The 274,793-nt window shown below is 54.4% G+C and overlaps 12 protein-coding genes and 1 non-coding gene across 70 annotated transcripts; 4 read left to right on the top strand and 9 right to left on the bottom strand.

Moving 5' to 3' along the window:
- Positions 1 to 5,198: 5,198 nt before the first annotated feature.
- On the bottom strand, positions 5,199 to 19,554 carry SLC4A3 (solute carrier family 4 member 3). 7 transcript variants are annotated; one of them, XM_009444391.5, is made up of 23 exons: positions 19,439 to 19,554; positions 19,141 to 19,284; positions 18,614 to 18,779; positions 17,769 to 18,046; positions 17,495 to 17,610; positions 16,841 to 17,121; positions 15,074 to 15,222; positions 14,748 to 14,928; positions 14,182 to 14,317; positions 13,734 to 13,917; positions 13,212 to 13,311; positions 12,588 to 12,772; positions 11,696 to 11,921; positions 11,301 to 11,519; positions 10,742 to 10,890; positions 10,290 to 10,484; positions 9,346 to 9,576; positions 8,904 to 8,993; positions 8,288 to 8,454; positions 7,428 to 7,681; positions 6,565 to 6,734; positions 6,206 to 6,379; positions 5,199 to 5,520 (listed from the first exon to the last, which is right to left on the bottom strand). In XM_009444391.5, the coding sequence occupies exons 2-23, from the start codon at positions 19,189 to 19,191 to the stop codon at positions 5,443 to 5,445; spliced, it is 3,780 nt and encodes a 1,259-aa protein (XP_009442666.2). In that variant the 5' UTR covers positions 19,192 to 19,284; positions 19,439 to 19,554; the 3' UTR covers positions 5,199 to 5,442. The 7 variants fall into 7 exon arrangements, with proteins under 7 accessions (XP_009442666.2, XP_516113.4, XP_003309521.2 ...); XM_516113.8 differs by having other exon boundaries at positions 16,841 to 17,040; XM_003309473.6 differs by having other exon boundaries at positions 19,141 to 19,224.
- Positions 19,555 to 30,764: 11,210 nt separating this feature from the next.
- Positions 30,765 to 49,286, bottom strand: STK11IP (serine/threonine kinase 11 interacting protein). 17 transcript variants are annotated; one of them, XR_678683.5, is made up of 25 exons: positions 49,171 to 49,254; positions 48,915 to 49,001; positions 45,645 to 45,850; positions 45,368 to 45,442; positions 45,000 to 45,095; positions 44,508 to 44,615; positions 44,307 to 44,378; positions 41,340 to 41,466; positions 41,015 to 41,118; positions 40,784 to 40,879; positions 40,557 to 40,598; positions 40,216 to 40,362; positions 39,937 to 40,021; positions 38,646 to 39,029; positions 38,288 to 38,493; positions 37,863 to 37,979; positions 37,536 to 37,713; positions 35,233 to 35,463; positions 35,009 to 35,112; positions 33,842 to 33,939; positions 33,290 to 33,468; positions 32,978 to 33,059; positions 32,349 to 32,744; positions 31,879 to 32,197; positions 30,765 to 31,170 (listed from the first exon to the last, which is right to left on the bottom strand). XR_678683.5 is itself a non-coding variant. In XM_009444388.5 (25 exons), the coding sequence occupies exons 2-25, from the start codon at positions 48,973 to 48,975 to the stop codon at positions 31,021 to 31,023; spliced, it is 3,267 nt and encodes a 1,088-aa protein (XP_009442663.1). In that variant the 5' UTR covers positions 48,976 to 49,001; positions 49,197 to 49,286; the 3' UTR covers positions 30,765 to 31,020. The 17 variants fall into 17 exon arrangements, 10 of the variants coding, with proteins under 10 accessions (XP_009442663.1, XP_016806069.1, XP_516112.4 ...); XR_010149895.1 differs by having other exon boundaries at positions 30,765 to 31,507; positions 31,879 to 32,126; XR_678684.5 differs by having other exon boundaries at positions 31,879 to 32,126.
- A 22,044-nt stretch (positions 49,287 to 71,330) lies between these two features.
- On the bottom strand, positions 71,331 to 74,830 carry INHA (inhibin subunit alpha). The gene is made up of 2 exons (XM_001148064.6): positions 74,403 to 74,830; positions 71,331 to 72,349 (listed from the first exon to the last, which is right to left on the bottom strand). The coding sequence occupies exons 1-2, from the start codon at positions 74,668 to 74,670 to the stop codon at positions 71,517 to 71,519; spliced, it is 1,101 nt and encodes a 366-aa protein (XP_001148064.1). The 5' UTR covers positions 74,671 to 74,830; the 3' UTR covers positions 71,331 to 71,516.
- Positions 74,831 to 75,477: 647 nt separating this feature from the next.
- On the top strand, positions 75,478 to 98,615 carry OBSL1 (obscurin like cytoskeletal adaptor 1). 5 transcript variants are annotated; one of them, XM_003309468.6, is made up of 21 exons: positions 75,478 to 76,792; positions 78,689 to 78,958; positions 79,044 to 79,295; positions 79,438 to 79,740; positions 79,887 to 80,183; positions 81,504 to 81,776; positions 83,393 to 83,665; positions 84,346 to 84,618; positions 87,523 to 87,795; positions 88,553 to 88,828; positions 88,902 to 89,189; positions 89,376 to 89,651; positions 90,271 to 90,540; positions 90,702 to 90,974; positions 92,253 to 92,519; positions 93,307 to 93,419; positions 93,969 to 94,125; positions 94,296 to 94,457; positions 94,777 to 94,881; positions 95,197 to 95,466; positions 96,153 to 96,267. In XM_003309468.6, exons 1-21 carry the CDS (start codon positions 75,784 to 75,786, stop codon positions 96,158 to 96,160), a joined length of 5,688 nt encoding a protein of 1,895 aa, XP_003309516.3. In that variant the 5' UTR covers positions 75,478 to 75,783; the 3' UTR covers positions 96,161 to 96,267. The 5 variants fall into 5 exon arrangements, with proteins under 5 accessions (XP_003309516.3, XP_516111.3, XP_016806059.3 ...); XM_016950570.4 differs by lacking the exon at positions 96,153 to 96,267 and adding an exon at positions 98,027 to 98,615 and having other exon boundaries at positions 75,626 to 76,792; XM_054679404.2 differs by lacking the exon at positions 96,153 to 96,267 and adding an exon at positions 97,474 to 98,615 and having other exon boundaries at positions 75,726 to 76,792.
- Positions 96,400 to 103,100, bottom strand: TMEM198 (transmembrane protein 198). 3 transcript variants are annotated; one of them, XM_009444387.4, is made up of 5 exons: positions 102,619 to 103,100; positions 102,102 to 102,271; positions 98,898 to 99,473; positions 97,625 to 97,827; positions 96,400 to 97,278 (listed from the first exon to the last, which is right to left on the bottom strand). In XM_009444387.4, exons 2-5 carry the CDS (start codon positions 102,265 to 102,267, stop codon positions 97,141 to 97,143), a joined length of 1,083 nt encoding a protein of 360 aa, XP_009442662.1. In that variant the 5' UTR covers positions 102,268 to 102,271; positions 102,619 to 103,100; the 3' UTR covers positions 96,400 to 97,140. The 3 variants fall into 3 exon arrangements, with proteins under 3 accessions (XP_009442662.1, XP_001164023.1, XP_016806068.1); XM_001164023.8 differs by having other exon boundaries at positions 102,102 to 102,306; positions 102,619 to 103,018; XM_016950579.4 differs by lacking the exon at positions 102,619 to 103,100 and having other exon boundaries at positions 102,102 to 102,366.
- MIR3132 (microRNA mir-3132) lies at positions 97,819 to 97,929 on the top strand. The gene has a single exon (NR_106643.1). It is a non-coding gene; the product is annotated as a microRNA mir-3132 (primary transcript).
- CHPF (chondroitin polymerizing factor) lies at positions 103,020 to 108,052 on the top strand. The gene is made up of 4 exons (XM_003309469.6): positions 103,020 to 103,769; positions 104,803 to 105,376; positions 105,867 to 106,046; positions 106,357 to 108,052. Exons 1-4 carry the CDS (start codon positions 103,456 to 103,458, stop codon positions 107,614 to 107,616), a joined length of 2,328 nt encoding a protein of 775 aa, XP_003309517.1. The 5' UTR covers positions 103,020 to 103,455; the 3' UTR covers positions 107,617 to 108,052.
- Positions 108,053 to 108,226: 174 nt separating this feature from the next.
- On the bottom strand, positions 108,227 to 134,718 carry ASIC4 (acid sensing ion channel subunit family member 4). Of its 5 annotated transcripts, none has more exons than XR_010149894.1 (11): positions 131,643 to 132,693; positions 115,089 to 115,233; positions 114,863 to 114,990; positions 114,513 to 114,675; positions 114,051 to 114,107; positions 113,584 to 113,729; positions 111,682 to 112,600; positions 109,836 to 109,927; positions 109,672 to 109,751; positions 109,257 to 109,361; positions 108,227 to 109,066 (listed from the first exon to the last, which is right to left on the bottom strand). XR_010149894.1 is itself a non-coding variant. In XM_001163732.7 (10 exons), the coding sequence occupies exons 1-10, from the start codon at positions 132,603 to 132,605 to the stop codon at positions 108,953 to 108,955; spliced, it is 2,001 nt and encodes a 666-aa protein (XP_001163732.2). In that variant the 5' UTR covers positions 132,606 to 132,686; the 3' UTR covers positions 108,227 to 108,952. The 5 variants fall into 5 exon arrangements, 3 of the variants coding, with proteins under 3 accessions (XP_001163732.2, XP_016806064.1, XP_016806065.1); XR_010149893.1 differs by having other exon boundaries at positions 111,682 to 111,835; positions 131,643 to 132,692; XM_001163732.7 differs by lacking the exon at positions 113,584 to 113,729 and having other exon boundaries at positions 111,682 to 111,835; positions 131,643 to 132,686.
- Positions 134,719 to 139,972: 5,254 nt separating this feature from the next.
- Positions 139,973 to 148,152, bottom strand: GMPPA (GDP-mannose pyrophosphorylase A). 4 transcript variants are annotated; one of them, XM_009444384.5, is made up of 13 exons: positions 148,025 to 148,152; positions 146,949 to 147,003; positions 146,746 to 146,843; positions 145,385 to 145,488; positions 144,927 to 145,113; positions 144,523 to 144,582; positions 142,750 to 142,880; positions 141,601 to 141,735; positions 141,408 to 141,505; positions 141,202 to 141,248; positions 140,890 to 140,982; positions 140,540 to 140,708; positions 139,973 to 140,264 (listed from the first exon to the last, which is right to left on the bottom strand). In XM_009444384.5, exons 2-13 carry the CDS (start codon positions 146,986 to 146,988, stop codon positions 140,164 to 140,166), a joined length of 1,263 nt encoding a protein of 420 aa, XP_009442659.1. In that variant the 5' UTR covers positions 146,989 to 147,003; positions 148,025 to 148,152; the 3' UTR covers positions 139,973 to 140,163. The 4 variants fall into 4 exon arrangements, with proteins under 4 accessions (XP_009442659.1, XP_516110.3, XP_003309519.1 ...); XM_516110.8 differs by having other exon boundaries at positions 146,949 to 147,008; positions 148,025 to 148,130; XM_003309471.4 differs by having other exon boundaries at positions 147,710 to 148,081.
- A 422-nt stretch (positions 148,153 to 148,574) lies between these two features.
- Positions 148,575 to 153,244, bottom strand: SPEGNB (SPEG neighbor). Its single transcript, XM_003949975.6, has 4 exons — positions 150,481 to 153,244; positions 149,847 to 150,154; positions 149,102 to 149,243; positions 148,575 to 148,912 (listed from the first exon to the last, which is right to left on the bottom strand). Exons 1-4 carry the CDS (start codon positions 150,606 to 150,608, stop codon positions 148,774 to 148,776), a joined length of 717 nt encoding a protein of 238 aa, XP_003950024.2. The 5' UTR covers positions 150,609 to 153,244; the 3' UTR covers positions 148,575 to 148,773.
- Positions 153,245 to 153,335: 91 nt separating this feature from the next.
- Positions 153,336 to 212,107, bottom strand: SPEG (striated muscle enriched protein kinase). 16 transcript variants are annotated; one of them, XM_009444273.5, is made up of 43 exons: positions 205,343 to 206,626; positions 203,809 to 203,851; positions 202,900 to 202,934; positions 202,217 to 202,306; positions 201,798 to 202,134; positions 197,691 to 198,988; positions 195,683 to 195,826; positions 195,155 to 195,337; positions 184,898 to 185,073; positions 184,569 to 184,657; positions 182,367 to 182,542; positions 179,545 to 179,805; positions 178,242 to 178,400; positions 177,931 to 178,120; positions 177,600 to 177,823; positions 174,992 to 175,111; positions 174,648 to 174,752; positions 173,883 to 174,089; positions 173,354 to 173,477; positions 173,078 to 173,253; positions 170,009 to 170,121; positions 169,526 to 169,694; positions 169,186 to 169,282; positions 168,866 to 169,066; positions 167,769 to 167,826; positions 167,110 to 167,187; positions 166,830 to 167,008; positions 166,273 to 166,299; positions 165,515 to 165,667; positions 165,287 to 165,329; positions 164,115 to 164,183; positions 161,895 to 163,869; positions 161,490 to 161,621; positions 158,658 to 158,774; positions 158,303 to 158,470; positions 158,068 to 158,190; positions 157,747 to 157,914; positions 157,029 to 157,632; positions 156,320 to 156,559; positions 156,012 to 156,235; positions 155,099 to 155,174; positions 154,708 to 154,857; positions 153,336 to 154,374 (listed from the first exon to the last, which is right to left on the bottom strand). In XM_009444273.5, exons 1-43 carry the CDS (start codon positions 205,377 to 205,379, stop codon positions 154,182 to 154,184), a joined length of 9,531 nt encoding a protein of 3,176 aa, XP_009442548.2. In that variant the 5' UTR covers positions 205,380 to 206,626; the 3' UTR covers positions 153,336 to 154,181. The 16 variants fall into 16 exon arrangements, 15 of the variants coding, with proteins under 15 accessions (XP_009442548.2, XP_009442549.2, XP_009442550.2 ...); XM_009444274.5 differs by lacking the exon at positions 205,343 to 206,626 and adding an exon at positions 204,857 to 204,950 and having other exon boundaries at positions 202,900 to 202,929; XM_009444275.5 differs by lacking the exon at positions 205,343 to 206,626 and adding an exon at positions 204,857 to 204,913 and having other exon boundaries at positions 203,519 to 203,851.
- Positions 212,108 to 220,189: 8,082 nt separating this feature from the next.
- On the bottom strand, positions 220,190 to 232,148 carry DES (desmin). Its single transcript, XM_526039.7, has 9 exons — positions 227,904 to 232,148; positions 226,789 to 226,849; positions 226,598 to 226,693; positions 226,288 to 226,449; positions 225,991 to 226,116; positions 225,384 to 225,604; positions 223,101 to 223,144; positions 221,179 to 221,261; positions 220,190 to 220,975 (listed from the first exon to the last, which is right to left on the bottom strand). The coding sequence occupies exons 1-9, from the start codon at positions 228,791 to 228,793 to the stop codon at positions 220,934 to 220,936; spliced, it is 1,725 nt and encodes a 574-aa protein (XP_526039.3). The 5' UTR covers positions 228,794 to 232,148; the 3' UTR covers positions 220,190 to 220,933.
- A 15,102-nt stretch (positions 232,149 to 247,250) lies between these two features.
- DNPEP (aspartyl aminopeptidase) lies at positions 247,251 to 273,258 on the top strand. 8 transcript variants are annotated; one of them, XM_063790795.1, is made up of 17 exons: positions 247,302 to 247,455; positions 253,575 to 253,712; positions 258,736 to 258,782; positions 260,318 to 260,411; positions 260,501 to 260,589; positions 260,703 to 260,816; positions 261,070 to 261,195; positions 261,383 to 261,513; positions 261,773 to 261,848; positions 261,948 to 262,055; positions 263,036 to 263,113; positions 264,285 to 264,368; positions 265,357 to 265,517; positions 265,900 to 265,939; positions 266,048 to 266,149; positions 272,430 to 272,597; positions 273,110 to 273,258. In XM_063790795.1, the coding sequence occupies exons 4-17, from the start codon at positions 260,324 to 260,326 to the stop codon at positions 273,158 to 273,160; spliced, it is 1,416 nt and encodes a 471-aa protein (XP_063646865.1). In that variant the 5' UTR covers positions 247,302 to 247,455; positions 253,575 to 253,712; positions 258,736 to 258,782; positions 260,318 to 260,323; the 3' UTR covers positions 273,161 to 273,258. The 8 variants fall into 8 exon arrangements, with proteins under 8 accessions (XP_016806054.2, XP_016806058.2, XP_063646865.1 ...); XM_063790796.1 differs by lacking the exon at positions 247,302 to 247,455 and adding an exon at positions 251,999 to 252,047 and having other exon boundaries at positions 253,559 to 253,712; XM_054679401.1 differs by lacking the exon at positions 253,575 to 253,712 and having other exon boundaries at positions 247,307 to 247,381.
- Positions 273,259 to 274,793: the final 1,535 nt, after the last annotated feature.

Raw genomic sequence — 274,793 nt, 5'->3', positions numbered from 1 at the left:
AAGCACCAAGGGGGAATCTGTCCTCATCATCCAATCACCTCTCACTAGGCCCCACCTCCAACACTGGGGATTGCAATTCAACATGAGATTTGGGCAGGAACACAGATCCAAACCATATCATATGCCTACTAACTGTACAGTCATAAAGTTAGTACTTTTCCTTTAAATCAATTCACTAGTTTTAACATACGTATTTAGACTTATCCTACACAATACTGTCTGCAAAATTATGGGGCTCAAGTACTCATTGTATTTTTTTCTAAAACACATGAAAATATATAACTGTGACAGCTAAACTATCAAAACCACACCTAAAATCATCTCACACACCACTATTGGTATCCTTCCCCACTTGGGGAAATATTGCCTAAGGACTCCTCTGATCTCAGAGAAATGTTCCCCACTTCTGGGCTCTTTTCAGTAGTTTTGAGGACTTGCTGCTTTGTATTTGTTGACACAACTTGGTTATTTTAAAATGTTGTTTGCTGATTGGGTACAGTGTATACGGCTCGGGTGATGGGTGCACCAAAAGCTCAGGAATCACCACTCAAGAAGTTATCCATGTAACCAAACACCACCTGTTCCCCAAAACCTATTGAAGTAAAAATAATTTTAAAAATTAAATTTAAAATATTGTTTGCTGTGTGGGCCACATTCGTAGAACAAATCCACCTATCTCAAGAGCCTGATATCCTGACCAACTGCTCTGGACCTTATAGTCTAGGCTGGATGTCCCTGGAAGAGACACCACTTCCTGAGAGTGTGTCCTTCCTAAGCTCCCCCAACCCACCTTCTCTCTCCCAAGCCTGGAAAAGCTGCATGAGCTCCCTGGTGGCCCTAGAGCGCAAGGACCGCTATGGTCTCTCTTATGATAACCAGTTATCACAGACAAGGACGCACTGCTCACTGGATCTAAATGTGGTGGAGACTGTGACCTCTTGGTCCTTCTTTCTCTGCCAACTGCTCACCCCCTTACCCTCCATGCACCCCTGTGGCCAGGCACTGTGGGAGGCATTAAGAGTACAAAGGTGACTCAGGCCAGGTCTCTGCCCATCTCACAGCCTATAGGGAGACAGACAAGAACACGCAATGGGCGTGCAGTGAGAGAGGAGGCGTGGCAGGGGATGCTCAGGGACTCACAAATGAAAGTCTGGTTTTGCACCCTCCTCCACGCTCCCCTCACCCCCACCTTCCCACCAGCTCTGAGCCCTTGCTCCCAGCCCCTTCCTCATCTCCAGCTGTGCCCCACCCCCTCTTTGTCCCTCCTCTCCCATGGTCCTAAGCCTTGTCCCTGGAATTGCTGGCATTAAAGAGCTCCCTGCTCCTCCCCTCATCTCCCAAACCCAACTGTGACTCATCCACCATCCAGAGAACAACCCAGTGGCTGTCCGCTTAGTCAGCACTTAATAAAGCATTGTTCAGTAAAAAGAAACAGTTCCAACAAAATTAAAAATAATCTCAGCAGTAGGCTCAAATATTAAATCTTCCTTCCAGAACATAAATCCTACAAACACTGGAGTCTGCTTTTTGCACAAGTGGTGAATCACAATTATATAATTTATTTATCTGGAAACTACATTCCTCACTTTGCATTTCCTTTTTTGCCACACTGGATTCAATCCACCATTCCCTACTTGCCCAAAATCTGTTTTATTGTTGTTTTCGGCAATGGCTTAATCGCCAGCTGCATAGGCAGCGCTCAGCGCAAGTGCCCTTGAGTTCTGTGTCACCTTTCCTTTGCTGCTCAGAATTCCCTTTGAGAGCTCCAAGTGTCAACAGGCATGATCATTATTTGAGTCACCTGATAAGATACAAGAAGAAATGTCACACAGGCTGCCAAATGGGACACATTATTGCCACGTTCTGTGCCCTAAAGGAGGGGCCTAGGGCAGTCCCAGCAGATGGTCTATGAGCTCTGACAGCCAGACGCTGTCACAAGGGCATCAGATATCTTGAGTGAGCCGAATCCTCAGCATGAACAAGAAAGTGACAGCCGCCCTCTTTGCCCAAAGTAAAAGAATGAGCTAGCACTCCTCAGGGCCTGAAGTGGGCCTGCACTTGTCCGGGGATAATGAAAGCTTTGGGCAGCTACCCAAGATGTGGCCATAACCCCACTCAGAAAGCAGTAAGGGGCGGGGGAAATAGCGACAGGCCGGATGTCCTTACTGAAGGGCTGGTGCACGTGCACGTTCCCAAAGCCGCTTCCAGTCCAGAGCAGATGGCAGAGAGGCCGGATGTTCAAAAATACAATGGCCTTTGTCCCCTTTTTAGTAACTGTCCTGTCCTACCCCCCAGAGCTGGGCCATCAGGGCCGGCTGGGGCTCCCCTCCACTAACTCTCCTCTGCACCTTGAAGAGGGCCTGAGTTGAGGGCCCCAGCACTCCGAGAGGAGAAGTTCAGAGGCCCAGTAAAGAGAAAGTCAGAGGAAACACCGGGGCTACAAAGGGCTTCAGGACAAACTCTGAATGTCCCCAAATGACATGCTCTCTGACCAGCCAGGCCCCAGGCCAGTCCCGGTTGCCTTTCTATGAGTTTGCCATGTATCTTGTCCCCCAGGTTATTTCTGGCAAAACTGAGGCTGTTGCACAAGGAGTGGCCTCGGGAATCCCAGAACTGCCTCTCTAAGCCAGCAGAATCTAAAATGGCCCAGGGTCCCCAAATCTGGCATCACCCTGGCGTCTAAGGGATTGGGCTGCTATCTCTGCTCCTCGGAAGGCCAGAGATCAAGAAAAGAAGAGAGACATTTTCCATTCCCTCTGTGGCCCCACAGCCTCTGATTTCTCCAGTAGCTACAATGGAGCTCATCCCCTGTGTCACACACCCAAGCTGGGTCTCTGTTTCCTCTCCTATCCCTCTGGGTCTCCATCCCTGGCAGCCATTTTGGTTGCTGCAGCGTCCTGGGTCTTCTCAACCCTCCATGGTCCCCCTGAGTGTGCTGGGTGTGTTGGGTGAGCTCAGAATGTTAGCTAACCCTCGCCTCCTGCCCTTCCTAAACTACGGCTGCCCTCCCTTGCCATAGATGGGTCGTCTTTAAATGAGTAAGGCTGCCAGGGTGACAAGCGGTTATCACTGGCTGTCACTGAAGCTTTTTCGCCTACTGCTCTGAGGCCTCAAGGCCTAGCTTTGCTGGAGTCCACCCTGACCCACCAACCGGGACCAGGACTCATTCCCCTTGTCAGAAGGCCCCGCCCCTCTTTTCATTTTGCAGTGGAGGAACACCCACAGTTCGCGGCTATTTGCCAAGCAGAGATGACTGACACCAACTGTGCCCAGTGAGGAATCCACCTTCTGGGCCCACACAGACATTTCCTTGCAGGGGCTGGAAAAAGTGCAGTTCCTTCCTGTGGGGTCTAGGCATCCCCGAGACCAAACAGGAGAGCCTTTCCCGCATCCGGGCCCGCAAGGAGAATCAGGACTCTAGGAAGGAACCAGGGTTCTCATATGCAAAGCCTCTCAACCAAACTTGTCTGAGAGGCCCCTGACATCTGTGTTTGGAATCTTCTCTGCACATGTCCCTTCTAGGTTTTGCGTTTGACCTTGACTTTGTTCCTTGGCAAAGTTCTTTTGAAATTCCACCCAGCCTTGGCCAATCTAAAGGAAAAGGAATCTTGTCCTCACATACACATACAAAGGAGAGGCTAAATGTAGTTAGAGGCCACATGGCACCAGAGACCCAGGGAGCCGAGGTGGACTGGAATAAAATACTTACACCCGGACAATAATCCAGGGCAGCTGGAGGGCTCTTCTCTTCCTTAGGAACACAACAAACAGCCTCACGGTGTCCTGTCCCTTCTCTCCTGACCAGTTTCGGGGCACCAGCTGTTGGCCTGAACACCTAGGAGTGTATGGTAACCGCACCTGACCGCAGGAACTTAAGCACAGCCTGAGAATGGCCCTGTGTGGCAGGCACACCTGAATGTATCTTCCAAGCTAGGGAATCCAGGAGTCGCCAACCTGGAGAGTCCTTCCTTGTCTATGAGAAACATCTGAGCCCCCAGGCTGTGGAACACGGGCCATAAAGGGAAAGGTCCAGGCCCAAGTCTGGGTTGAATGAAGATCCCCAGGTGGAGGTTGTTAGGGGGAAGGTGCTAAGTGGAAATGCTATAGAAACTGCTTTTTGCAACCGGTTGTGGTTTCTCCTGCCCCCGCTCACCACCAGCGGACTCTCTCCCCTGTATGTAAGCCCCAGTAAAACCCCATGTCTCGTTTGCTAGTCTGGGTCTCTTCTTCCACCTCTTGAGCCTGGTGCCTTCCCCACTGGTGTTGATAGAGTTCAGCACATTGGGGAGCAAAACTGGAAAAAGAGAAGAAAGCAGCAGCACCAGCTCCGGAGGAAACCGCTAACGTGGAGCTGAGGGATCCCCAGCCTCGGAAGCTCTGAGCTGCCCAGAGCTGCAGAACACGGAACTTGCCTGACCGGGCTTGGTCTCCGCGGGAGGAACTGGATGCGCTTGAATGGGCTCTCTGAGCGCCGCGGGTCCACCAGGTGGCAGTGCTGCTATTCCTCAGTCGGGACAGAGCCTGCAGCATGCGAGAGCGGCCACCGGAGGGCAACGGGGGACGATGCGCTCCTTCAGGCTGGGGGTTGCCTAGCAACTATGACGCAATGGGCTCCCGCTCCCCTCAAGTCCCCCAGGTTATTTCTGGCAAAACTGAGACTGTTGCACAAGGAGTGGCCTCAGGAATCCCAGAACTGCCTCTCTAAGCCAGCAGAATCTAAAATGGTCCAGGGTCCCCAAATCCGGCATCACCCTGGCGTCTAAGGGATTGGGCTGCTATCTCTGCTCCTCCGAAGGCCAGAGATCAAGAAAAGAAGAGAGACATTTTCCATTCCCTCTGTGGCCCCACAGCCTCTGATTTCTCCAGTAGCTACAATGGAGCAACTTTCTCCCTCTCCCCTCCCCAGTTCTCCGTCTTGCTAAGCAGGAGTTGGATTCATGGGCATGTGATCTTGAGCAGACCTTGAGTGCTCCCACCCCTACCGCCCGCTCCTCGGCTGCACTTGAGGGGGCCTGGGGGATGATGATAAGGCCCAGCTCTGGCCTTCTGTAGTCTCGATTCTCTCTTTTTCTCCCAAGGACTCTCCTTGACTCAAACCTCTCCCTGGTTTTGATAACCCTGAAAATAGAATTCTTCCAATTCCAAATGGATAAGTATGACCTGAGAAACCAAAGATGAAACCAAGAAAGTGAGGCAGACACGAGACAAGGAGTGTGGTTATAATGAGCTCAAAGCCTGTGCCGGTCTGGTCTGTGAAAGGTGAGGCGAGGTCAACACCCCGGGCAGAAGTCAGGGGGGCCACTCTAGCCATGGCATCAGGAGTGGTTCCAGGCACATCTCTGGGTCCTGAGGAGCTCCCCCAGCCCAGGGCTGGGCTCTGCCTGAGGCCCAGGTGTCAATCCCTAAGGTCTTGGGGTCTCTGAGGGGCACTGTCTTCAAGGGTCACACTGGCATGTGCAGCTCATTGTACTCATCCTGGCCATCCTCATCGAAGTTTGGTTCAGCATCTTCCGAGTCCAGCTGCAGAGGGAACAGAAGGTTGGGGAAGGCAGGGAAGCATGCTTGTCCCCTCCCATTCTCCAACTCCTCCTCCAACCTGCAGCCCTCCCTGCTCCCTGACCTTTCCTGGGCCTCTCTGCAAGTACCATGACCCTGGGTGGCAGCACTGCCCTTGACCAAAGCCTTCAGGTCACCTCCCAGACCAGATACCTGGCCCCTCCTGGTGATAATAATGATTATTATTATGAAGCTCTTTCCTGAGGCCACTTCTAGTTGCTATGGTACCTTTGTACACCATGTTTGAGTATGGATAAATTGCAAAAAGATGTCTTTTCCTCTAGTTGACAAAAACAGGGCTCAGGGTGGACACCAGTGCCACATCAACCCTGTAGCCTCTCAGCTGGGTGTTTTTGGTCAGGCACTACCTGCACAGCTGTGTGCAGCAGCCCCGTGCCAACTCCCTTACAAAACCACCATCCTAAGGCCTTTACCTGGACTAGCACTTGACCCTCCCAACAGTCCTATAAGGTAGGGTCTATGATTACCCCTATTATACAGGTGAAAATAAGATTTCGGAAGGTGAGATAACTTGCAACACAAGTTACACAAGTTTCACAATTAACACAACTAGTGGGTGGCCAAACAGAGATTGGAACCCAGTGCCCATTTGCCCTAACACTGTTTCCCCAGACCACCACCCCCTTACCGCCTGCAGCTCCCTGTCCTGGAAGAGCCGGGGCAGAAGGCAATGCCTCAGAGGCACCGTGAGCAGCAGCAGGAAGGGAAAGGCGAGTGAGGCCGCCGTGGACTTGACCACCCAGAGCAGTGCGATGCAGCCCAGCTGGATGCAAGTGAACAGATGCATCCGCCACGTCTTCACCTAGGGGAGCAGCCAGTGGGCCCCAGTGCACAGCGTCCCGGCCTGCTCCCACCCACATCGTGGGGAATTTGGCTCCCAGGTCACAACTTCTCCTTCATATTCATCCCGTCCATCGATGCTCCCAGATCCCTCTGGATCCCCTTCCCGTCACCCCACTGCCCTACCCCCATGCTTCCTGGCCCTACCTTGGTCACATAGGGCTGCTCAGGATGGTGTTTTGCCGGCATGAGGATGAGCAACAAACGCTGGGACAGCTGGATACCAGACAGGGACGTGACCCCCATGTACAGGAAGATCCCAAAGAGCACAGCCAATGGGATCCGACGCAGCACAGCCCCCATGACGATGGACAGGCCTGGAGGAGGTGACACAGACCCGCCTGACCCTCAGACAGCCCCCGTGAGGATGGACAGGCCTGGAAGAGGTGACACAGATCTGCCTGACCCTCAGACAGCCCCCGTGAGGATGGAGAGGCCTGGGGGGAGGCGACATGGACCCACTGGACCAATCAACTTGGCCTTATCACCCTGAACAAGAGAAGGAGGGGCGGGGGGGGCAGACGCATTGGCTCACGCCTGTAATCCCAGCACTTTGGGAGGCCGAGGTGGGTGGATCACGAGGTCAGGAGATCAAGACCATCATGGCTAAGACGGTGAAACCCCTGTCTCTACTAAAAATACAAAAAATTAGCTGGGCGTGGTGGCGGGCGCCTGTAGTCCCAGCTACTCGGGAGGCGGAGGCAGGAGAATGGGTGAACCTGGGAGGCGGAGCTTGCAGTGAGCCGAGATCGCGCCACTGCACTCCAGCCTGGGTGACAGAGCGAGACTCCGTCTCAAAAAAAAAAAGAGAGAGAAGAGGGGGCAGGACAGAGAGCCAGAAAAGGACTCCAGGAGTAAAGGGCTAGGGGAGTGCTGGGAAGCAGGTTTGGGGGTCAGATTGAGGGCAACACACAGCACATTGGGAGATTCAGGGTCAAGCCTGGGATAGTGAAGATGTAAGGCCGTGGGGCCCAAGGAAGGGGGTGTGCAGGGTGGAGGCGGGCTCTCACCCACGAGGCTGGCGATGAGCACACCAGTGACCCGCTGCTCCCGCACCTCCTGGATCTGGGGCTTGTCACCAGGCGCGATGGCAGTACGCATCACTGTCAACGCATTGACATGGGTGACGGAGCGGACCGTGGCAGCCGTGAGCCAGGGCAACCCAAACAGCCCACAGAGCCCCCCCAGGGAGCCAATGAGGAGCAGGTCCAGGTGGAAACCGGAGCCCTTGAGCAGCCTCCGCGCCTTCTGGCTGACGATAAGCCTGCAGGGAGAAGGTGGGGAGCGGGGTGTGGCTGGCCTGGCAGGGGACAAAGACAGGCACGCACACAGAGACGAGATGGTGGGGGGAGGACGTGCAGACAACAGTTCTCCCTAGGACTGCCAGCTTCTTCTTTCAAGTTCCCAAATTGAAGTTCTCACATTGAAGCAAATGTGAGACAAATTCTCATACTGTGAATATTTAAAACACCACAAAAGCCAGATGCCAGATCTTACCACGTTATTGTGGTTTAACCAAAATTAGATACATGTGAGCATCCCTGGGTGCAAGCTTAGACTGCTAGAGTGTTCTGAGCGCTGTCAAGTGCCACCCTGCAAAGAGTGGTGGCAACAGATAGATGTCATGTCAAATCATCACGGGGAAACCATGCCCCTGCCCCGGATGCCACTGCTCTCTGCTCCTCCCCCACCTCCTCCTCACCCCTGCCAGCTCCTCCACACACACTCTCTTCCTCAAGGATTGCCACCAGATCCCACCACCCAGCACCCTGATACTGATAATGATGTCCCTGCTATAACCCTGAAACCAAGCCAAGGAGCCAAGGAGCTTGGCCTCGTCCCTCCCACCTCCTCCTCCCATCTCTCTCACGCCGTGATCTGTGTCTCCATGAAGATCAGGATGAGGACGAGGAGGGCGGGAACAGCGGCTGCCACCATCATCCACGGCGGGAAAGGACGGGCACTGCCCAGGGGTGGGATGAACCACGAGCGCTTATCGGGAGAGGTCACTGAGAGCCCTGTAGGCACTGTCAGCTTCTGCATGGCAGGAAAACAGGGTTCAGGGACACAGCCTCCCCATGCTAGAAAGCCCACCAAGCAGCCCACTAAGCTGCGTCCCCAGTCCAGGACTTCAGGGAGCTGGGGTGTGAACAGGTTAGGGGAAAATTAGTTTTGCATCCTCCAGAAGTCACTGTCCTTTCAAGGATCCAATAGAGGGCAGGGAAATGAAGCGCCTCCTCCCTGAGCCCCAGAGCTTCAGGGGACCTGCGTGGGATACTGTCATTCTGCTCCCAGCCCCACACCTGCTTCTCCCGGATTCATCACTCAGGCTCCCTGGGGAAGGCCCTCAGCCCCCAGGGCGCCCACTCCACTGGGAAAGTTGAGTTCAGGCCTGATCCCAATCCCAGGGCCCATGGAAGTGTGTTGTGGGCTCCCTCTCCTGGCCTGGGGGTGACAGCAGCTGCCACAGGCTGGGGCTCCCTCACCTGCGTGTAGGTGTCTGTGATGGAGTAATCCACCAGGACCATCACCAGGATGGAGATGGGGATGCCAAAGTCCCCGATGATGCGACGAGCCTTGAGAGGGGCCAGTTGGGGAAGGGAGCAAAAGGTGGAGGCAAGGTCAGCAGACTAACACGGGGCTTGCCATCTCTGGCCCTGCCTGGGTCCAAGCTGGAGCCAGAAGGCCCCCCACCTGCCTCTCAACCCTACAGGTGCCAGCGCAGCCTGGGAGGCTGTTGTCTTGATTAGACTTCTCTGAGCAAAGGGCAAGAAGACACCCAGGGAAGAGGCTTCCGAAGGGGTGAGGGGCTGCCCGAGCTGGGTTTTGGTCCATGGGCTGACCGGCGAAGGGGTGCAGCCTCTCTGGGGAGCTCCTACAGCAGGAATTGTGGGACTCTTGGGGGCTCCACACCCAGCAGCCACGCACCTTGCCCCCCAGGAAGCGGCTGTTCCTGAACTTGCGCAGGAAGAAGGCTATGAAGAAGGTCCCGAGCATGAGGATGAGTGAGAGCAGTGCCGTATTGGGCTGGTTCCTCGGGCTGGGGGGGCCCTCGGTGGGGGGCAGGGCACTGCCATTTGGCTCCAGACCAGCATCCAGGGACCCCTCGAGGGCCCCCTCAGGGGGGTAGAATGGCAGCAGTGGGTGCTCTGTGAACACCTGTGTGTGGATAACAAGGATGCCTTGTCACTCACCTGGCAGGTGACCTGACTTCATCGTCATCAGTACACCTGTGAGAGAGAGGGTGGCCCCTCAATACCTGGTCAGACAACAGTAATGCACGGACATCCAGCTGCACCATACACACAACACACAGAACACACAGAACACACACATACAACACACACAACACGTAACAACACACACATAACACATACAACACAAAAAAAAACAACATACCACATACACACCACACACACAACATACATACACACAACACACACAACATGCACACACAGGCACACACATGCACACACACACAACACACACATCACACACACACACAACACACCATACTCACATCACACCCACACACACACACACACACACACACTCCTCTACAAAAGGTGACCCAAGGACACCCAGCCCCTTAGCACTGACAGCTCCCTCCCCATCACATACCTGTGCAAGTGAGTCCTTATTACTAAGCCTCCAACCAGGTGCTTGGAGTCGTGACCTGGCACCCACCCCCTGGGTCTGACTCCCTCCCCTTCAGCTCAGACCTAGCCTAGGGTGTCCCTAGAACCCCTCACTCCCAACACAGTCCCTCTCCTTGTCCCCTAGTTCTCCATACCTCCCCCTCCCATGCTGTCCTCCCCAGGGCAATGTCCACCTCCATCTCTGCCACCCCCAAGACCTCGCTGGACCTCCACCTTGTAGAGCTTGTAGAAGGTCTCGTAGATGAAAATGAGTGAGATGAGAAAGGCAAAGATCTCCTGGGTGAAAGGCGAGATGTAGCGGACCAGGAAGCTGCCTTCGGCGGCCACCAGGGCAAGGACGAAGACCACCAGCCAGAGACCAACCCACACCCGGCCAGTGAGGTACTCCAGGTCCTGGGCTCGGCAGAACTAGGTGGGGGTAGGAGAGGTCGTTACCCACAGGTGGACTGCCCTGGGTGTCAATGCCCCCTGGAATAGGCAGCGGATGAACTCTGAGGAAGAGGGAGAATGCAGGGACCCATCCCCTAGGTAAGGAAGAGTGTGGGGCAGGATGTAGGTAAGGAAGAGTGTGGGGCAGGATGTAGGTAAGGAAGAGTGTGGGGCAGGATGTGCGTAAGGAAGAGTGTGGGGCAGGATGGATGGAGCAGGGCAAGGCTTCGCCTCACCTTGAAGAAGGCTTCCTCAAACACGAGCAGCGGCCCAGAGAAGCCAACCACGAGCAGCGGCTGAGCTCCCAGCAGAGAGAAGAGGACGCCGAGCACAGCAGTGGACACGATCAGCTCGGACACACCCATCAGCCCCTCGGTCTTCTCTCCTGCGGTAGCACGGGTAGGATGGCCCTAGCCTGGCTCTGTCTATCTGCCCCCTTCTTCATCTAGCTTGTCCTAAACTGGGGCCCCCAACAAAAGCAGAGCAGCCCCTTAGAGCGACACACAGGGCCTCTTCCATACCCCATTGCTCCCAAACCCTCCCCACTAGCCCCCAATGGTGATCACAGGATCCCTCATCCCTTACACCTCTCCCACACCCTCACTTTATAGCTCCCCAAAGGTGATTGCTGGGATTCCCTGATCCAGCATCTCTGTAAGGTGCTTACACCTTTGCTAGCATGTCTAACCATTGGCCCCCTAATGTGATCACACCCAGACCCAGAATCCTGCAAGTGACACTGGGACCAGAAGTGACTAGAGGAGCCCCTCAACTCCCCAAGCCCCAGTCCCTTACCCAGCAGCCCCCCGAAGGTGATGGCAGGGCTGAGGGCTGCGAAGTAGATGAAGAGCACAGCGGCCACACACTGGGAGTGCAGCGCATCTCGCAGGTCACTGGGGTAGTGCGGGTACCGGCGCCTCACATCCCGCACAAGCCCCCCAAATACTGAGCCCGTCCGCAGCAAGGGGTCATCTTCAGGGGTCGCCTCAGAGCCCCCCAACTCCAAAGACAGTTCTGGGGGAACAAGGGGCTGCTGGGGCACAGACCACTCCCTCTGGCTCAGAGGCCCCGGGCTATTGGGATCAGGGATGCAAAGGGCTCCAGGAGTCAGGACGGGGCTGGGGTCACAGCCTTAGGGCCCTGGGATGGGGGAGTGTGTATTGGGGGCACTCAGCCTCCAAGGGTCTGACCTTTCCCAGGGGCCGTGTAGCCACCCCGTGTGGTCATCTCGACTTTGGTCTGTTCACGCTCTCGCCGCTTCCTAAGCAGCTCTCGCTGGAAAGCAGCCACGGAGCGCAGCAGGTCACGGCCCTCCACCTCGGACGGGGGGATCACAATGCTGCCATCCAGGAACTCGCTGATGGCGCTTAGGAGGTCTTGCCGGTCATCTGCCTGGTAGGCAGCCTCATGAAACAGCTGGGGGCAATGAGAGGGCCAGGACCCTCAGGGACAGCCAAGGGAGCCTCCAGGAGGGAGACTTGAGGCGGGTGTTGGGTCACTGAGCTACAGGCAGGGTGGACATTCAGTCGTAGATACTGGGCCAGTCCAACAGTGTTGGCTGTTGGAACACCGACACCCATCCCTGCAGGCCAGCAAGCCACTGCCCCAAAGCCCCAGGTGCCCCCCATTCCCCCAGGAGATGCCAGACTTCCACATGCAGCAACTAAAGGGATAACACCTGGCAGAGCAGGGGCTTCCAGAGCCATTCCAATTGGATCAGCTACACCTTACAGGCTGATAAATATTGTGAACGTTGCCCCTGGCTAAAGGACCCTCCTATCTAATCCCAGGAGAAGCCACAGCAAAGACCAGCGCATCCAGCCCTCCTGATCAAGTCTCACATCACATCCAAAGCTCTGGGGTCTGGGCTTTTCCCCGTATGTCACCAGACCCTCCCACAGCCACAGCCCAAGGCTCTCTCTTCTCCCCTGGGCCAACAGCTACCCCCACCACCCTCCAGGGCATGGCCTCCACCCAGGGGCCTCTAGCACCCTTGCCTCTATGGGCACCACTGTGGACAATGAGGGACAGGGGTAAGCAGGGCCTAGGAGAAGAGGCCTTGAGAGCCAGCACGCGCCCAACCTTGTCAGACATAAGGGTGGCAATGGAGCGCCCAAGCTCGTGATAGTCAGTGCTGGTGTGGCTGGGCCCCAGCATCACGAAGAGGAAGCGGACAGGGACAGGGACCTCAAGCACAGACTCCAGGAGTACAGCCTCATTCAGACGCACGAAAGCTGCTGCAGGCTGCTCCAAGAAAGGCACACAACCTAGGGGAAGAGGAAAGCACAGGGCACTGGGCAAAGAGAAGCAGTCAAGGCAGGCTCTGGGGCAGCTATCTAGGGCTATCATGGACAGTTGAGCAGGTTGTAAACTGCGCAAAGAAACCCAGTCTAAAAGGGCACTATTCGCTTATGTGTCTACACATTGATTACAATTCGCCAACAGATGGAAACTCAGAGTATTAAAGAAGTGTTGCTTTTTTTTCTAATTCCAACTCCAAGATAGCAGAAAACTGGACAGGAAGCAGGCAGGGGACTACGAAAGAAAGGGCTGGGCTAAGACAGGTTGTGAGGAAGAGCAGGGACCAGGTGGGAGCCTGGAGGGAGATGGAAAAGGCGGCCTCGAGGCCAGAGCTCAGACAAGCAGGCCCCCAGGACAGGCACACACACACTGCAGACCCTGCCCCCGGCGCCCGGCCCTCCTCACCCACAAGCACAACAGTGGCCTCAGCATCTTCAGGGATCTTCTCCAGCAGCTTCAGGCTTTTCCCCCGGTGACCATCTCCCCCAGGCATGTGGAGGGGCTTCTGAGGACGCAGAACTGGAATAGGGCTGGGACCCAGACCGGAGGCCGTGGCAGGCCCTCCCAGCCCTGGCTCCAGACCTGGCTCTGAGACCTGCTTCTCCCTCCCAGAGTAGGCAGGTACTGCACTGTGGCCCCACACTGGGAGCCACCAGCTGGGATGTGGACCCTGCCTCGATGTCCCCAACTACCGCCTCAGCCTTATCTTGTTTAAACAGCTCCTGTGGGTCTGCCACATCATCACATTCAAACCTCCTGCGTCTCAGGGCAGGGACCCCTCATGCGGGTCTCCTCTAGGTCCCCCAATGCCCAGCATGATGCCAGCAATCCAACCTTCCCAACCCACTCAGTGAAGTCGTTGATGACCTCGACTGAAACTGGACACCCTCTCAGTCCCCTGGCCCAAGCCAAAGCAAGGGCACTGACCTCCTTGGCATCAGGGTCATGTGGCCAGAGTGGGGCTGGCTCCCCCAGGTCATCAGCCATGGTAGGCACCGCCCCATCAGGGCCATGGCTGGGAGTTGGGTGATGATTCCCCAGAACCGAGTTCATGCTGGAGCTCGATGGGTTTCGGGGAAAGAAGCCACTGTCCTTGTCATCGTTGGGATGGCTGGAAGGGGCAGGGTGAAGCAGGTGAGGAGGAGAGGCTCATGGTAGACTGAGGTCATGAGGTGAGTAGTGGAGGGTCAGGACCTCCATCCCTCTGCCTCAGTGTAAAAAGAAACTTTATAATGATTGAAAGTGTCAAAAGATAGAAATGAGCTCTCTGTCACTTGTGGCATTCAAGCAGAGGCTGGGAGCCACTGGGAAGAGGATGTGCTCCTGGAAGGGCGGCTGAGCCGGACAGGCCCCTCCCAGGGACCCACCCCGGCACCTGTGCTTCAGTAGCAGGGTACGTAGGACGCTGGCCCTGTCCTCCGGCCGGATCTGGTCAGACACAATCATGGTCTCCACCACGAGGTGTGCAATGCCTGGCAGGGTGGTTTGCTCCAGGTCCAGGAGGGCAGCTCCTAGGGGGACAGTCAGGCACAGAGAGGGCACAGTCCCATCAGACAGGAGAAATCTCCTCCCACTCTGCCTTGCCCCCAAAAGCATGCGAATGTGCTGGAAGGGCAAAGCGCCCAATGTACCCAGGTGGATACACAGCTCCATATTGCCACAGGCCAGTCAGAGAGGGGCCATGAAAATGAAGCATGGAAACGAGGGCACGGCCCCTCCCCACCAAGGAAGGGGAAGCCATTTGTTGACTGACTGCATGCACCAGATACAGCCCTGCCCCTCGGGGCTCACGGGCTGCCCAGGCAAATGGACCCCCACAGTCCCAGGTGGCAGTTGGATCTTGCCTGTGCCCAGGACTCTAGAGAGTGTTCCTGGGAACTGAGCAGCCTGGCACAGACTGAAGAGGGCATGCAGCCTCGGGCCAGGCCTGGGGGTCCCTACCATGGGCGATGGTCCTCCTGAGCTCCAGAAGGCTACGGAAGGAGAGCGAGGCAACATGGGGCTTCCCCCAGCGCTCCGTCTCCTCCTCCACGTCCTCCTCAAACTTGATCCAGCGGGCCGTCTCCCGCCAGTGGGGCTCCTGGCTGCGGTCCAGCATCAGCTCATTCAGCTCCACGAACACCTGGGGGGCATGCCAAAGGTGAGGGCCCGGGGGCCAACAGGTGTGGGGAACACCGTGATGGGGCAAGGCAGGGGGGCAAAGAGAGGAGGGCTCCGGGGCCGAGGGGCATGAGGAAGCCACAGGCCCACCCAGTCAGCATTCTGACCTCATGAGGCCTCCGGTCCAGCTTTTTCTTCTTCTTCTTCCTGCGAAGGATGGGGGCCAGGCCGCTGGGACTGCCCCTCCCGCCCTGCGTCCGGGACGGCTTTTTCACTAAGTGTCGCCGCACACCAGGGTTGTCTTCCAGTCGGTGACCTGCAGAGAAGATGGGCTTGGGGGTCCCACAGGTCCAGCTGGGGCCCTCGGGGTCACGGCCCAGCTCCTTCTGCCCAACCCATCTACTTGGTGAGCTCTACAGTCACCAACAGGCCATGCCGACGGGAACCACATAATCCCATGTGGCCATTTCATTGATAAGAAGACTGAAGCTCAGAAAGAGGGAAGGACCTCCCCATGGTCACCTGGGACCACCGGCCAAGATGCAATCCAAAGGTAGACCCAGCTCAGTCCACAGCCCCAGCCAGACCCTCCAGCCCCTGCCATGGCCACTGCCTCTCCTTCTCCATCTGGGTCCCATGACAGGCACTGAGTCAGAGTCCCCAGGCACTGAGCCCCCAACACTTTCCGTGCACCCTATCTCAACACCCACGTCCCCTCCCCGAAGTTACACAGCCCAGCAGACTCAGGCAGGGCTTCGCTCCTTTCCTCCTGTCTGCCCCACCCAGGCCAGCAGCAGTCGGGGAAAGGCCAGCAGCCCCGTTACTCACAAGTTGGTGGCCCTGCCATGGGGCCCAGCTGGCCCCTGATGGACTCCCACAGGTCACCATCCTCAAAGTCCAGCACAAACATCTCTAAGTCTTCCGGGGCCAGTGAGTCTCGAGGACTGGGGGCTGGATCCCTCCCAAAGCCCCAGCTATTGGTATCCCCAGGCCCAGGGCTCAGTGCCCCATTGGGCTCAGGGTCCTTCTCCAGTGGGCTCGTCATTCTCCCGGTGGCCGAGACCTCGGCCTCCGCTCCCTACCAGACCCCTCGGCTCTCCTACAAGGTGGGAGCCTGGACGGGGTGGCTTCTGTCCAACCAGAGCTGAAGGTGGCACAGCCTCCCGACCCCAACTCCCCAAGTCCACAAGCCTGCTCCCTGCGGCATCCAGCCCCCACCCTGGGTCTGTAAACACGCCCTCCCCCACCCCCCATCCTGCTGCTACTGCTGCCATCGGATTGTTCCTGTCCCTGTCCTCAGGCCCTGGCAACTTTCCATGACGTATTGAGCTCAAAGCCCTACCCTTCCCCCCACCCCACCCACACACTGTGGCTCAGAGGAGGGGGAGGGATCAGTGATACCCCTGGCCTGGGCACAGAGCCCCACGGGTGATGACAGGTGGCACAGAAACCAGGGCACTGATAAGATGGAAGGAATGTGCCGAGATCACAGCCAGGCCCCCCCCCCCAAGGGTAGTGGGATGGGAGTGAAGGGTCCTGACACAGGGAGAGGCAGGGGTCCAGAGCAATGGCTCAGACTCAGGGCCTGGTTTGGAGGGGATCAAAGAGGAGACAAAGAGTTTACCCTGAGAAGAGGGGCCTTGGGGAGGGATACAGTAATGTGAAAAAGAGAGCTGCCTTTTTCTAGGGGTGACTCAGAGGACAGAATCAGGACTGAGGCGTGAGGTGTCAGGAAAGGAAATCTCAGCTCTGGCCATCAGAGAGGGTGGCTGGGTGAGGTAGTGAGGTCCCCATCACTGGCCATATCCCAGCAGACAGGGATTCAGAAAGGACTCAGCCCTGAGCAGGGGACAGCTCAGAGCCTCTCCAAGGTCACTCGCAGGCTGGGAGTCCGTCGCAGTGGACCATGGGGGCTGCTACAAGGTCTCACTCACTCTTCATGTCATCCAGGTCTGCAGAACCCAGCATCTGGGCCTCCGCCTCATCTGTGGGCACCTGCTGCTCTGGACCACCTGGGTTGCCCACGGCACTGCCTGGGCACAGTCGCTCCCGCAGGTCATAACTGGCCGATGGGCTCCAGGGCCGGCTTTTCTCCCCAGCGAGTCGGGAGGCCCGGGCCCGGGGGCTGGGGGAGCTGGGGAGGCAACACAGCAGCCTTGGACTTGACAGGGCCAGGTCGGTGGTTCCATCACCGTCCCTCAGCTCAGAGCATGGCCTGGAGTAGACCCTGAGCATGAGACCCAGGCCCCTCCTGGGCAGAAAAGGATGCTGACCCAGGCCCCCCTCCCCATCCCGTGGCTCCCCCTTTCCTCCACCTTTCTCCTCACCCTCTCTACTCTGTCACTCTCTCCTGGGGAACTCCTAACCTCTTCACTCTGCTCTTCTCTGTTTTTCTCCCCCCTTGTTCTCTCCTCCTTGTAAATCACAAGGACAGAGAAGGATCCCCACCCCCCTCCCACACCCTGCTCCTCTTTTCTCAGGGTCAGAGCTGGGGACACTCCCCAGGGTCAGGAAGGAGGTGACTGCCAGGAGCTCTGGACCCTGTGGCTCTGGGCTGGGCCCTGCTGAGTAGAGGCTGCAGCCAGTACCTGCTGGAGTGCTGGGGGCTCCTGTCAGTGTGTGGGCCCACCGAGGGCAGGGGCTTGGTGACAGCAGCCCTCCCGGGGAGGCCTGGACTGTCATCCTCGTCACTTCCAATGGAGAACTGCAGACATAGAATGTGCCCTGGGGCCTTGCCCCGACCTACCATACAGCCCCCAACCCCACCCAGCCTCACACAGGCCCCCAACAAGCACTCCTCTCCTCCTCTCTGTACCCCTCCCTGACCCCTGACCTGCCACCCATCCAAAGGGAAGCCCCTACCTTTGCCTTCTGTGGGGTCCCTGAGGGGGGGGGCTCCACAGGTTCTGCCTCAGATTCTCCTTCCTCTTCCTCCTCTTCCTCCTCTTCCTCATCCACTCCAGCTCCCCCCTCCTCCTGGATGGGAGGGGTCCCCTCGGAGGGGGGAGCAGAGGTTTTCTCCTTCTTCCTCTTTCTCCTGGTGTGCCGGGCAGAGGTGGGGGGCAGCCGCCGCAGCTTGTGGGGTGGAGGCAGGCGCGCTGAGAGCGGGTGGTGGGTGTGGTGGGATGTGTGCCGGTGAACTGGGGGTGCAGGAGATCCGGTTGAGGCCCCCACAGCAGAAACAGGGGCCCTCCCCACCCGAGGGCACACACCTTCCAGCTCAAGGCCGCAAACAAGGGCACCCTAGTCCTTCCTCCAGGGCCATGACCCCCCAACACCTGTGTCCACGTGCCTGTCATTGATGAGGTCTGGTGGAGTGGGAGGAGAGGGCGGATGGACAGGGAAGGTCATGAAGGGGGCTGGGAGGGGAGACGTGATACAGCAAGGAGGGGAAAGGCAGAGTTGGACTAGCCGAGGTGGGACAAGGAGGGAGTGAGTGGGGACGAAGGGGAAGGTCACCGTGGAAGGGCCCAGGCCCAGCTCCCTAGATCTCCCCTGGTCTGGGGCCCACCTCCCCTGGCAGGCGGACAGGCGATGGGTGGGGGAGGCAGGATGACTGAACACGGCATGTGGCCCAGCACAGAGTCCAGCACAGTGTCCGGCACAGGATGGCACTGGGTGACCAAGCCGGAGGTGAGCGCGGTGATGGTGGCGATGAAGGTGATGGTGGCGAGGGCGGCCGCACTAGGGGTCCCCAGGCTACCCACACTCAAAGTCCCGCTCGCTGTAGCTGCGGCTGGGCTTCTCGGGGTCCCAGGCCGGGGGCTTGCTGATGAGGTCCCCAAACCTGCTCACAGCCAAGGTCTTGCCCAAGTCATCGTCCTCCTCCTCCACGTCTGGACTTAGAGGGGGCTCCTCCAAGGGCACCCGGACCTGCAGGCCCAGACGGCCTCTGCTAAGGACCCCTGACCCATGAAGGCCCCACACCCACCCCAACTCCAAGCCCTAGTTGGGGGAGCTCAGCAGGCTCTCGCACCATCGGGCCCCCTCCCCTTGCTCCCAGGCCTGTGTCAGCATCCCAGAAACCACCCTCTCTGGGCTCCCAGAGCTTGTAAAGAGGGAGGGCTACGGATCTGGAAAATACCAAAAACCCCCCTCTTTCTCCGTAACCCCCAGCCCAGCTCATCCCTGGATCTGGGGGGTCCCGGGGTCGGCCAGAGGACTCCTCTACCCACCCTAAGATCCCTCCCCTCTCCTCCCCCATCTCTCCCCCGCCCCCGCGCGCGCCGATCACCTGGGGTAGGGGGGAGGCGCCCCCGGGCGGCGGGATCACTCCGTTGGCCATGGCCAGGTAGGCGGCTGGGGACGCTCTCGCTCACTAAGGGACCCGAGACCCGGGTGAGAAGGAGGGGCCACTGAGGGGGGCTAGCGGGGAGCCCTGGGGGAGGAGGGCGGGGTCAGGTTCCTTGCGCTGGCGCCCCCCACCCGGGAGCCGGATGCACGCTCCCGGCCCAAGCGCCCCTCCGAGGCCCAGCCACGCCCGGGACAGCCCGGGTCCCCCGCCCTGCCCGGCGTGCCCCGCCCCGCGGTACCTCGGGGCTCCGGAGCCTGCGAGGCCCAGGCGGGCCGCCGCGCCCCATGTCCCCCGCGCTCTCTCCGGAGCGCAGCCGCGACTGCCGTCCGGCCTCTCGCAGCGCAGAGCCGGGCTGGCCGGGCGGACGCAGGCGCCGGAGCCCGCAGCCCGCGGCTCCACCTCCTCGCGCTCCGCTCCGCACCTCCGCCGCCGCCGCCGGGCCGCACAATGGGAGCGGGCGGGCCGTGACTCACCCCGCCCCGGCCGGCGCGGCCCCCACGCGCGGGCACCGCAGCACCCCACCTGCCCGTGCGCCCCTTCTCCAGGCGCCCCACGCATCGCTGGGGGCTGGGGCGCGGCCCGATATTCCCACAATCCCCCAGATTCGCTCCCCAACCCTGCTTTTAGCCTCCCCTCCCCTCCAGAGCCCAGGAAGCCACCCCCTCCGCAGACACAGGCCCCTCCAGTCTTGGGAACGGAGCTCACAGACCCCTGGAAGCACCCACCACCTCCCCTTTCATTTCCACCACAGCCTTGCCCCTCAAAGGCCTGGCTTCTGTCGCCTGGCACCACCCAACGTTTGACCTTGACACAGTACCTCCCCTCCTCCCGCCTCAGCTTCCCCAGCTGTAGCGAGAGGGGCCTGCAATAGGGGTGTTCCAAAGTTCTATCCAACTCTAAGACTGTGTGGCTCCGTTTCCACATTTCCTCTCCCTTCTCCCCCTATCCCTGAGGTCACATCTCATTTTCCAAGGGCAAAAGGTCTTTCGAAGGAGCCACTGGACCCCAATCGGCCCCTATCCCGAGATCAATGAAACTGGACTTCTACACAGTGCGATGCCATAACAGCCCTGTGACCTTGGTACTTCACCCCGTCTGACCCCTGGCCTCATCTAGATCTCAGCTCAACCCAAGGAAAGATTTTCTGTGTGCATAGCCTTCCAAGGGGAAGGGAGCTAGGATCTATTGGACGCCCACATTGTCTTGTGTGTGCTCACAGTCCTGTGCTAGGTAGGCCCTCTCCAGACTGGCTGCCTCGTCTCAGGCATAATAATAAGAGGAGCTGTTATGATTCCCATTTGGTCGGCAGAGGACAGTGGAGACTCAGGGAGGCTCGTTACCTGCCATGGTCACAGCTGGAAAGCAGGCTGCCGACAGGTTTGGGCATCATTATCCATGTATTGAAGTGACTCTCCAAGCCACAAACAAAATTTTTAACTGAAAGAGATGAACTATCCTCCTAAGTCTCACAGGGTGAGTCCCAAGGTGGGAATTCCTAGGGTGGGAATCAGCTGTGCCTAGGCAGAGCACAGCTGTGCCCCAAAACTCAGAATGGGAGACCAGCTGTTGGGAGTTGAGTAGTGTCCCCCAAAATTTATACGTTGAAGTCCTAACCCCTGGTACATCAGAGCGTGCCCTTATTTGGCAATAACGTTCTTGCAGATGTTAAGATAAGGGCGGACTCATCCATTATGACTGGTGTTCCAGTGAAAAGGGGAAATTGGCCAGGTGCGGTGGCTCACACCTGTAATCCCAGCACTTTGGGAGGCCAAGGCGGGTGGATCACCTGAGATCAGGAGTTCGAGACCAGCCTGGCCAACATGGTGAAACCCTATCTCTACTAAGAATTAGCTGGGCGTGGTGGCACACGCCTGTAATCCCAGCTACTCAGGAGGCTGAGGCAGGAGAATTGCTTGAACCCAGGAGGCAGAGGTTGCAGTGAGCAGGGATCGTGCCAGTGCACTCCAGCCTGGGTGACAGAGCAAGACTCCATCTCAAAAAAAAAAAAAAAATATATATATATATATATATATATATATATATATATATATATATATATATGGGGGAAATTTGGACAAAGAGACGTGCATTCAGAGAACGCTTTCTGAAGACTGGAATTATGCTGCCACAAGCCAAGGAACTACCAAAGCTAGGAGAGAGGCCTGGAACAGATCCTTCCCTAGTCCCTTCAGAGAGAGCCTAGCCCTGCAGACACCTCGATGTCTGGCTTCTAGCCTCCAGATCTGTATGACAGTAGATTTCCATTGTTTAAGCCACTGGGTTTATGATACTGTGTTACAGTAGCCCTAGCAAACCAGAGCTATCCCAATTCTTTATTCCTCTGAGCCAGGCAACGTGGTTCCAAGTCCCTACCTTGAATTTTGTTTTGGTAGGGCCTTCACGTCCTTAGAGACACTCAAGAGCCTTGGAACCTTTCCTGGTCGGCATTGCACAGGGGCTCTGGTCTTCAATCCACCTCGACATTGTGTTCCCAGCCCCGCTCCTCTAGCCTGTAAAGTCAGACAGCAGTTACTTTAATACTGAGACAGCCTGAGAAGGGTCTTGCCAACCAGGGACCCCTGGTGTACCAGGCCATGTACATCCTGCACACCAAGATGCCATAAGGGTGTCACAGGACTTGTCCCTCTGAGGTTCCATCCACCCCAGAGAGGATGCTGAGCACAGGCCCTCAACTTTTGGGAGCCCCAGACCCCCATTCTTTCAGTTGGAGACCCGCACCCCACCCAGAGTCTGAGGCTTCGTTCTCTACCCTTACAGACCTTCCTCTCTCCTCCACCCCTCTGAGATGATGGAGTAAAATCTCCCCTTGAAGAGCCTTTAGACACCCACGTTTATCTCTTTCTTTCCAGGCTGGGGGGAGTAAGATGATGCTGACACCCACCAACTCATTTGATGAGTTGGTATTTCGTACCAACTCATCCTATTAGACATAAACGCATGCTTTCATTAGGCCCGCTCTCGTCTTTGACATCCTGCCTGCGGTGCACCTGTAATTGTCAGTCCCCTACAGTGTGTTCCCGATGGGGTCTTCATTTCTGTGACAAAAGAGCACTCCTTGCATGCACAAAGGATGGCCACTCTGGGTATGTGTCAGCTTCTAGCTTACAGCCTGTAGACACTGAAATGGTGACAGGAAAGGTGACAGCAAAGGCTGAAGCCAGTGACAGGCCAGCTTAGAGCAGTAGCCAACTGTCACACCCTTCCCCACAGTCCAGTCTCATAGGAATGTCCCCACCCTGCATGCTGGCAGCATAGGACACTTGTCTGCACATGCAGCAGCACCACAGCCTGTCCCTTAAGTCCGAGGGAGCAGGAGCCATCCCGCCACACCACCCAGATTTGGAGGCAAAGCACGCCGTTCTCTGGGCTCCCCATGAATGGGCCAGAAGCCCTCGGGTGGATTCCTCTGATTCTGTTCCCTGAAATCACTCTGTGGGTCCAGCGTGCTGGGAACTAGACCAGTATGGCAGATATTTGTCATCTGTGGCCACCCAGATCTTTGAAAACCCACTTTTACATTTTGGTCATTTCTCATAAGTCTTCTCTTGCCAAGATAGAAGCCAGAAAACCATTGCAGCCAGGGCACAGATACTGACCTCGGTTCCACCAGTCAGACTCACCTGTGCAAGACCTGAATTTAGAAGTGAGCATTGTGCACAGGAGACTCAGACTTCTGCAGGCATGGAAGGCAGAGAAGTTCTCATGTTATAGCTGGTCATTAAGTCCTTGCTCTCTATTCCTCCCGAGAATACACTCTAATCCTCATTATTTTTTAGTAAATTCCCTTCCAGCTTAAAGTGGCTGTTATTTGCAACTAGGCATCCTGACTGCTAGAATCAGGGGAATGGGCCCTAAGTCTAGGTCATGGGATGAGCAGGCACCAGACATTAGTGATGCCAACATCAAGGAGCTGGCAGAGAGGATGTGAGGGAATGGACCTCCTGTTAACAGGCCTGGGTAGCCCCTGCCTGTCTTATGATTACTGTGTCATTCGCCATCATCTCCATCCAGTGCTCTTAAGGATAACAACAATGATAACTTCATTATTTTAAATGCAGGTAGTGCTTTCCGGCTTACAAGCCACTTTAATATTCATATTCTCATTGGTTCCTCACAACAACCCTCTGTGGTAGAGCATCTTAACCCCATTTGACAAATGAGAAAAATGAGGCTTGGTAAGTTTAATTGGCTTGCCCAAGGTCTAAGGCTCATAGGCAACATGGCCAGAAGCAGATGCAAGGGCTTCTGGCTTTATGTCCTATATTTATCCTCATATATCACATACCACAGTACCTCCCCACACCATGTCTTTTTTTTTTTTTTTTTTTTTGAGACAGAGTCTCGCTCTGTCACCCAGGCTGGAGTGCAATGGCACAATCTCGGCTCACTGCAACCTCTGCCTCCTGGGCTCAAGCGATTCTCCTGCTTCAGCCTCCCAAGTATCTGGGACTACAGTCGGGCACCACACCCAGATAATTTTTGCAATTTTAGTAGAGATGGGGTTTCACCATGTTGGCCAGGCTGGTCTCGAGCTCCTGACCTCAAGTGATCCACCCATTTCGACCTCTCAGAGTGCTGTGATTACAGGCATGAGCCACCACGCCCAGCCTCCCCCACCATGTCTTGATGCCCTCCCACAACTGTTAGACCTTCCATGCCATGGGCACAAACTGAAATAGACCACTAACTTCCCAGATCGACTTTTCAAGGAGACCACATCTTTGTGACTAGCGTCTGTATAGGGGAATAGTTAAATGTGAAACCTCTAGAGCCAAGCCGCCTGAGTTCATAGCACAGTTCTGCCACTTGACAGTTGTGTGACTTTGATCAAGTTATTTGCCCTCTCTGGGTCTCAGATTGCCTATCTGTAAAATGGCAATAATAACAGGGTTGTTGAGAGGATGAAATGAGTTCATTTGTATAAAAGGGTGACTGGCCTATAGTAAGTGCTCAACACTGTTAGCTAGTTTCAATACTACTACAAATCTAAGAGACAAAAATACCAAAAAGTCCTCAAATAACTTGCACTGTGAAAAATGGTGAAATGTACACACGTAAAATAAGCAAAAGCTTGTCCTTACCAGAGCAATAATTCTAAGAGCCATATTAAATATGACAATTGCAAACTCTAAGAAGGTGGGGACATCCAGAATGACTTTTATCCCCACCAGGGTAGATTGTGACACTCTTTGGTCATGGACCAATCTTTGCCTTGGAAAACCTAACTTGGCAGGCTGGAGAGTTTCTGGAATAGAGCAGGGTATGGGTTGAGCTAGCCCCAGTTTCACTTAGACTCTTGCCAAAAGTATCTCCCCACTCCCCACAGCAGAGCACCCAGTGCCATTTGCTGCTGACTGGCCTGGTGGTGAGTAAGATCTTATTTTTACACAAGAGATAACATGGCATTGAGAAAGAGCTCAGACTCTGGAGTTAGAGATGCTATATGTAAAATGCCAGTTGAATGCTTGGCACAAAATAGGTGCTCAATAAATGACATTCTTATTATTTACTATTGTTGTTACTCTGCGGTGGTTTATCCCATCATAATTCATGGGTTGCTTGGTAAATTTGGACTCAACTTTGAAATAAATCCAATCTCAGGACAGCACCAATGTCCCTGAAGTTTCTCCCACCCCTGCAGAAACCACCTTCCAGCTCCCGTCTTTACTGATGTATTTGGCTAACAGAGAATTTTGAGATACAGATCTATGTCCTTGCATGCTCCTCTTCTGCCCCTACCCAAGCAGGTAACCTGCTTCGAGTTTTGTTATTTGGGGCGAATGGGTAGGACAGAAAGCAGAAATCGCCTACGAGCCCTTCTGCCTTTTGTTCCTCCAGAGACAATGCTTTAGGGAACCAAGGGAGGTTTGTGAAGGAAGAAAGAGGAAGAGGGTTAGCAAGAGAGACAGTGTCTTGGCTGGAAGATGGGGAAGGAGTGGAGGAGCAGACCCTTTGACCTCCCCCATCAGCAAAGCAGGAGGGTCCCCAAGATGCAGAGAGGGGAGGAAGTGAAGTCGGTGAGTCCTGCTAACCCTGTGGGATGGGGGCTTGAAATAAAATCAGGCTGTTCTGCAAATGTTATAAAGTAACATTTCACGCACCCAGTGTGTAAACTGAAGCTCACACACTCACTCAGAACTCCATGCCAGGTTGCGTATATATTGGTGAAAAAATCCTGGTCCCTGTTCTTGGGTACCTTAGAGACAACAAACAAGCAAACACAATTTATAATTAAGAAACATGGCAAAGGCCATGAAGGGAAAGGACAGTTACGGTGAACATTCAGGAAGTAGGATTAGGGACATCCTCTGTAAGAAGGTGACAAGGAGGAAAAACCTGAAGGGAATGAAAGAACTGGCCATGCCATGAAGGGTGAGTTGGAGAAGTGGGGAGGGAAGAACATTCTAGGCAGAAGGAAGAGCCTGGAAAGGCCCTATGGCAGGAAAGAACAGTCTGCCTGGATATTTAGATGATCTGGTTTGTGTTTTTCTGGAAGAATGTGGTTTCCCTGGAAGTTGGTGCCACAAGGAGATGAATAGAAAAGAACTGAAGGTCAGGCATGGTGGTTCACGCCTATAATTCCACCACTTTGGGAGGCCAAGGCAGGTGGATCACCTGAGGTCAGGAGTTCAAGACCAGCCTGACCAACATGGCAAAACCCAATCTCTACTAAAAATACAAAAATTAGCTGGGCCTGGTGGCACACGCCTGTAATTCCAGCTACTCGGGAGGCTGAGGCAGGAGAATCGCTTGAACCCTGGAAGCGGAGGTTGCAGTGAGCCAAGGTTGTGCCACTGCACTCCAGCCTGGGCAACAGAATGAGATTCCAGTCAAAAAAAAGGAAAGGGACTGAAGGGGGAAGTAGGGTGGGCACTCTGGAAGGCCTGAGAGGCAACACAGTTGAGAGGAAAGAGCACAGATTCCAGACAGATGGCCCAAGTTTGACATCTAGTATCCCCTTGGTGAGATTCCCTGTATTTAACCTGAGCCTCAGCTTCCTCACCTGTGAAATAGAGATCACACTTTTCATTCAGGGTGGTCGTACTGAGTGAAATAACGTGAACAAAATTATTAGAGCAGGTGATCAGAAACAGTCACTATCGCAGTATTCTCCTACTGTAACCTTACCCAGCCTTCGCGACCACCTCCAGGGCACCTTTCCCCGTTTCCTCCCTGGACCATAAGCTCCTTGGAGGCAGGAGCACGTCTGATTCATCCTTGGATCCCTGCCCCCATCTTCTCACATACAGCCTGGCATGTTTTAAGAGCTCAATAAATGTCTGTGGAATTGAAAGCAAGTGCACAAGTAATTATAGTAACTAATAAACTGAAAAATGTTTTTGTGGAGAATGGAGAAGTCACTGAGTCCAAAACAATCAAATGACAAAGATGGGCCAAAAGAACAACAACTATGCTATGGTTCACTCCTGTCCCCAGAAGCGTCTGAAGACATATCCCCTTAGAAACACATGGGCAATAAAATGCAGGCTTTTTTTTTTTTGAGATGGAGTCTTGCTCTGTTGCCCAGGCTGGAGTGCAATGGCATGATCTCAGCTCACTGCAACCCACTTCCCGGGTTCAAGCAATTCTCCTGCCTCAGCCTCTTGAGTAGCTGGGATTTCAGGTACCCGCCACCAGGCCCAGCTAATTTTTGTATTTTTAGAGATGGGGTTTCACCATCTTGGTCAGGCTGGTCTCAAACTCCTGACCTCAGGTGATTCACCCGCCTCAGCCTCCCAAAGTGCTGGGATTACAGGCGTGAGCCACCATGCCTGGCCCTTCCCTCTTTTGATTACAAATAGTATTTCCAGGCAACAAAGCAGCTTGTGATAAGTAATAGGCAGGTTTTTGTTTGTTTCTTTGTTTTTTGAGACGGAGTCTCGCTCTGTTGTCCATGCTGGAGTGCAATGGCACGATCTCAGCTCACTGCAACCTCTGTCTCCCGGGTTCAAGCAATTCTCCCTGCCTCAGCCTCCCAAGTAGCTGGGATTACAGGCACCCGTCACCACGCCCAGCTAATTTTTTGTATTTTTGGTAGAGACAGGGTTTCACCATGTTGGCCAGGCTGGTCTTGAACTCCTGACCTCAGGCAATCCACCCGCCTCAGCCTCCCAAAGTGCTGGGATTACAGGCGTGAGCCACTGCACCCGGCCTAGGCAGGTTTTTAACCAGCACTTATTTCATGTTTTATGGACCACATAGTACTTCCATATACAGGATTACACACAAAAATTTTGTGAACTAGGTAAGTTACTGATCAGTCTCATCCCCAGGCAGTAGATGAGGGAACAAGGGTGAGCACTTTTGTGATTAAATATGGAGCCACAAAACTAAGGCATAACCCTGGATGTTTTAGAGCTAAATCCACCATCTCTTTTCCTATACCACCACCACCACACCACACCACCCCTTGAGTAGATGAATAGATAGATGTGAAATAATGCATATACTCAGTGATGGGCAAAACATAACACACAGAACCATAGCTGAATTTTCAACCACAGCCAAGCAATCTGGGTAGGGTCTCTTCAGAAGCTACCGCAGCATCTTGACAAGGGTGGAGGATGTCGCCTCCACGTGGCAAAGATGGACCCTCTCCTACAGAGAAAAAGAGACAGGTCTGTCGAGCTGGCCTGCTCCCTGCTTCTGAAATCTTAGTCATTGATTTTTCTATCACTTAGTTAAGTCACTAACCCCCATAGGGCCTTATATAAATTTTTAAATATAATTTTTGAATTTATAATACAGAGGGTTTTTAATTTTTCTAAGTACAAAAAAAAAAAACCCTCACCTCTGTGCCCCTTCCTCCTCATCCTCATCTTCATTCCCCACTACCGATTTCCTGCTTCTCCCTTGGATTTAGTTTCAGGTGAGAGGATCCCTTCTCTCCACTGCTTTCCAGGAGCCAGAGGTCTGCGTCCTTCATGCCAGCAAGCCCAAGGCCAAACAGAGGCCAGGCGATCAATAAGCACTTGCTGGAGGGAAAAGGCCAGACTGAATGGAGGAATCCATCTCTGGGAGTTGTCCAGGGTCAAGGGCCTCCTACTGACACCTGTGCTGAGCGCCAGTGGGAAAGCAGTCACCTTTGCTCAGAGGGCGGAAGGGTCAGAGGGGCAGGTGCACCTGGGTCACCTGCTCCTAGTGAGGTGCAGAACTAAAGGGACAGACACCTCCAGGAGTGGTGATGACCTCACACTTGACCTCTGTCTTCTGCGTCACCAAAAAAAGAGCACTTTTGCATAAACACTGCAGAAGACTTCACTGCACTGTTCTAGAAAACAAGGTGTTCACAGAGATGGTAAGCACAAAGAAATGGAAGGAACTCCTCTTCCAACTCCCTGCCTCGCACTTCTCTACCAATCACCTTGAATGACTGGAGATTATTCTGCCCCATCTGCACCATGGCCTGATTTGACCCGGCTTCTGGGGAAGTGCCTGCAAACAGGCCTGGTGTGAAGGGCAGCCTCTGGCCAGGGAAAGGCCTTCCTCAGGACCAGTACCAGCTCCTGTTTGCAGATGGTCCAAAATCACTGACTGAGAAGGGGGTGTGTACCTTGCCAAGAAAGTGGACTAATATTTTTGGGAAGTTTTAATTTGCTTCAATTAAAAACTGAGGGCAGTTCTGAGCAAAACAGAAGTAGGTGAATTTATTTTCTGGGCCTCTGCACAGATCTTTCTGGGCCCTCAGCCTCTGCAGCTGTTTCCAAGGGGCCTCTACCCCAGCCAGCATTTCCCAACTAGCCGGTTCCATGACTCCTACCATTCCCCCCCTACTCTCCCGCCAAAGCAGGCCAGACCTGCCAGGGAGAAACTAATCTTAGAAATCTTTTTTTTTTTCTTTGAGACGGAGTCTTGCTCTGTCGCCCAGGCTGGAGTGCAGTGGCACGATCTCGGCTCACTGCAAGCTCCGCCTCCCGGGTTCACATCATTCTCCTGCCTTAGCCTCCAGAGTAGCTGGGACTACAGGCACCCGCCTCCACCACTAATTTTTTGTATTTTTAGTAAAGACAGGGTTTCACTGTGTTAGCCAGGAAGGTCTCGATCTCCTGACCTCGTGATCCACCCGCCTCAGCCTCCCAAAGTGCTGGGATTACAGGCGTGAGCCAGTGCACCCGGCCAATCTTTTTTCTAAATGGAAGTGAATGGCTTAATTACCCTTTTCTGGGGAAAATTGTGTACATGCACTGAGATTTTAAGCAGATACACAAAAATTGGGTAAGAATGCTTGAATCTAGAGTTAGGGGATCAGGCATATGAGAGCAACTCACTCTACATTCTTAAGTACAGTATACATTTTTTTCCTGTATACATTCTTTTAAATACATTTTAAATAATTTTAAATAAATGTAAAAGTACAGGATTTTCAATGACCCTTTTTCATTTTTAAAAAGTTCGCCCCATGGATTTAGAGATGTAGTGGGCTGGTTAGGCCAGGCAACCCTTCCCACACCCTTTCCAGGTGGAAGGCCCCAGTGACACAGCCCCAGTCCTGCTGTTCCCACCAAGCAGTCGGGTCACAAAGTGGTCAAGGCCATAGACCTGACACAAAAAGTGAGCTGGATTAATCATTCTGCCTCACTTCAGAATCGGAACCAAGAACCAGAGCCTCTCTGCACAACTGTGTGGCTGTAATGATCTCCATTGTGTTCATTCTTGGGTACAAGAAACAGATCTCAGCCCAGCTCAAGTTGGAGTCGGGGTTTGTTTAGTTGGGACTCTTGGTGGCTCATACTTGCTTCGAATTAGCTTAAGCCATAGAAACGGGGAGGGGAGGGCTTCTTTTTTAGATCATGTTACCTAAAGTCACAGGGGTTTGTGTCTTTGGGCACAATTAGACCCAGGGGCTCCAAAGATATCCCCAGGGTCTGGCCCTGCTCTCTCCATCCGGGCCATCTTCCTCTCTCTCATGGTTCCACTTTAGGAAAGCGCCTCCCCACTGCCAGCAGCTCCAGGCTTATCCTCACAGCAGCCCTGAGAGGAAACTTGCCTCCTTCTTGGTTGCTCTAGTCAAATGCCTGCACTGGGGCTTCATAAGCCAAACGAATTCACATGAGGATTCCTGAACCAATCACTGGGGCCAGACTTGGAGACAAGAGGTGAGAGAGTGGGGCTGACCATCCAGGCCTCCAGGCTGAGTGAGGCGGTGCTGAGAAGGCAATGGCAGGAAGCACCAGAGGTCACCACTCAACTCCACACACCCTCTCCCCAGACACCCTCTGCGATGGCCTGAAGTCCTCACTACTTCCCATGTAAAGTTCAAGAGAGCAGGACCGTATCTGGCCCGGCTACTTGTTTGGCAGCAATTCCATGCCAGGCCACATGACAAGTCACTGCCAGCTTGGGGCTGTGTGCCTGTGGGTCAGGAGCTCTACTTGATCTCCCATGCTGGGACCACAGTTGGGTTGGAGATGGGGTCTCATGGCACAAACAAGGCTGCTTGGAGCTGCCCATTCAGGAAAGGTGATGGGTGGGATAGCTTCTGTCAGAAGAGGTTAGGGGAACTGCAGGCCTTATGAGTGACTCTAAGTACCACACATGACCTATGAGTTGGAAACAACTTTATTGATACCTGAGAAAAAGTGCAGGAAAAATATTCCTCCTGACCAGGTGGCCTGTCCCCTGAGGCCAGATCATTCTCTCACCTCTCCCTTAAGCCCTGGGTCATTTGGGGCCTCACTGGCCAGCACCCAGAGGCTGAAGACGTCCACAGCCAGAGCCTGGAAGCCAGACCCAGAGACCAGGAGAGGGAATGTCTACAGCGTGGCTCCTGAGGTCAGGGCCAAGGTCAGCGTGGGACCCTCATCGGTCAAGGGCCAGCGCCTCTTGGATCACTGTCCGGAGTCCGATGGAAAACAGCTCCTCCCATGGTTCCCGGATCCAGGCAAGCAGGGCTGTCAGCTGCTCCTGACACACCACACGGAGTGCCCAAAAGCTCTCCAGCCGGGACACCTGGCAGACCGAGCAGTTAGCAAGGCGAGGCTCATGGGGACCACACCAGGGTGGGTACAAGGGAGGTCTCTGGGAAGGCCTCACTGTCTCCACCTTGGCTCAGTGCCTCTCCCCTTCCCCAGGCCCGTGTCACTCCCCATAAAAGATCCTGACTCTGAGCTTCGTAAACAGAATCCAGCCGACGTTTACTGAAAGCCTCCAGAGGACCTGTCTTTTTCATCTTCCCTGTTGTACAGAAGATGCGGACTCAATTTCAGGGAACTGTGGATTCAATTCCCAGCTCCACCACTTTGGCCTGGGCAAACTGGTTAACATCCCCAAGCCTCAGCTTCCTCATCTGTAAATAGGACCAGTAACCGTATCTCCTCAGGTGGTGGTCACAAAGGCCAAACGGCTGGCATACAACCGGCCCAATCCTGCCAACTCAAAGCTGCCGGAAACCTCACTGAAAGCCTTGTGGCCCAGATAAATGGCTGGGCTCCCAGTCCAGGTGTCTCCCCTGCCTACAGCTGCCTCCCTCTCTGACTTGATATTCATCCAAGCCTAGAGTCCCCCAGTTCCTCCAACCCTAGTTCTCTCATCTGTAAGTGCCATCCTGCCACCAACGCCCAGGGTTCCTAGACCCATTTCCCACCCTGCCCTCATGGCCCCAACCTGTGCTCACCATCTCCCCTCCCTCCCTCTCACTGGAGATACACACACACACACCTCATCATAGAAGAGCAGCCGCAAGTCCTCAGGGGCTGAGCGGTAGAGCAGCACGGAGCTCAGGCTGCTGAGTGGCTGCTGCTCCCTGACACGCACAGCAGGACCCGGCCCCGAGGGAGGCACCTTCTCAGAGGCTTCGCCAGATGCTGCTGGAGGAGAGGGCTCTGCCGGGGATCCTGCAGCATCCTCGTCTAACAGGAACAGGGTGGACGGAGTCAGCAACAGGGATACGAGGCAGGTGGAAGGGCCTGTAGGGAAAGAGGCATCCAGTGTGGAAGGTCGTGGAGGGGCCCAGATCCCTGGGGCCAGCGTCCCAGTGCTGCAGGGGAGAAGAGGTGTGAACCACACTCTGAGGTGGGTCACAAAGCAGCCTGTGCCCCTGGGGCCAAGACCCTCCCTTTCCCAAGCTCCATGAATCTCTACTCTGGAATACCTCTGAGGCCTACCACCCCCCACTGCCCCACACCCACCCTACTCAGAAACAAGGCTCCACCCTCTCCTTCTGTGACTGATGAGGCAGGGCCAACTCAGCCACGCTGCTCCACTTCATAGAAAGCCTGGGCCCGAGAGCAAAGGCTCTGGGTAACTGAGGATCCTGGGTGCCTCCTGACCCCACCCAGAGGGTCAGGGCACACTGAGGCTGTTACTCAGCTATGCCCTCGAGTGAGAAGTTCTCCAGGTTCCAGGAACTGACAGTTGCTGCAAGGGCACTGTACAGGTGCTGCGCGTGGGCCAGTGCCTGTGACAAGGTGGGGTACAGAGACCAGGGAAGCATCAGCTGCACAGAGGCTTCACCTTCAACCAGGAACGCCCGAAGGTAGAAGAACTGGCGAGCCTCCAAGGATGAGTCTTTTTCCAGCAATGGCCTAGAGGGAACATGGCAGTCACAGGAAGATCAGCTAGGGGTTGGGAAGGACTTGGAGAGAGAGGAGTGGGAAGAAAGCCCTGCAGGGGGTTGGGAGGAGACACTAGGGGCCCATAAGGGGCATGGCATGAGGTCAGGTGGCTGCCCAGGACCTACTCAGCACAGGGCCATGTCTGGGGCTCTGTGGAAAGAGGATTGGGCAGCAACCCCAGCCTCTGCCTCCTATCGACTCACCAGAGCCGGTGCTGGGGGGTGACCTCCTCCTCTGTGGCACTGACACAGTTCCTCCAGGCAGGGGGCAGAGACTGCAAGACATCTAGACAGAGCCAGGCCAGGGAACTTTAGAAGGCTCTGCTCTCCTCCAGCCTAAACTCACCACCTCTCAATCCCTTCCTATTCTCCACATTTCTGGATTTCAGAAACTTCTACAAGGGACAAGTCCTGTTACCTCTCTGTCTCCGCTACTCGGTACCAGGTGGGGAGCTTGGCCCCAAGGCCCTGCCCACCCTCGTGCCCACCCTCCTGCCTTCCCCTCCCCTCTCTCACCAAGGAGCTCCTCTAGGAAGGCCCGGCAACACCTGGCATCTCGGGGCAGCAGCACACAGCAGCCCACCCCAGCTGCCCACTCTAGCCGCAGGCTCTGGCCTGCCAGGCCCAGCTCTATGCCACTCAGATCCTGCAGGGGAACAGCCAGGGTCAGCTGCAGCCAGCTAGCTGGAGGCTCACTGTGGAGAGAGGGGACAGAGCGATGGAGAAGCGTGAGGGTGGAGTGAGAGTCCCAGAGAGGCCCTGCCCCAGCTGCACCTGCCTCACTCACTGCATCACCCCCGTGCGCTCACCACACCCCATCTTCCCCCTCATTCCATCTCCTCCCTCACCCCATTTCCCCCTCACTCACCCCATCTCCCCCCTCATTCCATCTCCCCCCTCACTCACCCCACCTCCCCCCTCACCCAATCTCCCCCTTCTCTCACCCCATCTCCCCCCTCACTCACCCCATCTCCCCCCTCACTCACCCCATCTTCCCCCTCACTCCCCCATCTCCCCCCAACTCACCCCATCTCCCCCCTTACTCACTGCATCTCCCCTCTCACTCACCGCATCTCCCCAGTCACCTTCAACAGGTACAGCCTGCGGTTAGACACAACCACAAGGCACATGAACTCCCCAGTGTGGCCTGCCAATGCCACTGGCACCTGGGGGAAGAGGAAGTTGGTGAGAAACCTGATAAGAGGCCTGGGGAGGTGGGGCCAGACTGAAAGCCGAGTTCCTGGGGACAGCACCCTCGGCCTGACCCTCCCACTGCCCACCCACCAGTCTATGGAGCTTCCCTCACACTCGACAGCCTCTTCATCCACCACCGCTCTCTGCCTTGCAGCCCCTGCCCGCTCAGAGCCTTGGCAGCTGGCTTCCCTGCCTGTCTCCTCACCCCCTCCACGCTCCGCCAGACTAACTGTTCTAAGGCACAAAACTGACCATCACTGCCCCATTTCAAATCCTTCAGTGGCTCCCGGTGGCCCTCAGAAACAAGTCCAAACTCCTTGGCAGACACAGGAGGCAGCTCCTGACCTGGCCCCTGCCGGCCCCCCAGAGTCCTCTCAGGACCCCTGCCACTCGCCCTGCATGTCCAGGTGCCCTCATCCTGGGCAGTTCTCCCCACCAGCGACACTCTCGGGCCTCCATGCATTTGCTGCTTCCTTTACCTAAGACATTCTTTTCCTCCATACTCCTTAACTTACCCTTCAAGACTGAGCTTAGACATCACCTCCCAGGAAGCTTCCTTGACCCACTCAAGCTGGACTAGACAACCCTTCAAGGGCCTTAGCCCGATTACAGCATTTGCATATTGCACAATCATTGTCAGTTTCTCACACCAGACTGTAAGATCAAGGGCAAGATTGATCTGTAGATCCTCAGTGTCTAGCACAACAGGTGCTCAGCAAAGGCCTAACGACATCATGTGTTTATAATAATGCTAGGAGGCCCCATTGATGAGTGCCAGGTGCTGGGCTGGGCAGCTTCAACATGAGCCCTGACGCACGCCACTGTGTAAGGGAGGCATCGTTATCTCCATTGCAGACAGGCAACAACTGGGACTCAAATACCAGGGAATGTGTCCACGGCCACACAGCAAGAAGCTGCTGGGGTTGAAACCAGAAGCCAGATCAGGTCTCTAGAGTGCTTGATCTGACTCAGTTGGCTGTGATGGAAACGAGTGGGCACCCTGGCCAGCTGGGGGCATGGGCAGTGTCAGGGAGCACAGACCTTGAGGCAGCACTGGAACTCCTCCTGGGCATCGCTGAACACCTCAACATCCAGGAAGAGCCGGAGTCGGTGGTCCACAGAGCGGAGGCCACAGCGCTCAGGGGCTGAGGGCAATGAGGGGGCATCAGCCTGCCCGTGGCAGCCCCTGGGCTCCATCTCCACCTCCCCATCAGTGCCCCTTCCCTTCCCCAAACTCGTCTATGTCTTGTTTTGCCTATACTCACGGGGACTGAGGCTCCAACTACCGTGGTCACGGGTGCTCGGTGCCTGAGGTGGGCTGTTCTTGGCCCTGTCAAGGTGGTCACCATGGCCAGGAGGGTCGCAGACAGGGCTGGCAGGCGGAGAGGGAGCCAGAGACTGCTCTCCCTGTTTCCGCTCCCTGTTGGGGGTTCCCCGAGACACAGCGAGGAGAACCACGTGGTCACTACCACAGTTAGGACACACAGCAGGAGATTCTGGAGGGAGGATGGACACAGTCCCCATGAGCCTCCCCCACACAGTGCCACAACTCCCACCATGCTCACGATGCTCCTTCCCCACGCTCAGGTCTCCCCTGAGCCCAAGCCTCCAGCTTCATACACAACCACCACGCCCCAGGCCACCAGCTCCCTCTCCCGGCACAGCTGCCAACTGATCACTCCCCATCCCAGGGAGGGATGAGCTAACGCTGGCCCGCAAACTCCTCAAAGTGCACTCTACCTTCTAACTCTAGGCCCTCTCAGACTGGGCCAAACACAACCAGGACCTGCTCTTATGCCCTCTTACAGACTTGGGCTGATCAAGTACTTCAGGGCTCTCCTAGCAACGTCTGAAAGACCAAAATCAACAGGTCTGGAAAGGCAGAGAGAACTCTGTTGCCAAATTTCGGTCCAATTCCAGGCTCCATCAATTAATGGCTCTGTAATCATGGGCAAGTCATCTAAGCTCTGTGAGCCTGGCTCCTCGTCTATAAAACAGGGATGACAATAGCATCTATCTTATACTCATTCTTAGTGTCAGGAAGCTGGGAAGGAATCAGGACATGGATCAGCAATGAGAGAGGCAGCACTCTGAGCAGCTACACTGTGCTGGGCATGTGCTACCTCCTATGCCAGTATGATCGCATTTCATCACCAGAGAAACTCTCCCTATCTCATTTTGCAAAGAGGAAAGAAAATATTAAATCATTTACACACGCTGCCCAGGACCATACAGCTGGGGGCAACGGCAGCAGCTACCATTTACAGGAGACATTTGTGTTGTGCCAGGCCCTCTGCTTGGTGCCTTACTGTCATATTTAAATAGCGTAACAGCACCATGGGGTGAGTTCATTCCCTTCTTTGTTCAGAGGAGGTAACTGAGGTGCAAGTGAAAGGAGAACGGTTGGCCGGGTGTGGTGGCTCACGCCTGTAATCCCAGCACTTTGGGAGGCCAAGGTGGGCAGATCACGAGGTCAGGAGACTGAGACCATCCTGGCTAACACGGTGAAACCCCGTCTCTACTAAAAATACAAAAAATTAGGTGGGTGTGGTGGCCGGCGCCTGTAGTCCCAGCTACTTGCGAGGCTGAGGCAGAAGAATGGCATGAACCCGGAAGGCAGAGCTTGCAGTGAGCCAAGGTTGTGCCACTGCACTCTAGCCTGGGCGACAGAGCGAGACTCCGTCTCAAAAAAAAAGAAAAAAAAAATTAAAGGAGAACAGAGCCCACAGTAATGTTCATTAATAACGCCACCATGGAAGAGGCTCCAGAGACCCCAGCACCTCATGGTGTACAGCCAGGGTCCGGGAGGGGCTGGGGGCTGTTTCTGTTTGCGCTGTGTCGCTAAGGCTGCATGCCCAGGCCAGTCCACAGTGGGGAATGGAGCAGGGCTCCATTTTCTGAATAAAATCTAAACCCCTGCTCCAGCTGCCGCCAAGAAGAGAAAACCGTCTAATAAAATTCTGGCATTTCCACAGAGCTGTTATCAAGAATATTTATTTCTTCTTCAATGTCTTCTTCAAAGATAGTGCTGACTGGTCTACAATGGAAACAATTCTTGTTTTAAGGACTAGCGCATGAAGAAATGCCACAGGACATTATGTACCTTCCAAGGTCAGCCGGGAAGGATAAACCAAGCCAACTCCCCGAGCATTTCACTCAACAGCTACACTTGCTGGCAGAGGCAGCACCACAATCCGATACTGCAGTGAGGGCTCATTAGGTTTTATGTAGTGTCTGAAATATCAGCCAAAAAAACCCCAACACAACAAGCCTTCAAGTTATGAAAAAATAATGAGTATGTTTAAGCACAGTTACAGAGATTGCATTTCCTGACTTTCAGAGTTAAAAAAAAAAACAAAAAAAACAGGATATAGTTTCTTCTTTTTTTCTGTTTTCCTTTTTGTAAATGCAGCAGGCAGACGGTTTTCTTTTTCCTCCAGGCAGAACAACTGCTCTCCACTCTAGCCCCTTCTCCCTAAGGCTCCCCGTTCACACTCCCCTACACAGAGCCACTTTCCCTGGAACAGGGGAGGCGTGTGGGCAGAGAGGTCAAGGGCAGGACTTGTACCTGTCTTTTGGAACAGAGGCCTCCAGCCTTCCTCACTGTCTAATCCCAGCCTGGGCTCCTCTGGCTTGAACTCATGGCCACAGCGTAGACACTGGAATCTACCCAGCAGGAGGTCCCTGGCCTCCCCAAGCTGTTCCCGAGCCACATTGGTGACTGGGGTCAACACGGCAAGCAGCTCCTGACAGAGGGTGGATCAGAGGCAGCTGTGAGCAGGCGGACCCCAGACGGACACCTCCCACAGGCCCCTGGCCCTCAGGCCTGCTGCCACTCCCCTCTGGCTCTCTTAATCCCCACAGCCTCCTGGGCCCCCACTCTGGGCGCCATCACCTGGACAGCTGCGTGGGCATCAGGCTCCAGCACCAAATAGCGACGCAACTGCCGGTCAGGGCAGATGTAGGAGAAGCGCAGACTGAGGATGGGGGCTCCAGGGAGCAGATCTGAGCCCTGCGCAGCAAGAGGGGGACCGGGTGAAAAACAGCAGGGGCGGTGATCAGAGGGATGAGGGGATGCTGAGAGCACGGAGGATGGCAGGACCTCTGAAGCCTGTCAAAGGCCTGTGCTGACGTCCAAGCTCCAGCACAGAATCCCTGCTCCTCAGCCCAGCTTCCCGAGTGCTTGCAACCTCTGAGGCTCCCCTCCTCGGCTCCTAGTGCCAAGGAGAGACTGTAGGAAATGCCCAGCCCAGTGCAGGGCACACAACAGCCATGTTCCCATAACTGGCTCCTCCAGAGACCCTGCCACACCCCACTCACCGTGGGCCTGGGCGACCTCTGGGCCTGGGCCTCCGGCTCTATCTCAGCTGCCTCCAGACTCTGGAGCTCCAGTCGCTCCAGGGTGCGAGCTGCTTGGAGTTCCACCTCAAACAGGTGGGCAGAAGTGACCCTGAGAAAGCATTCCCTGCCCCGTACGCCCTCAGGCCCCTCCAGGGGACACACCAACATGGGGCGACAGAGTTCCGCTGTGGAGAGACAAAGAGAGAAGGCCTGCAGGGAGGGAAAGTACCCACACTCCGCCCTCCCCCGAACTGGCCCTCCACCCGCCAGACCCCACCACTCACAAACATCCCAAGGGCCCCTGGCCTCAGCTCGCCCCAGCCCACAAAGGGCTCACCTTCCACTTCCTTCTGGTCCTGCTCCTCTTCTTCCTCCTCTCCTGCCTCCTCTTCTCCCTGTTCCACCATCTGCCCCTCCTCCTTCTCCTCCTTCCCCTCCTTCTCCTCTTCCTCCTCCTGTGGCTCCGCCCTGACCTCCTCTGACATTTTCTGTGGTGACTCCTGGGGGCCTCTGGCTTCCTCCTGCGGGGGTGAAGGTCTGGGTGCAGTGTCGGGGCCCTGGGAGCTGGCTGGAGGTGCACTGGGGGCAGAAGTAGTGGGGGTGGCCGGCAGAGGGTTTCCGGAGGGCTCCAGGTGACTCCTGTACTGCAGCCAGTTGCGGCCGAACCGTTCCCGGAAGCTGCTCATGAGCTCCAGCTCCCGGTGCTGCTGCACGAACCATCCTAGGCAGGAGGGGAACCCAGAACTGAGCAAGCCTGCCCCACACAGATGGCCCCAAATCCTTCAATGGTGCTCCTCAGCGATGAGGGGGCGATGGGCTGTGTATGGGGACACGGGCAAGGGAGGCTACAGGCGCCCCCTCCGTGGCATGTACTAAAGCGTGTCCTATGGAACACTGTGGTCACATGCAATCCAAGCTGCGCATCCTATGCTACTTCCGGAGACTCAGCATACATGACAGCATCCTGAAGGGCCCGAGACGGCCGGCAGCTGACACACCTATTTCTCTTCAACCTCACATTTCTCAAACTTCTCTGGCCACGATCCTATTATTTTATATATATACATATACACTTTCTTTTGTTTTGGGGTTTTTTACTTTTTTTTTTAAGAGATAAGGTCTTACTCTGTCACCAGGTTAGAGTGCAGTGGCATGATCACAGCTCACTGCAACCTTGAACTATCAGGCTCTGGCGATCCTCCTGCCTCAGCCTCCCAAGTAGCTAGGACTACAGGCGCACACCACCACGTCAGGCTAATTTAAAAGTTTTTTTGTAGAAATGGACATCTCTCTATGTTGCCCAGGCTGGTCTCAAACTCCTGGGCTCAGGCAATCCTCCCACCTCGGCCTCCCAAAGTGCTGGGATTACAGATGTAAGCCACTGCACCTGGCCTACATGATCTCTTGACACCCCACAAAATTAATGTTCCTCGAAGTTTTCAAAATGCTCCCAGAAGCAGTCTTCTCCTTTCCCTAAACTAAAAGAAAAGAAAAAAGACTAAGAAGCCCTCTATAATACTCTACCCCAACAAAAAATAACATTTCTTCCAGCAGATCTTCACTCTAACTTAAAAATTAGAGTGAGCTCGATGGGGACGAGAGAGGTTAGTGGGATGAAGCTGACTTACCAGCCGGAGAGGGGTTCAGAGTTCGGGGCTCCGGGTCTGTATCACTGGGTTCAGAGATGCTTGCCCGTCTCACACGGACTCGGCTCTGAGGTTGGTGGAGGGAAGAAGTTCTGTGAAAGCCAAGCCTCCAGCCCTGCCATCCATGGCTGGCCATCCAACCTATCAAAGAAACCCCGACCACGTGCAAGCACAGTTCCTACCATTCCCTGCCCACTGTAGCCCAGAGTCCCCGGAGAGACACCCAACCGCAGGCACAAGGCAGCGGAGGACGCTGCTTACCTTAACCTTATGAAGCAGGGGCTGGGTCACAACACCCCCTGAGGAGAGGCTGTCACTCAGGTCAGGGCCACCTGAGGTTTCAGGAGTACTCCCCACTGGCCAGGGCAAAGGTGGGCCCATGGGGCTGAGCCCCAAGGATGTGTGAGTCTGGCACGTGACGACAGGAAGGAGAGAGAGGTTGGAGCCTGGGAGCACCTCTGCCTTGCCCAAGCCAGCCAAAAGGCAGGACCCTACTTTCCACTGACCAGGAAGACCCTGTCACCAGCCAGCCCTCTGTTCTCTCCCCAGCGCCCTCCCTTCATGTCTTCCCCCAACAGTCCTCGCCCCCCAACCACACCGACCTGAAAATCTGTCAGCGACAAGACCTTGCCATCGAGAAGGAACTGAGCAAAGACAAAAAGGGGGAGGGAGTATGTGGTAGGCCCATCCTGCTGAGTTCCAGGTATTAAGAACACAGTAAGCAGGGTCCAGGTCCTTGGCCCCTCACCCAGGGATGGCAAGAGGGTGCAAGGTCGGGGAGGACTGGGCAGGAAAGGGGAAGCAGAGTGGACACAGGACGATCACTCACGCCAGTATCAGCATCCCTGGCCCGGGGTGACAAGTACTGGGCAGTGGCTGCTCGGTGCTCAGGGTGGAACCAAAGAGGGTTCCCCTCCAGGTAGAGCTGAGGGGCAGGAAGGGGAGAATGAGGAGGGCCTGGGGCCCTGGCCCTCCCTGTGTGAAGAAGGCACTGACCAAACCAGCATGCGGGGGTAGGTGCAAGGGTGGTTTCCAGGCCCCTGATGCATTCCCATCTCACCTTGCGGAGCTCAGCCAGCAGCCACAGTGGTGACAGCTCCCGGTGTCCTTCCAGCAGGTTGTATGCCAAATCCAGGTGCCGCAGATTCCTCAGCTGCTCTAGGCCTGGGGTGGACGCAAGAAGGAAGGAAGAGCATGTGGATGAGTACACGCAAGTGAGTGTGGTGCATGCACTGGGGGAGGGTGCAGCAGAAAGATCGGCCGGAGCACCCCTGCACTCCCCATAAGCCCTCTCAAGGCTCTAGAAGCACATGGTCCCCAGGCCAGCCCCAGCCTCACTCTCCCCCTTCCCCTCCATGCTTGCCCCATCACACACCCCTACTCACCATGCAGGCTCCGAAGCTCATTGCCTCGCAGTATCAGGACCCCCAGAGCAGCCCCTGAGGGTCCCATTCTTGGCACCAAATGCAGGCGATTATAGGAGATGTCCAGATGGTGGAGCTCACACAAATCCTGGCAGGGGTACGGGGGAGAAAAAGATTCTCTCGTTGAGCAAACTCTAGCCAGGGTCCTCTGAGACCTCTTCTGGACTAGGCCTCAACCTTGGCCTATATAAAAGTGCACACACTCAGCACAAATGATTTCATCCACCCCTCCTCCCACATTAAAAGACTTGAACAACACCAGCACTGTTCCTAACAGTTCAAGGCCACAGCCTGAGCATGGCAACTCCAACCCCCTTAAATTCCTGCCTGGGAAAAGTCAAAGCTGCCAAAAGAATTTCCCATTTGTTTCAGCCAACTCCTGAAGATAGGGCCCCGTCTCCCAGTCTCTGTGAAAGGGTAAGGGCCTTATTTTGGTAAGTGCCAGTTAGTTAGCAAACTCAGATGGGTTTCATGTGGACCAACCTGATTTCCACTCCCCCAGCTCTGCTCAAGGCCCTACCATTCCCCTGCCCACTCCCCCACCGGCCCCCTTTTAAAATGCCCAGCCGGCCAGGTGCAGTGGCTCACGCCTGTAATCCCAGCACTCTGGGAGGCCAAAGAGGGGGGATCACTTGAGGCCAGGAGTTCGAGACTCGCCTGGCCAACATGGTGAAACCCCGTCTCTACTAAAAATACAAAAATTAGCTGGGCGTGGTGGCACACACTTGTAATCCCAGCTACTTGGGAGGCTGAGGCAGGAGAATCGCTTGAACCCGGGAGGCAGAGGTTACGGTGAGCCGAGATCGTGCCATTGCACTCCAGCCTGGGTAACAAGAGCGAAACTCTGTCTCATTAAAAAAAAAAAAAAAATGGAAAAAAAGTCCACTGACACTTCTGTATCTTCCAGGCTCTGTTCAGGGAAATAACCATGACTGCAACACTGTCTATGCCGTCACCACAAACATTCAAACTACAGACGAAGAAATCCATCGGTTGCCACTGCTATCCTCATTCCACCATCTAAAGAAACATAGAGCTCAACGCCTAGAAATCTCAACTGGCTGCCCTCTGGACTCAGAAAATGGATTTATAGTCTGCTCCAACCATTCATCTTTGTTTCCTTTTTTGTTTCCGTAGAAATGTCCCCCATTAAATGCCTGGTCACTCTCACCATCCAGCAAAACTCATCCACTACCAAGTCCCAATAAATGGCTCAGTTGGTTTTTAGTGAACAAAAGGTGATCAAGGAAGAAAAGGATTTATATTGTTCAGGGGAAAGAGGAGTGTCTCTTCTTTCCCTGAATTAGAGGAGGTTCTCACCTTGATCAAACCCTACTCAGGCTCCTCTGGGCCTTCTTTTTGACTAGGCCTCAACTTTGGCCTGTTAAGAACTGCAGACTTGTTCAGCACAAGTTCAACAAAATTCAACACAAATTATTTTTGTTGACTCCTCCAACCCCCACAGTAAAAAACCTGAACAAAAACAGCAAAGTTCTAACATCTCAAGGATGCATCCCTAGAATGGTGACTCTAGCCCCCTTAAGCTCCTGCCTGGGAAAAGTAAAGGCTGCCAAAAGAATTTCCCATTTGTTCTAGCCAACACCTGATGACAGGGCTCCCGTCTCCCAGTCTCTGTGGGAAGGTAGGAGCCTAACTTTTAGCAAACCCAGAAGGGCTTCATGTGAACCAACCTCCACTTCTGCTTTTCGTACATTTCCACTTCCCTTACTCTGCTCAAGCCCTCACAGTTCCCCTTCCTATTCCCTCGATCTCCTTTTAAAATGCCCAGTCACCTCTGCACAAATTGAAGTGGCGTTCAGTTCAGGTTGCACCCTCTTCCCCGCTGCAATAGTTTATCACTGATAAAAAATCTGTCCTTACTTGGTCGGGCACAGTGGCTCACACCTGTAATCCCAGCACTTTGGGAGGCTGAGGCGGGCAGATCATGAGGTCAGGAGTTCAAGACCAGCCTGGCTAAGATGGTGAAACCCCATCTCTACTAAAAAATACAAAAATTAGCTGGGCATGATGGCGGGCACCTGTAATCCCAGCTACTCGGGAGACTGAGGCAGGAGAATTGCTTGAACCCAGGAGGTGGAGTTTGCAGTGAGCCAAGATCACACCACTGCACTCTAGCCTGGGTGACAGAGCAAGACTCTGCCTCAAAAAAAAAAAGAAAAAAAAAATCTGTCCTTACCACTTTAACTAGTTCGGCTTTATCTCTGACAGGTGGATGGGAGGACCCAGAAGAAAGGTTCTTCATCATAATCACAAAAGCTACCAGTTTCTGAGCTAGGCACTAGACTAAGCAACATTGGGTACTTCTTCACAATCATTTTAATACTATAAAAGCAGGTATTCAGCCGGGCATGGTGGCTCATGCCTGTAATCCCAGCATTTTGGGAGGCCAAGACAGGTGAATTGCTTGAGGTCAGCAGTTCAAGACCAGCCTGACCAACATGGTGAAACCCCATCTCTACTAAAAATACAAAAATTAGCCAGGTGTGTTGACACGTGCCTGTAATCCCAGCTACTTGGGAGGCTGAAGCAGGAGAATTGCTTGAACCTGGGAGGCAGAGGTTGCAGTGAGCTGAGATTGCGCCACTGCACTCCAGCCTGGGTGACAGAGCGAGACTCTGTCTCAAAAAAAAAAAAAAAAAAAAAACAACCAGGTACTCTTGTGATTTCTACTTTACAGGTAAAAAAACCAAGAGGTAACTAACTTGCTCAAAGTTGCACAGGTATTAGAAGTTGAGATATGAACTCTGGTTTGTCTGATGCTAGTGTCTAAGCAGTGCTATCTCCCAGAATGCAGCTCCACCCTCATGGCAAGAGCAAGGTGGGAGTAAAAGCTGGTCAAGGAGAGAGAGTGAGAGCAGAGCAATCAAAGACCCATGGTGTGCCAGCTGCCAAACTGCCCATACTCACCATCAGGAATCCCTGACAGTCCTGGACTTGATTGTGGCTTAGGTTCAAGAAACGCAGAGCTGACAAGAGGCGCTGAGAGAGACGGGGAGGAGGCAGAGAATCGATGTTCACTACAATACTATCTGGTCAACCAGCTGGCCCTCCTCCCCAAAGGCCTGGCCTTGCCCTTCCTCGAAACCCTCTTCCCTCTGAGGCACTCACCAGGGAGCTGTCTAAGGCGGTCAGTGCATTGCAGCTGAAGTTGGCAGAAAGCAGAGCCAGCCAAGGGAGGGCAGAGCAGAAGTCGCCACCGCAGGCTGAGAGGAGCTCCTGAGCAGACAGATGGGTGCTTCATTACCCCACGCTCCCCTTCCTCCCTATGCCAAGGCCAAGCTCTACCACCCAGTCACTCATTCATTTTTTATACACTGAACTCCATCTGAAGATACAGGCTTAAAGCCCAGGTCCCTGACCCAAGAACTCACTGTAGGGACAGTGGGAAGGTAGACACTAGAATATGTAATATAATATGGTAGGTACGACTATAAATATACAGGCAGTTACAGAGTGCTGCGGGAACACAGACAGGGAGTGAGGACACTGTCTAGAGGGAAGCAGGAGGCAGGGAGAGCTGCAGAGAGGGGAGAACATCAGAGCTTGGTTTTCTACATCTCTCAAGTTGAGGTGTCTGAGCTCACCCCTCACTCTCCTTACCTCTAATGCCTGGAGGCTCCTGCTGCAAATCAGGGTCTCCAGCTGGGAGTAGATGCCTCGGAGGCCATGTAGACAGTGGAGGGGAACACCTCGGAGCTGGGACAAGGAAAGGGGAGGGAGGAAGGCAGAACCCCACAGAAGACAAAGACCTCATCCCCATCCCCTAGTTAGGAGGAGGGAGAAGACCACAAAGCCCAGCTATGGTTTAGGGAAGCAGTAAATGGAAAGACAGTGGATATCACATGACTGCAGAGCAATGGGTATACTCAGGCCTGGCCTCCTCACCAAAGAGGCTCTTCTCTTTCCCATCCCCAAGGGGCTGCCTCAAGTTGGGTGCTGTGCACCAACATCCCCCCGTGTCCCCATACCTCCAGGTGCCGAAGGGATTTGAAGGGGAAAATCTTGATGGGCCCTGGGGGGCCAGGACCAGCAACATGGACCAGCTGAAAAAAAAAAAAAAAAACTCAATTTACTGAGGCACGGCAGATCTCCCTGCCCTCAACATTCCTTCCTTAGCACAACCACTGGTACATCTGACACCCTCTGGATCCTGGCACTGCAGACTTCTGCACCCCTACCCTACCCCCAACTTCCATCATTCTCTTGGGCTCCTTGCACATCCTGCCTCTTCCCCACACCCAGAACCTTGAGTGAAAGCGTTTTCTGCAGCACGTCGAAGAGAAACTGAAGCTGAAGAATGACAGGGGAGTCGGCAGGATGGGAGGGCAGAGCCACAAAGCCTGTCTGGCCAGGGCCCCATGGCCCCAGGTGCAGCTCAAATACGTGGTTCAGCTGTTGCAGTGTGGGAGTCAGCAGGCTCAGGGTGCTACAGCCAGACAGGACCACATCCCCTGCAGAAAAAGGGGCAGACAGGAGGGAAGACACAGTGAAAAGATTTTTCTCTTTATTCTAAGGCTCTATGATGCCAAAATATACCCACTCCAATCCATATTGTAGATCTTCTATTGCAGGATCAAATTTTCTATCTCCTTCTCAGCTCAAAAGCATTCAATGGCTCCCCTCATCTTCAAAAAAAGTCCTACCATTTCATTCAGCCTGATGAGACTGCTTGGCTACACAACTCCAACCAACTCTTCCAAATTTTCTTTCACCTTCTGCTCAAAAGAGCCTCATCTACTGACAGTGCTGGAAATACAGCCAGCTTGGTTCACAGTTCTCTCTTGTTATGAGACACCCCCTTCCACCGCCTAGCTTGAGACCAGCCTCCTCCAGGAAGCCGCCTCAAGAAGTAATACTGCTGAATTTTCATATTGCAGTCACTCATTATTACATAAAAGTTAATTGGAAGTTTTATCTTTCTTTCTTTTTCTGATTGCAAAGCACATCTGTAGAAACTTTCAAACAATACTAAAAAGTATGTCATAGAATAACTATTCATTATAGCACTAAGGCATTGTTACTGCTGTCTGTTAAAACTGCTCTCTCTAATGAGACTTTCATCCTTGAGGGCATCTTTTGATCACTCTGGTATTCATCACTGCACCTAAAAAAGTACAGCTACAAGCTAGGCATGAAGGAATGCTTTTTTGGCTTAAAAAATATAATAAGTATGGAGTCAAAGAATGTTGCAGAAATAGTACAGAAAGGTCCCTTGTATCCTTTACCCAGTTTTCCCTAATGGTTACATTTTATATAGCTATAGTACAATATCAAAGTCAGGACACTGAGCTGGGCGCCGTGGCTCAGGCCTGTAATCCCAGCACTTTGGGAGGCCAAGGCAGGTTAATCACTTGAGGTCAGGAGTTCAGGACCAACCTGGCCAACATGGTGAAACCCTGTCTCCACTAAAAACACAAAAAATTATTCTACGACTCTAACCTCGTCTCTACCAAAAATACAAATATTCTCAGCTGGGCATGGCGACATGCGCCTGTAATCCCAGCTACTCGAGGGGCTGAGGCCAGAGAACAGCTGGAAGCCAGGAGGCAGAGGTTGCAGTGAGCCGAGATTGAGCCATTGCACTCCAGCCTGGGCGACAGAGGTAGACTCCATCTCAAAAAAAAAAAAAAAAAAAACAAACAAACAAAAAAAAAAACAAAGGGCAGGCGCGGTGGCTCGCGCCTGTAATCCCAGCACTTTGGGAGGCCAAGGCGGGTGGATCACGAGGTCCGGAGTTAAAGACCAGCCTGGCCAATATGGTGAAACCCCGTCTCTACTAAAAATACAAAAATTAGTAGGGCATGGTGGTGCATGCCTGTAGTCCCAGCTACTCGGGAGGCTGAGGCAGAAGAATCACTTGAACCTGGGAGGGAGGCAGGGGTTGCAGTGAGCCGAGATCATACCACTGCACTCCAGCCTGGGTGACAGAGCGAGACTCCGTCTCAAAAAAAAAAAAAAAAATTCAGGACACTGATGTTGGTACAATATGTATATATAGCTATATGCTGTTTATATAAATTCCTGCAGCCACGCAATCAAGATACAAAACTATTCTGCTGCCACAAAGCTCTTCTCCTGCTACCTCCTTGTAGTCACACATTCACACACCCACTATTCATCACTGAATAAATTAACAAGTCCTACAACCTGACATGAAGGATTCTGTATGTACTAGACACTGAGGATAGATACAGACATGGTTCAAGGACTCTTCCCACGTTCAAAGGGCCTCCTAGTTGTCTCCTCCCAGAGAAGGATATAAGACATTTGCAAAGTTATCAATACAAGCCAGGAAATAAAACTGCTACTGGCCAGGTGCTGTGGCTCACGACTTTAATCCTAGCACTTTGGGAGGCCAAGGCAGGTTAATCACTTGAGGTCAGGAGTTCAAGACCAACCTGGCCAACATGGTGAAACCCTGTCTCTACTAAAAATACAAAAATTAGCCGGTCATGGTGGTGCACACCTGTAGTCCCAGCTACTCAGGAGGCTGAGGCAGGAGAATCACTTCGTCCCAGGAGGTGGAGGTTGCAGTGAGCTGAGATTGCGCCACTGCACTCCAGCCTGGGTGACACAGCAAGACTCTGTCTCAAAAAAAAGAAAAGAAAGAAAAGAAAACTGCTATAAAGAGAGCTTCCACAGATATCGTCAATAGGAGCATGGAGTGATGGAGGACAGCTAACATTAACTGTAGTATGTACCAGATGACTTTGGTATCTCATTCAAACCTTCTCAGAATCTCTCAAAGAGAAGCACTATTAACCCCATCTTACAGATATGAAAATTGAGGTTCAAAAAAGTGAAAAATCTTGATGGAGATCATATAATTGGTAGGAAGTTACTTCTCCTATCTGATCTCAAAGCCAAGGCTTTTTCTACCACAACTAATGCCAACCAAGTATTCAACAACTACTGTGGCTCCACTATGCCCAGGCACAGTGCCAAGCATCAGGGAAATCATTACAATAACAATAGCTCCCAACTGTAAGCAGTTACTATACTTGCAGGCATTGTACTAAATACATGAATTAAAACGAATCCCCACAAATGTTAAGTACAATCACTATGCCAATCTGTGAGGAAAACTGAGCCTCAGGAAACAGTATGGCAAGTTTGAAAGAGGGTTGATATTCCAACCCAAGTGGGTCCGACTCCAAATCTCGTGCTTCTATCTACTGTACTTAGTACCTTGCTACACAATAATGATTATGATCGAGATCAGTCCCTGGTCCTGAGGGGCTTTTAGTCAGGTAATGATCACTTCCTTCTGACAGTGTCAGAAGGCACGGAGGGAGGGATACCGCCCTTTGGCCTCAAAAGACGGCTAGAGTTTAGGCTATCACAGGCAAAGGACACTGTACGGGCGAACAAACCTGGGAAAAGTAAAGAAATTGAACTCTGACACCTGGTGACCCTACCAGTCGTAACTCCATGACTCTCAGGGCGTGTCTCCAGAAAGCACCACCCCTACCTCGTCCGAGGTCCGAGGCCCAGCCCAACCGGAAGTCCACTCACCGGACTCCCGCAGCAACCCCGCGAGCTTCCACACCAGGGAGTCCCTCTGAGCGGTCGTCATGGCCACGGGACGCTGGGGGGCGGAGCCTGGGGGGGAAAGAGGAAGCGGAAGAGCCTCAGGTGGGCGGTAGTGCCAAAAGCCCACGGCGTCCGCGCAAACCGAGGCGTCATGCGGAGAAAAAGGCGAGCAAGGAAAGAGAGGAAGAGCATCCTCCTGGCCGCCCTTTCGAGGAACATAAGTCCTGGTCAGACATACCGAACCTCCCCGTCTGGTCCTCCTACCAGCTCAGCTGCCCGGCGCCTATCAATGATGGAAAGGAAGTCCCGCCCCGGAAGAAAAGCGAGCCAAGGGACGACCGGAAAACATGCCTCTGCCGCCGGAAACCGCGCCGTAGGTTATGCAAACGAATCGAAAAGGGGCGGTGCGGGGGCTGTCTCCTGACCGCGGTGGTGGCTGCAGTGGTTCCCTGGGCTTCCTGGCCCGGAGCTGGGCTCCCATTATTCCCCCGCCCTGCGCAGCCTGGGGCTCCCGCTTGGCTTTCGGCGAGCCTACCGCGCCGGTGAGGAAACCCTGACTCGTTTGCAAACTGGGCGGGGAAGCAAAGTTTAGAGAAATGGAGCTTTGTTAGATAAAAATTTTTTCAAAGCAAACAGTCATTTTCCAGTGAAAGGAGAGCGTATTCGCCGTAGGATGGACTTAGATCGTGTAAAAGCTGAGGCTACCGAGGATATAACCTCCGGGGTCCTTTGCCTCCTTTTCCTTAGACTCCCTCCAAACTCGTGTATCTTTCCTTCAGCAGTACTGGGCTCCACGCGAACCTAGTCCTTTGTCTTTACCCTATTACCTTTCATAACATCCTAGTTGAAAAGTAGTTATTCAACCGCGTTTGAAAATGAGAACAGGTTCACAGAGGCTAGGTTACTTGCGAAGTTCGTTCAATTAGTAACCAGTAGCGCCAGGACTGCCAGTTTCTTGCTTCCGAATTCTCATGATAGCTTTCACCAGGCTCCCCGTCAAATGCTAACGTCAACTACTGAACTAGATTAGCAAAAAGGTCTTTTAACAGAATTCCTGGTTTTCAGGGAGAGTTTCTTTCATGAAGCGCCCCATTTCTACAGAGGAAAATCAAAATGAATCCTAAGCCAGTTGAAAGGAGGAATAGGGTCATAGTCATCTTTATCCCCAGTTGCCAGATTTGAAAGATTTTATTTTCTAAAGACAAAATATTTGAAATGGCAAATATTTCAAATATTTTGAATATTTGAACCACACAATTTCGCATTCATGGCATACTACTTGTGCTCTGAGCTGAAAGCCTTTTAGGTTAAATAAAGTAAGTGGAGATACATCCGAAGCAGTGTTGAGCTCAGAAAAACAATACCCCAAAATACGGCGCTTTGGTGTGCTGACTATTTTGAACTAAAAGAGACTGGAAGGCCTCAGGCACAGTCTCTCCGACCTTTTCCTGCCCTCCTGTCTCCCAGCCTTCTTTCTTCCCCAAGGCAAGCCATAGAAACCGGAATTCCTCTTCCCCAAGATGAGTCACAGAAACTAGAAGCCCTCTCCCCCAAAGCCAGCCATAAAACCTAAACTTCCCCCACCTTTCTACGTAAGAGCTGGCCGTGGCCTGGCGCGGTGGCTCACGCCTGTAATCCCAGCACTTTGGGAGGCCGAGGCCAGCGGATCACCAGAGGTCGGGAGTTCGAGACCAGCCCAACCAACATGGAGAAACCCTGTGTCTTCTAAAAATACAAAATTAGCCGGGCGTGGTAGTGCATGCCTGTAATCCCAGCTATTCGGGAGGCTGAGGCAGGAGAATCGCTTGAACCCGGGAGACAGAGGTTGCTGTGAACCGAAATCACGCCATTGCACTCCAGACTGGGCAACAGGAGGGAAACTCAGTCCAAAAAACAAGCTGGCCGTAAAGAACTTCTCTGGCCTACCTTGTCTGATAGTAGGCCGTAAGACCCTCATTCTGGAAGAGATCCTGCCTCATACCTGGGAGGAAGGAATGCTACACAGAAAGACCTTGTTGGGTTTCCAGCTGCTGTCTGTTACTATTAAGTGGCACACTTTTTGCCCAACCACATTACTGCAGGCTGTCCATTTTTCATAGAATCTAAGCATTAAAAGCAAGTTTTCCCTGGCTCTTTGGGTAGCCATTTCTGAAGGCTCCCATGTCATGTAAAACTTTGATTAAATAAACTTCTTAGTTTATTTTAGATTTTTCTCTTAACCTATCTTTTGTTATACGAGCTCTGACCCTTATGATGTGGAAGAAAGGCATCACAACTTTTCAGCCCCCACAACAGCTAACTAGTATGCAAATATAAAGTCAGAGTAAAAGCTCAGTATATTTTGTTGAATTATTAATCCCATAACCTGACAATTGTCAGTCCCTGTTTATTAATCACCTGGAACTTAGAAGGGCAGATTCTCCCAAACAGTAACTGCCAACTCTACCCCTCTTAGGCAAGAAACAGATTCTTTTCAAGTCACTGACATTGCAGTGTCTTGAAATCTGTTTCAGCCATGCCTTTTCAACCCATAGTTATTTTCTGAGAATTGCTCCACCCACATGGGTAGCCCCTGTAGCCAGGTTTGCTCTATATCCCTTTGCTTCTCAGAAACGTGGAAGTGGACAAAGGGAGAAGCAAAGAAAGCTGAACTACAGAGGGAGAGAAAAATAGATCTACTAAGGGAAAGCAACAGGAGACTCCGTAGTTCTTGTTTCCCTCCCCCTTGTGAGGCCCACTCTCCTTTCTACCCTTGGCCTGTAGGGGAGGCCTTGGCTGCCTTCCAGAGAATTCTCCCCCGCTTTTTTTTTGGCCTAAGTTAATCTGAATGTATTTCTGTAAATTGCTACCATAAGAACTTCAACTAAGACAAAACCTTTACAAAATGAAGTCTAGATTAGCAAATCTAAAAGGGAAAAAAATTCCCATTCATCATAGCAGCCAAAAAATCAATAAATTATAGATATAAATACAAATACACACATGCTTATAATATTTTGAGAAATATGCCAGATCTATGTGAAGAGAACAAGAGAACTTTAGGACATTAAAAATGACCCAGCCAGGCACAGTGGCTCACACCCAAAATCCCAGCACTTTGGGAGGCCAAGGCAAGTGAATCACTTGAGGTTAGGAGTTCGAGATCAGCCTGGCCAACATGGTGAAACCCTGTCTCTACTAAAAGTACAAAAATTAGCCAGGCGTGGTCGCAGGCACCTGTAATCCCAGCTACTCTGGAGGCTGAAGCAGGAGAATCACTTGAACCCGGGAGGCGGAGGTTGCAGTGAGCTGAGATGGCGCCATTGCACTCCAGCCTGGGCAGCAAAAGCAAAACTCCTTCTCAAAAAAAAAAAAAATTCTCTTTATTAAAATGGTGTGCAGCCTGGTACGGTGGCTCACGCCTGTAATCCCAGCACTTTGGAAGGCCGAGGCGGGCAGATCACGAGGTAAGGAGATCAAGACAATCCTGGCTAACACGGTGAAACCCCGTCTCTACTAAAAATACAAAAATTTAGCCGGGCGTGGTGGTGGGTGCCTGTAGTCCCAGCTACTCGGGAGGCTGAGACAGGAGAATGGCGTGAACCCAGGAGGCGGAGCTTGCAGTGAGCCGAGATCGCACCACTGCACTCCAGCCTGGGTGACAGAGCAAGACTCCGTCTCAAAAAAAAAAAAAGTATGCAATGCCATTTCAAAAATTCATGTTGCTGTAAAGTAGCATAACATGTATGGGCTGCTATTACATAATTTCATACTATCATCAATGAGTCTGTGTTTCTCAAAGACATGCTATGATATCACTCTGTTAACTTGCAAACACTCTTCTAAGTTTTAGTCTCCAGGACTGGTACTCCACCTAAAATCAGAAATGTCCAGTTGGTTCTTCTAAGCACCAACACCAGCTGCACATGACAAAGAATTCCTAGCACTCTGGTACTAGGGAGGCACTACTCATCTGCCTGGGGCTCCACCCCCATGTTATTGTGTGGAGAGAGAGATGCTGCTGGTAGCTTCCCTACCACCCCTGAGTTTCCTGGAGTAGGCTGTGCAAAGTGCTGATGATAAAAGAGGGTAAGGAAAGGTGTGCTGGTTACTAGCTTAGGTTTCAGGGATGAAAAGAAGGGAGAAGGCCGGGCGTGATGGCTCATGACTCTAATCCCAGCACTTTGAGAGGCCAAGGCAGGTGGATCACTTGAGGTCAGGAGCTCAAGACCAGCCTGGCCAACATGGCAAAATCCTGTCTCTACAAAAATTAGCCAGGCGTGGTAGTGTGCATCTGTAGTCCCAGCTATTCAGGAGGCTGAGGCAGGAGAATCGCTTGAACCCAGGAGGCGGAGGTTGCGGTGAGCTGAGATCACACCACTGCACTCCAGCCTGGGAGACTGAGACTCCATCTCAAAAAAAAAAGAAAGAAAAGGAAAAAAGAAGGGAGAAGAGAGTATCTTCATACAAGAATGAAGAATGACTGCCAGCCGCATAATACAGATCTCAGATCCTGCTTATTTCTGATACCTTGAACCATGCGAGACCCAGGATCCTTGCCTACAGGGGAACAGAAGTCATATTTCACCTTTAGGATACAAGCCATTGTCCTGGGTCTAGACCTCCCTGTTCTGATGCTGCAGCCCCCAACAGAAGATCAGATAACTGAGACCTACGGATTCCACCAAAATGAAAATGTTACACTTGGGTTGGGGGTGAAGGGGGGTGAAATTGGATGATCTATTTGTTTTATCATCTTGCTATCTTTAGCTGGGCATGGTGGTGGGTGTATGTAGTCCCAGCTATTCAGGAGGCTGAGGCGAGAGGATTGCTTGAGCCCAGGAGTTCAAGGTTGCAGTGAGTTGTGATCACACCACTGCACTCCAGCCCGGGCAACAAGGTGAAAAAACTTGCTATCTTTGTGGAGTAGGAAAGGGGGAAGGATGGAAGACAATGAAAAGGTATGAATATTACCTCCAAATATAGTTTTGGTAAAAAGAGTTTGTACCAGAGAGGAATCCGTATGCCTAGTAGCCACAGCCCCAGGATGAGTGGCCGGAGGTAGTTCTTTCTATAAGTAACCTTGGCTCTGCTACTAGACTTGGCCACAAAAGACTGGCCCAGGAATTAACTCAGTTACCAAAGTCAAAAACATACAGGACACATCAGCCACACTGGAGGAGGTCTGGCATGAGAACTCCGAGTTAGACCATGACCAGGCACGCTCATCAGAGCCTGCTTCCGGAAGAGATTTAATTTGAGGCACACAGAGGGAAAGCTGGGGAGGCAGAAACTAAGCTCACCGAGAAATCAGAGAAGCTGGGGCCTGAGAATGACTGACTGAAAAGAAAGCAACAGAATAACAATATTCCAGTGACCCAGCAGCCGCTCCACTCTCCCCTTATGAGAGGACTTGACCATTCTGCGTAAAATAAACTGAGTGCTTCCATGAGGAGCTCTGCAGTAAACCCGACGTTATATGAGAGTGCCTTTAATTATTTTCATTGTCTATCCCGGAAAGCCATGGAACCATTTGAGAAGGGGGTTAAGAAGGGCTATAAGAAAGACCAGAACTATGTGCTTCATTCAGGACACAGGAAATGGAGAGATGAAGACCCGAAGAATATTGTAAATAAGTAGAAAAAAAAAAAAAAAGAAAAGAATTGGTCTTCAAAGGACAGAAACCTAATAGAAAATATGGATAGAGGTGGCTATGGAGAAGAGAGGAAAGCGGACAGAATCCGAGACAGGAAGGAAAACACAACCTGCTGTTTCAGGCATAACCCGCAGAAGGCTGGTTGGCAAAATCACCTATAGTATGTGACAAGTGTCTTCCATCTCAGTGCTCCCTACACACATGGCCAGAGAGAGGAGGGGAATGATCCACAGCAAGGGAGGAAACTGCACATAGAATAGCAGTCAGCCGAGCGCAGTGGCTCACACCTATAATCCCAACACTTTGGGAGGCCGAGGCAGGCAGATCACGAGGTCAAGAGATTGAGACCATCCTGGCCAACATGGTGAAACCCCATCTCTACTAAAAATACAAAAATTAGCTGGGCATGGTGGTGCACGCCTGTAGTCCCAGCTACTTGGGAGGCTGAGGTGGGAGAATCACTTGAACCTGGGAGGCGGATGTTGCAGTGAGCTGAGATCATGCCACTGCACTCCAGCCTGGTGACAGAGGGAGACTCTGTCTCAAAACAAACAAACAAACAAACAAAAGAATAGCAGCCAGCCTTGCAGTGTTAAGCATGGGCCAATGGGGGAAAGGAAACGAGAAAACTGAGATCACATGGCTTAGGGTCTCCAGGACTAGGGTAAGCGTAGAGGCTGCTTTGGACGCTCAAAACCTCTGGAGAACCACAAAGCTGCAGCTGTATTTCGTTCTTTTGTTCATTCAACAGGTATTTACTGAGCCCTGACTGTGTGCCAGATCCTGTGTTAGATTCTGGGTGAATAGGCCAGGTGTGGTTGCTCATGCCTGTAATCCCAGCACTTTGGGAGGCCAAGGAGGGCAGATCACCTGAGGTCAGGAGTTCGAGCCCCGCCTGGCCAACATGATGAAAGCCCATCTCTACTAAAAATACAAAATTAGCCAGACATGGTGGTGCATGCCTGTAATCCCAGCTACTCAGGAGGCTGAGGCAGGAGAATCACTTCATCCCAGGAGGTGGAGGTTGCAGTGAGCTGAGATCATGCCATTACACTGCAGCCTGGGTGACAAGAGCGAAACTCTGTCTCAAAAAAAAAAAAAAAAGGATTCTAGGTAAATACAGGAGACAAAGGTGTTCTTGTTCTCAAGAAGCTAGCCAAGTGGTGGAAGAGCAGATACCACCAGTCATGTTACATTTTATCAGCTTCCTTCTGCTGCTGCAACAGGTTACCCCAAATTTGGTTGCTTAAAATGACAAAATTTATTATCTTTACATTTCTGAAGGTCAGAAGTCCAAAATGGGTCACACTGGGTTAAAATTAAGGTGTCAGCAGGGTTGTGTTCCTTCTTTCTCGCCAGGGGAGAACCTGTATTCTTTTTTTTTTTTTTTTTAAGACAGGGTCTCGCTTTGTTGGCTAGGCTGGAGTGCAGTAGTGTGATCATGGCCCACTGCAGCCCCAATCTCCCAGTCTCAACAGATCCTCCTGCCTCAGCCTCCCAAGCAGCTAGGACTGGATGTAAGGGTAATATGACTGCAACTTCTGTCACCCCATTGATCACCAAGGTTGATTCGGCTAATCTGGCTGGCTAGGCGGGTGTGTCCTTCCTCCCTCACCTCTCCATATGCGTCCCTCCTGAAGCTGTGCGCTCAGTTGAAGAAGATGACCGTCCCCGATAGAGGAGGACTGGTCTTTGGTCAAGGGTATATGAGTACTGTGCACCCCTGCTAGAATCTCCAAACAAGCTCCCAAGTAGCTAGGACCACAGGTGTGCACCACCATGCCCAGCTAATTTTTTATCCTTTGATCTTTTGTAGAGATGGCTTCTTGCTATGCTGCCTATGCTGGTGTTAAACTCCTGGCCTGAAGTGATCCTACTGTCTCAGGCTTTCAAAGTGCTGAGATTACAGGTGTGAGCCACCATGCCTGGTCAGAGAATCTGTATTCTTGTCTTTTCCAGCTTCAAGAGGCTGCCGTCTTCCCTTGCCTGTGACCCCCTTCCATCTCCAAAGCCAGCAATGGCTGCCTGAGTCTTTCTCACATCACATCACTCTGACACTAACTCTCTTGCCCCTCTCAACATTTAAGGACCCTTGTGATTACACTGGGCCCACCTGGATAATCCAGGATAATGTCCCTACTTTACGGTCAGGCCAGGTGCAGTGGCTCAGATCTGTAATCTCAGCACTTTGGGAGGCCAAGGCAGGTGGATCACTTGAGCCCAGGAGTTTGAGACCGGCCTGGGTAACATGGGGAAACCCCATCTCTATGAAAACTACAAAAATTAGCCAAGCATGGTGGTATGCACCTACAGTCCCAGCTACTTGGGAGGCTGAGGTGGAAGGATTGCTTGAGCCTGGGAGGTCAAGGCTAAAGTGAGCCATGACTGCACCATTGCATCCAACCTGGGCGACAGAGTAAGACCTTGTCTGAAAAAAGAAAGAAAGAAAATGATTTTAAGGTCAGCTGATTAGCAGCCTTAATTCCATCTGTAATTCTCCATTGCCACGTAACGTAACATATTCACAGGCTCTGGAGATTCGGATATAGGCATCTTTGGGAGGGGAGCCATTTTCCTGCCTATCACAAACATGGGGCAAGTTATGGTAGAGATAGCACTGTAGGAGATGGTTCCAGTCCAAGACTGCAAGCTGAATACCTGTCAGAGCCTCTCCCTCCCATCCCAAATGCTTAGAAATAGTAGTCCCACCTTATCCTCAGAGGGTTACTTTCTAAGACCTCCTCCACCACCAGTTGGTGCCTGAAACCACAGATAGTACCAAACTCTCTATATACCATGTTTTCCCTACACCAAGGTGTCCAATCTTTTGGCTTCCCTGGGTCACATTGGAAGAAGAAGAATTGTCTTGGGCCACACATAAAATACACTAACAATAATTGATGAACTTTAAAAAAAATTTTTTTTTTTTTTGGACACAGAGTCTCACTCTGTTGCCCAGGCTGGAGTGCAATGGCATGATCACTGCTCACTGCAACCTCTGCCTCCCGGGTTCAAGCAATTCTCCTGCCTCAGCCTCCTGAGTATCTGGGATTACAGGCGTGCACCACCACACCCGGCTAATTTTGGATTTTTAGTAGAGATGGGGTTTCACCATGTTAGCCAGGCTGGTCTTGAACTCCTGACCTCAAGTGATCTGCCCGCCTTGGCCTCCCAAAGTGCTGGGATTACAGGTGTGAGCCACCGCGCCCGTCCCTCCTAATGTATTAAGAAAGTTTATGAATTTGTGTTAGGTTGCATTCAAAGTCATCCTGGGCCACATATGGCCCATGGGCCGTGGGTCGGACAAGCTTGCCCTACACTTAGAGACTACGATAAAGCTTACTTTATAGATTAGGCACAGTAGGCCGGGCGCGGTGGCTCACTCCCGTAATCCCAGCACTTTGGGAGGCCTAGGCGGGCGGATCACCTGAGGTTGGGAGTTCGAGACCAGCCTGACCAACGTGGAGAAACCCGTCTCTATTAAAAATACAAAATTAGCCAGCTGTGGTGGCAGGCACCGGTAATCCCAGCTACTCAGGAGGCTGAGGCAGGAGAATCGCTTGAACCTGGGAGGCAGAGGTTGCAGTGAGCCAAGATCACGCCACTGCACTCCAGCCAGGTGACAGGGTGAGACACTGTCTCAAAAATAAATAAATACATAAAAATATAAATATAAATGGACACAGTAAAAGATTAACAACAATAACTAATAGTAAAATAGAACAATTATAACCATATGCTGTAATAAAAGTTATGTGGATGTGGTCTCTCTCTCAGAATACCTAATTGTACTATGCTCACCTATTTTCAGACCACAGTTGACCATGAGTAACTGAAACTGTCATGGTGTTCGAACCTGAGCGACTCCATCTTTGGTGAGGGTGAAGAAAATGAAGCTGGGACTTGCTGGGCTGCATTTCCAGAAACTTAGGTACTCCTAGCCTCTAGATGTTTACTAAACAGACCCAGATGTGGGAGTGTCCTAATATCCTGAATTTTTTTTTTTTTTTTTTTTTTTTTTTTTTTTGAGACGGAGTCTCACTCTGTCGCCCAGGCTGGAGTGCAGTGGCGGGATCTTGGCTCACTGCAAGCTCCGCCTCCCGGGTTCATGCCATTCTTCTGCCTCAGCCTCCCAAGTAGCTGGGGCTACTGGCGCCCACCACCATGCCCAGCTAATTTTTGTATTTTTAGTAGAGACGGGGTTTCAGCATGTTAACCAGGATGGTCCCGATCTCCTGACCTTGTGATCTGCCCGCCTCAGCCTCCCAAAGTGCTGGGATTACAGGCGTGAGCCACCACGCCTGGCCTTATCCTGATGTTTTGAGAACAGAAGCATTTCTAATTTTGCTTTAAAAATAATAACATTGATTCTTGCAAAATATGTTGATTAAGAAAATTAATCCTTTATCAAAAACCCTTGTAGCAGAGCACATCTCTCCATGATCTTTTTTATCCTGTATATAAACAACTAATGTACCTAGGGTGGACACATTCCTCCTCTTACTTTTGGGAATGCCCGACTCTGTCTATGAAGGATCCGTACTCTCTTGCTCTTTTTATTGAGACAGGGTCGCCCAGGCTGGAGTGCAGTGGCACGATCTCGACTCACTGCAACCTCCACCTCCTAGGTTCAAGTGATTCTCCTGCCTCAGCCTCCCGAGTAGCTAAGATTGCAGGTGCACACCCAGCTAATTTTTGTATTTTTAGTAGAGATGGGGTTTCACCATGTTGGCCAGTCTGGTCTCGAACTCCCGGCCTCAACTGATCCACTCCCTTCAGCATCGCAAAGTGTTAGGATTACAGGTGTGAGCCACTGTGCCCAGCCACCACTTTACTTTCTTAATAAACTTATTTTGGTTTGCACTATGGCCTTGCCCTGAATTCTTTTCTGCATGAGATCCAAGAACCCTCTCTTAAAGGTCTGGATCAGGGCCCCTTTCCTGTGACATCTTTCTGGCAAACCATGGAAGGGGCAATACTGAAGAGATACCTGGCCCAAAGGAAAATCATCTGTGCACCAATTGACTGACTTTAGGTAAGTGGAGTTCATATACCTGGGTAAAGGATGGGATTGGGTTAGAGGCCCAACTTAGGGGAATTAGAATCTCTCCTAAGACAGAATGGGCTAGAAGGCCCTCTTAATAAAAGGGAAGGACACTTGACCAACTTTGGGTTAGAGGCCCAACTTAGGAAGGTTAAAGTCGCTTCTAAAATTGAAGGGGTTAGAGGTCCCTCTCAGTAACGTCCCTCTTGGCGAAGAATGGGTTTGGCACCACAGGATGTTAACTGCCATGCTCTTTGTATTAATCTGCCTTGTCCTATCCACTGCATGAATCAATTTATTGGTGCTGTCTCTGTTTCACTGTCATTTTCAGGAGACTTTATTTAACTGGTCTTAGGGATTTTAACATACTCTTCCCCTCCGTGCCTCCCAATATCCGTTCATTTGCTTGTGAAACATTGGGAACAAGAAAGCATTGAAGCCTCCATCTCTAAAATTCCTGATTGAGACTGGGTATTTAATAGCTATGAGCAGTAAGATTAGACAGATGTGGTTATGTTTTAATGCCGCTATGCCTACTAGGTGTGATCTAGAAGCACTAGGATGGAAATCGGGACTTTTCTCCTTGCTGTTTTGTTTCATTTTGCACACTAAAAAAACACTTCTTTCCTTTCTTGGATTTGGCCAAACCAGCTTTGCTTGTCCAATCCACACTGCCACTATTGCCCAGAACCTGCTTGCTCTGGTCATTCCCATCGAAATCCTCTTTATTTCCTTTGCCTTGTTCAACATTTCTTTCGTCAGAGTCCACGTTGTGGTTTATCTAAGATTCATGGCTCAGCTCACTTATATTATCTGGATAGTTAAATAAGAGAATTCAATTTTTGGCAGGGATCCCCTCATTAATGGGGCTGGCTTTAAAAACCTCTCTTATCCTTTTTAGTGGAACTTAGCCAGTGGCAATACAATCCTGCAGGTTTGGAACTTTTCTTTCAACATCACCTGCCTCTTACATGGGCACCACGGCATCCATCCCAAAGGACTCCCCACTAGGATGTATTCTTGAACATCAGGACCAGTTTAAACTAAATGGGCTTAAGAAGAGAAAACTGGTGTTTCTATGTAATACTGTTTGACCTTGGTGTTATTTGGAAAAACAAGAGAAATGGTACTATGGCCTTTAAAACTATACTTCAACTCGATTTGTTTTGTAAGCGGGAGGGAAAATGGGATGAAATACCATATGTTCAAGCATTTTTGCTGCTCAATCAGGATGAAACCCTGCAGCAGGTGCATGCGTGTTCGATGAGAGGAAAGGAAGAAAAAGAACTAGACATATTTGATGATCCTTTGACATAAGCCCTATCCCCAGTTCAGCGGGCATTTTTGGGTGGAGCAGAATCTCCTTCTATCAGCTCTGAAGGTTCAGGTTTTGTCCGTCCTTTCTCCCTCTAGTCCACTTGAAAGTTCTATTCAGAACCCTTGGTCCCCTCCTGACCTGCCTAGTCCCACTCTATACCCACCACTCCCTGAGGAATTTGGCCCCTCGAGTACTACTCGTAGTGGAGCCTCTTATCAACCTCTGAAGGGAAACCTTTTCCCCTTAGAGAGGTGGCAAATGGGGAAGAAGGCACTGTGTGAGAGGAAATGTCTCCTTTTCTATGTCTGAATTGGCTCTATGTAAAGAGAAGTTTGGTCATTTCTCTGAAGATTCAAGAAAATTCCTAGATGAGTTTGAGAAACTAACTTTGACCTATGGTGTAACTTAGCAGAAGCATGTTTCGTTGTCTCTGTGTTGCACAGTGGAAGAAAATCCATTTTGGGGACAGCTAGGACTCATGTGGACGAGGTATTGGCTCCAAACCCAAACCATAATGTATATCAGGCAGGAGGTATAGCAGTTCCAGATCAAGATCCAGAATGCGGCTGGGCACGGTGGCTCACGCCTGTAATCCCAGCACTTTGGGAGGCCGAGGTGGGCGGATCACCTGAGGTCAGGAGTTCAAGACCAGCCTGGCCAACATGGCAAAACCCCGTCTCTACTAAAAATACAAAAAAATTAGCTGGGCGTGGTGTGGGCACCTGTAATCCCAGCTACTTGGGAGGCTGAGGCAGGAGAATTGCTTGAACCCAGGAGATGGAGGTTGCAGTGGGCTGAGATCATGCCATTGCACTCCAGCCTGGGTGACAGAGTGAGATTCTGTCTCAAAAAAAAAAAAAAAAAAAAAGATCCAGAATGGAACTATCAAAGGAGCAGTGAGGACTTGGGGAGGAGAGATCATATGGTTACTTGTTTGTTGGAAGGGATGAAGAAATGTATAAAAAAGCCTGTTAACTATGAAAAGGACACCAGGGCCTGTCAGGGGTGGCGTGGGGAGGGAGAGCATTAGGACAAATACCTAATGCATGTGGGGCTTAAAACCTGGATGACAGGTTGATAGGTGCAGCAAACCACCATGGCACGTGTATACCTGTGTAACAAACCTGCACATTCTGCACATGTATCCCAGAACTTAAAGTAAAATTAAAAATAAATAAATAATAAATAAGTAAAATAAAATAAAAAATAAAAGGTTAAGGAAGTTTGTCAGGGTAAAGATGAGAATCCAGCTTTGTTTCAAGGGTGTTTCATTGAGGCAATTAGAAAATATACTAACACTGATCCTGCCTCAAAGGAAGGATAAACCCTTTTGGGAGTACATTTTATAGGCCAGTCTGCCCCTGATATCCGTAGGAAACTACAAAAAACAGCTATGGGTCCCCAGACTCCTATGGAACAGCTTTTGGATGTGGCATTTTTTAGTTTTTAATAACAGGGACAAAGCAGAGGAAGCAGAAAGAGCAGGAAGTACCTCCCACAAGGTGCAGTTCCTGGCTGTAGCCCTAAGCTCACCTTCCACATGGGGTTGCCCTCCTGGCTCTTGGCCTGAACAAGGGAAGCTGAAAGGTGGGAAGCCCAAAGCTGGGTGTCCGAGTCACCGTGCCTTGGGTGTAAATCAGTGTGCACACTGTAAGAAAACTGGCCATTGGAAGAAGGACTGCCAAGCGCTTCGACGGGAGCCGTCGGCACCTGAAACAATGATGGCTGGAACAGCCAGACCAGCTCAAGAGTGACGGGACCGGGGACCTTCTGCCACAGCCCCTGTCGGACAACTACATATATCTCCAGAGGAGCCTTGGGTAACCCTTGACGTGGCAGGTAAGAATATTAACTTCCTTTTGGATATGGGGGCTGCTTACTCTGTTTTGACCCATTGTAACGGGCCTCTGTCACCCCAAAACTGTATGGTCATGGGGATAGATGGACAAGCTTATAGACACCATTTTACCTATCCTTTAAGCTGCTCTTCAGGGACTTTGGTTTTCTCATATACTTTTCTTTTCATGCCCCACCCCCTTGTTGGGAAGGGATTTGTTTACTCAGCAGCAGTGGTATCTTTTGGTTTTTTTGTTTGTTTGTTTGAGACAGAGCCTTACTCTCTTGCCCAGGCTGGAGTGCAGTGGCGCCATCTCAGCTCACTGCAACCTCCACCTCCCAGGTTCAAGCGATTCTCCTGCCTCAGCCTCCCAAGTAGCTGGGACTACAGGTGAGCACCACCATGCCTGGCTAATTTTTATACTTTTAGTAGAGACAGGGTTTCACCATGTTGGCCAAGCTGGTCTCAAACTCCTCACCTCAGGTGATCCACCTGCCTTGGCCTCCCAAAGTGCTGGGATTACAGGTATGAGCCACCATGCCCGGCCACAGTGGTATCTTTTGGAAACCACCAGGCAGACAAGGGATTGCTCTTTCTCCTTTCCTGTGATAAAGGAGGAAAAGCAATAGGGGACTTATCTACTTTACCTATTGAAGTAACCCCCCAAGTAAATCCTATACTATGAGACACTAAGATTCCAGGCAAAACGTTAAATGTTCCCCCAGTTTACATCCAACTTAGGCCTGGTGTCCCATACCCCTGGAAAAGACTTACTTAAAACAGTAAAGCAGGTAACTGAGGCCTGTGAACTATGTGCCTGGAATAACCCAAATAACCAATCTTTATCTCCTTCTTTAGTAAGGCCTGTTCAGCATAAGGGAATGTACCCTGGTGAAGATTGGCAAAGAGATTATACTAAGATGCCCCCATGTAAAAGGTTTAAATATTTATTAGTATTCATTGACACCTTTACTGGTTGGATCGAGGCTTTTCCTATGAGGTCCGAAAAGGCAATTGAGGTTTCTAAATTCCTATTAAAGGAAATAATTCCTAGATTTGGGCTGCCTAAGAGCTTGCAGAGGGATAATGACCCATCTTTCACAGCAATGATTACCCAAACATATCTTCAGCCCTAGTAATTCAGTACCGCCTTCACTTGGCATGGAGGCCACAATCTTCAGGGACAGTAGAAAGAGCCAATCAAACTCTAAAAAGGACTCTTCCTAAACTATGCCAAGAAACATCATAAACCTGGTTATCTTTATTTCCCATAGCCTTGTTACTGATTCCAGCAGCCCCCAAGGGAAAGTTGCAGCTCAGCCATGTTGAAATAACATATAGAAGGCCTTTCTTAACTACAGACCTCCTAATAGACATAGATACTTTCAAGCTACAAAATTATGTAATCAACTTAGGACAAGTGCAAAATGCACTCCTTCAATATGGAAATCAAAGACTCCCTTCCCCCACTAAGGAAGAGACTCTGGTTACAACCCAGCCAGGAGATTGGGTTCTATAAACACTTGGAAGGAAGGATCCCCAGCAGATCAACTTTTCCCAAAATGGAAGGGACCCTATCAAGTTCTCCTTAGCACCCCAACTGCAGTTAAATGGGAATAAACAGCTGGGGCCATTTATCTCAAATTAAACCTGTCTCTTATAAAGTCCCACAGGCTGACAGAACACAAGAGACTGGTCCCACTTATTCCTGTGAGCCAACCAGTGACCTCTGGCTCCTGTTCAGAAGAAAAGAAAGGGCTGGGTAACGTAAGGATATGGATTGGCATTCTGCTTTTGAGTACAAGTTGGAATCATGCAGAGTAACTTATTTATCGAGTGGGCACAGGCTTTAGCCTCTACATAATCAGACCAACTGTTGGGTACGTGGAGAATTACCACTTCCCTCCGCTTCCAGATTGCCCTGGCATATTCAACCGACCAACCAAATTTATGGAGATTTTATTATGATTGGGAAACTGAATATTATAAATGTAGTCCCTCTTTTCCCATGTATCATAGCCACATAGGCCGTAGCCCCTTCCCCTCCTGTGGAGAGACAAGAAGGCACCTTTTTAATCTAATTAGGAAACAGCTAAACTCCATCCCAACTTTAGGTTATGCTATACTTGATGAACTTGGGCAAATGACAGCTGTTCAAGTGCAGGTATTGAGCAAAATGCCTCTGTGTTTTTTGTTTGTTTGTTTGTTTGTTTGTTTGTTTGTTTGTTTTTGAGACGGAGTCTCACTCTGTCGCCCAGGCTAGAGTGCAGTGGCACGATCTTGGCTCACTGCAACCTCTGCCTCCTGGGTTCAAGCCATTCTCCTGCCTCAGCCTCCCAAGTAGCTGGGACTACAGGTGCGTGCCACCACACCCGGCTAATTTTTTGTATTTTTAGTAGAGACAGGGTTTCACCGTGTTAGCCAGGATGGTCTCGATCTCCTGACCTCATGATCCACCTGCCTCGGCCTCCCAAAGTGCTAGGATTACAGGCATGAGCCACGGCACCCAGCCACACCTCTATGTTTTGAAAGGTGCAGTAATAGTCACCACCAGACTGGAACCCATGATACGGGATGGCTGCCACCTCAACAATGTAATCAGGCTGGAGTGCAGTGGTGCCATCAGGCTCACTGTAGTCTTGACCTCCCTGGCTCAAGCAATCATCCCACCTCAGCCTCCCAAGTAGCTGGGACTACAGGCATGCACCACCATGCCTGGCTAATTTTTTAAATTTTTATGCAGAAACGGATCTTGGCATGTTGCCCAGACTGGTCTTGAACTCCTGGGCTCAAGCAAACCTCCCTTAGCCTCCCCCAAATGCTGGGATTATAGGTGTGAGCCACTGCACCTGGCCAACAGAAATAATTTTGTCTCCTCAGGAAGTATGCTTGAGGAGTGGAGGAGAGGTAATATGATATAGTGGTGGATACATGGATTCTTATACCAGACTTGTGGAGTCCAAATCCTGGCTCTATCACTTACTAGGGATGTGACTCTGGATAGGTTTTTTTGTTTTTGTTTTTGTTTTGAGATGGAGTCTCGCCCCATCGCCCAGGCTGGAGTGCAATGGCACAATCTTGGCTCACTGCAACCTCTGACTCCCTGGTCCAAGCGATTCTCCTGCCTCAACCTCCCAAGTAGCTGGGATTACAGGCATGTGCCACCACGCCCAGCTAATTTTTGTATTTTTAGTAGAGACGGGGTTTCACCATGTTGGCCAGGATGGTCTCGATCTCCTGACCTCATGATCTGCCCACCTTAGCCTCCCAAAGTGCTGGGATTATAGGAGTGAGCCACTGCGCCCAGCTAGGTTATTTTATCTCTCTGTGCCTCAGTTTCCTCTACTGTGCAATAGGTATAATATGAGTGCCTACCTCAAATGGTTGTTACAAGGATTGCATGAGCTTTTAGTTCTAACATGCATAAGGCACATAGTGCTGTATAAGTGTTCAGTATATAAATAATAAAATTGCTGGGCACGGTGGCTCACACCTGTAATCCCAGCACTTTGGGAGGCCGAGGCAGGCAGATCATGAGGTCAGGAGATCGAGACCAGCCTGACCAATATGGTGAAACCCTGTCTCTACTAAAAATACAAAAATTAGCCGGGCCTGGTGGCGTGTGCCTGTAATCCCAGCTACTCAGGAAGCTGAGGCAGGAGAATCACTTGAACCCGGGAGGCAGAGGTTGCAGTGAGCCAAGCTTGCGCCACTGCACTCCAGCCTGCACGACAGAGTGAGACTCCATCTCAAAAAATAATAACAATAATAATAATAATAAAATTAACAAAAGGATCTTATTTCTGGCTGGGTTTGGTGACTCACGCCTGTAATCTCAGAACTTTGGGAGGTCAAAGAAGGAGCATCATTTGAGACTATGAATTCAAGACCAGCCTGGGCAATATAACAAGCCCATCTCTACAAAAAAAAAATTAATAAATAAAATTAAATAATAGAATCTTATTTCTTTCAAGCGGAGGAATATAATTGCTAAGAAAATAAAGCTAATAGACTGGAAAATAAGGTCAAAACAAACTCGTAGAATATAAAGTAAAATAGTGGCAGCCCCATACACATGGCATGACACCATTCGTGGGGGGAGAAAAGACTTTTTCTACCAGATACGCACATGTGTGTCAACTCATGGAAATGTGTCTAGAAGGATACCTGCCTCTGTGGAGGAGACTAGAATTGGAAATAACGATCAAGGGGAACTTCAGTTTTATCTTTAATATTTGAATATCCACTGTGAGAATGTATCTCTTTGTGGCTTATGAAATCAAGAACAAGTAATTTTTTGAAATAAAAATTTTAAAACAGGCCGGGTGCAGTGGCTCAAGTCTGTAATCCCAGCATTTTGGGAGGCCGAGGCGGGCAGATCATGAGGTCAGGAGTTCGAGACCAGCCTGACCAACATGGTGAAACCTCATCTCTACTAAAAATACAAAACTTAGCCGGGCGTGATGGCACGCACCTGTAATCCCAGCTACTCAAGAGGCTGAGGCAGGAAAATCGCTTGACCTGGGAGGCGGAGGTTGCAGTGAGCCGGGATTGCGCCATTGTACTCCAGCCTGGGTGACAGAACGAGACTCTGTCTCAAGAAAAAATTAAAAAACAAAGTGCCCAGGAAGTAGTGAAGAAGGGGTGAAGAGCTTTGCCATCTGGGAGTGAAGGGGAGGATCACAGAAAACGTGACATCAGAATTGAATCTTAAAGGAAGCACTGAGGTAGGAGCACAGCCGCTCATGCCTGTAATCCCAGCACTTCGGAAGTTGAGATGTGAAGATTGCTTGAGTTCCAGGAGGTCAGAGCTGCAGTGAGCCAAGATCATGCCACTGCATTCCAGCCTGGGTGACAGAGCCAGACCCTGTCTTGAAACAAAACAAAACAGAAAAAAAGGAGGTGTTGCTAAAGACATGGGCCCTTGAGAAGAACATTTTGTATCTGGAATTTGTGTCACCAGAGTTTGGGTGATGTGTTGGGTGGGGAGAGGAAAGGAGGACTGGGTAGATCAGGCTGCAAGGAAAGGGTTAGAGTTGGTTATCAAGGGCTTTCCGACCACATGAAGGAGGCTGAACTTTGTGGAGACAATTTTTTAAGCCACCCTAAGTAACATGATCACATCAGAAAAATCCTGTGTCAGCCATGTTGAGGGTGGATGGAGGGCAGGGAGTGACTGGTTTAGGAGGCTGCTAAATTGCCCAATCAAGAATTGCAAAATAGTGTCTACGTAAGGAGAGACAAAGCGGTTGATTTGAAAGATACTTAGGAGGAACAACAAACAATACTTGCTTCTCAGTATCTACCCCACCTTTTTGTGGTAACTGTCCCCTGCTTTGGGGACATCACCTTTTTTCACTTTTAGCCCTTGTGCTTTAGGCTCGAGGCTCTATGGGGAGGACAAGTGACCTAGGCTAAGGCATTAACGCAGGCCACCTTTCCTGGAGTAGCACATGACATTAATAAATCTAATCAGGCCATCAAGACCTGTCCTGGGACTTTTGTTTTGTTTTGCATTGTTTTAAATAGAGACAAGGTCTCGCTTTGTTGCCCAGGCTGGTCTTAAATTCCTGGCCTCATACAATTCTCCTGCCTTGGCCCCCCAAAGTGCTGGGATTACAAGCATGAGCCACTGTGCCTATCTTTGTCCCAGGACTTTTGTAAGTGAACTCCCTCCTGCTGGACCAAGCTGCATAATGATGGGAGCCTGTGCTGCCTGGAGTTGCCATGGACCCAGGATGGAGCTGATGCGGGGGAAAGTAGAGCCTATAGATGGATCCTAGTAGCATCTTTTGAGCCCAGAATTGAGCCATACCTTAGCTAGCTGTGCCTGTGGATTTATCATGAGCCAATGAGCCAGTGCTGGTGAGTTTTAAAAACTTTTTTTTTTTTTTTGAGAGGAAGTCTCACTCTGTCACCCAGGCTGGAGTGCAGTAGCGCGAACTCTGCTCACTGCAAGCAAGCTCCACCTCCTGAGTTCAAGTGATTCTCCTGCCTCATCCTCCCAAGTAGCTGGGATTATAGGCAAGTGCCACCATGCCCGGCTAATTTTCATATTTTCTGTAGAGATGGAGTCAGAACTCCTGACCTCAGGTGATCCGCCCACCTCAGCCTCCCAAAGTGCTGGGATTACAGGCGTGAGCCACCGCGCCTGGCTTAAAAACACTTTTTGATCTAATCCAGTTGGAGCTGGGTTTTCTGTTTAAACTGACTCCAAACTAAGAGTATTCACAGTACGTCCCTAATGATTAGCATTGGGAACAGGGATCATCTTTGAAATTCACTGCTCTTGGGCTGGTGTCTTGATGAGGATAGAAAACAAAACGATGTCCGTAGCCACTGTGGAGCCCCTCTTAGGGATCTGTGAACATCTTTTCTAATTTGCTGCGTTAGCAGAATCTAGGTATTAGAGACCTTAGAAGGAGTGGCTCGGAACAGTGACTGTCAGACATTGGGATCTCACAGGTTTCACAGGGCAACAAAATTCCAAAGAAAAATCTTACATTCCAAACTGGAATTGCCAAGTTTAAATTTTGTTGGGTAGAAATGCAAACAAACAAAACCACTACTTTCTACCCTCTTCATAACATCATGAAAGAGCTAATACTGTCACACACCCACAAGCAGAAAAGGTAATGGGTAGCAATGAAAGATAGCCTTTATAAAATGAATATATTTGGCTTTGTGAAAGACTCCCTCATACTCATTGTTCTCATTTTGTCTCAGACATGTGCACGCTTTTCACTTGCAATACCAATCTGCTAACTGGCCTCGTGGAGAATCCTGTACCCCTCAGTAATCTGCCCCCAGTCCTCAGCGCCCATCCTCATCCCTGGGACAGGGAGCATCTGGATAACACAGGGTTCTAGGGGGCCCCAGCAGGAAGAATGAAGAGCTGAAGCCTAGTAGGAAAATTGAAGATCCCAGGGAAAGACCTCACTGTTTGGGAAGGGAGGATCTAGCCAGAGAAGCCAGGCAGGGAGCACGTAGAACATAGACAGGCTTGGAAAAAACCTCCCCTTCCCACCACTGGCAGAGCCCAAGCAGCTGTCTCCCCAGCCCACTGCCTGAATAGGGATGCACAGAGCTCTGAGCACAGAGCGCTTCCAATGCTGAGTCAACACGAAGGTCCTGGGAGAGACTGGGGACTGCGAACAAGCAGGTTTCCCCCTCCAGAACAGTGACAGCCTTCTGGGGTACTCAGTGTCAACAGAGACTGGGGCGTGTACAGGAGCACGTACATGGCTCTGACCGCTCCTGTGCTGCAGGGAACAGTGGCTCATTCAGGTTAGCTCCAGTGGGGGAGGGGTGTTGGTGTAACTGTGACGGGATAGGATTCTTTCCCGCTGCACCGCTCACTGGAGCAGGTGCTTACCCTTCCACCCCATCAAGCCAGGCTAGTAGAAAGGAGTCTTTGACCAGTAAAAGACTCTGGTTAGATAAATACACACTGTAGTTGTGCAGTCAATATCAGAAAGTGCTCTCAAGTTCCAGTCTGATGGACCTGAACATCCCAGCCCTTCCCCTAAACACACACACACAAACACACACACACACACACACGTGTTGGAGACTGGATGGAACCAGTGGCTGATAGCAGGGACCCTGGGGTGGAGCACAAGGATAACGAGACCCAGGGGGATAACAAGGAGAATGAAAAAAGCAGGGAGGAAGGCCAGCGGAGAGGCGCTTCCCCATGCCCAAATCCGGAGGCAGAATGGACTGATAGGAAACGCAATGAAAAAAGAAAAGTGCTGTTTTGCACCATGTCCTGCACGCACAAATTCACAAAAGAGCTTTTCTATTTTCTGGCAATAGCCTCAGTCTTTCCACTCTTCTGATGCTAAGGGCTGAGTTAAGGGATTATGTAAACATGTACAGGTGACATCAAGGGAGCCAAAGAGTTCATGAACTAGAATCCTACTGCAGGAGGCCTCACGGAGTCTACAGCAAGAGTCAGTGACGGATTCAAAGAAGGGCCTTTGGCAAAACGAAGTCCTCAGGTCTTTGGTCAGGTGATCTGCCTGACCTTAACACAACACCACCTCTTTGCCCTTGTTAATTTCTTTCTGATGCTGCCAACACATGTATCTCTCCCTTACATCCCACCCAAGCTTCCCAAGTGACTCCAAGGTCTGGCCAACTCTGGACAATTATCTCAGTGGGGCTCCAAAGGCCACAGTCTCTGGCCAGGCTACAAATCACCTGACCTCAGGCTAAGTGCCCATCAGCTGTGGCAGAGAATGGCAGGGGAGGGGACTTATGGCTGCCTTGGATGTGGGCATGTGAGTGCAGCAGTCTCCCTTAGGTGTGCAGGGCAGGCAACCTGATTGACATGTCTGGTTCAGCTTGCATGCGTCCAGCTCTGTCTCCAAGGTGGCTCTCCAAGGAGCTTGGAGCACTATTGTCACCCCCAAGCGTTGTAGATTCCCAACCAATACACATCCAGTTATAGCTCTTGAACTTCATGTCTCTGAGGTCAAGTGTGGCTGAGTGACCTGAGATCTGACAGTCCCATGCTCCTGGGGGCCCAACTCCATATCAGAGAAGCTGGAGAACGTATGTCAAGTCATATGCACTGTGTTCTTTATTGAGATAGAAGTGGGGTGGGGAGGGTAGCCCATAGGCAGAGAAGTGAAAGGAGGGAGGAGTGGGAGCCATCTATTTCCCAACTCTGCCTTTCCTCCCAGCTGATGATGGTGGGGGTGTGGCCACCAGCCATGGGATTAAGAAGGAAGACCCCCCCCCGCTTAGATACAAGCACAGTGCTGCGTGAGAAGGTTGGGCACTGTCTCATACTTGAAAGAGTAACCTCCATCCGAGGTGGTGCAGACATGTAGGGGCCTCATGGTCCCTGGGAGAGCAGCACAGCAGGGCTGGGCCCCTGGCAGCAAGGAGTAGGGCTGGGCTGGGGTAGGGGGAGCCCCAGGGACTGGAAGGGACAGGTTTGGTGGGATGTGCAGCCCACAACCACCATGACAGTAGTGGAAGATGAAACTGGGAGGGTACACGATCCACCGTTCCCAGCCCAGCTCCTGGAAGGAGATGTTCAGTGCTACTCTGTGGCAGTTGGCATGGGCAGCCGGTTCCTCCGGAGGCCTCTGCAGCAGGCGCAGAGCAGAGGGAGACCAAGGCCAGGACATCAGGGGAGTTGAGCGTCGGGCTCTCTCCCCTCCACTGGGTGGTCTGGTCCGAGTGTGGGCCACCAGGAAGGGCGTGGCCTCAGGCCGGGCTGAGCAGGTACAGAGGGGACAGTGCAGCAGCAGCACCAGGACGGGGTGGGTCAGCAGAGAGAGAGCAGAGGTGGCCAGGTGCAGCACGGCCCAGCGAGGGGGAGCATGGCCCAAAGACATGGGCACAGCCACAGGTCCTCCCGGTGACAGTGCCAGCAGGCCTAGCAGGGGCTCAGAGCTATTGGAGGCTGCTGTGCCCTGCCTGTCCAGCCCGGTGTGGAACCACAGCTGGGCTGAAGTCACCTGGCGGCTGCGTGTATGCTGGGATGGCCGGAACATGTATCTGAAGAGGCCCTCCTCAGCCTCCTGGGCCAGCCCTCTGGCAGCTGACTTGTCCTCACAGCTGGCACCTGCAGGAGACAGAAGAAAAGGGAGAGGGCAGCCCTGACTGGCAGGACCTGGCACCCCTCCTCTTCAGCAGGAGGGATGTGGCCACCAGTCATGAGCCAATGATGGGCTGCACTCTGCTCCATGCCCTCCGGGACGTGGGGACTCTCCTGAGTTTTGGGAGAGCTTCTGTAGGCTTCCCATTTTTTAATTTCATCATGAAGGGACTTAAAAAAATAGAAGACATTGCCAACTTCTCTCTGAAGTGGTTTTACCAATTAACATGCCCATCAGCAGTGTGTAAGAGGCCCTCTCTCCACTTCACCAGCACTAAGAATTTGTATTAGACTTCAATGCTTACTCACCAGATAATGTGAAACAGTATCCTGAATGGTGTCTACATGGATGGTTGTTATATTACCTTTTTTTTTTTTTTTTTTGAGACAGAGTCTTACTGTGTCACCCAGGCTGGAGGGCAGTGGCATGATCACGGCTCACTGCAGCGTCTACCTCCTGGGCTCAAGCAATCCTCCCACTTCAGCCTCCTGAGTAACTGAGACCACAGGCGTGTGCTACCACACCTAGCTAACTTTTGTGGTTTTTGTAGAGACAGGGTCTCGCTATGTTGCCCAGGCTGATCTCAAACTCCTGAGCTCAAGCAATCTGCCTGCCTTCACCTTCCAAAGTGCTGGGATTATAGGCGTGAGCCATCACACCCAGCCATATTACCTTTTTTTTTTTTTTTGAGATGGAGTCTAGCTCTGTCGCCCAGGCTGGAGTGCAGTGGCGCCATCTCGGCTCACTGCAACCTCTGCCTTCCGCTCCGCCTCCCACGTTCAAGCAATTCTCCTGCCTCAGCTTCCCGAGTAGCTGGTGCCACCATGCCTGGCTAATTTTTTGTATTTTTAGTAGAGACGGGGTTCACCATGTTAGCCAGGATAGTCTCGATCTCTTGACCTTGTGATCCTCCTGCCTTGGCCTCCCAAAGTGCTGGGAGTACAGACGTGAGCCACCGCGCCCGGCCTATATTACTCTTTATATCTTTGGCATGTCAGGAATATTGTAGGATAAATTCTTTAAAATAATTCCATTTTTAAAAGACAGGTTTACACCAAAAAAAAAAAAAAAGAAGAAGAAGGAGGGAAAGGCAAGTGGGAAGGGGAAGCAAATGGAGAACAAGGAAGAGGGGGAAGAGAAGGAGGAGGGCTGTAACTCAGAACAGAGGGCAGTCCTTTCAAGAATGTGTAGTTGGCATCCTCACACTGACACACTCATAGACTATACTAATCATCCTGGAGCAGCACTCGTTCATGGACTGGCAATTGGAACTATACTGTTACATGGCTTCTCTCATTATCTAGTCACAATTGGTCCATTTTGCAGATAAGGAAAATGAGGCTTAGAGAGGTGAAATGACGTTCAACGACTAAGTGGCCAGGCTGGGATTTTGCCTGATCCCAAAGCCATCCTTCTCCCCACTGTGCTGCGAACGGACTGAAGTGAGGGAGGCAGGGGTCCTCTCTAAGAGAAAGGTGGACCAGATGACAAGAAAGCCCACCCACAGGAGGGCTTATCCGTTCAGTCAGTGGAACAAGGGGACACATATATGTTGAGACAGGAACTCAAGAGAAGATAGACTAGTTTTCCAGAAAAGTTTCCCAACTAATCTTTTGCCTGTATCTCTGATAGCTTCTCAGTGTCAGCTACCTGGGAGTAAAGAAACAGGGTTTGGAGCAGCGAGCAGAGGCAGGGATAGGAGGAAAGGTGGCAGGAAGGGGCTCAAGCCCAGATATCTCCATCTTTAGAGACCCCCGGTCTCCCAGCGCATACCTCCCAAATGCCTCCCACCTGCCATGCACTCTAGGTACAGCCTCTCACTTAATCCTGAGAGGTGGGCATTAGTCCATTTTACAGATGGGGAGACAGAAGCATAAGGAAGTTTAGTAACCGGCCTATTGCTGCAAAGCAACTGAGTAGCAGGACTGGGATTCAAACCCAGGTCCGCCTGGCCTGCAAACCCATGCTGTGCCTTGCTTTTTCTCAAAGTCATCCTGCCGGTTCCCCCACCCTCGTTACCTGTGGCTGGGAAAAGGATGGCTTGGGAGACATCCTCCTCTTCCTCGGGCTCAGAGCCCCTGTGTGTGAAGCCCCCCAGGGCATGTCTTCGGGGCAGCCGCCTGACTCCAGGGTCCCCACCTTCCCTGGTCACTGCAGGGGGCCCCAAGGCATCCAAGAACAGGGCCCTCACCTTGGCCAGAACAAGTTCCCGGGCCAGCTCCAGCCCCTGGCAGCTGTGCCCACCCTGTGGGGTCAGCAGCAAGAAGAGCAGTAGGTGCAGCACCATAGCTAACCTGGCCCTGCTAGTGGGGAATTCACACCCTGCCCCGTGCCCCTTCTGCCAGGGTCTGCCCAGGACCTTTCCACTCTCCCCTCCCCATCCCACACCCACCCTCTTCTACCCTTCTCACCCAGTCTTCCCCAGTCCTTTCCACGCCCCACAGTCCGAGTTGCCCCTGCCCGTGGCATTGAGACCTCCTATCTCTGACGCAGATGTCTGTGGCCATGAGCCTTATCTCCCACTCCCGCCAGGGATGTGGGGGAGGGGCTGGGAAGGATTTCGCCTCAAGCGACCTGACTCACACATGCAAACATACAACCCCTTCTCCCTACACACACACACACACACACTCACACACACACACTCTCTCACACACACACACTCTCACACACACACACATCCAGAGGTGACATCAGGTGGGACAGGAGCCTGGGAGCTGTAGCCGGCCAGCCCCGGAAAGTGTTATTTGTCAGGGAGACAAAGTGCATCACCCCTCAGACCTTCTGGGGCCCCTTTCAATAAGCAGCTGCTGGGCGGCCAGCCCTTGGGGGCAGGGCTGGAACCGGGGCTAGAACCGGGGCTAGGGCCGGGGGCAGGTGGTCCTGCCTGCTCTATACTTAGACCAGTGGAGCCAGTCTGGGCTCTTGTCCTCCAGCTGTGTCATCAGAGAATATTTTTGGGATTGGCAGCTGCAGGCGCCTCTGCCACTCAGGCCCAAGCCTGGCGGGCGGCTGGGGACCTGGCGGCTGGAGGTGGGAGGGAGGAGGGGGAAGAGGCCCAAGCTGTGGGAGGGGGCTGGGAAGAGAGGCTCCCAAGAGCAGGAAGCCAGGCAGCGGGCAGGGGAGGCTGCGGGGCCCCTCGCTGGAGAGGCAAACAGGAAGGACTGCCCCCTGAGCGCCAGGCTTCGGGCCCGGGAATCGCCGCCGCCGCCGCAGAGCTGCAGCTCGGGGCCGAGGGTAAGGAGGCGAGCCGGGAGCGGGAGGCCCGGGAGAGCTCCGCGGGTCCCCGCGCCCGGTCCCCAGCCGCGCCCCGACCCCGCCGCCCCGGGCCTCGGCTCGCCCTCCGCCCCCCCCCCCCCGCCCCCCCACCGTTCGCCGCTGCAGGCGGTCGGCCGCCGCGATGAAGGCGAGCTCGGGGGACCAGGGGAGCCCCCCGTGCTTCCTGCGCTTCCCGCGGCCTGTGCGGGTGGTAAGTGGCGCCGAGGCCGAGCTCAAGTGCGTGGTCCTGGGGGAGCCGCCGCCTGTAGTGGTGTGGGAGAAGGGCGGGCAGCAGCTGGCGGCCTCGGAACGCCTGAGCTTCCCGGCGGACGGCGCGGAGCACGGCCTGCTGCTGAGCGCCGCACTGCCCACCGACGCGGGGGTCTACGTGTGCCGCGCCCGCAACGCGGCCGGCGAGGCCTACGCGGCGGCCGCCGTCACCGTGCTGGAGCCGCCGGCCTCCGACCCCGAGCTGCAGCCCGCCGAGCGCCCGCTGCCATCGCCGGGGTCCGGGGAGGGCGCCCCGGTCTTCCTCACGGGGCCTCGATCCCAGTGGGTGCTGCGGGGGGCGGAGGTGGTGCTGACGTGCCGGGCGGGGGGCCTCCCCGAGCCCACACTGTACTGGGAGAAGGACGGGATGGCCCTGGACGAAGTGTGGGACAGCAGCCACTTCGCGCTCGAGCAGGGCCTCGAGGACGGCCCCGGCGCGAGCCTGGCACTGCGCATCCTGGCGGCTCGGCTGCCGGATTCCGGCGTCTACGTGTGCCACGCCCGCAACGCGCACGGCCACGCGCAGGCGGGGGCGCTGCTCCAGGTGCACCAGCCCCCCGAGAGCCCGCCCGCGGACCCCGACGAGGCCCCCGCGCCGGTGGTGGAGCCGCTCAAGTGCGCGCCTAAGACCTTCTGGGTGAACGAGGGCAAGCACGCCAAGTTCCGCTGCTACGTGATGGGCAAGCCCGAGCCCGAGATCGAATGGCACTGGGAGGGCCGCCCGCTGCTCCCGGACCGCCGCCGCCTCATGTACCGCGACCGCGACGGCGGCTTCGTGCTCAAGGTGCTCTACTGCCAGGCCAAGGACCGTGGGCTCTACGTCTGCGCCGCGCGCAACTCGGCGGGCCAGACGCTCAGTGCCGTGCAGCTGCACGTGAAAGGTACGGCGGAGCCCGGGGCCTAGGGAGGGGCCTCGAGTGTCCTCCGAGGCCCTCCGAACTCCAGCCCTCCTCGGTGCCCAGCGCTGCCCCCAAGACTGGAGGAGAGGTGGTCCGCGGGAATATTAAAATACCAAACCCGCCCGCCTCTCACTCCCCAGGGATTCGGATTTGGTAGGTCTCCAGGGTACTCAGGAACTTCTTAGCAAACTCCTTAAATAATTCCGAGGCAGATGGTGGAACACCACTAAGGAGTGATTGATGTACAAATCCGGAGGGCCCTAGAACTCTTCTTCCCTAGTGGTTTTCAACGTCTTTGTTATTTTACTCCTCCTTCCCCAGCTGAATTCACAACCAGAGCCCCAATATATGAGACAGATAAAGGAGTAGTTTATGGGCGTAAATTGCTGAGTCTACGTATATAACAGGTACTTCTAAACCATCAGTGAGAATAAGGAGGCTATTTTATTGAATACAGGAATTTGAAGTAAAGGCTGCATTCATGAGACCAGGCTCTGAACCCTGTGGGGACGGCCTGGCTGCATCTGTCACCTTGAGAAACAAGTGATTCAGTGGAAAGCTAGACTTGAGGGAGGACAAATGTCCTGCGTGTTTTTACTATTCTTTGATTAAACTGCTCCCCACGTTTGCAAGAAGAGGAAGGTGAAGGAGAGAAGGTTTATATTTCAAAGTTGAATCACCAACAATATCCAATAAATGGTTACATTCTCATAAACAGAAAATTCCAAAGGAAAAAAAAGCACACCCCAAACTCACCAGAAGGTAACGCTCCCCATAATAGGATTTCATCACAACGCAAAAGATTACACCTGCACTAGTTATTGTCCAGTTTTTTCTCTTAGAGGAAAAAAAAGTTGGTAAATTCTCCTGAGTCCTGCCTGGCATGCAATCAAGCATGTTGCCCCCAGGCTGCGGTGGTGGCCTCACTGTCACAGTTCAATGCTCACAGATTCGTCAGGTTGGTGCTGATCTGGACCTCCATCAGGAAAGAAAAGCCCGGAGGGAAGGCTAGAGGAGCTTCCCCGAGTTGCATACACACACACACACACAAACTTGCTTCTCCAGCAGCCCTAGTTAATCCTCTGGTTTCCAACATCCTGTTTTCTTTTCTTTTCTTTTCTTTTCTTTTTGAAATACACTTTTGAAAAAGGTTAAAATAGCTAGGCACGGTGGCTCATCCTGTAATCCCAGCACTTTGGGAGACTGAGGTGGGCGGATCACTTGAGGTCAGGAGTTCGAGAACAGCCTGGCCAACATGGCGAAACCCCATCTCTACTAAAAATACAAAATCATTAGCCAGGCGTAGTGGCGCCTGCCTATAATCCCAGCTCTACTTGAGAGGCTGAGGCACCAGAATTGCTTGAACCCGGGAGGTGGAGGTTGCAGTGAGCCGAGATTGCGCCACTGCACTCCAGCATGGGCAACAGAGCGAGACTCCACCTCAAAAAAAAAAAAGAGTTAAAATATTTTAAATTCTACTCAGACCCTTGCGGAATATGTGAAATGACTGGGGGGTGCCCAGGGAACAGTTTGGAAATCACCAATCTAGGGCCTGGAGGGCCCCAGGGAACAGTTTGGAAATCATCAATCTGGTCCAACCCCTTCTCTCCCTTTCCCCATTTTACAAGTAAGGAGACTGAGGCCCAGAAGCATTGAAATGGACTTGCTTAAGGTGATGTGGCTAGTGTCAGGGCTGGATGAGAACTCAGCTCATCTTAGGAACCACCACTTCCCTTCTGGTAGTTTTCTGTGATTCCACAGCGCCCGCTGGCTCTGCATGAAGAGCACACAGCATGAGCTAATGCACTTCTAGGTATCCTACTCCTAGTCTGGGCCTTCTCCAGAGCCCTCTCTTGTCTCTCTCTCCTCTCTCCACAGAGCCCCGCCTCCGGTTCACACGGCCCCTGCAGGACGTGGAGGGCCGTGAGCACGGGATTGCCGTGCTGGAGTGTAAAGTACCCAACTCCCGCATCCCCACGGCCTGGTTCCGTGAGGACCAGCGGCTGCTGCCCTGCCGCAAGTACGAGCAGATCGAAGAGGGCACTGTCCGGCGCCTCATCATCCACAGGCTGAAGGCAGACGATGATGGTATCTACCTGTGCGAGATGCGGGGCCGGGTGCGCACCGTGGCCAACGTCACAGTCAAAGGTCAGCTGGCCCGTGGGGAAGAGGCTGAGGCGGAGGCAGGCAGGTGCTCAGATTCCAGGTTGATGGATTCCTGTCCGCATCTCAGGGCCCATCCTGAAGCGCCTGCCCCGGAAGCTCGACGTCCTGGAAGGAGAGAATGCTGTGCTGCTAGTGGAAACTCTAGAGGCTGGGGTCGAGGGACGCTGGAGCCGTGATGGGGAGGAGCTGCCGGTCATCTGCCAGAGCAGCTCAGGCCACATGCATGCCCTGGTCCTTCCAGGGGTCACCCGAGAGGATGCTGGCGAGGTCACCTTTAGCCTGGGCAACTCCCGTACCACTACGCTTCTCAGAGTAAAATGTGAGGGCAGGAAGGCCTCTGGACAGGCGAGGCAGGGCAGGAGGTTGGCCAGATGCCGGAGCTGGGTTGGTGAAGTAGATTTAAGGTGGAAGGGCTGTGGAGGCCCGAGCAAGGCCGGAACACATCCCCGCCTTGGTTTCAGGTGTCAAGCACAGTCCCCCAGGACCCCCCATATCGGCAGAGATGTTCAAGGGCCACAAGAACACGGTCCTGTTGACCTGGAAGCCTCCCGAGCCAGCTCCCGAGACCCCATTCATCTACCGGCTGGAGCGGCAGGAAGTGGGCTCTGAAGACTGGATTCAGTGCTTCAGCATCGAGAAAGCCGGAGCCGTGGAGGTGCCGGGTGACTGTGTGCCCTCCGAGGGTGACTACCGCTTCCGCATCTGCACAGTCAGCGGACATGGCCGTAGTCCCCACGTGGTGTTCCACGGTTCTGCTCACCTTGGTGAGTTGGTCCTGCCAGACCCACCCATCACTTCTCCTCCCTTCCCCAGCCCTCAGTGCTGGTCCTCTCACAGGCCTGCCATCCGCCAGCCTCTGCCCTCTGCCACACCTTCTAGTTCTGACAGCTGCACTCTGTCCCTGCCTCAGTGCCCACAGCTCGCCTGGTGGCAGGTCTGGAGGATGTGCAGGTATACGACGGGGAAGATGCCGTCTTCTCCCTCGATCTCTCCACCATCATCCAGGGTACCTGGTTCCTTAATGGGGAAGAGCTCAAGAGTAACGAGCCGGAGGGCCAGGTGGAACCTGGGGCCCTGCGGTACTGTATGGAGCAGAAGGGTCTGCAGCACAGACTCATCCTGCATGCCGTCAAGCACCAGGACAGCGGTGCCCTGGTCGGCTTCAGCTGCCCTGGTGTGCAGGACTCAGCTGCCCTCACAATCCAAGGTTGGTGCCAATGGGGACCTGAGTGGGCAGAAAGGGTCAAGACACAGAAGTCCTGTTGGCAAAATGAGGCAGATGCTGTTTTTATTTCTTGTTTCTGGGCCAGGAGAGCAAGGAGCATCCATGATGGGCTGAGGTTGAGGGCTCAGAGGTCCGGAAGGCCAATTTCAACCCACATGCACATCCAGGGCACCCCTTGTTATCTTGATATATGTCAGCATCATATCCCAGTTCTCTGGAGTGCTTTGTGGTTTACAGAATCCTGTCACATTTGTCATCTCATTTGAAAGACACAGACCCTGGCTGCTAGTCCCTGCCTGCCTCCTGCCATGTTGTCTAATTGTTGACATTGTCATCGCAACTTTCTACGTGCCAGGCACAGTCCTAATCACCTTACATACATTAACACAATCTTCTCAATGGCCCTATAAGATAGGTTCTTTTTTTTTTTTTTTTTGAGATAGAGTCTCACTCTGTCACCCAGGCTGGAGTGCAATGGCGCGATCTCGGCTCACTGCAATCTCCACCTTGTGGGTTCAAGAGATTCTCCTGCCTCAGCCTCCCGAGTAGCTGGGACTACAGACGTGCATCACAATGCCCGGCTTGTTTTTGTATTTTAGTGGAGATGGGGCTTCGCCATGTTGGCCAGGCTTATCTCAAACTTAAGATAGGTTCTTTTGACATTCCCATTTTATAGCTGGGGAAACAGGCACAGATACGTTAAGTGACTTGCTCAAAGTACGGAGCTAATGAGCACAGGTGCTGAATTATGAACCCAGGCAGTCGGGCTCCTGATCACACTGTGCCACCTGTTGAAAGGGGGAAGGAGGGGAATGAGGCATCCCTGAGGAGAACAGCTGGAGGTGGGGCGCTCAAAGTTCAAGGATCACGCTAGCATTTGCCATGTCACCATTGCTGGAGTTTGTAAGACCAATCAAGGAATCTGTCGGCACCCATGCACGGGGTCTTGGGGTGATTCACTGTCAGCATCGCAGGCAGAGGGGCCAGGTGAGACCTGACCAGCAACCAGAGCAGCATTTCCAAAATGGGATCCCAGTTCACTGACATCAGAACCACCTGGAGGGCTGGTTTATAATGCAGATTTCCTGGCCCCTGCATGCTTGGGAATCCAAGAATTCTGCATTTTTAGCAGGCTCCCTAGGAATTCTTATGCACAGCCAAAGCACTGCTCTTAAGGGTTGGTGTGTAAGCCTAAGCCTATTTTTAAAAACCCCAACAACAGCAGTTGTTCCCTCTGATGCATCCGACACTGAGCCCATGCACCGGAGGGAGGGGTGCTTATCTGTACTTCTCCCCACACAGAGAGCCCGGTGCACATCCTGAGCCCCCAGGACAAGGTGTCATTGACCTTCACAACCTCAGAGCGGGTGGTGCTGACTTGTGAGCTCTCAAGGGTGGACTTCCCGGCAACCTGGTACAAGGATGGGCAGAAGGTGGAGGACAGCGAGTTGCTGGTGGTGAAGATGGATGGGCGCAAACACCGTCTGATCCTGCCTGAGGCCAAAGTCCAGGACAGTGGCGAGTTTGAGTGCAGGACAGAAGGGGTCTCGGCCTTCTTCGGCGTCACTGTCCAAGGTCAGGAAGCATGCCAGCCTTGGCTCCTCCAGCCAAGGCTGATTGTGGGGCCGCATAAGCCATGCCCTCTGGTCTGCTGCCTACTTGGGGGAGTCCTTTACAGGGAGAGTCCAGTGGCCCAGGGGACATGTTTCAGATAACTCTGCACTTGCTTTTTTGGTTTTTTTTTTTTTTTTGGAGACAGGCTCTCACTCTGTTGCCCTGGCTGGAGGGCAGTGGCGTGATCTCAGCTCATTGCAACCTCCGCCTCCTGAGTTAAAGCGATTCTCTCACCTCAGCCTCCCAAGTAGCTGGGACTACAGGTGCGCGCCACCATGCCCAGCTAATTTTTTTATTATTTGGTAGAGACAGTTTCACTATGTTGGTTAGGTCACCCCTGACCTCAAGTGATCTGCCCGCCTCAGCCTCCTAAAATGCTGGGATTATAGGTGTGAGCCACCATGCCTGGCTTGCTTTCTTTCTTTCTTTTTTTAAGATGAGGGTCTCACTGTTGCCCAGGCTGGCCTTGAACTCCTGTGCTCAAACGATCCTCCTTCCTCAGCCTCTTGAGCAGCTGGGATTATAGGTGTGTGCCACGCACAGCGTGACTTTGCCTCCTAAACCCCTGATACACTAACACTGTCTCGCTGTCCACATAGCCTCTGCTGGGTTGGGTGGGGGAACAAAATGCAATTAAGGGGAGGAAAGATGGGAGCAAACACTTTTTGGACACTTACTCTGAGCCAAGCACTATGCTAAGTATTTTCAATACACACTCTTTCATTTAATCTTCACAACTCGATGAGGGGCAATATATCTCCAGTTCACAGGCAAAGAAACAGAGGCTGTAAGAGGTTATGTGACCTCCGTCACACCATAGCTTGGCAACACACACAGGATTGTTCTGTTCCTGCTGCCTCAGATAGAGTCAAACAGAAGCATCGAGTGCAGTCACCCCGTGGTTCTCACAAGGCAGTCCGTAGGCTGGCTGCTTTAGGAAGCTCCTGGAAGCTGGTTATAAATCCCTGGACTGTCCAGAGCCCCAGTATCCAGGGTGGAGCCTGAAGATCCTTTCCTAACAAGTGCAGACTCTCTGAGAGAGCAGCTTGGGAACCATGGATCCCACTCATCTCACTGAGTGGGAGTCCTGTTTTCCACACTGTGGCCCCTGCCTGAATGCACCCAGTGACAGGGAACCCACTACCTGGAGAGTGGCTGTCTCACTGTTGCCACTTGTTGGATCATCCTTCACCTCCTGCCCACCCTGGGGTCTTTCTCGTAATAGAGGCAGTAAGCATGGCCCTGATGTGACTTGTGACAGTGACCTCCCTTCAGCCTAGACAAATGGTGGCTGCCACTCTGTGAACTCTCTGTGCTTCCTTCTCTCCATGTACTCACCCCGCCACCTCTGATCCTTTGGGGACCCACAGAGCACTCTGGTGCCACATGATCTCCTGCCATGCCTCACCTGCCATGCCCTCAGTATTCCTTGTCATTGTCCCTGAGTCCCTACACAGCAGGACCTTAGCCCTCATCCAGTGTCCTCTTGTGCAGAAACAGTGTCTCCTGGCCACACAGCTAGTTTGGACTCATTGTGCGGGGGTGTCTGTGTGATGCCATCTCTGCTTCCCACCCAGATCCTCCCGTGCACATCGTGGACCCCCGAGAACATGTGTTCGTGCATGCCATAACTTCCGAGTGTGTCATGCTGGCCTGTGAGGTGGACCGAGAGGACGCCCCTGTGCGTTGGTACAAGGACGGGCAGGAGGTGGAGGAGAGTGACTTCGTGGTGCTGGAGAATGAGGGGCCCCATCGCCGCCTGGTGCTGCCCGCCACCCAGCCCTCAGACGGGGGCGAGTTTCAGTGCGTCGCTGGAGATGAGCGTGCCTACTTCACTGTCACCATCACAGGTGGGGGGCCAGGTGGGCCTCAGAGGCACAGGGGAAGGTGCCCCTGCTCCCGCTGGGACAGCTGCCACACCTTCACTCCTGGGCCACTGTTCCCCGCCCCTACTGCCCTCCCCCTGGCAGATCGGACCTCCTCCCTTTTTCCTCAAGCTATGGTCTAGTCACACTCAGGAAACGTGTTATCATAAGCACACTGGTCTTGGCTAAGGAAGCCTGGCTTTCTCTATTCTCCTGAAAACCTGTACCAAGGGAAATCTCTGGGGACAGTGAGTCTATTGCAGGGTAGGGCAGAGTCTAGGGCCGGTGGTCTCAGGCACTAGAGGGGCAAAAAAATCTTGGAGGAGGAGACCCCCAGCTCCTCCTCCCAACCCTCCTCTCATCAGTTCCACCCTTCATACCGTCCCTGTCCCAACCCAGAGAATGTGGAGCGTTTCTACAGCCGAGGCTGACCCCGTGGTCCCCTCTGTGCAGCTCCTGCGCAGCAGAAAGTCTGCTGTGCTTTTGTGACAGCTGTATTCATGTGTCTCTAGCTGTGAGTAACTGTCAGCTGCTGTGAGATTTGGTCTCAGGAAGGTCCCTCTTCAACACATGGCCTACTTTCCAGGGGTAGGGAACACAACAGGGTCAGGGAGGGCGGCAGGGCACACCCCTCATGCCCGGCAGTGGCTGTCCCTGTCCTCCAGACGTCTCCTCGTGGATCGTGTATCCCAGCGGCAAGGTGTATGTGGCAGCCGTGCGCCTGGAGCGTGTGGTGCTGACCTGTGAGCTATGCCGGCCCTGGGCAGAGGTACGCTGGACCAAGGATGGAGAGGAGGTGGTGGAGAGCCCCGCGCTGCTCCTGCAGAAGGAAGACACTGTCCGCCGCCTGGTGCTGCCCGCTGTCCAGCTCGAGGACTCCGGCGAGTACTTGTGTGAAATTGACGATGAGTCGGCCTCCTTCACTGTCACCGTCACAGGTGTGGGCCCAGCCCAGCTCCCCGGGGTCACAGAGACAGCCCTGAGCCCTGGAGGAGCTGGCCACATAGCCCCAGCTAGCACCCCGGGGAGGAGGGAGGTGTGGGCTGCAGGTGCATGTGCCAGGGTTCTTGCTGAGATGAGCCCAGGGCCCCTATTCAAGGAAACAAGCCCCTCCCCAGTGCCCAAGGCCAGGCCTAGCTCTGCTCCACAGCTCATTTACTGAGCACTTTCCCTGAATCAGGCACTGGGAGTAGCAGGTGAGTAATGCAAACACGGTCCCTATTCTGAATGAGCTGCCAGGCTAGGTGAGGAGGCAGCTGTTAACCAGGGGTCGCAAACGGGCAGTCCTGGGGCCCTGCGCATTCCACACATGTGCTTTGTTTGGTCTGCAGAGTCTTACCAAAGTCAGGACAGTTCAAATAACAATCCGGAGTTATGCGTCCTCTTGAAAAAGCCGAAGACCCGGCGGCTCTGGTCCCGCTTCCCCCCATGGCGACGAACAGCTGGCACTGAGTAGCAGCTGCCCCCATAGTTTGGGGCCCACATTCCTCTGTCCCACCTCCCTGCCATTGCTTTTTGCCTCTCCCCAGACTGCTTCAGCCGCTAACCTAACCTGGCCCCTGTGGGCATTTGAGTTTGCGACCCCTGTGTTAAACCAATAAACATGCAAATAAATGTACAGTGACACCTGGTGATAAGTACTGTGAGGGCCAAGGGCAGAGGGCTCAAGAGCACAGAGCAGGAGGGTCAGGGAGGGCCTCGGAGAAAGTCACCCTTCCACACACAGGAGCCAGCAGCACGCAGACACGGCCGCTTCCCTCTAGGACTGCACAGCCTGGCAGGAAAGCCAGACGCATTCCAGGATCTTAGAGCATGGGTTGTTGAGGGCCACTCTAGGGACCCTGGGGCTGGGAGACACCACCCTGGCCAGGCAACAGGAAGTGCTTTCAAAGCTGATACTGGAGCTAAGTGGGGTGGGGTGTGGGAGAATATTCAAAGTGGGAGAAGCACAGGACAACTGTGGAAGTGACGGAGGTTCAGTGCCGGAGACCTCGGGGTGATGGCTCACAGCGCCCAGCCCAGTGTGTGTCTGGGGCTGGGGGTCCATAGGGCTAGGCAGCTCTGGGTGGCACAGAACCCCAGTGGCTGCACTGGAGCCCCCATCCTACTGCGGCCACAGTCCTGTCCTCTCCCAGCCTGCCCTGAAAGTCACGCCCCATGCAGAGCTGTTTAGGGCCCCCCTGCTCCCTGCACCCCAGCTAATGCACTCTACACACACAAGCCCACAATGCCTAAGAGGCCTTCTGCACATATTCTGCCCTGTCATAATCATCTTCACCCTCTCCCACCCAGCCATGGCCAGACAGAATGGCCACAGCCACACAAACTCCAGCCCATGCTCAGGCTCTTCACAAACACCAGTCTCTTCACAGGGAAGTTCACACAATCACCACCTCTGCTCTAGGCCAGAGCGAATCAAGTCTGACACCAAGCTGAGGTCCCGGGGCTGGGCAGCCACCCGGTCCCATCACTGCACCCTGTCCTCACCCCACTGCCCTCATCACCTTCCCCACTCCTCAGGCAGCTGCATTCTGGTCTCTCCTGGCCTTGCTCGGCCCCAGAGGACCAGCCTGCATCCCCCAGACCCTTAGAGCAAGCAAGCCCATGGGGGAGGTGGGTTGTGTGGCTCAAGGCAGGAGTCTCCGTGGAGGCTGGGGGGCTGAGTGGGAGCTTGTGGTTACCTCGGCCCATGCATGCCCCTATAAACCACCCCCAGCCCCCACCCCCCCACCCCTGGCCCCTGATTGGGAAGCTAGCAGTTCCTCAGCCCAGCCACCAGGGGGCCAGAGGCTAATGGAGCACTAGTCGCCCCAAAACTTGAAGATTCTGGGGGGACCTGGGGGCAGCGGGGGTGTGGGCAGGCCTGGGCTCCATGCGCTGGTCACCTCTAATATTGACATGGTTCCCTTTCTGCAGAGGAGTGACCAGAACTTGGAGATGAGCTCCCAGAATCAGCATTTAGCACCCCTGGGGAACTCTCAGACAGACGTTGAATGCAAAAAGCATTACTGAGTTCCTGCAAGTCTTGGCTTGGAATTCCTGCCACTACCTGTGGGGTCTGAGCCTCCCTTTAACAGAGGGTATTTCCTCCTCCTGCCCCAGAGTGGGTGTAGCCAGCTGTGACCTTAAGAAAGTTGTATAACCACTCTGTGCCCAGTCCCTTATATGGAAAATGGGGACAAAACACTACCTTCCTCTTAGGATTGCCATGAGAGTTAAATGTTTCAAGTGCTTGGGACTGTTCCTGGACCTTAGGAAGTGTCATGTCAATGTTTGCTATTGCAGATCCACCATCCCTTATCCATAGTTCCAAAATTCCAAAACTCTCAAAATCAAAAGGCTTTTTGTAAGTTTTGTATTCCAAGTCATTTCAGGAAAACCTGAGCTTGATTGCTCTGAAGCTATTTCTATGCTTTAATTATCCTGCCGAGGGTGAATATAGCTATAGCTGTATATCTATAAGATATGAGTGTCTTATAGATACATTCTTACATCTATAAGATTCTGTATCTTTCAATCTATCCTGCTTAGGGTGAATGTAATATGTGTTATACCACAGACATGTTAACATGACTGATGAAGGGGGAGGCTCCCGTGGGGGCTGAGGAAGGTATGTGATAGATGAGAAACACATCATTTCTGGAATCCAAAGCATTCTGGATTCTGTAACGCCCTCTGGCCCCAGGGATTTCAGAGAACAAACTGTGGACCTATTATTGCTTATTATTATTTTACTTATTATTCTCATTATTATGTGGGTGATAGGGACTTCATGCTGCCGAATGGCTCCAGAGAGACTGACGGTGAGCTTGTGACAGGCTGTGGTTGTCCCCACCCTGCAGAACCCCCAGTGCGGATCATATACCCTCGCGATGAGGTGACCTTGATCGCCGTGACCTTGGAGTGTGTGGTGCTGATGTGTGAACTGTCTCGGGAGGATGCCCCTGTGCGCTGGTACAAGGATGGGCTGGAAGTGGAGGAGAGCGAGGCCCTGGTGCTGGAGAGGGATGGGCCACGCTGCCGCCTGGTGCTACCTGCTGCTCAGCCCGAGGACGGGGGCGAGTTTGTATGCGATGCTGGAGATGACTCGGCCTTCTTCACTGTCACTGTCACAGGTGGGCAGTCTCTGCAGCACACAGAGGAGGTAGAGAGGTAGGGGGCTAAGGGACAGACACCCACCTAGCCCCACCTCCCCCACCCCATCCCCAGCCTTCCCCTTATCCAGCTTCCTTGTGTTTGGCCATCAGAATCCTGCTTAGCCACATCAGGTCAGGACCAGAGGCCTGGTGGGAGGGTGCCCAGCAATTAGAACCATTCGTTCATTCATCCATTCAATACTCATTGAGCAACTACTATGTGCTTGGCACTGTTTTAGATGCTAGGGATACAGTAGTGAACCAATAAGACTAAACCTCTTGTCTTCACAGAGTTTAAACTCTGGCGAGGGTGGACAGACAAAAAATAAAAGAGATGGTTTGTCAGGTGGTAACAAGTGCATCAGAAGCAAGGCAGGGAAAGGGGATAGGAAGTGGGGGTGGGTGTGGAGTGGGGTGTGTAGATCTGGGTGTGAGTCTAGATCTGACTCTGTCTGTGTGACCTTAGGCAAGTCAGTTTCTTCTAAAGAGGCCTCAGGTCCTCAGCCATGAAGTGCAGCCAGCAGCTGTGCACCTCTTGAGGGTGGTCAGAGTAACTGATTGAAAAAACACAGGGTTCTTAGGACAGTGCCTGGCACACAGCAGCTGCTCCATGGACTGCAGCTGGCACTCTTCTCAAGAGCTGTGCTGCCAGTGGGGAGGGCTGAGGATCTGGCGGGTGAGGCAGGAGAGGCCTGCTGGCCAAGCCTATGTGCCCCTCTCCATGCCCACCCACCAGCCCCACCAGAGAGGATTGTGCACCCGGCAGCCCGCTCCCTGGATCTGCATTTTGGGGCTCCAGGGCGCGTGGAGCTGCGCTGTGAGGTGGCCCCAGCTGGGTCTCAGGTGCGCTGGTACAAGGACGGGCTGGAAGTGGAGGCATCAGATGCCCTGCAGCTGGGTGCCGAGGGGCCCACCCGCACCCTGACCCTGCCCCATGCCCAGCCTGAGGACGCCGGGGAGTACGTGTGTGAGACCCGGGATGAGGCCATCACCTTCAATGTCATCCTGGCTGGTGGGTGCTCCTGGCCAACCCAGGGCAGGGAGGCAAGGGCAAGCATGGGATGACACCTTCCTCTCTTCTCCAGAGCCCCCAGTGCAGTTCCTTGCTCCAGAGACAACTCCAAGCCCGCTCTGTGTGGCCCCCGGGGAGCCAGTGGTGCTGAGCTGTGAACTGTCCCGGGCTGGTGCCCCCGTGGTCTGGAGCCACAATGGGAGGCCCGTGCAGGAGGGCGAGGGCCTAGAGCTCCATGCCGAGGGCCCCCGCCGAGTCCTCTGCATCCAGGCTGCAGGCCCAGCCCATGCAGGGCTCTACACCTGCCAGTCTGGAGCAGCCCCTGGAGCCCCGAGCCTCAGCTTCACCGTCCAGGTGGCTGGTGAGTACAGCCTGGGCACTAAGCCTGAGAGTGGCACCCCAAGCCCTGCGGGATTCCTGCTTTTCCAGCATGCCTTGCCCATCCCTGGCCCCACTTCTCTCAGTATCTTCCCCATCATGCCTCCCCCTGCCCTCCTCAAAGCCCTGAGCCTCTCCCTCCCAGTGACCTCCAGCTCTGACTCCACAGAGCCTCCTGTGCGGGTGGTAGCTCCCGAGGCAGCCCAGACGAGGGTTCGGAGCACTCCAGGCGGGGACCTAGAGCTGGTGGTGCACCTCTCCGGGCCAGGGGGCCCTGTACGCTGGTACAAGGACGGGGAGCGACTGGCAAGCCAGGGGCGGGTGCAGCTGGAGCAGGCCGGGGCCAGGCAGGTGCTGCGGGTGCAGGGGGCACGGAGCAGGGACGCTGGGGAGTACCTGTGCGACGCGCCCCAGGACAGCCGCATCTTCCTTGTCAGCGTGGAAGGTAACAGTGTACCCCTCACACCCTGTGGGCTGTGGCACCCCAAGGACCATCTGCCACTTTCTAGGGCCCCCTTACTCCTCCACCCCCGCTTTGCTGCTTCTGGCTCCAACCAGTGCATGCATGACCATCACTCGGATAGGGGCTCAGGGCTCCTCTTTCCAGAAACCCTCATGTTGAGAGCAGCATAAACCAGTGGTTAAAAGCAGGGGCTCTAGAGTCCACCCAGCCAGGTTCCAGCCTAGATTCTGTGCCCCAGTAGCTGTGTGACATTGGCCAAGTTGTTCAACCTGTCTGAGCCCCGGCTCTGAAAAAAGGGGATAGTGCTTTTCTTATAGGCCTGTTGTGACAAGTAAATGCTGTAAATAGGGTCCCTGGTAAATGATATTATTAGGGTGCCACCAAGGTGGGGTGCTAGGCTAGGATTACGAGGAACTGACTAAAAGGAGTGGCAGGGAGCTGGCATCTTGTCCTTTGGGCCATCGGTGTGGTCGATACATAGTAGGTCCTCACAGAAGGTCTGTTAAATGACTGGGGATGAGGGCCTGCATCCTGAGGAGGGGATGAAAAGGAGAGAGGAGAAAAGACCCAGCCCAGCTCACTGCCTGACCGTGCCCCTTAGAGCCACTGCCGGTGAAGCTGGTCTCGGAGCTGACACCACTCACTGTCCACGAGGGCGATGATGCCACGTTCCGGTGTGAAGTCTCCCCACCAGATGCCGACGTCACCTGGCTGCGCAATGGGGCGGTCGTCACTCCAGGGCCCCAGGCGGAGATGGCCCAGAATGGTTCAAGCCGCATCTTAACCTTGCGAGGCTGCCAACTGGGGGATGCGGGGACCGTGACTGTGCGGGCAGGGATCACGGCCACAAGTGCCCGGCTCCATGTTCGAGGTTAGGTCCTGATGAGGATGAGATACTCTGTGTCCCGTGCCCGTACTCCCAACCCGGATTCCAGCAGCCTTGCCTCTCCACCTAGGGACAGACCAGTGGGATGGAGCAAGGGGCCAGCCTCCAACCCCACCAGACTCCATGGTCTCCTTCTTCCCCACCAGAGACAGAGCTGCTGTTCCTACGGCGGTTGCAGGATGTGCGGGCAGAGGAAGGCCAGGACGTGTGTCTCGAAGTGGAGACAGGCCGAGTGGGTACAGCGGGGGCCGTGCGCTGGGTGCGAGGTGGGCAGCCCCTGCCCCACGACTCTCGCCTGTCCATGGCCCAGGATGGGCACATCCACCGCCTCTTCATCCATGGTGTCATACTGGCCGACCAGGGCACCTACGGCTGCGAGAGCCACCACGATCGCACCCTGGCCAGGCTCAGCGTGAGGCGTGAGTGCCCTGTCCTCTCTTAATGCATTACCCACCCTACACCACAGCCTTTTCTGGCTGTCCTGGAGTCCCTCAGGCCCCCACCAAAGTGCCCCTCATCGCTGAGAAAAGTCACCCATGGCCGTCCCAGCAGCAGCTTGCCCAAAGCAAAACTTTTCTTTTTCTAATATTTTTTATTTACCTTAGAAGTCCATGTGGATTTTGCATTCCATTGCATATTTCCAAGTTGGCTTTGCTATAAACACAAATATTCTCCAGAAAGACTTGCCATGGGCATCCTTCAGGCATGTATTCTAGGGATACACATACCCACTTAAGTAGCAGGGATGGCTGACAAACAGCACCCCACACCTCCCACCCAAAGCTGGAGCCCTCTGTTTCCTGTGTGACCTCATGCAAGTTAACCTCTTTGAGCCAAGTCTCCTTAAAAATGGGGCTGAGACCAGGTGCAGTGGCTCACGCCTATAATCCTAACACTTTGGGAGGCCAAGGCAGGAGGATCCCTTGAGGCCAGGAGTTCGAGGCCATCCTGGGCAACATAGCAAGAACCCATCTCCACAAAAAAAATAAAAATTAGCCGGGCATGGTAGTTACTAGGGAGGCTGAGGCAGAAGGATTGCTTGAACCCAGGAGTTTGAGGCTATAGTGAGCTATGATCATGTCACGGCATTCCAGACTGGGTGACAGCAAGACCCTGTCTCAAATTTTAAAAACGGGGTTGATCCCTGTCTCAAGTGTCTCTGGGAATATTAACTGAGATAACATGAAAATTCTTACACAGAGCTTGGTGAATGGTTGTCATTGGTGACACATCTCTTCTAACTTATTTCATTCAAGAAATCATCACAATAAACCTGTGTCCCAATGTTATTCACCTCGTACAGCTGGGGCAACTGGGGCCCAGAGAGGTCAGGCCATTTGCCAAAGATCACATAGCACACAAACTATGTGGTAGAGCGAGGTTCCATTCCTAGTGTGTCTGACTCCAAATTCCGTGCTCCTTCAAGTGTCACAGCACCCCTCACCCAGACTCCACAACCCCCTAACCACACTTCTCCCCCTTCCTGTGCCCTCATCTCCTAACCCTGATACAGCCCTCCCCCCGCCAAATCTGTCCACTGTGCCCCTTTCTTCCTGCACCCTGGTTCCGAACTTTTTTGGTCAGGACCTTAGGTTGGGTGTTCAGGGGTGTAGGCAGGGCCAAGGGATGAGGATTGACTGCAACCCCTGCCCAGAGCTGGAGGCCTCATCCTCCCTCTCTCCATCTCCCCCGGCCAGCGAGGCAGCTGAGGGTGCTGCGGCCTCTGGAGGACGTGACCATCAGTGAGGGGGGCAGTGCCACCTTCCAGCTGGAGCTGTCCCAGGAAGGTGTGACCGGGGAGTGGGCCCGGGGTGGAGTACGGCTGTATCCAGGACCCAAGTGTCACATCCACTCGGACGGCCACCGTCACCGACTGGTACTCAATAGCCTGGGCCTGGCCGACTCAGGCTGTGTCTCCTTCACGGCGGATTCCCTGCGCTGCGCAGCCAGACTCATTGTGAGAGGTGTGGCCTCCAGGACCACAGCCTACCTGCTGACCTGTGTGGCCCTACTTACCCCAGGCATGAATACTGACCCCCAACTCGTGTGACCCCCACTGACCATGCCTGTCTCAGTGTGGCCCTCATTGACATCCCTGCCAGAGTGTGATCCCCCTGACTCATAGGCCCTGTGTGGCCCCAGAGTCCTCTGCCTGAGTGTGGCCCCTGACTGCCCAAGGCTCAGCCAACCACTGACTCTGCTACCATGAGCATGCCTTTGCCATTGTGGTCACTGCTGTCTGCCCGCCTGCACACCACCCCACTGACCACTCTAACTGTGACCCTACTGGCTACACTGTCTGCCGTGGCTCCCTCTGCCCGCCTAAGTGTGGGCCCCGTGACCACTCCAGTCCCTTGAATCCGCTGACTGCCTAAGGGCAACATCACTAGCAACTCTGCTTGAGTGTCCCCCATTTTTACTTCCAGTCCCAGGATGTTCCCACTGACCACTCCACTGGCATCTCTGCTTGTTTCCCCATTGCCCTCTGGCCCCCAGCTTCTCCCCCACTGACCACCCTAAAGTATGACTCCCAGTTGGCCACTCCTAACCCATTGGCCCTGTGGCCCTGCCCACCTACCCCCCCCCCACCCCCACCACTGACAGATCCTTCTTGGACCACTTGTCCCAGCTCGAACCCCACTCGCTAGTGTCCTCTACTGCCCGTTGTGCCCAAGTGTATGTCCTCCTTGTCCCTGCAAGATGGGTCCCCATCCTGCTCCCTCTGCACTGTCTTCCCTCTCCCACCCCCAGAGGTCCCAGTGACCATCGTGCGGGGGCCACACGACCTAGAGGTGACCGAGGGCGACACAGCTACGTTCGAGTGCGAGCTTTCCCAAGCTTTGGCTGATGTTACCTGGGAGAAGGTCAGATCCCAGCCCCAGCCAAGCCCACTTCAGTGTAACACCAACGATAATAATGCCCCAGACAGAAACAGCTAATATTCCTTGAGCGGATGTGCCTGGCACTGTGCTAAGATTTGCATTATATTTAATCCCTTACTCCAAGGACAACTCTAGGAGGTAGGTCTTGTCACTGTAATACCTATCAGGAAACTGATGCTCAGTGGGAAAAATTACCTACCCAAGGGCAGACAACAGGTAGAGCCCATATTCGAATCCAGGTTTGCCTAACTCCAGAATCCGTGCCCATGTCCCCTGTGATCGATACCTGGCTCTGGGCTTCCCGAGCACCTTGGCGGCCCTAAGGTCCCCAAAGGGTGACGCTTTTTCAAAGAGGCTCCTGGCACGGCCCCAAAGGCTTGGGGACAGTCCGACCCCAGCCTGGGAACACGAGACACGCATAAACGCGCCTCGAGACCGCTTGGCATCAACAAAGGGTGCGCCGCCTGCCAGGGCCGGGGTCGCCTGTGCCCAGCCGGGCTCGCCCCGACCCTCTGCAACTCCCGCCCCTAGGACGGGAGCGCGCTCACGCCTAGCCCGCGGCTCTGGCTCCAGGCCCTCGGCACGCGCCGCCTTCTCCAGCTGCGACGCTGCGGCCCCTCGGACGCCGGGACCTACAGCTGCGCGGTGGGGACGGCCCGCGCCAGACCGGTCCGCCTGACCGTGCGCGGTGGGTACGGGGTGATGCGAAGGCTGGGCACTGCTTTGGGCGCGAGACTTGCGGAGCTGTCTTCCCCGGACCCTGCTGACCGCGCGTGCTTCTAGAAAAGGGGCGTGGAGGGGGCGTGACCGGTAACTGCCCTCTGCCCCGCCCCACTCACGCCCCGGGCTCCGCCCCAGAGCGTACTGTGGCGGTACTCTCCGAGCTGCGGTCGGTGAGCGCCCGCGAAGGCGACGGCGCTACGTTCGAGTGCACCGTGTCGGAGGTCGAGATCACGGGGCGCTGGGAGCTCGGAGGCCGCCCGCTGAGACCCGGAGCCCGCGTCCGCATCCGACAGGAAGGTCTGCCCGCCTGGTTACCCTTTCGGGCCCCTCGCTGCCCCGCCCAGGCTCGAACAGATCCCGCCGCACCGGGACAAGCCCCGCCCCTGGCTCCGACGGGCCCCGCCCCACGGCCCTGTGAGCCTCGTCCCCGGTCTTTCCCCCGCCCCCAGCCCCTAGTCCCGGACCGCTAGGCTTCCCGCTCCGCATCCCTGTTCCGCCCACCCTAGCATACACTAACGGCGTCCGAACCGACCCAGGGGCCTGCTGCGCCCCCACCTTCGTCCCCAACGCTCCTCAGAGGTGGCTCCGGCCTCGCTAGCGACCCCCTCACCCCCAGGGAAGAAACACATTCTGGTGCTTAGCGAGCTGCGCGCCGAGGACGCCGGTGAAGTCCGCTTCCAGGCGGGGCCCGCCCAGTCCCTGGCTCTACTGGAAGTGGAGGGTAAGCACCTGGGGTGGGAGCGACAGAGAGAGTACATCCTGTCTCTCCTGCCATGGGACTGACGGACTTGGGGCTGGCCCCAAGAACGCTGCTTCTCTCTCTTCCCTTCCCCCCGAGGGGCTCTCCTGGGCCGGGTCACAGAGGGCAGCGCGTTTCCCCGGCAAGAGGAGACTTTGGGTCTGAGGTGCAAGGGAACGGACTGGTGGCATAGAGGGCTAAGGCCAGGAGTGGAGACTTCAGGGAGGGAAGATGCATCTCTCCTCCTGGGGGCCATGCGTGTCCCTATTAACTTAAGCCCCCGCCCCCTACCCCCAGCATTGCCTCTCCAGATGTGCCGCCACCCCCCTCGCGAGAAGACCGTTCTGGTGGGCCGCCGGGCGGTGCTGGAGGTGACTGTGTCCCGCTCGGGGGGCCACGTGTGCTGGCTGCGGGAGGGGGCCGAGCTGTGCCCGGGAGATAAGTATGAGATGCGCAGCCACGGCCCCACCCACAGCCTGGTCATCCATGACGTTCGACCTGAGGACCAAGGCACTTACTGCTGCCAGGCCGGCCAGGACAGCACCCACACACGGCTGCTGGTAGAGGGTGAGTAAAGCCAACTGGGCAGCGGCAGGAGGGTGAGGGCGCCTGGGAGCTGATGGGTTAAGCCACACCTATGGGAGGCTTTCCAGGACTTGGGGTGGCAACGGGTCCTGGGATACGTAGGAGGTAGGGATGGGGGAGGGGAGGGGTAGAGCACACCCAGGGCTGGAAAGCCCTGGAACTGCTTGGCTCAGATCAGCTGCTCCTGGTCAGCTGTTCGCACCTTTCTACGCCCCTTCTTGCCAGGCTTCTCCTCTCTCCTGCCACTGGACCATGTTTGTCTCTCTTGAACAGCCCTGTTTCTACCAGTTCCTTTCCTCCCCACTTCACCAACACTGCCTTCCTCCAGCCTGTCCCTCCTCCCTCCTGCCCTCTGCCCAGCTTGCCTCTGCCCATCTCAGCAAGTTCCATGTCAGCCTTGGCAGAAGCCTCTTTCTTTCCTCTTCCCCGTAAGAGACATCCCACCTTCTATCCCAAATCCCAGCATTCCCTTCAGGTGCTGCGCTGTGCCCCACCCCTAGCTGACCCCCACCTTCCTGCCGCCAAGACAGCCCTGACCAAGGCCCAGAAAGGGTAGGGCAGAGCCTGGGGGCCCAGCTCTTTGTGTACTGGTGTCCAGGCTCTGCCAGGGGAGAGGAAGGTGGTACCCCCTTCTCTCCCCAGCCCCATGTGGAGTCATTCCTCTGCAGGTAACTAGGAGGACCTAACCAGACCAGGCGGGTGCCCTTGGACAGCTTGGAAGGCGTTTGCCCTTACCGTGGGCAGGGGTAGAGAGACAAGGAACAATAAAAGTGCTACAGCTCATTTCCTTGCCTCTCTGAGTGATGTGGGAGGGCAGACCTTGCCTGGAGCCCCTGTGCAGTGAGCGACACTGGGGACCGAGGGCTGTAGTGCTTGTACCTGGCCCATGAAAGTGCCAGCCACCAAAGACCACCATTCCTGGCAGAGGCCACACAGTTTGGCACATTTATAAAAGATGTAAAACAGAGTGGGGTGGGGGAGACAGAAGCATGAGGTGTCCAGGTTGGCATGACAGACACCAGACATGCACCGTGCATTTAAACCCCTCCCCAACTCCCTTCCCAACCCAGCCCAGAGCAGCACCCCCCCACCCCCATCTCCTGCCACTGCCCTCAGGCTGGTGGCTTTGCAGAGGCCAGGGGACCAGGGTGAGGGATGCTACAGTTTGCCCCATAGACAAGGACAAGAACCCTTAGATGAGTCTGGCTGCGAGGCAGGGCGATGGGAAGGAAGGTAGCCCCTCCGCGGAGACATGCAGGAGGTGGCCCATGGGACCCTGGCAGGGGGTGAAGAGGTGGGGCTGAGCCTGGAGAAACCCTACCAGTCAGAAATCTAAGGCAAGGGTCCCAGCGTCCCCTCCAAGCCCGCCCACCCCCACACACATACACACAGACACACGGGCAACACACTCACAACCCTGAGCACACCCCAATGGGGTTCACACCCCGAGTTCCTCAGGAGCCTCTTGGGAGCTTGGGAGGGGGCTTTCCTCTCAGGCCAAGACTCGCCTGAGACAATCCTCCCTTCTAGTGACCAGGCCAGCCCTCTCCAGGCTGGGGAGAGGGACAGCCAAAGCCAGGAGGCTGAGTGGCAGCCTAGCAGGCCTCCTCGAGCTGGCAGAGCTGGTGACTGCAGAGTCTAGACAGGCAGATATGGCTATACCCGCACCGGGGGGCCTGAGCAGGCTGTCAGAGGTCCCCGGGACCCATACTCATAGTCCGCATCTGTGGGTGAGGCCATGAAGGAGCTCAGGGAGCTCCCGGTCTGCCGGTCTCGGAAGCTCTGGATATAGCTCTGTGGGGGAGCAAACATAGGTGTGAGTCCCACCGCAGAATCCTGCCCTAAAAGCCACCTCTTCCTGAATTCCCACAAGCCTGACACTTCTATAGACTGCCATAGACCCAGAGTCCACAGCCCTGAGACCCCACCACATACCATATCCCACTTAAAACCCATACTCAGGAACCTTTCTCCCAATTCCCCCACCAGCTGGACCCACCAAGCCCCTGGTGCATGGGCTCCGATGCATGGACAAACAGGCCTTCTAGATAGTAACCAGCCCGTGGGGAAAGCCCAGTCCTGTTTGGAAAGAGTTTCCACACTTCCTTCTCATCTGGCTGGATGGGCTCAGGGAGCTCACCGGGGAGAGGACGTCTCCATTGAAGCGTTTGATGGGCACTGGCCTGCGCCGATAAGCAGGGTCTGGTGGCCCAGGCCTGGGAGGAGCCCGGGGACCTCTGGGGGGAGCCCGAGGAGGTCTCTTTTTCCGCCTTTTCTCCTTGCGATCTTCCTGCTGCCGAATCCGCATCAGTTGCACGCGTCGGCGCTGCCGGCTGATGACCACTGTGGTGGGATGGGTAGAGAAGGAGCTCAGAGGACGGTGCGCCTTGTTTCCCTTGAGCCCTTCCTCTCTCATCCCACCTGTGGCTCTAGGCTTCCAGATTCCTCTTGTCCATAACCCCTTACTCCCACCCTGTCACTTCCTTTCCTGGTCTCCTACCTCTCAGAGGGGACTTCCCGCTGTTGTTCTTTTCTCCCATAGGTCTTTATGGAAGATTCCTAGGCTTCCAGGTACCCCCTTCCAGGCTGTCATCCCTCTCCCAATCACCTAGGCCAGCCATCATCATCTTTCCACTGGACAATCACAGCTGCTTCTTCACTGGTTTCCCCCTACACTTGCTCCCTCCAATGCTTTCTACACTCGGCAGCAGAATGAGCATCCCAAAAGCTAAATTAGATTCTATCCTCCCCTACTTTAAACCCTCCAGTGGTTTAAAGTCTCATTGCCCTTCTAATAAAATGTGGAGTGCTTCTTACGACCCAGAGGGTCCACGCAATCACTCTGGCTCCCACACCTCACCTCCCATACTCCTGCCCCACTTCCTCAAGCAAGCTGAGCTCATTCCTTCTCAGGGCCCTCGCCCTTGCTGTTCTCTCTTCTCTAGCTCTTTGCATGGCTGGCCCCTTAGCCTTCAAGTGCCTGCTTACGTATCACCTCCTTCAAGCAGCCTTCCCTGACCACCCTAACTCTAATAGCTTCCATAGGTCACTCTTTCACATTATCCTGCACAATGTCTCTGTCATATCACTCTACACAACTGGAATCATGTTGTTTGTTTGCATCTCTGTTATCTGTCTCCTGCTTGCCTTGAATCCATAAGGACAGGAACCTTGTCTGTGTTATCTCTGCTGTATCCCTGGTGCCTGGAATGGGGTTGGTGCGGAGCCAGCACTCCATATGTTGTGGAATGAACGATGGCACCTGGGTGCTATCCTCCCAGACCCTGAGCAAGTCAGCTCTCTACCGCCATCGAGGCCTTCTGCTGCTGTCCCCCACTCCCCAGTCACTCGGCCCCCAACCCATCCCTGGCCACCCACTCCTCTCATGTCCACCTTGGCCTGTGCCCCCTTACCTTCCGTGTGGGAGTCCCCCTCAGCTGTCACCCTCCACTGCACCAGAACGCCCATCAGGCTGAGCAGGGGCCAGAGTGCCAGCAGGGCCCAGCTTCGCCAGCAGAGTGGGGGCACAGGAGCAGCCCGGAGTCGCTCCACCACGTAGCGCCCCAGCAGTAGCAGCTCGGCGAAGTAGTCAGCGGCAGTGGCGATCAGCGCAGCACCAGTCACGGCGGTGGCCAGGGTGGTGAGTGGGCGGGGCCAGCGCAGAGTGAGCAGGGCACAGAGCAGGCCGCCCCCCAGCAACAGCCCCAGTGGACCCCACACGGAGCCTGGCTGGTAGTAGGGTGCGGAGCCCAGCAGGGCAGCAGCTGCGAGCAGCAGGCCGAGCAGCAGCCCCACCAGGAAGAGGCCCACGCTGCGCACTAGCATGGCCACCAGCCCGCAGAGCAGCCCGATGCCCAGAGCGATGCCCGCGCTCGCCCCAGCACTCAGCTGTGTCTCTAGCACCCGCTCTCGGTAGCAGAGGAGGAAGATGACCACCGAGCCAAACAGCAACCCAGTGAGGAAGAGCACTGCCTTGAAGCAGCGGTAACCTGGAGGGGAACAGGGGCTAGTGAGGGGCCAAGATGAGGGCACCAGGCTGGAGGGAGCAGGTCCAAGGGGTCAAGGACATGGGATCCCAGGGGAACCAGAGACAAAGACACTAAGATCAGAGAATTAAGGGTCACTGGAGTCATGAGGGCATCAGTGATGGGGCCATTGAGGTCAGGGGAGGTTAGAGAGATATGGCTGTTGGTGGTCAATGGGAAGGCAAACATAACCATTGAGATCATGAGGGTTGATGTATTTGAGGATCACAGGAGTTAGGATAAATCTTTTGAGTCAAGAGTGAATTCGTGCATTGGTGTCTTTGGGATCATAGGAGTCAGAGAGATAAGTCACTGGGGTCCCGAGGGGATCAGCAAAAGAGTCATTGGGGTCTTTGAGAAGGGATTGCTCACAGAGATGAGGTATTTGGAAATCATAATAAACTCGAGGGCCGGGCGTGGTGGCAGCACTATGGGAGGCCAAGGCGGGTGAATCATGAGGTCAGGAGTTTGAGACCAGCCTGACCAACGTGGTGAAACCCCGTCTCTACTAAAAATACAAAAAATTAGCCGGGCATGGTGGCACGCACCTGTAATCCCAGCTACTCAGGAGGCTGAGGCAGAAGAATCGCTTGAACCCAGGAGGCAGAGGTTGCAGTGCACCAAGATCGCACCATTGCATTCCAGCCTGGGTGACAGAGCGAGACTCTTGTCTCAAAAAAAAAAAAAAAAAAAGAAAGAAAGAAACTTGAGAGGTGAGGGTCACACAGGTTCAGAAAGATGAGTCTTTGGGGGTCACAGGGCTTCAGAGATATGGCACCACTGAAAGGTTACAAAGAGGACAGAGTAACAGCATTACTGGGGAGTTGTCCCAGAAAATGAGGTATTTGTAGGTTAGGGAGATTGACAGAAATAGAATCATCGAGAGTATAAAACGATTTCCAAGAGAGAGGAACACTGAGACCAAAACAAGGAATTACTGGGATCCCAGGATGGGGAGGGGTGATCAGATAATGAGGTTATGGGAATTAGAGAGGAGTAACCAGGGATCAAAACTAGGAGTAATAGAGGGGGTCAGAGGGATGGAAGGTAATGACATAACTGGAGGTGAGGGGAGGTGGAGGTCACTAAGGCTTACATGAGGTCACACAGAATCAAAGAGAAGGAAACAGTGTTTGTGGAGTTTCAGAAATAAGGAGGTTATAGGGCCATTAGGCCCATTAGAGATACTTGAAAGGGTGAGGGAAGTGGAGATTCTGAATAGTTGGAAAGATGGAAATCAGAGATGGGGGTCAAGGAGTCAGGGAGAGCCAAAAAGAAAGATAACAGAGGAGAGTCACTTCCAGGAGTGGGGGGAAGTATGAGAGTCCAGGAGGCTCGTGATCAGAGAGAGGAGTAGGGCGTGGACAAGGGCTCAGAGTCCATGAGCCTGGGCGTAGTGACATCCAAGAGGGGTAGGATGTCAGGAAGCCCAGGAGAGGGAATATGAGGCTGCATTGAGCAACATGCAGAGGGAGTGGGTACAGATATGGAGGGGGTGAGGTGATACAGAATCCTTGGAGGCCCAGAACGTGTCCTGAACCCTTGCGGGGGGCACTTCCTCCTGCCTACTCTTCAGTTGTTCAGCCCAGAGTTTGGGGGAGGAATGGGAGGGACCATATGGCTCCCAACCCTGTCTACCCACCCATTGCAGGGGGAGGCTGCAGAACACAAGTCTTGCACTACCTCTGCCCAACCTGGAACCCCAGCCCCCAAGACTCATTTGCCCCCACTGGTCCCACTCACCTACAATTCTCCTGGAGGCTTTCTGTGGGCCCTCAGCCCATAGAGCTGACTCTCCTCTCTGAAGTTCTGTAACTCTTGCTGCAAAGCCACTGGTCACTTACTCCCATTATACTGGGCCACTAGCCCATCTGGCACCTTTATGCATATTAGAAAAAGGTGTGCCTTTCTCTAGGCAAAGCAGCTTTGTGCCAAGGCCCAGAGTTTGTCAGGTAGAGCATGAGCTGGACTTTAGCCCCCACTTGCCCACTCAGCTGAGCTCCCTTATTTAGTACCCGTCCTGTGTAAGTATTCACAGCAGCTCTGATTACCGGAGCCTGCCTTGTAGGCTGGATGGATGTGTGTGACCACCATCCAGCCCACTCTAATATGTATCCCGGGTGTAAATGCTCCAGGGAGTCTCCTCCCTGTCAGACAGTATGCCCTGTGGTAAGGGACCATGTGTAATAACCCTGCTAAGTGTTTTCAGTGGCTACCTAGCACAGTTACCCAAACACATCCTCACCACAATAGCTACAATTTATTGAATGCTTACTAATTCTCACAACACTACATGAGACAAATATTGTGATCATTGTTCAGATGAGAAAACTGAGGCTCAGACAGATTAATGTGCCCAAGACATCACAATTAGTAACTGCAAAGCTAAGTAAATTCACACTCAGGTGTGCCTAATCCAAAAACCTGTTTTTCCTATAATCTAGAGTCTAGACAATCTATAAATGTGTGGGATGAAAGAAAAGGAAGAATTATTCATGATGGTAGAGGGATTCAGAGAAGACTTGGGGGCCCAGAAAAAGAACTCGGGGAAACACTGGGGAGCCCAGGTGAGGGATGAGATGGGGATCTCACCGAAGAAGCAGTAGACGACTCCAAACAAACAGCACATGATGCAGACGAGGGCCGGCAGTGCCTGGTACCTGCGCTCCAGGGGCTGTTCACAAGGTGCACCCCAGAAGGCATCATCTGGCTCAGGGGGCAGCAGCTGGAACCGCAGTGTTGCCACAGTCCCCGGCATAGTGCTGGGAATAGAAGGGAGTCACCCTCCCAAGTTAACCTGACAGAGGGAAAGTTGGGGTCACGGAGGAGTCCTGGGTCCCCACCAGGATGGGGGTGGGAGAGGGATTGGGAGAACTCAGCAAGGACAGTGGACAAAGGAGTGGTATCCACATTTGTGCAGCTCTGGAAGCATCTCTGGAGTGGGGAGCAAAGACAAAGGGAAACAAAAGTGCCTGGCTAGTGGAGGCTGGGATGAAGTTAAAAGAGGGACGGGAGTCAGGGGGGATGAAGGGAGAGTGCTGCCAGTGAGAAGGAGGCAGCCAAGAGATTCATCTGTGGGCGGCTCAATATGGGATTGTCCAAGATTTACCTGGGCTGGAGGCGACCTGAGCTTCTGAGTGAAAGAGGCTGTGCAGAGGCCCGAGGGGCCGGGGTTGCGGGGCGCCAGAGGCTCCAACTGACTGGGGTCCAGGGAAAGTCCGTCGTGCGAGGAAGGGGGCTGCTGGGCCGGAGAGAATGGTGTCGGCGCGGTGGTGGCGCCGCTCCACGTCCAACACCGGCTGGCACTCCAGTCCCGCGACGTCCAGGAACTCGGGCTGGGCCTGAGGAAGGGGAAGGCGCAGGAGCCGGGGCTCGGGCCGCCCCAGAACCGCGGCCCCATGCCCTGAGCCCGCCCGCGGCCTTTGGTGCTGATGGACAGCTCCGGCCTCTGCTCCTGACGTCACTCGGCGCACCATCCAGGCAGGGGCGGGCTGCTTCTGACGTCACCTGGGACGCACCAACCACGCCGCGGGAGGCAGGGGACTCCGCCCCCGGCGTCTCCCTCTCCCGCACTGAGGAGGGGGCACTTCCGGGGGTCCTTCCCCTTTAACCTCCCACTTCTCCTCCCTCTCCGGTAGCGAGAGCCCGAGACCCCACCCCGGGGGCGGGGCCCTTGCAGTGACACGTCGGACAGCTGCGGCCGCGGCTGAGGCTCCAGTGCCGAGCGCAAGAACCCTGCGCAGCCCAGAGCAGCTGCTGGAGGGGAATCGAGGCGCGGCTCCGGGGATTCGGCTCGGGCCGCTGGCTCTGCTCTGCGGGGAGGGAGCGGGCCCGCCCGCGGGGCCCGAGCCCTCCGGATCCGCCCCCTCCCCGGTCCCGCCCCCTCGGAGCCTCCTCTGGCTGCTCTGGGGCTTCGCCGGGGCCCGGGACCCGCGGTCCGGGCGCCATGCGGGCATCGCTGCTGCTGTCGGTGCTGCGGCCCGCAGGGCCCGTGGCCGTGGGCATCTCCCTGGGCTTCACCTTGAGCCTGCTCAGCGTCACCTGGGTGGAGGAGCCGTGTGGCCCAGGCCCGCCCCAAACTGGAGACTCTGAGCTGCCGCCGCGCGGCAACACCAACGCGGCGCGCCGGCCCAACTCGGTGCAGCCCGGAGCGGAGCGCGAGAAGCCCGGGGCCGGCGAAGGCGCCGGGGAGAATTGGGAGCCGCGCGTCTTGCCCTACCACCCCGCACAGCCCGGCCAGGCCGCCAAAAAGGCCGTCAGGTAGTGATCGGCTGCGCCCGCTCTACCCCCTGGGCAGCGGCCGGGAAGCGCGCGGGGAAGTCGCCCGGGCCCGGGTCGGGCTCCGGAAGGAAGGGGCTGGCGAGCCAGGAAGTCTTTGGGCCCCGATAACTTCCGATGGCCCTGCCTTCCCGAGAGCCGTGGGGCCAGTCCGAGACTTTCTCTGGGCCCTATCCCGGCCTGGGCTGAACTTACTAATCTCTGTCCTAAACTGGCTCGACCCGATGGCACCCCAGAGATCCTACTAGCTCCCTGGCTGGGCTGCTGGTGTTAGAGAAATGATTTGTATATAGGGTGAGTGTATAGAGACAGGGAAAGAGAAAGGAGAGAACTAGGATTTACCTGGATCTCTTGTTCCTGAGTGGGTTACAAGGGCCACCTCAGGGTGAGATGGGGGAGGGAGGAATGTACCTATCTCATTAATGTCTCTGCTGATGAGTTGAAATAACTTCTAAGTAACATTGGGTTCAAATGCTGGTTCTGCAATTTACCTTCTGCCTTACCAAAAGGTAAGTTCCTAGAGCCCCTGAGTGCAGTTTGCCCCTCCCCGCAAAAACACTCAGTACACCCCTATGCCAAACGTTTCTTTATATCATTTATGTGAGGCATTTGTGGCATAATGGCATATTTATATAGAAATGAGTAGATACATGGTGTGTCCAGCGTTTGGCTGGGTGCTTTAAACAGATATAATCAGTCCCATTTTACAGATGGCTCAGGTTAAATAACATGCTCAAGGACATAACTACTAAGTAGCGAACCCCGGAGTCAGACCCACAATATCTCTCTCCTATCTGGGTGGGTATTGCCATCTCCCAAATGCAAAGCACTACCTGTTTAAGACCATTTCGTTTAAATCCTCATGACCCCTGGGAGAGAGGGTTTATTTTTAACCTATTCATAGGTGAGAAAACAGATACAGAGAAGATGTGACCTGCCAGGGTCTGTGCTGACCACTCCCCCCACCCCCCGCCCCGTTGTCTTTTTGATAAGCTTGTGCCATCTCCTCCCCTAGGACCCGCTACATCAGCACGGAGCTGGGCATCAGGCAGAGGCTGCTGGTGGCGGTGCTGACCTCTCAGGCCACGCTGCCCACGCTGGGCGTGGCCGTGAATCGCACGCTGGGGCACCGGCTGGAGCGTGTGGTGTTCCTGACGGGCGCACGGGGCCGCCGGGCCCCACCTGGCATGGCAGTGGTGACGCTGGGCGAGGAGCGACCCATCGGACACCTGCACCTGGCGCTGCGCCACCTGCTGGAGCAGCACGGCGACGACTTTGACTGGTTCTTCCTGGTGCCTGACACCACCTACACCGAGGCGCACGGCCTGGCACGCCTAACTGGCCACCTCAGCCTGGCCTCCGCCGCCCACCTGTACCTGGGCCGGCCCCAGGACTTCATCGGCGGAGAGCCCACCCCCGGCCGCTACTGCCACGGAGGCTTTGGGGTGCTGCTGTCGCGCATGCTGCTGCAGCAACTGCGCCCCCACCTGGAAGGCTGCCGCAACGACATCGTCAGTGCGCGCCCTGACGAGTGGCTGGGTCGCTGCATTCTCGATGCCACCGGGGTGGGCTGCACTGGTGACCACGAGGTGGGACGATAAGCTATCCCACTGATACCTCCTTGTCATGTTCAAATCCCTCTGAGAGGCAAAGGGATGTTGGAGATACAGGCCTGCTTTTCCATGCCAATTCGGACATTTATTTTCTATCTCTGTGACCCCCAGTAAATTACTAAATATCCTGGGCTTCAGTATCTTCCTTTGTGCCAATGGAAATAATTATTGCTCGGGGTTGTTACAAGGATTAGAAAAAATCAGGGAGCCTTGTACATAATAGGCATTTGATGTTAGTTATTATTTTAGCCCTTGGACAGCTCTGAGACAGGACGCATGCCCATTTCGCAGATGAGCTAGCGGAGGCATGCTGAAGGTCACACAGACTCACAACTGGTCAGGGTAGACTTAAACCCTCAGACTGCAAGTCCACAACAGGTCATAGGCTGAGGAGATGAGACACTTACTATGAGACAACGGAAGACAATGCCAGCTCATCACAGATCCCTTCCCTTCCTCTCCCCAGGGGGTGCACTATAGCCATCTGGAGCTGAGCCCTGGGGAGCCAGTGCAGGAGGGGGACCCTCGTTTCCGAAGTGCCCTGACAGCCCACCCTGTGCGTGACCCTGTGCACATGTACCAGCTGCACAAGGCTTTCGCCCGAGCTGAACTGGAACGCACGTACCAGGAGATCCAGGAGTTACAGGTATGGTCTAGGTCTGGGGGTGGCAGAGTGACGGGGACGGGATCTGAGAAGTCACAGCCCAGAGAAATGACAAGTTAGCACTAGAATCACAGAACAAAACTACTTCCCAGCCCCTGCCTGTTTCTACATTCTCTGATGAGCCTCCTGGCTGTCTATGCTGGGGAAATGATAGGTATGGGCCCTGGGTGGGCAGAGGTTGGCAGGGGATGAGGGGCCCATCCTGAGTGGCACCTACTGCCTACCCAGTCCCCCAGCTGTGTGCTGCTCCCTCTAATCTGTCCCTTGCTGATGGCCTGTTTCTCTGATCCAGTGGGAGATCCAGAATACCAGCCGTCTGGCCGTTGATGGGGACCGGGCAGCTGCTTGGCCCGTGGGCATTCCAGCACCATCCCGCCCGGCCTCCCGCTTTGAGGTGCTGCGCTGGGACTACTTCACGGAGCAGCACGCTTTCTCTTGCGCCGATGGCTCACCCCGCTGCCCACTGCGTGGGGCTGACCGGGCTGATGTGGCCGATGTTCTGGGGACAGCTCTAGAGGAGCTCAACCGCCGCTACCACCCGGCCTTGCGGCTCCAGAAGCAGCAGCTGGTGAATGGCTACCGACGCTTTGATCCGGCCCGGGGTATGGAATACATGCTAGACTTGCAGCTGGAGGCACTGACCCCCCAGGGAGGCCGCCGGCCCCTCACTCGCCGAGTGCAGCTGCTCCGGCCACTGAGCCGCGTGGAGATCTTGCCTGTGCCCTATGTCACTGAGGCCTCACGTCTCACTGTGCTGCTGCCTCTAGCTGCGGCTGAGCGTGACCTGGCCCCTGGCTTCTTGGAGGCCTTTGCCACTGCAGCACTGGAGCCTGGTGATGCTGCGGCAGCCCTGACCCTGCTGCTACTGTATGAGCCGCGCCAGGCCCAGCGCGCGGCCCACGCAGATGTCTTCGCACCTGTCAAGGCCCACGTGGCAGAGCTGGAGCGGCGTTTCCCCGGTGCCCGGGTGCCATGGCTCAGTGTGCAGACAGCCGCACCCTCACCACTGCGCCTCATGGATCTACTCTCCAAGAAGCACCCGCTGGACACACTGTTCCTGCTGGCCGGGCCAGACACGGTGCTCACGCCTGACTTCCTGAACCGCTGCCGCATGCATGCCATCTCCGGCTGGCAGGCCTTCTTTCCCATGCATTTCCAAGCCTTCCACCCAGCTGTGGCCCCACCACAAGGGCCTGGGCCCCCAGAGCTGGGCCGTGACACTGGCCGCTTTGATCGCCAGGCAGCCAGCGAGGCCTGCTTCTACAACTCCGACTACGTGGCAGCCCGTGGGCGCCTGGCGGCAGCCTCAGAACAAGAAGAGGAGCTGCTGGAGAGCCTGGATGTGTACGAGCTGTTCCTCCACTTCTCCAGTCTGCATGTGCTGCGGGCGGTGGAGCCGGCGCTGCTGCAGCGCTACCGGGCCCAGACGTGCAGCGCGAGGCTCAGTGAGGACCTGTACCACCGCTGCCGCCAGAGCGTGCTTGAGGGCCTCGGCTCCCGAACCCAGCTGGCCATGCTACTCTTTGAACAGGAGCAGGGCAACAGCACCTGACCCCACCCTGTCCCTGTGGGCCGTGGCATGGCCACACCCCACCCCACTTCTCCCCCAAAATCAGAGCCACCTGCCAGCCTCGCTGGGCAGGGCTGGCTGTAGCCAGACCCCAAGCTGGCCCACTGGTCCCCTCTCTGGCTCTGTGGGTCCCTGGGCTCTGGACAAGCACTGGGGGAGGTGCCCCCAGAGCCACCCCCTTCTCATCCCAAACCCAGTTTCCCTGCCCCCTGACGCTGCTGATTCGGGCTGTGGCCTCCACATATTTATGCAGTACAGTCTGCCTGACGCCAGCCCTGCCTCTGGGCCCTGGGGGCTGGGCTGTAGAAGAGTTGTTGGGGAAGGAGGGAGCTGAGGAGGGAGCATCTCCCAACTTCTCCCTTTTGGACCCTGCCAAAGCTCCCTGCCTTTAATAAACTGGCCAAGTGTGGACTTGTGATTCAGAGGTTTTGAAAGTGTAGGCTGGCGTGGGGGAGGGAGGACTGGCTGAGCACCACAGGCTCCCCTGCCCCTGCTGGGGCCTGCCTTTCCTTTCACCCGGGACCAAGTCATGCATGTGCCCAGCCTCACCCCGGCCCCCAGTGCGTGCTTGGTCACACAAACACACGGAGAATTCTTTATGCCTCTTTATTCCCAATCTCGTCAGCACTTTATAAAATCAGACTGGAGGGAGAGAGGACTGAGAAGGCTCCCTTCCCACCCTCCAAGCTCAGCCGAAGTCTGGAAGGTCTCCTGCCCCCTCCCTATAGAAGGGACTCTAGGGGTGGGGCTGGTGCAGGGGGAACTGGGAGCTGGGCCAGGCCTGCTGGGCCATCCTCTCCCCCTGCCAAGAGGGGAGCTGGGCCTGGAGAGGGGCAGGAAGTAGGACCAGCCCAGCACTCCTGAGTCCTGGGGCTCTCCCTATCCTGCTGACATTGGGCCTGGGACCCTGGCTGTCCCTAAATCACCCACCCCTGTAGCCCTACCCACCTTCTACATCTGTATCCCCCCACCCCACCCGGCTTTCCCTAAATATTTACAAATGTACAGAGGGCTCCCCCTCCCCGGCTGGGATGGGCTCTATCCTCCCCCTCCCTCTCCTTCCTTCCCTTCCTCTCCATGAGGGCCCATGGCCTGGTCTCCAGCCCTCCCGGGGCACCAGCCTGGGGATAAGGGGTGTGGACAAGAAGGACCTTTGTGCAAAGCAGCTGACATCAGGGCAGGGGAGGATGAGAGCAGGAACTGAGTCCTGGCCCTCCCAGTGAGCACCGCCCCCAGGCCTCTCCCAGGAGCAGGAGAATGTGCTGGGGATCCCAGGAGGGGTCCCAGACTCCTGGGTCCTTTCAGTCACAGCACCGTCCTAGCAAGCGAAATCTTCAAAGAGACCTCCTGGGGGACCGTGAGGGTGGTGGTGGTTGGGGAGCAGACTGCTGACCCCCCCACCCTCCGCTCGGCCCCGGCTCGGGCAGGGACTCTGCAGGAGAAAGAAAAGAGAAAGTGGGACAGGGAGAGCTCAAGTGGTGCCCCCAGGGCTCACACCGCCAGCCTTTCCTTGTCACCTCGGGCAGAGGCTCCAGGGCCCCCTCCACAGGCTGGTTCAGAAACAATGGATGTATTCAGTCCTGGGGAGGTGTGGCTGCATGCTGTGTAGAGCTTGTCCTCACCTGTTCCTTCAGCTCCTGAAGCCCCAAAGTGGAGATGCCCCCAGTGGAGGTCCGCAGGGGGGTCTTGGGACGCCTCCATACCCGCTTCAGTCGATCCCAGGACACCTTGGGGTTCAGGGTGGGGGACAGCAGTGGGCTCAGGAAATTTGGTTGAGGAGAAGCGTGAGCCTTACCATGCCCAGCTGCCCATAGGACTTACTGCCACAGCAAACTCCCAGTAGGACACCCTCCTCCTCCTCACCCATCCCTTTCTCCTGACTCTGAGCCCTCAGGCCTGCCAGCCAGTCAGGGGACCCTGGCAGAGAACCCTGAACCTGACTTTCCACCCAGGCCAGCTCCACCAGGCACCCCGCACTGCCCACTTCTGCTTTGCCCACGGCCCCCACTCCCACCCTGCCTTCTCCAGGGCCCTTGCCTCATAGATGTAGTCGAGGATCTCCAGCAACGTGAGGATGCTGGCCCCAATGAACAGGCCCATCTGTCCCCCGAGGTCTCCTGGGAAGCAGGAGAGCAGTGTCAGAGGGAGCGGCCGGGCTGATCCACCCCCACACAAGCTGGGGGCAGGGACACCAGTCTCACCCAGCAGGGCTGACAGGCCATAGGCTGCTCGCTGCTCCATGGCTTCAGAGGTCAGGGCCTCAAAGAAGACGTCTAGGACCAGGAAGTTCTCCCTGTGGAGACAGGAAGCAGGGTATTCGTGTGGGCCTTTCTTCCTGAGAAGGGTGGCAGGGGCATCCTGGATCCAGCAGATCCTGATCAGAGATCACTACATGGGGAAGTCAGTGACTACCCCCCGGACTCCCCAAGGCTGTGAGGGGAGGCAGTCCCGGATGTGTGTTAGCTTCATCTTTTGAGGGGTAGCAAAGGGCCTGGGAGAGCAAAACACAACTCCTGGACCTGAAGGAAACGCTCCTCCCTCCTCTAAAGCAGCCAGTGGTGTTGCCTTTGCCTCCTCCTTACGCCTCTGCGGACCCTTCAGTGACCCCTGTTGCCCGTCAGTCCACTCCACAATGCCCCTTCTCGGTGTCCTGGGCAGCCGGTGGCCTGTCCCCGGCACCTTCCTCCCCAGCCGCCGTCTTTTCTGCTTCCTCCACACAGCTGCCTATGGCTCAGGCTCCGCACCACACCACCCCACCACCCCGTGCCACACCACCCCACCGCCCCACGTCCTGTCACTGGACGCCTCCCCATTGCCTCCTCTCTCAGACCCAAACCCAGGGCCCTCAGAGGCCGGCTCACGCCTCCCCAGCTTCCCTCCCCGACTGGGGCCTGAGAATCAGTCCTACATGATCAAACGTGGGCTCACTGACAAATTGTGGCATGGGTTTTGTGTCATAATCATCTGTCCCCACGGAACCCAGCACTGAGCCTGGCACCCAGACCACGCTCCACAAGTGTAGACTGGCTGGAGGGGACTAGACCCAAGGCTCAGGGCGGTCCCTCCTGCCTCCCCCTGCAGGGTACTGTGTTCCTCTCCTGTCTCATCCTGTCCCTCTCCCTCCGTGCAGGGAAGAAAGATGCATAAGCAAAGCACTCTGAAATGTGGCATATGTGTAATGACAGAGATCTGTACGGGTGCTGGGAACTCAGATGAAAGGTGTTTGGACCTGGAAGCGCTTCCCTGGAGGTGGAGACACTGAACGTGACTTGAGCAATGAGTGGGGCTGCTTAGAAGAGAAGGGCTGTGGCCAGGCAAGGTGGCTCACACCTGTAATCCCAGCACTTTGGGAGACCAAGAACGGCAGATCACTTGAGGTCAGGAGTTTAAGACCAGCCTGGCCAACATGGTGAAACCCCATCTCTACTAAAAAGACAAAAATTAGCTGGGTATGGCTGTGGGTGCCTATATCCCAGCTACTTGGGAGGCTGAGGGAGAAGAATCGCTTGAACCTGGGAGGTAGAGGTTGCAGTGAGCCAAGATTGTGCCACTGCACTCCAGCCTGGGCGACAGAGCAAGACTCTGTCTCAAAAAAAAAAAAAAAAGAAGAAGAAGAAGAAGGAGAAGAATAGAGCTATGAAAGGCATTCCTGGTAGAAGACTCATCATAGAGATGCGGCCCACTCCCTGCCTCCACCATGCCCAGCGCCTGTTGAGGGCAGCCTCCACCACACACACACACGCACACAGACCCACACAGACATAGACACATTCTCTCACACACATACCCATTCACAGATACATACACTCATAAGTGTGCATGCACACACACATCACACACTCATACACTCACACACCCACAAGAAACACACACACACGCCCCCCACACAGATACACACAAACATGCATGCACACACACGTACACACCCACATACACCCCACACACATACACACCCACACCCACATACACACACATACATACACTCACACACACGTACACACAGAGTCACACAGCCACACACACACACACACACACACACACACATACCGTATGTAGGTCTCGTTGCGGTTGTACTTCCTCGCCAGGTACCGGGCTGAGCCCCTGTTGGGGATCCTGACCATGGAGATCTCTTTCCCGTAGCGCGTCAGGTTGCAGGGGGTGGGGCAGAAGCACGGGCCCTCAGGGCCCCCACCCAGGGAGTCTGCAACACAGAGGTAGCAGCTACAGTGGGAGTTGGAGAAGGGTGGTCCAGTGGCCCACCAGCTGCAGAGAGGAGGCCCAGGGGCCGTCCTGAGGCAGGCACACCCACACTGAGGGCCTTTACTGGCCAGCCCCAGTGCTTCCTAGAGGGGACTGGCTGCAGGTCCCCACCTGAACCAGCTTCAGACTGCTCCAGAGAGCAGATATAAGCAGAATCCCCCAGCACCCTCCCAACCCCCTGGGACTGGGGAGGGGGTCCTCGTGGCCCAGAGGGAGAACAGAGCCCATCCACCAGAGCTAATCAACTATGTGAGGCCTCAGACACACAAGGAGGTGTGGAGAGGATGCTGGGATGCATGCATGGATGGATGGATGGATGGATGGATGGATGGCAGATGGCCAGATCGACGGATGGGCGAACAGAAGAACAAATAGACCGACAAGCTTCCCAGGATCAATGTGCTGGGCTTTCTCTGCCTGCCCCTTCAGATCCACTCTCCACTCTTCAACCTTGCTCTGTACCCTATGAGGCTGATCTCCCCCAAATGCATCAACTAAACTCCCTTGTCCTCTGGCTTTGGGTTGAGTTTGGCCAACAGGAGGCCCCAGCAGAAACAGAAGGTGAGAGGGAAGAGATGCCAGGGTATTTCTCCCGCCTGGCTTCCTCACTGCCAGGCCGTAGGTGGCAGAGGCTGTGCTCCTCCAGCCATGCTGCTGTCAGTCAGCCCTCTCGGACAGCCACAGGTCTCTCTCTCCTCCTGCAGGCCTGGTGGGAATGAAGACTCCCCATGTTGCTAGCTCTGTGGTCTCCCGCTGTGCCTTGCAGGCGCCTTACTCCTGATCACATATCTGTTCCTTCACTAAACACCTCCAATCACCCCTGTGACAGATGCAGGTGGTGTGGGGGACAGAGAAGGGCTGGATGTGTGTGTGGCTGCCCAGTGTCTCAAACCCAGCCCCAAGGCCCCAGGTGTCTGGATTACTGCAGCCAGCTCGGCCAGTCCCTGGCTTTGAGTCTCCTCCCCTCCTATCTCATTGGACTCACTTGGCATTCCTGCCTTGCCAGAGGCCTTTGTTGGCTTCCTAGAGCCTCCCTCCTCTTTTTTTTTTTTTTTTTTTTTTTTTTGAGACAGGGTAACTCTGTAGCTCAGACTAGAGTGCAATGGTGTGATCCCAGCTCACCGCAGCCTCAACCTCCCAGGCTCAAGCCTATCCTCTTGCCTCAGCCTCCCGAATAGGTGGGACTATAGATGTGCACCACCACACCCAGTTCACTTTTTTATTTTTTGCAGAGACAGGGTCTCACCATGTTGCCCAGGCTGGTCTTGAACTACTGGGCTCAAGTGATCCACAGACCCTGGCCTCCCAAAATGCTGGGTCTACACTTGTAAGCCACCGTGCCTGGCCTCCCTCCTCCACTCTTTCTACTCCCTCCCCTGTTCTCTGCCCTGCAGCCACACAGATCTTTCAGTGCCCCGGACACAGCATGCTCTTTCTGGCCACAGGTCTTCAGTGTATGTCCCCCTTTGCACCTGACTCTTATACACCCATCAAGCCTCAGCTAATGTGTCCCTTCCTCTAGGAATCCTCCCTACCTTCCCAGGCTAGGGCTGCACACCCCTCCTTGGGGCCTTGCAGCACACCCGAGGCTCCCCTCTCCGGGAGTTGACAGGCTGTGTGGGAATGGCTGTCCACAGCCCTGCCGGGGTGTAAGCTCTCCAAGGGCAGGGCTGTCGCCCCCACTCTCACCTCCAGTACCCAGCACAGGCTGTAAAGGTCTGGAGAATGCGCGAATCGATGAATGGATGGATAGATGGATGAACTGCAGATCAGGCAAGATCTGTGGACAGATGGGGTTTGCCTTACCCACACCGATAGCCAGCAATGCATTTTTCCTGAGACCAAGAGAGAAGTCATTTCACTTTCTCAAAGTGGGTGAGCTCATTGGCTGAACCAAGATGAGAAGCCCAGACCTTCACTCCCAGTCCTGGCTTCTCTGCAACCCCCCACCCTGCTGCCTCCACTTACCCAAGTGTCTGTACCTGCAGAGGTCCGCAGACCTCTCCCCGACCCCACTGAAGTATGGGCTAAGGCTCAACCCCCAGGAAGAACCCTCCAGGAAGAGATTGGGAGGGGAGGATCCAAGACAGTGAGGAGAAGAGTGGACAGACATGAAGAGGCTGATGGAGAGGTAGGAAAGGGTAGGCAGCACGGACCCAGTGTGTGGTCGGCACACTCGATGTAGATATTTGGTGGGCAGATGGTCTCATTGCCTGAAAGGAGAGAAGATTATTCCTGGAAGCTACGATCACTTCCCCTGTCCCCCACACGCCCAAATGTAAGCACGTACATGCATGCACACACATATGCACACATTTGCATAAATGTGCTTGAACACCACACACACAACCTCCACAGATACGCAACCACGGATATAAATGAGCATGCACGTACACAAATACATATTAACATGCACACAGGCATCTGCATGCCGGCATTCCCACATGCATATGTGAAACCATGTTTAAAAATCCCAAACACTCACACTCACACGGGTACAGACACACACACATGTTGTATACATGCACCTGCCTGTGCACATGAGCAGTGCCTTGCCCCGGGAGGCTCTGGAGCCTAGCAGGGTGGCATGGAGGGCTGGCTGGGGGTGGGGTGCCCACCTGGCATGTGCACCATCCGGCAGTGGCAGCGCTGAAGCACGGCCTCCTTTTCACAGCGCAGCCGGCAGGCAGACACACTGTAGGCCGAGTAGCCCTGAAGCTCAGGCTCCCTGAGCTCACTCTCTGCGCGGCAGTTGCCCCAGGGCTGGGGCAGGTAGGTCAGCTGCAGAGGTGGGGCATGATGAGGTCATGCTCAGGAATCCCACCCCGGTCCTCCAGTGCCCACAGCCCCAGCAAAGTCAACACAGCTGGCAGACTCTGAGCTTCTAGAGGGCAGGTTTGCTCCACATCCCCTCTGAGCCCAAAGGCGAGCCCTGTGCCCAATCCAGGGCCTGGCAGGAGGTGCTCACCCGCTGTTCCTGGCAGGACACAAAGGTCTGGAAGCCTGGGGACACCCCAAACCCCAGCTGGTGGATGTAGGGCGGCTCCTCCTGGCTGTGGATCTGCACCCGAATACCTGCCTCAAACGACGTCTCATCTGCACAGCAGAGATGGGGACCTTTGGAAACCCATCCCAGGCAGAGGGCCCAGGCCCCAGTCCCCAAGGTGGCCCTTGTCCCTTTCCGGCCTGCGTACTTGTCTCCCTCCAGATGGGCAGGTACTCCTCCTGCTGGATGTCCAGCATGATCTCCAGGCCACTGCCCATGCCCCCTGCCCGGCTGGGCAGCAAGCTCCGCGGGTCCGCGTTGAAGGTGTAACACTTCCCATAGCGAGTATAGACCTGGGAGGTGGGGTGAGAGAGCAGGAGGGGAGATGAAAGGAGTGGCCAAGGCAACTCCAAAGTTCCCTGCTCCCTGCTGAGGGCCACCAGATCTGCTTGGACACTGTATCCTAGCAAGCAATGTACAGCCCAGCCTCTCCAATGAGCGCCAACTTTTCTACTGATGGCCTCCCTTAGATGATTAGAAAGCATCTCCAACCCAACAGCACATCAACACCTTCCCAAACCCTGCCTGCCCCCCACCGTTTTCCTCCACCCTAGTAAACCACCCCACTATATCCACCCAGTTTCTCAAGTCAGAATTTCTGAAATCTCCCCTTCCATCACTCCTGCATCCAAGCCAACAGCTAGTCCTGGGACACTTCTTTCTCTTCTTTTTTTTTTTTTTTTTGAGATATGGTCTTGCTCTGTTGCCCAGGCTGGTGTGCAGTGGCACGATCTCGGCTCACAGCAGCCTCAACCTTCCAGACTCAAGCCATCCTCCTGCTTCAGCCTGACAAGCAGCTGGGATTACAAGCATGCCACCAAGCCCAGCTAATTTTTTTTTTTACTTTTTATTTTATTTTTGTAGAGACAGGGTCTTTCTATGTTGCCCAGGCTGGTCTTGAACTCCTGGGCCCAAGCAATCCTGCTTTGGCTTCCCAAAGTGCTGGGATTACAAGCATGAGCCACCACATCCAGCCTCCAGCCCACTTCTGAAATACATTTAGAATCCATCCACTTTCCTTCCTTCTCCAGCAACCCTCATTTTGCCATCTCCTCCTAACTGCTCTCCCACCTTGGTCCACCCTTGCCCCTCCCTACCGGAAGCCATGGTGCCCAGTCCACAGTGCTCAGATCCAATGAAACCACTAACTGACTTACCCAACAATAGCTTCCCATTTCCCACATAATGAAGTCATGCTCCTTCCCTAACCCAAAAGTGCCCATGTGATGTGGCCCTTGCCTGCCTCTCCCACCACCTCCCCCATATGTCTGTGACAAGTTCAGACACCTGGACTCCTTTTCTCCTCGGACTTTTGTTGTTGTTGTCCCCTCTCCTGGAATGCCCCCGCACACACACTCATGGTATGGCTAGCTGCCCATCACTGAAGACTCAGCATGTCACACTCCTACATCACACAGCCACATTCAGTGTCACCGTCCATGCATCCACATGTCTGTTGGTTTGCTCAAGGTACTTATCAAGACCTGAGATGATCTTGTTCATCTACTTGTCTCCTGTCCATTGTCCATCTCCCTCAATGAACATGTATGCCGCACAGGGGCAGGAGCCTGTCTGGTGTCCCCAGCCTCTGGCCCAGTGCAGGGCACAAGGGACACTTGAATAAGCAGTCTCTGCAGCACAGAAGCCCGGCTCCCTTTTCCTCTGCGGAGAGTTCTCCTGCATGGACAGCAGATGGCGCTGGCGCCCCGGAGATGGAAGCCCAGGCTCCCGCTGGGGATTTAGCTGCCACCAGGAGCTGCGCAGCGGCAGGGGTGGAGAACAGGCTGAGGGAGAGGCGGGTTCTAGTTCCCCCCTGCCAGGCTTCCCTAACAGAGCCGAGCCCCTGGGTCAAACCCATCACAGGCAGCACCTTCCCTGGGGGCAAGGGGTCGGCGCACTCAATCACTCTCTCCCGCTCCCCCTTCCCTCTCCTTGGGAACATTTCCCACTGGTAAAAGCTGGAAGAAATGGCAGGAAGCGGTGTGGAAGGAAAAAGAGATCCTGAATGCCTGGCTTCACAGGGGGAGTGCAGAAGGGAGAGAGGCTGGGTGGAGGGCAGCGAACCAACTGAGAGTCCTCCTGAGACCTCCTAGGGGGCAGGGTGAAGTCCCCATGCCTGAGAACTAGACCACCCTGCTGCAGTGCTCTGGGAGTCGCAGCCCTGATCCTCCCCTCTCCCACAGTTCTTCTACCACCCAACCACCCTGCCTCCCGTTCCCGAAACAAAAACGTGTGCACCACAAACAAAGCACCCTGAGTTTACAGAACATAGTGCCGTCTACCGTTGCACACATCCCCTCAGTACCAGCTAGGTGTAGTTATCCCAACTACTCCAGATGAGGACATCACAGCTCAGAGAAGTGAAGTGACGTCCAAAGTCACACAGCTGGGAAGAAGGAGAGGTGCACCTCATCCAGGGGTGAGGCTCCAGCTGCTCCCACAAACCATTGCTGGCACCCCCCACCCCAAGCCTACCCTACCTCGGGACCCAGCTCCTGCCCCCGCCTCATCCAGGTAGATGAGACAGGAATGGGCCCCAGTCCCGTCCCTTTCTCTTCTCCCATTCCTCCTTCCCTTCTGCATCGTTCCTCTGTACCTTCCTCACCCTTTCTTCTCCATATCAGCTTCTCTTCAATTCCTTTCCTGTCCCTCAAGTCCTCTCCTTCCCTCAACATCCCCCACACACCTTTACCAGCTCCCAGATTCAAGTCCTTGACCCCACAGGTATCACCCCTGCCCTCCTCCCTGCTATGTATCCATCTGTGGGGCAGGAGTGGGTGTCATGTACAGCTCAGGAGCACTCAGTATGCCCCATGCACTGTGCTAAACGCTTCACATGTTCTATCTGGATGAATCTTCACAACTACCCTGTGAGGTGGGTACTATTATCTCCCCATTCTACAGAGAAAGAAATGGAGGCTCAGAGAATTCAACTGGTTTCCCAAGATTTTCAAGCCCAGGGCTTAAACACTATTGTGCACACAAATCAGGGGGATCTTTTTAAAGTGCAGAGTCTGGTAGAACAGATGTGGGGAGGGAGTTGGACAAGGCTGAGAGTCCATGGGCCACACTGTGAGTAGAAAGGCACTAGGTAAAGGAGGAGAACCCAGCAAGACAGCCCGACTCTAGACCTGTGCTCTTATCGCAAGTGACTGGAGGTGGAGGAACTCTGAAATGGGCCTGGCGCAAGATTCCTCTGTCCCATCCAGGTGCAGTGGCTCACACCTGTAATCCCAGCACTTTGGGAGACCAAGGAGGGCAGAACACTTGAGGTCAGGAGTTCAAGACCAGCCTGACCAACATGGTGAAACCACATCTCTACTAAAAATACAAAAATTAGCTGGGTGTCATGGTGGGCACCTGTAATCCCAGCTACTCGGGAGGCTGAGGTAGGAGAATCGCTTGAACTCAGGAGGTGGAGGTTGCAGTGAGCTGAGATCACACCACTGCACTCCAGCCTGGGCAACAGAGTGAGACTCCATCTCAAAAAAAAAAAAAAAAAGTCCAGACCCCGGGACTCATGCATGTAATCCCAACACTAACACTTGGGAGGCTGAGGCGGGCAGATCACAAGGTCAGGAGTTTGAGACCAGCCTGGCCAATATGGTGAAACTCCCGTCTCTACTAAAAATACAAAAATAAGCTGGGTGTGGTGGCGGGCGCCTGTAGTCCCAGCTACTCAGGGGGCTGAGATAGGAGAATCGCTTGAACCCAGGAGGCAGAGGTTGCAGTGAGCTGAGATCACGCCACTGCACTCCAGCCTGGGCGACAGAGCAAGACTCTGTCTCAAAAAAACAGAAAAACAAAATTCCTGGGTCCTGGTGGTGTGGGAAATGCTGATGGGAGGCATATATTAGTATTTGTAGAAATCTGAAAGTACTCAACCTCTTCCTATTTCAAACCAAGAAGATGCTAGAATCAGCTCTTGCTGACACAGCCAGTTTTGCATATACGCTCCAGTTGAAAGGCTAAAGAAGGCATGGGCGACGTGGGGTACCCACGTTATGAGCTCCTCACTCATGTCCCTCAGCATTCAGCACCACCTCGGCGGAGCCCTGACTGCCAGGCACCGTTATGGTCTCTCTGAAGCTCAGCCTCACCCATGGGACCATGAACTCCATGTGACCAGGAGTCCTGTTTCCCTCTTGGCATCCCCAGAGCCCAGCGAGATTTGCAGGAGGTATGAGGTGGGAGGAAGGAAAGCAAACACTATCAAACATCCCGACTTTGTACCAAGTCCTGTGATAGGTGCTTTTGATCTATTTTCTCCTTTGAGTCTCCAAGAAACCCATATGAGCTAAGTATTTTTGCCCCCATTTAATGATTAGGTACCTGAAGCTCAGAGAAGGAAAGTGACTTGGCTAAGGGCACACAGCAAATAAATGACAGCCAAGATTCAAACAGAACTGAACCCCAGGTCAAAGCACAGTAGGTGCTTATAGAACACCTGGTGGGTGTTCAGTGAATGAATGGCTCTTGGAGGCTCCTGACTCTCGGAGGGGCTGGGGCAGCGTCCCTACCTGGTACCTCCAACAGACACACACAGACACACGCTACATGGAACCGAGCCCACCCTACACAGGGCAGAGCGAATGCCCAGCTGGCGAGGGTGGTGGTTCCTTGGCACACAAACCCTCAAGGTGGCTGTGCAGAGTCGGGGTGACAAAGGGAGATGGGTGGAAGTTGTCTGGGTCTCAGGGATACTTTGCAGGGAACGGACTGGCCAGACTGGCAGGAGGAGGCCACCTGCACAGCCCGGGTCAGTCCTGACTGCTGGTCAGAGCACAGCGTTGCCCAGGAGACAGTCCCTGGGCCAGGCAGGCAGGGGCGGGTGGAGCCATCAGCTCCTAAGTGGCAGAACTCTGGTGGCAGCACAGCCCACAGCTTCTTCCATGGAGACGGCACGGCAGCTCCGCCACAAGGTCCCACAGGTTGTCCACTGCTCCCTCCCCATGGACTGGCCCAGGAAGGGGGGGCAGTATGCAAAGGAGTTGAGAGTCCAGGGTCCAGTCACGGAAAGGGGAAGGTCGTGGGCCAGGGAGTGTCCTGATGGCAGAGGGGCTATCTCCAGATCACCAGCTCTCAGCCTCTGGGCCCTGTCCCCATCTCAGACCCCCATGTCCTCCTTTGGTCTGGCCCTCCCTCTCTCTCTGCCTTAGCTCCAGGCCCACGCTCCTGGCCCTAGCTGGGGCATGTGTCCTCCCAAAGCCCCTCCCGGCCTTGGCTGAGAGCTCCTAGACAGGACTATGTCTGTGCTGTACACTGACACTCAGGTCCCCTCCCCCACCTTCCTTCTGGCCAGCACCGGCCTGTCCTTCTCTGATCACCCCCCCTTTAGTGTTGGCCTGAACCCCGGCCTGGGTCTGTCTGCCTCGCTAGCCTCTGTTTCCTGATCTCAGTCTGTCTCTCGAGTACTTCTCTATCCGCCTGACCCGTCTGTCCCTGCCCCTGATCAGTTATCCACTTGGACTCTGTTTCTCTGCCCCTGCCCTCTGTTGACCTGTCCATCCCCTTGGCCTCTTTCTCTCCCATTGTCCTGGATGCCCCCTGACCTTTTTGTCCCTTGCCCACTGCATTCTCTATCCTATTTGCTTTCTTCTCTATCCATCCCTTAGTCTGGCTGTCGAGTCTCAGCCTCTTGTCTTCCTCCTAGACTTTTCCCTGGGCCTGAGGCTCCCCACCCTGACCCAACATGCCAGGAACCCCTCTCCAGGTGCCCTCCACCTCCTTCTCCCTGGCGCCTGTCTCTCAGGGTCTGCCTGAGACAGTGATGAGGGGTTGGGAGAGAGTTGTCCAGAGCTTGCTCCTCCTGAGAGCGGTGGCTTGTCTCAGCCCTCGGAACTCCATCTATTCACAGCTTCCATTTCTCCAGAAAGCTCTCTCCCTGGCTGGCTTGCTTGCATCCTCCCTCCCTCGCAGAGCCCACAGGGTTAACAGGCAATTAGTGGGGCCAGGGCTCAGAGCTGTGGTGGGGAGAGGGCCCTGGGCCTCCAGGAGATAAGAAGCAGCCAGGAGATGCTGAGGCCAGGCTAATCCCAGAGCTAATCTTCGGCCTGGGCTTTATCTCCACTGCCTTCTGGGCACCCTGCCTCTGGTCCCGGCACTTCCCCTGACATTCTTCCATGGTATCCCTTCCCCCAAATTCTATCAGCTCTCCCCTTGACGGGGTCCACCCCCATGCCTCTCTCTTAGGTACCCCTGGAATGAATTCTTCTGCCCCTAGGTCCAGAGTGGGCCAGTGGAATGGGGTGCATCTTCCTCTGCCCTGGACTGTGACCAGCACCCTGGGGTGGAACAGCTCCCAGGGCCTAGCTTTATTCAGGGGTGGCCCAGTATCCAGGTTCAAAGCCTCTTCCTTCCCTATCCTTTCCAGGTGCAGAGGAAGGAAGATGGCACCAACCAAAATGCCTGAGGTGTCTGCGCTGCTCAGAACTTCGAGGTCACTCAGTCCAATCACTCATTGTACAAAGGCAGAAACAAGCCTAGAGACGGCAAGGTTCAGATCCAAGGGCATGCAGAAAACAGGGGCAGATTCAGAAGTGGACCCCAGGTTCACGGGCCAACATCACCTCCCTGGGAGTCAGCAGGCCCTGGTTTCAGCTCCAGCTCCATCACTGATAGCCTGTGTGACTTAGGTTGGTAAAGTGATTTATCAACTTCTCTGGGCCTCAGTTTCTTCATGTGTCAAGTAGAGACAGAAATCCCTGCTTATTTCACAGATTAGTTGTACATCTCAAAAGAGAGGAAGTATGTGAAAGGCATTTGCAAAGTGCAGTCATATACGTGCACCAGTAATAAAGGTTTTGTAGAGACCAGCATGAACCAAGCTAGGGCAGAGATTGATCACTATGTGGTGCTGGAAATGGATACACAGGAGGCTCATAACATGGGGAAAGGGGCATATATTTTGTAGGCTGACAGAACACGGTTCAAATCCAGCCTCTCCCACCAACTTTGGACAAACAACCTCAGATGTGTGATTGAACCTCTCTGAGCCTCGGTTTGCTCATCTGTAAAAGGGGAATGGTAATTCCTCCTCCTAAAGTTACATGAGAGGATTAGAGATCAATTCAGTGATTCCTGGCAGGTGCTCAAGGGAGGGGTGAGGCCCTTTGGGGAATGGAGCTTCCTGCCAGGACGGTGCAGCCATTTTGATCTTGGATGCCCACTGGGCGCAACCTCACAGGGCATCAAGCACCTTGCAGGCTCTCTGTGCAATTTGGGAGCGGCTTAGAGGATGGAGCTCTGTCACAGCGAAACCCCCAGGCTCTGAGATATGGCTCTTCTACCAGATGGAAAGCCCAACCTAGTTTACATCTGGGCCTTGCCCTTAGTTAAGTCTGTGGGATTCAGATTCAATCAATTAACCTCTCTGATCCTCCATTTTTCATCTGTAAAATGGGAGTAACAACAGGCACCCTTCAAAGGTGTTATGAGGAAAGACAGAATGTACGTAAATCATAGCAACCACTAATATTTACTTAGTGCTTACCTCTGTGTCAGGCACAGTTCTAAGCACTTTATATAGATTAACCCCTTAACCCTCACAAAACTCCTATATGGCAGTAGTCCTATCGTTTTCATTTTACAGACAGGGTAACGGAGGTACAGAGAGGATAAGGAAGCTGACAGGGGACCAGGCAGTCTGGCCCCGGAGTCCACCCATAGCCACTGTGTGACATACACCTGGCACACAGTACCTACAAATAGTAGGCGCTCAAGAACTGGTGAATGTTCAAACAACACTTACTTTGTCCAACACTATTCATTGAGCCTGTGCTCAACAGTGTCAGGCACTGTGTGCTTGGTGCTGGACATACAACAGAGAACAAAACAGACAGCCTCTGCCCTCAAGGAGCTTGCTGTCTGGCTGCAGAGACATTCATTCATTCAAAGTACTTATGGGCTAGGCACGGTGGCTCACACTTGTAATCCCGGCACTTTAGGAGGCCAAGGTAGGAGGATCGATTGAGCCCAAGAATTTGAGACCAATCTAGGCAACATAGCGAGACCTCGTCTCTACAAATAATAATAAATTAGCCAGGCATGGTGGCTCACACATGTAGTCCCAGCTACTCAAGAGGCTGAGGTGGGAGGATCTCTTGAGCCTGGGAGGTTGAGGCTGCAGGGAGCCACCGTGATGGCACCATTTCACTCCAGCCTGGGCAACAGAGCGTGACCCTGTCTCAAAAAAAAAAAAAGTGCTTATGGGGCACTTACAACATAAACACTTTGAACTGCACCAGGCATGTTCACAAATCCACCAGTCACACAAATGGATAAATTGTTACTAGTTGTGATCCTTGTAGTGATGGGGTGACCTAGCCAAGGCCACCACGGTGGAACAGGAGCTCAATTTGGCTTGCAGGGTCAGGAAAAACTTCTCTAAACAAGCCACCTGGCTCAGCCAGGAGGGGCATCAGACAATGCCACACTCAAGAAAGAGGAAGACACAGCGCCCTCAGCAGGCTTAGTTCTACACGTGCATACAGGGACCCCGCACCTCCACCGCCACCCATGAGCTTTTCAGGGCCACTTCCTCCCTACGGTGGATCTAGGAGGCAATGGCTGAGGTGTTTGTTCAAATGTAAATGTGTGAGCTGTGGTGGAAGGGACAGGGGAGCCCTAAGAGCCAGGGAGGGCTGGGGGCCGTGGAAGAAGGCTGTGGTCCCCGGCGGGCGCCGCGCTTCCACGGGAGAGGAGAACGGGAGGATGAAGGCCTCCGGGACCCAGGTAAACAGTCAAAACCATTCCCCGGGCAGCGACCGCTTAGGCGTTACACCCTAGAAAGTCCATTTTTAATTGGTGAATTGGTAAGTAAGTCCTTCCCTGACATTCCCGCCCCTCGACGCAAAGTTCCTCGTCAAGAGTTTTGCTTATACAGTGGAGCACACACCCACAGCCAGGCGGGAGTTCAGGAGACAAGACAGAAGGAGGCGGCGGGGACGGTGGGTGGGTGGGTGTGCGCCTGCCAGGAGCCCTGGCCCCCGCCCTCTCCCGCACACACAGCCTGGCCGCCCAGGCCTGGCCCACCCGCACCCAGAGGGCCACACCCACCGGCTCGCGCGCCTCGCCGCCCTCCGCTCCCTCCCGCGGGCCAGGCATCCATCACGGCTCCCGAGCGCCCTCCCTCCCATCTCCTCGGGGCTCCTCCGCTCTCCTCCCTGGGTCTGCCTCATTTGCATTCCCCCGGCTCCCGGCTCCTCGGCAAAGTGACCTCCGCACACAGCAGCGCCAGAGGCTTCTACCGCGGAGGGAAACACCGCCGCCCGCCCCCGCCGCGGCCGGGGAGGGGGCGACGGGGGCGGGGGTCCCGAGGAGATGGATGCGGGGCTGGGCCTGGCTGGCGGGCCTGAAGCGGCCGAAAGGCCCGGGGCCGGGGACACTGAGGGACTTGGGTGCTCGGGTGGGATTTGAACCCGCGACCTCAGGTCCCCAGCCAGGCGGGAGTGAGACATGATCAGCACGAGGCCCGGGAGGCTGCGGCCAGAAACGGAACCCCTACTGGGAACCTGGGGCTCCCCAACGTCCCGTTTCCTTCCCCCGTGAGCCCCCACTGGGGAGGGGCCGACCCCACCGGGCAGTCGCCCAGGGGTTCCCAGCCCTCCCGGGGGCCTGCCCAGCCCCCACCCCACCCTCCGGGCCCGCCGAGCCGCCTCCCCTCCCCCCGTTTGGTATTTACACCTTCCACACATTTGTAAGCTATTATCCTGTCCACGCTTAGTCACCGCTGAACCAAGCGCCACGGATTTAGCTCCTTTAATCTTTCCTCCTAAATCAATCCTCCATTTCCCCTTAATCATCCCGTGGCTCCTCTCTGAACTCTTGCTGCCGCCTCGGCTGCTGCAGCCCGTGCCTATCTCTCTGGAACTGCTCCCCCTCCAACCCAACACCCACGGGTGTCCCAAGGGCATGGTGAGCATTTGAGGGGTGGGTTGGATTTCCAGCGCTGCCAGCCCCAGCCTAGGAGCCAGGGGAAGAAGTGCAGACCCCTGCCCACCTCTTCCTAGAAAACACACCACTGAACCTTCCCATCTCCACTCTCAGGATCTCTGCCCCTCTGTCCTGCTTTCCCATCCTCACTCATCCTTCTGAAGACCCTAAGTTTCCACCATGATTTGCAAACAAACAAACAAACAAACATGGCAGATCTTCTCCCCTCGGGCCTCCTGCCCCCAGTGCTGGCCGTTCCCACCTCCTCTTCCCAGCTGCTCAAAGGAGGTGGGCTGCAGGGCCAGCCTGGAAGGGCAGGGAACGCTTATAACTCGGCAGCCTGAGGCCGGCCTCTGTTCCCTCCTGCAGGGTGGCTGTCCATCTCTCCTGGACCACCTCAGGCTCCACCCCCTTCACTCCCTCCTGCCTGCCCATGGGACCCACTGACGACTCGGGGACTGAGTAGCTTGGGTCTTGGCATTCCAATGCTCCCTGTAGTGCTCCCTGGGTGCCCCTGCCTCTCCATTCCTGATCCTTCCTGCCCCCTGCCTGGACCTAGCAGAGGCAGCCCTGCCGCCAGCCACAAGAGGGAGCAGATTCCTCCCAAGAAGCAGAAGGGCAGGGGTGGGGTTCCAGGAAGGAGTGCGGGCAGGGGAGACAGAGGGAGGATCAGAGGGGGACAGGACGTGGGGCCATTTCTTCAAACGCTAATCAGCGTCTTCCGGCAGTGTCTGAGAAGCTGAGCTGATAATGAGCCCAGCTCGGGGCTGATTCCTGATTAATGAAGAGGCCACGGGGCTGCTGAGTGGGGCTGGGTGGGGCATGTCCCTCACGGCCCTCCCACTGCCCTTGAAGACCAGCCCTCTGAGACAGTAACAGTCACTGCCCTTCCCTGCCAGGCCACACCACTTACATCCCCTCCACCCACTCCACTGCCCAAGCAGGCAGGCTGACAGCACCCCTCCAGGAGGGTCTCAGCCGCAGCTGGTGTGGGGTGGAAGGTGGGTAGGGTGGGTGCACCTGGTTCTGCAATCTGAGGGGTTGGCAGCCCTCAGTATTTTTTAAATCAGTTACTGTTCTATTAAAATAATCACGATTTGGAGCTGCTTTTGACAGACTGGAAGACCCAGCCATGCTGGGCTCCTCACACAGGGCAACAGTTAGCTAGGGCTGAGGAGCAGCTGCGTCCTTCAAGACTAAGTGGTCTTCAGTTCTCCTCAGACCCCACCCTTCCCTACTGTATCCCCCCACCCCAACCTGACCTGCCTGGCTCCTGAGGGCAGGATCAGCCCTGAACCAGATGTTGAACTAAATGTGCTTAAGGCTCATGCCTCAGGAGAAGCTGGGACCACAGGGAACAGAGGGCTGGACAGGCAGGGGGAGTCAGAGGGACGCCTGTGCGGTAGATAAGAGGCTTGGACCCACCTCAGTGGGCACCCTCTCCCTTCCACAGCCAACGGGGCAAGGGGCAGCCCTTGGAACCTCCAACCCAGTGGCAAAGATGTGGAGTTGGGATGGAGTGTGGAGTAGCTCCTCCCAGGGCCAAGTGTAAGGGGTGGAGGGCAGAGACTGTCAGTAGTGGCCTGACCACACACTGGGAAGAGAAGGAGCTAAGGAGGTCGCTGGGACAGAAGGAGTGGGTGCTAAGGAGCCCGAAACTGGGTCCTGGGACAGCCAGAGAGAGAGACAGAGAGAGGGCTTGCATGCTTTCTGTGCCTCAGAGCTGTCCTGGCTGGCAGCTGGGTGGGGCAGGGAGAGGAGAGAGGAGGGCAGGGGGGGTACTGCCCAGCTGGAAGAGGCCTTGTCTAATTGTGCCTGATTAGTAGAGAGGAAGAGAACAGGGCGAGTGATTAATAGTCACGGCAGTCACCAGCGTGTGGGGAAGGAGGGTCGGGAGGGGGAGGGAGACCGGAGAGCCCATAGGGGATGGAGATAGTGAGGCGCCCACAGGGCCCCGGGCTCCTGGCCCCCCGGGGCTGCCTGGACCCTTGAGGACCCTGAGGAGTGGGGCTGGCTCCTACCCATGCCTCCTCAGGGTTTCTTCGCCTCCCCCAGCCTCAATTTTCCAGACAGTAGCGTGGAAAAGACCAAGGTCATGTCCTGCACCTGGGAAGAAAGCACCTTTGCTCACGTGGTGTTTCCAGACACCCCACTGCCCCCAGCCCCCAGCCCCCAGACACAGGCCCTATCCTCAGCTCCACCTGAGATCACAGCCCACAGAGTAGATGGCCCGACTTCCAATCACAGCCCGCAGCTACCCTTTATATCCTGTGGTCCCAGTTGTAATCCCAGCCCTGCCCTACCCAGACAATCTCATTCCTAGGGCCATCCAGAGCTGCGCTGTCCAACACGGCAGCCTATAGCCACGTGTGGCTATTTGAATGTAAAATTCATTTTCTCTGTCGCACTAATCGCATTTCAAGTGCTCAACGGCCACATGTGGCTAGTGACTACCATGTTGGACAAGCACAGGTGCAGAGCGTGTCCATCACCACAGAATGTTCTATTGGCAGCACTGATCTAGACAGTGTGTGCACACTCCTGCACCTATGCACACGTGCATGCATATTTTGGAGGGCTAGATAGAATGGAAATGCTAGTACAGGGCAGAGGAGGGTGTGGGCCAGAGGGTCAAAAGCGGGGGGGATGACTAGGTAATGGAGAGTAATGAAGATGCCAGCACATGGGTCGGAAACCAGTAGGTGGTGCTGAGAACAGTCAGGTTAAAGATAGCCAGCAGTTGGGGTGACGGCATTTATAACAGCTGACGCTTACACAGAGTATACGATGTGTGTGCCAGGTAGTGTGCTAAGCTCTTTAGGAGCATCTCTTTAATCCTCACAACAACTCCCAATTTTTAGGTTCTAATATCCTATTTAAAGAATACACCCAGCACTTTGGGAGGCCGAGGCGGGTGGATCACGAGGTCAGGAGATCGAGACCATCCTGGCTAACACAGTGAAACCCCATCTGTACTAAAATTACAAAAAATTAGCCGGGCGAGGTGGCGGGCGCCTGTAGTCCCAGCTACTCAGGAGGCTGAGGCAGGAGAATGGCGTGAACCCCGGGGGGCGGAGCCTGTAGTGAGCCAAGATCGCACCACTGCACTCCAGCCTGGGCAACAACGAGACTCTGTCTCAAAAAAACAAACAAAAAAAAGAATACACAAACTGATGCTCACAGAAGCTTTTTGGCTTCCCCACGGCCACACAGCTTAATGCGTAGAGCCGAGGTTCGAATCCTGGTGGTCCCCAGGTGAGAGGAGATGCTGAATTTTAGAGCCACCCTTGCATTTTACAGCTCAAGAAATGAAGCCTAGGGAGAAAGAGTGATTTCTGCCTTTTAGTAAGAGGGCAGGCTGAGAGCAGGCCGCAGTGGGGAAGGTAGAACTGGGGCTTGGAGGAAGGGGGTGTGGGTAGCAGATGGCGGCAGGAATCAGGGAGGAAGGGAGAGCTGTCTACAAGGCTGGGGGTGGGGGACATACAGGTGGTAGAATGGGCGGGAGTGAGATGGTATGAGACTGAGTGAAGAGGGGAGGGAGAAGAAGAGAGGAGCAGAGGTAAACTAGCTGGAGCTAGCCGCCATGCAGAGCAAACATACGGGGCCCACCTCCCAGGGCCCTCTCCTCTCTCCCCTCTTCCCTCTTCTCTCCAAACTGCCCAGCCTGCCTCATCCCCTAGGCCCTCCCAGCTCTCCTCCACCCAGAATGGCCTCTCCCTCTCTGAACTCGACCTCTTACTACCCATGCACCTCGTCTGGCAATTGATCCTGGCACCTTATGACACCACTTGCATGGCTGATTAACTCTTGCATGGTTGCTTAAACTTCTGAGTGTCCCTGTCCCCACTCTACCACGAGACTATAGGCTGCTTGAGGACAGGGACTGGGGACAGGGCTTCCCATCTTTGCTGTCCTCCACAGCTCTGAGCAGGGAGCCCAACACATAGTAGGCACCCAGAACTCCATGTTGATTGATTGACTGACTGATTGGGAATGCATGAAGGGATATTAGGGAGCGTGGGGGGAGAGCGATTGCAGTGGTAACAGAAGCAAGAGCAGCAGCAGAGGGGACTGGGGGAGGGCACATTACCCGGAGTAAAAATAGGCTGGAAAATGTGACATTTATTAACTTGGATTCCAGAGGAAAGGTCACAGCAGAGTGGGGAGTGGGAAGGAGGAAACAGGGAAAGCAACAGAAAACACATCACAGCCCCTTGGTGAAGCCTGTCCCTGTCTCTGACCATCTCACCACCCATACCCCGGCAGGCTCCCCACCAACCAGCTCACATACCCATCTCCCCACCATAGACCCCAAATCCCCATCATTGACTCCAGGTCCTCACCACAGAGCTGATTATGGACCTCATGTCCTTTTTGGAGACCCCATATCTTCATCTCCATGCCCATTCTCCAGTCTTTCCCCTGTAATACACCCCATCTTCCCCACTACCATGGATCATGGGCCCCCAGCCCAATCTGTAATTCCAGACCCTGGTGAATCTGCAGCAGACTCAGCCCTTGAATGCCAGACCCAAGACAGAGTTACACTCAGCAGACGGGGGATGCAGTGTGTGCAGAAGAGTAGGAGGCTGGGCTGGAGACAGGAGAAATGGAAATCCCAAAGGGGAATTCCTGTCCCCCAATGCTAGCTATGCCCTCTACCCCTCACTGTCCTGCACCAGGGCCAGAACCTCAGCCCACGGACTTCTACCATCCTCCTTTCTCCAGCCCCAGCGTACCAGAGGGCCTGTGGGAAATCCACCCACACTCCTCCGGGCCATCCCCAGGATTCCGGGGACTCACCAGCCTTGATCAGGGGATCCCCGTTCCTGTATCCTCCAGGCACCGCCTCCTAGCCTGGAGACCAAGCAGAACCCTCTGCCTCCCTCCCCTTACTTCCTCACCCCCTCCAGCTCTTCCTCTCCTTTCCTCCCACTGGGGTCTCATCACCCTTCCCCTTTCCTGCCCACCCCCAACTCCCGCTCGGGGACACAAAGATCCCATTGATTTCTGTCCCAACAGCACCTGCTAAGACTGAGCTCTGCCCAGCCCCCAATACGGAGTGGTGAGGATTGAGGACAGCAGAGCCCTATGGATCCCAAAGGCCACACTCACCATCCATATCCCACCTCCTCCTCGGGGACTCTACCAACCCTTGCTTTGGGGAGCAGTGCTTTTCCCCAGGAAAGGGGGTGTACAGCCGGACAACAGGCCAATGCCCCCGACTCTTCTCCCTGCACAATGCTCCTGCTCCTGTCCCTCTATTTCTACCTAACTCCCCTGCCCAATGGCAGGAGGCCCCAGACACTGCAGGCATGGTGGGGGCCAGAAACCTGGTTGGCTGGAGCATGTTTCCTGGTGATCCTGAGGCAGCGGGTGAGTGAGAACCTGGCGGGGGTCCCTATCACTGGGGCTGGCTGCTGGAGGCTGGGCCGGAGTGGGCACCATGTTGATGCCAAACATTTGCATATGCACTGGGCAGTGGCAACGAGGATGAAACATACACGCACACACACACAATGCTGGGAGCAAACTGTGGACTAGGGACAAGCATCTCGAGCGCCATGAATACTAGATACCCTGTGACTATGGGTGAATGGAGCCCTGACAGACAGGCAGTGTACAAGACACGCCCACCCCCTCACATACCTGACTGTGGGAGGCGTGCATGGCAGAGCAGCCCAAGCTCACACCCCTCTCCCGGAGAGGGTGCTTGTGTTTGTGCTCACACGTAGGTGACAGATGGCGCCAGCAGTCTCCAAATGGGGAGCAGTGGTTGGGATAGATGGGGGTGGGGGTGTCATGAGAAGGGATGGCATCCACAGTGGGACCCTGTCCTTGGCAGCTAAGCGAGAGCTGGGAGCTAGACATGGAGATGAGTAGCTCTCTGGGTGTGGGTGTGCAGGTGTGCATGTGAGTGTAGTGACAGGGACAGTGAGTGTGTGAGAGAGGGAGTGTGCAGGAAACTGTGTCCCCCAGCAGTGCGTGTGTGTGTGTGCGTGTGCATGTGCGCATGCACCCGTGCTGGGGCAGCAGTGAGGGTGAGTTATGCACGTAAGAGTGAACCAGTGATTCCCAGTGTAAGAGCCAGAGCTGGGCATGGGAGCCGCTAGAACAGGAGACAGAGGGGGACTGGCCCCCAGGAGGGCTGGAGGGCAGAATGAAAGAGGGATGTGTGAGGGAGTCTGTGAGGCGGGCATGTGAGAGACACACAGAGATCCAGAAGAGACACTGGCACCCAGTGTCCTGAAGACCGGGTCTCTCCAGCCTGCCCACCAGGCCAGCTCCCCAGGAGGCCACCCGGGGTCCTTCCCTAGATGGAGCCCCCGAAACCTCCCCTCCCTATCTCCTTCGTTTGGTGGGAAGAATCCAGTAGCCTCAGAAGAAAAAGGGAGCAAGAGAAAAGTGGGAGTCAGTTGGTCTGGCCTTGGGATGGTGCGTGCGTTCCCTGCAAGCCAGCCAGCTCCAGGACACCTGGGCCCATGCCTAGGAACCCCCACCCCAACTCCCAGACCTGGGCACTGCAGCAGCAGCAAAACCAAGAAGAGGAGCAGCAGGCGCCCCAGGGTAAGCCCCTATGAGCGGCCACTGCTCCATGGCTGGGAAGCCAGAGGGAGACGCCAGGCTTGGGGAAACACGAGGCCAGCCTCTGGTGGTGGAAGGAAGGGAAGCCCTGTTGAGGATGCCCCTGTATACCACTGCCACCACTCCTCCCCACTCCCCAGCCTCCAGCCATCCAAGGCCAGGCAGCCCAGCTGGCAGAACTCACCACAGAGAAGTTGCTGGCGGAGCAGTGATGCCCACTGAAGTTGCAGCTCTTAAGCATGTCGGCGAGCTGGTGGCCAGTGCGGTTGAGGATGTCTACCATGTCAGGCTCTGGGTAGCGCAGGCCAGCCGCACGGTGCCCATCCCGGTCTTTGGGGGGCAGCCCTGTCAGATTGGCCAGGTGGAAGATGTCGGCATCGCTGAGTGCCGAATGCCGGAAGCGGTTGATATTGCAGAGGGTGACAGCCGGGAAGCCCGCCACTGGGGCTGGGGCAGCGGGGTCCATTGCCACCAGGTGAGGCCGGGTCAGGTAGCCCCGGGCCAGGCCAGCCGCCTGGTACAGGAAGGCAGCCAGCGAGGTGAGTAGGGCCAGTGCCCACAGGGTTCTGCGCAGTCCGTGGGGGCCTGGGCCACAGGCCCGGCCCAGTCCATGCAGGGTGCTGGTGCTGGCAAAGGTGGCCAGGTCTCGGGGGGCTGCTCCAGAGGCAGCAGCCCCGAGGAGGCTCTGCTCATCCCCTGCCTCCTTCTCCTTGGGTTTCGCATCCTCCTCAGCAAATTTGATTTTGCACACAATCTCGATCGGCATCTGTCCCCGGCTGCTGGGACTGGCCAGAGCCTCCCTGCCCTGTCCCTCCCTAGCCAGCAGCCCTGGTGCCCTCCCGAGTGGCGGTGGTGGCAGCGGCTGCTCTTCTAAACTCAGGGCAAGCGGGAAGAGGACAGGGACAGGGTGGGGGCCCGAGGTGGGGGAGTCACTCCCACTCCCAGCAGCTCCGCAGCCCTGGTGCTGCCTCTGCCGCTGCTGCCTCTGCTGCCGCTTGTCTCTCTCCTCGATCGTCTCCTTGTGGCTTCCCTTATCAGCACCAGCACAGCTGTCAGCCCCTGCGTGTGTCCCTGCGAGCGAGCAAGTGAGCGAGGGAGCGAGCGCTGCTCCGCCACGCCGCGCAGCCCCAGCCGCTCCGCTCAGCATGTGCTCCGGAGCCCACCCCGTGCTTAATAATTCAGGACATGTCAACAGCGTTTCACCGGCAGCACGGGCGTCAGGAGCCAGGCCAGGGGAGGGGGCAGTCCCCAGCCCAGGACAGAGATCCCAAGACTGGGGCTATCCCCCAAACTCCTGCTGCACCCTAGCCGCTCACTGGGTCCCCAGATCTCCCCACTTCCTGGCCACCCAGGGAAGGGTGCCGTGCCCAGGGTCCTCAGCTCATTCTTTGCCACTTTCCTGGCCCACACCCCATGAAGGGTCAGCCAACTCTATCCCCCCACCTCCTGGCCTCTGAGACTCCTGACTCCAGCACCCAGCCACCACCTGATCCCACTACCCGACTCACAGCATCTTCCAGAAACTCCTTGAGAGAGCCACTTGTTTGAATGATGGAGGGAGGGGGGCAGAGGAGGGCAGGCTAGACAGACCAGGGGACAACGGTGACTCCAAGATTCTCAGCTTCCCTGGAGCTTTGCTCCAGACTTCAACACCCACCATGCCCCTGCCCCCTCTGGGAGGCTGGCTGCCCTCACCCTCATTTTGCCCCCAACCCCAATCTCAGTCATTCATATGTCTGGGACAGACAGCACCCTGGCCAGCTTGCATATCTGTGGCCACTTTGCTTCCCCAAATGTTCCCCAAATCCCTTGCCACAACCAGGCTTCGGGGGAGGGCTGTTGGGTAAGCAAGCCAGGGAGCAAAGGGGAGGTGTGCTTCAGGGGTGCTCTATATGTAGGGGGACGGGGCATGCAATGGAGGGAGAGGAAGAGCCCCAGTGGGGGCGTGGAAGGGAGCAGGAAGATGTGCTGGGCGTCAATGGGAGCGAATGCTCTCCTAAAGAAAGGGGTTTGAGGGGTGCCTGGCAGAGTGGGGCAGGAGAGCCCTAAGGGGTCTGCTGTGTTCTCGTGGAGGGGAACAGGCATGTGGGCCATCATCATAGGTGGGGGTGGGAGCCTCAGTTGACTGGCCAGGAGGGGATGCATCCATGCCCCCAGGGTGGGGGTGGCAAGAATCAGTGCTTGTGCTCTGGGGCCCCATGCGACAGCATGTGCCCTCACGGGGGAGGAAGCCCTTGTCCCCGGGAGGAAAGGGGGGCTGATTAATCGGGGCGCTAATGAGCAGCAGGGAGAGGAAGCGTGGACGGGCGGGGGGAGGTGGCTCCATCGATCCAAGCCGCGGAACCAGCAGCTGAAAAAAAAGTGAGAAGGGAATCGATCTGAGGGAAACGGCAGCTGCTGGGGATTAGAGCCCGAGGTCCACCCGCTGCCCAACGGCCACCCCGCCCCCTGCGTCAGGCCTGGCCCCACAGCCTCTGCCTGGTCCCAGGGGAGGGGCCTAGGGATGGCTCCCTTAGCAGCTGGAAGCCACTTTGCCCACCCTGGCTGCAAGGCCAGGTCAGGCCCCATCAGGGTCACCCCAGCATGGAGCCTGCCCACACACCCAGCCCTGGCCATGTGTGGTGCCCTGCTTAGGTTGTCCCTAGCCTTTAGGCAAAGTGGCTTCCCCAGGGACCCCACAGCTGGGCTTCCCCACAAGCCTCCAATGAGTCTGGGTCAGCTGGTTCCCCAAGCTGGGAAGATAAGACCCCTGGGGCAGGGTGATGCATCTGGCTGGGACATAGTGTCCCAGAAGGGAAAGTGGGATTGGCATTGGACAAAGCTGCTGAGTTAGCACTGAAAGTGGCCAAGTGACCACAGACAGCCCCCTCTCTCTGTCCCATGCCCAGGCAGCCGCCTCCTATGCTCTCCCCTCCCTGGTAGACTTCCAGACCTTTCCAGAACTCCCCCCACTGTTCCTCCCCATCCTTCTCTCTCTTCCCCTTTCTCCTAATATTGATTTTTCTTTACTGTTTTTTTTAAAAGGTGATTTAATTGCTTTTTAAGGTTACTTTAGTCTGGGGCTTTGCCAAGAAAGCGGGAAACTGCCCCCCAAACTCTCCGCAGCACTCGTTGCTACCCTGGAGTGCATACATATCTCTAAATTCACCCACCATCTATTGAGATCTTGGGGTCACACTTCCCCGACAACATACTGGCCTCCATCATGAGACAAATCACATCCTCTTTCCTCCTGAGGGTAGGCAGGACGCCTTCAACCTCTATAAGGAAAGAAATCGGGTGGTAACTGGGTATAAGGGGCATGTGGGGGGTGCTGTGAGGGGAGCTCCAGGCTGCCAGGAAGTGGAGCAGCAATTAGCTGCATGCACACCCCCACCACTGCCCCACAGCCAGCTGTCTCCAATTGTCCCCAAGCCCCCAGCCTCCAGTCTCCCAGATCTCCAGGAATCTGGTGATGTTCTGAGGGAGTGCCCCAATACTTCCAGCTCATCTCTTGACCTTTCCCTCCGCTTCTCACCAGGCCCTCTGGACCCCTCCCTGTCTCTCTATACCCCCTTTGCCTCTGGCCCCGTCCCCTCTCTCCTCCCTCTCCCCGCTTCCCTGCCTGCCTCCCTCTCTGCCCGGCTGCAGTTGGGTGATAATCTCCCTCATTTAGCCTCCCGGCTGCTTCCCCGGCTCATTGCCCAGCTGGTCCCTGGGGCCCGGCCCAGCTTCTTCCCCACCCCCACCCCAGCCCTGCGCCCAAGCTCCCCCACCCCTCCCTGCTTCCCCCACCCACTCCCGGGGGACCAGCTGCCCCTTGCAGTGAGGCATCAGGGACAAATGTGGCTGGCCAGGCCTTGAGCTGGGTGTGAGCAAAGGGGGCGGGGCTGTTAGGGACCCTGGACTGGGAGTGCGGGGGAGCTGGGTGTTGCGGGGTCAGAATGTGAAGCCTTATCCCAGGTTCCTTTGCTTTCTAGTTGTCCCCATTCCTCAGATTTATTCCCAGTCCAATTCACCCGCCTCCGCCCCCCAGGGGATGAGCTTCCTGACAGTGAGAATGAGTGGTAGATGGACTGGGACGAGGTTTGGTAACAGGGCGGAGTGGGGGGGGTGCGGTGCATGCAGTTGGGGGGAGAGACAGGGAGAGCAGTGGGTTTCTGGCTCAAGGTTCCTGGGAGGAGGCATGGAGATTTTGTTTAGGCAAAGTGCCCCAAAGGCAGACCCAGAGACCTCCCAGGATCCAACCTGGGGGGTTCCAAGGGTGCTTTCTCAAAGCACAGGAACCCCCAAGCTGATGCCCAGATTCCTTGCCTGGCTGGCCCCATTCAAAAATGCTGTGACCCCCCGAACTCCTAGACAGCATTCTCCAAAAGGTGCCCAGCCTCCCCCTGCACCCAGAGGACACCCTCCCCAGCCCAGACACCTGGCCCTGGTGCGGACCAAGTGATGAGCCAGTGTGGGACAGATGTGGGCGGTAAGGGACAAGGATGGGGGGGCTGGGGCCGGGCTGGACCAGGCCTGGCTGGTGAGCACAGAGCGGTGACAAACGGGCTGTGCAGGGGCCGAGGGGCGGGGGGCGGACGGCGGCTGATTTATCTGGGTTATTTATGCCGCGGACGAGGCAGGAGAAGCGGTTAATGAGAGTCCCAGAGAAGGGGGGTGGGGAGGCCCGAACGTGATCTGAGGCGACTGAAGAGGGTTAGCGTCCCACCGCCAGGCCCTGCCCCCACTGTCCGCCAGTACTCCTTGCACCCCCACCCCATCTTTCTAGGGCCAGCCCAGCCCAGCACCTTCTCCTGAGTCTCATACCAACACTTCCCATCTCCTTTCGGGTACTCCCAAGCCAAGGCAACGGGTCCCTGGGACTATAAGGACACCAGGTCCAAGATGGGATGGGGGCATCAGGAGGAAGTGGGGAAGACACCAGGAAAGGGAGGGCAGGAAGATGAAAAATCCTGGCTGGCCAGAAACTAACAAAGTCTGTGGGGCCTGCGGGGGAGGGCTGGGATGGACGCAGCCATCGTGGGAGTGGGTGTGCAGCCGACAACCTCGGAGCTGAGGCTGCAGAGGGCAAAGGGCATGGGGTACAGAGGCGGTGTCAGCCAGTAGCCACAGCGGGGGCCTGAGTGGCAGAGACAGGCTGGCCGGGAGGGGGTGCTGGTCAGAGAGCGGAGAGAGCTGAGGAAGGAGGGGGAGAAGATCCAGGAAGGAGGGGGAGAGGGCTTTGCAGCAGCGAAAGCTGCTGGGAGCAGATAAGGCAGCACAGCAGCAGGAGGGATTAGAGCTCCGAGGGGCATGTGGGGAGCGGTGTGGGAATTGGGGGGTGGGGCAGGGAGGAGAAGGTTGAGGGCAAGACACTAGGGCCAAGGAAATAAGTGGGAAAAGTGAGGGCTGTGAAGACGGCAGGGTTTCATCAGGGGCCAAGAGGTGGTCATCGACGGGGAGAGGAGAGAAGGAATTCCTGATCCTTCTCTCCTCTGTCCTAGGAGAGGGGGCTTTTCTGCCATTGATAGAGCCCCCGCCCCCTACACCCCATGCATGTCAGGGGCAGCAGAGGGACGCACTACCGAGGGTCGAGAACGGGCGGATTTTGGGGTGGGGGCAGTGGCAGGGGCCAACCCTAGCAGCTGAGCTGAAGGCTAGACTGAGAACACACAGCACCCCCTTGAGGTGGCCGGTGGAGCACAAGGGTGCCGCAGCGATCAGCGCTGGCACCGAGACCTTGTAGTGCCCAGGCTGTGGCAAAGATCAATTTCAGAGGGGGCTTCTTCATGGGGAGGGGTGTGGGCTTGGAAGGAGAGCAGATGGCTTCCCAGGGATCACCCCTTGAACTCAGACACCCCTCACCACCCCCTGCCCTCCTGCTCTCTGAGCCTCCCAGGATGTACTTGGGGTGGGTGAGGTCCCCCACTCCCTCCACACCAGAGCCCAGGGCAGTTCAGAGGTGGCCATGGCGGCAGAGGGGAGCCTCAGGGAAGGAAGGGGAGCAGGAAGGGCTGGGGAAGGGGAGCGGGGGTGGCAGGCGGGGCTGGGTAATTGCATGTTTGCCAGTTCTCCCGTCTCTGCACACGAGGGAGCGTGTGTCGGTGGGTGTAGCTTCGCCTCAAGGAGTATGTGTCTGTTGGCAGAGGTGTCAGTGTGTCTGTCTCAGGGGTCTGGGCTCTCCTTGGCCCCCACCCACCCCTTTCCACCCCCTTTGTGTTTTGGGGAGTGCAGCTCTGGGCACACCCAGCTGTGCTCCGTGCGGATGCAGCAGATGTGGCGGGGCCCCAGCTGTGCCTGCTTCCCAGAGAGGGGGAGGGGGCTGCAATCTGCTCCCCCGATAATGGCTGCTAAGTGCCAGGGGGAGGGGATTGAGATGGAGGTGGGACTGGGCCCCCTGGCAGCCTGGCCTAGGGGACCGGAGGGAGATGAGGGCTCTGCCCCCACCCCACCCTGTCCTGGCCAGCCTCCCCCAAGTCTGTGTTCTTGGCTCAGCCTTTCCCCCCTCAGCTGGCTCCTGAAGCCCATCCAAATTTCTCTCCACACTCGGTCCCTGTCCCCGGCTCTCCTCCCCTGTCGCCCTATCCAGCTTGGTGCCAGGGACCCACCCCCCTCCCCGACCCCCAGCTTGCTCCCCCTCGCTGATTTTACAGAATAATCTTTTTATGGAAACTGAAAAAAGCACTAATGGCAGGAGCGCACCCCTCCCCCGCATCCCTCCCCCGCTCATCCCCCACTTCCCACCCCAGTTCCCTCTTGTTTCTCCCTTCCCAGACCCTCCCCAGGCTGGCGCCCTCCTACCCCTAAACGGCCAATGATGGTTGGGCACAGGGTCCCAGCAGTGGTGGACAAAGGGGCCCCCTGTACCCCGTCCAGGGGCAGGTGCTCCATCTTGGGTCTCTCAGAGATGGATGGGACTTTAGGTCCCTCCCAGCACAGAAGTGGGCTGGGGAGGAGTGGGGGGGCATGTCCTTCTTAGACCCCCCCAACAACGGTGACTCCTTCAATCTCGGGGGCATGTTACAAAGACCTCTGGGGGGCATGTTACACAGACCTCAGCTTTGCTAGCGGCACCCCCCTTCAAACACTGACCCTTTCCCCTTCCACTGCCTCTCCCCACCATGTCCCCACCCCCACTGGGTCTAGGAGGGGGATCCCGGGGGCCAGGGCCTGACACAGACTTATTGGATTTCACGGTGTTTTGCTGAGAAAATAATTAAATTATCATATTTATGATGGAGCTGCCATGGCCTCTGCCAACCACTCGGAACAGAAGGGTCAGGACTAGGGGGGAGGAGAGGGAAGGGACCTAGCCCCTGGTCCTATGGCCCACCCTCTCCCAGCCCCTTCCTTGGGGTGATGACCCCAGCCCAGAGTGGGGACCTGCAGCCCCCTCCCACTCCCATGAAGAGAGATAATGAAGGTCTGGGCTGGAGGCCAGGACAGGAGGAACTGAGGAACTAGGGACAGCTTATAGGTCAGGACTGCTAAACCCCACACTGTGTAGATCGTTCCCTACATGCTGGCACACAGCCCACGGGACCTGAGGGGCCTGGGAGGTCACATTTGGCCCAATCCCCAAGTCAACCTCAGTCCAGCTCCTGAGAAGGCGCAGCTTCCTAACTGCCGGGCTATGAAGCTATGAAACCCTGGGCTCTGTCCCAGAGCCTGGTGCTGATAACAAGGCCCCAGCACCCTGCTGCCTGCCACCCCTGCCTGCTGCCAGGACCCCCTCCTTTCTCCCACCCACGCCCTGTACCCCCCATTCTCTTCGGGTAATTAGATTCCTCTCAATTAGCAGATTACGATCATTACCAGCTCATCTGGCAACACAGCTCCACACCCACAGCTGGGGAAGCGGGGCACCAAGAGGGGCACATGGGGGTCATGGGCAAACATGAGAGATGGCTGGGAGAGGAGGGCTGAGACCTCCCAAAGGGCAGGGCCAGGGGGACAGGAGGTGGTGAGGGCCTTCCCAGAACAGGGTACCTCCCACTGTGCTTCCGAAGAGAATGGCACCAGCTCAGGCCCACCCAGCCTGCCAGGGGAGTAGAAGACAGAGACATGAGGCCTCGGGCAGAGGCAAAACCCCCACCCTGCCAAAAGCCAAGCTGGGAGCAGATGGAGCTGGCAAAGCGGAAAACCGGCCAGGGCTGGGCTCAGCGGGAACCGAGCAGAGCGGGCTGTGGGGATCAGCCTCTAGGCCTGTGGCCCCAGTTCCTGTGCCTGCTGCCCAACCGAAATCCTTCACCCTTCCCTTCGGAATCCTTGCACATGGGGGCCTGAGCCAGGCCCGGTGAGGAGGAACAGGGAGGCAGGGAGGCAGGGGTGAAGGGGGGGACCAGGCAGGCTGGGGAGCCTAGAGGGCCTTCCTCCCGAGCAGCACGAGGCTGAGGCAGTGGGACGGGGAGATTTACCAGGGCTCCAGATTCATTATTCATGAGCCCACAGCAACGACTCCAATTTAAATGCTAATGTGGGGGGGCCTGACTCAGCTGCCCCGCTTCCGCCCCCACCCCCAGCCCAGACATAAGTACAGTCTGTGCTGGCTCCAAGGTTCACGGGGTTTATTAGGGAGTCGGGAGGGAGAAAACCCAGGAGTCCCCAGGCCACCCACACTGCTCCCCGGCATGTGACGATCCTGCCTGGCTTTCTCTGGTCCTTTCTGGACAGAGGCTGGCCAAGCAGGCAGCAGCCTCAAGGGGAGTGGGTAGGAGCTGGGGGCCTTCTGGCAGCCCTACTCAGAGGATGATCTGGTTGGTGAAGCTTCGGCTCAGCTCCTTGTGTGGCAGAACAATCGAGTTCAGGATGAGCACCTCGGCAGGGATCCGGACTCGGCAGCCTGCAGCATGGATGAGGGCACCAGGGGAGGTCATGGGAGGGGAGACAGGGGCAGGGAGCTGGGGGCCACTGCCAGCAGGGAGGGAGCCCTCCTGCCCATCTGTGCCCCTGGTCTCATGCCCCCGGTGACTCACACAGGGCCTGGCACACAGCAGGCCCTTGGTAACTGTTTGCTAAAAGAAGAAACACGCATGCACACAGAGGAACGAACGCTCCCCGGGGCCACTGGCCATCAGCTGTGGGGTTCCCCCAGCCCTGGCCCCCAGGAAGCCATACCCAGGATGGTGATAGCAGGCAGCAGCTTCCCGTCCTTGAAGAGGCTCTCACTGTCCATGCGGGCTCGGGGATCGTTGGGGTTAGGGTCACTGGGGGTACCCTCCACGCGGGCCCAGCGTCCCACGGTGCTCCCCCAGCCCACGATGCTATGCAGAACACACGTGTGCTCCTGCCAAAGAGGACAGTGAAAGGTAAGGGGAAGAGGCAGGAGGCAGCAGGAACCGGAGGGTGTGAGGTGCGGCCAGATGCAGAGCCCATGGCGTTCACCCTTCTCTGTTCTTGGGGGGATGCCTGGGCCCTCCCCACAGCCTCTTGGGGTGTCACATGCTGCTGTGTATGCTGGTACCTACCTGCAAAGTGGCTCCATGGAGGACGATGCTCTCCCGGAGCCGCACACCCTCACCCACGGTCACCCCCTTCCCGATGGAGACGTTGGGGCCCAGCTGTGGAGAGAAGCACACACCATAAGCCCTGGAGGGACTTGGAGGATCCCCAAACCCAACTCCCTTCTAGAACAGATAAGGCAGAAGTGACCTGCTCGAGGACACACAATAGGCTGTGACAAAGTGAAGAAACCGGCACCCAGAACTCAAGGCAGCGTGGGCACCCTCCATCCATCCGACCACCACCCTTCCCTCCCTGGGGCTGGGACCAGCACTCACCACAGCCGAGGGGGCCACCTTGGCGGTCGGGTGGATGTACACATTCCCTAGAAGCAGAAGAGAGGCCCTGGGGGCAAATATCCCAAACCGAATTTGATCAGGAAGGGGCAGGGATTGAGGCTTTAACTCTGGACTCGAGGTCAAGAATCCTGGTTCAGAGGGCTGGGGTGGAAGCCAAAGGTTAGGAATTGGGGCAGGCTGGGTACCTCGGATCCATGGGCCCCCTGGGGTGTGCTTGGCCAGCCGTTCTGGGTGAGTGTCCTGGTATCGGCTCAGGTAGAGGCGGGAGGCGTAGAGGGCTGAACTGGGGACCGCAAGGGGGACAGGGGCTCAGGGGTCAGCAGGGCCTGTGCCCACCACCCCAAAGTTTCAATCCCCAGGGGACCCAGCCTTCCATACCCTGCGGACTTGATCTGACTCCAGATACCATCAGTGAGATGCACGTATATCTGGCCCTGCCCTGCCAGGGCTGAAAACACATCCTGCTCTAGGCGGATGGTACCTGCCCCTGGCCACAAGCCTGGTGAGTCCTCCCTGGCAGAGAGGAAGAATGCTGACATTAGTCCCCCAGCTGAGCCCCGACTGTGGGGCTAACACAGTCTCCCAGGGACAGGAGTAGGAGGATTCCCACCACCTCTCTAAGCCCCTCTCTCCAGGTCTGGTTTGACCCTCTCTGGGATGTGGCTGCTCACATCCCAGGAACCTCTCCCACCCAGCCCCGACTTGGGTGGGTGCTATCACAAGGGAGCCCCAGGCAGAGGCCTGCTTCCCATCCCTGCCCCATTTCCATAAGGAGTTCCCCCCATTTTCACATTCTCATCCCCATTCAGCCCTTTACCCCCTCCAAGTTACCCTCCCCCTCATTGGATGGAATGAAACACAGACAGACTCACCCTAGAGCAAGGCAGCTGGTGAGGGCAGAGACAGTCACAGAAAGAAAGGGAGAGAGAGATGGTAGAGATGCCAGCTCAGCAGAGACAGAGACAGAGAGGCCAGGAGAGATGGAGAGGGAAGCAGAGACACGGGTGGGAGTGAGAAATGGCTATGAGCAGAGGAGGCCTTAGATGGGGCGACGGGGGGCTAAGGCAAGGATCCCTAGAAGGGAACAGCTTCTAGCCCTAGGAGGGAAGACCCTGGGACTGGTGAGCAGGGCTCTGGTGCTATGTTCCAAGGGGAGCCTCAGCCTGAGAGTGTGCATGTCTGTCTGTGTGTGCACGTGCACACGTCTGCACCCGAGCATGTGTGCGCCCAACTGTGTGTTGCCGTCTGTTCTGAAAGACGTCTCTGGGACACTCAGGGCTTAGGAGAAATGGACCAGAAGGGGAGTGGGCAGGCAGTGACAGAGGAGGAACTGGGATGGATAAGGAAGAGGGACAGAATGAGGTTAGAAGGGGAGGGACTCAGGAGGCTCTGCTGGAGATGGCAAGTGGAGAAGGGAGAGGGGAGGAGGAAAGTGAGCAAGTTGAGATGGAGCCTGCAGAGACTGGTATGTGTTGGGGTCCGTGACTGGGGGTACTTGGGGTCACAGGGCTATGGGGCCTGCCTCACAATTGCCCATCCTGCTGATTACGCTGGAAGACATCCCGAAGAGGCTTCAAGGCTTCAGGAGAAAAGAGGTAGATGCCGCAGTTGATGATGTCACTGATAAATGTGCTGGGTTTCTCCACATAGTGCAATACCTGAGGACAGAGCGGGCTGGGTTCAGTAGAAGAAGGGACTACCGCCACAGTCCCCTAAGACCCTCTGATTTCTAGGCCCTTCTTGCCTCTCCTCCCTGCTGCCAGGGTGGCCTGGCTAAAATGCAGTGCGCGTCCGCATCCTACTGCTGCCTGGCTTTAAACCCTGAGATGACTGCCCTTCACCTGATTCAGCTTCAGATAAATCCAAAGTCCATGGCTTTCCCTGCCTGATCCTCCCCACCACCTACCTCTCAGACGCATTTCCACCCGACTGCATGCCTGTGCCTGGAATGGCCTTTCTCATCTCTTCATCTGGAAAGCCCACCTTTCCAAACCCAGTTGACACTGTCACTCTCTCTGTGCGTCCTCTCTTGCTGGCCCGAGTTAGCTGTTCATGCCTGGGCACTCCTGAACTCTGGCCACGCCTCACCCATGGCATTGTATCATTTGCAAAGGTTGCCTTTTGATTCTGTCACTCCTATTAGACTGACAGTGACCAAGAGGCAGGGACTGCACCCATTTGGCTCTGTTTCTCTCACAGCTACCTGGTGCTGAGCACAAAACTATATGTGTGTAGGTGTGTACATGCATGTGTGTGTGCGTGTTTATATGTATGTTTTATATTAAAGCACAAACAAATAAAAGGAGTATGTGACGCCAGGTATGGTGGTGGCTCATGCCTATAATCCTAGCACTTTGGAAGGCTGAAGTAGGTGGATCACTTGAGCTCAGGAGTTCGAGACCAGCCTGGGCAATATGACGAAAGCCTGTCTCTACTAAAAATACAAAAATTAGCCTGGCACATGCCTGTAATCCCAGCTACTCAGGAGGCTGAGGCAGGAGAACGGCATGAACCCAGGAGGCAGAGGCTGCAGTGAGCCGAGATCACACCACTGCAGTCCAGCCTGGGCAACAGAGTGAGACTCTGTCTCAAAAAAAAAAAAAAAAATCAGCTGGGCATGGTGGCTCATGCCTATAGTCCCAGCTACTTGAGGGGCTGAAGTGGGAGGATGGCTTAAACCTGGGAGGTCGAGGATGCAGTGACCCAAGATCGTGCCACTGCACTCCAGCCTGGAAGACAAAGTGAGACTCTGTCTCAAAATAAATAAATAAACACATACATACATAAATAAATAAAGGAGGGAGGGTTATGTGAAAGTCAAGGGGCTTAGGAGAAGGGAGTTTCACAAAACAGGACAGAGCCCTGCTGCCCTGCCTATCATGCTCCTGCTTCCGGTATGTTACTTCCTGCCTCCAGGCCTTTATACCTGCCATTCCCTCTGCCTGTAGTACCTTCCTGTGTCCTCTGTCATCTAGACAAATGGGACTCTGCTCAGACCTTGCTTCCTCCAGGAAGCCCTCCCTACTCCCACCCCAGCAAGGCTGGGTTGGGGCCCCCTTGGTGTTCCCATCATGCACTGTGCATACATTTATTACAGCACCACCCCCAGGGAAATTAACCATTCCCCCCTCCCCCTGGTCAATCTCTCTTAAAGGGATATAAGATGATTAATCGGGAGTGTCTCACCTGTCTGACAAGACTAGGGCCCACCCCATACTGTGCCAGCATTCTCTAGAGGCCTGAGGTAGAGGGGATGATGACACAGAGTAGGCACCCACCCAGCCCCCACTCTGCTCTCACCTCGTGTGTCTGTGGATTCTCAACGATGCAGCCGTAGTTGAGGGATTGCGTCCTGTTAGCCTGAAAGACAGACACACCCGAGACAGTGACCCGCCTGCTCCAGGGCAGCCACGTCTGTTTTTTCTTTCTTTCCCTCCCCTACAGCACCTGGCATGCAGCTCTGCCACTGACAGGCCTTCCGCAAGGGTGGAAACTGACAGCTGCCCTCCCCCTCCCTACTTCTGAACAGCCAGAGGGCTCGGGGTCTCCGCTAACACCTCCATGCTGCCAGAGCAGCACATCTCCCTCCTGACGCCAGCTCCCACACCAACTCCCGGGGCGCCCCTGCCTCCCCAACACCCTGAATTCCGGGAAGCTCTTGGGATCACCTCCTCTACACCCTCCAGCCCTCCTGACCCCCTCACCGTAGTGCCAAGGAGTAAGAAAGGGTGACGCTGGCGTCGGTGGGCTTCCAACATAGCACTCAAGGGGAAGTCGGAGCAGACATCAGCATTGAGCACGAAGAATGCCTCGGGGCTCCCAGCCAGGATCTGGTCTCGAAAATGGTAAAGACCACCCCCTGTGCCTAGGGGGGCAAATTCCTGCAGGTACCTGTCCCCAGGGACCCGAGAGCCAGATCAGTGGATCTTAGGAAACAGATACCATGAGCCAGGGCACCTGACCCCCACCGCTTGCTCCCAGGACTACTCCTGCCCAAGGCCTACAGAGAAACTCTATATACTCAGAGATTCATTGATGTCCAAACAAGAATCCTTCTAGTAGGTGAGGATGAACTCCAGCAAATGCTGACTCAACCCACTTCCAAGAACTCAGAGGCCTAGGGCATCCCCACCCCCCCATATACGAGTGTGTGCACAAACACCTGACTGGAAGGTTAAACTCCTGCTGGGCGGCTTCTAGGAACTGGGTGAGGGGCTCATCAGGTTGGTAGAAGCCAATGAGCAGAATCTCCTGCATTCCAGGGACCTGAGGACAAGGGAAGAGGCTGGGATGAAGAATATCTAATAGGAGGGGATGTTGGGGAAATCCTTGGTGCTGGCCCAAAGTCCAGAAACCAGTTTCAGTCTCAGCTGTGGGGCCCCAGGGCACTCACCACTCTGGGCTATTTTCTCCTCTGGACAATGAGGAATTTGGAGGAAGTCGGAGGCCTGATCTTTTTTCGTTTTGTTTTATTTTTGTGAAAAAGGGTCTCGCTCTGTTGCCCAGGCTGGAGTGCAGTGGCATGATTTTGGCTCACTGCAGCCTCCACCTCCTGGGCTCAAGCGATCCTCCCACCTCAGCCTCCCGAGTATTGAGGACTACAGCCATGTCACCACCTGCCTCAGCCTCTAGAGCAGCTAGGACTACAGCCAGGCCATCACATCTAGCTAATTTTTAAACTTTTTGTAGAGAAGGGGTCTCTTGATGTTGCCAAAGCTAGGCTAGAACTCCTGGCCTCAAGCGATCCTCCCGACTCGGCCTCAAAAAGCGTTGGGATTACAGACATGAGCTACCATGCCAGGCCTGATCTTTCAATCAATTATTACCCCCACCAACCTGAACTGGGACTCACTCTAAGAAAGACTTTGCCTACCAAGCTGCATTAATCCATTTCCACCCCACCCCCTCCCCCCCGGCCATTTTTATTATCTGTCAGCCTAAGCTTGAGATCAGCATGAGGTAAGGGTACCATTTATCAAGGGTCTGCGTTGTACTAGGCATTTTACAAATATCATTTCTAAGCTTCACCACCCAACAAGGTAGGTCTAATCACCCCCATTTTACACATAAGGAAACTGAGTGTCAGAGAAGGTGTGTTATTTGTTGCAGACCTCACAGCAGGCAGAGACTGAATTCAAACCAAAACCTTGCCTGGCTCAATACGAAAAGCAATAAAGAAATGAGCATCAATGTGATCAAGGATATGAATTTGTGCTTGGTTATCATTAAGAGTCTCCATGCTACAGCTTTACATTGTCTCCAAGATCCTTGCCTGATCTCACGTTCCACACTTTAAAAATAGGAGTGAAATCTGAGCAGGAAGAGGCCAGATGAGAAACTAGATTAGGGGAAGACAGCAGGGCAGCTGCACAGCATAACTTGAGGGGGCGCCATTCACATTGTCATCTGTGAATGATGGTCCTTGGAGTTATGCCTGGTGGGAAGAGTTCATGGTTGGGAAAGGGGGAAACAGCATGAAGATAAGCAGGAAATGAGGTGAGAGAGGGGAGCCCCTGAGGTTACCTGGGCACAGGCTTCAATATGGTGTTGGATCATAGGGACCCCTGCCACAGGAAACAATGGTTTGGGCACCTCAAAAGACAAAGGTCTGAAGCGAGTTCCTGGGAGAGGAGAGAGGAGAACATTTCGGCCTCCTGCCTTCCTCTGCCCCCATCCCGCCTACCACTCCAGCCCAACCTCCTCCCCCCATTCCCCTGGCACCTCACCCTTTTGAGGGCCTCCAATCAGGATCACCGCTTTGAGCATAATGGTGGCTGCTACCTAAACTTCAAATTCCAACAGAGAAATCAAGCTCAGATCTCCTACCCCAACCAAGCCCCAAAACCCAAATAGCAACACTTAGCCCTCTCCCAAGATGTAAACCCAAAGCTCAATATAGTCTCTGCCTGGACCCAACACCTCACAAATCCCACACATCTCAAATCCCAGCAGAGAAATCAAGCTCAGATCTCACACCCCAACCAAACCCCAAACCCCAAATAGCAGCACTTAGCCCTCCCCCAAGATGTAAACCCAAAGCTCAATATAGTCCCTGCCTGGACAGAACCTCACAAATCCCACACATCTCAAATCCCAACCCAGATTCCAGTCGGCCTTCAAACCTCACAGTGATTCCTCCCAAATTCTGAAATTCACACCCCACAATTTGATCTCTAAAAGACTTCCCTCTGGCCATGAACAAATTCTGCAAATTCAGAAACCTGGCAGAGACTCCGTTCTCAGACCCAAACCTCAAAATACTGAAGCCTCAAATTCCCAAAGTGTTGCGTCTTCATTCTAGATATTAAGCCCTGAATCCCAATAGTGAACCCTGAATATTGAACAGCAAACCCTGAGTGAGCCTCAGATATTTAACTTAAATCCTGAACGTAATCCCCAAGTACTGAACTAACACTGATCTGAATTTGAAGAACCCCTAATCCCAGCAAAAATCCTCTATATGCTAAACATGAATCCTAAAACTAACCTCTGTATGTTGAACCCCAAATCAAAAGACAGGTTCCCTTGGCATCTCAAACACTGAACCTATTGACCCCCCTCCAGTCCTAATACGGACGACTGGGTCTAAATCTCTGGATTCGGAGGATTGATTGATTGCTGACCCTCTGAACCCCACAACTGACTCTGTCCAATAAACCCTGGCCTCTCATTGCCAGGGATTGTGGGACAACACAGGCGCGGGCGCACCGAGGGCCAGCCAGGACCTCGGAGCCCGCTCTCCGTCTAGAGGGTGTCCCCTGCCCCTTACCCCTGCCGCCACCCCTCCACCAGCTCCCTTTACCACTAGCTCCCTTCACTCCAGCTCTGCCGCCCGCTACTGCAAGCTCCTTCCGCGCACGTGTCTTCTCGCAAGTCGCGAGAACTCATTCGCAGGGTCTGCCGGGAATTGTAGTCTGACCCTTTCCCCGCTTTCTAACTTTATGGGAGAGGAAAGAGGTGCTGAAGTCCAGGGGCGTGACCAAGGGATCGCGGGGCGGGGTTAAATGCGAAGAAGGGTGGGGCCTGAGAAGCCCAGCCTGGAACATAAGACTGGGACCCGAGCTGTTGGGGAATCGGCCTCGGGGCAGCAGCCGAAGTGAGGAACTGGGTCCCACAGGAAAACGGGACTAAGGACAGCAGGGGTGTGTGGCCAGCCCTGGAAGGGGCGGGGCCAGGGGCAAACAGCCACGAGGGGCTGGGGCTGGAGGCGCTCAAAAGCGGAGAAGGCGGAGTCCCAGGCCCAGCCGCCGGTACCGCTGGGAAGTGAGGGCGCCTTGGACGGCGAGGGCAACTCTTATCAGTTTGACTGTCTGAAATGCAGCACGGCGCTAGGCGCTCTCCAGACCTCCCTGTGACTCCAACAGGCTGTGACCTTGGCGTGGGGGTCTGGAATACGTGTGGGCGCGGGTGCGGGGGAGAGGGAATGGCGACGCGGAAGAGCAGGACAGACGCGGAGGGTCAGAGAGCAGCTTTATTAACCAAGCTGGTGGAGGGCTGTGGGTCCCACCACCCCCGGGCTCGGCGCCAGGGCGGAAGGTCCGGGGGTGCCGTTCAGGCCACGTCCACGCGAGCGAAGCTCTGGTCCATGCCCAGGCTGTTCTCCACGTACACCTCGTACTTGCCGCTGTCCTGAGGCGTGGCCCGGCGAATGGTCAGCGTCGTGGTGGTGCTGCCGATCTCGAAGAACACCCTGCGGAAGGGCGGCGGGGAGGAGGGCGGAGCCGTGGTCAGTACACGGGCGCACTGGGCGGGGCTCCTTAGCCAGCTCCGTTCCTCGCCGCCCAGTCCCCGCCCCCGTCACTCCAGCCAGATTTCTGGGCTCAGTCCCACCCAGGTTCCAGCCCCAGGCCCTGCCCGTGCCGCAGGTCCCGGCCCTCGCCTGTCATCCTCCTCGATGTCCTCCCCGTCCTTGGTCCAGCCTACGTCGGGCGCAGGCTCTCCCAGGATCTCCGCAGTCAGCGTCACGGTGGTGCCTTTGCGCGCCTTAGTGTTGTCGGGTCCCTTTTGAATCTTCGCCGGGACTAGCGGAAGGAAAGGGGAGCGAAACCCCGTGAAGGACCCGGAGATGAGGCAGGGCATCACCTCACCAGCTAATACCCGGCACCAAATACAGATGCATTTAAACTCGCAGTGTGACGTTGAGCAAATCATTAGCCTCTCTGGTTTCATCTCCTTGGCTGTTAAAGGGACTTATCCCTGCCTCTCCTACTTCTCGGGGTCGAATAGAGGATCAAGAGAGATAAGGCGGGCGAAAGCCCCTGAATGTTCACACATCTCGCGGTGCCTCAGAGACCGCTCCGGGTAGTGGAAATTGCCAGAGTTGGGAGCCAGAAGACCCGGGTCCAACCCTGGCTCTGCCTCTGGCTTGCTGCGTGACCTTGGGGACCCGGAGCCGCGTGATGGAAGTCCACAGCTGACTGCTCAGCCCGGGTGGAGCTGGATCCCGAGGTAGGGAAGGACGCACTTGGCTGGCGCGGCGATGCGCCCCAGGCCGTGCCCAGAGCTGGGCTGGCGGGGACCCTGTAGCTAGGCCCAGAGGTAAACACGCGCAGCTGGACCGGGCTGCGGGCTCTGGCTGAGTGGTGCTGGTCTGCGCCCTGGCGCTGCGCCCGGGGCGCGCGTACCTTCCACGAGGATGCGCGCCGAGTCGGAGCACTGGCCGAAGGGGTTGGTGACGTTGATGCTGTACTGGCCTAGGTCTGCCAGCTCGCCGTCGCGCACCACCAGTGCCACCACGTCAGGGTCCTCGAAGACGTAGCGGTACTTGGGCCCGTCACGTAGCTCCTTGCCGTCCTTACTCCAGCGGATGAATGGGTCCGGGAAAGCCGAAATGCGGCAAGTGAGCTTGGCTGCGCTGCCCTCGATCAGCACCACGTCCTTCAGCGGCTCCAGCACCCGCGGCGGCCCCTTCTCGCGCAGCTCCTTCCGGGACCTACCCGCGGGCCGAGTCAGGGCCCAGAGTTCCTAAGACAGGCCCGGCCACAGCCCTTTCCGCGAGCGCACCATCTCCTACCTGCCCCCTGGACCCGCCAGACCCCTAAACGTGTGGCTTGGTAGGGAAGAGGACTGCTCCTGAACTGCTGCCCTGATAGGATGATGCATTCCTCCCGGCCACTCCTCCATACCTCAGTAACGACCCTCCCCTGAGACCACTCATTCTAAAGGCTCCTGACGCTGCTCAGCGCTTACTCAAACCCCACTCAAGAGTGCGCTCTCTGCAGCTCCCTTCCTCCACAGGGCTCCGGGGTTCCCTCTCACCTGTGGCCCCGGTAAGAGGCCTGGATGCGAATGGCCGCACTCTGGACCTGTGGGTCATTGATGTCCAGGGTACATCCAGGAGGTGGGGCCACAGCCACTGGCTTTTTGGCAGGAGCTGCTTTAGACATCTGGGGAGTGGGCGACAAATATGGGGGTCCAGGTTGAGACGGAGGCTCCCACCTTCAGCCCTTTTCCTCCCTGGTCAGAACATTCAGGGAGATGGAGGAATGGGGGTGTCTGCGGCTTCTCTGAGGATCGGACTCACCGTGGAGGGGTTGACCTAGGGACTTGAGTCGACTGGCTGGATTGCAGGCAGCACAGAGCCCTTCTGGATGGCACAGTAGGGGTGCAGGCAGGTGCTCAGCCCTGGGCCCGGTTTTATACATCGCTCCCCTCCTTGCCTTGTTTGGCGTGGTTGCCCCAAGCCCCCCGGGACCCCATCCGCCTCCCTCTGACTCAGGCAGGCTCTTTATTTAGCCTGTGGATGCCTGGGATGCTGGCTCAGCCGCTGGGCTAGGCCCATGGGGGGAAACTCGAGCAGCTCTGAGGTGCACCTCGCGTCAGCACCTGGACAGCTGGACAGCTGGATGCTGCCCTGTCCCCTCCCAGGGCAGGGGGTATCCATCCCACTCCCAGGAGGACCAGATTCAGCCCCTAGCTGACAAGAGATCCAGCTTCCTGCTGGGGCAGCTTTTCAATCAGGTTGGGCTCTGGATAGTCAGACAACACACCCTGTTGGTTAAGGGGTTTGAGTGTTTCTGGGGTTTCCCTGAATACAGCCAGAGTAGCATCGGACTTGGGCCTCAGGGCCCCTACAGCTAACAGCAACAGGGCCACGTGGCTGTCACGACCAATCTAGAAGCTCCTTACTCTTCCCCTACCCCCAACCCCAGGAGTCCAGGGTTGTCACTTCCACACTGTGCCCCCTGGCGGTAAACTGAGATAAACCGGGAGGGGACGGGAAAGATTTTTGAGAATAGCAGCCCCTCCATGCCTTCCCCATCCCCACTCACTCCCCTCGATGTCACATGGTAGGGGCTGTTTAGACTGCACTGTCCTTGGAGATTAGCACCACTACTGGCCCCAACCCTAGGTCTGCCCAATTCCTTTTTGGGAGCATAAATTGGTGCATAGGGGCATCAGACCACCTGGGGTGAAGGGGTTCAGTTAACCCCTCCGGGGATTGCCTGGAGGCCAGTCTGCCCAGGCCAGGCACCGGGCAGAAGCATTGCTTCCATTCATTGGAAATACCCGCCCTAGTGTGGGGGCACTGTCACGTTTTGATCAGAGCAATTTTGACATAGCTCTGCTGACATAAATTACCTTTGCTCCTCCGGGTTTGGAACAAGCAGTTCACATGCCATTTCCAATGGAGATGGGAAGGGAGCTCAAGATCAGAGGGGGGACGGGAGAAGAATTTTACCATTTATCAAGATATGAGTTCAGGCACCTCATTTTTATACAAAACACTTGCAGTGTGTAGGGGATTGGAGATTCTCACAGGCAAACTGTATATCTTCATCGCTAAAATGACAGGTAGGCAAGGTGTCGTTCTGGTCCCTTCCAGCTGGCTTTAACATCCTGTTATTTTATGATGATGGGGCTTGCCTCTTCCCTGGGGTCCTGAGAAGCTAGAGAGGCTGGGCTGGGCTGGGCAAAAGGGTTGTCTGGGCTGGAGCCAAGGGGCCCTCAACCTCCATCAGCAACACAGCAGTGACAACTCTGTCTACCCTGGTCAGAGGCTTTGTTCCTTTTACTTTGCCAAGAACGGAATTTTGAAGGTGGGGATGAGGGGAACATTTCCTCTGGAGACAAGGAGGTCTGGGTCCCTGCCAACCCCCCAACCCCTCGTCCCCAACCTCAGGGCAGGGCAGCTCAGTCCTAGGTCCCAGTGACCATTCTATGGCACTGCAGGGGTGTGGCTAGAATTGAGGTGCTTTAGCACCCAGCAGACCTCCTAACTTGCCATGTGGACAAGAAGTTCCAGGCTGGTGTGTCCCTCAGCCCTAGGAAAATGCTGGACACAGCAGACTAGATCACTCCCAGCTGGTGCTCTCCATGTGCTCTGATATGTGCTGTGACATGGAGGGCGAGGGGTGTGAGCCTGTCCTAGTGTTTCTTTTTGAGATGGAGTCTCACTCTGTCATCCAGGCTGGAGCACAGTGGCGCAATCTTGGCTCATTGCAACCTTCACCTCCCAGGTTTAAGCGATTCTCCTGCCTCAGCCTCCTGAGTAGCTGAGATCACAGGCGTGCACCACCACGCCTGGCTAATTTTTGTATTTTTAGTAGAGACGGGGTTTCATCATGTTGGCTAGGCTGGTCTTGAACTCCTGACCTCAGGTGATCCAGCCACCTTAGCCTCCCTGTCCTGGCTTCTTCTGCAGCTCCTCACACTACCTACTCTCACCAACCATCAGGATGAAACCCACTCTGCTCCAGGGGTCAGGACCAGAGCTCCTGCCTGTCTTCTGGGGAGAGTGAACAAGGCTGAGCCAGGATTGGGGTGAGGGCTGGCCTATTTCAGAGCCCAGCATCCCCCACATTGTGATGAGGGAACATGTGACAAGAGGTGGGGGCTACTAGAGCCTGGTTGCAGGGGTTCAGTGGATCTGCCAGCATTCCGGAAACTGCAAGGGGAGAAGCAGACCACAGTCTCCCCTCCCTCCAGGAATAAGGAGAGGTGAGGGGCCAGGAGGGTCACGGGAGGGGGTTGGAAGGACCCAAAGTGCTAGCTGGTATATTCCTGAATGTGTGTGTTGGGGAATACCCAGAGAGGGCTAAATGCCCCTGTCCCGGACTCACCCCTCACCAGCCATCTTCCCCTCCAGCCATCCCTCCCAATAGACACACAGGTTATGCTGCTTGCCATTTTTATTTCCTTGTGACAGACAGACAGACAGCTGGATGGCTGGGAGGGATGGTCAGGACAACATGGGCAGTAGGGATCGGATGGAAGGGGAAACTTCATAAAAGTCAATAAATAAATAAATATGAATGGGAAGAAGGCCAAAGGCCATGGAGGGGCAGTGGGGACATCCTTGGGCCAGCAGAGCGCCCAGGGCTGTATCCACTGGACAGGAGGACAGAGCGAGTGTGAGCGACTGCTGGCCTCCAGCTCTCCACCTTTCTCCTCTGAGGGATGCTGACAGCTGACCCACCCCACCTCCACCTGAGTCCTCTCTTCTCCCTCTGCCGCCTCACTGCCTTCTCTCACGTCCCAGCCCTGGGCCCCTGCCACTGTATCTGTGTCCTGCCCCCGCTTTGCCACACTGACTCCCAGCCTACTGCCCTGACACCTGGGGCTCCTTCCTTTTCCTCCTCTCCAGCCATGCCCACCTTCCTTGGTTCTCCCTGAGATGCACTGACCCCCAACCCAGAACCTTCCTAGAGCCTCCCCCTTCCTGTCCCTCGATTCCTTTTCCTCTCCACTTCCCCATTCCCCTCTTGTCCCTCTGCCTGTTCCCACCCTGCTGAGCCTGGCCAATGGGTCTCCCACTCTGGCTTTGGCCTGGGGTGGCATCAGGTCCAGGCCCTGGGGTCTCTGTCCTTGAAGGTCTATGAGGTAAGAGCCCGGCCAGATGTTGCTGCTGGTGGTAACCGAAGCCCCAGGCCCGCCTGGCTCAGCGTGGGCCCTGGAATGTCCCGTGGCATTGGTGGGAACCCCAGTTGAAGCCTGAGGCCTGGCTGTGGTCCGTGCCTCTAGGGGCCGCCAGGGTAGGAGCGCAGCAGCACCTTGTGGCGGGTGGCAGCCTCAGCCCGGCGCCGCCGCTGCTCGCCCAGGAACTCCTTGAGCCGGTTGGTGGTGAAGGTGAGCGTCTGGCGGCGCAGCTTCATCAGGTAGGCGTCCTGCAACCATGGGTGGGCCAGGCAGTCCTGCAGGGAGGGCCGGCTCCTGCCAGGCAGAGCCAGGGATGATGAACCTGGAAGGAAGCTCTGGGAGCTGCCGGGGCTCTGTCCTCCCGCAGACCCATGTCCCAGTCCTGGATCCCACCCCTACGTGTGTGATCTTGGGCAGCTCAAGAGCTCAGTTCCCCAGTCTCCGGAATGGGGACAGTGAGTCTGCCTTGCACGGGGCTGCCTCAGGCTTTAAATGGTGGGTAGTATGACCATTTAGTAGAAGCAGCAGACTTCTTCCTAGGAGCAGGGGAGGAGCTGGGAGATCTCCGGCACAGGCCAGGCCAGGGGCAGGTAACACTGGGGGATAGCAGGTGTGGGGCTCACTCACCAGGGATGTACTGAGAGAACCTTTCGCAAGAAGAGGGTGGCGCTCTGGGATGTATTGGGGTACAGCTGGAAGGCATCAAAGCGGCCCCCCACAATCCGAGTCTCCGTTTCCTGGGGGTCTGGCTCATAGAACGGGGAGCGTCCACTGAGCCTGTTGGGGAAGATAGCTTGATTGACATATGCAGACTGGAGGCCAACACCCAGACCCAGAAGGACATTAGTGTCAGGTGCACAGTGCTCAGGGCCATGCTACTGTGCATCTGAGTGTGAGTGTGCAGTGTGGATGTGTGTACAGGGGAGGTGGGGCACGGGGGAGAGGGTGTTGGCAGAAGGTGAGTCCGGGAGCTCACTGTGTGGACAGAGAGGGCTGCGGTGGGGTAGGGGACACTCACATAATGTAAGTGAGCACACCCGCTCCCCAGATGTCCGTGGCAGAGCCGATGGGTTCTCCCTTCACCATCTCCGGAGCTGACAGGAGACAGAGGCCAAGCTGACCCAGCTTCCTGGTGGCAGGGAAGTGGGGGCGGGGGAGGTCCCTGGGTGCTTGAGCAGCAGGACAATGTCCAGGTCACCAGACCATGGGAATGTCCAGAGTGGCAGGCCCTGAAGGCCAGTAGGCAGGACAGAGGTGGTGGCATACCCCAAGAGACATATGGGTCACCTGAGGAATTAACCCAGGCACAAAATGGCGGGGTCCCCAGAACTCCAGAGGGGCTGAGAAGCAGGGTGACAAGCTCCCTTGGATCGGCTCCAAGGTATGGCTCCCATTCACAAAGAGTGTGGCTGACACCAAGATTAAAAGCCTTCAAAATCAGCCTGGCTGGCTCTAATCCCAGACCTGCCCCTTCTAGCTATGGGACCCTGGGCGATTTATTAAACCTGCCTGGCTCTCCACAGCCTCATCCGTAAAGTGTGGCCTGTAGAACCACACCAAGGAAGAGAGATCATGAACGTCAAGCATTTAGCAGGTTGCTCGATGGTAGCTGGTTCTCCTTATTTAAATAAAATAATAATTGATTCTCCTGTCTTTTTGGCTGTAGTGAATCCTGCCTCTAGCATTTATAATTGTCTGATTGCACAAATCCCTAACATCAGTACACCTCAGTTTCCTCATCTGTAAAAGGGGGCTAATATTATGCCACACTCCAGGGTTATTGTAAAGATCAATCCACATACTTCGTTCATTGCTTGCATACAGTAATCACTCAATAAGTGGCACATATGTAAGTGAAGTGGGGTGAGCCCTGGCTGCTGCCTCTCTGGCAGGGCCCTGTCCCCACCCTGGCTGGCAGCTGGTCCCCTCACCCATGAACTCCAGCGTGCCCGTGCGGTGGCCAAGGGGCCTAAGGGCCTGGGGGTTGTAGGGCTGGGCACTGCCGAAGTCCACGATCTTGAGGGCATTGTCAGGGGCCAGCAGCAGGTTGTCTGGCTTGATGTCTAGGTGGAGCACGTGGCGGCCGTGGAGGTAGTCCAGGCCTTGTAGCAGCTGCACCATGTAAGTGGCCACGTCATCCTCAGAATACCGGAACCTGGGAGGGCAGGGATGGAGCAGATGATACCCGGCCCAGCCTCCCCTACCTCTTCCTCCCTACTCCCCCAGAATGCCCAGCTACCTGTCACTGAGCCCACAGAGGAGTTCCCGGTTGCCACAGCTCTCAGCTATGAGCACGAGGTACCGAGGGGTGATGTAGGCCTCGTGCAGGGACATGATCCGCTCGTGGTGCAGGGTCCGCAGCACCTCGTACTCCTGCAGGACCCGCCGCTTGCCCTCGGCAGCATAGGGCACGATCTTGGCCACGAACGTTCGCCCCGTGGCATTCTCCCGGCACGCTCGCACAACACCAAAGCGGCCCCTGTGTGTCGGGCGGAGGGACACCACCGGCTCAGAGGAGAGGAGGGGGACACTTCCATAGTGAGGGCTAACGGAGGAGAGCAGGGACCCCTAGGGGCAAGAATGCAGTGGTTCCAGTGTGGGCTCCAGAGTTCAATCCTAGAAACCAGGGTTCGAGTCCCACCTTTGCCATTCACTGGCTCTGTACCTTGGGTAAATCCCATAGCTTCTCTAACCTCAGCTTTGCCACCTGTGAAATGGGTGATGCTAATAGCGCAGTGTTTCTCAGAGTTGTGAAGATTTGATGAGATCAGATGGCTAAAGCACGCAGTGCAGTGTCTGGCACATTTGAACGCAATCATTCTAATAACCCAGGTCTCAGCACCTCCCCCGACCCCAGCCAGGACAGTCTGGTCTTCTCTCCGAAGCCATGTGCTCCAGACATTTGGCCCACTCCCCTCTGTCCTCTTCCCTTCCCCAGCCCTGCTTGCCTGGCTTTCTCCTCCAGGAAGGTGTAGGGTTTCTGAGGGGGGCCCTGTCGAAGAGTGGTACCCTCAGGCCTGGGAGAGCTTCGAGGACTGCTCCCAGGGGAGCTGACCACCTCCTTGGCCAGGCTGAGGCTCTGCACAGTCACCTTGGTAGGCTCAGGAGGGGGCTCAGGGGCTGGGGGCTCAGGGGCTGGTGGTGCAGACACGAAGGAAGTCACCACATACACAGGAGTAGAGGAAGACACTGGTTTAACCCCTTGAGGAGTGGAGGCTGGGATCGGGGTCCCAGTGTCAAGGACGAAAGGCTTGGGCTCACTTGGGGTGATGTGGGTACTGGGTAGGGCGGGCTCCGCTGGCCGGGCCGCCTGCAGGCCCCTGTGTCTTCGTGGAGGGGTTTGGGGTGGTGGACCCACAGCCTTGAGCGAGGACAAGGCCTGGCTAGGGGGTGTGGGGGGAGATGAGGGGCTGACAGTGACTGATGGGGGTGTAGGGGCAGCAGGAGCTAGGGGTGGGGCCAGTGAGGTAGGAGAGTCAGGAGGCGGGGCCCTGGCTGGCCCTGAGGTGACAGGGGCCTCTTGGTGGGCAGCAGATGGCACAGCTGAAGAATCTAAGAGAGAGAGAAAATCATCACCGTGGTGCCTTGGGGCAAGGCCATGGTGCTCCACAAGAACCCTAGGCTCAGAGCCCCCTTCCTCCTCCCACCCCATACCATTGCACTGACCTTGAGTACCCCTGACAAAGACCTTCTCAGAAGGGTTGCTGAAGGGCCCCTGCCCAGCACGGTTGGCACAGGCCACACGGAACCTCACAGTCACGCCAACTGGCAGGTGGGTCACGTTGTAGTAACAGTCGGGGATGCCTGAGCTCACAGGGTGCCACACAGACTCCCCTATAGGCAGTATGGGGGAGGGGCTGAGGTCACGGAAGGGGTGGCCCCAGCTCCCATGGTGCTATCTGTGGAGCCTGGGAGGGCACTGGCCTTACCAGACTCCTCTACCCTCCCCCTGCCGCTCCCCCCACCCTCCAGCTGCCCCATCCTCACCATCCACTCGCCGCTCCAGCGTATACGTGCAAGGTGCCCGGCTGTCTCCCGGCTTCCACAGCACCAGCGCCGTGTCCTGGTAGGTCTGGGGTACCTCTGGAGGAGCTAGCTTTCCTGGGACTCCTGGCAAGAGAAAGAAGAGTCCCAGTGAGCCCCTACACCCTAGCTAAGAGCCCCTCAAGCCCTGTCCTGCCATCCCCATCACTACCCCCCTGGGGCCCTGCCCCAGACTCACGGGCCACAGCCACGGTACAGGAGCTGGTGATGCTGCCCAGGACGTTGGTGGCCGAGCACTCATAGAGACCGGCGTGCCGCTTGCCCGCCCGGGGGATGCTGAGCAGCTGCCGCCCATCTTTGCAGGACACGATGATCACTGAGGGCTCTGACCTCAAGGACTTCTTGTCTGGGGACAGGGAGGAGCAGGAGTTGCTGCTGAGTAAGGCAGCACATGTCCAGGCCCCCTCACTCACTCCCCACTCCAGCATCCCCGCTAACCGTGCTCAGTCCCCACTCCGGCCTAGCCCCTCCCATCCCCTGGGCTCAGGGCCACTTGCTGGCCTCCCTCTCTGTGGGAGGCAGAGTCTCCTTACCTTTCATCCAGGAGATGTGCGGTGCAGGGCAGGCCGCTGGCAGGCAGAGCAGGGTGGCTGCCTCCCCCTCCAGCAGCACCTGGTCCTTGAGTTTGATGTGGAAGACTGGGGGGAAGTCTGGAGGAAAAGCAGAGACAGCCATCTATCTGTAGGGACCCTGGCCCACTTACTGCTGAGGGAGGGGTGGAGAAGGCCTGCAAACAGCCATCAGGAAGCAGCATGAAACTTTGTCTCTTCCCAGGCAGATGTGGAAAGTGGAACCCCACGCCATGCCTTCAATAATTTTCTTTGGGGGCAAGCATCACTTTCCCCAGGCCCTCACTGTGTGCAGAACTGCTTTTTCCTTGCACTGACTATTGACGATGCTACTTATGTCATGGGTTTGTAAATCACTTAGAGCAGGGCCTGGCATTAAGTAAGTGGTCTATAAGCATTTGTTAAGTAAAATAAAAGCAAACAAATACTGAAAAACTATAATGGTTAAGATCCTGCAAGACCCACCCTCTCTGGGGCACCATAGGGCAAGTGAGAAGAGAATTGAGATGAGTTAGTGACCCGAGCTGAGATGGGACCAAATGAGGAATGTTCTATCAGAATGTACAGTCTCAAAAGAGCTGCAGTCTAGGAAAACTGTGGGCAGACCCTGGAAGCGTGTTGGCCTCCTGGCCCCTCTTCCCACCTGCCATCGGGGGACAGGGTCGTAGGTCTTCTGTATACTCCTTCAGGTCAATTAAGTGGTGAGAGCTTTTGAAGGGGCAAGAGACAGTATCTGCCTGACCTTGGGCAAGTCATTTACTCTCTCAGAAGCTCCATTTCTAATCTGTAAATCAAGGAAAATAATCCCGCGCCCACAGGATGCTTGCTGTGACAATTACGAGGCATGTAAAGTGTCTGCCATAGAGTAACTGATCATAAATACTAACTTCTCTTGTTGTTATCATTATCTCAATAATATGGCCAGCAGAGAAGCCTGGAGCAGACAGACCCCCAGAGAAAGGCTGTTTCAGCAAAGCAGAGAAGCTGCCTTCACAGCTAGCTGGTGGCTGTGCACACGCAGGGCTAGGGATGCGACCAGTTTTCCTTCCTCCAATGTAGCCAGCCTGCGCCTCTTTAGTGCCCTGAGGATGTGAGTGCATGATCCCTGGGAATGTCCCTTTAGAAGAATCCCAGTTGGGCCATGGGGGTGGTAGGTGAAGGTGGGGATAGGGGAGGACTTGGGGGTGGATTTTATTCACCTGGGCAGAGAAAGCTGAGGAGGCTTGTGAGCCCCAGCTGCTGCCTGTCTGAAGAATTGTGGGGGACTGGGAGTGGGGATGAGCCAGGCAGAAGAGGAGTACTCAGCAGGTGTGGTGATCAGGATGGCAGTGTGCCCCCTTCCCGCTGTACCCCACTGCTCCCCAAGGAGGGGTCCCACACTGAGGTTCCAACAAGGCAATGTGAACACAGTTTCTCAATGGCTGCCTCCAGGCCAAGTGAGGGTACTGGGTAGCAGGGAGAGAGAGAGAGAGGCCACCTCTCTCAGAGGTGAAAGTGACCCGGGCCCAGCCCTGCCAGCCCCGCCAGCCCCACCCCCATTCCTAGGGGCCAGCCCTGGTTGTTAAAGTAGACTGGGACAGCCTTGTTTCTGCAGGGAACAGGGAGCGGATGAGGTAAGGGGACACTGCCTCGGCAGGAAATCAGCTGCATAAGCAAAACTGGGCCAGGAGGGAGGCCCCAGGTGGGAAGAGATCAGCTGTCCCCAGGCCTCTCTGCTGGCTGATCGCTTTCTTTCCCCCTCATTCTCCACCCTCCCCTCCCCACCAGCAGCCCTTCCCTCCCTCCTTTTCTCTCACTGCAGCCCCCTTTGCCCTGGCCAAGGCTGGACAGAATCCCTATAAGCCCAGCTGAGGCAAGACTCGACAGCCACTCTATTCTGAGTTTTACCAGGAAATGGGGGAAGAACAGGACTGGTGGCTTGTCAAGATCCTGCACACAGCCTGGCTTCATGGACTCGCTCCCTTCCTGCATGCTGGCCTGGAAAACCCAACCTCCCGAAGCCTTTGCTTGTCGTCCTTGAGTAATGCCCCTTTTTCAGGGAGGATGGGGTGACCCCACATGGGGAATGCCTCCCTATCCGGAGCTCCAGGACACTCAGGCAGAGAAACAGAAGAGGGCAAAGAGCTAGCAAAGAGCTCCAAAGGCTGCTTTTCTGTGCAGAAAGGTCAGGGAGGGGCAGTCAGGTGTTCGGAGCTGCAGAGCAATGGAGACTTAGGGGGCACAATCCAGGTCGTGGTCCTCTAGGCTGGAGAGAAAGTGAGTGTCTTTGGGTACACACCCAAGCACACACACATCTAAAGGGGGACTGTGGAGGCAGGAGGGCCCTATATCTTGAGCTCCTTGAAAAGTACAGCCAGTTACAGAAACATTCTAGGGTCTCCCAGGAGAGAGGAGGCCAGCCCGACAGACGTAAGTGGTGTCCTGAAGCCGTTTCAGGGACCTGGCTGCAGAAGGTCACCCAGTCCAACTTCAGCTGCTCCACTTACTAGCCCTGCGACTTGGACAGATCCTTAGCATCACTAAGCCCGTTTCCTCACCTGTACAATAGAGACAATGATACTAATATTTCCCAAACAATGCTGCAGGATTGAATGAGGCAGTGCTTGTAAAGTGTTTAATAGAACACTCAGCTTATCTAATGAATGTCAGCTACTGCTATTGTTATAGTTGTCTGAGCAGACCCCTTCCACTAGGTTTGTCAAGGTGGCCCACCTCTCACCAGCCATGACTGCTCCCTGATGGGGGTAGGGGAGGGCAGGAGGGGAGGAGGGTCCTCACCCAGCAGGCCTCTATTACCTGACTCACTGCGCACGTACTGGTGACCCAACTCCTCCTGGACGCTGGCAGAGAGGTTTGGTGGCAATAACCCCTTGTCCTTCCGCGGCCGAGAGAAGCCCCAGCGGAGCCGGCTTCGGCTTTCCCCTGGGGCTGTGAAGACTCAGGCCCGTGAGTATTTGTTCAGTCAGTACCAGCAAATTCCCACCTCTCTGCAGCCCTCAGCCCAGAGAACCAGAATGAACCCCTAGCCCACCCAGCCCTGCTGCCATTCCTGCTTTCCTCCCCTCCAGCCCTGCTGATTCCACCCTCGGGGCCTCAGCCTGCCCCTGGTGGGTGTCCCCAGCCCTCTGCTCCTCCCACAGCCTCTCTCCAGCGCACCCCACCCTCCTCTGCACCTGCTGCCCTACCCCTGCCCCTCCTCACCTGAGGAGCCCGACGTGGCGCTGGCCTCGGAGCCCAGGGACTCGGCGGAAGGCGTGGTGGCGCCGGCCTGGGCGGCCAACTGGTTGTGCGGAAGGCCTAGGCGCCGCAGACTCTCGCCCTCAGACGTGGCCCTGCGAAGCCGTCCGAACAGCGGCGTGCTGCGGCCCGACGCGCCCCCCGAGTCCTCGCTGCTGCCACTGCGCTGCAATCGGCTGGACAGCCGCTCCAGGGTGGAGCTCAGCCGCCTGCGCATCGCCAGCACCGGGGAGCCCCGCGCCGAGCTCCCGCCCTCCGAGCTCTCTCCGTCCCCGCCGCGGGCCTCCCAGGCCGGGTGGCGCTGCGCGGGAGGGGTCCGCCGCAGCCGCTGGGACAGTGACAGCGAGAGGCGGCGGACGAGGCCAGGCTCTCCGACAGCCCTGAGGTCCTGCACCGAGCGTGAGCGCTCAGGCCGTCGCACCAGCTCCAGCGGGGTCCCCGCCGGGCTGGGCCGGTATATGCCATCCTCCTCCTCGGCCCCACGGAAGGGGCCGCGCTCCTCCGAGCGCGAACGGCTCAGCAGCCGCAGCCCCAGCGACAGGGGCGACTCGCGGCTGCGCTTGAACTTGGCCTCGAACACGGCCTCCGACTCCAAGTTTTCGATGCTGCTACTGAGACTGCTGCCTGGCCTGGGGGGCACCGTAGGAACTCGGGCTTTCTCGGCTAGCACCGGGGGACCCCCGGCTGAGGGCACGCGCTTCTCCGGGGCTCCCGGAGGTGGGGAGGCCACCCTGGCAAAGACAGCAGCGTGGGGCTTGGGCTCTGAAGGCGACGCGGCAGGGCCCTGCGGGGGGCCCTGGGCGTGGCCTGACAGCTGGAGGGACTGAATGATCTGAGCATAGGGTGTGAGGGGCAGCGCTAGGGTTTGCAGGGCCTGGGGGGGTGGTACAGGCTTGGAGGCTCGGACTGGTTCTGGCCTAGGCTCTGGGGCCTTGTCTTGGGCAGGCTGGGGTGCGGGGGGCTGCGGAGCATCACTAGGTATGGTGGCAGAAGGTTCTGCAGACTTCGGGGTACTGGGTTTGGGGGCGCTGGGCCGTGCAGGGCTGGATGGCTGGGCCTCGCTGAGGGCAGACAGGGAAGGAGACTCCTGTAGCCTACGGGCCCCAAGCCTGGCCACGGGGATCTCGAGGGGCGCCCCCGCTCGGCGGTGCCGGCCCCGGGGCTCCGCCTCACCCTGGGAGAAGCTGCTGCTCTTTTGCAGGCCCCGGTTCTCGAGTGGGGGCTGGTGGTGGGGCGCTGCCTCGCTGGAGGCAGCTCGTGCCATCCGGGGGTCCCGAGCACGGCCCCCCAGGCTCTCCAGCAGGGGACCCCTGAGGCCGCTGACCTTGCCATCCTCGGGGCCTCCCCGCAGCAGCCGCTGGCGCAGGGCCTGCAGCCTCTGGGCATACTCGCCCTCACCCAGGCCTCCCCGGGCCAGGCGGGTGGCTCCCGGGCTGGGGCTGCGGCGCTGCGGCAGCTCCACAGACGCCGCCTTGTGCAGGCCCCGGCCCAGCTCCCGCGGCCCGGCCCGGGGCAGGGCGCTCTCAGCCGAGCTGCCCCTGCGGAGCTCTCCCCGCCTGGGGCTAGCCCCAGCTGCGGGCTCCTGGCCTGGGGAGGGGAGGGCCTCTGGGCTGGGAGCCTCCTGGTCCTGAGAGGGAGCCCTTCCCTGCTCCTGCCAGTCCATGGGGGTGGCAGCCCCAGTCTCTGGGGTCCCCAGGGCCTCATCCTCAGTGGGAATGTCTGTGAGGGACACCCGGGAGCCAGAGAACTCGGGCTGCAGTGGGCGGGGCACTGAGGGCAGCTCTTCCAGCTCTTCCTCTTCAGAATCCGAGGAGGATGAGAGCCCCCCACTGGGGGGTGGCCTTCTGGGCATGGTCACCCACACCCGCTCTGGGGGGGCCCGCAGCAGCTCGGGGATAGGGCGCAGCACCAGGTGGCATTTGTAGCTGATCTGGGAGCGCTGGAGACAGGGTACTGGAGTCAGACCTGAGGGACCCCTGGGGCAGGATTGTCCCCCCCAGGCCCACCTCAGCCCTGGGGAAGAGGCCTGAGCATGCAGAGGGTCAGGGAACAGGCAGGAAGCTAGGCATGGAGCCAGTGAAAGCAAGAAGACAGGAGCAGGAGATGAAGGCCCACGGGAGGGGGAAGGCAGTGCTAGAGAAAAGGAGAAGGTGGAAAGCACAGAGGCTGGCCTGCCACACTTACCTGCCACCTCCGCCGGGAGAGGAATAGCTTCAGGTGATCCGTGCTCACCTCTGCGCCCTTTGCCTGAGTCTGCAAACCCAGGAAAGAGGGCTTGAGGGAAAGCTGTCAACCTAGACCCTCCAGGTTTGGCAACAGAGAGACAGAGTCCATGGGGCGGGGTGGCAGGAGAGAGTGGATCGAGCAGCACTGAGTCTGGGCTCCTGGGGGTCCCCTTCCCCTTGGGTCTGTCAGGACAATGCCTACAGCCAAGAGGCACACCTAAAGACAAATCCCCTGAACCCCCCAGGGGAGAGGCAGGAAACGGGTGGCTCCCCGAGGTAGGCTTCTGAGCTTCCACCAGGGCTCATGGCCCTGTCCTGGTAAACCAGCTGCCCTGGGAGGCCTGTGATCTTAGGCCCTTTACCCGGGCCCTGGCTCCCCAGCTCCCCTCTGTCTCCATGTAGGGCCAACACCCCAGACATCTGGAGCCTTGGTGGTCCAAACCAAGACGGATGCTTCCCTCAGCTACCCACCCAGGCTCTCTCTTCTGGAGCTCATTTCCGGTCTGAGAAAGAAGGCTCTTAATTCAACTCCCGATACCCGAATGACCTCAGCCTTCAAGTGACCTGGCACAACCCTCCATGAACAGTTTATTCAGGCGCTCTTTCCAGACTCATTTGCTAAACCCCCCCCCCCAAATCCCCAAGACCCCATCAATGCCTGGCACTGTGCCCTGAGGCACTGGGGTTTGAAGATGAATGAGTGAGAACCAAGAACCTGCCCACATGAAGCTCATAACCAAGGGGCTGAGCCTGCCTGGTCACCCCCAACGCTATTGTGTGGGACCAGTGCAGGACAGAGATGGACAGACAGAAGTCAGGAAGACCAGGGTCTGGTCTCAAGCATGGGGGAGAACTCCACTGAGGACACCCAGGATGGAGAGGTCCAGACGTATGCCCTGGAGTCCAGTATGTATACCCCCAACTCCATCACGGATTTGAGCCTGTTTCCTTGTCAACAAAATGGGACTAATAATGCATTCCTTTGCAAAGCTATTGTGAGGCTAATATGTCATATGTACAAACAATGCCTAACGTGGTTACTGCACACAGTAGGTACTCAATAAATAGAGCTGTTAGTAACATTCTCTCTCCCTCCACCTTTTGTGCCACCACTTTGCAGACTAGACTCACTTTGAACCAAGGATGTTCTAGGGTCTCCTCTGCGGTAGGTCTCCTGTGAATGAATGAGGATTAAGAAGGGATTTATCGTTCAGTCATCAGTGAGTCAATAACTGTTTGAGCAAACAGGGCTCCTAAGGAGTTGGGGGCTTGCATGTCGAGGGGCAGGAGTTTGGGAGTAGCAGGCAGGTGGTATGAGGGTGACCCTGCAGGTGGGGGCTCCCAGGGCCTTGTACTCACAGCTGGTCCTGCACCAACACTTTGATGAGGAAGCCCCGGGCCTCCCTGCTCAGGCTCAGGAATGTGGTCTCCTCGAAGGCCACGTTGTAGTTTCGGATGTTCATCAATGTTGTCCGGTCATTTTCCCCAACAAACGGGGAGATTCCTGTCAGACTGCAGGGGTGAAGAGGGCTGTCATGAGGGGCAGGCGGGGACAAAGGGGAATGTCAGTGGGGGCACAGGGCTGGGGACAGATGGAGGCTCTGGGGTTGTGAGGATGACAGAGGCTGGGCAAATCTGGGTAAGACGTGAGGCTGCAGGCTCTCTCCTGCCCTGTCCCCTCCCCAGCCCCCTGATGGGCACGGAGGTGGTGCTGCCTTGGGGCCTAGTGGCCTGTGCTTTAGAGGACCTGTTCCATCCCTCCTCCAGTGTGGCCTCTCCATGAGTGAAGAGTCTGTGCCAAGGGGATGTGCCCACCCTGAGCTCCACTCCCATCTAGTCCAAGTTTTGGACACTCAGAGCCAAGGAGTTCCCTGCCTCCATGGCCCTGAGCCTGCGCTGGGCTCTCTCCATCTAGGGTGCCCACCTCTTATGGAGGGGTGTGGGGACAGGCAGAGTGTGGGCATGCAGACAGGGGTGTCCACCTTCATGCACATGAGGCTCTTTGCAGTGCAAGAAGGAGTAGGGGGTGCGGAAGAGAAGGAGGTGGGCTGCAGCCCTGCAAAGGTTAGGGGTAGACCTGCCAGGAGACTGCTGGGACACTGCAGAGGGGTCCTTACCAGAGGAAGGCAACGACACCCACAGGCCTGTGGGAAAAGGAGAGTGATAGGTAAGAGGACCGCCCCTCTCTGACTGGAAGGGAGCAGTTCTTTGCTACTGCTGACCTGAGTGAGCTGTTACCTCCCTGGGAACACTGCCATGGACAATGGGCACAGGAGTGGCTTCTTCAGGGAGGACCCTGAACCTACAGATCCAGATATGCCTGGAGAAGTCCAGGGTCATGGCAGGGCTGGCCCAGGAAGCCCAGGGAAGCCTGGGAACCAATGGGACCATGCCTGCCTTACTGGAGGAGGCAGGCTGGCTGCTGAGGGGAAGGCCCGGCTTCCAGGGGAGACAAGGAGTCAAGGACTAATAGGGCTAAAGCCTTTAGAGAATGGGGCTGCCCTGACTCATGAGGGGCAAGGAGTAACATGGGCAGGAGACCCTGCAAACAATGCCTCCAGCCCACCTTCAGGAGGAATTCAGGCTCAGTAAATCTCCCTGCCAGTGAGCGCGTCCCCAGCACAGCCCCAAGGGCAGCTGCCCTGGTCGGCCCAGCCCAGCATGCCACCCTTACCAGATGTCAGTGACTCCAGACACGGGGCTCTGATTGACAATCTCGGGTGCTACAAACTCAGGTGTGCCATACTGGCAGTACTGGGGCTCTCCTGGCGTCAGCTCCTGGGCATTCCCAAAGTCACAGATCCGCACCTGCTGCTCGCCCGCAGCACCATCCCACACCAGCAGGTTCTCAGGCTGGAAGACACAAGGCGAGGTGTGTGGGCCAAATGAACAAGGAAGGATGCTTCACCTCCTGGCTCCCACAGGGGCTGTCTGCTCTCCAGTCCCCACCTCACCTTGACATCGAGGTGCAGCACGTGGCTCTGGTGCAGGTAGTGTATTCCCTCTAGCACCTGCCGCATATAGGCCCGGATCTGTGGAAATAGTGGGCCCAGAGTCTGAGGGGGAAGGGTGGTGTATGTCTGAACACCTCCAGGGCGGCAAGCGGTCAGGCTGTGCCTGTGGAGTAGCCTTCAGATGGCTCGTGGAAGGGGCTGAAACAGGTTTGGGGTTGCAAAGATCCAAGGCTACCATATGCACCGGAGGGTACAGCACAATTATAGGGAGGAGCCATTGCGTGGTAATAAGTAGAATTGTGCAGTGCACAACATGTACAGCCTGACGTGGCAGGACTGCAGTGAGATCAATAAAATCTAGGTGGGGCTCCTTCCAGGAGAAATGTTTGGGGGATGTTTATGTGATGAAGAGTGGGAAACAACAGTTAGGAGCTGGGGTGGGTTTGCTGAGATTTAGAGAGAATAGCACAAGTCCCAAATAGATGGGGGTCTGGTATCATTGGGTGGGGACTCTGCTGCCTGCCTAACAGTGCTCTCCACCTCCACCCCTGGCTTCCTGTGGGCACAGATGGCACACTCAGGACCCATTTGTTGGTTCTCAAAGCTCAGGTGGGTGAAGGCTGGTGCCCAACCTGGCCCCTGCCACCCACTGCCCTCACCTCAGACTCACACACGGTGGGTTTCCTGGCCATTCGCTCCAGCAGCTCCTCTGTGCAGCTACATCCCAGATCAAGGAGAACAGTGCCCAGTGCCAACTGCCCGGCCCAGCCCAGCGCTCAGGGCAGGTCCCAGCTCAGCACGGGGTTCTCCTTCCCCTTACAGAATGCTTGATACTAGCCAGAGACTGCCTCTCCCCTCCTCCACGTGTACCCCCTCCCCACCTCCTGTCCTCTGAGGGCACAGGTGGGTCATCCCTGCTTGAACTCCCACTTTCTATGGGATCTCAGACAAGTCACTTCACCTCTCTGAGCCTAGGTTCTCCCAGGAGTAATATGGGAATAACATTTCCTTTCCTGCCCACCCTGTAAAGCATTTATAGGGATCAAATTACAGCAGAATTTTGTTGACTGTTGATGGAACTTCTTGACTCTATTTGAGAATGACCTAGAAGGTCCATGACATGGAATAATTTGTCATTTTGCTGAGGTTTGAATTCAAACAGTGCAGGCAGGAGGCTCATGTGCAGGTTACGGTCACCCTGCTACTGGGGTGATGAGCCAATCACCCAGCATCCTTACCTCAATGTGCCTTTGCTTAACCACAGCCTTCATGAAAGGGTAAAATCTGTTCCTTATGAAAACAGCCTCTAAATAAAGCCAAGTATTGATCTGAAATGGGGTCACTACAAATATGCAGATACATTGTACTGCATTTCATGATGAAAAGCATAGGCCATGTGCTAGCTCTGTGACCTTGGGCAAGTTATTTAACCTCTCCATGCCTGTCTCTTCATCTGTAAAATGGGGATAATACAAGTTAATAATAAAATTCCAAGAGATAGGAATATATGAGGATTAAATAGGTTAATATTTGTAAAACTCTTAGAACACTGCCAGGCACACACATTAAATGCTATGAAAATTTAAGCTAACAATGGGCTTAAAACTGTTGGTTTTCATAGAAGTCTCCAGATGTATCCCTCCCAATTGTCAATTGGGACTACTTTGTAAACTGTAAAACATGTTGCCTATTGGATGTTACAAGGACCAGTCATTTAGGCATGGATCCCCCTAGCCCCCAGCCTGTCCCAGGATACAGCTCGGTGACAATGACCAGTCCCCGGCGCCTCTCGAAGGCCTCATGGAAGTAGAGGACACAGTCGTGCTGGAGCCTGGCCAGCAGCCGGGCCTCCCGACGCGCTGATGCCTTTGGCTTGGCCTGGCTGGGGATGAACTTGGCCGCAAACTCCAGGCCGGAGCTACGCTCCACTACGCGCCGCAAGTAGGAGAAAGCACCCCTGGTTGACACAGGGAGGGGGTCAGAGATCAGCCATCACTGTGGCCCTCTCCACCCCTCCCAGCCCTCAGACCCAGCAGCCTGTCTCGGCCCCCACTGGCTTCCCTCCTAGCCCCACACCTGCCGATCTCCTGGTGGATGTCATAAAAGTCGCTGAGTCTCCTTCCTCGATGGTCCTCATCCTCCCCGACCCCCTCGACCTCCATAGCTGTCTGAGCTGGGGCAGAGATGTCATGGTGTTAGGTGGGAGGGGAAGAAAGCAAGCAGGCCAGAGACTGGGACAGGTGGACAGAAGAAGAAGAGAGAAGAGGTGCAAGAATGTTGGGGGCTCAAGGCGGGGTGCTGGGCTGGGGGTGTGGTGGCTTGAGTCCAGGGCTGGCTGCTTCCTGGGCACAGCATGGAGGGTCACATCAGATTCCAGGGGGTGTGCGCTTTACCTTTCTCCGGAACTCCTGCCTACCTGAATGCACAGCCAACTCTGCTTTGCAGGAGACCTCACCCGCCAGGTTCTGGGCGGTGCAGGTGTAGACGCCTCCATCCTGGGCCCCCGTGCTGAGCACCACCAGGGAGCACTCATTCTCCTCGTACACGAAGCTCACATGGCTGCTCTCGGTCAGCAGCACCTCGTCCTGCAGAGTGGGGTCTCACCTTCAGCCTGGGCCTGGCCTCATCTCTACCTTGGGGCCAGGAGCCGCTGTACCAGGCCCCGCCCTCATCTCCTACTCTGGGCAGCGCATCTCTCACCAGGACCCAGAATCAGCTCCTCCCTTATCTCCCACAGAAAGCCCTGCACCCCTCAGCTAGTCAGTCCTCTGCATCCCCTTTCCTCCTCCTAACCACGCCTCTGCCCGGGCTCCGCCCTCCTAAGGCCTTCCAGGACCCTCCCACGCCCCCAGGGAGCCCCTCCTCCCTCCCCCAGGCTCAGCCAGCAGCACACTCTGACCTTGTACCACATGATGTCCGGCAGTGGTTTTCCCTCGACCACCACCGCAAAGCGAGCAGTTTCCCCAGCCCCCACCTCCACGTCCTCCATGATGGACTCAAACCGAGGGGCCTCTGAAACACATGGGGATAGGGGTGGGAAGAGAAGGTGCTAGGGGCTGGCTTTACCCTGCCTCCTCAGCCCCTCCCAAGATCCCTCATCAGTGACTGGCTCAGTCAGAACGCTAGACCCCCGCCTCCCTGCAAGCCACCACCCCCCACCCCCCACCAACTGGGACAACAGAGTTCCCTGCCTGGACCAAGCCCCGCCCCGCCCCGTAAATCCAAACGTGATGTTCTCCAAATCTGAGGAAACCTGGCACAAAGTGCAGGCTTGCTTTGTTTGACCTTCTGTATTAATTTGGCAGCTTTGAAATTAGGAGATTTTCACACACAAAAGAAATCTGGATTTCCTGCCTCTCTTGAAAAATCAGGACTGGCCATCCTGAGTCGCTCCCCTCCCTGCATGAATCCGCGGGAGAGGAGTGGCCCAATGCTGCCCCCTGTGGGTGGCCGCCCTTCTTCACAGGGCCACCCGCTGGCTTCTGACTACCTGAACTTGGCCCCCGCAGGTGGCTCAGCCTGTGACCCTGAATTAAGCTCATGGATGGCATTGCCTCTACCTTGAAGTTTTTTCACTGAATCTTTGAAAAATGTTTAGAGGGGCTTCTATTAATAGCATCTGGGAGATGGCAAGATGAACAAACAAGTAACCCCCAAATACTAACCAAACCATCTAGAAATGGACTCTCAGTATCTCCCACATGTGGGTGTGATTTCATTCTCCATACATATCACATGGTCATATGATTTCCTGGTAAAGCAGCTTCTAATTCTCATGATGGAATTAAATACACATTGCAATGTGCTTTGCAAAGGAGCCTGTGACTTCCAGGTGTCCCCTGCCAGCCCCCACCCCCCACCCCAGCGTGTTTGAGCATCTCAGACTGAGGAGAAGTAGGATGAGTCAGGCACTTGGGAAGGCAGGGCAGCCGGGTGTGGACCCCCACCCTTCACAGGCACACAGACAACGGGGGAGGCCATCCCGGGGGTGGGGAAGACACTGCAGTGAGGTTGACGTGGAGGAAGGGGGGCCACCACTCCACTTGCCCTGTCTGGGTGTGGCTGGGTGGGGTCTAGTGGAATAGGGGTGTCAGTGCAAGCCCCAGCCCCATCAGAGCCCTGACTGGCTGGGCTCAAATGGGGTTTCATCGGTCACTGTTCCAGCTAGGCTGTGCTGCAGGGCTCTCAGGGCCAGGGGCTCCCCAAACTTCAGGGCTCCCCCTATATCTGGGAAGAAAGGTGAGTCCTGAAGATGAACTGTCAAGGAGTAAAGTGGTGACTGAGTGGAGAATGCTAGGGACAGGGCAGGCAAGGAGGGAGACACTTAAAAGAGCACCCAGCACCCCCACCATCTTCACAGCAGGGCCAGAAGCGTTCCCTGTCTCTTTGTTACACACCCTATTGCCACTTATCTTCCACTTCACAGACGCCTCCCCTCGCCTCTAGGAATCCTGTCCCCCATGGGCTGGGAGGTGGTGGGGGCAGTCTATGAAGGTCAAAGCACCGGAAAGTTTCAAGTGAGCTTCAATGGTTTTTTGAAAGCACCAGAAAATGTCCATTTACCCATGATAAGATTGCCTGTGCTAAGTAAAATGTCACTTTCTTTGCTTTTGGTTGGAATTGTATTTACTCAGCAGGTAACCCTGTTTAGCCCATGTTGATCAGGAGTTCTGAGTGGCGGTTACATATGTCTAGAGTTAATTAACAAATTGGAAAACCAAACAGTTACTACCTAATGCATTAGGTAGTAACTAGTTTGAGAAACTACATCTTTAAAGGAAAAATTATAAAAAGAATCCTAAGGCTCGAGGCGGTGGCTCACATCTATAATCTCAGCACTTTGGGAAGCCGAGGTGGACGGATTACTTGAGGCCAGGAGTTCCAGACCAGCCTGGCCAACACAGCAAAACCCCATCTCTACTAAAAATACAAAAAATTAGCTGGGCGTGGTTGTGCATGCCTGTAGTCCCAGCTACTTGGCAGCCTGAGGCACAAGAATCACTCAAACCTGGGAGGTGGAGGTTGCAGTGAGCCGAGATGGTGTGGGTGACAGAGTGAGATGACTGTCTCAAAAAAAAGAATCCTTGCTGCAAACATTGGGAGGCTCTGTCAAACAGGCTTGTGCCGAAGGGCGGCCAGGATTCTCAGGGCTGGCAGTTCGGTGATAAGATGTGCTCATGGGTTTCTTTAAAAACCAACTTGGTCTTCCCATGTTTGTTATATCTGAGATACTATTTCCTATTATGTTTAACACAGGAGCTAGGAGTCAGGCAGCCACACTTGAACCCAGCTCCTGTACTTATTAGGTTCTGTGAACTTGGGCCAGTTACTCTTAGCCTCGGCCTCAGTCTCCTCATCTGTAAAATGGGGATAATAACCAATCCCATCTCACAAGGCTGATGTAAACATTAAATGAGGCAATACATGTAAAGTGCTTAGTGCTTAGTACTGAGACTGGCACACACTAGGCTCAATACATTTTTTTTTTTTTTTGAGACGGAGTTTTGCTCTTGTTGCCCAGGCTAGAGTGCAATGGAGCGATCTCGGCTCACTGCAACCTCTGCCTCCCAGGTTCAAGTGATTCTCCTGCCTCAGCCTCCCAAGTAGCTGGGACTACAGGCACCTGCCACCACACCCAGCTAATTTTTGTATTTTTAGTAGAGACAGGGTTTCACCATGTTGGCGAGGCTGGTCATGATCTCCTGACCTCAGGTAATCCACCTGTGTCGGCCTCCCAAAGTGCTGAGATTACAGGTGTGAGCCACCGCGTCTGGCCAATAAATCTTGTTAGTATGATTGTTGTCATTATTACTAATATGGTATTTGTATAGCCATGACATGGACAGGCCTGACCAGAGGACATGGGTTTGGATCTGCAGCAGTGTCAGGCAGGTTGTGTACCTGGGGGTGTGAGTAGAGAGCTTTGGGCCTTGGAGGGAGGCTAGGAAGAAGGCCCGCTGTCACCCACCTGCCAGCTCCAATGTGACCGAGCAGGTCTGTGTGCCGTGACGGTTTCGGGCGGTGCAGGTGAGGGCCCCCATGTCCCGGCGGCTCACCTGGCAGATCCGAAGACAGTACTGGTCATCATCTGGCTGGCTCAGCTCGTACACACCGGCCCGTGCCTCTAGGAGGGCCCCTCGGCAGCTAGGGGACACATGACAGGGAGGTCACCCAGATCTTGCCCCAGGGCATTCCGGCCAGGCTGGGCCAGACCTGGGCTGCCACATGTGGGAAAGGGGCCCACCTCCTCCAGACGACCTGGGCCTCCACATGGTTGAATGTGACGGTGATGCTGGCAGGCTGTCCCTCCACCACATACACGATGTCTGGTTTGTCCAGCATGGCAGGGGCCTCCTCCAGGGGTGGGCCTGGGAGGAGGAGAGCGCAGCTCTGTGCTGGGCTTGACACCAGGTCCTCAGCACCCACCACTCCTCTAACACCCCTCATCAACACTTGAGTTCCGTTTTTACAGATGGGAAAGCTGAAGCTCAGAGAGGTTTAGCGATTTGTCTGGGGAACACAGCCAGGGAGCGGCAAAGCTGGGGTTGTGGGGTTGGACCCCAGCAGGCCCGATTCCAAAGCCTGAGCTTCAGCCACCGTGCCCTGCTGCTTTCAGGAAGGAGAAGGAAGTGTACAGATGGGCCAAGGTCCCACCCGGCCAGGCTGCTCCTGCCAGTTACCATGTCCAGGCCAGCCCTTGAGCCTCCACCACAGGGCCCCATTCCCCATCCCAGCAGCTCCCACCCCCACCCGACAGGAGCACCCAGGCTCACCGTGCTCCAGCAGCTGCACAGGCTCAGAAGGGGGTGAGGGCTTGCTGCTGCTCTTGACAGTGGTGCTGAGGACCCGGAAGATGTGCTGGACCCCCTTACGCAGCCCTGTGGCTGCCCACCCTGGCTCCCGCAGGCCTGTGACCAGTGCCGTCCACTGGTCCGAGCCCAGCACCTGGTGCTGCACTGTGTACGTCAGGGAGTCCGGGTCTAGCGGGAGAGGAGCTACTAGAGGCTGCTGTTGCAGGAGCAGTAAACCCTCCCCATCCAGCTGGCCCGGGACCCTGGAACTCATCATTAGTCTGCTCTGATGACGTGCCTCAGTCTCTGCTGTTGCTTCCTGCCTGTCCCCCCATCTGCTCTTGCCCAGCCACTTCCCTGGGAGGTTTAGAGCCAACAAGGTACCAGTACAGGCACAGATGGGGCTGGAATTGAACTCTAATTCCTTGATACCTGAGGTAGGGAAACTGAGGCAGAGCGGGAGGAGATCCTGGACAAGAGGAGGGGAGGGCATTTGCAAGTCCTGACCCAGGCACCCACTCTGAGGATGGGAAGGGAATGTGGCAGTGCCCCGTGCCTCCTCTCCTCACCCAGAGCAAGAGCCCCATGCAACGTGGAGAGAAGACGGGCAAAGCTGTTCCTGCCGGCATTCCATCAGCTCCTGCCCCTGCCCATCCGCTTCTGGGGCCTGGCCCCCATGGTGTCCTGCCTGAGCCTGCCTTCCCCACACCCCTTCCCCACCCATGGCCCTGTGCAGCCCTGACCCACCGATGGCCATGTCCAGACTCCTGGGGGGGTTCCATGTGAGTGTGACCATCCTCCCCGTTACAGCCACCACCTGCGGGGCGCCATCTGGAGGGCCTGGGACCACATCTGAAAGCCACAGGTCGAATGTCTGCTGGGTCCAAGGGCCCAACAGCCCCACAGGATCACCGAGCCTCAGTGCAGGAGGCTAGGGCCTGGGGGCTCAGCCGCAGGGGCAGGGGTAAGGCAAGAGGGTCCCCAGGGGATGGAGGGGAAGGGAGCTGGGTGGAGGCCCCTTTCCCTGAGCCCCCACGTAGTGCCAGAGGCCAGGCTGTGTGTGCAGCTGACCACGAGGGTGCCTGCCTCACCTGTGACATACAGGTGGGCATAGCAGGCAGCTTTGCCCAGCTTGTTGGCAATGACGCTCTTGTAGACACCGGCGTGCTGAGGCCCCACGGCAGGGAACACCAAGCGATGCACATCCCTGTCTGGTGGGGGAGGGACAGTGGCATTGGGCCTGAGCCCGGAGGATACCTTGAGGGGTAGGCCCATGCCATCCCAGGCCTGGTCCCTCACCCCCATCCACTGCAGGGAGGAGGCGAGTGGGCAAGGATGGGGCAAGGATGGGGCAGGCAGCAGGAAGTGCATCCATGGTGCAGCAAAGTCTGGGTCCGGGCCCGGGCTGGCTTCCAAGTCTACATCTGCCCTGGCCCCTCTGGTCTGTCCCTCCAGTGTGTCAGGCCAAGCAACTTATCATCTTCTCTTCCTCCTACACTGGGCCACCCTCTGGGGTCCCTGCCTCTGTTGACTGGCCCCTCGTCTTCCCACCTCTGCATGGTCACAACCTCTATGTCAAAACTCGAACAAAGCTTTGTTCCCAAGGCCCCTCCCCTAAGCCCTTCTTCTCCATCCCCAAGGCCACTGCCATTCTGTCTCCAGCAAAGCTGCAGGGAAGCCCTCCAGGAGGACAGCAAAGCCCTCAACCCAAACTCCCTGCCAGCCACGTCTCTGTTGCTCCTCTGCATCTTGATGCTGGCTAACTATCAGGCCCCTGAACGAGACACCGAGTTCCATCTCCAGGTCATTGCTCACAACATTCCTCCCTTGGGGAATGCTCTCCTCTTACCTAAGGCTTCCTTGTCCTTCAAGACATAGTTTAAGTGGGTACAGCCCATGAAGCCCCCCTGCCCCTGGCCCGCTCTCTACCCCTCATCCTCTGACTCCTCCCAGGACCCCAACCCTCTCGCCTGCACATCGATGGGCACTGGCCCACGCTGCTTTTCATGGGCGGGGGCTCTTCCTCTTGCATCAGTCATAGCTCCTGACCTGGCCTGCAAGCTCCTTAAAGAGAGGGCTGACGTCGTCAGATCTGCTTGTCCCACCAGACCCAGAACCTCACACACAGTAAGTACCAAATACATTCTATGATATATTACAAGAGTTGCCTGCTCTGTGCCCAGCCTATACCAGGTACCTGACATGCTTTCCCCCTCGTGAATCCTTGCAACAACTCTACAAAATTATCCCTATTTTACCAATGAGGTCAGAGATATTGACTTGTTCAAGGTCACACGGCTAATAAATGATAGTTTGACCTTGGTACCATGTGATTCCAAAGCTCTTTCCCTACTCCCTGCTCCCTGGATGATAAGGAGGCTGTCTCTGGCGAAGACACAGAGAGGAGGCCTGCACTGTCCTCCTTCATGTCAGGGCTGTCCCTAGACACCCCTCCCTTCTCTTTGCAGTTATCTCTGCATGGAACAGTCACCCATTCATTTATCTCTGCTGACACTATTTATAAGAGAAGAGAAGCCAAGGGCTGCCAGTGACCCCAGATACAGGCAGAAGCGGAGACGCCAGCCTAGATCCTGAGACAGACACTCACCCAGGGCCTCAGAGCAGACTGGGAGACAGGGAGGCCTGCTGCTGAGAATGACAGTCATGGGAGGCTGTGGGCAGGGGTTGGAGCTGGGGTGGCATCACTGGAGATGGGCAGGCAGGCAGGCAGGGAGGATGTAGCATGGGTGACAGGGACATCCTGGTTAAGAGCTGGGCACCAGGGTCAGACAGTCCTTTCTTGCCTCTGGGCAGCTTCCTGTATCTCTCTAAGCCTCAGTTTCCCCATCTGTAAATGGGGCTAATAGTATCCGCCTTACAGGCCTATGGCAACGTAAGATGGTCCTTGTCATACCTTTAGCTCTCAGGACCTGGCACTTAGAAAGCACTTAATGAAGGTGATCTTTGTCATGTTGCAGCCATAAGGGGAAATCATCATGGGTCAAAGAGTGGGCACTGTCTTATGGGAGGTGGGCAGACCTTCTCACACAAGACTCAGATTCCTTCAAGGATGGAACTGAGATGCTCCCATAAGAAAGTATCCCAGGCTAAGAGGACACCAACCCAAATACGTTCCTCTGTGTCTCCGCTGGCCCCTTCTTCTTTATTTGCTATTTGTTAGCAACCCTGGACAGAGCATCCCTTCCATGCCAGACACTGCCCACACCTGCTTTTTCATTGCAATGTCTCCAGGAAGTACCACCGCTGATGATAATGGCTACTAAAACAAGAATACTGAGACTTCACACCTCCCAACTGCTTGCCAGGTGCCAGGCCCTGCTCTGGGGCTTATATGCATTAACTGATTTAGTCTCGTAACAACCCAATTACAGATGAGAAACTGAGGCACAGAGGGCTTCTGTAACTTGCTCATGGGCCCGATGCGGGTTAGTAGCAGGCTGTACTGCCTGCCCAGTCAGTGCTAACAGGCACTGAGGGGTGACTCAGCAGATGAGTGCTGTGTGGGCTTGCAGGGGAGGCAGTGACCTCACAGTCCCTCCGGGTTCCCTTCCCCCAGGCACCCTGTCCCTGGTCAGGCTACAGAGGAAAGGCCTGGGGAAAGCTAGGGAGAGGGGCAGGGCATTGCAAGCCAAGTGGGTGCTGCAGGGGACACTCCCGGGGACCTTCCCAGACACGTACACTGTGTCATGCGCCGGTCGTCGCTGCTCTGGATGCGGTGGCCGTTGTGGAACCAGCTGATGGTGGGGTAGGGCAGGCCGGTCACCTGGCACTCTAGCATGGCCTCCTTGGCCAGTCCCACCTCCAGGTCCTGCAGTGGCCGCAGGAAGTCGGGAATGGACAGCCGCTCCAGCTCACCCTGCTCTGGCTCCTCGGGAATGGATGGCATCTTCTCCAGCTTCGAGCTGCAAGACCACACGGCTGCCCAGAGGCCCAGGGCTGTGCCTCCCACCCCAAGGCTGGGCTGGCCCCTCACAGGCAGCCCCAGCATCATTTGGGGCCCCGGTGGTACCTGGGGCCTGAGGCGGCTGTCCGGGGCTCTTCTACATACAGCTGGGCTGAGCAGTGGGCCTGGCCATGGGTGTTAACAGCACTGACCGCATAGAGCCCCTCATCCTCGCTACCCACATGGGCAATGTGCAGTGAGTGCAGACCCCCGTCCTGCCGCAGCCGCAAGTTCTCACTCTCCTCCATGGGGCGGCCTGCAGAAGGGAGGGGTGGGAATGCAGAGCAGGCACAGTGAGGGGCCCTGCCCTCTGGGTGCACCCCATCCCCGCCTGGGCCTTTGGGGGGCCCTCAACACCTGCCGCACAGGGGCCGTACCAAAATGAGTCCAGGTAACAACAGGGGGCGGGGTGCCACTGATCTTGCAGTCGAAACGGGCAGCTCGGCCCTCCAACACCTCCACATCTTCCAGCAGCCGTGTGAACAGGGGTGCCAACGAGGGCCGCACGGTCAGCCGGGCACTGCAGGTCAGCTCATCTGTGGGGCAGGGGGAAGCTCAGAGATAGGGAAGGCTAAGGAGGCCCAGGCATCCCAACCCACCACTCCTGACCTAAGGCTGAGCAGGAAGCTGGAGCCTGGGCAGAGCCCAGCAAAGGCTCTGGGTACTCAGGGGAGGAAGTGGGCACAGATCCAGAGACTAGACCTCGAGAGGGTGGAGGTCAGCAAGGGTGGGTGCAGACTGCCATGGTGGGCTGGGGACTCCATAGGAGCCCAGGGCCTGAGCCCAGGGCCTGGCCCCAGCTCCCCCTTCCTCCCCTCACCCTGCCCACCCTGGAAGAAGCACAGCCCAGCTCTGAGAGGGTCCTAGAAGCCAAGCCCACCCCTCCTCCATCTACTTCTCAGAATTCTCCTCTGTGCTGGGGTCATGCCCATGCTCCTAGCCACCTGCCCCAGACCCAGAGCAGATGCCCCTTGACCCCACTCTACCAACCCCCAAAGAAGCTTCTGGAGGAGATAAGGGTCCCTTATGCTGACCCAATGCACCCTCCTGCTTCTAAAGCCCCTCCAGCTTCCGCTTAGGTCTTCATCACCCACAGTGTAGCGAGGCAGGTGCTGTAATCTCTGCCCTTCCATGAGGGCAGGCGCAGGTCAGAGATAGCATCAGTGGTAACAATGGCTGGCATTTATTAGGCAGGTGTGCCATTTGAAACCCATTTCTGGAATGCTCAGTGCCCTACCCTCTCCTGGAAAGGCCCTTTGACAGGCCCTGTGCTTTGTTCTTCACATAAACTATCTCATTAATCCTACCAATCCCTCTACAGAGGAGGAATGATCACCATCCCTGTTCTACAGATGAACAGGCTAAAGCTCAGAGAGATGAAGTGACTTGTTCAAAGTTATATGGCTGGTGACTTGCAGGGCAGGCGTGGGAACCCATGTTCACCTCAGCAGACACACTCCCTCCTAGGAACAGTTAACCCTGTTGCGGCCTTTCCTTTGTGCTATGCACTATTCTAAGTGCTCATTTTATTGAGGCCAGGGCAATGTACTAGCTCCCACTCTCCCCCGCTTCCCCTCGGGGTTGGAGCTCTGTTTCCCGGGCATCTTACTGTACACCCCCAGTCCCCTCCCTCCAGCTCTTGGGCACCCACGGCAGCCCAATGCCTGAGTGGGGAGTTACCTTTGGCCGTGCTGAGCTTGCAGGTGTAGACGCCACTGTCGTCCTCATGTACAGATGTAAGTAGCAGCTTGCATTTGCGGCCATCGAAATGCATCTTGCATTTGAGCAGTGCAGGCTGCAGCAGGCGGCCACGGCACAGCCAATCCACCTCCACGTCAGTGGGCCCCGCCACCAGGCACTCAAACAGCGCCATCTCCCCGGCCCCCACGTCCACGTCCTGCAGGGGGGCCAGCACGGCCAGGGACCGGCTTTCAGGGTGTGCTGAGGGGAAAGCAGCCACGGGGGCCACGCACAGAGCAGAGACACACAGGGTGAGGGAGACACACATACGCACGCACAGAGAGACAGACAGACACAGAGAGAGAGATGCATTTTGTTCTCTGGAGATGGGGAAAGCCCACCCACCTGGCCAGGACAGCAAGGCATGCCCAGACCTGGCTTCGAGATGGCAATCCAAGCTGGGCCAGGGAGGGTGATTCATGGAGGCAAGAGGGAACTGAGGGAGGGGAAACCGAGAGCGCCACATGGTGGCAGAGACAGCGGCGGGGGAAAAAAAAACACAACACACCAGATGGGTACAAACTGGACTTTATTTGAGTTAAGAAATAGGTGTTTCCAAATCTCTCCACGCTCACTACAGTGGCCCCCTGCTCCTGCTCCTGCACCAAACCTGGTTAACTCCCTCATTCCCAGACAGAGCACCCCAGCCCTGACAGAGAAGGAGGGGGCCCCAAACGGGCCCTAAACCTGCCAGGGCCAGGGCTCAGCCAGGCTGTTCATCAGCACAGAGCCTGGGGCCTCTGGCTTTTGGTCTTTTGTGAAATAGAAAGTGTTGTGCCATTCGAAACCCATTTATAGAATGGTCAGTGTCCTAACCCTTCCTGGTAAGGCCTTTGTCAACAGCCCCTGCTCCTTGGGCCCCTCCATGCCATGCCGTAATCTCTCCCACTCTGTCTCACCCCACCTCAGCTCCGAGGCATCCTTCCCTGACTGTCACAGACACACAGACAGACAAACAGATAGACAGGCCTGTAGCAGCAGTAGCACATGCACTCGCCCGGTGCTCCCCTTCAGGGAGAGACTCGGGGGGTTGATACCCCTCGCAGCCGCCCCTTCCCAGCACTCAGTCCATCTGTGGGCCTCCTGGCCTGCACAGCCATGTGTCCACTTGGGGAGGGAGGGTCCACAGGGGCCCATGGGCTATCCCCCTGGGGGCTGCATGGGGTGGGGAGGGGAGGCTGGGACGGGTCCGGGCCGGCAGGCCTGGGTCTGTGGGCAGGAGGCAGTGAAACACAGCGAGGTCCGAGAGGTGCCTGAGACAGGGGCGCGGCTCGGAGGGTAGCGGGGGGAGCGCAGGTGGCCCCCTGAGCTCACTCGCCTGTGTACAGACAAAAACCTCAGTCAGCAAGCGGCAGGTTAGTGCAGCATACGCGCACGCACGCGCACACACACACACACACACGCATGCACACGCACACATGCACGCACACGCACACACGCACGCACACGCACACACACGCATGCACACACACGCATACATGCACACACGCACACGCACACACGCACACACATGCATGCACACACACGCATGCATGCGCACGCACACGCACACATGCACGCACAGGCACACACAGGCACGCAGACCTGGCTAGGGCCCTTCTGCATAGAGGGCTGCCTCTCACACCGCCAGGGCAGCACTGCCATTCTTGGCTCCCTCAAGGTCAGCTCTGGGCTGCGAGGGCCGGCAGCTAGCCAGAGACTGGTTCCTCGGGGTTCCTGGGCAGGCAGAGACCCCGGGCAACCAGGCATTCATGGGATCAGGAGCACCCCAAAGCCTGGGGGTGTCGGAAGGAATCCCCAAGAGAAAGAAGCACCGAGACATGGGTTAATACAGAGAAGCGAGGCAGAGCCAGGCCCTGGAGAGAAAGCAGGCCAGGGAGGAGGGCTGAAGAATCTGGAGACCAAGGAAGTGGCAACTACAGGAACGGCGGGCACAGAGGAGGGGAACTGAGGCAGGGTGGCCAGCAGAGGGACCATGACTGTCAGGGTCTGAGCTCTGAGCCTTGGGGAAGGTCAGGGGCTGGGGGCTGAGTGAGAAGCAAGGAGAGGAAGCGAGGAGCCATTGAGGCGAAGGGTGAGGTGGAAGGCAAGATAAACGGTTGTGGCCTTCGGGGAGGAAAACCCACAGCCCTCGAGGGCCCCCTAGCCAGGGCCTGGCACTCCTGCTGCCTGAGAGGGCCTCTGCACATATGCCCCAGGCTCTGGGGGCCCAGGCCTCTTCACACGTCACAGCTGTGCTCACCCTGGCACCCTAGGGTCCCTGTGATGCTCCAAGCCTAAGCCACCCCAAGGGCCCCTCCGAACGGGTCCAGCCACCAGACTCTCCCCACCGCTACCTCACAGTAGCTTCTGCACAGCAATGGGATGGGAGGGTGGGCAAAGGGGCGAGAGGAGAGGGGGAGGGGGATGAGGGAGGGTCCTGGGCAGAGCAGGGTGACAAAGGCTCAGAAGAGTGTAGAGAGAGCTTGGCCAGTGGCAGGTGCAGGGTCTCTGGCTGCTGCCAGGGCTCCGTGATGGAGCAACAGGGAAGGTGGTGTTGTGTAGTAAGCTGAACACGGAACAATGTGCTGTGCAGCTTTGGGCAGGTCACTTCCTGTCTCTGGGCTTTGGTTCACTCAACAATAATATAAGCAGCTGGACTAGGGGCCCCTTAAGGCCCTTTCAGTGGTGGCATCCTCTAACTGAGGCTGTGTGAGAGCAGACAGTGGGGGAAGGAAGGGGCCAGGGCCAGGTGGGCATTCATGGAGAAATCAGGTACTCACCTCGGACCTCCAAGCGGGCCTCGCACTGCCGAGCACCATACTCATTGACCGCTTTGCAAGTGTAGAAACCAGCATCGCCACGCTCTGCAGCCAGGATCCGCAGCCGGCACAGCCCACCCTCAGCCTCCTCCGCAAAGCGCCGCTGGTCTGGGCGCACAGGCTGGCGGTTTCTCAGCCTGTCAGAGGGGCAAGAACTCAGTCCCAGGGCCCAGGGGCCTGATGTGCGTGCACAGGAACTGGGGCTGCAGCACTGTGCAGGCCTCTCCTTCCCTGTGCAGTTTGCCCAGTCCCCAGATCTGTCCCACTGACCGTGGCCAGGGCTAGGTTTTTACCCCCACTCTGCCATCCCACCCACCTCTAGGAGCTTCCAGGTCACTTCTAACTCCTGGAGCTCTCCCTTCTCGGAACCCTGCTGCATTCAGAGTGGAGCCGTGCTATTTAGCTCTTTTTTCTTTTCTTTCTTTCTTTTTTTTTTTTTTTTAACAGGGTTTCCCTCTGTCACCCAGGCTGGAGTGCAGTGGCACAATCACAGCTCACTGCAACTTCTACCTCCCCAGGCTCAAGCGATCTCCCCACCTCAGCCTCCTGAGTAGCTGGGACTACAGGCACATGCCACCATGCCCAGCTAATTTTTGTATTTTTTGTAGATACAGGGTTTCACCATGTTGTCCACGCTGGTCTTGAACTTCTGGGCTCAAATGATCCTCCTCTCTTGGCTTCCCAAAGTGCTGGGATTACAGACATTGAGCCCTCATGCCTGACCCTATTTAGCTCTTAATAATTCTTAAACTTCCCCATGTCTTATTTTTATTTATTTATAATGGACAGATAGCTTTCCCACTTCCCAAAAGGGATATGAAAAAACTTACAATGTTACAAAAAAAAATCACAGTGGGGGCTGGGCACGGTGGCTCATGCCTGTAATCCCAGCACTTTGGGAGGCCGAGGTGGGTGGATCACCTGAGGTCAGGAGTTCGAGACCAGCCTGACCAGAAACCCTGCCTCTACAAAAAAAACAAAATTAGCTGGGTGTGGTGGCACATGCCTGTAATCCCAGCTACTCAGGAGGCTGAGGCAGGAGAATTCCTTGAACCCAGGAGGCGGAGGTTGCAGTGAGCCCAGATCGCACCACTGCACTCCAGCCTGGGCGACAAAGAGTGAAACTCCATCTAAAAAAAAAAAAAAAAAAAAAAAATCACAGTGGGGACCAGACAATCAATTAAAAATGAAAAACAAAATTCAAACCATAAAAAATTAGCAAGCTGAGTAATCCATGTTCCAGGCACCTGGGATGAGCGAGGCCCCTCTGCTTAGACCCACATTTAACTCGGGGCTGCTGGCAGCTCAGAAACAAATTGTTGTGTGTCTTTTTTTTTTTCAGCAACAGGGTCTTGCTATATTGTCCAGGCTGGAGTGCAGTGGTGTGATCATAGCTCACTGCAACCTCAAACTCCTGGGCTCCAGTGATCCTCCTCCTCACCCTCATAAGTAGCTGGGTCTACAGGCATGTACTACCACGTCCAGCTAATTTAAAAAATTTTTTTGTAGGGACAGAGTCTCACTATGTTGCCCAAGCTGGTCTTCAACTCCTTGGCTCAAGCAATCCTCCTTCCTTGGCCTCTGAAATGTCTTGCTCCTTGCTAATTTTGGGAAGGGGGTATTTTTGTTTTTGACACAGGGTCTCACTCTGTCACCCAGGCTGGAGTGCAATGGTGTGATCTCAGCTCACTACAGCTTCCACCTCCCAGGGTCAAGTAATCCTCTTGCCTCAGCCTCCCAAGTAGCTGGGATTACAAGCGTGCACCACCACATCTGGCTAATTTTTTTGTATTTTTAGTAGAGACAGGGCTTCGCCATGCTGGCCAGGCTGGTCCCAAACTCCTGGCCTCAAGTGATCCATTCACCTCACCTCTCAAAATGCTGGGATTACAGGCGTGAGCCACCGCACCCAGTCATTTATCCCAAATGGACAGACATGAGACCCAAGCCCCTCGCCAGAAGGGGAAGCCCTAAATAAGCCTGGAACATGGGGCAAGGGACAGGGTGCCGGGGGGAATACACTGCTGTCCCTGAGATGAGGCCCCTGAGGCAGATCATGGGGAAGCCCACCAAGATTCCATTTCCTTCCACCCAAAGCCAGACCTCCCAGAGCCAAGCCTGACAGAGAGTCGCTGGTGGGTGGTGGAAAGTGCGGCTACTCACCAGGAGACCACAGGCTTGGGCTCCCCCTGCACGCGGATGCTCATGATGACATCTTGGCCTTCTCTTACTGACTGGTCCATAAGTGAGACCTGAAGGGGGTACCCCAAAGTGTCAGGGGAAGACAGGGCAGAGCCTTGGGTCCTGGGGGCTGTGGAATCTGAGATGGAGGACTCTTCCATAGCCAGGCTGAGACTGGCTCTGGGTAAGAGGGTTTGAATGGGAGTAAAGTTCCAGGTCTTGATGTTGCCTAGGCATGGCCCCAAGAACAAGGGGGCACCCAAAGGAACGGGGGCACACAGGAGGCTAGGCCCCAGCCTCAGCGGTCTGACCTTGAAGGTGGGGGGTGCCTTGGAGCCAGTGTCAGAAGAACGGCGGTTCTGGCTGGGACTGGGCTTCATGGTGGGGGTTCGTGGCCAGGTCTCCCCAGGCTCTGGGAACTCCTCTGGGGGACTCAGGTATTCCTCGTCGGAGGTGATGGGGCTGCTGAAAGGGGATGTAGACCCACCTGGAGAGAGACAGAGATAGCTACCAGGGAGGAAGGCGAGCAGAGAGCCTGGGAGAGCTGGCTGGAATGTCGCCCAGAGCCCAGGAGTTGGGGCAGCTCCCCGCAGGCCGGCCCTGCCCTGACTTCACCCCCAGGCTCCTGCGACCTCGCCCAGCTTCTTCCCCTCCCTGAGCCCCTGGAACCTCCTCTGCCACTGGCTCTGCCAACACCGACCCTGTGGATCCTCCCAGGAGGGGACACCATAGGGAAAGGCCTGGGGCAAAGGGTTCGGGCAGCAGAGGGGCCACTCCTGGGCCTGGTGGGAGAATTCCACTGGAGCAGGGCACCCACATTCCTGACATGGACTAGAGACCTAAACTACCAACTGCAGGCTCCAAAAGCAGGGGAAGCAGGTCTATGGAACCCTGGAGCAGCATGGCTAGGACGCCCATTTCTTGGGCGAGCTGGGCCCGGTGCAGAGGAACACACACCGCAGACAAGTCACATCCCGACCTCGGTCCAGGGCCAATGAGGCGGCACCATCTAGCCTGCCCCTCCCCCTTTCCCTTCTCAGCTTCCTGCCGTGCAAACCCCAGGGGCACCTGTTGGCCACAGCCCTACAGCTTGCACCCCCAAACGCTCGAGGGATACGAAAGCAGAGCTGGAGTCATCCACCAAAAAGGGCAGCTCAGCCTGGGGGAAGAGGAGGGGGGCACCAGAGTCAGCCTTGGGGGAGGGGTGTCCCCAGGGCCCGACGCCCTCCCCTGCAACTGGCCAGGGTCCCAGTCTCGCTGAGCTGGCTCCTATCCGACTGCCAAATACAGACATGAAACTGCCACAGCCCCCTAGGTTCTCCCCAGGGTCCCCCCACCCCAAGCCCCCAGCAGGGCTGTACCCCAACTCACCCCGAGGCTCTGCACACAGACCCCAGCCTGTGCCTGTCCTGAAGGCTCTGCCCTGGCACCAGGCCCTCCTGCTGCCTGCCCACTGCCCACCCCAGCGTGGCTCCCCAGGGAGCAGGAGCCCAGCCTGTCCAGCCTGCCCAGCCCCACTCACTCGGCTGACCCAGCTGAGGCCCTGCACGGAGAAGGCCCTGGGGGAGGGGAAGGCGCCTGAGGAGGGGAAGGAGGAGGTTGGATGGCAGGCCGGCAGGCAGCTGGCTAGGAAGGTGGTGCCTGCCGAGACCACAGGCAGCCTGGGCCCTGGTGTGGAGGGGGAGGAGACGGGAGAGGGGAGGGAGGGCGGAGCGCGGCCGTCTGGATTTAGCCACTCTCCTCACTCCCAAGCCGCGGGATCTGCCTTTCTTCTCCTTACAGCTTCAGACCCTGACAAGAGCAAAGCCCGCTCTGCGGTGCCTTGACTCAAGGTGTGGGGCCTCCGTCCCCGAGCAAGACAGGGAAGGGGTGGCACTGCGCTGTGCCAATAGAGACACTTGCCCTGACCCATTTGTTCTGACACGTCCACCAAAGAAGGTGCCCGTGGGAAGTGTTCCCTGTGTTGCCCCTTGCTCTGACGGAACCACCAAGATCCCTGACCGGGGAATGCGCTAACGAGCCTCAAATACTACAGAGCCAGGGCATACCTGTTTTCTTTGGCCCCGAAAATCAGAGAACTGTCAAGATCTTTGCCCTCCTTCACAGAGGTGGGGGAAGAATCTGAGGGGGCCCAGAATCCCACCTCTGCCCCCTCATCCCTGCCATGGAAGGTCTGGCCAGCAGCCACCACAGGGCCTAAGCCCACATCCAGCCTTCCTACCCAAACCGCCGGGGCACCTGTTGGCATCTTGCCCGCCACCCACCTTGGCCCCGCTAGAGAGGACAGCGGGGGCTGCCTCCCCCAAATGGCCCCTTATCATGAGAACCCATTTGTATCTGGGATGGGGAAAGGGTTTGGACACGGAACCTGAGAGAAGGGGGCTGTTGAGCAGGGGTCACATGTCCTTCTCCCTCTTCCTATCACCTCACCCCGCAACCCGGGGCCACATTCCCAAGCCATGACCTGCGTTTCCCAGCATGGCCAGTAAGGAAGGAGGGCTGGGGGCCGGGCAGATGAGGGGCCCACGGTTCAGGCTGGCTGTCTTGAGGTAGGGTTGGGGAGGGAAGTCAGAATGGCATTTGGTGCTTAAGGCATTTGATGCTGAGATCACAGGCATGGCTCCGCAGGTGGGCGGTCCTACCCCTCTATGGAGCCTGGAGTCCTGCCCCAGGTCACCTCCAGGCTGGACAGTACTGAGGAGGCTCACGGGCCCAGGGACTGGGAGCGGAAGCTGAGCTGAAGGCCAGATGGCCAAGGTTTGCAGGGAGCCTCAGAGACCCCTGGTGGTGCCCAGGGGAACAGCATGCTGGAGGGCATCTAGCCATGAAGCAGGCCCCCATCCTCAAGCCCCTTGGAGAGACAGACTGTCAGAGCAGCCCAGGCCTCTTCCAGACAAGGCAGTAGCCTCTGCCCCTCCATACCTCCAAAAGTCAGTGACCAAGGAAGCTGATCGAGGATTCCTGAGGCTCCATACCAGAATCCGGTGCCACCTAGTTTTTTCCCTGGCCACATAGCAAAAACCATCTTTGGAACCAGTCCCTGACATCCCAGCCCTGCTGCACCCACAAGCCCAACTCTCACTGTGGCAAACACAGTTACACCAGCCAGGAAGGAGGGGGCAGGTGCCCCCCTAAACCTAATAGGCACATACACTCAATGGCCCTGAACAACCCACCACGGAAGTACCGCCCCTTCACACTGGCTCCCAATCCCCCACGCTGACCTCATGCTCATGTCTGCCCTTTCAACATCACTCTCAGGTCAAACTCATTTGATGAAAATACTGGCGTTAGGAAGCACACAGGGAACTCCCTCTCCTCAGACCAGCACATCCACCGACCCCAACTGTTTCAGCGTCCCCTGATGTGTTCTCACAACAGACAGAGTTGCAGCCACCACTGCGAATTATCTAGTACATAAAAGGTGTCGCACACAGCCCTTTGCTTCAGGGCTTCTCAGAATGTTACTTGACCTACTCACATCAGGACCACCTCGGGCTTATTTAAAATATAGATTCCTCAACCTTACTCCAGCCTGCAGAATTAGATTTTCTGAAATGAGATGTCAGGAAACTGCATTTTAAAAAGCACCCCAGATGACTCTTAGGCATATGAAAGCTTAGGGACCACTGCTGATCTTTATGGGAGGAGGACAGCCCTAAGAGGTGGTATCACTAAGCCCCCTTCACTGGGCCATTCAACCTCAGAGCAGGGCTTTGAACCTAGGAGGTTTGGCTACACAGCCCGTGTGCTTCCCCTGGCATGACCTGGTCTCCCATCTTGGGCACAATCTCTAACTCTATGGCAGTGGTTCTCAAGGTTTTCTGTGCATCGGAATTACCTGGAGGGCTCCTTAGACCATAGAGTGCTGGGCCCCACCCACAGAATTTCCGATTCAGTAGGTTGGGGCTGGGGCCAATAATCTGCATTTCTTAAGAGTGCAAAACGCTTATTGGAAAGAAAAAAAAAAGAAACTGCATTTCTAACACATACTCAGGTGATGCTGATGCTGCTGGTCTGGGGGCCTCACTCTGAGGACCACCGCTCCATGGTCTCTTTGCCAAGCTCCCCTCATAGGCAGAGCCTCATGACCCTTGTGGCTGGGTGTCATGCCTAGCCTCACCTCTGTGTGTCACCCACGTTGCTCAAGGGCTTGAAAAGTCATGGGGCTCCCTGCCTACTCACTGCCACCTCACATACAGCTCTGCAGTCCACACAGCCCCTAACTGTCCAGGAGGGCCCCCTTAGCACAGCTGCCAGTGCTAAGGAGTGGCAAAGACATGGTCGTGTCCTCAGGAGCCTTCTGGGTGGTGGGGAAGACAAACCAGATACACAAGTGACTATAAGAGCAAGCAGGAAGTATGAGGTAGCAAGAGAGCAGCAGGTAAGGGGCGTGGGAGTATAGAAGGCGGGAGATGACTTTTGGCCCAGGGAAAAAGAGAGAACTGAAGGAAGAGGCAGTATTGGAATTGCAGTTTGCAGGAAAAAGGGAAAAGTATTCCAGGCAGAGGAAAGTGCATGCAGAAAAGTTTGAAGCAAAAGCCATGTGTGCAGAGGACTATAGCTCAACTGTCTGTCTATAAACTGGGTAAAGAAGTAAGGAGTGGAGCATCCACTGTTCAAGCAGGTGCCTCCCACTGCCACCCGAGGGCCAGCCTCAGGCCTCTGGCTCCTTTTGCCCTATGGGTGCAGATGGTAGAGGCCACACGAAGGTGTGCAGCCTTTACTCTGCAGGCAAGGCGGACTCTTTACAATTCTTTTGTTTGTCTGTTTTTGCTTTTGTTTTGAGACAGTCTCAGTCTGTCATCCAGGCTGGAGAGCACTGGTGTAATCTCAGCTCACTGCAACCTCCACCTCCGAAGTTCAAGCGATTCTCCTGGCTCGGCCTCCCTCAGTAGCTGGGATTACAGGCTCCCACAACCACACCTGGCTAATTTTTGTATTCTTAGTAGAGATGGGGTTTCATTATATTGGCCAGGCTGGTCTCAAACTCCTGGCCTCAAGTGTTCCACCTGCCTTGGCCTCCCAAAGTGCTAGGATTACAGGTGTGAGCCACGGCACCCAGTCCATAAACGGTTTTTTCTCCTTGCGATTCTTGAGGAAGGGAGTGATAGGCTGCAGGTTAGCCAGCATTTGCCTGTGGCTTGGCCCTTCCCAGCTGGCCCTCCACATGTGCTGTTTCAGTAGGTCCTCCACAGGCAGTTCTTGAAATGTCTGCAGTGGTAACCCCACTGCGGAAAAGTCAGGGAAAGGGAGGACACGGCTGGCCAGGAGGTGGGCATTTCCACAGGGTGCTGACATGAATGTTTCCCCTTGGACTGAGAATGTTTCAGGCTTAGTTCAAAATGTACAAGCCAACAGATCATTTCACATGGTCAGCCTGACCTAGCCCCAGAAGTGATTAATTTTTCTTTTTTCTTTTTTTCTTTTCTTTTTTTTCTTTTTCTTTTTCTTTTCTTTTTTATTTTTTTTTTTGAGACAGAGTCTCACACTGTCGCCCAGGCCGGAGTGCAATGGCATGATCTCGGCTCACTGCGACCTCTGCCTCCTAGATTCAAGTGATTCTCCTGTCTCAGCCTCCCAAGTAGCTGGAATTAGAGACGTCCATCACCACACCCGGCTAATTTTTTGTATTTTTAGTAGAGACAGGGTTTCACTATGTTGGTCAGGCTGGTCTCATACTCCTGACCTCATGATCCACCCTGCTTGGCCTCCCAAAGTGCTGGGATTACAGGCGTGAGCCACCGCACCCGGTCATGATTAATTTCTTACATATGACTATGTTAGTTTGCTCCAGGTGAGGAAAAGTGGCTGCAACAACAGTAAATGAGCTCTCAATTCTTCTGACAGGCTGTGATTGATGGCCCCCGTTCTAGGTACCAGCTTCGGGGAGGCCACCTGTCAGGCAGGCCTGTTTCTGGCAGACAGGAGGGTAGAGGAAGGGCTGAGTTTGGGCAAGGGGACCATGCCACACTGCTTTGTCAGGTGTTGTCCAAACCCCCATCGAGGACTGACAATGGGGGCCATGTGGCATCCTCCCCAACGGCAGCCACTGCCATCACAAGGGAGAATCTGCAACTATGCCACAGGTGGCTAGAGACCAGGGGCAAGAGAAGACAGGGACTGACATGGATGCTAAGGTTTTCTTCCTTGTTTTTGTTTTCACGGCCCCCAATAAACAACCTATTTTCTGCTGTGGTCATGTTGATTCTATGAGTGGGACCAGAATGGGCTTCAATGAGCTATATATCCTCTGTCCCAAGTGTCCAACTTGCCCTCCTCACAGACCCTCAGGAATCTCACCAAGTAGGTAGCCTGGCTGGTGTGAAGATCCTCACTTTACAGCCAAGAAAACCATGACCAGCTAAGGTACAATGAAGAGGCCAAGGTCTTGGCTGGAAAATGCAAGAATCTTGGGCTCAAATACAGGAGACCTGTAGTTGAGGGAAGGACTGGAGGTGGGGAGGATGAGGCCCAGGCCCATGAGGCCTCCCATACTCCCACTTCCTCCTGCCCCGCACCCAGAGGGCCTCCTCTCGGGGCGCATGGTGGGGAAGCTGGGTGTGCTCACATCAGGCATGCAAGGAAACAGAAGGACCACAGCTGTGCTGGAGGTGGGGAGTCAACAGAGGAAGGAGAGAAAGCCCCCAGTCTGACCCACCCACAGAGGGCATCACCAGTGCCCTCCCAGTGAGCTCATGAGCTCAGTTCCACCTCAACATCAAACTTCTTCAGAGCAACAGGAAAGGGGGGTGGGATAGTGTCATGGTTAGGAGTGTAGGCTTGAGAGACCGAGACAGGGTTTCAAATCATAGCTCCAGCCTCCAGCTGGCCCTAAGCTCCTAGAGCTGACCATCCCAAGAAGGCAGTCACTAGCCACCTGAGACTATTTAAAAGCAGTTATTAAAATGAAATTAAATTTAAAATGCAGTTCCTCAGTCACCGCAGCTGCATTTCAAGTGCTCACTAACCACATGTAGCTAGGGCTACCATACTGGACCACACACATATAGAGCATCTCCATCATCACAGAAATGTCTATTGATCAATGCTGCTCCAGACAAAACTGCTGGGATTACAGGTGTCAGCCACTGTGTCCAGAGAGCAATTGGCTAAAGTTTTCCAAGTCTCAGTTTCCTCATCCATAACATAGGCATAATAATAGAACCTACCTCATAAGGCTGGATTAAACAAAATAATCCAATCAACACAGGGCCTGGTATATACGAAGCACTCAATAAGTGCTACCTGATCATGTATTTATTTATTTATTTATTTATTTATTTATTTATTTTGAGACAGAGTCTCACTTTATCACCCAGGCTGGAGTGCAGTGGCACGATCTCGGCTTACTGCAACCTCGGCCTCCCGGGTTCAAGTGATTCTCCTGTTTCAGCCCCCAGAGTAGCTGGGATTATAGGCGTATGCCACCATGCCTGGCTAATTTTTGTATTTTTAGTACAGACAAGGTTTTGCCATGTTGGCCAGGCTGGTCTCGAACTCCTGACCTCAGGTGATCCACCCGCCTCAGCCTCCCAAAGTGCTGGGATTACAAGTGTGATTCACCACACCCAGCCCAGTCATGTTACTTTTATTTGCACCCCACACTAAGTTTATTTGCTTCATGGGCAGTTATTTCCATCACCCTAAATCAGTTGTTGCTGAAAACATCCCTAGGCAGATTGCAAGTGCTAAATAAAGGCTGCTGGCCTGGTGCTAGCTCTACCTCACTTTTCAATTCACATTTTTGTCTTCTCATCCGTAAAATGGGAATGTCCCCACCTGCCACACGTCCCTCCAAGGGATATGTATGGCACAATGTTATCGCCAGGGAAGAGACGTGAAAGGGCTTGGGAAAGTCTATGACACTGTCCAAATAGAAGAAACTGTTTAGAGAGCTGTAGCACTTGGCACCTGGTTGGCACTCAATAAATACTTGTGTGATGGATGTGGGCAGCGGTGGGGAATGCTTTGCTTTGGTTAAGCACACTTCTCACACTCCCAAGCCACCTGCCCCCATCCACACATCCGCTTTGGGAGAATGGCTGTGGTCTCAACAGAATGATTCAGTGGGGTGGAAAGGGTGGGAGGGACCAGGGGAGCTGGTGAGGACCAGCTCCTTTCCGCACAGACCCTGCCCCTAAACCATGGTCCATGGGGCCGCATTCTCTAGTTATCTATTCCCTGGTTACCATGGCTCCCAACCAGGAATTGAGATCTGTGGGTCCTCAAAAGCAGGCCCTGTTGGGGTGGACCCCAAGAGGGGACTGGGCAGCCAGCCCTGGTTACCATAGCACTGGGCAGGGGCAGGGTGAAGAGCAAGAGGGGGAGGGGAAGGAGCAAGAGAGGGCGGTGGCTGCACGCAGGCCTCTTCCCACAATACACTGCCCACTGCCTCCCTCTACCTGCTCCCCACCAGGCCTACGGGCAAACTGCTGGACTCCCTCCCCTGGCCCCACCCCTCACTGCCTGCAGACTCCAGGCCTGGGACCACCCCTTGCCAGATGTCTGTGCCATCCCCAGGTTCCACCCACTTTTGCTGCTCTCAAGTCCACTGGCCCCCATCCAGCCACTCTGGACTAAACAGTACCTTGTAGGGTAAGAAAGTCAGCTTGCTCCACAACAGCCAGAGCCAAGTCTGGACCCACATGCCTGCCCCCCAGGCCCTGGGGCCCCCGAGCCAGCCTGACTTAAGGAGGTGGCTGTCTTGCTGATGCAACAGACTAATGCAATGAAGGCTTTCTGGCTCCCCAGGGCAGAGGTGCAGAGATGCTGTGATGAGCTGAGGACACAGGGGCTGGGAAATACAGAGGGTCTGCAGGATATGGGCCTTCCAAGGGGAGAGGTGGAGTCCCTAACGCACAGATGGGCTGAAGAAAGGGACAGAGAAGGATAAGGCACTTCCCAGATCCTCGTAGAAACCTGAGCTCTTGTACACAACAGCACCCGTTAATAACGCTAACAACTAACATTTGTCTACAGCTTTACAGTTCATAAAGCTCGTTCACACATTCGCTTTCATCCGTGAGGACGGTGTCATTATCTCTGGTTTACAAATGAGGAAACTGAAGCTCAGGAGGTTCTATGCCGCAAATACAGAACTCTCAGTCAAAGGCTGACAACTGCCTCGCCCCAAGCTGCCTTTCCAACCATAAAAGGCTCCCAAATGGCCCTGAGCCAGTATCGGGGCACCCCCATCCCACCCCTCGCCAAATTTCAGCCCAAGCCAGGTATTGACTAGAGTCCTGGAGCCAGGCCTGGGCCCCCTCAGGGGAGCTGGGAGCTGAGTCAGAAGCCAGATCCCGGAGGTGATGGAAGGACAGAAGCATGTGGTGGAGGGACGGGCATGATTCAGCGGGGTAGGAGGAGGAGAAAGCCTGGAAAATGGGCCCCGGGAGGGATATGCAGCTAAGGAGGATGAAGACCTGCAGTGGCACAAGCCAGACCGTGCAACCAAAGGCTCTACTGGAGCACGAGACTATCATCAGATGCATCAAGAACTCCCTCATTGCTCAGGTGCTGAGGCCCTGGGATGGGCACACAGGCTCTGCCATCTTGTCTCCTGCAGCACTTCGTGGAAGGAAGGGACAGAACACCATGTGCTGTTCCCCCTCTTGGCATGTCCCGCCTTCCCCGTGCCGGTCTAAAATCCCAGCCTCCTTCAGGGCGCCAACGTCTCTCAGCGCAGGCATCCCAGAACACTAAGCAACGGCTCGGATGTCCTCAGCACTAGATCCATCTGCTCCGCACTGTCCCCCAACCTAGGTCCTCTGAGCCAGGTCTGGTCACCCAGTGGGAACCCCCTTGAGGGTTGAGTGTGTTTTCCTTCTGTAATACCCCCTGACCATCCTCACCTCCCCGAACCCCAGGCCCGGGGTCAGTGCATTGTCAGGCCCAGCAAGCTGAATGAGCTGAACTGGCCATGTACACCGACACTGATCCAGCTGAACCAGAAAGAAACTGGGCTGAATCCCAAAGAAAGTAGTCTGACACCAAGTAAGGGCTTTCACAAAAATAGAAAACAAGGCGGCCTCGGCACTGCCAGCCCGAGAAGTGCTCTTGGCTGTACCCTTTTTACGACTTTGGGTTCAAGAAAAGTAGGGGGGAAGTGGCTTGTGGCACTCGAAAGCATCTCTTTTTACTGGGAGGGGGGACTGTCTCACAGGGGAAATGACTTCAGAAGGCTTGTGGTGGCTCTTAAGCCCTGTGAGCGGAGAGATTCTTCTTCTCGGAAACTCAAGGACAATTTGCTTTCCCCATAGGACCCTGTTCAGGGAAATGCCATGGGAGGATGGCATTTAGAGGATGGCTAAACACAAATTTCACTGACTTCATGAATTGGCCAGCCTTGTGTGCGCCTTGGGGATTTGGCCCCTGCCCTGAGGCCAGGGCCATTTAAAACGCTTTCACCAAAGCTGCCGACACCCAGAAGGGACTGCATGGACTAAGTATGCTGGCGGGGTGCCCAAGCTCAAGGCTGAGAGTGGGAAGGGAGGTGGACTGGGGCCTGGGCCGGGGAAGAGTCACGGCTTGCCCCCACCCAGCCCCAGGGTTGATGGGCTCCCTACCGGGTCTCACGGTCAGTGAGGCGGCACAGGTGGCCTGGCCCAGCTCGTTGGTGGCGGTGGCCATATAGCTCCCGGCATCCGCTGCCCTGGCCTCCCTGAGCAGCAGGGTGTGCCGCTCACCCTCAGCCCGGAGGAGGAGGCGGCCCTCGCTGCGCAGCGCTGACCCATCCTTGTGCCAGGACACTGTGGGGAGGCACAGGGACCCGGCTCGCCACGGCCCACAGGCGCCCACTGAGAATCTCTACTCCTACCCCACACACCACACAGGAGACCAAACCTCTCCTCTCAGCACCCCAGGGAATCCGGAAGAGTCCGCCCTCATTTTGGGAAGCTCAGGTTGCCCTCCCTTCTCTTGGGGGTCCTGAGAAATGTCCCTGAACACACACACAAGTCAGGGCAGCCCCCATGGAGGGGATAATTCCCCTCTTTCCCACCCCTCCCTTGGAGGAGTCCGGGGGAACCTCCCCTTCCCTTCTCACACACCCCCTCCCAACCTCGACCGCACCTTGGCCCAGTGCTGGAGCTCACCTTGGGGCAGGGGGTTGGCAGTGACGATACACTTGAGCAGCACGTCTGCCCCTGGTGCCACCACCACATTCTGCAGGGGGATCTCAAACACAGGGGCCTCTAGGGGCTCTTCTCCAGCGGACACGTAGGAGTCATCCGAAGACTCTGCCGGACACAGGAATAACGGGGTAAGGGGCCATGATCCCTGCAGGGATGACAGCGGGAGAGAGAGTCCTGGTGGCCTGCATCCTAGAAAGCCAAACCCAGACAGAGGGGCTTCTAGAAAGCAGGGACCTGGGGAGAAGAGGGTCTGCCTCCTGAATGTCCTTAGGGAAAAAAGGAAGTCAGAAGGAGCATTCTCGAAACAGGTCAGGGCAGCCTTGACTCCATGTTAGTGTGGCCGTTCCTCAACTTCATCCACAATTAGAGCGTTGGCTTCTGGAGAAAGACAGGACTGCACTGTGTATGTCTTTAACACGTCAGCCATCATGTATGGCGTACCAGGCCCTATGCAAGGCACCTGGAGGGGCACAAGCTTTCAAACAGACAAAGAACAAGCTAAAAGCAACCCAAGACTTAAGCAATAACAGCAGTGTCACAGGGCAACACGAGGTGAATTGTCAAATGTGTGAAGCCGTCAGATTCAAAAGAGTGAATGGTAGGCAGTCTGAGAGGCCTACGAAGATCAGATTTGATTTCAACCGTTCACCAAATAGTGACCCTGTACTCCCGGCATACTGAGTACTGTATGGGTACCAAGAACACTAGAGGAAGGACCAGTGGTCCCTGCTTACAGGAAGCTCATACATACAGAGAGATGACAAACTCCACTGTCATGGGTCTCTGGGCATTCTCCAACTCTGACATTCCATAAGCTAGATAAAGGACAATGTACATAGCCAAAAAAGCAGTGAAAATCCCAATTCTGCTGTTTCCTAGCTACAAAACCTTGGGCAAATTAGCCTCTCTGAGCCTCAGTTTTGTTATCTGTAAGATGGAGGGGAAAAGACCCTCTGAAACTGACATATAGGCTGAAATGAAATAACATCTGTAAGGGCCTAGTTAACACAATGCTGGCACATAGTTGTGTGTTTGCAATAATGGTGTCCAGGAGGATGATGGACAGGGGCCTAATTATCTCTAAAGATTCTAAGGTGGTAATACGTAAATGCAAAATAATTTTGATGAAGAAAAATACAGTATGGTAAGTGCAATGAAAGAGATCCTGGCAGGGTCTCCCAGGAGCAGCAGGTAGAGGCATCTATTCTGGAGGAGCAGTGGAAGTGGGTCAAGGACGCCTTCCTCTGCCTCTCTCCAGGAGTGGGCCTCGAGTTGATGTGCAGGATGAGGGGTGGGGTGCAGAGCCATTCTCCTGTTGGTGGTGTTGGTCATCATCCATGGGAAGGTTGGGAGACAACACACAGGCAGGCATTGTGTAGGGACCATAGTGAGCTCAGCCATGCGGGGTGTAAGCCTGAGGTGAGGAGGCTAGAAGGGCAGGCTGGGTGGCCACACATGGGTCAGGGGATGGTGCCCGGGTGGGAGAGGCAGAGTAAAGAGTTATCTGGCACAAAGCGTGTCTGTAACAGGGATTTGAAAATTATTTCAGACCATCTACCATCTCTCCCCAACAGAGGGATTGGGGGTATGGAGGGGGGTCCTTAGGTTCCCACCAGTGCATCCCCCCAGTAGTGGTTCTTGATCCAACAGCCTAGCAGGCCACTGGACCCAGGGGAGCTATGGCGGGCATCTGGGCACCAGTCTTAGCTCACATCTCAGCCTCACCTAGCCTCCATCACAACACTCACGCTCCGCCTCACCAGTAGCAGTCCTAGCACAAGGACTTTCACAATCCTTCACTCAAAGTCGAGCCTGTGTCTGTGCCTTCTTTGGCAAACCCACCCTTGCAGCTGGCTAGCAGCCCCAGGCGAAACCCCCAACCCCCCGGCTCCTGCTGAGCAGTCTTGCTCTCCACAAACGCCCCCTGACCGGGGTTCAGGCACCTTGTCAGCCCTCCCTGAGGCCTTACCGAGCTCAGGGGAGGTGGGCCGGGCCCGGCGACCTTTGCCCTGGCTGCGGGCCCCTCGGCGGTCCCAGGGCCCCCAGGGACCGTCCTCCTCCGGCCCTCTGCGCAGCCTCTTCTCCGCCTCAGGCCCCGCCCTGTTCTTCTCCAAGGTCTGGGGTACAGCAGCGCCCTCCAGGCCCGGCGTGGCCCAGGGCAGGAAGCGCACGGCCTGTGCCGGGGGCTCCCGCTTCCGACCAGGGGATGCTTTCGTCCTGGCCTCTGGGGGATCGGCGGCGGGGGGCGGCACAGGGCTCCTGCACTCCTGGATGGCTCTGCTCCGGGTCAGCGGGAATTGGTCCCGACGCCTAACCTCCTGCTGCGGGCCTTCCCCCGGCTCTGTCCTGCCCGCCGGCCCGCGGCTCCTGGGCCTCCCAGGCTCGTCCCCCGGCTTCTCCGCGCTGCTCGGAGAGGGCGGCTGGGCGGCGGCGGGGCTCACGGCCCGCGATGTCTTGGGGGTGGAGGGCCGAGAGAAGAGCGGGGGCTCGCCGGGCTCTCGAGGGGATGGGGCACGCTGCAGCGTGGCGCGCAGGGACTCGTGCGAGCGCACCAGCTCCTCCCGCGACGTGGAGCGGCGGATGCGGCCCAGCTCCTGGGCGAAGCGCAGCTCGAGGTCTGAGGCCGGGCTGCGCTGACGCGTGCGCTCGTCCAGCGAGGCCGCTTTCTGCTGGAACAGGCGGCGCCGCTCGGCCACGCTGCCTGGCGCCCGCAGTTCTTCCTGCGAGGCCCCGGGGGTGCCCCACGGTGCGCCGCGCTCCGACTTGGGCTGCTCCAGAGAGCGGGCCTTGCGCAGGGGCACCCAGGGCCGCAGGGGCGCCGGCGGCGAGTCGCTGCGCTCCAGGCTGCGCCGTCGCTCCTCGAAGAACTGCAGCTTGTCCAGGATGCGGGAGCCAGCGCGCACCAGCCTAGGCGATCGGCCCAACGCCGACAGGCGGCCTGAGGCCTCGCTCAGTGGCGTCTGGGGTCGGGATTCCGCGGTGCCCGCCAGGGAGGGCCCGGACGACTTGGACTTCTTCCCTCGCTTCTCTTCGGTGGTGGTGTCCTCGGGCAGCACAGGCTCCTGAGTGCGACGGTGGGGCGACGTGGGGGTGGCCGCGGGCTGGGCCGGGGGTCCCGGCGGGGACCGCTTCCCGACCCGAGGGGACGGTGGGGGGAGCAGCGCGGATTTGGAAGGAGGCGGCTGGGCAGGGCGGCGTGGGGCTTCGCTGGCCAGCTGAGGCTGAAGGTCGGGCTCCTCCCTGCGCAACCCGCTCTGAGGGACGCTGCTGCAGAACCAAGATGGAGAAGGGTAGAGGATTCAGGGGGCCTCCTCTCCTAGACCCTTAGCTTGTGACAGGAATTGGGTGGTGGGCATGCTGGGCAGGCTTGGGGGTGACATGGGCCAGATCCTCCTGCCCCCCACCCCCACCCCCACGAGGAGCGCACAGCCAGAGCAGGTGCTGGGGAGAGGCCGGCGGCTCTGGAACCACAAGATTGGGCTAATGGCTGGGTCTTGGTACAGACTCAGCCCCAGGACTCGGGCCAGCCTCCTCCCCCCAGCCCTGGAAGCCGAGAAACAGCGGAAACAGAACTGAGCATGAGGGAGAGAAAAGAATGAGGCTTAGGACCCAAAGGATGAAGTGGGGAGGGAAGACAAGAGGGTGGGGTGGGGAGGGGCGCTCTCAGGAATGCAGCCACCCACTCATTCCAGCCCCCAGCTGGCCCCCACACCCCTGCCCATCATCAGCAGGGCACACCCCTTCCTAGTGGTCCCTGGAAGCCAAGCAACAGCCTCCTGGACCAGGCACAAGCCTTTTGGGGGGCAGTGCCCCATCCCTAGGATTCTCTAGCTGCTGTGTAGACCTGAGCCTATACCTGCCGCCACCACGAGCACTGATGGGACACAGCAGGTGGCAACGGGATGCCCAGGCTCCTACTCCCCTTGCTCAGTCTGCCCCCCGATAGGCCTTTGACTTGTGCTTCCCCTGGGAAAGCTACCTTGAGTCCTTGGAAATCCCCCCTGAGAAGTACAGAAGGCCCCCCCACAGGGATATGCTCTGAAATAACTCAGCTCAGAAATAGCTACTAAGTGGGCCTGAATAGGGAGTGTGGGAGAAAAGGAGGAGGGAAGGAGCCAGTCACCCCAGAGTATCCCTTTCACTTAACAGAGCTTTGGTGCCCAAGAGCTGGGTCTCAGTTTTCCCCATCTGGACCCTTGCAGGGAGGAGGGGGTGGGTGAGGGGGCACATCACACATAAAGATTAGCAAAAAAAAAAAAAAAGGAATTAAATGTATATCATACCTGACACATCAGAGAGAGCTTAATAAAAATCTGTAAAATGGCTCATTGAATATTTCCTGAGTGCCAGGCTTGTACCAAGTGCTTAAAATGCATTGAGTCATTTAATACTCACAACAGCCCTGTGAGGTAAGAACTGTGATCACCCCCATTTACAGATGAAGAAACTGAGGCATAAAAAAGATTAAATGCCTTACCAAGGTGACACAGCTGGGAAATGATTGGTGCTAGGATTGAAACCCAGGCAGTCAGAATCCTGAGCCCTTATTTCCTCCAAAGTGTCTGGGTTTCCAGGGGCACAGAAGGGAGGACAAGTAGTAGGGTGCCAGCTACGAGCAGTTCTAGGGGTCCCGAGTTAAGGATGTTTTAGCCTACCTGAGTCAGCCACCCACACGACAGACCCACCTCTGACTGGGGCTAAAAGGGGTGGTGGCAATGCAGAGTGGCCTGAGAGACAGAAACCCCAGCCAGCCACCTGCAGGGAGGAAGTGTCTTCTCTGGGGGAAGGGCCGCAGAGTCCCCAGGGAAGGGCCTCTGGGAAGTGGGTGAGGCCTGGAGAGAAATTGAGGACAGCAGAGGAGGCCTCTTGCCGGCAGTTCTGAGCTCCAGGCCAGTCTCTGTACCATAGACATCACTAAGGAAATGGGTTCCTCCGAAGTTGCCATAGCAACTCCAGGCTCTGGCTGGGGCCTGGTAAAGAAAGGCAGGAAGGGAAAGGCAAGTCCAGGGCACAGGAACACCGGGTAAGGCCAAGAAGATAAGCCAAGGGAGCCTCCCCCTGGCCGTGGCCCAGCCCTGGCCCTCTCCCCTGCCCACCGCTAGCCCTACTCTAACCACCCTCAAAGCAGCCTCCCCCACCAGGCCCCTTCTTTCTCCTGCATGGTGGTAGCTGTCCCCACACCCATACCCATCACAAACCAGGCCCCCCTCAGCTCCCCAAATGCCCCAGTCCCTCTATTCTCAGCCACTCCCCTCTTCCACTATAGCACTCCCTCCTGTATCTGTGAGCCCCAAATCTCCAAAAATGGCTCCAGTGCCTCCAACACCTCCGCTCCTCAACACCCCCTCCTGGGACAACCTTGAATCCCACCCTCGGGGACTTAGGGGTTTCCCATGAGAGAAATCATTGCAAGCCCCCTGCCACCATCACTCCCGCCCTCTCCCTCTGGCCTGGCCCCATTTCCAGCCCCTCCCTTTCCCAGCCCCCTGCCACCCCCAGCCCATGGCCTCCTGCTTTCACAGGCCCCTTGCCCCATCTGCCCCTGGCCACCTCACTCTCTTCTCTCTCCTGCTTGCTGGCTTGTTCCCCTGCTCTCTCCTGCTCTCCCGGGAGCTGCCGTGTGGAAAGGTTCTGTTCCTCCCAGAAAAAGGCCCACATGGGAACAGGAATGTGCAGAGAGATGAAAAGGCAGCAGCTGCTGAGACAGCAGGCACCAAGGGGGCCCCCGGGTGGGGGGAGGGATCCTGGGGACAACTGGAGCCCGAATGGGTGAGGCAAAAGAGGGCCCCTGAGAAACTGGAGATCTTGGAGGAGACAAGGAAGGGACAGCAGGGTCCAGGAGACCATGGAGATGGCATGGTGAGCCAGGACAGGTGGGAGCAGGGGGATGTGGGCGGTGATGGCTCAGGAGGAGTAGGGAGCAGTGTGGGAAGATGGAGTGGCAGCAGGGGGTGAAGAAATGCACAGAGAGATGGATGGGGCAGGGTGATGGGTGGAGGCTGACTGAGCAGTGAGGGCAGCACAGGACAGCGTGGTGAGATGGGGCAGTTCAGGCCCAGGTAAGGCCGTTACTTACACGTGGATAGAGAGCGCCCGTCCTCTGTACAGGCTGAATGCGCTGCCGTACAGGTCACTGGCCACGGAAAGGCTATCCTCTGACCCCCAGCTTGCGCCCACCAGATTAGCTCGAGATGCCCGCACCAGCGGCTCCACCCCCAGGTGCCGTGGCCCGGCCCCGGTTGCCTGTGCTTGCCTTGGGCTGCCCGGGAGGCGGCGGGTGCCACCCCCACTGCCCGCTTCCTGCTCCAGGACCGTCTGCCCGCTGCCCCACCAGCTCACTTGCTCCTCTGAGGTGCCTGTCACGGAGGTCGGGGGTGTGTCCAGGGAGGTGCCCACCAGGGTGTCAGAGCCCCCTAGAGAAAGGAGCACCGTGAGACTGAGGCACCCCTTGTGGGAAACCCGCCTGCCTGCTCTTTGTACACCCCAGGAGCTCACCCGTGGGGGTGCTGAAGGCCCCGTCATCCCGAAGCTCCAGGCGCTGGGTTCCCTGCACATCGCTGATGTCATCCTCAGCCGTCTCTGAGTCTGGAGAAGAAGGGGTCTGTGTGGGCAGGGCCCTCCTCCCTCTGCCTCCAACTCTTCCCTATTGCCTTCTGCCTCCCTGCCAACAGCAGGCTCCATCTTATCACCGGCAGGGCTGCCAGCACCTCCTCTCTTTTGCTCCCCACATCCCCTGCCCAGCCTGGGCTGCTCAGGATAACCCCTCCCATGCCAGTGCCCTGGCTCCATCTCCGGGCCCCTGGTTACTCACGTTTACCTCCGTAGGGCCCTCCAAACTGCCACCCCCTCCCCGCCTGCCAATATCTTAATGGATTATCAGGGCCTCCTCCCTTCTCCCTCCTCCCCTTGTCAGTGAAAGCTTAAGCCCCTGTGCAGCCCCAAAATCATCAGGTCCTAGGTTCCAAAGCTCTAAAGTCTGGGTTCCAGTACCCCAGGAACAAAGAGGAGTCACCTCAGAGTCGTACTGCCAGGGCACTCGACCATCCGCGGGGCCAGCCTGTCCTCTACCCCAAACCAGCTGCAAGGCATCGGGTGCAGCTGAGGCAGGGTGAGGAGAGGCCGGGGCCGGGTGGGAAAGGGAGGGATGCGGGGGGCTAGAGCAGGAGCCAGTTTCCTACCGTAACTTTGCTTTCTGCAGGAGCGGAAAACTTCGCTTCCATAGGAGCAGCAGGAGAGAGACAGGGACAGACTGTTATCAGAGCGTTTGTGGGGCAGGGCATGGAGGGCAGTCAGGACAGAAGGGGTGTGAGGTCCCCAGTCCCCAGAGGTGTCCTGTGGCAATGGGTGGGGAGGGAGATACCTGGGATGTGCCCAGCACTGGGGACCCCCATACTTGGGCTTGTTATTCCAGCTGCCCCAGTGGTTCTGGTATCCTTGGCACTTACTGGTGCTGCCACTGGCCACACAAACACATGCACACACACACACACACACCTGCTTGTGTCCAGTCCAGCCGCAGACCTGGGCCTCCCATTAGGAGTCAGGCCCACCCTCTATTACAATATTTGCATTGTGCTTTGACCCCTCCTTGCAAACCAACCCCTTATCTGTCTGCATCATGATGTGACAGGCACCTTCCTCAAGGTCCCTCTCTTCTACTGTTGAATCGTCCTCAAAAATGCCCAGTGGTTAGGTTAGGAGAAAAGGTTCCTGGGAGTATTTTCAACTTTCCCAGATTCTAGCAGGTTCTGTGCCTCAGTTTCCCTCTGGCTGCCATGACAAGCAGGAGCCACGTACTGGTTGCCAAAGCATGGCAATGAACTCCTTCCCATTAGGCCTCACACGGAGAACAGGGCACCCAGTCCATGCAGGGGTGTGCTAGTGAGCCGCCCTCCCTTCTGCTGGGTCCTCTCTCAGCTGTAGGGCACAGGGGGCCTGGTCGGGTGGGTGGTAGATAAGTGTAGGGGTGAGTGGAAGGGTCCCACATCTCATGGGCTGTCTTCAGGAACTCGATGCCTCACAGAGGGACAGGGACCAAGAGGAGGAGTAGGCATGGGCTAGAGCAAGGACGCCCACGGTCCACGCACCATGGGTGAGTCGGCCAAAGGCCCGGCGGGAATGGCCGGTTTTCTGAAAGAGAAAAGCCAGAATGAGTAGTTGAGGGGGAGGCTTGTTCCTAAGGTCCCTGTGCCTCCCATCCAGACCTGCAACATCAAGCAGAAACTCATTCCCTGGCCAGTGTGTGTGTGAGAGGGGAGGTGGGCAGAGACCCAGAGTGACCAGCTTCCCCTGTAGGGAATGACTCCCCTGCCTTCTTCCAGGGTACCCAGCTGGGCTCTTGGGAGGAGCAGGGGAGGAAGGAGAGAACTGCAGGCTGCAGGTGGAAGCTGGAACATCCCACTGGACAGAGGCTCACAGCCCGGGACCAGGGCAACAGCCCGAGAGAAAGAGGATAGAAGACGAGGTAGTCAGGCTCAGTGAGGAGAAGGAGAAGATGGGGGTGCGGGGGGCGGGGTGGTTGAGTGACTGGGAGATGGAGGAACGAGGGCACAGATTCCTGCTGGGGGGAGGACAGAAACCTGGGTAGGTGTCAAGGGGGTGGGGGAGGGATGATGGGGGCAGAGGGCCAGAGCCTCACGAATGCCGGAGGCCCAGGTGCGCGGAGGACAGGGCAGAGCTTGGGGAATGTATTGAGCTCAGCGCGGATCCGTGTGCGTTGCTTTCAGGAGCTCCGGAAGATGGAAAGCTCCAGGGTGGGGGGCTGGGGCAGGCCGGGCGGGGGGCCGGGGCCCGGGGTTGAGGTTGGACAGAGGAGAGAGAGGATGTGGCAAAGAAGCAAGTGGGCGCTCCACGCCGAACGCTGCAGCGGGGGCCTTCCCCGGTGGTCGCGGGGATTGCGGGCGATCGGGGAGCGGGGGGTCTGCCCTTCAGCGCGGGGAGGGGCCTGCGCGCTCAGGACACAGACCCGGGCGCCCCTAGATCGCGCCCGGCCCGCCGCCCTCGGCGGGGCTCGGGTGGGGCAGGCGCCGATCCAGCGCCCCCTCCACCGGGCCCAGCTGCGGTGACCCGCCCTCCCTCCGGGGCGCCCAGGCCTCCCTGCCCCCTCCCGGCGCCGCCCGCCCCCGGAGCCCTCACCTGGAAACGCTTCTTCACCCACAGCTTCTTCATGGCGGGGGAGGGGGCCGGGCCGGCGGCCGGGCGAGGAGGGGACGGGCGGGGGCGGGGCGGAGTCGGAGGCGGGGCCGGGGGCGAGCTGGGGACCGGGCGGGAGCCGGCGCGGGTGGCGGAAGGAGCCTGGGGCCTCGGGAGCCGGGTGGGGGTAAGGCGGCGACGGCGGCGGCAGCGGCGGCGGCGGCGCTGGAGTCCGCCCCTCCCTCGCCAGCCTGCACCCCACCTGGGGCCCCTTCCTTGTCCTGTCCCCCTACTTCCCCCGGGGAGGCCCTCACCTGCCTCCCTACACGACCACCGGTCACCTCCTGACGCCGAGAGCCACGGACCCCCACCCTGCATCTGCCTCCTGAGCCCTAGGCACATGAGGAAACTGAGGCACAGAAAGGGGTGCAATGGCCTCTAGCTCAGGCCACTTTCTGGCAGCCCAGCGCAGCCCCCTCCCACCCTCACCTCCTCCCGCGGGGCCTCTCTGGAAGGTCAGCAGCATCTCGACTTGCTCATTCCACAAACATGCGCGCACACACACTGTGCCAGGCAGAACCGAACTCGCCGAAGGGCACAGCGCCGGGTGGGGGCGCCTAGGTCAAACGCAGGGCAAGGGTCCTGGCGGGTGTGGACTGCGTGTTAACATGGACTCAGACTGTGAAAACCCTAAGGCTTCTCAAGAAAGCCAGAGAGGGCTTTATCTTGCCTTACCTCTCGATTGTCTCATGCGCGGGCCCCCTACCCCCGTACATTCACACACACAAGCAAAGGTGCACAGAGGTACCCCCATTATTCACAAAGTTGGCCAGTGTTCTCAATCACAGGGAAGCACACTCACCAAATATTTTGTGTGTTCCACCCGACCCCTGCCCTATTCAGCACTATGCACACTTTGCATACACAAAATTCTATCCTCCCCATGACCATTATAGCTATGTTTGTTTAGCAGTTACTAAGTGCCAGGCACTTTACAAATGTTACCTCATTTACAATAACCCCATGAGCTAGAAACCCTTATGAATAATCCTATACCCATTTAACTGACAAGTGACTGAGTCTCAGAGAAGTCCCATCACTTAGTCAAAGCCATACAGGTTCTAGGACTCCATGTGTCCTGGAGATGGGAATTATTATCCCAGTGAGCACAGGTAGTGCCAATCCTGGTTTCTGAGCTGTGACTACTAAGTAACTATTAACAGTTATTGCATGTTTGGTACGTACCAGGCATTGTGCTAAGCACTCTATGTGAATGAGCTCATTTAATCCTCACGACAAGAGGAAGACTGAGACACGGAGAGGTTACTTGCCCAAGGTCACACAGCCAATAAATTGAGGGAGCCAGAATTCCAACCTAGGCAGATGCATGAGAATCACTTATGCCCAGGAGGCGAGGTTGTAGTGAGCAGAGATCGCACCACTGTACTCCAACCTGGGTGACAGAGCAAGACTCTGCTTCAAATAAATAAATAAATAAATAATAAAATAAAATAAATACAGGGACAGACTGATGAGTTTTGTTCAGCCTGCACAATGTTTGGGCTGGAGCAATCATGCCTGAGCTCAGCGCACCTCCCTCATTTTCAGTTTCTACTTGACCCCTGCAGTTATTTGAGTCTGTGGCCCCTTTATCTTATTTTATGTTTCTTTATTGTTTTAGAGACTAGGTCTCACTCTGTTGTCCAGGCTAGAGTGCAGCGGTGCCATCATGGCTCACTGCAACCTTGACCACCTGGGCTCAAGAGATCCCCCCACCTCAGCCCCCCCTGTACCTGAGACTACAGGTGCATGCCATCATGCCCAGCTAATTTTTAAAAAAATATTAAGTAGAGATGAAGTCTTATTATCTTATACAAGCTGGTCTCGAACTCCTGGGCTCAAGCTATTCTCCTGCCTCGGCATTCCAAAATGCTGGGATGATAGGCATGAGCGAGCCACCGCACCTGGCTGCTCTTTTATTCTAAAGTTTAGGTCATGTCTTATACATTCTGGGTGCATACAGGTGTTCTTGTTTCCTAGAGCATCAAAGCAAATTACAAGTACAGACCCATGCACAGGGACGTGTGCTGAGAGGGCACATATGTGTGTTCACGCTCGTTCCAGTCAGAGGACCCTGGACACCCATGGGCACTTTCCATGTACACCCCTAAACACACCCACTCACAGATGGGGAGCTGAGTGACGAGAGGGGGTAACTTGAGCCCCTGTTCCCCAGGAGAATCCCAGGGGCTGGCACATTCCGTAGCAAAAATAACCAATGGGCAGCGGGCGTGAGTGACGGGACAGCTGGGCCCAGGAGGGGCCGGCAGGATTCTGTGTTCCTGCTCTGGGTCGGCACTGCTCACTCCTGAAGGTCTGGCCTGGAACATGCTCTCTGGGTGGGCCTCCCCAGCTGGCCCCAGATTGCCCCATTTTTCTCCCACAGCTGGGCAGCTGTGTCTCCCTGCCACTCCCCCAAACCCAGACTTCCAATTTCTGCACTGCCAGCATTTCCCTCCAACCAGAGAAAATCCAAATCTCCATCCTATGCCACAAGCTCCCACCCCACCTCCCTTTTGTCTCCTCTTTCCTGCCTCAGTTCAGTTTCTCCCTTCTCTCATTTACGACCCTGCTCTGTATTTCTGACATACTGTGTAATTTACCTATTTACTATGTTTATTGTGTATTGTCTGTCTCCCCTCACTAGAAAGTTATCCCCTGGAGGACATAAATTTTGGTCTCCCTCAACCCCCTGACTCGTGTATCGAAAGCACATAGTAGGCACTCAATAAATATGGGAGGGGGTGGCAGAGCTGCAGGTGGAGAGGGTAAGCAGTGATGGGAATGGGGACAGTAAATCTTCCTGCAACCGCTTCCATTCATCCAGCCTTCCCCCTTCTCTGTCCTAACCCATATTCTGTCCCCAGAGGTCTTTAGCCAGAAAAGTGACCATCTCTCATTCCACTCAGGATTCCCCTGGAGAGGGTCCCAGAGCTCCTCTCTGCTCCCACTCTGGCCTCTCCTCTGCTCACTGGTCAGCACTTGGCATGCATGCATGTTGACACTCCCCATACCCATTCCCAGCTCCATACTACTTTCCACCTGGCTTCTCTAGCCAGACATTCTAAATTCCAGGTGAGAAAGAATAACTGCAGAATATTCCTCAACACAGGTTCTGGTACATTCCTCTACCCTTTCCTTGCCTAAGTTGGCCCTCTCTCCCTATCTCTAAGCTCTCCCCTCCAAGCCTTCGAGTCCCCAGGATGGTTCATTACCATGTTTTGATCTTTGGCCCTTCTGATTAACACCAGAATCTTCCAGACCCTAGCTATGAAGCTCCAACTAACACACCATGTGAGCATCATCAGCTCACCTCTTCTCTCGGCTGTGCCTTCTCCTGCTTCCCCTCTGCCCTTTAGTGCAGGTCTGCCCTTCGGCCACACACGCACACCCATAGCTTTGAAGGTAGCACTTGCTGTGGTCACTGGATTTGCATGTGGCTCCTCAGCCTGTGCAGGTGGGAGCCTGATATTTTGAAAAAGAAGAATGCCTGCCTATCTTGGAGACTAGGCCAGAGATGGATTTGGAGATACTGACGGAGAAAGATGGTGACGATGACAAATCCTTGACAGTCTTCCCACACTTCTCTTTCTGTGGACAAGCAGTATGGACCCAGACTCAGATACCTGGCTTTCAGACCTGGCTCTGGCACCTCACTAGCCATGGGAACTTAGGTAAATTTCCTCTTTGAACCCCAGTTTTTCTATATGAATAATGGTCATAACAGTAACCTAGGGTTTGGAAGATTAAATAATTAAATGAGACAAGGTACTTATGCATGTTAAGGATTCTACAAGTATCCTGCATTTCTGCTATCTTCACCTCCTTTGTTTCCTATTCTTCCCTCATTTCTACATCCCCCAAATCTCAGCACCACCACCCCCAGTTTCCCATCCTCCAAATTTTCCAGGCTGTAGCCCACTTGCCTTCTCATGACCCCAACTTCCCAGAGCCATGCCCAAATCCTTCCAACCTTGAGCTAACATATCCGGCTTCAGGAGTGCCAGGAACCTAGCATCACTTTGTCTTATTGAGCCAGCAATCCCAGCCAGGAAAGCATGTCCTTCCGTCTGCAGCCAGGTCCTTGCTTGGCTTCCTCGAGTACCCTGAAGTCCTCCTGCTGTTGTTTCCAACCAAGAAAGTTTTCCATGAGTAAGTCTGAGCAATGCCGAGCTGCTTGCCCGGCTGCCCTGGAGCAGGAGCTATCACTGGGCAGGGGCTGGTGGGGGTGGGCAACAGAAGGGATAGGAAGCCAGATTCACCCAGTCAGTCCCCCAGCATCACCAAAGCAAAGCCCCTCCCTCCTCCAAAGCATGTGGGATAGGTGTAATAGTTACACACATTGTTCTTTGCAGTGGGACAGACTGAGGCCTCCACCTGTTCTGCCACCTTCTATCTACACAATCAGGACATGTTCTCAAAGGTTATTTGCTGCAGCCCAGTCCTCTTCCTATTCTCATATGAATGTCAAAGGGCCCCTGATCCAGCCCCACAGCACCCAGGGCCCTTTTCTCACCCCAAGCCTCTCAAACCTGCTGTTCCACCAGAGAGGCCAGCCTGCACATTGTCAGCCTGGCCTCTGTCTAGGTACGCCCAGCCAGGCTCAGCGCTGCTGACCACACCACCAAGACTGCAGAGAGGCTGAGCAAACAGCCCTGCTGGGGGCTCTCACGCCTCATCACCACTTCCTACTTTGAGGGACCAAGGCAGGCCAGGAGGCATCCATCTTGAGAAATGCCAGGCCTGGGCCAATCATGTGACAGCTACTTTCCCAGTACTCTCCCTCCCTCTCTCGCTCTTTCCTCTCTCTCCAGAACTTCTTGAGGAGTACAAGGCCCCCAGAACCAAAACCAGGAGGACTGGGTTCTTAGTTCTGGGATGGCCATAACTAGCTATGTCTCTAACTAGACTAGTACGTCTTAGGCAGAGCTCCCTGATCTTTGGCCCACAGTGTCCTTGCCTGTGAAAGGATGTGTTTGGAGCTGCAGTTCTCTGTGGTCCTTTCCAACCTTTACTTATATTACGACTGTTACTCTCCTTGTCAGCTCTTTCGTTCCCTTCCCTAATCTCTCCCCCAGTCATATTCTCATCAACTCATCTATCTTACCCTTTGATCTATGTTCTATTTTCAGCCCTCTTTGCCCCTGGGGGGACCAGAGCTGAGATCCCCAAGGAGTCCACACCTTCCCCAGCTCCAAAGTCTGCTAGAATGCACCCCATCCCCTGATCCCAGGCTCGGGAGGCCTGTACCTGTCCAGGTGCTAGGCCAACCAGGAGACGCCAGCCTTGGCCCTCTCTGGCCCAGGCCTGGCCACAGAGACTCCAGGAAGGTGGGCAGAGCAGGGCTGGGGGAGAGGAGATGCCGATGGAGGGAGGCCAGCCCGGCTCCCTCTCCTGACTCAGCTGTGTCCTAGAGACTTCTTGCCCACCTGCTGCTGAGGGCTTTCCTCCCTGTGCCTCCTCCCCAGCCTCCAAGGATTTACCCCTACACAGCAGCACCCAGGGGAGTGACATGTCCCTCTTAAAAACGTCCAAGGGAGTGAACCCCCAGCTCCTTGCCATCTCTCCCAGCTGTAGCCTACTTCCTCAGAATTCTGTTTCTCAAGGCGCAGCCTGCCCAAGGCTCTGCCTTTGGCTAGAGAAGTACCACTTGGCTTACTCAAGGACTGAGGAAATCAAAAAGGAAGCCCCCAAATGGATCCAAGGCTAACGGCCCTGGCCTGGCCTCCATGGTAGCCCCAGCTGGACCATGAGCACTGGGCCCAGCCTCTTGCCCTCCCCTTCTGCCTCAGACCCTCAGCCTTTTCTTCACACTGCACCTGGAAATCTATGGGCGGGGGACAAGCATTGGTCCATAGCATCCCCCTTCCATGCTCTGGAAACATCTACTCTGGAAGCTCAGGTAGACATGGTCCAGGAGCTTCCCATTCCAGCTCCACATGCCCATATCTCACCTGTTTGCACCACCACACAGAATCCAGGGCCCTCCACAGCACCCATGCAGGCACACACCTGCATGTGGATTTTCAAGCACTCACCTCCATTCATGCCCACGGGGCCCTGGCTCTGGCTCCACCTCCTCCTCCCCTGGACCCTGTTCACACGTGGCCACCCATAGGCCTCTTCCACACCCCGCCTAGAGCTGACCACATCAACCCTGCCACGGCAGTGGCCTGCAGGGAGCTCTGAGCCATCCCTTCAACAGTGCAGCCTGGACCAGAGGAGCTGGCCCCCTCCTTCGGACATGGACTCCCCTGTTAAGGAGCTGATCGGAGTGTCAATCTCAAGTTTAAATCATGGAACTGAAGGACACCCTTTCCCCCAGGAGGCTTTTCTCTACAGGAGGATAAGAACTTCCACCCCAGAATTCCCTGAGAGGCGGGAGTGGGTCTCAGGCTTGGCTTTTCAACCGCTTGCTGCCCCTTGACCTCTGACCTTCCTGTGGGGAGCCTCTCTACCTTGACACCCCATTCCCTGCACTTGGCTCTTCATCTCACTTCCGGGGCCGGGCAGCCGAGAAGCCAGGGCACCTGGGAAGAAGGCGGCGGAACCAGTATCCAGTACCTTACCCGCGTGGCCTGGGCAGCCCTTCTCTACCTCTGAGCACCCCGCCCCTGCCGGGCGCGGCCCCCACCTGCCCTTTACCTCCGACCTCCAGCACTGTGAGCACCGCCTCGCAGGAGGCCCGGCCCCGCTCGTTCTGGGCCATGCAGCTGTACACGCCGGCGTCCTGCGCCCCGCAGCGCCGCAGCCACAGGCAGCTGGGCTCGGGGGCCGGCGCGGGCAGGAGCTGCCCATCCCGGAACCAGCGGAGGCTGGGCTGGGGCGTCCCGCTCACCACCACCCGCAGCCGCACGTCGCTGCCCGCGCACACCGCCGCGTTCTTCAGGGGCCGCAGGAAGACTGGCGCCCCGGCCACGGCCACAGGACCCCCGCCGCCGGCCCCCACCTTGGCCCTTTTCGGGGGCACTCCGGGGCTGGGGGGTGCCCTCGTGCCCGCATCCTCGCCTCGCGTGCCCCGGGCTTTCTGCATGGCCACTGAGAGCTGGGCTGGGGGACGCCGGAACTGGGCGGCCACGGGGGCACCCGCGGGACGGTGCCCTAGGAGACAAGTCTGGGGGGCCGGCGGCCTGCCTTCCTGCTGCCCGCCCGCCTTCGGCCTGTGCTACCCAGAAGGTCACCGGGGCGGCCGGCGATTGCGCCTGGGGGCTATTTTTAGGCCCCCCGGCTCGGGTTGCGAGGGAGCCGTGGAGGGAGGGGGCAGCAGGGGAGGGACTTGACTCCAGTCGGCTCCTTCTCTCCCTCCAGGAGCCCCCATCGCCTGCCCGGCTTAAGGGAGTCCCTCGGTATTTGTTCCAGGCTTTCCCCTCCGTAGTGTGCCTGGCCCCCACACGACCCACTGCAGGGAGTCAGGTTACCCCTGGGCTCAATCCCATTTCCCTTCCTCCCTCCTCTCAGACCCCTCATCCCTGCCCGGCTTCGCTGGGAGGGGAAGAAGAGGAACGGTCCTGGTGAGATGCCTGAGAGGTGGATGGGGAGGCAGGCCCAAGTGGAGGTGAGCAGACAGCTCCGAAGAGGGACCATGGCCTCCCCCAGCGCCTCCATTACAGCTGGCGAACAGTAAGACCAGGAGCCTGGGAGTCAGGTGGATTGGGGCCTCCACTGCGCCCTGCCCTTACTTGCTGGGTGACACCAAACCTCTCTCAACCTCCAAGTCCTCATCTGTAAGAATGGGTGGTGGAATAGGGTTGCAATAGGCAGAAAAGAGTGGGCAGGACATTCCAGGCAGAGGGAACGGCATGAACAAAATGAGCCTGATGAAAACAAAGGCGTCCTGGGAATTAGAGAGGTTTGGAGGGATTGAAGCGTAGTGGGTGGGGTGAGTGGAAGAAGGGAGGTGGGGCCTGGAGAAGGCTTTGTTTGCTAAGGCTTTGGTTTCTCTACCCTGAAAGCAGGGGGCGCCACTACACAGCTTTAAGCGGCAGAAAAAACACGGTGGGAGCTGTGTCTTAGGAGGATCCTCTTGGCGGCCACAAAGTGGAGGATGGATAGAAATGACGGCCAGTTCAAGTAAAGGCCAGATTCCCAGCCTCCTTGCCCCACACTGGTTCAGCAGCTGAGCTGGGAGGAATCTGCACATTTAACAAATGACTCAACTGATTCTGATGTGCCTAAGTGTTGCACGTTGAGAAACATCAAGAGTCCAGATGAGACCTTTGTGATAGAACAGTTCTGTATCTTGGCTGGGCGCGGTGGCTAACACCTGTAATTCCAGCACTTTGGGAGGCCGAGGTGGGTGGATCACTTGAACTCAGGAGTTCAACACCAGCCTGGCCAACATGGTAAAACCTGTCTCTACTAAAAATACAAAAAATTAGCCAGGTGTAGTGGCTCATGCCTGTAGTCCCAGCTACTCAGGAGGCTGAGGCAGGAGAATCGCTTGAACCTGGGAGGTGGAGGTTGCAGTGAGCCCAGATGGCACCACTGCACTGCAGCCTGGGCAACAGAGTGAGACTCTGTCTCAAAAAACAAAACAAAACAAAAACAGAACAGTTCTCTATCTTGACAGTGGTAATGGTGGTGGTTATGTGGATCTACACAAGTGATAAAGTTGCATAGAACTAAATGTACATTTGCACTTGTACGCAACACTAACAGTACATGTAACACTGGTAAAACTTGCAGAAGGTAGGTGGATTATACCAATGCCCCTTTCCTGGTTGTGATGCTGTACTATAGTCATACAAGATGTTACCCTAGGAGGAAACCAAGTGAAGGTAATTCAGGATCTCTCTGCATTATTTCTTATAATTGCATGTGAATCTACAGTTATCATAAAGTAAAAAATTTTTTAAGAAGTCCAAGTAGGAGACCCAGGCCTGACCTCGAGCCCTGAGGGATGAAACCCAGGAAGGGCTGAGAGGAGCCATGAGTATTCAGAGGCAGAGAATGTTACTCTTACCCTTGCCTCCTCTTCCCCATCCTCATTCTGGGATACTGAAGTCAAAGAGAAAGAGAGAGAGCGCGAGAGACAGTGTGTAAAAGGTATAGGAGGAACCATTTAAACACTGAATTACATCCATAGAGGTTAAGAACCTTGAGGAATAATTTTTTTTACAGTTTACATACATTAAAGTTTTTTTTTTTTTTGAGACGGAGTTTCACTCTTGTTGCCCAGGCTGGAGTGCAATGGTGTGATCTCGGCTCACCACAACCTCCTCCTCCCGGGTTCAAGCAATTCTCCTGCCTCAGCCTCCCGAGTAGCTGGGATTACAGGCATGCACCACCACACCCAGCTAATTTTGTATTTTTAGTAGAGACGGGGTTTCTCCATTTTGGTCGGGCTGGTCTCGAACTCCCGACCTCAGGTGATCCGCCTGCCTCAGCCTCCTAAAGCACTGGGATTACAGGTGTAAGCCACCGTGCCTGGCCTAAAGTTTATTTTTTTATGAGGTGAGTTCTCTGGGTTTTGACAAATGCATAGAATCATGTATCTGCCACTCCAGGACCATACAGAGCAAGCAATTCCATCACCCCAAATACTAGCTCATGTATCCCCTTTGGAGTCATAGACTCTACCATAGACCCCCTCCACCAACCCCTGGCAACCACTGATGATGAATCGAATTCTAAAGTGTAAATTGAATTCTAGAAGGTGACAATATGGGGGAAGTCATTGCAAACAGATGGTACATCAAGAAAAAAGGAATAGAGAGTATTTCGAAAAACAAATAACCCAAAGCCACCCAACACTGTGCCTCTAAATGTGTGTGGAATGCAGTGGGTAGACTGTAAATGCTGGCTGGTTAGTAAGTTGGTTGAATAAATGAACGATGCGATCTCAAGCAAGTTACCTAGCATCTCTAAGCCTCAGTTTCCTCATCTATAGAATGGAAGTAGCACAACTCAGGGTTTTAATTATTTATTCATCCATAATTTTTTTATTTATTCATCCACAAATATTTTTGAGTTTCTACTATGTACTGGCACTGTGCTAGGGACTAGGGATATAGCAGTGAACAGACAAAGATTTCTGCTCCCGTGCTGCTTTTACTTGAGAAGAGAGATGAACAACAAATACAAAGAAATAGGCTGGGCACGGTGGCTCACGCCTGTAATCCCAGCACTTTGGGAGGCTGAGGCAGGAGGATCACCTGAGGTCAGAAGTTCAAGACCAGCCTGGCCAACATGGTGAAACCTCATCTCTACTAAAAATACAAAAATTAGCCAGGCCTGATGGCACACACCTGTAATCTCAGCTACTTGGGAGGCTAAAGCAGGAGAATTGCTTGAACCCGGGTGGCAGAGGTTGCAGTGAGCCGAGATGGCACCACTGCACTCCAACCTGGGCAACAGAGTGAGACTCCATCTCAATAAGAAAGAAAGATAAGAAAGAGAAAGGAAGGAAGGAAGGAAGGAAGGAAGGAAGGAAGGAAGGAAGGAAGGAAGGAAGGAAGGAAGGAAGGAAAAGAAAGAACCTGTAAAGATTGTTACAAGGAGGTAAGCACTGTGGACAAAGCTTAAGGCAAATGTGAGTGTGGTGGGAGATTGCACTTTCAAATAGGGTGTGGCTAGAGTTGGCCCCACTGGGAACATTTGAGCCAATCTTGAGTAAGAAAGCAAATGATGCAAATGTCTGGGGAGGGCTGCTTCTGGCAGAGGTGGGAATATGCCTGGTGGGCTCCAAGACGAAGGCCAGAGAGGATGGAGGGAGCAAGGGGAGAGTGGAAGGAAATGGGTCAGACAGGCAGCAGAAGCCAGATGGCCTAGAATTTTGCAGGCCACAGCGCTTTTGTTCCTGGTGAAATGAGAAGTCATCTTAGGGCTTTGAGCAGAAGAATTACATGATCTGACTTACGTTGTAGTAATGACATTAAATTATTATATTAAATATTCAAATGAATATTAACTATTTAAAAGGGCCTGGCACAGAGCCTGGAACATGACTTGCCTTCTGCCTTCCTAGATCCATAATTGGGGCATTCGTTGATTTGCGTGCAGGAGTCTGTGGGCCTGGGTAGGGAGGGCACAAGTCCATGCAAGTCACTGGTGCCCTCTTCTGGGAGGAGCCCACACTAGCTGTGACAGCTGGAAGCCGTCAGGCTCTGGCCAGGCCAGGCCAGGCACTTGGGACAGCTGGCTGCAAGTCACTCGTCTGTCCCTCAGCATGGGCCCCACAGTGCCCTGCAGCCTGGCGCCTGGCTGGGTGTGTGTGCTGCCAGTCTGCCCTGTCTTGCGATCACAAGCCTCTGGTGTCATGGAAAGAGATCTGAGCTCCAGAGGCCAAGGAGCCTGGAGCCCAGTCCTCCTTTGCTACAGACTGCTGTGTGACCTTTGCAGGTCACCCTACCTCTCTGGAGGTGCCACTGGGCACTTCTTAAGCCATAATGATGTACCACATGCCTGGCACATGGGAAAAATCTCAGTAAGTGTTCATTGAATCAGTGAATAAAGTGGGGGCCATCAGCCCTTCCTGGTGAATATTTAATTTAGAGAAAAGTAAGTAAAAGTGCGCAGTAGGTATTTATTCATTAAGCATTTAAATATTTAATGAGTACCTACTATTCTTCCGGGCATTCTTCTGGGCACCTGGGATACAATAGTGAATAAAATGGATTAAAACTCTACCGTTAGGTAGCTGACGTTTTAGGTGTTAAATCGAAGGTTATTGAAGCATTTGCAGATGTGCCTTGGGTGAGCTTGTGGTGAGAGGAAGGAGGGAGGGGGTGAATGAGTAGAATAGGACAGGGGCCTCAAGGGACGGGGGTGAAAATATACCTGGAGTGGACAGACAGGCAGGAAAATGTCTGCTGATCCATCAGTCCTGGCATATGGTGTCTGCCTCCATGATCCCTTCCATTACACCCTGTCTGCTGGGGTCAGAGCTGGTCTGGGCCTGATCCCTTGGGTCCGGTGGGAAGCCAATCAGCATTCTATGAGCCCTGTTACTTCTTGATGTTCAGAGTCTTGAAGGGTAAGACCCCAGAGCCCAAGGAGCAGGAAGAGGCTTTGCCGTGGAGGTGTTTTTTTTTTTTTTTTTTTGAGACAGAGTCTCCCTCTGTTGCCCAGGCTGGAGTGCAGTGGTGCGATCTCGGCTCACTGCAAGCTCCGCCTCCCGGGTTCATGCCATTCTCCTGCCTCAGCCTCCTGAGTATCTGGGACTACAGGCACCCACCACCACGCCCGGCTAATTTTTTTTTTTTTTTTTTTTTTGTATTTTCAGTAGAGAGGGGTTTCACTGTGTTAGCCAGGCTGGTCTTGAACTCCTGACCTTGTGATCCACATGCCTCAGCCTCCCAAAGTGCTGGGATTACAGGTGTGAGCCACCATGCCCCGCCCCTGTTGTTGGGTTTTTGTTTTGTTTTGTAGAGATCGGGTCTTGCAGTTTCCCAGGCTGGTCTCAAACTCCTGGGCTCAAGTGATCCTCCCACCTTGGCCTCCCAAAGTGCTGGGATTATAGATGTGAGCCACTGCAGCCGGTGGAAACCCAAATCTGTTTTGGTTTGTATTTGCCCATTCCCTGGGTTCCCTTGGTCACTGCTCAGCTCTTATGAAGAGAGGCAAAGATTAGAACCAGAATTTCTAGTTCCAGGCAGGCTGTGCTCAAATAATCCTTCCCCACCTGGGGGATAGAGGGTGGCTCTGGGCCTTCTTTCTTCTCTGGGGACAAGTGGGTAGCAGTCACAGGAGACAGGTGTGCTGAGAAGGAAGAGCTTTATTTCAGAACTGTCCCCAGCTGGAAGGGGCCACCAAAGAAGCGGTGAGTTCTCGGGCTCTGGAGACATTCAGGCAGAGTTTGAGGAATGCTCATGAAGGATGTGGGGCAGGGCTGAGAAGGGGGTTTCTGCACCTCAAGGATCATTGCCTGGGAGCCTTCTGAGGTCTGACTCTGAGAGCCTGAGATTCCTACATTCCTTCCACCTTAGTGACTAGTCTATACCTAAGCATTTGGTGGGCTGGGGGGTGGGAGGGGAACTGCCTCCAAAACCTCCCCTAACCCATGTGTCCCTTTATCCTTTGTGGGACAGATAAGTGCACATAACTCATTCAGGGGAAAGAAGGATTCCAGAAACTACTCACAGATATACACACCCCCTCTAATCCACCTGAGCCCAGCCCTGTCCAGGTGTTTCCAACACAGAGAAGCTGGCTCAGACTCCAGGGCCCCCAACAGACTCAAGGATAAGAAGCCCCTTACCCATCCCTCCTCCTCCATCCCAGTACAAAGACATTGGAAATGGGACTTTCAATTTCATTTCCTGTGAGGGTCATTGTGGAGTTTCTCTACAGGTTGATTGGGGTAGTTCTGGGGCCTGTAGGGTTCACCCTATTTGAGGACTGAGGGGAAGGAAATGACCATGAGTCACCAGTGGCAGAGGGAGGGGACACGGGGCTACACCCCAGGTCCTCCTGGGGCAAAGCTGAAGAATAAAACAGAGAAGGGGACTTCTTAGAGAGAGGGGTGACTTGTGAGCCAGGGCCACATTAAAGGAGGGGAAGAAAGAGACACCAGAGAGGCTTTTGGAAGTTTCTGGAAAAGTCAGTTTGGAAGGTCAGATTAAGGACCTTAAGACTAAAACCTCCTGAGGTTTATTTAACATACAAACTGTCTGAGCTTATTATTTTTGTGATCTCTACCCTCTTCCTGACTCCTTTAAAGGATAATCCCTGAAATCTCGGAGGAGAAACTTGAAGGCTGAGGCCTACATGGATCCATCGTTTCCTACATCTTTGATCCACTGGAATATTTTTAGAAGGAGTAAAAGAGAGACAGCCTTCACTCTGCCCCCTACCCCACCTCTTAGCTATCAAAGTGCTCCAAACCCTATACTGAATCATTAAGTTTTCCCCACAAATTCAAAATGCCTCCTTTAACATGTGTATGTCTCCTGTATGGGAGTCTTGTTCTAAACACACTATTTTGTTCATTAATATTTGTATATTTCCTCTTCATTAACAAATCTGTTAATTATCATAGCCTTCTAATATATTTTGATGTTCTTTCTATGATTTCCTAATTTTTTTCCTTTTTCTTTTTTTGAGACAGAGTCTCAGTCTGTCACCCAGGCTGGAGTTAGTGGTACAATCACAGCTCACTGAAGCCTCGACCTCCTGGGCTCAAGCTATCCTCCCACCACAGCCTCCCAAGTAGCTGGAACTACAGGCTCATACCACCATGCCAGGCTAATTTTTTATTTTTTATAGAGTCAGGGTCTCGTTACATTGCCCAAGCTGGTCTCAAACTCCTGGGCTCAAGAGATCCTCCCACCTCAGCCTCCAAAAGTGCTGGGATTACAGGTGGAGCCACTGTGCCCAGCCTCCTAATTTTTTTCATACGTCTTACACTCCCCTCCCATCTTCTCCAATTCTCTTAAAATTTTTATTTGGTATTTTAGTTGAGATTGCATGGCATTGAAATTATAGATGAATGGAGAATGAATTGACTTCTCTTCAGAGTATTGAACCTTCTTATCGAAGCACAGAATAGATCTTTCCATTTTTCCAAACATTATTTTTCCTGAATTGGCTCCTGTGTATAAAAATAGTATTGGAAAGAGTTAATAGAAAGAGGCCATTGGCTCACATCTGTAATCCCAACACTTTGGGAGGCTGAGGTAGCAGGAGGAGCAATTGAGCCCAGAAATTCAAGACCAGCCTCAGCAACACAGAAAGACCTTGTCTCTACAAAAAATAAAAAGCTAGCCAGGCATGGTGGTGTGAACCTGTGGCTACTTGGGAGGCTGAGGTGGGAGGATGGCTTGAGCTCAGGAAGTCCAGGCTGCAGGAAGCCGTGATCACACTGCTGCACTCCAGCCTGGGTGACACAGCAAGACTCCATCTCAAAAAGAAAAAAAGAGAGAGAGAAAAAAAAGGGGCTGTTGGCATCTTTGAAGAAGGGACTGGGGGAGCCCTACTTCAGAGCCAGTCAGTGGGGAGCAGCTACATCCTTCAAAAGGAATAGCAGGTGGTGTCCCCCAGCCTGGCTGACCTGAAGGTGTAGTAGAGAGCACAAGGGGTGCAGTCCTGGAACTGGGGCCTAACGAGAGGTATTTGTGGTTCCCCAACAAAAGCCCTGTCCAGCCCTCCCTGCCCCATACACTGCATACAGACAGCAAGGCCAGATGGCTCTGGGAACAGAAGTGGGCGCGAGGCCCTGGGGAAAGTCTGGCTGGGTAGAAGGTCAGTATAGTCCATCTCAGGGTGACAGGTGGTATCACAGGGCCCCAGGGGCCCCAGAGGAGACCTGGCAGTCAAGACAGCAGGGGCCAGCTCGGCTTGCGTGCGAATCTCTTTATTGTTTCTCTCCAGAGCCCCTGCAGCGGGGGAGGGGAGGGCGTGGGGAGGTGGGCGCCCCTCCCACCAGCCTGAGACCGCTCTCTGCCTCTCTCCTCTCCTCTCTTCTCCAGCATCTCACCCACTTTCTCTCCTTCTCAATCTCCTGCTCCCACCTCCAGCACCTTCCGGGATTCCCTCTTGTAGCCCCTGCTTTCTAAATCCACCCTGGGCTGGGGAAAGGAAAGTAAGAGACCACGGGGACAATTTCAAGCCCCCCAGTCTCCACAGGGGCTAGTCCCCCTGGCTACCTGCCTGGCTTTCTCTCTCCTGGGCTGGGGGCTGGGGAGGTCTGCGGGGCTCAGTCCTGGCCCTGCAGTATCCCAACACCCTGCTCTGGGGCTGTCTCCAGAGCCAAAGGCTAGTGCCTGAGGTCACAGAGGTGGGAGGGACAGGGCCACCGCTCCCGCCTGGGCTCCATCCAGCGCAAGAGCCAGGCTCACTCACTGCCAACAGCCAAGGCTCACAGCTGGGGTCCGCAGAGGTGGCCGGGGCATGCCCTGTGACCAGGCAGGGATGGGCTATGTCGCTGATGGGGACCACGAGGGATGGCCAGTGAGGAGGGGTCAGAGGCTGTGAGGGGAGGACTGAGGCTGGGTGTGGTGTCCTGGGATGGAAGAAGGCTGGCTTCAGGGAGCAGTGAGGACAGGGGTGAGGACGGTCTCTGGTGGCAGAGGGTCTCTGTCTTTAGAGCACTTCATGCTGCTGCTGTGTGGCCTCACTGACGACCTGGGGAGGAAGAGAAGCCCAGTCCAACCATGTGCTAGCCAGAGAATGGAGCCTCAGCCCTGAGCCATCACCACCCCAGGGCCGCAGGATCTCTCTTGCCCCACTAGCCAGGGACCTAGACCAGCAGAGCTGGGTGGAAGACAGTCCCCCCAGACACATCCATAGCCCCCACCAAGGGTAAGGAGCCCAGACAGACCACTTACCTCCCCATCCCGTGTCTCGATGGTCTTGATCATCACCGTCTTCTTGGTATGGACCTCAGAACCCCTTTGCTCAGGGCTGGTTTCTGTAACAGGGTCCATCGCACACTCAGCCTGACCAAGTCCAGGCTGGGCTATACCAGGGGCTGGGAGTCCATCTGGGGCCACATTGGGCAGAGCCCTAGCAGACCCCAACCCCCCTCAAGACAGGCTTGTTACTTCTTCAAGACTTTAACACCTTTCCTTCAGCCCAGCACCCAGCAGGTGGTTCTGCAGTCCCCAGCGCCTGTCCCATAGTTTAGATGGTCTCAGGAGCCAACAGATTTGCTCCATGTGCAGGATGGTGCAGGAGGGTAGGGGACGCCTAAGGCCCAGGCTGCACAGCACTGACATTCCTCATCCCTCCTAGTTCCTCTCCACCCCCAGGCCCCAGGAGAGCCCTGCACACATTCGTCTCCTGGGACTCCCCTTCTTCAAGATAGAACCCCAGAGCCCAGTCTCAAGACACTCTTTAGAGGACCTTACAGTACCTATCTCCCTTTAAGATTTCAGGGCCAGGTGCAGTGGCTCACATCGGTAATCCCAGTAGTTTGGGAGACCGAGGCAGGTGGATCATGAGGCCAGGAGTTCCAGACCACCCTGACCAACATGGTGAAACCCCGTCTCTACTAAAAATACAAAAATTAGCCGGGCGTGGTGGCACATGCCTGTAATCCCAGCTACTCAGGAGGCTGAGGCAGGAGAATTGCTTGAACCTGGGAGGCGGAGGTTGCGGTGAGCCGAGATTGCACCACTGCACTCCAGCCTGGGCGACAGAGCGAGACTCCGTTTCAAAAGAAAAAAAAAATTCAGATGAGCAACTTGATGTCTTAAAGTGAGACAGAGCAGGAATAAGGCACTGACTCATTGTGCTGATGCTCAGTCACTTGCCATTCTGTGCCTCAGTTTCCTCACTGAGGACACGGAGTGAAGTGGTACCAACCTTATCATGGCCACAAAGCTATTGATTTGGAAAAGCACCGTGCAATGTGGGTGGAGTTTTTTTGTACTATGAAGTTTTAAATGCAAGACTCATACTTGGTGTCTGTATAAACAACTAACTGAAAAGAGAGGCTCTGAGTTGTGTAGGAAAGGTCAAATGGAGGTCCTTGGTATTGTGAGTTTGGTGCTCACGAATTTCCTTAGCTAGCAACTAGCCTGTGATGAACGTTGTGACTCGCTGGAGCACAGCGTGTATTTTTTCCTGATGGAAATGTACATCGAAGATAGAAAAGGTTTGATCTAGGAAAGGAGAAGCTGCCAAGGACTCCGACTTGCTTTCCTAATGCATCATTATCGTGTGTTTCTCTGCTCTCTGGGGTTGGAAAGCCACCCGATCTGTGTATTACTAATGTCAAAATGGCAGAGTGCCCTAAGAGCTCATTCTTTTCATTGTTTGGCTTTGCTAAGATTTGGCATTTTTTTCCAAACGTGCATCCATCTTGCTCCAGCAAACTGGAGGTGTTCGACAAGCAGCCAAGGTGGGGCTTGGCAATGTGCCAAACAGACAATGGGCTGTGGGTGTCTTAGAGGGCAGGTGGTATGAGATGCTCCTGAAGCCAGGTCCCCAAGGGCACTCCTGCTTTCAGAGTTTGGGATTCAGAACAGAGGCTGCTTCCTGATGCCCAATACTCCAAGAAGGTGCAGGGGACATGGTAAATACAATACAATATAATCACATAAAAAGCTCTCTCTGTCATAAGTTGCCTCATCCACCTCTACCTAAACTCCCCCACCTACCCGCAGTGGCCCCCTTTTTCTTCCCCAGACTCCAGGTCTGTCCCTAGCCCCAGGTCCCATCCTCCCTCCTGGCTGGCCTTGGGCAGTACCCATGCTGGACTCCTGGCCCCTGCAACTCCAGCCTCCGCCTGCCAGCAGACACTCACCTCGGAAGTTGAGGGCAGAGTAGGTCTGGATGGGGAGATTGATCCTAAAAGGGAAGAGACAAAACCTCCTAAGAGTTAAGAACCCTCCCATTGGCCGGGCCCAGCTGTAATCCCAGCACTTTGAAAGGCCGAGGCAGGCGGATCACCAGGTCAGGAGATCGAGACCATCCTGGCTAACACAGTGAAACCCCGTCTCTACTAAAAATACAAAAAATTAGCCGGGCATGGTGGCGGGCACCTGTAGTTCCAGATACTCAGGAGGGTGAGGCAGGAGAATGGTGCGAACCCGGGAGGTGGAGCTTGCAGTGAGCCGAGATTGCACCACTGCACTCCAGCCTGGGGGACAGAGCAAGACCCTGTCTCAAAAAAAAAAAAAAAAAAGAACCCTCCCATCTTTCCCTGAGACCGCCCATCAAGGCTCACCCTGGTCCTTTCTAAAGACCATCCTCAGCTGTCCCAGTCCCACGGACCCCAGCACTCCCACCACCCATACTGCTCAAGGAATGGGGTCGAAGGCCAGCTAGAGCTGTCCCAGGAATAGTCTCTTCTGGAAGGATCATTATTTCAACTGTGAACTGCTGGCACGACACTAGGATGTGCAACCCCACCGCGCCCTCCAGAGCACCAGGATTTCCTTCTTGCTCCTGGCACTGAAGTTCGTACTAGTAGCAGCTGTGGGTGATATCCATTGCTCATGCCCACCCTCCAGCCAGGCCAGTTCTGAGAGCTTACTATTTAGGCCTAATGCTGGGAAAATGCAACATGCCTTTAGCTACCTTCAAAGGCCATCATATGTAGATGTCATTTTACAAAATCTGAAGTTTCTCTTTATGTTTGTACCTGTATCTAAACATGTCTGCTCCTTTTTAAAAATTTCAGATATTATTTTTATGAGTATCAAGGGGTACCAGTTTTTGGAGTAACTGATCTGTTTTAAATTGAGGTTAAATTTACATATAGTGAAATGCACAGATCTTTAATGTACAATTCAATGAGTTTTGATCAATGTCCACGTCTGTGTAACTACCAGTCCAAATCAAGATATAGAACATTTCTAGGCCAGGCACAGTGGCCCATGCCTATAATCCCAGCACTTTGGGAGGCTGAGGCAGGCGAATTACTTGAGGTCAGGAGTTAGAGTCCAGCCTGACCAACGTGGTGAAACCTCATCTCTACTAAAAATACAAAAAATCAGCTGAGTGTGGTGGCACACGCCTGTAATCCCAGCTACTAGGGAGGCTGAGACAGGAGAACCGCTTGAGCCTGGGAGGCAGAGGTTGCAGTGAGCTGAGATCACGCCACTGCACTCCAGCGTGGGTGACAGAGCAAGACTCTGTCTCAAAAAAAAAAAAAAAAAAAAAAAAAAAAAAAAAAAAAAGATATAGAACATTTCTGTTATCCCACAAGGTTCCCTGGTGTCCCTTTCCAGGTGTATGTTGTTTTCTGTGTCTAGAGGTGGGTTGCTCTGAGCATGACGTCTGTGTCTTTTCCTCCGAACATGTGCATATGCTGATATGTGTGCATGTGTGTGCAAACTCATGCCTTCTGTATGCATCTCTTTACCTTCTCTTAGCCTATCCCTGTGCAAGGCTTCTCTCCCTCCCTCTCTCTATTTGCCTCTATCTGCTCCCTCTGTTTCCCTCCTCATCACTCCCCATTCTGCTTTCATCTCTCCCTTGACTGGCAGTAATATTTTATCATTGGTTGCTGAATATGGTTTTTTTGCTGCTGGTTCTTAATTCTGAAGGTGGATAAGGGAATACTTATATTTCTCTTTTTATAAATGCTGTTAATTAAATTGCTTTTTACCCAGGTGGCCTTGGTTAATTCTCTGCAATTAATAGAGCAGTGGCCTCTTGTATAAAATTGTTTCCATGCCGGGCACGGTGGCTCACGCCTGTAATCCCAGTACTTTGGGAGGCTGAGGCAGGCAGATCACCTGAGGTCAGGAGTTCGAGACCAGCTGGCCAACATAGTGAAACCCCGTCTCTACTAAAAATACAAAAATTAGCCAGGCGTGGTGGTAGGCGCCTGTAATCCCAGCTGCTCGGGAAGCTGAGGCAGGAGAATCGCTTGAACCCAGGAGGCGGAGGTTGCAGTGAGCCAAGATGGTGCCATTGCACTCCAGACTGGGCGACAAGAGCGAAACTCCATCTCAAAAAAAAAAAAAAAAATTGTTTCCAGGTCTTGTTGAGGTAATCAGTAATCTCGAGCCTCCTGGGGACAGAAATGGACCACCCAGCACCCCGCACCTCCCACTCGGGCTCCTGCCTGGCCCCTCACCGGCTCTCCTCTCCCTCCAGCAGCTTCCGGTAGGTGGCAATCTCCACATCCAGGGCCATCTTCACGTTGAGCAGGTCCTGGTACTCGCGCAGATGGCGGGCCATCTCATCCTTGAGGTGCCGGATTTCCTCCTCCAGGCGCGCAATGTTGTCCTGGTAGCCACTGGCCTCACTGGCAAATCGGTCCTCCAATTCCCGCATCTGCCTCATCAGGGAATCGTTCTGCAGGAGAGGGGGAACCCAGGTCAAGGAAGGGAAGAGGACACTAGCAGCCCAAAGAAAGCTTTGGGGCTGGCAGGCAACTCCAGATGGTCAGGTCCAGGCCATGTTGAACCCTGAACTCAAATTAAGTCTATATGTGAACACTCAGAATAAAATAGATACAAAGGAACATTGCATTCAGCCTCACAGTCCCCACATAGGCAGATGCCCAGGAACCCCTGATTCCTTAGCATCCAACCGGAATCCACTTGTCTGGTTTTACCCCTATTGTAGATTTAAGTAGATGAGGGCCCAGAGAGGATCTATGATGGGCCCAAGGTCACAAAGTGAGGGTGTGAACTGCAGACAGGAAGGGGCAGGGCCTGGCCAGGTGGGCAGGGACTCACAGTGCCCTTGAGGGCGTCAATCTCGCAGGTGTAGGACTGGATCTGGTGTCGGTATTCCATCATCTCCTGCTTGGCCTGGCGCAGGGCGTCGTTGTTCTTGTTGGCTGCCTGGGTCAGGTCTGACACCTAAGGGCAGAGAAAGGGGCCCAAAAATGAGGAGGATGCAGGGCACGGGTAGGGATGAGCAAGGGAGCATGAAGCCTCTGGGCTCTCCTCCCATGGATGGTACCACAGGCAGCACATCCAAGCTGGGATTCAGGGGGACGGAGATGCCAGTCCCCGGGCGAGGCCACCCACCTTCGACTTGTACCACTCCTCAGCTTCAGAAATGTTCTTAGCCGCGATGGTCTCATACTGAGCCCGGATGTCCCTGAGGGCGGCAGTGAGGTCTGGCTTAGACATGTCCATCTCCACCTGGACCTGCTGTTCCTGAAGCTGAGCCTGCAACTCACGGATCTCCTGTAGGGCATGACTGGGCTTCAGTCCCCTCTCAGGGCCCACACAGCACCCTCACACCCCTATTCCCAGCCAGAGCCTCACCCCAACCCCACTTTCCGGCTGCTTTCCCCATGGCCCAGTGACCCCAGGAAGTGGGGCCAAGGTATACCTCTTCGTGCACTTTCTTAAGGAACGCGATCTCCTCGTTGAGAGATTCAATTCTGCGCTCCAGGTCAATGCGAGCTAGAGTAGCTGCATCCACGTCCTGGGAGAGGCCAAGCGAGAAGGACACGGTCACCACCACCCAGGTGGGGCAGAGCAAGGCCAGAGGCCATGCAAGGGGAAAAGAAGGGCACTCACCGCTCGGAAGGCAGCCAAATTGTTCTCTGCTTCTTCCTTCAACTGAATCTCCTCCTGCAGCCTGGGTGGGACAGACAGAAAGACAGACAGTTGCGGGTGATAAAGCTGGCAGTGGAAACGACTGGCCGGGGGCTGACCAGGGGGTGGGTCCAGGACAGAGGGGGAGGGCCTGGCTGCTGGGTAGAGACAGGAGAGACAGGGAGTGGAGAGGCCCCACCCACCCAGGGAGGGCACAGGAAGTGGCCCAATCTCTGCCCAGGAGCCACACCCTTGAAGTCTATGTCCCCACCAGACTGTGTGACCTCCCTGGGGTTAGAAACTGTGTCTATTTTATCCACCTCTGTGTTTCTGGTTCCCAGCTCCAGCCTGGCCAATATAGCTGCTCAATTAATATTTATGACTTTGGTGGCAGTAGGGTGACTGTGCTCACTTGGCCTGTCAGAAGTGGGACCAACAAATATGCTACACTTGCTGCCCTTTTCGTTCTTGGAGCCTGGTGAAGTCTACAGTCAGGTCCTCCCAAGCTCTCTGAGAGCTGTGACCCCCACCTACTCCCTTTTTCTCCAGCCTGTCCATTCACCTTGTAAAAAGACACAGTCTCGGCAAGGCCCCAAGGCCAAGCTCCCCCCTCCCCCCCGCTCCCCCAGGGCCTCATCACAGCTGAGCTGAGAGCTGTTGCTTGGACTCTGGGCCCTTGCCCTGCTTTCCCTGTCTCCTATCAGCCTCCCTTCTCCCTCTGGCTACACTGCCCTCTGGGCCTCCTGCAGCCCTTCCTCTGCCCATCAACTACCTGACCCCATAAATATCGCCCCAGCATCTTAAAATGCTTTTTAACGGGGCTGTCCACAGGGCACCGGGTCCCCTAAATTCTCCCATATCCACCCCCTGATCTATGTCCCCAAGAAAACTCCTGTGCAAGATGGGATCGCAGGGGGAGAGACCTGGAGGTCACGGCCCCTTGAAACACACAGGTGGAGGACCCTTTCTCCACATGGGGCAGGAGAGGGTCCCGGGCCCCGGGAGAAGGCAGGTGCTGACAGCAGGACCCCAGCCCCCAGGCCTAGCCTCCTGTGCCCTGCCCGCAGAAAGGGGAGTCTGGGGTGCCGGGCCCTCACTTGGCCTTGAGCCGCTGCAGGTCGTCGAGCAGGTTGTCGCGCTCGACGTCGACGCGCGCGCGCTGGTTAGTGAGCACCTCCACCTGGCGCCGCAGCTCCCGCAGCTCCTCCTCGTAGAGCTCGGCCACTCGCGTCGGCTCGCGGCCCTTGAGCCGGTTCACTTCGGCGGCGAGCGCCGCGTTCTGCTGCTCCAGGAAGCGCACCTTCTCGATGTAGTTGGCGAAGCGGTCGTTGAGCTCCTGCAGCTCCACCTTCTCGTTGGTGCGCGTGGTCAGAAACTCCTGGTTCACCGCGTCGGCCAGTGAGAAGTCCAGCAGCTCGCCTGCGCCGTAGGAGGAGGGCGTGCGGGTGGTCCCCAGCCGGCTGGCCCGCAGCGACCCCAGGCCCCCGGCCCCGCCCGACGTGCGCGACACCTGGTACACGCGGGACGTCACCGAGCTGGAGGAGCCCTTAGAGCCGAAACCCGCCCGCGGGAACACGGGCGAGCTCAGCGGGGAGCCGAGCGGGAAGCCCGGGGCCCCGCCGAAGGTGCGGCGGTAGGAGGACACGCGCTGGCTGGACGAGTAGGCCTGGCTCATGGTGACGGCGCGGGCGAGGCTGGCGGGCGCACGGAGGAGGCGGCGGGCAGGCGGCCGGCCGGAGAGTGGATGCGGCGAGGGGAGACAGGGCCCCCAGCCGTCGGCACTATTTGTATCCCTCCTGACATCAGCCCCCGCCTCCCCTCCCCTGACAGCTGCAAGATCCCGTTGTCCTGCCAGGAAAGGGCGGCCCGTGGCCGTGGGGGCGGGGAGGCCAGCTCCCCCGCAAGAGGCCTGCGCCCCTGAGTCAGCCAGCGGGGGTCCTGTGACAGGCAAGCCTGCCAATCCTTCACCAGGGCAGGCAGCAGGCATGTCTGCAGCCCCCAGGCGGGCCTCTTTCAGCCCTGGTTATCTCCTCGTCCTGGGCGGGGGGTGGGGAGTGGGGTCAGGGGAGACAGCAGAAGAGAGGCTTCCCTTTAGTTTGAGGGTCCCCTTTTTGGTCAAGGAGAGACTTTGGGTCATTTCTTAAAGGGTCAAGGCCTGTTCCCAGGAAAGGCCCTAAACCACCTTGTTCCTAAATATTCTCTTGAAGTCGAAGAGGTTTGGGTCTCAGGCAAAGACCAGCCAGGCTTGAGGGTGGGGGTCTCTAGGCAGGAAGGGAGGGCAGGGAGACGCCTGGCAGGCGGAGGGATCCTGGCCAAAGCCTGCCTGCCATGTATGTCTATGGGCGAGCTAGCCCTGAGCCTCAGTTTCCCTCTGGACTAGTGCAGGCCCTCTTCCTCCCCCGTACTGTCGAGGGTGGGGCCTCAAGTTTATAAACAATGGGCTGATTTCCAGAAAGGGTCTGATAAGCTTTCAGTTTCCAATTGCTATGTGCGCTCCCACCCCCGCATAGACTTTGTGTGGCTCCTGCCCCCTGGGTCCCCCACCCCCTCCCTGATTCATCCCCCTACTCACACCACCCACGCCCACACACGCCAGGGGTTTGTGTTTTGTCAGGAGCCGCATGTCAACCCAACCATCTCCCTGGCAGCAACAGCTGCCAACCCCAAATACCAGAGCGGGTATTTATAGAGGAGAACGCATGGCTGGGAAACAAGGCACAGGAGAGGAGCTGTGGGGGGCAGGGGGTACCTGAGGAGGCATGGGTGGGCGTCAGATAAGGAAGGCTAGGGTGACAGCCCCAATCACTTCCCACCCCCTATAATGCTCCAGCCCCCACCCCCACAAAAATGGAGCCCCACAGAGGGCCTGCCCAACCTCCAAAGCCCCCTCCTTAGCACAGGGCACTTGCTAACCCCTAAGGACATCCACCATTCTCCATGGGCACTGGCCGTGCCTCTACACCTCCACTTGGCACTCCAGGCCCCTCTTGGACCTGACCCTTTTGGAATGCAAACCCTGAAAATAGAGTGCTCGATTAGGAGCCAGTCACTGGTCCTACCCTAGACCTGCCATCACCAGCTGGAGGGGTTACTAGTAGGTGTGTCCTTGTCTGAGCCCCAGCTCAGGCATGTCCTCTCTGAGCCCCAGCTTGTCAGATATAAAGTGAGGATGGTTAGCCTTGCCATGCTACCCTATAAAGGTTTAAAGAGGCCCAGGCCCTACTAATGTATGTAGCAACAATAATACCTTACATGTAGTGACCACCTAGTGTGGGCCAAGCTGCTGAGCACTTCACACCCATGACCCCCAATTCTCCAACCCTAGGAGGTAGAGACTAGCATCATTCCCATTTTATAGCTCAGGAAGCTGAGACAGTGAGACCTCACAGCCTGTGGCTTTGGCCTCAGGATGGGTGTGAATGTGCCGGGTAAATTGTAAAGGGGGCTTTGTTACTGCACTCTTTTCAAAGCCCTTTCCCATTAAGTGTCTAATTTTCATCCAAGAGACAAGCTTCTGAAATAGATGGGGGAGTTCCAGATATTCTTATCCAGCCCTCGAGTCAGTGCAAGCTGTTGTGTTCTGGTTATTTTTGTGTCTCATCTCCCAGACTAGACTGTACGCTCCTGGAGGATTTTGGAGACCATGTGGATCCTTAACACACTCAGGCAGCACCGTCTTTCTCATCGTCATTCAAAGTAGCCTGCAAGCTTTCTTTTGCAATTTCCTTATTTTGATGACATGCTGTGCCTCCTCCCCATCCCTCCACCCCTAAAGACCCTGATTCCAGCCAGTCTTATTACTGCATCTCCCTGACTTCAGTGACTGGGTCAAGGAATGGGCCTGGGCATGAGCAGGGCCAATCAGAGACCTTCCCTGGAATTTATAGGTGGAACTGGGATTCTTCAACTGGAACCTGTGGAAGCCATGTTTCCTGCCCCCTGGGGGAGTAGGAAGAAAGAGAGGTCAATATGTAAGAAGCAGAGGAGGCTGGAGAGGAGGAGCAGGCCAGCCCCTTGGTTCCTGCAGTGCTTCCCTCAACTTTGTGAGTTGAGCTCCCACACTGTCCTTCCTGGCCTTGGGCCAACAAACTTTCCGTTTTTTGTTTTTTTTTTTTTTTTTAATTTAAGGCACTTGGTATTGCTTTGATCACTTACAGCCCAAAGAACCAGATTAATCTTCCTGAAGGGGACTCTACACCTATTTCTATGATGCTACTGGGACAACATTTCTGGAGCTCTTCTCTGTGAATGATCTCCAGACCACATAAGGAAATTGGCCTTTGGACCAGCCCAAGGCCTCAGTTCCTTGGTGAAATGAGGCAGAAGACAAATAAATCATGCCATCTATTCTCTAGTCAAAATCAACAACCACCAGACTTGGCCCCGAACCACTTGGGACTGTTTTCAAAATTCAGTTCCACCCCTGAGGATTTGCTACCATGGAGGGCTGCAAATCAACACCCCGAGGCTTGGAAGGCAGGTGAAAGAGGAGCACTCCAAAACATGCTGTGAGCTGGGCAGCACCGCTGGAGGGAGAGTTCAGCCTCCCGAGAGGACCACTCAGGATGGGACACACTAAAAATACCGACAATTTATTTGGATGGGTAGTGTATATGGTACAAAATTCAAGATGTGCAAAAAGGCATAAAATGAAAAGTAAGTCTCCTTCCCACTTTGACACCCAGCCACCCCAAACACTGCTTCAGAGACAACCAGGTTTTGGTTGTTATCGGTTCCTTTCAGAGATACTTCATGTACACACAACCACATTTTCTTATGTGGAGCCCCCACTTCTGAATCAATCTTTTTTCAATGACATACAGCTTAGAGATGGTTCCATTTTAGTACATTGGCAGCTGAGTCACTTTTACATTGTGATAAAATATACATAAAATAAAATTCACCATTTGAGCCATTTTTAAGTATACAGTTCAGTGGCGTCAAGTACATTCACATTGTTGTACAACTATCCCCACCATCCATCTGCAGAACTTTTTCATTGTCCGAAGCTGAAACTCCATATGTATTAAAAATAACCCTCCACCTTCCCCTCCTCCCAGCCCCTGGTAAATATCATTCTACTTTCCGTTTCTACGAATTTGACTCTAGGTACTTCATGCAAGTGGAATCATACCATATTTGTCCTTTTGTGACTGGCTGACTTCCCTTAGCATAACGTCTTCAAGGTTCATCCATGTTTTGACATGGGTCAGAATTTCCTTTCTTTTTAAGGCTAAATAATATTCCATTGTATGTATACACCACACTTTGTTTATCTGTTGATGAATATTTGGGTTGTTTCCAACTTTTGGTTATTGTGAATAATGTCGCTATGAACTTTGGTGTACAAATATCTGTTCAAATACTTACGTTCAATTCTTTTCTGTAGATACTCAGAAGTGGAACTGCTATGTTATATGGTAATGCTATGTCTAAATTTTTGAGGAACTGCCATGCTGTTTTCTGCAGCAGCTGCACTGTTTTACATTGCTACCAGCAGTGAACATGGGTTCCAATTTCTCCACATCCTGGCTAACACTTGCTATTTTCTATTTGTTTATTTGTTTTATAATATTAGTAGTAGCCATCCTAATGGATGTGAGGTGGTACCTCATTGTGGTTTGTTTGTTTTGTTTTGTTTTTTAGAGACAGGGCCTCTGTCACGCAGGCTGGAGTGCAATGGCACGATCATCACTCACTGCAGCCTCAAATTCCTGGACTGAAGCGATCCTCCTGCCTCAGCCTCCCAAGTACCTCGGACTACAGGTGCAAGCCACCATACCTGGCTAGTTTTTTTACTTTTCCATAGAGATGAGGTCTCCAAACCTATGTTGCCCAGGCTGGTCTCAAATTCCTGGGGTCAGGTGATGTTTCCACCTCAGCCTTTCACAGTGCTGGGATTATAGTTGTAAGCCTCCACACCCAGCCTTATTTCGTTTTTTAAAGATAGGGTCTCACTCTGTTGCCCAGGCTGGAGTGCAATGGCATGATCATACCTCACTGAGGACTTAAACTCCTGGTCTCAAGTGATCTTCCTGCCTCAGTCTCCTAAAGTGCTGGGATTATGGAAGCAAGCCACCACACCTGGCTGCTCATTGTGGTTTTGATTTGCGTTTCCCTAATGATCAGTGATGTTGAGCATCTTTTCATGCACTTACTGGTAATCTGTATATCTTCTTTGGCAAAATGTCTTCAAATCCTTTGCCCATTTTTGAATTGGGTTGTTTGGGGATTTTTTGTTGTTGAGTTGCAGGAGTTCTTTATATACTCTGGATATTAATCCCTTATCAGATATATGATTTGCAAATATTTTCTCCCATTCTGTGGTTTGCCTTTTCACTCTGTTGATAATGTCCTTTGATGAACAAAAGTTTGTAATTGTGATCAAGTCCTATTTATCTATTTTTTATTTTATTGCCTATGCTTTTGGTGTCATATTCAATAAATCATCGCCAAATCCAATGTCATGAAGATTTTCCTCTTTGTTTTCTTCTAAGAATTTTATATTTTAGCTCTTATGTTTAGGTATCATGTCTGTTTGTTGTTGTTGTTGTTGTTGTTGTTGAAACAGGGTCTTGCTCTGTTACCCAGGCTGGATTACAGTGGTGCCATCATAGCTCACTGCAACCTCAAACTCCTGGGATCAAGCGATCCTTCCACCTCGGTCTCCCAGAGTGCCAAGATCACAGGCATGAGCCAATGTGCGCCTGGCTGTTTTATCCATTTTGAGTTAATTTCTATGTATGGTATAAGGTAAGAGTCCAGCTTTGTTTTTTTGCATGTGGATATCCAGTTTCTCAGCACCATTTGTTGAAAAGACTACCCTTTCCCCCACTGAATGGTCTGGGCACCTGGGATGAAAATAATTTAACCACATGTGTGAGGGTTTATTTCTGGGCTCTCTATTATATTCTGTTGGTCTGTATGTCTGTCTTTATGCTGGTACCACACACTGTTTTGATAACTGTACCTTTGTAGTAAATTTTGAGCTCAGAAAATGTGAGTTCTCCATCTTTGTTCTTTTTCAAAAATTTGTGGCTATTTGAGGTCTCTTGAAATTCCTTATGACTTTTAGGATGGATTTTTCTATTTCTGCAAAAATGTTGGTGGGATTTTGATAGGCATTATACTGAATCTATAGATCACTTTGAGTAGTAATGGTATTCTTAACAATATTAAGTGTTCCAGTTCATGAACATGGGATGTCTTTCCATTTATTTTTGTCTTCTTTGATTTATTTCAACAATATTTTATAATTTTCAGTGTACAAGTCTTGTGCCTCATTACTTATGTTTATTGCTAAGTATTTTATTATTTTTAATGCTATTGTAAATGCAGTTGTTTTCATTTATCATTGAGATGATCATGTGGGGTTTTTCTTCATTCTGTCAATGTGAAGTATGACACTGATTGACTTTCATATATTGAACTATCCTTGCATTCCAGGAATAAATCCCACCTGATTATAGTGTGTAATCCTTTAAATTTGCTGCAGAATTTGGTTTGCTAGTATTTTGTTATGAGTTTTACATCAATATTTACAAGGGATATTGGTCTGTAGTTTTCCTGTAGTGTCTTTGTTTGGCTTTGGTAGGAGGATAATGCTGGCCTCATAGAATGAGCTAGAAAGTGGCTGGGCACAGTAGCTCATGCCTGTAATCCCAGCACTTTGGGAGGCCGAGGCAGGCGGATCAGGAGGTCAAGAGTTCGAGACCAGCCTGACCAACATAGTGAAACCCCATCTCTACTAAAAATACAAAAATTAGCTGGGTGTAGTGGCACATGCCTGTAATCCCAGCTACTTGGGAGACTGGGGCAGGAGAATCACTTGAACCCGGGAGGTGGAGGTTGCAGTAAGCCGAGATCGTACCACTGCATTCCAGCCTGGGCAACAGGGCGAGACTCTGTCTCAAAAAAAAAAAAAAAAAAGAATGAGCTAGAAAGTATTCCTTTCTCTTCTAATTTTTGGAAGAGTTTGAGGACTGGTGTTAGGTTTTTTGTTTGTTTGTTTGTTTTGAGACAGTGTCTCACTCTGTCACCCAGGCTGAAGTGCAGTGGTGTGATCATGGCTTACTGTAGTCTCAACCTCCGGGGCTCAAGTAACCCTCTCACCCTCCCACCTCAGCCTCCCTAGTAGCTGGGACCACAGGCGTGTGCCACCATACCTGGCAAACTTTGTAATTTTTTTGTAGACAGGGAGTCTCCCTATGTTGCCCCATGCTGATCTCAAACTCTTGGGCTCAAGTGATCCTCCACCTTGGCTTTTCAAACTGTTGGGATTACAGGTGTGAGCCACCATGCCCAGCCTGGTGTTAGTTCTTTAAATGTTTCTTAGAACTCACCAGTTAAGCCATCTGGTCCTGCACTTTTCTTTGTTGTGGGGTTTTGAGTCATTTTTCTTAATGTCTTTATTTGTATTTCACTGTATAGACTTGGTATAATTTATTTGGCCAGTTCCTTATTGATAGACATTTATGTTGTTTCCAGTGTTTTGCTATTATAAGCAATGCTGCTGTGAACATCTTCAGGACACCTTTGAACACAAATTTTGGTACTTTTTTTTTTTTTTTTTTTTTTTTTTTTTTTTGAGATGGAGTCTCGCTCTTTCGCCCAGGCTGGAGTGCAGTGGCGCGATCTCGGCTCACTGCAAGCTCCGCCTCCCGGGTTCACGCCATTCTCCTGCCTCAGCCTCCCAAGTAGCTGGGACTACAGGCGCCCGCTACCACGCCCGGCTAATTTTTTGTATTTTTAGTAGAGACGGGGTTTCACCGTGTTAGCCAGGATGGTCTCGATCTCCTGACCTCGTGATCCGCCCGCCTCGGCCTCCCAAAGTGCTGGGATTACAGGCGTGAGCCATCGCGCCCGGCCACTTTTTTTTTTTTGAGACAGGGTTTTGCTCTTGTTGCCCAGGCTGGAGTGTAATGTGCGATCTCGGCTTACCGCAACCTCCGCCTCCCAGGTTCAAGCGATTCTCCTGCCTCAGCCTCCTGAGTAGCTGGGAATACAGGCATGCGCCATCATGCCCGGCTAATTTTGTATTTTAGTAGAGATGGGGTTTCTCCATGTTGGTCAGGCTGGTCTTGAACTCCCGACCTCAGGTGATCCACCTGCCTCAGCCTCCCAAAGTGCTGGGATTGTAGGCATGAGCCACCATGCCCATCCACTTTTTAAAAAAAAAAACATAAAAGTCACAGTATTTAGTGGTCAGGCCTCTTCCTTAATTGATATTGGAAATGGAAAGGTCCACCAGGACAGATGATTTCATTCAGCATTTACCAGAAAAGGGGACAATTTATAAATTTGTGTATGTGGGATGGTGCCTTGCACAGTGGGTACTGACAATAACTTTTGTTAAATGAATTAAGGAAAGAAGTTAGTCCTGCTCTCTGTTTGAAATATTTCCAGATTAAGCCGGGCGCGGGGGCTCATGCCTGTAATCCCAGCACTTTGGAAGGCCGAGGCAGGCGGATCACGAGGTGAGGGGATCAAGACCATCCTGGCTAACACAGTGAAACCCTGTGTCTACTAAAAATAAAAAAATTAGCCAGACATGGTGGTGGGCACCTGTAGTCCCAGCTACTCGCGAGGCTGAGACAGGAGAATGGCATGAACCCGCGAGGCTGAGCTTGCAGTGAGCCTAGATTGCGCCACTGCACTCCAGCCTGGGTGACAGAGCGAGACTCCGTCTCAAAAAAAAACAAAAAAAAAAACAAAAAAGAAATATTTCCAGATTATTCAAACCTCAGAGTTTTAGAAGCTTACAGTTGGACCTCAGCAGGTCATGAGGCTGACCAGTCTCATGCTCCCACTTCTCGCTGAAGTCCGAAGTCTTCTTTACTGTGGCTCCAGCAAGCACTTGATCAGCTTGAATCCCTCCAGTCCCTGGGAACTTACTGTCTCTGGGCAGCACATTCCATTCCCGAAGAGTCCCTGAGTACCTAACATGTCTCCACCGCAGCTCTGCTGTTAGAAAACCTTTCCTTGGCCGGGTGTGGTGGCTCACACCTGTAAACCTGACACTTTGGGAGGCCGAGGAGGGCGGATCACCTGAAGTCAGGAGTTTGAGACCAGCCTGGCCAACATGGCAAAACCCCGTCTCTACTAAAAATACAAAAATTAGCCAGGTGTAGTGGCACGGGCCTGTAATCCCAGCTACTCGAGAGGCTGAGGCAGGAGAATCACTTGAACCTGGCGGGTGGAGGTTGCAGTGAGCCGAGATCACACCACTTCACTCCATCCTGGGCTAAACAGCAAAACTCTGTCTCAAAATTAAAAAAAAAAAAAAAGAAAAGAAAAGAAAAGAAAGAAAGAAAACATTTCCTGATACTCAAAGCCAGATGACATGTCTCTGCTATGCCACATATTCTAACCTGGGAGCCAAGCAGAGCAAGAACCCCCCTTTCACAGATCTACCCTGCAAACATTTGGGGGCAGTGTTCATGCCTTTTGGAACGTTGCCTGTTTTGCCACTCCCAGCTTCTCTCCTTTCCCTGACCTATTGAACCAGCAAGACCCAAACTTGTCATGGCCTCTGAGGGCCCCACAGGACTGGCCCTGCCCACCTCGTCAACTGCAGCTCACTCACCTCTCCTTCAGACTCCCCTTGCTTCAGCCTCCTTTCTGTTGGGTGAGGCTGCCCAGCTCTCTCCAGCCTCCAGACCTTGGCCTTTGCTGTTCCCTGCTGTCCCCCGAGTGCAATGTCTGGAGGGCTTCAGGATGCCCCGGCAGATCTCTGAACCTCACAGAGGGCTCTCTGGAAAATAAGGGCCCTGGCTCTACCTAGGAGCCCCCAGATTTCATGAATGGCATGGATGGAGGACAGGTGGCTAGTATGGGCGGATAGCTGAGGTGGCTTGGCCAGCATAGGGCATTTGGATTAGGAAAAACTGAAAGAACTCAAAAAGGAGAGAACTGGCCCTTTACCCGGTCTGAGAGAGCCTCACTTGCCCTGGGATTCCAGGTATGAGGCAGTGTTAATTCCTCCTGCGGTGCGCCCTCCCTCCGTGGACTAATACCCACCCACAGGGGCACCCTCCACTCCTTCCAGGGCCCCTCTTCTCTCTCTTTTTTTCCAGCTGGAGACCTCATGCTTCTACCCTGAGCTGGGTTGGGCCAGGAGGCAGCCATTGCATGAGAGAGCCTTGGGAACAGCATGGCAAGGATGAACTCTGGGGACCTAGGCCCTCATCATCAACTGTAGCACTGGGTCATTGACAGGGGGGTGAGAAGGTGGTGGCGGCAAAAGGCACAAGCATAGGGGTTGGGGGTAGAGTGGTCAATTGGAGGCGAAGATACAATTGGAGACGAAGATACAGGTGAACACCCTGGGGATTCACCAGCTGACCACCTGGGCTACCTGGGCAAGTCCCTGGCCTCGGCCCTGTTGTGATCCCAGTGTGAGAGAGGGGACAAGGCCAAGTCACCTCTGGGGTCCCCTCAACTTCTGACAGCCTGAGACTCTGGGCCCCAGCAGGGGGTGGTCTCAGCTGAGTTTTTTCCTGGGACTCACTGTCTAATGTCCCCTGGCCTCCCTGCCCAGAGCCCCTCCCTCCAGCAGCCCCCTCCCATGCATCCCCATCCCCTCCATCCACCTTCCCCCAGCTGGAGCAGCTGCTTGACCTCCACAGGCTGCTGAGGAGCTGGAGTGACTGTAAAAGGGAAGGAATGTCCAGAGGCGGCTGTTTCTCCCTGATATCACCCGGGGGGAGGCTGGAGAGTTGGGGGCCCAGCCGGGATGGCGTCAGGATTCTCCCTGAAACTCATCCCTCTCCTGCTGCGCTGCCTCCTCCCCAGGCTCAGCCAGCAATCCACCCCCCTCCCATCGGCCACGCTCCACATCTCATTGGCTTAAGACATTCGGGCCATATCCTCCCTCTCCTAACTTTTTCCACCTCCAGCCCCCAGACCCTCTCCTGGGCCCCTTCCTTCACTGGCACCCCCACCCCAATTCTCATCAACCCCTCCTTCATCGTCCTCGTCACCCCCACACCCCGACCCTGCTCCTTCTCCAAGGAGGGCCCCACAGCCCCGACTCCTGCCCCCTCCTGCCCCACGCTCCTTTTACAGACACAGAGTGCTGTGGACTTTCTGCCAAAGTAGGACAAGTCTGGGGCTAATCTCACCTTCTCCCCAACCCCCAACTTCTCCCACCAAATAGGACAGCTCAGCCCAGGAAGGAGGCTAGGAGGAGAAGGAGGCTGGGCCTCAAGGGGGAAGAGCTCATGAGATGATGGAGATGAAAGGGCTTTGTGGACTCTCAGTACCCTGTAAACTTCAGGTGTTATTCACCCAGTAAGAGATGACAGGGAGGAGAGGATGGGACGGAAGGGTGGACGGAAGGGAAGGGGGCTTTGGTAGCATTAAGAAAGGTCCCAGGACAGCACAGTGGCTCATGCCTGTAATCCCAGCACTTTGGGAGGTTGAGGCAGAAACATTGCTTGAGCCCAAGAGTTCAAGATCAGCTTGGGCAACAAAGTGAGACCTTGTCTCAACAAATTTTTTTAAAACAATTAACCAGGTATGGTGCTGCATACCTGGAGTCCACTGCACAAGGGAGGCTGAGGCAGGAGGATTGCCTGAGCCCAGAAGGTCAAGGCTGCAGCGAGCTATGACTGAGCCACTGCTCTCCAGCCTGAGTAACAGAGAAAGATCCTGTCTCTAAAAGAAAAAAAAGAAAACGCCTCAGGGAAGGCTTCCTGATGCATTGGGAGCACATGGCTGAACTGGGGACCTGTCCTGGACCAGCTCTGAGACAAGCTGTGTGACATTGGACTGGTCACCTCCCCGTTCTGGGTCTCGGTTTATCCTTGCTTAAAGTGAAATATCCTTGGACATACCTCCCTACTCTGACCCCAAAGAGAGGGGTGAAAGAGGTCTGTTTTCTTTTTTTTTTTTTTCCTTTTTTTCCTGAGACAAAGTTTCACTCTTGTTGCCCAGGCTGAAGTTCAATGATGCAATCTCCGCTCACTGCAACCTCCGCCTCCCAGGTTCAAGCGATTCTCTTGCCTCAGCCTCCCGAGTAGCTGGGATTACAGGTGCCCCCTCACCACACCCGGCTAATTTTTATATTTTAGTGGAGACAGGGTTTCACCATGTTGGCCAGGCTGGTCTGGAACTCCTGACCTCAAGTGATCCACCTGCCTCGGCCTCCCAAAGTGCTGGGATTACAGGCGTGAGCCACTGCACCTGCGCCCCTTCTTTCTTTTTTATATTTCAACCTAGATGAAGAAAAGGGGTCTCACCCCTTCCTTGGAATTCTCTTTTGGGATCTCAGTGCCATCACTCCATTCTCTCTTCTTCCTGATTCATCCCCCATTCCTTTCATCTTGCCTCATAGGCTTTTTTGGTTCAGCCCCTCCAGTTTGGTCAGATCCCTGCCCGCCTGGGCCCCTTCCAGGTTTCCTACATCCCTCTGAGGCTGTGAGGCTTTAAACAGGGCCTGAGCAGGCTGGCAATGACCTCACAGGGCCACTATGCACAGCTGCTATTTATAGCCTTATAGGCTCATCCTCCTCTTCCTCCAACCAGCTGAGTCACGGTCAGCTTGGGGTCCACTCAGACCCCAGGGCCTTCTCTGCCACTCCAGATCCCAGTCCACCACGGCACCCTGAACTGTTCTTGCCGCTGTGCTGGATGCTTTATTCTCTGAACCATCCAAGTACACAATGAAGATGAGTGTTGGGTTCTACACAACACCCTTTTTTGGGCCCTCAGCATTGTATGTTCTTATAGCCCAGCCCTTCATCCTTCTGTCTTCTCACGTCTGCCAGATAGGCAGCCCATGACCTCAATTCCACTGGACTCTGCAGAGGTGTGGGCAAGGGGAGGAATTTGAGAAGCATCTGATAGGCCATGGCCAGAGTTCAGATCCTGGATCTCCCACTCTTGGGTTAGTTTCCTCACCTCTCTGAGCCTGTTTCCTCACCTGTGAAATGGTAATTACAGCATAGGGTTGTTGGGAAGATTAAACGAGAAACTTGTCTGCAAAGCCCTTAGCACAGTGCCCAGCACACTTCGAGTGCTCAGTAAGTGCCAGCCATCATGAGTATTTTTTGTATCCCCTTTTGACCAATAAGGAAACTGGTTCAGTGGGGGCCAAGGACTTCCTCAAGTCCTTGCTTCAGGTCAGCAGGTCAAGGCCAAGATTCAGAGCCAGGACTGCCTGACTCCAAAGCACTAGCTCTTCCTATGGGCTATGGTGCCTCTGAGAATAACACAGCTACCACTCACTGAGCATCTACTGTATACCAGGCACAGTATTATGGATAGCTGCCACATGGAATCACTGTATCTCTAATCCTTACAACACTGAAGTAACTCATCCCCATTTTAGAGCGGTGGATACTAGCCTCAGAGAGGTTAGGTAAGTTTCCTAAGGTTGCACAGCAAGTAAAAAGCAAAGCCTGGATTAACCCTAGTCAGTGTCTCCTAGAAGTCCTGCTTATTTCTCTGTGTGGTCTCCAAGGCCTTACCACATATTGACTTGGCAGACACAGCCCTCGGTTCATCCCCTTTTAACTCGGCCCCATCAGGGGCTCTCCATGGAAAAAGCCCCTTGTCCAGCATTGGACAAGTCCCTCCTAACATTCTGCTCTGCTCCTCTCCCCAAAACCCTTGCCCTCCAGAAACGGTCTAGGCATGGAGGGGGAGGCTGTCAGGGAGTCAGGCCCCACTGACAGAGGAGTCCAAACTTTAGCCTACAGGAAAGGCGGGTGGGGAGGACACTGGAAATTTTTCATCTGAAGGATAAAGAATCCAGTGGGGGCCCTTCTGCCCCATGCCACTCACAGGCCAGCCAGGCGCGGGGCTCCTCACAGGCTGCAGAGGCTCCCCTCAGTCCACCCTGGCCCCAGACTGCCCCCAACCGGCCTGGGAGCAGCCTCGCGTAGCAGCATCCACACCTCTGTCCTGGAGAGGCTGCCAGGAGGACTGAGACCAAAGTCCAGGCTTGATCTGTGGCCTCAAGTTTCCAAAAAGATTCCGGGGTCCACTGCCAGCCCCTGGGGATTCCCACTGCCCAAGCTCGTGAGTGCCAGATGCTCCCAGAGCGCATCAGGAGTGTCCCAGATACACTTCCCTTCCCAACTAAAGATCCCCAGAGTTACAATTTGCTGAAAGCAGAGTGCTGGCCTTCTTTCTTCCCACCCACAGCAGTCAGAACGGTATACCCCAACCATCCCAAAGGGCCCTCCTAATGCCCCCACCTCATCCGGCCTCAAAGAGATGGGGCAGGTGCTCCCTCTGCCCTCTCCCAGGTGCCCCAGCCACCCTGGATACCAGAATAGACCACTGACCGCCTGCCCTTGGGGCTGGGAGGGGCCACAGCCGGTGCTGCCACTCAGGCTGGGAGAGGGATCGGGCAGAGAGGAGCGGACAGGCTGGTGCTGGGACTGAGAGGGCGCTGGAGGGCCCCAGGCTGTTTCCAACAGCTCCTCTGTGCTGTGCAGTGAGCTCTCCCACCAACACCCTACAAGCAATAGTGCCCCCCACTCCGCAGCCAGAATAGGGCTTGGAGCTCCAGACACCAGCTCAGAATTGGGCTGAATCTATGCTCCAACTTCTCCCAACCTCTCCTTTTCTCCTCTGGGGCTCCACCCCAGCCCCAGCCCCGTCTAAGTCAGGAGGCCCTTATTTAGTGACCCCACATTCTAGCTTTTTGGTGTTGAGAGGGCTTCCGGCCTGGACTAGGATCCTGCCCCCACCCCTAGGTCCCAGGCTGCTTCTCCTGGTCTTCCAGCTGCTGGTCCTGGGCAGTTCCCTTCTTGGACACCTCTCCCAAGCCCAGGCCCGATTTAGCTCCTTTAATCTTGCCGGTAACCCAATCCGGCCATTTCCTGAGCACACGCTGCACTTCCCAAATGGCCCTTCCCTGGAGAGTGGTCGGGGCAGAGTGGCCTCAGCTCTTCCCTGGACTGAAGCACCCCCACCCTCCTGCCCCAACATTCTACTCCTCTCTTTTTCCCCACCCCTAGGAGGCCCCAGGGCGCTCTGGCTCTGCAAGACTCTGTTCTGCTGTCCCAGCCTCTAAGTAGCCCAGGCCTGAGGCCCAAGCCCCCATTTCCAAGCCCAGCCCAAGTCCTCACCTGGTGCTTTCCCGCTTCCCAGCCTTTGCTGAGCTTTTCCTGTGCCTGGAACACCCTCACCTTCACAGGGCATTTCTTATTTATTTTTTTTCGAGATGGAGTCTCACTCTATTGCCCAGGCTGGAGTGCAGGGGCGCAATCTCAGCTCACTGCAACCTCTGCCTCCCGGGTTCAAGCAATTCTCCTGCCTCAGGCTCCCTAGTAGTAGGGATTACTGCCACCCACGTCCAGCTAATTTTTATATTTTTGTAGAGATGGAGTTTTGCCATGCTGGCCAGGCTGGTCTCGAACTCCTGACCTTAGATGATCCACCTGCCTCTGCCTCCCAAAGTGCTAGGATCACAGGCGTGAGCCACCACGCCTGGCCTGCTCATGCTTTTCCTCTGCCTGGAACACCCTCACCTCCACAGGGCATTTCTTACCACAGTGCAACACTTACCGTCTCCCTCTCACGGCCAGCTCCAGCCTCATTTCCCAAGTTCTTCTCAGAGCCCAGAGTGGTTTGGAGCCCAGACTGGAAACAGACTACCAGAGACCCTGATCCCAGCTCTTCCTCGCAGTGTGACCTTGGACAAATTGCCTTCCTCCTTGTGTCTCCATTTCCTCATCTGTAAATGAGGGTGATAATGCATTTCTCAGAGGGTGCCTATGAGGATTCATTGAGTTCCTTGATGTAAAGTGCTTTGAATAGTTCTGGGGAGATAGTAAGTGCTATTTAAATGTTAAATGAAAATTATCTTTCCCTGCCTTGTATTTCTATGACTTTATTTCCTCCAAGTTAAGACACCATGAATTGTGAGACACTTCATTTATTTAATAACATCATTTCAAGGGAAAAAAGAAACATTACCATGTAATGTACAAATTGTAAGTCATCTTCCAATTTCAGAATGTGTAAATTGTTTAGGAACAATAAGATTTGTGTGGTGTGTGCGTCTTCCTGCTTATAAGAGAGTCCTCATTTCAGCTTTGTGTGCACCTATTGCTTATGGTTGGTGCCCAAGGGCTTGAGTTCAAGTCCTTACTCCCAAATTTTATTTAGCTAAGCAATCTTGGGTACTTTGACTTCTTTAAGCCTTGATTTTTTTTTTCCTAAATAGCCTAAGTAACTCACAATAATTGTAGTTAATATTAAGCAAGTTCATACATACACGCACACATATATATAAGGTGTTTAGCGCCATATTGGATGTTCAACACAAAAGCGCTATCTTTATAGCGATGATTTTGAAACGTTTGTTGAATTGAATCACACATTTCCAAAGACCTGGGACGCCGAGACGATCTGGTATTTCATGGTCCAAGTGCCCTCCAGTGGCCATAAGGTGAAGCTGCAGGCTTCCGATGCACTTCGGGGGAGGCCTTCCTTAGCCAGCCCGGGAAGTAATTCAGTCACGCCCACCCATAGTCAGGCTTATCCAGTTCTCCTGGAATTCTTCACATTAGATTTCCTTTAACAAAGACCTTAAAGGGCTTCTAAAAAGTAGGATAAGAGACTAAAAGGCAGAGCTTTATCCCAGGAAGGCTGCAGCCTGGCCATACGCTCTCCCCAAAGCCTGTGGGCCCAGGGCCCCAGGCAGGCAGGCAGGATGGTGAAATGCCATGCTGAGCATCAGTTCTCCTCTGACCCAGACACTGTGGATCTGTATTGTGAGAGAACTCGCTTGTACACATCCAAAAATCCAGCAGAAAACAGCATTAGCCCATTCTAAGAATCTGCATCCGTGCTTTGACATATTTGTCATTTGTTTACCCATGCACTCCTTTCTTCCATTGTTCCTTCATCCATCAATATTTATTGAATACCAAGCTTGGCAGCCTCACGTCCTAGGTGCTGGGGGTTAAAAAGATCAATTTAACACAGACACAAACACAGCCACCAAGAGTTGTTCATAATGTCCCAGACACCACACGCAGAGTTAATCCTTGTATTCGAGTGTTTACAGCTTCTCTGTGTGGCTGAGGGGGAGGGCACAGGCAGAGAAATGAACATCAGATCCAGGCTGCCTGATTTCCCCCGACGAAACGTGTCCATAATGGGAGCTTTGTCTGGCTAGGTCAGGGAACTGACTTCCTCCTCCTGGGCCACACTGCTGCTCTGAAAAATCCTCCCTGATCTCAAACACTGACCAAACTCCCAGCTGCATCTATATCAGAATCCCTGATCTCTCCTTCCCCACCATTGCCCTTTACCCAGAGCCCAGAGCTGGCAGTCAGGGAGGAGAGATGTGTTTTTAACCCACCTTGCAATGGATGGCCTGGCCAAGGCTGTTACTTACCATGACTTAGCAGCCACATTCAGCTTAATGCCATCTCTGGCTCACTCCCCCTTGCCAAGGACTGAAATGAAGGAGCCTCACTCTAGAGCACTGCCAGGGGTGTGCAGGGGGTGGGTGGTGGGGGGGTGTCTGCAAGTGCCCAGGGTCTATCTTTCTGGAAGATGGCAGGAGGGAGAGGAAGACCTGGTGAGCATCTATTACTGATTGTCCTTGGGACCCTGGTGGCCTCCCGGAACTGCCGCCTCCCTCCTTCCCTTCATGATCAAACTTTTCAAATGTCTTCCCCACACCCATCTTCAGTTTCCCCTTGCAGGTTCCTCATTGTCCCATTTCCTCAGAATTCTTGCAGCTGCAGTCACACAGGCTATTGGTGCCCTGCTGGGTCCTCTACTCCTAGACCAGTGCTGTCTCACAGAAATACAATGGAAGCCATGTATGTCATTTTGAATGTTCTAGTAGCTGCAATTTTAAAATGTAATAAAAACAGGTCGGGCGCAGTGGCTCACGCCTGTAATCCCAGCACTTTGGGAGGCCGAGGCGGGTGGATCACTTGAGGTCAGGAGTTCGAGACCAGCCTGGCCAACATGGAGAAACCTCATCTCTACTAGAAATGCAAAAATTAGCCAAGCGTGGTGGCAGGCACCTATAATCCCAGCTACTCGGGAGGCTGAGGCAGGGGAATTGCTTGAACCCAGGAGGGGAAGATTGCAGTGAGCCAAGATGGTGCCACTGCACTCCAGCCTGGGTGACAGAGCGAGACTTTGTATCAAAAAAAAAAAAGTAATAAAAACAGGTGAAATTAATGTTACTAATATAGCAATGATAGTATATTTAACAATGTATCCAAAATACTATCATTTTAACCTGTAAGCAATATCTTAAAATGGAGATATTTCATACATTTTGTACATAATCCAGTGGCACATTGTTTTATAGGTATAGCATTTCTCAACGTGAGAGGTACTTGAAGGTGTAGCCACATGTCAAGGGCTCAATAGCCCTGCATAGCTGGTGGCTGCTGTACTAACCAGCACAGTTCTAGAGCCTTCATTCTCTACTTGGCATCCACGATTTTGCCGAGTCCAGTAATTATCCCATTCCCATGTGGCCTGTCTCCCTTGGGAGATTCGAAACCCCTCCTCCCCCAGGGGCAGAGTCCTCATTTTACTCATCACTCTGACTCCCAGGGCACCATCAAACTGTGCCCCATACCCAGGAGGCCCTCAAAGCATGTTTGTTGATGGGAGTGAGCGTTGGGGATTGATTTTTGTGGTTCAGTTATGGCTGTAAATGGTGTTTTATAGATTGCTTCTATAGAAGCACCCTGCTGCAATATTAGCAGAAACAAGCAGCAGTGGTTGTCAGCACAGGCAGAGGCCTCGGGGCAGATGGGGCTCCCTGAATCAGGCGGGGGAAATCCTGCTAGATGAGATACCATTGCTCTGGTTTAAGAGCCTGTCATTGCCACAGCGTGCTCCTCCAAGCAACCCCATCTCTGTTAGAGCTCAGAGATAGCCCCTGTCAGAGTGCATGACACAAAGGATGTGTCTCCAGCAACCCGCCACCAGGCTGGCAGCTTCTCAGGGCAGAAATGGGAGTTATTCAGGTGGACAAGAGCCTGGCCCACAACAGATGCACCAGGCATGCATTTCGAATGAATAAATGAATGGATGACCAGAGCCAGTGAAGCCTCTCATTCATGTCTTCATGCCCCAGAAAGTCTTTATCGAGCACTTACTACATCAGACACTGTGCTTGGTACTGGGACACAGCAGGGAACAAGGAAACAGGGAGGGCCGTGTCCTCCTGGAGCTCACATTCTGATGGGAGAGACAGATAATAAAAAAGTAAACACGGATAAGTGAAATAATTAGAGCATTGGCTGGCAGGAAGCAAACAAAGGGGCCAAAATAGAGAATGAGGGAGGAGTTCTTCAGGGAAAGAAGAAAGTCTCTATTCTTAGCCTCCCAGAATACAAGACACCCCTCCCCCAGGTCAGGTGTCAACATTTAGACGTTGGCCACCATACGTCAGCCTGTGGCTTGGGGTGCCTGAGGATGTTACTGCTTCAAATTGCACTGGTGATGTCATAATGGGCTCTAGGGATGTCGGAGAGCCCTGCAAGTTGGGGCCCAAGGCAGGGGAAGGATCCGGCAAAAAAGGCACACGGTTCAGGCCTGTCCACTCAGACCCAGTCTCCAGCCTTGGGAGGAGGTGAGCAGGTCACCATGGCTCGGAGCCTCTCCATCATGTTCGTCCCCAACAGCTGGCTCAACGGCTACCACAAGGTAACCGGGGCCTGTCTAGTTCTGTGGCCAGCCAGTGCAGACACATGTTCCTAGGCACCAGCCTTCCATGAGCCACGCACTGGCTTAGGCATTATGGGGATAAAGAGATGAATGAGATAGGGTCCCCTGCTCTCAGTCTGCTAACAAACCAGACCTCGAGCAAGTGGCTTAACAGAATAATACTCATCATCATCTTGGCTAACTTTGGAGGATTTAATCTTTCCAAACAACCCTGTCTGGTGCCCTATTCTCTCCACGTTGCCCAACAACTGAGTTCAAGGGCAGCCCACCCATCAGCACAAGTGTTTTTTGATAATTTAGATTAGTGTTTCTCAGGGTGATCTAAAGATGGCAAAATTACTTGCAGCACCTGTTAAAAGTGGAGATCCCTGGGCCTCAGCCCAAATCTTCCAAATCAGGAGTTTCAGGTATGGGGCTCATGAATCTGCATTTTAAATAGCACTCCGGGGGATTCGCACCCTAAACACTGCCTTAGAGTTTAAACACCTGCCAGTTTCCAAGCCCCATGCCTGGTGGACCAGGGTGGGTCGGTTTCTGTTTGAGATAGGTGTTGGCCTTTGATATTTTTATTACTGATGAAAAGCCATGATTCATAAGCTGCTGGTGGCCAGCTGTCAGCTTGGAAAGGAGTCAGAGGCCACTGAGAACAGAATTGCCTATCTTTTCAACCCATCTATAAAATGCCTACCTGAGCAGACACTGTTTAAAGGCCATTAAAATAGCAGACACAGAATCACCCAGTCCCTGGAACTTTATAGACATATTTACTCAAACTCAAGTGCTTGCAAAGAGTAAATAAACGGGAAGCAAAATGAGTAAGCTTCCCTAGAAATACGAACTGAAAGTAAACAGCCCTGTTCACTAAAATAAACAAGACAAATCCAGCGAGGATTAAATGACCTCTAGTCAGGTTGAGAGCCAGAAATGCCCCATCTTGGCTCCCAGAGGAAGGCGAGGGCCTGTGCCTGCCACCTGGAGGGGGTGCATCAGAAGCTGCATTCCTTGGGGGCTCAGAGCCGGGCCTGCAAGGGCAGACATTACCCTTGGGTGGTAGGAGTGCACCCCAGACTCCCCTGGCATCCTGCCACAGGGCCTGAAAACCCTCATGTTTAAAGATTAAGAAGTGTGTCCTAAAAGTCTTCTGAAAAAGTCCAGGTTTTCTAGAGACAAATTACCCTAGTTACTTTTTTTTTTTTTTGAGATGGAGTCTTGCTCTGTCGCCCAGGCTGGAGTGCAGTGGTACAATCTCGGCTCACTGCAACCTCCATCTCCTGGGTTCAAGCGATTCTCCTGCCTCATCCTCCCAAGTAGCTAGGATTACAGGCATGTACCACCACACCCAGCTCATTTTTGTATTTTTAGTAGAGACAGGGTTTCACCATGTTGGCCAGACTGACCTTGAACCCCTGACCTCAGGTGATCCACCCGCCTTGGCCTCCCAGAGTGCTGGGATTACAGGCGTGAGCCAACGCGCCCGGCCCCAAGTTACTATTATTTGCCATTTATTCACTAATTTAGTAAACATTCATTGAGAACCTACTACATGTCAGGCCAGGCACTAAAGATATCAAGATGATTAGCGCAGAGACCTGCCCTTAAGTTGCTCATGGTTCAAAATGAGAGATAATACTAGCTCACAAGTACTGCCCACTTAACTATTTGAAGAACTCAGTGATGAGCACCCTACGTGCATTATCCCATTTACTCCTCATAACATTATGAGGTTATGACTATCTTCCACCGGTTTACAGATGAGGAAGCTAAGGCTCTAAGTCTGTGGTGTGATGGTAGATGTTTAACAGCTAGCTCTCTGGGCCAGGTGTGATGGCTCACAACTGTAATCCTAACACTTTGGGAGGCCAAGATGGGAGGACTGCTTGAGCCCAGGTGTTTGCCGCCAGTGGGGGCAACATAGTGAAACTCCATCTAAAATTAAAAATTAAAAAAAAAGAAAAGCATCCAGGCACAGTGGCTCATGCCTGTAATCCCAGCACTTTGGGAGGCCAAGGCGGGTGAATCACTTGAGGTCAGGAGTTTAAGACCAGCCTGGCCAACATGGCAAAACCTTGTCTCTACTAAAAATACAAAAATTAGCCAGGCATGGTGGCACATGCCTGTAACCCTTGCTAATCTCCAATCTCATGACTTTAAATAGCATCTGTACCCCGATAATTGTCAAATTTACATATCCCCAGCCCAGATATCTCTTCTGAACTATATATAATCTCACATATCCAATTGTTTTTGCACAGTGTCCGTGTGGGCCTAATAGGAATCTCCAGTGTAATGTCTTAATCTGAACTCCTTGTTCCCCAAACCTATTCCACCCATATTCTTGATCATATGGAGGCTACTTGGAAGGCTGAAGCACGAGAATCACTTGAATCCAGGAGGCAGAAGTTGCAGTGAGCCAAGATCACGCCACTGTACTCCAGCCTGGGCAACAGAGCAAAACTCTGTCTCAAAAAATAAAACAAAACAAAACAAAAAACCAATTAGCTCTCTGGAAGAAAAAAAAATGCCCTGATTTGTAGTGTTTGCCAATCTCAGTGGTGTAAATACTTGCAGGCCTGTCTCAAGCTTCCTGTCTGATGTCTCTGAATGTGGAACAGGAAAGAGACGGGGGTGGGAGGGGAGGCGAGGGGGGCTGGCTCTGGCACAACACGGCAAATACGACCCACAGCTAATAAATGCAGGAGCCAGGATGTGAGCCCGGTGTGTGGATCCTGAGCCCACGCTCATAACCACTTTGTTATACTGTCACTAACTATACAAGAGCATTGACATTCAAGGGGGATACATCTTAAGACCTTTGTGAAGTGCCAGTTTTACAGTGTTCCATAAAACTTGCAAGGTTAGTAACCAGCACTTTCCTATACCTCTTTGTTTTCATCACTAACAGGAGCAGTTGGTTTTCCTTTGAGGGCCATTCTGAAAACCTTTTTATTTGGCCATTCTGAAAACCTTCCCAAGAGGTTGCAGAAATTGTACATGGAGGTCTGTGTGCCCTCCACTCAGTTTCCCCAGATGGTTACATCTTAGATAAGCACAGCACAGTATTACACTCAGGAAAGTGACATAGGTAAAATGTGTGTGCGTAGGGTTTGATGCCATTTTTTTCTAGGTTTGCCAGATTTAGCAAATGAAAATACAGGAAACTCAGTTAAATTTTGTTTTTAGTATAAGCATATCCCATGCAATATTTGGGACATACTTATACTGAAAAGATTATTCCTTATCTTTTTTTTTCTTTTTTTTTGAGATGGAGTCTTGCTCTGTTGCCCAGGCTAGAGTGTAGTGGTACGATCTCAGCTCACTTCAACCTCCACCTCCCAAGTTCATGCGATTCTCCTGCCTCAGCCTCCCGAGTAGCTGGGATTACAGGTGCCCGCTACCATGCCCGGCTAATTTTTGTATTTTTAGTAGAGATGGGGCTTCACCATGTTGGTAAGGCTGGTCTCGAACTCCTGACCTCAAGTGATCCACCTGCCTTGGCCTCCCAAAGTGCTGGGATTAGAGGCGTAAGCCACCACGCCCGGCCCTTGTTTATCTTAAATTCAAATTAAACTGGGCATTCTGTATTTCATTTGGCAATCCTAACTTTATCATGGTTAGAGTCATAACCACCATTATAATCAAGACATAGAACTATCCATCACCATCAAGATATTCCTGAGCTACTCCTTCATAGTCACACATCCCTCCCCAAATCCTCCCTAGCCCTGAGCAACCACTAAATCTGTTCTCCATCTCTATAATTTTGTCATTTTTTTCAGTCAGCGTAAGGCACCTGAGATTCATCCACAGTGTTGCATTTAGCAACCACTCGTTCCTTTTTATCGCTGAGTATTATCCCATGAGGGCCCTTTTTCACAAAGAACAATTATTTTTCAAAATTTCTTTAATTCAGTAAGTGTTTATTGTATATCCATTACCTGCCAGGCACTGAGGATTGCAGCAGCAAAGTAAAATTGATTACATGTCACAGGCCAGCAGGTTACTTCCAGTTGACAGAGACTTCTTCCTGTGGATCCTAAGACAGGAGATGACACTGGCGCTAGGAGAGGAGGATTGGCCTCCCTAAGCACTTCCCTCTGGAGATGCTAGGGAAGGCTTTGTGAAGGAGCTTGGGAGGCAGGGTTTGCTGATGGATCTGACATGGGGTGCAAGAGAAAGAGATGCACCAAGGCTAACGCCAAGAGTTATGACCTGAAACTGGAAGGACAAAGTTGCCATTTACTGAATGTATGGCAGATGCACCTGACAGCAATAACTGAAGCACACCCTGAGAATGACCCTGAATGGCAGATATACTTGATGTGTGTTTGGAGTTCTGAGCTAAGAAATCCTGGAGTGGGCAACCTAGAGATCCTCATCTATGAGGAACCTCTGAGCCCCCTTCCCATCCTGTGGAACAAGGGCCATACAGGGGATCGAGGCGCTTTGTTTTGGGTTAAATGAAGGTTGCCAGGTAGAGGTTGTTAGGGAGCAGGTGTTGAGTGAAAATGCATGCTTTCTGCAGGTGACAGTGGTTCTACTGTCCAGCTCGCCACCACTGGACCATCTTGTATGTAAGTTCTCCTCAATAGACCCCACGTCGGCCGGGCCCAGTGGCTCACGCCTGTGATCCCAGCACTTCGGGAGGCTGAGGAGGGCAGATTGCTTGAGGTCAGGAGTTCGAGACCAGCCTGGCCAACATAGTGAAACCCTGTCTCTACTAAAAATACAAAATTAGCTGGGCATGGTGGTGCATGTCTGTAATCCTCAGGAGGCTGAGGCAGAAGAATCACTTGAACACAGGAGGTGGAGGTTGCAGTGAACCGAGATCGCACCACTGCACGCCAGCCTGGGCAACAGAGTGAGACTCCCTCTCAAAAAAAAAAAAACCTTGTCTTGTTTGCTGGCTCTGGGTCTCTTCTTTGGCCTCTTGAACCTGGGGCCTTCCTTATTGGAGTGGACAGGGGTTCAGCACAACACTGAGATGGGAAGAATGTGGATGGAATAGGTTTGGGGAACAAGGAGTTCAGATTAAGACATATTACACTGGAGATTCCTATTAGGCACACATATGGAGACTGTGCAAAAACAACTGGATATATGAGAATATATATAGTTCAGAAGAGATATCTGGGCTAGGGATACGTAAATTTGACAATTGTCAGGGTATGGATACTATTTAAAGTCATGAGATTGGACATTAGCAAGGGAGTGAGGGTAGATTGATTTCTAAGCACTGAGCCCTGAGGCCTTCCATTTAAAGATGGGAGATGAGGCCAGGCACCGTGGCTCATGCCTGTAATCCCAGCAGTTTGGGAGCCCCAGGTAAGAGTATCGCTTGAGGTCAAAGTTGGAGGCCAGCCTGGCCAACATAGTGAGACCTCATCTCTATTTTAAAAACATGAATATAATAAAATAATAACAACATTAAAGATGGGAGATGAGGAGGAGCCAGAAGAGACCCAAAGGAGTGGTGGTGAGGGTAGTAAGTGTCTGGGAGGCCAAGTGAAGAGAGTGTTCCCAGGAGAGCAAGCGGCTATGTCAAATAGGACCCATGGGTCAATGACAATGAGGACTGAAAATCGACCATTGGGTTCAGCATTGTGGAGGTTGTTTTTGACCTTGACAAGAAAAGTTGCAGTGGAATGACAGCGGTAAAACCTCATTCTAGAGGATTTACAAGAGAATGGGAGGAGAGGAATCGGGAAAACATAAGACTAGATAGTTCTTTTTAAAAGAGATTTACATAAAGAGGAGAAGGAAAATGAGGCCAGTGCTGGAGGGAGACTGGGGGTTAAGGGAGGATTATTTTTCCTTGGGAGAAATTATAGCACATGTATATGCTAATCAACTTGACCCGCCAGAACTGTGGAGATTGATAACGCAGGAGAAAGGGAAGAAGAGTTGATATGGTGCCCTTACGTAAGCAAGAGGGGTGGAATCTTGTGCATAAGTGGAGAGGGTGGCCTTGGATAGGAGCACAGATGGTTCACCCACAGAAATTAGGACAGCAGAATATGGAGCTCAGATCCTGGTAGGAGCCTAGGCGTGGCAGCTTAAAACTTGCGGAAATTCTCTTTTGAAGGCTTCTATTTTCACAGTAAAATGGGAACCATGGTCCTCGGCTGAGAGTGGGGATGGAGGAAGACACTGGATGAAACTCTCCTCCAGGAAAGCAAAGAAGCAAATGGCCCAGGAGATGCAATAGGACCTCTGGGCAGTACAAAGAACACACTTAGGTTAGTGGTTGAGTTTAAAGCAAGCTTGTCCAGCTGGGTGCGGTGGCTCACACCTGTAATCCCAGCACTTTGGGAGGCCAAGGCAGATGGATCACTTGAGGTCAGCAGTTCGAGACCAGCCTGGCCAACATGGTGAAACCCTGTCTCTACTAAAAATACAGAAATTAGCCAGGCATGGTGGCTCATGCTTGTAATCACAGCTACTTGAGAGGCTGAGGCAGAAGAATCGCTTGAACCCAGGAGGCAGAGGTTGTGGTGAACTAAGATCATGCCACTGCACTCCAGCCTGGGCAAGAGAGCGAGACTCTGTCTCAAAAAAACTAAAAAAAAAAGTAAGCTTGTCCAACCCACCACCTATGGACCACATGCAGCCCAGGACAGCTTTGAATGCAGCCCAACGCATATTTGTAAACTTTCTTAAAACATTATGAGATTTTTTTGAAATGTTTTTAGCTCATCAGTTATTGTTAGTGTTCGTGTATTTTATTTGTGGCCCAAGACTATTCTACTTCTTCCAATGTGGCCCAGGGAAGCCAAAAGACCGGACACCACTGGTTTAAAGTGAGACCAGGCAGCGTGGCTTGGATGTTTCTCCAGCCACACAGGTTGGAGCAGGGGAGGAGCTGGTTGCAGTCAGGGTTGGGGTTTTGCCAGGCAAGTCCGCAAATCTAGAGCAGGCACTTGAAGGTGTGTGCGAGGGAGTGAGCACAACAGTGGAATGTATGGCTCATCCTAGGTAGGAGAGACATGAAGACAGGAGTGAAGAATAGGGAAAGGTAGGATCAACAGTTTGTAGTTCTAGGCTGGACGCGGTGGTTCACACGTGTAATCCCAGCACTTTGGGAGGCCAAGGTGGGTGGATCACCTGAGGTCAGGAGTTCAAGACCAGCCTGGCCAACATGGTGAAACCCTGTCTCTACTAAAAATACAAAAAATTAGCCAGGCATGGTGATGCGTGCTTGTAATCCCAGCTACTCAGGAGGCTGAGGCAGGAGAATCTCTGGAACCCAGGAAATGAAGGTTGCAGTAAGCCAAAATAGCGCCACTGCACTCCAGCCTGGACAACAGAGTGAGACCCCGTCTCAAAAAAAAAAATTAACTGGGTGTGGTAGTGGGCACCTATAATCCCAGCTACATGGGAGGCTGAGGCAGGAGAATCACTTGAACCCAGGAGGCGGAGATTGCAGTGAGCTGAGATGGTTGCCACTGCCCTCTAGCTTGGGCAACAGAGCGAGACTCCGTCTCAATAAAAAAAAAAAAAAAAAAAGACATATGTATCTTATAAACTCACACTGAAGTGTATGTAACTGACTTCTATGTTCACGCAAAAGTATTTGCACTTTAATATGTGTTAAACCAAAAAGATGAATGAATAATGGTAGCATTGTAAACATCAGCTGAGATCTTCCAGGGAAGATTTTCTCAGAAGGCCAAGGGCAAGAACGATCCTCAGAAACTTTTTCTTTCTTGATCCCTAGTCATCCCTTGACTTTGCCACCTGAACTCCAAATCCATCACCATTCCCTTACCCAGAGGTGACCATTATCCTTCCAAACCTGTTTCTATCCATTTACATATGTATTTATATAACATCTAGAAATATAAATTTAGCTCATTGTGTGAGTTTTATCTAAAGGCCCTCACCTTACATTCTAGAAATTGCTTTTTTTTTTTTCACTCAACAGTATATTTGGAATTCTTTTCTGTAACAGTTCCTAAAGACTGACCTCCTTTTTTTTTTTTTTTATGAACTGCTACACAGCACTTTAAAATACTGTGTCTCAAGCATTCAAATCATCTAGAAATCTTGTTAACATGCAGATGCTGATTCTATAACTCTAGGGTAAGCCCTGAGGTTCTGCATTTCTAAAAAGCTCCCAGATGTTATTGACGTTGCTGGTCAACAGATCACACATTTAGTAGCAAAGATGTACAGTACGGGTGGAATAGTGTGCTGGGGCCAACTTGGACAAGCTCATGAGAACTGATTGTCAAATTTCCAGGAATTTGGTGAGCTTGTTGTTAAACACAGCAATCATTTTAAAAAACTAAATTACATACACTTACAATTATATAAATTATATTACAGATAATGAAAACCAAAAATCCATCACTTTTCCAAACATTTTACTGCCTTCTTAAATCTATGCTGTTGATGTTATTTCTATCTATTGCGTCTGCATGGTGGAAATCTACATAATGGCATGCTTCCGCACAGCTCTTCCCAACTCCGTTCAGTGACATCATCTCGACAGCTTGAAATCGGCCACAGGGAACATTTACACCACAGAAATTTGGGTATAAAGGTCTGTGCAAACATACCCCCAAAGTTCAGGGAAGCTGAAAAGCTGAAGAAAGAGGCTGACATATCCAGTCTCTCAGAAAGAAACATTTCATAGGGACTTATGAATAGAGGCCATAGTTTCAGAGATGAAATGGTGGATTACCCTGCAAACCCAGGGCTTACATACCATAGGGAAAGAATGTGTCAAACAATTGAAGTTGACCCCTCAGGCAAAGTCATGAATGCTATGTGAATCTGCCTAAGCGCAGGATTTATGGTAATAGTAGGTAAAGTAGAAAACTTAGAGTCATTCCTGGAACAGGTTGTTGAAAAGTCAACATGGCAGATTAGCTTCCCAGATGGAGTTGCTTTAGCCTCCAGAAAATGCTTGCATTACCCCAAGCCTTCTCCAACACTTGATATTACCCATCTTTTCCATTTTTGTTAATCTGCTCAATAAAAAGAAAAGGTATCTCATTTTTATTATTTATTAATTTTTTTTTTGAGATGGAGTCTCGCACTTGTTGCCTGGGCTGGAGTGCAATGGCACGATCTCGGCTCACTGCAACCTCCGCCTCCCGGGTTCAAGCAATCCTCCTGCCTCAGTCTCCTGAGTAGCTGGGATTACAAGTGCCCACCACCACGTCCAGCTAATTTTTTGTATTTTTAGCCAGGCTAGTCTCAAACTCCTGACCTCGTGATCCACCCGCCTTTGCCTCCCAAAGTGCTGGGATTACAAGCATGAGCCACCACGCCCAACCGTTCTCTCATTTTTAACTTGCATTTTCCTGTTTAAAGTGAGATTAGGTGTCTCATATGTTCATGACTAGAAATTTAACAATATTTCTTGCTCTTGTAAATATAGCCTTTTTACTTTTTTTTCTTTTTTACCCAAACCAAAAATGGTCAATAAGAACCTTTTTACTTTTATATTTTCTAGGTGATTATTGTACAAGAAAGTCAGTGTTTTTTAAATTAGGCTACCCTTCCTACCAGTTCTAATAATAGCTTGATCGTTTATTTTCTTGGGGATTCTAGATAATCATATAATCTATAAATAATGACCAATTTTACTTTTGCACGTATACAATTATTAATTTTGTTTTGTGGTACTGGCTCTGACTACAGCTCCACATTGTCTAGCAGCAGTAATAGCTCATCAATGTCTCACTTCTGATTTGAATAGGAACACTTCTGTATTTCCCTCCCAAAATGCTGGGATTACAGGTGTGAGCCACCACTCCCGGCTCACTTTCTAAGTTATGCATTTTGGTGATGTTTGAATCTCTTACTCAAGCATGTACTCTTTTCTGCGATCAGAAAGAACATTAAAGGTGGTTCCTTATTCAGGTTGTCTCCTTCCCTTATACATTGTAGCCTTGTTTCGGCCCTTTCACTGTCCTCCTTGAATGTGTCCCCTCCCCAGGAGGTAGAGGACAAGAATGCTCTCTCCATGTCCTGCTCAGCATTGAGCTTTATACATAATTTTATTTATTTATTTATTTATTTATTTATTTATTTATTTAGAGACGGAGTCTCACTCTGTCGCCCAGGCTGGAGTGCAGTGGCACGATCTCAGCTCACTGCAACCTCTGCCTCCTGGGTTCAAGCGATTCTCTTGCCTCAGCCTCCCAAGTAGCTGCTGGGATTACAGGCACGTGCCACTACGCCCGGCTAATTTTTGTATTTTTAGTAGAGACGGGGTTTCACCATGTTGGCCAGACTGGTCACGAACTCCTGACCTCAAGTGATCTACCCGCCTCGGCCTCCCAAAGTGCTGGGATTACAGGCGTGAGCCACTGCGCCAGGCCCATAATGGTATTTCAACAAACGGTTAGGGAATGCCATGAATTTAAGCCAGCACCTAGTGGGTGAATTCTTGAAAACTCCCCTGCCATATCTACTAGTTTGAAGTGAGGGCTGCAGGACCTTTCCAGCCTCTCCCCATCCCACCCTGTCACTCCCCACCCCAGGTATATAAACAGCAGGTTGCTCCATAAACCTGTGATCTCTGGAATTTTGTTTGAACCCCTGGTAGCTGGGCCCTGTTTTGGATCTAGAGGCCACCAAGAGTCCTGATCAGTTCCTGCAGCTAGGAAGGTGCATGGGGTTTAAACGTGCTACTCACTACTCCTGACATGGGAATACTGGAACTGCCAATAATGTGGAATTTGTTTTTCTGTTGTTTTTAACAAATGGAAAGGGCACAGATATCAGAGTCAAATCCCAGATCCACCCAAACAGCTATGTGATCTTGGGCAAGTCAACTTCTGTGTCCCTTGTGGACCTCCCGTGTAACATAACACTTACCAAAGCGCATAGAAAAAGGTCCAGAGGCTGAGGCAGGAGAATGGCGTGAACCCGGGAGGCGGAGCTTGCAGTGAGCCGAGATCGCGCCACTGCACTCCAGCCTGGGCGACAGAGCGAGACTCCGTCTCAAAAAAAAAAAAGAAAAAGGTCCACAAAAGATCTGAGAGAAGGCTGTAGGGTTGTTCCAGGCCTCTGCAATCAAATTGATGGAGTTCAAACCCCACCTGTGCCGTTTATTACCTCGACGGATCACTAGTCTCCGTATCTCACCTTTCTTTGTTCATGCATAAACTGGGGACAGTAAGAGTACATAGTTGATGGGGCAGTTGTGAAGATTAAACGAGGTAACAGGCCAATCTTTATCATAAAGCTAAAGCTCACCGTGAGCGCCCCATGGACATTAGCCTTATTGCTTTTATTGTCACAAAGGTGGCTGTGGCGAGAGACAGCACTTTGTACGGTACCCGTCGGACCCGGTGAGCTGGAGGGGCGAGCTTTTTATTGGCCTCGAGGCCCGGGGCACGGGGAGGCGGGCCGTCCGCGGCTGTCCTGGCACCTCCGCGGCAGCAGAGGGCCCTGGCGGCGGCTGCGGGTCGCGCGGCGTGGGTGACGGGGGTGCAGGGCGGGGCCTAACGAGCAGCCCCCGCAGGGGCGGAGACGAGGGCGGGCCGGAGGCGGAGGCGCGGCCTGGAGAGGGATGGGGCGGAAGCGGGGCGGCCGGTGCAGCCTAGCGAGGGGCGGGGCGGACGAGGAAGCGTGACGAGCGGCGGGGCGGGTGGAGCAGCCTGGCGAGGAGCGGGGCGGGGTGGGCGGCACGGCCTGACAAGGGGCGGAGAGCGCAAGGAGGCCTGACGAAGGGCGGGGCGGAGCAAGGGCGGGGGCAGGGCGAGTAGTGGGGTACAGCGAGGGCCGGAGCGGATGGGGGAAACCTGGTGAGGGGCGGGACAAAGCGGGGAGGGCGATGCAGCCTGGCGAGAGGGGGGGCGGACGAGGAAGCTTGACGAGGGGCGGGGCGGGCGGTGCAGCCCGGCGAGGGGCAGGGCGGGCGGTGCTTCCTGGCGAGGGGCGGGGCGGGGCGGGCGGCGCGGCCAAGCTAGGGGCGGGGCAAGGGTGGGGGCAAGGCGGGTGGTGGGGCCCAGCGAGGGGCGGAGCGGACAGGGTAAGCCCGCCGAGGGGCGGGGCTGACCGAGGTGGGCGGGGCGGATGCCGAGGGGCGGGGAGAGGTGGGCGGGGAGGCCCAACATGGGGCGGGGCGGCGCGGCCGGGGAAGCCTGATGAAGGCCTATGAGTGCGGCGCGGCCTGAAGGGGCACGCGGGGGACCTGCAAAGCTAGTGAGGGCCGGGGCAGGCGGCGCGGTGGGGGCGGGCCGAGCCCGGAGGCCAGATGAGCGGACACAGCCCCACGCGCGGGGCCATGCAGGTAAGTGGCTCCCGACGGCCCCACTTGAATTTCGATCCCAGACCGGGTCCGGCGCCCTCCGGGGCCCAAGCTTAGCGCGGTGCTGCAGTGGGGCCGCCTGACCCAAAGCGAAACCGAAAGCCCCGCGGAGGGTGACCTGACGACTTTCCCGGGACTGGAAGAGGGAGTCCTGCGAGAGACTGGGTGGGTGGAGAGGAGTCAGGGTGCTCCTTGGGGTACAGGGCTTTGGCTCCGGGCTGGGTACGCGCACGTGATGCAGGCCGCCTCAGAGTATGGGGCCCGCTTGGGATCCCGGAGTTTGGGAGCAGAACAGGATTTCCTAGCTGGGCAGGGACATGGGGGTGGGACTTAGGGAGTCGGGCTAAAGTTCGGATTAAGGGGCGGGCCTGGCTCATGATCCTGGGCCGGCGGGCTGAAGCTTTCAACGGAGTTTCAGCCCTGGGTTTGGGTCTCTCGGTGGGGACGGGCGGAAGCAGAGGTCTGTGCCTTAGAGTGGTCACTTCTGGGGGTGGGGATGGGAGAATCCTCGGAACCTGGGTGAAAGGTCAGGGGTCCCAGACCTTGTAAAAGTCTGAGCGCCCCCTCCCCTAGGTGGCCATGAACGGTAAGGCCCGCCAAGAGGCGGTGCAGACTGCGGCTAAGGAACTCCTCAAGTTCGTGAACCGGAGTCCCTCTCCTTTCCACGGTAAGCGGTGGCCAGGGCAAGGGAGGAGGGTGGAGGCTGATGCGCCCCTCACCAGCTTCCATCGCTGTGAGAGGGTGCTTTTCCCACAGCTGTGGCTGAATGCCGCAAACGCCTTCTCCAGGCTGGCTTCAGTGAACTCAAGGAGACTGAGAAATGGAATATTAAGCCCGAGAGCAAGGTACTGGGGGTGGGATGGGGGTGGAAAGGCAGGTCCCTAGGCTGGTCTCCAAGCCCTGTGTGCCAGCTGAGTAATGCAACTCACACCCCTGTCTTTCCTCCCCTTCTCCTCAGTACTTCATGACCAGGAACTCCTCCACCATCATAGCTTTTGCTGTAGGGGGCCAGTACGTTCCTGGCAATGGCTTCAGCCTCATCGGGGCCCACACGGACAGCCCCTGCCTCCGGGTAAGGAACTCGGACGGTGTTGGGGTGGGAGGAGATGTCAGAGGGAGTACAGGGCAAAAGAGAACTAGGAGGTACAAACTGGGGCCTCTATCCCCTGGAGTAAGGGAGAAGGTAAACTTGTTGGCCCCTTCCTTCACACCTTGAGCCTTTCATGTGACACTAATATTCGCTGTCTGTTACTTATGAGTAGCCAAAGTCTCATCTCCACATCTCGTCATGAAGCCTTCTCTGACTTCTCCATCTTTACACTCAGGTGAAACGTCGGTCTCGCCGCAGCCAGGTGGGCTTCCAGCAAGTCGGTGTGGAGACCTATGGTGGTGGGATCTGGAGCACCTGGTTTGACCGTGACCTGACTCTGGCTGGACGCGTCATTGTCAAGGTGGGAACCGAGGTTGGGGATGGCGGAGCCTCCTCAGAAGACTGACTGCCACACTCCTCAGGGTACCCGTGGGGAAGAGGGGTGGGGGCAGTCTGGTCAGAGGACCACCCTGCTTAGTCTGAGTGAAGTGAAGACTGACCACTGGGGTAGGAGGCACCCTGGGCTGACCTGGCCTGGCTGGCCGCAGTGCCCTACCTCAGGTCGGCTGGAGCAGCAGCTGGTGCACGTGGAGCGGCCCATTCTTCGCATCCCACACCTGGCCATCCATCTGCAGCGAAATATCAACGAGAACTTTGGGCCCAACACAGAGATGCATCTGTGAGACTGGGGCAGGGCTGCGGTGGCTGGGAGGGATGGAGAATGGTACCAGGTGATTATTACCTAATGGTAGCCACAGTCACATTTTACTCTTGGGACCCAGTTAATTTCTAAGGGTCCTCACAGCCTTGCGATTTGGGGAGTGGGCTGGGAATTGAAGGGCAGAGGCAGTTGCCCATCAGGAGGCACCTGAACTTATGGATGCCACACTCAGCTGTGCCCTCCTCGCAATCCCCCCACAACCCACATCTCCCCACAGAGTCCCCATTCTTGCCACAGCCATCCAGGAGGAGCTGGAGAAGGGGACTCCTGAGCCAGGGCCTCTCAATGCTGTGGTAAGAGAGTCCCCTGATCATGGGGAGGGCGGCAGAGTCCCCTGAGAAGTGGGGAGGAGAGGAGGAATGGACTCTTCCCAGCGTCTTTCTGCTCTTCAGGATGAGCGGCACCATTCGGTCCTCATGTCCCTGCTCTGTGCCCATCTGGGGCTGAGCCCCAAGGACATAGTGGAGATGGAGCTCTGCCTTGCAGACACCCAGCCTGCGGTGAGGACTGGCTGTAGGAACCTGTGGGTGAAGGGCCTCCAGGATCCTGGCCACCCCTAGCCCGTCCTGCTGAAGCACCCATCACCTCCACCAAGCCCTCAGTAACTCTCATCCCCGTTCTTCCCAGTAGACACATCCCCTACTGCTTCTAGGGCGGTGGTTCTCAAAAAGACAAGTTCCCTACCCCAGACCTGCCCACTAGGACTATCTGGGAATTGGCCCTTTTTACAGATTCCCCAAGAGTTTCTTCTACAGGTGGGCCCTGTCTGCTTTGACCCACACTGACACTGAACTGCTTAGGGAAAGAGGCCTGGATGTGGCCATCTGTTCTCTGTCTCCCGGTTGCTGATGGTCAGAGATTGCTAAATCTTTGGATGCTGTGTCCTGCTTGAACACGTACTAAGTTTCTGTTTTTTGGCTGGTTTCCTCTGTTTACTTCTTTGGCCTTTTTGATGACAATTCAGCCCTTCCTTTTCTTGACCCACAGGAAGAGGTCAAGAGCTATTGGCCTCCACCCTTTTGTTCCTCAGCACCAACCCAGCCCCCTTCTCCAATCTCTGCTTGGTCCTGCCTAGCAAGGAATCCCAGCACTTTGGGAGGCTGAGGCGGGGGGAATCACATGAGGTCAGGAGTTCGAGACTGGCCTGACCACCATGGTGAAACCCTGTCTCTAATAAAAATACAAAAATTAGCTGGGCCTGGTGGTGCATGCCTGTAATCCCAGCTACTCAGGAGACTGAGGCACGAGAATCCTTTGAACCCGGGAGGCGGAAGTTGCAGTGAGCCGAGATCGAGCCATTGCACTTCAGACTGGGCAACAAGAGCGAACCTTCATCTCAAAAAAAAGAAAAAACAAAATAGTGCCCTAAGCCAGGGGTCAGGGAGAGGTTGCGCAAGAAACCAAGGAGACCCTTGGGAGCAAAAGAAAGGTGAGTGGGGGTGGAGGGTTGAAGGTCGGGCTGACTGTCTTACCTCTCTAGGTCTTGGGTGGTGCCTATGATGAGTTCATCTTTGCTCCTCGGCTGGACAATCTGCACAGCTGCTTCTGTGCCCTGCAGGTGAGGAGCCGGGGCGCCCCAGGCAGCACATAACCACCAGCAGAGGTGGTATGTTTGGGGTCGGGGGAGCTGCCTAAAGCCCCAGCAGGTTGTGAGAGAGGGCCATTGTCTACCCGCTCAGTCTGCTGGTGCTGGATGGACCAGGAAGGGGCCCTAAATGCTGCAGCCTCAGCATCGCCACCTTTGGTCTCTGCCCTTGCACTATCAGGGGGTTGAGGCAAGAAGAAGGCGGAGAAGTTGTTTCGGGCACCATGGTCTCTTGTCCTAGCCTTCCTCCTGCTGCTTTTCCTGAAGTTAACAACCTCTGCCTCAGGGAAAGGCTTTATCATCCACAAGGCAGTATCATCCACCTCCTTCTGCTTCCTATGCCACTCCCCAGGCTTAAGCCCCCAGCCTTCTCCCCGTTTCTTGGGATCTCAGTCAGGTAGCCTCTCTTCCTAGTCACCTTGATATTCCCCACCTTCTCTCCACCCTAGTCAGTTCCCTTTCTTTCTCTCCTCTTGCCCTTGATCTCCCTCTGCCTTTTTCTGCCTTTTCTTCCCTGTAATCCTGTGGCTGGAGATAGGCTTTGGGCTGTAATTGAGACCAGAGCTGGACCTGGGACCTGCATCTACTTCTGCAGGCAACTAGCCAGTCATGTCACCTTGATGGAGTCTGTCACCTCTTTGAACCTCAGTCTTTTCCCTGAGGCCAATCAGTTTATGTGATGTGTGTAGTCTTTTGGCTTTCCAGGACTCTCAGCTCTTCCTCTCTGTCCTCCACATCTTCCTACTGCCTTTTGCATGGGAAGGTAGAGAACAACACCCAAAGGATGGTGTCTCCTGTCCCAGTTGAAAAGGTTTCTACCTAGCTATTGATTTGGCCAAAAAAAAAAAAAAAAAGAAAGAAAAAAGAAAAAAAAAAAAAGGTCCTCACCACACCTTAAAGGTTTCTACCTATGTAGCTATTTATTTGGCAAAAAAAAAAAAAACAAGAAAAAAAAGGTCCCCACCACACCCTCTGCCAGGCAGTGCCCTAATTGATAAAAGTCATGGCCATGGAAGGCAGACAGGGGAATGTGCACACCCAAGGTGCTGGTGGATGGGGGAGCATGCACACCCAAGGTGCTGGTGGGCTGAGTTCCAGCAGAAGCAGGTTGGAGATGATGCTCTCATTTCCTTCCCTGAACCAGGCCTTGATAGATTCCTGTACAGGCCCTGCCTCCCTGGCCACGGAGCCTCACGTGCGCATGATCACACTCTATGACAACGAAGAGGTACGTGGAGGGTTCTGGGGAGGGTCACCTCTGCGGAGTCTTCCACAGCCAACTTGTTGTGCCAGGCATCCACCATGAGCCAGGGCTCTTCTGGGGGCCCCAAAGACGGGAGATGCTGCCTGTGCCTCCTTAGCACTTGGTGTCTCCTCTGACTCAACATAGATCTGCTTATTCGAGGGTGACCGTCTCTCCTGTATCTCTCTTTGTGCCACATGGTGGGCTTCTTCCTTTAGGACAGGGACTCTACCCAGTCCATCCTCGTAGCCCCAGGGCTCAGCACAGAGTAGGTCCTCGTGATGCCTGCGTGTGTGAGGCTGCAGTCTCAGCTGCATAACAGAGCTTGAACAGATAGTGCTCTCTCATGTAACAACCCAGGTCAGAGTTAGCAGTTTAGGAGGGGTCCCTGCCGTCCTGAACACATGACTTCCATTTCAGGATTCAGGGTGGCCGTTCCAGCTCTGTCCATCATGTCTACACTGAGTTAGTAGGAAGGGAAGAGAGGGCAAAGGGGCAGTAGATACCCCCTGGCTTTAAAGGGCATGATCCAGAAGTGACATTCATCACTGCTTACATTCCACAGAACTTAGCTGCAGGGGAGCCTGGAAATGTCATCTCTAGCTGGGTAGTTAAGTGCTTAGCTACAACTTGGGTGTTCTAAAAGATATCATGGACAGTTAGTCTCTGTCATACACATAAAAGAAAATTGACCAGTGTGGTGGGGCACCTGTGCTGAGCCCCAGATGTGAGGGTCACGAGAGGAGGAAGGGGAGCAGTGCAGGAAACCCACCAGTACTGTTAAGAATGTGAGTTAGTTTGGTCTCAGCCCACTGTCTGGTGTTCAGTGACGACCCCAGGTTAGGGGTGTTGCTAAGAACACCCAGTGACTCAGTGGGGTTTTGGGCCAGTTGGGCAATGGGCCCCTCTCACTGGCTTCCAAGATCAGGCCCCTAAGCCCAGATTCCCAGAGTCAGGACTCTACTGTCGCCAGGTGGGGTCTGAGAGTGCACAGGGAGCACAGTCACTGCTGACAGAGCTGGTGCTGCGGCGGATCTCAGCCTCGTGCCAGCACCCGACAGCCTTCGAGGAAGCCATACCCAAGTCCTTCATGATCAGCGCAGACATGGCCCATGCTGTGCATCCCAACTACCTGTGAGTCTCTAGTGCCAGTCACACAGTCTTCACATAGCTGGAGACCCAAGCATAACCTGCCTTGAGGCTCTGCCTTGGCCCCAGCCTCTTCCTTTCTCCCTTCTTCATTCTGCTGGGAGGTTCACGGGCACTTCCTTTTCACTACTGCGAGACCAACTTGGTCAAAGTCATGCAATGCCTAACCCAGGTGTGTGGAATACACCTTTGTCTACAAACTTGTTTCCATCTATTGCTGAACCCTGTGTGTGGAATGACTCTGAAGTCCCACTGGGCTGGGCGGGAAAGAGTGGTGATCTATTAGTGATGTCTGCCATGGGAGGGTGGTGAGTGTCGACAGGCCTGCTCCTGTTTGCTATGTCTGGCCCTTATCTGTCTCTTACAGGGACAAGCATGAGGAGAACCACCGGCCTTTATTCCACAAGGTGAGACGTGCCATTTCTCCCTAGGGACTTGGAGGTCTGGCTGTTCTGGGTGCCGACTCATTCCCTTTGGGCCTGTCATTACCTCTGCCTCACCTTGACTCTCCCCAGGGCCCCGTGATCAAGGTGAACAGCAAGCAACGCTATGCTTCAAACGCGGTGTCAGAGGCCCTGATCCGAGAGGTGGCCAACAAAGTCAAGGTCCCCCTGCAGGTGAGGGTGGGCCCTGCCTGGGAAGGTGTGATGGAGGGAGCTTGGTGGGGGCACAAACAGATGGGCCCCCCATGAACAGGGAACCTGGTAGATGGCCTTGAGTGGAGGGGGGTCCCAGTAGAGTGAGAAAAGCAGGGATTTTGGATACAGCTGGATTCCATGCTGGCTCTGCTGCAGTGCTAGCTGTGTGACCTTGGACTAGTCTCCTAACCTTTCTGAGTCTCAGTTTCCACATCTGTAGAATAGGGGTGATAGTGATGCCTACTTTGCTGGATTTCTATGAAGACTGAAGGTACAGTGTGCTCGTGGTACATGGTAGGCCTGTCTTTCCCTGCAGCACCCCCACTTCCCCTGTGTCTCCTACACACCCTGGGGGCTTCCACAGGGAAAGTTCAGGGCTGGGGAGTATGGAACTCCAACTACTCATTTTCTCTCTTGCCTGAGAAATTAGACATCTAGTCCTTTCTCCTCAATGTGTGTGTGTGTGTGTGTGTGTACATATATATGTTGTATACATGTATGTATATAACACATGACAGTATTGTGTATACACATATACACACATATATACTGTCATGCATTGCTTAACAACAGGGATACATTCTGGGAAATGGCATCATTAGGCAATTTTGTCATTGTGTGAGCATCATGGAGTATACGTACACAAACCTAGACGGACAGCCTGCTGCACACCTAGGTTGTGTGGTGTAGCCCATTGCTCCTAGGCTACAAACCTGTACGGCTTCTTACTGTGCTGAAAACTGTAGGTAATTGTAACAAAATGGTCAGTGTATCTAAACATAGAAAAGGTACAGAAGGCCAGGCGTGTTGGCTCACACCTGTAATCCCAGCATTTTGGGAGGCCAAGACAGGCAGATCACTTGAGGTCAGGAGTTCAAAACCAGCCTGGCCAACATGGTGAAACCCCATCCTACCAAAAAATACAAAAATTAGCCAGGCGGGGTGGTGCATGCCTGTAGTCCCAGCTACTTGGGAGGCCTTCCCTACTTGGGAAGGATCTCTTGAGCCCGGGAGGTGGACGTTGCAGTGAGCCGAGATCGTGCCATTGCACTCCAGCCTGGGCGACAGAGTGAGACCCTGTCCCCAAAAAAACAAAACCAAAAAAAAAAAAAAAAAAAAAGAAAAGAAAGAAAAAGAAAAGTTACAGGAAGCATATGGTATAAAAGATTTAAAATGGTCCACCTGTATAGGGCACTTAGGAATGGAGCTTACGGCACTCGAAGTTGCCCTGGGTGAGTGGTGAGTTAATGTGAAGGCCTAAGACATTACTGTACACTATTGCAGACTTTATCAATGCTGGACACTTAGGCTACACTACATTTATTTTGAAATTTGTATTTCTTCAACAATAAATTAGTTTACTGTAACTTTTTAACTTTATTTATTTATTTATTTATTTATTTTTGAGATGGAGTCTCACTCTGTCACCCAGGCTGGAGTGCAGTGGCACGATCTCGGCTCACTGCAACCTCTGCCTCCCAGGTTCAAGCGATTCTGCCTCAGCCTCCTGAGTAGCTGGGATTACAGGCACGCACCACCATGCCTGGCTAATTTTTGTATTTTTAGTAGAGACGGGGGTTTCACCATGTTGGTCAGGCTGGTCTCGAACTCCTGACCTTGTGATCCGCCCACCTCGGCTTCCCAAAGTGTTGGGATTACAGGTGTGAGCCACTGCACCCGGCCAACTTTTTTACTTTATAACCTTCCATTTTTAAAATTTTTGACTCCTTTGTAATAACAGTTGGCTTAAAACACAAACACATAGTACAGCTATTCAAAAGTATTTTCTTTTTTGTATCCTTATTCTGTAAGCTTTTTTCTATTTTTAAAATTTTTCGTTATTTTTAAAATTTTTAAACTTTTTGGTTAAAAACCAAGACACAAACATACACATTAGCCTAGGCCTATACAGGGTCAGGATTATCAATGTCCCTGTCTTCCACCTCCACATCTTGTCTCACTGGAAGGTCTTCAGGGAGAGTGACATGCAGGGAGCTGCTATCTACCATGATAACAATGTGCTCCTAAAGGACCTGCCTGAGGCTGTTTTACAGTTAACTTTTTTTTTTTTCTAATAAGTAGGAGTACATTCTAAAATAACAGTAGGCTGGGCATCGTGGCTCATGCCTGTAATCCCAGCACTTTGGGAGGCCGAGGCAGGTGGATCACTTGAGGTCAGGAGTTCAAAACCAGCTGGCCAACATGGTGAAACCGTCTCTACTGAAAATACAAAAATTATCTGGGCATGGTGGTGTGCGCCTGTAATCCCAGCTACTCAGGAGGCTGAGACAGGAGAATCGCTTGAACCCAAGAGGCAGAGGTTGCAGGGAGCCAAGATGGTGCCATTGCACTCCAGCCTGGGCGACAAGAGTGAAACTCCATCTCAAAATAAATAAATAACAATAAAAAGCATAATATAGTAAACACAGAAACCATAACATAGTCATTTATTATCATTCTTAGGTATTGCATACTGTACATAATTGCACGTGTTATGCTTTTATACGACTGTCAGTAGATTTATTTATGCCGGCATCGCCACAAACAAGTGAGTCATGCATTGTGCCACAACATCGCAACAGCTGTGATGTCACTAGGCGACAGGAATTTTTCAGCTCCATTATAATCTTACGGGACCACTGTCATATGTAGTCTATCTTTGACTGAAATGTCACTATGTAGTGCATGACTGTCTATTTCTATATTTATCTATCTACCTCTCTATATCAGGGACTCAGGCATGGGTGGTCCAGTGACAATCATAGCAGGCGTAGAACCGTGGTATCCTGACTCCCAGCCCAGGGCTCTTTCTGCTGCACAGTGTTCACTCTTCCTTTCAGAAAGCTGAATTGTTCTGCCCCCAGGAAGCCTTCTCTGAGGACGTGATATTTGAGCTGAGACCTAACCACTGAGAAATAGGCAGCTATGGGAGGGTCCCAGCCAGAGGGCACAAGTAGAAAGGCCCCAAGGGGGCCAGGCATGAGCTTGTCTTTTAGGAGGAGAGAAAGGCAGGATGGTAGAGCCAGGATGAGAGCAGGAGGGGGTCAGGGGAGAGGCCCAGCTCAGTGATGATACAGGAATACCTAGGCCATGGAAGGACATTTCAATTTTATTCTAAGGCAGTGAGAAGACATTGGGAGATTTTTCTTTAATAATTTACAGCAGAAGTAGGACACATGTATTTTAGAAAATTAGAAAATACAGATAGAGATGAGAAAATAAAACACTAATCTGCAGAAATTTGGTATAGTCTTCCAGATTTTTTTCTATGCATAAACTTCATATACACTTTTTAAAAATGATATTATATTGGATATATTTTTGTTGCCTCTTTTCACTCAGTCATCTTCACCTTTCTATTTGAGTTTGTTTTTTTTTAAATTTTTTTTTAAATTAGAAACAGGGTCTTGCTTTGTCTCCCAGGCTGGAATGCAGTGGCATGATCATAGCTCACTGCACCCTCAAACTCCTGAGCTCAGAAGATCTTCCTGCCTCAGCCTCCCAAGTAGCTGGGACTACAGATGCATGCCACCATGCTGGCTAATTTTCTATTTTTAGTAAAAATGGGGTTCTTGCTATGTTGCCCAGGCTGGTCTTGAACTCCTGGCTTCAAGCAGTCCTCCCACCTTGGCCACCCAAAGTGCTGGGATTACAGGCATGAGCCACCATTCCCAACCCCATTTCAGGAAATTGTTGTTTCAGTAAACTTGTACCTCATCTAATGCACAGATCACTTTCCGTTTTCCCCAGTTATCCTCAAAATATTTTTTTACAGGTATTTGGCCCACCCTAGTATCCAACTCAGGACAATGCGTTATATTTGGCTGATATGTTGCTTAAGTGTCTTCCAGTGTAGCACAGTTCCCCCCACCCCTTTTTAAATAGCATTGGCTTATTCAAGAAACTTCTGGATATGTCTCCTTGCTGCCCCATGGTGTCATTTAGCTTGTCTGTAAGCCCCGTATTTCCTATCAACTGGAATTTCTAAAGACTTGATGGATTCAAGTTAAACTTTTTTTTTTTTTTTTTTGACAGAGTGAGAGTTTCACTCTGTCGCCCAGGCTGGAGTCTAATGGCATGATCTCGGCTCATTGCAACCTCCGCCTCCCTGGTTCAAGTGATCCTTCTGTCTCAGCCTCCAAAGTAGCTGGGATTACAAGTGTGCACCACGATGCCCAGCTAATTTTTGTATTTTTAGTAGAGACAGAGTTTCACCATATTGGCCAGACTGGTCTTGAACTCCTGACCTCAAGTGGTCCGCCCACCTCAGCCTCCCAAAGTGCTGGGATTACAGATGTGAGCCACCGTGCCCAGCCTCAAGTTAAACATTTTGGGCTAGAAGACATGGCTGGTGTATTCATATGGCATCACACACATGATATCTGGGTGAGCCACCCTTAGCCTTGCAAAGATTGACCGCTGGACCAGGAATGGCCTCTTACCCTTTCATTATATAGTGCTTTTCCACTATTGACCTGACAGTGACCCATACAAGTGATGAGTTCCCTATTAACCAGATACCTAATGGTTTTAACACTTACAGTAATCCTTGTCTAAATCAGTAATTTCATTAGAATTTGCCAAAAAATGCCCGCTTCCCCTGAATTCTTTCAGTCTTCCATTCTTCTGTGAAGTGGAACTTCTTCCCTCCAATCAACTAGGGTTCTTTGGTTATCATGGAATATCATTCCTATTGATTGGAAAGCAGGATAAATGCTAATTCTTTCCGTTATCCACTTTTCAAGGTGAAATGTCATCTCAAATAGTGACAAAGAAAGATTTTTCCTTTTGCTTTTTTTTTTTAGACAGAGTCTCGCTCTGTTGCCCAGGCTGGAGTGTAGTGTCGCAATCTCAGCTCACTGCGACCTCCTCCCCACAGGTGCAAGAGAGTCTTATGCCTCAGCCACCTGAGTAGCTGGGATTACAGGCATGCACCACCATGCCCGGCTGTTTCTTGTATTTTTAATAGATACAGGGTTTCACTATGTTGGCCAGGCTGGTCTCGAACTCCTGGAATCATGTGATCTGCATGCCTTGGCCTCCCAAAGTGCTGGGATTACAGGCGTGAGCCAGCACACCTGGCCTGCTTTTCCCTTTCTGACTATCTTAGAATCATGGAATTTCATTTATTCAGTGTCTTCTATAATTATTATATTTGATTTGTGAATTGTCATGGCTTTGACCAGTGGGAGCCCCTTCAGCATAACTCCTGTGCCCTTTGACTCTTGGAAGTCTCCTTGCTTTTTGGCACAACAAAAATTGCAGGCATGTCTTGTTCATTTCACCCCCCAGACTTGGTAGTTTTTGGCAAGCAGTGGTATTAGAGACCATGGTCTGGCACTGCAAGTGTTCATTGTTCTTGGGGGAGGGGACGGTGCTTTGGGTCCATTTCCATGGACATAGCAAGAAAAAAGTACATATTTTAAAAATCATGAAGCCAGGTGTGGTAGCTCAGGCCTGTAATCCCAGCACTTTGAGAGGTAGTGGATCACTTGAGGTCAGGAGTTCGAGAACAGCCTGGCCAATATGGCGAAATCTCGTCTCTACTGAAAATACAATAATTAGCTGAACGTGGTGGTGCGTGCCTGTAATCCCAGCTACTTGGAGGCTGAGACAGGAGAATCGCTTGAACCCAGGAGGCAGAGGTTGCAGCGAGCTGAGATCGCGCCACTGCACTCCAGCCTGGGCATCGCAGGGAGACTCCATCTCAAAATAAAATAAAATAAAAATTTTTAAATAAAAATCATGAGTTAATACTGTAATTCTTATTCATAAAATTATTCTTATTTAGTTAAATAGTTACTACCTATTTGATTTTGTAATTCTGTTTTCTTTTACACTGAAAACCTTGGTATCTAGCATATTTTCATTTTCTTATTTATTATTTTACCATAATATAAAGAAAATCATTTCAAAATGTCAGTAGCAATATTTTTAAAGACACTAGTACCACTGAGTGATTTTTTTCTGTGAGTGTGGATATTAAGCAAGAGGGTGACAAGGATGGATACTTTTAAAAATCCCCCTTCCTGCTGTGTGGAGAATGGATTGGAACTAGGGTGGTGGCAATGCAGATAGAATGGGACCAATTCAGAATATATTGTCCTTCGGGGTCTGCCATTTAGCATTGGCTTTGATTTTATGCTCCGAATGGACCATCTCCCAGGCCCCTTCCCACCCTGCAATTCTAAGATGGCGTCCTCCTTGGCTCTGATAAGCACACACTGCATGTTGCTCATGGGTCTCCTGCTCTCCCTAGGATCTCATGGTCCGGAATGACACCCCCTGTGGAACCACCATTGGACCTATCTTGGCTTCTCGGCTGGGGCTGCGGGTGCTGGATTTAGGCAGCCCCCAACTGGCCATGCACTCTATCCGGGAGATGGCCTGCACCACAGGAGTCCTCCAGACCCTCACCCTCTTCAAGGTAACACCCACCCCAGACCCTCTCTGGCAGCTGGGCTGCTTCCCCTCTAGTGCCTGGATTGGTTGCTGGGACAACATCGCCATCACAAAGTGACTGGCCTGAGTAATGGGGGCTGGTTGTCATGCTGGGGCCATGTAGGAAAACAAGGGTCCTGGCCAACCACAGTGGCTCATGCTGTAATGACAACACTTGGGGGGATGGGAGGATTGCTTGAGGCCAGGAGTTTGAGACCAGCCTGAGCAACATGGCAAGTCCATGTCTCTACAAAAGAGAAAAAAGAGATAAAACAAGGGTCCTTATTCTTCTCAAGGCTCAGGGGCCCTGACCCAAAGAAATGGAAAATGAGGGGATGGGAAGAGGGGATCAGGGCTGAGAAGACTGGGGTGGCTGCCAAGAACAGATGAAACCTCGGTGCTTCTCTTGCTGGAACATATGTTGGTGGGAGGTGGGTGGCAGGACATCTCCATCTGGTCACTCACTAATTCCAAATTCCATGTTGCCTCCCATTATAGGGCTTCTTTGAGCTGTTCCCTTCTCTAAGCCATAATCTCTTAGTGGATTGAGCCCTCTTGGAAAGACTTCTCTGCCATCCCTTTGCACCTGAGAGGGGAAGTTCTCAGCTGAGCTGAAGCTGGATTATTAAAGTGGATTGTCACTCAGACTCTCTGTGCTACGCTTATTTGGAGACTAGAGGAGTGGGAGTTGAGCCTGGCTTGAACCTTTGGAACCAGAAAAGTTGGGGAGCAGGTGGAGGAGGCCACACTCCTGGGAGCTGATGGTTTTAAATCTGGTTTTAAATCTCTTCTCTGTCTCAAGTCCATGTCTGAAGTGGGTGAAGGGTGGACTGGATCCTCAAGCAGAAGGTCACTTCTCCCACCCCTAGTCCTCCACCTGGGAAATGGCCTCAACGGTCTTCCCTCTTTCCATCCCCAGAATGGGTGTCCCACTCTGCCTTCAGAGATCCTGTTCTGCACTGGGCCACCTTCAGAGCTGCTCTGGGCAGACAAAGCTGTTTCTCACTCTCCCAAAATCCCTTCCCATCCCCTCTCAGGAGCTGCAAAGAGAAGGGCACAGTCTATACCTTATCACCCTTCATCATCCACTTCTCAGCAGTCCCTGGTATTACTTGATTGTGAACATATTATCAGGAAAAAAGATTATCATTGAAAAAATTGGAAAACTCAAAGTCTGGCCGGGTGCAGCGGCTCACACCTGTATTCCCAGCATTTTGGGAGGCCAAGGCAGGTGGATCACTTGAGGTCAGAGTTCAAGACCAGCCTTGCCAACATGGTGAAACCCGTCTCTACTAAAAAAAAAATACAAAAAAATTAGCCAGGCATGGTGGTACACACCTGTAATCTCAGCTACTCAGGAGACTGAGGCAGAATAGCTTGAACCAAGGAGGCGTAGGTTGCAGTGAGCTGAGATGGTGCCACCACACTCCAGCCTGGGCAACAGAGCAAGACTCTGTCTCAGAGAAAAAAGGCCAGGCGTGATGGGTCATGCCTGTAGTCCCAGCACTTTAGGAGGCTGAGGTGGGCGGATCACCTGAGGTCGGGAGTTCAAGACCAGCCTGACCAACATGGAGAAACCCTGTCCCTACTAAAAATACAAAATTAGCCGGGCGTGGTGGCACATGCCTGTAATCTCAGCCACTCCGGAGGCTGAGGCAGGAGAATCGCTTGAACCCAGGAGGCGGAGGTTGTGGTGAGCCAAGATCCTGCCATTGCACTCTAGCCTGGGCAACAAGGGTGAAACTCTGTCTCAAAAAAAAAAAGAAAAAGAAAAAGTCAAAGCCTGCTTATAAACCAACCTCCTTCCTTCCACTAAAATAATTGTGCAAACTGGTGTCCTTCCAATCTTTTTGATACCTATATAAAAGTTTATTTCTATATAAATATTCCACTTCAGCTTTCTAAAAAACTTAATATAATATAGAGATATTTCTATATCAATACATATAAATTTAATTTAGCAATGGCAAAAAGTTAGAATTCATCTAAAGATTTCTCAGTAAAGGCAAGCCCAAATACACTATGAAATGTCCATTATAGGTAGCTATTGAGAAAAAGATAAATTGTATAGTGTGTGTACTAACATGAAGAGATTACAAAGACATTGTTGAGTAGAAAAGGCAGGTTGCAGAACTGGACACAGGATAAGGAGTACCTTCAAAACATTATATGGCCAGGCACG

Source organism: Pan troglodytes, chromosome 13 (genome assembly GCF_028858775.2).
Source record: "Pan troglodytes isolate AG18354 chromosome 13, NHGRI_mPanTro3-v2.0_pri, whole genome shotgun sequence".
In the NCBI taxonomy this organism is placed as follows: domain Eukaryota; kingdom Metazoa; phylum Chordata; class Mammalia; order Primates; family Hominidae; genus Pan; species Pan troglodytes.
Note: the sequence above shows the minus strand (reverse complement) of the source record. Positions and strands in the feature narration are given on the sequence as shown.

Coding starts and splice junctions, on each gene's coding strand:
- INHA (XM_001148064.6), bottom strand. CDS start 74,670: ATGGTGCTGCACCTACTGCTCTTCTTGCTGCTGACCCCACAGGGTGGG. Junction 72,350..74,402: donor CATCCTTTTCCCAGCCACAG/GTAACGAGGGTG, acceptor TGTCTCCTGCAG/GTGCCAGCTGTGAGGACAAG.
- DES (XM_526039.7), bottom strand. CDS start 228,793: ATGCCTGCTGCCTGCCCTGGTGAAGGATTGGCAGGCTTGCCTGTCACA. Junction 225,605..225,990: donor TTGACGCCCTCAAGGGCACT/GTGAGTCCCTGC, acceptor CCTCTCCTGCAG/AACGATTCCCTGATGAGGCA. Junction 223,145..225,383: donor CTGGAGGGAGAGGAGAGCCG/GTGAGGGGCCAG, acceptor CTTCCCTTTTAG/GATCAATCTCCCCATCCAGA.
- OBSL1 (XM_016950570.4), top strand. CDS start 75,784: ATGAAGGCGAGCTCGGGGGACCAGGGGAGCCCCCCGTGCTTCCTGCGC. Junction 90,975..92,252: donor GGCCAGGCTCAGCGTGAGGC/GTGAGTGCCCTG, acceptor TCCCCCGGCCAG/CGAGGCAGCTGAGGGTGCTG. Junction 94,458..94,776: donor CGTCCGCATCCGACAGGAAG/GTCTGCCCGCCT, acceptor CCTCACCCCCAG/GGAAGAAACACATTCTGGTG.
- GMPPA (XM_009444384.5), bottom strand. CDS start 146,988: ATGCTCAAAGCGGTGATCCTGATTGGAGGCCCTCAAAAGG. Junction 141,249..141,407: donor AGGGGGCCCATGGATCCGAG/GTACCCAGCCTG, acceptor TTCTGCTTCTAG/GGAATGTGTACATCCACCCG. Junction 140,265..140,539: donor GCCTGCTATCACCATCCTGG/GTATGGCTTCCT, acceptor TCCATGCTGCAG/GCTGCCGAGTCCGGATCCCT.
- DNPEP (XM_016950565.3), top strand. CDS start 247,273: ATGTCGGAGAGCCCTGCAAGTTGGGGCCCAAGGCAGGGGAAGGATCCG. Junction 260,817..261,069: donor CGGACAGCCCCTGCCTCCGG/GTAAGGAACTCG, acceptor CTTTACACTCAG/GTGAAACGTCGGTCTCGCCG. Junction 261,849..261,947: donor CAGGGCCTCTCAATGCTGTG/GTAAGAGAGTCC, acceptor TCTGCTCTTCAG/GATGAGCGGCACCATTCGGT.
- STK11IP (XM_009444388.5), bottom strand. CDS start 48,975: ATGACGACCGCTCAGAGGGACTCCCTGGTGTGGAAGCTCGCGGGGTTG. Junction 45,851..48,914: donor GGGGTTGCTGCGGGAGTCCG/GTGAGTGGACTT, acceptor CTTTTTCTGCAG/GGGATGTGGTCCTGTCTGGC. Junction 40,022..40,215: donor CCCTGCTTCATAAGGTTAAG/GTAAGCAGCGTC, acceptor CACCAACCTCAG/AGCCGAGTCCGTGTGAGACG.
- CHPF (XM_003309469.6), top strand. CDS start 103,456: ATGCGGGCATCGCTGCTGCTGTCGGTGCTGCGGCCCGCAGGGCCCGTG. Junction 103,770..104,802: donor GCCGCCAAAAAGGCCGTCAG/GTAGTGATCGGC, acceptor CTCCTCCCCTAG/GACCCGCTACATCAGCACGG. Junction 106,047..106,356: donor AGGAGATCCAGGAGTTACAG/GTATGGTCTAGG, acceptor TCTCTGATCCAG/TGGGAGATCCAGAATACCAG.
- TMEM198 (XM_009444387.4), bottom strand. CDS start 102,267: ATGCCGGGGACTGTGGCAACACTGCGGTTCCAGCTGCTGCCCCCTGAG. Junction 99,474..102,101: donor AGTCGTCTACTGCTTCTTCG/GTGAGATCCCCA, acceptor GTTCCCCTCCAG/GTTACCGCTGCTTCAAGGCA. Junction 97,828..98,897: donor GGGGGACTCCCACACGGAAG/GTAAGGGGGCAC, acceptor ATCCCACCACAG/TGGTCATCAGCCGGCAGCGC.
- SPEGNB (XM_003949975.6), bottom strand. CDS start 150,608: ATGTCTAAAGCAGCTCCTGCCAAAAAGCCAGTGGCTGTGGCCCCACCT. Junction 149,244..149,846: donor GGCGCGCATCCTCGTGGAAG/GTACGCGCGCCC, acceptor TCCTTCCGCTAG/TCCCGGCGAAGATTCAAAAG. Junction 148,913..149,101: donor GACATCGAGGAGGATGACAG/GCGAGGGCCGGG, acceptor GCCCTTCCGCAG/GGTGTTCTTCGAGATCGGCA.
- SPEG (XM_016949370.4), bottom strand. CDS start 211,946: ATGCAGAAAGCCCGGGGCACGCGAGGCGAGGATGCGGGCACGAGGGCA. Junction 198,989..201,797: donor CGGGCGCTCTCTATCCACGT/GTAAGTAACGGC, acceptor TTGGTTCTGCAG/CAGCGTCCCTCAGAGCGGGT. Junction 158,471..158,657: donor GCACATCTCCTGGATGAAAG/GTAAGGAGACTC, acceptor CCCTGTCCCCAG/ACAAGAAGTCCTTGAGGTCA.
- SLC4A3 (XM_009444391.5), bottom strand. CDS start 19,191: ATGGCCAACGGAGTGATCCCGCCGCCCGGGGGCGCCTCCCCCCTACCC. Junction 18,047..18,613: donor CAGCGAGCGGGACTTTGAGT/GTGGGTAGCCTG, acceptor CTGCACCCCCAG/TTCACCGGCACACATCCCAC. Junction 5,521..6,205: donor AGGACAGGGAGCTGCAGGCG/GTAAGGGGGTGG, acceptor TTCCCTCTGCAG/CTGGACTCGGAAGATGCTGA.
- ASIC4 (XM_001163732.7), bottom strand. CDS start 132,605: ATGCTGAGCGGAGCGGCTGGGGCTGCGCGGCGTGGCGGAGCAGCGCTC. Junction 114,991..115,088: donor GCCCATCTGGAGGGAGACAA/GTACGCAGGCCG, acceptor TCTGCTGTGCAG/ATGAGACGTCGTTTGAGGCA. Junction 109,362..109,671: donor TCCTCGACTACATCTATGAG/GCAAGGGCCCTG, acceptor CTGAACCCCAAG/GTGTCCTGGGATCGACTGAA.